Source organism: Betta splendens, chromosome 16, assembly GCF_900634795.4.
Source record: "Betta splendens chromosome 16, fBetSpl5.4, whole genome shotgun sequence".
NCBI lineage: Eukaryota > Metazoa > Chordata > Actinopteri > Anabantiformes > Osphronemidae > Betta > Betta splendens.
Genome location: NC_040896.2, coordinates 8884934 through 9121686, shown reverse-complemented (window position 1 = coordinate 9121686; position 236753 = coordinate 8884934). Strand labels below are relative to the sequence as shown.

Here is a 236753-nt window from a genome sequence, read left to right as displayed (position 1 = left end):
CTATAAGAAACCTGAGGATGGCTCTGGTTATGAAGTACTGGAAAAGAATTGAGGATCATCCACGTGATCCACATGGCTGTTCAATACCAGTGAATGAATCCAGTCTATCAGGAGTTAGATGCATGTGACCTCTAATGGCAGACTGTGCAGTGATCGCTCGTCTCCGGCCTTTTACAAGCCTCTGTTTGCTTCGCTTGCTTTGCTAAACATCTGTACTAAGATTAATTATTGACGAATCGCCCTCATGCACGAGTCACACATCGGTGATGGAAACATGAATAAATGACATAAACAGCACTTTGTCAGGAAAATCATGTCGACACGTGGCTTTCTCAGGTGAGCTCATGTCTCATTAATGGGAGTGGAGCTCCTGGTCGCCGCCGACACTCGCCGCGGCGCTGATTCGCTCCGACGTGAGGGGGCTCCACGTCGGCTTCACCCTCGACCGCGCCGCGGACGAGCCCTGCTTTCGCTCTGTTTCTGTGATATTCTCGCTAAGCTGCTGCAGCAGTTGCTTGGAAACATTTCCCCCGAAGAAGGGCCACGGTGTCGGCTGTTTGATTGATGGGGAAATAAAAGGGAATTGATAAGCAGCTTGGACGCTGACAGTCAGGGATGCAGACGGAAACACATACACTCATCAGCGCAGGTAAACTCATCACTGCCACTGAAGAAGAAGAAGCTGGTCTGCTGTTGGAGCTGCAGGTCCAGACTGTCCCGTTCCCCTGGATGCTGGGCAGCATCTGCTCCACGTGGCGGCGTCCCACGCATCAACACGGACCTATAATCAATCAGTGCCGTCCAATATTTCCTCTGAAGCCGTCTGTGTTTGTGAGGCTCTGAAGGAGGAAAGAGGAGTAGGAAAATGAGAGGCGCCGCCGAGGAGTGAGGGAGGATCCAGAGAGTTGCACAAATGCAATCATTTTGGTGCACAGCTGAAGTATTAGGGGTTTCGACGCGATGTGCGGCGCATTAAATTCGTCCAGAACCAGATTCAGCACTCGTGAGACTTAACTCAGTGGCTTTTAAAATTGATTCTTTTCAGCCAGGCGACCTGGTAAGTGGAATGGAATGTACAATTAAAGGTGTGATTGTTTATGGCGCCGCCATTCATTCCGCAGGCCGTCTCCGAACCCATTTAGCACGGTCCATCATCCGGCGCTGTACCGGATGCGCCGCGCCGCTCATGTCACGGTTCTGGCGCGTTTGTTTGGCGCTTGGACCGGCTCCCAGTAAAGTCATTAATCAAAGCGGGGCTGTCATCGACATCTCTGCGTGATAATCACACATTACTGCAATAAATGGATTAATTGTACACCATTTGTGGGGTAGCGTGATGCCCCGGCCCCGCCCCTGCGCGTTCCCCCGGCGCACGCGTCGTGTTTTGGCCATTAATTAACCGCACGTCCCTTCCGAGCACGAGGCGTTTGTCAAACGAGCTCCTCGGCGCTGATGTGGAAACGGTCCCAGCTCCACGAGGGCGCCAATCAATGACGCGTCGCCAGCCTCTCATCTGGCTTCTGAGTCGCTCAGCTGATTCCAGCTGAGCGACTCAGCTGAGCCCCCCCGCGGCGCTTTGATCCATCGCCTCTCACCTCCGGCTACGTCTGTCCGCTCGATCACGTCTGATCACGTGTTGCGCCTCAGGACTTTTGGGGAGTCCTTTCGCAAAGCGCGGAGCCGTTGCTGGAGTCACATGAAGCGGCTTGGGTGCTGGGAGTGGACGCTTTGTCTTGCGTGATGGAGTTATCGTGACAGGTCAGCAGCTGCCGCCGTGACAAAGTTCACCGACGTCTCTGAAGCAAACAGATTTGCCGCTCAGTGGGAATCTCATTATCGTGCCTTTGCTAACTCGCATCACCTTCACTATAATCAATTCTGGCTCTGGCATCGGGAGCGTGGCAGGAAGCCACCTGTTAAGGGTTGACACCATTATTGAGCAAAAGCAGTGGCCATATTTGTATTAATATAATATGTTACGGCGGCTTCAAACTTCCTATAGCTTCCTGTGGCTCTCACCAGGAAGAAAATGTGCAAATGAGATATTGATCATAATGTAATGTCCCAGAGAAACAGGGCAGTTTTATGTGCAATACTTCTGAGCTCGACTCACTGTTAGTTTTCTGTTTTTAATAGAATTTGTTGGCCAAAGGAAAATATATTGTATATTTTCCCATCCAGCCTTGACGGTGGGCTTCCAGAAACAAGCTGTTTGTTACATACAACAGGAAAAATCTAAGTTTGCCCCGACTCTCTCGCCACCTGTTGTGCACAATTTTCATATTCATGACTTTGGTGCACATGAAAGTCTGATATCCAGCATCCTGGGAAAACAACTGAAGGTGCACAAAGGGACAGAGGGAAAATAACTGGAAGCGCCTCCTCGAGCTAAATTTGATTGAGTCATTCCAGTAATTATTCTCTTTACTCCAGCTAAACTAGGGAACATTGATAAATTAATTAGACAAATAGCTCCACAATGTTAAAACACAGACTGACTGAATACATGTCAAGTGGAATTTATCTACGCGCGTTATATATTTATTTTGTCAGCGCTTTCAAGTGACCGCTGGGATTCACAGCCTGCTTCTTTGTGAAATGTGTTGTGCTTTGATCTACATCAAATATGGACTAAACATAGGGAGGGAAAAGCAAACGGTGTTTAACAGCTGCGGCTGCGGCGTTTGTTGCCGTTCTGTGCGGAACCGTTTTTAAAAGATTATCCTTGATGCCGGATTCAGTCTGCGGCAGATTTATGACAGGGATGTGTGTGTGTGTGTGTGTGTGTGTGTGTGTGTGTGTGTGTGTGTGTGTGTGTGTGTGTGTGTGTGTGTGTGTGTGTGTACGTGCGCGCATGTGTGTGAGCGCTGATCAATGGAAATTGGCGTGTGATTGGGCGCTGCGCTGTGACCTTTGGGAAACTTCTCCCAGAGAGAGTGGGAGCCGCCGTAACAATGCTTTGAGCGAACTCCTGCCGCGGAAACCCTCCGTCTGCAGCACTGTCCTCCACGTCCATGAATAAAAGAGCAGAGTGTGACTTCCCCAGGACGTCTTTGAAGCAACGTGACACACGGCCATGACACTGGAAAAAAACACTCTGTTTGGAATTTGACTGTGAACCCGGAGGACGTTGAAGGCGTCGGGGAGAGACGGCCGTCGCGTTCCGTTCAGTTCATATCGATGGAAACATGGACAAACATTGTTTAGGAGGCATTTTTTTATTTACATCCACCATCATTTGTGCATTGCATAACGGGGCATCTCTCGCTCCACTCCTGTGCGTGAGCTGCTAACGAACGGCCTGAAGTGACAGCGTGCACCTGTAACCCCAGACGGCAGCAGGTGTCGGAAGCCGAGCTCGCTCGAGGAGGCCAGAAGTGTCTATTTCCCCACAGTTAAGACCGACTCTGAGAGCCGAGCGGTATAATTCTAGCTCCAGGCGCCACTTCTGGGTGGCTGCTTCCCAAGGCTTAACTTCAAGATGTGCTGCTGGACCGGCGTCCAAATGGGCTGCAGCGCCGGGCGAGAGCTGCTCCCTGGTAATTCTGCCTCATTTCACGGCGCGAGCGAGGCCTCGGAAGCTCAGGGACGCCGTGAAATATGTAACGTGACAGTAAAATATGTGTTTCACCATCTACAGTGAGTTATTCTCCTTCAATGAGCCCAGATGAGCGGCCGTCGTCCTGTCGCATTGTCTCCTCACAACTAGCGCGGCCTCAACACGTCGTGCGTCCGCGTTGCTCCGGCGCCTGAGTCGTCGGCAGCTCCTGCACACGCTGAGCTCAAGCTGTCGGCTCAGAGCGCGATGCTGGTCCCGCGTCACCGGGGGGGGTGGGGGGGATCTGTGTCAGTGACCAGACTGTTCCCTCCTCTCATCGCCACATGATGAACAGCATCACCCCCCAGTAATTAGCTGACACACGAGTCAAAACAAACACGGACGCGCGTGTTAACAGTGGAAGTATTAAAAACCATCATTTAGCTTCAAGGCACCAAGAAAGTGTTTTCAGCGATCGGGGCCACGAGTCTCATGCAAAAGCAATTTAATATTACATATTGTTAGATTATCTCTGAAAGCAGCATATCACAATCTAGAGAGATAATTTCCAAGCACAACAGGAGCACTCTGGGGAACGTGGAAGTCATTTTGGAAGAAGTGATCAGCTCATCTGGCTGTTGGCAGACTGATTCATCTTAAGCTTTGGAGATTTGACTGAAGCTTAACGCTGACAACGTGAGTGACACATATTAACACCTGCGCCGCATAATTCACTATGATCTCGGGCTGATAATGAATAGCAGTGACCCGCGAGGCCATTGTGCGCTGCCCGCGAACGTCACAGCCCGTCAGCGGAACCCGCTGGGCGCGATGACACGCGCGACCCGTGGCCCGAGAGCAGAAGGAGGCGAGCGAGCAGACGCGATGCAGAGGATGGAGCCTGTGGAGACAGAAAGTCTGACGGAGGTGACGGAGGTCCTCGCGACGCGCCGGGACGGACGACCTCCGCGAACGGACACGCGCCCGCGAGGAGCTCGACCCACCGCACGTCCGTTTGTGTAACTGGAAATCGACGCGGCGACGAAGTTGCAGGTAATAATTCGACCCGTAATGGAACACATTCTCAGAAACCTCCCTGTAAAAGCACATCCATGCCCCCAATACAGACGGCACAATAACGACGTCAATGTTTGTGTGCGTGCCGGACCCACGCTGAGCACTGGTTTTAGTGCCTATTATTGCAGCATGTCCTTTATACCGTGATCACAAAGGGAAGAAAGGGAGCGTCATAGGTTGTAAGTCCCTCAACCACCATTCATTCTACTGCCGGATAATAAATTGGAACTCAAGAGGGTGTTATAAGGCGTTACGGGCTGGAAAAGTAATGTGTGTCATGGAAGAGCCCGGCTTTGCAGCCTGTCATCAAAACGGAAAGAAAGCCCCGGACAAATAAAAGGGGAAATTGCTTGCATTAAATGAATGATAAAACCCAGCACCTCTGTGCTCGAGTGTGTGATTTCTTGATGTTCTGCTTTGCTGAATGCTCGTTTTTTATCAGCCGGCTTTATTTCACCTCTCGGAAAAGAGGCTTTGCTGATGACAGGAAAATGCACATTCGGTGACAGTGGCTTTGGACGGAAGTCAGTTCGTGAGACTGGAAAACAGCTCCCAGTCTCACGAACGACCGTGTTTGATGCATCTGCGCACGTGTTGTTTGGCCTCGTGGTCCAAGACTTACAGCTCGGGCTTGTTCCGACAGATATGGGCTAATAACCAATGAATTTAATAGCAAATCTCTCAATCTCCAATTTTGACCCGTAGAAGCATTTTTTATCAACACATTATATAACCTTTCTTCTTCTATTTTCTTTATTTGAAAACTGAACCTCAGCTGTGGATTATGTCTTATTCCAGTCGATACAGTGCTGTCTCCCTGTTCAGTCTCTTTTTGACCTCTGCTCTGCCCTCGTCCTCCTCATCTTCTTCTCCCTCCCCCCTTGTGAGCACCTCCACAAATACACACACACACACACACACACACGCACGCACGCACGCACGCACGCACGCACGCACGCACGCACGCTTTCCAAAGGTGACAGATGACACTGCAGGCGGGGGGGCTGCCGTGCCAGTCTCGCCCCTCCAGCTCGGCATATGCCAGGCTCTGCACCACTGCAGCACTCACCTGCCCGGCTCTCCATTAAGGCTCCAGACAGACACAGATCCAGCCCCTAACTACTTTGCACTAAACAGTTTGACTTTCCCCGGGCGTCCCAGCGCTGTCCGTTTCACTGATCCAGTCGGCAGCCTCCATCTTTGTCTCTGTCTGAGCGCATTTAGGGGAAGCAAGGAAGACACATCCCTTGATACGGTCCGCTAGCGCTTCGCCAGCCGTCAGGCAATCCTGTCACACGTCAGCGCTTCCTCTCAGGGCTGTACGGCATTAAAGTGCATGGGCACAATCGTGCATATATTCACAGGCTGCGACGTGGACGTCGATGACAAAGGCTTTTATGATGGACCATGAAACAAACAAGGGCAACAGAAAATAGTTCTCACAGTCTAAACCTTCCCAATCAGACCAGTATGAAATATTTTTGCACAGTGACGAAGAAAGTAGAGTCCAAATCCACAATAACAAGCGTAACTAGAGCTAATTTCCAAGCAAACACTCATCAAGCATCACGTCCAGACGAAGGCGAGCAGCCTAACGTCCATTTGGGCGTCTTTCTCGCCACCTGTTGACAGCGGTCCAGCTTTCACCGGAGGCTCCTCCGCAGCTCCGTCTGCCAACTCCAGAGAAAAACATCTGGCCCTCGCTGGCATCCAGGTCGTTCAACTGTGCTCACAGCCACTCAGTTACCTTGGCCGGGCACCGCTCACGCCGGGCAGGAAGCCTGCAGTCTGGGCCGGGAGGGGCCGCCTGGCGCCTGGAGGTCAGTGAGCGACTAGCGGCGGCAGGTTAGCGGCGGCGAGCTAGCGGCGGCGAGCTAGCGGCGGCGCTGAAGTGTTGGTAGCGAACGTCAGTGAATGTCGGTGGTTCAGTGAAGGTCGCTCGGTACCGTCTCGATACAAAGCTCTTCCAACACCCTCCCACCCCACACACACCCATGCTCTCCGCACAGGTTTGCCTGATTTTACCATTTGTCACGTTCTGATTCAGCAGAATCCCCGCATTGATTCCGTCGTTATCTGCCTCCATTTTTCATGGCATGAGGGAGGCTGAAAAAGTAGACGCAGCAGATTCCCCACGGATTAAAACCACCATCCAGCAACGCAATTATTACAAGCCACTCGGTGCAATGGTGTAATTAGACCTGTGCCAACACTCATTCCATTTCTCAGACAGAATATTTCTGATTTTCTCCTCACATTTCCATCCCTCATCCATATTATTTATAAACCTGCTGTTGCTCCTACTTTTATGTTTTTTCTGGTCCTCCCTGCTCCACCTCTCCTCTCCCACTTTCTTTGTCGGTGCTTAAAACTTTAAACACTAAATCAGCCCAGGACTTAAACAATGATATTTAAACACTGATCTACTCTTTACAGCCAATTTCTCACATCAGCGATTCAACCTATAACCGGCTCATGAATGCATTTGGATGAACTATTCTAGAAGCTGGAAGTGAGGGAGCTGCATTGCATTGGGAACGTTGTCTGGTCACAGCTGCACAGGAGCAATCTGTGCTGCTGAGAAGAGAAACGGTGCAAACAGAGGAACGCTATCATCTGCCGTGGTTCGTTAATTAATTAAAAAAATTAATTTTACAAATTCCACCTCAAACATTGCAACCAACATAAAACCAAACACGGTAAATTTAGACAGTGATGGTAAAAAGCTTAAAGAGATGCCACAGAAATGCAGAGGTCCCTCTCCTCAGTTTCCGCCCTCGGTGCAGATCCAGCGTCTGCCCTTCGCTGGCTGATGCTGGTTAGCTGCTATCGCTGAGTTAATGGGCCTTGTCTTTCTCGTCTCCTTTCCTTGAGCCCACTACACACCCCCGGCCTGCAGCATCCCTGCTCCCGCGGCTCCGTCCTCTCCCTCACCCAGTCGCACATCTCCCCAGGACACACTCCAGCGGACCCCCCCAGCTTTACTCATTTCATACCCTTCACTCTGCAGGCCACAAGTATCTCGCTTTCATTTTGTTTGCCATCTCTTCCTTCATGCACTACTGGACCCTCTTCCGCTAAACTCTAATTGTTGCTATCAATTAGCAATAATTAATGGCAGATTTTGCATGCTTACGTTAAGGATCAGAGACAATTTATTGCAGGTTGAGCACAAAAAATGTAATGAATCTGACCACATGGTTAAATCGTGTTAGTAGATGACCACCAATATAGGTAATAGATATACCTTTAAATGAGAGCAGCACAAGTTTCTAAGTTACATGGGAACTCTCCATTTGTACCGACCTGCGTCAGGTGAGAGAGGAAGGTCAGGATGACCTTGTGTATCGACATGGATTCGTATTAGATTATCAATTCTCTATGTGGTTGTTGAGAGCAGGAAAAGGGAGAAGGGAAAGCAGGGTGATAATGACAGGGGAAGAGCAGGTTGTCAAGACTACAGTGAGGACAACAAGTCCGCCACCACACTGGAACTGGTGGTTTATAAAGCAATTTAAAAGTAGTCTTACATTAAATGTGGCAAACAAGCGCCACTGTGTGAAATGAGTGTTTGTTTACATGTCTGTGGGTTCGGGTCCGGGTTCATCTCTGCGCAGTCTGTCTGTCTTTGTATCTCTACCTCCCGGGCCTCCTCTCTCATGTTCTTTTATCATCGACTCGTCCTTCATTGATTGCTCCCTTCTTTTCCTACACAGTCCACTCTCTGTTCACCTGCCTCCTCCTCCTCCATTAATCCTCCCATGTTCTTTAAGGGTTGCAGGGTGCAATGCTGTGCCAGCACAATCCTCACGGTGCAGGTGGAGTAATACGGAACCTGTCAGGCGCAAACATTACAGAACATACATATTTATCCTCTGCTCTTGGTCGCCGGCGCCTCCGTCGCCATCTGTTCCTTTTCATGACCCGACACCTCCTTCAATCTTTATTTTCTCCATAACCGGGTTGGCTGCGTTGGGTGAGATCCAAGCCTGTGCCTGTGCTCACCCGCTGAGGAGAATGCCCTTGTTTATCAAAGAAAACCACTTCTGAAAAATTGATCCACCATATCAAAGGCCTTACCTCTTCATGAAAGAAAATCCATTTGGGTGGTGCATGCCAGACCAAACAACCATAAAGCTGATGTATTTTTGGTAGCACCGGTGAGACGGCTAAGACAAAACACTTAAGGAGATAAAGAAGGGAAGACCTTATCCTTTTACACATATTACTTCACATATCTGTCTAATTATTTCTTCTATTTCTTCATGGCCTTTCAGGGATGGAACCCTCTCAAAGAAAATACAAACGAACAATAAGAAGAAATACGTGTCTTCAATTACATTTTGCCCACGCACTTTAACTTTTTTTCCCAGGGAAAAATGAAAACACTCCAGACTGATGGAAAATTCAGTCTGCGATAACTCACTCAATAAGGCAGGAAGCCATAAACAAAGCAATCGGAACGATTCTGTGCCACCAGCTACGGGCTTTGTGTAGTGGTGTAATTAGAATATTCGTGCTTTATCTGGCTCTCTTGTTTTAATGTCAAACTAATTGACTTTTTCTGATTAACCTGCGTGATCCAATCGGTTCTGCTGCCATGACAGTCTCTCATTTCCTCCTTCTCGTTCTTTACACTGGAGGTCTCTGTTGACCTGGCGCCGCCCGGTGACCCCTCCAACAAGTCCCACGTCTGATCGGATGCGCGACACTCGGCGGAGTCTTGACTGACTGGAATAGAAACCAGCGAAGTAGAGCGATGGTTCCCACAACGCCGCCGGCCCTGAATCAGCACTGGAGCAGGCGAGACGAGGCATCAATCACGTCGCTAGCCTGTGTCAGCCTTTGCCTCCTTTCCATGTAGTTGCCTCCCAGATCAGAGCAGATATTCCAAATGAAACAGCTGAATGACAATGGGTTTGTAGGTTGGACGGAGGGGGAGATTGGCTGATCACGCTGGCTTGATGGGAAGAGGGAATATGATTAATGAGTATATGTGCGACACGCACATGCTGGGTTTGACTGTTTATTCATGCTAATGCGTTTGGGCTGTTCGCACCCTTCAGTGACTGATTTCCTCGCTTACGAATATGTGCAGCAGATTTTCTCTCCTAGCCTGGCACACGCGTCCAGGACCAGCCAGCCTGCTATTTATGATGTTTGATGCATGTGTACAAGCGCGAGGCTGCCTGCGTCTGGACAAAGGGGGGTTTTACTGATTCATCCATGTTTTCCCAGGTATTTTTCTTCTACCTGTCCTTGTTACATGGCTGCTGTCTGTAGCTGGCACCACCTACAAGCCTGCAGTAATTAAAGTGTTTGATCTCCTCTCCCTCCCCACTGAGACACACATTTCCAGACCAGCAAACACTGCGCTGTTGCCCCTGTGATCAATGACTGAAGGCGAAGCGAGAGCCACAAACTGACAGTGCAGAGATTGAACAAGGGGGAGCGGGACCGGCGAGGGAGGGCTGCAGGGGGGAGGCACGGGAAGTTAGGGAGAGGAAGAGCGAGCGAGACAAGGGTGAAGCAGCACCAGGAGAAGTTGGGGAATGGAAAAGTTCGACGGCGGCCTGCACATTTGGAAAAACAGATCCGATTCTCACAGCTGCCTTGTTTTACAGGAAACGCGTCTGGTTCCTGCAGAGCCGTGTTTCACACAGCGCTCTGAATAGACAAATACAGCTTCTGTGGAAACTTTGCAGTTTCCGGCCACGTAAAATCACGTTTTAATTAAAACACATTCTAAGCGGTAGCATGCAGACATAAATTAAACATTGTCCGCAGAGCCGTGTCCACATGCATTGCGATTTTTTATTCCATCTGCAATATTAATCAAAAACACGATTTAAATCTGGTGCTCAGCAAACTTGAAACTTTTCAAAAACGTTTTTTATGACGTCCTCATGGGACAAAAATAGATTTTTCTGAGCCGCATCTACAAAGAGATAATCTAGTGACATTTAGTCGACCCATGAGACTCGTATACGCTGACACAGGCAGCCCTCGCGAATACAAAGACACGCGACGCGAGCGAAGTCGCAGCGGCGGACGACAGAAGAAGAAGAAGAAGAAGAAGAAGAAGAAGGAAAAGATGAGAGAGTCGACAAAGAAGAAGCAACTGGTGGAATGTGGAGGTCATTAAAGCCTCCTCACATGAAGGCAGGGTAGAACCAGGTTAGAACCAGGTTAGAACCAGGCCCTTCCTGTTGAGAGCTCGGCACCCGTGACCCTGAGCACCAGGTCTGAGCCCAACGTCCTTTAGAACACTGTTATTTCATGTTTCTGAGCATTAGCAGGAGCGTGTTCTGACCTTTAGCCTGTGTTTCATCCACCTGGACACTGACAAGCTGACACGCGGACTAGAGGTCGATGGAGAAACAGCATCTGCTGAGGTGTAAAAAAAAAATCAGCTGAGCTGATTAGGAATGATTAACGCTCCATCTTTTTGTTTAGACACACCAAGTGCTCGATCGCAGCTATGGATCAGTTTCCGTCAGTGAAAATCGCCCTATGTGTCACCAACACAGGCCGGGGTTTAACCGCTACGTGCACACGTCATTACGCTGCGTCTGCTCATCAACGGTGGCCGTGATCTCTGTTTCAACAGGGGAACGAGGTAAATGCGGGGAAGCTGCTGCGGGTTTGAGTCCGTGCGGCTGCAGGAACCGACACATTCTCCTGCAGGTGGGCCGGACGAGCAGCACGCTCGCAGGCTCCATCTCTGCAGCGCGCCGGTGCCGTTTGATGTGTTTTCCACATCTTTTATCACTTTTATCACCAAACACGCCCCCTCACACACACACACACACACACACACACACACACACAGACCTGCCTGGACTGCGCTCGTAGGCCCGTCTCTCCTGTCCCCCCCTCTCCCACATCCAGCCGAGCAGCGCTCCCATTCAACGCGACTCCGTCGGCTGCTTGACCTTGGTGCGGCGAGGACGGATCAGAGACAGGCAGGCTGAGAGGAGGACTCGTTATTCATCTTATGTCGGCACGCCAGCCTGCCCAAACAAGCCTGGGGAAACAATCCCTAGCAAGGGAGAGCTGCAAGCATCACCGGCCTGAGTGGCACAATCCGTCAAATTACCTGAGCTCTCTGGACTGTAGCCCGGCCCCATATCGAGGAGCAGGCTGTGGGCTTCTGCTTGAGCACACAAACACACACACACACATGTAAGACTCCCCCACAGCAACATGGGATCACAGCACTTTCCATGACATTTATTTTTTGGCAATGTGTCTTTTCTGCTGCTGATGCCTTCATGCTTTTGACTTTGTCTCACCCTGAAGTGTCTGTCCTTGTTTACTGAGTGCTCATTGTTTTAGTTCTTTGCGCCGTCGCAGGCTTTTGGGGTCTTTTTGGAGCTCGTCTTCATCTTCACCGTATTCACGTCCCAATCAGCGCTGGCATTGTGGTTCTTCCTTCCTCCTCTGTCCTCTCCTCATCACCCTCCTGCCTTTCTCTTGCCTTCGTTCCTCCTCTGCCAACTTCCGCCGCTTCCTCGCTCTGTGTTATATGCTTTTTTTAGATAAAAACAACCTGACACCTCTTAAGATCCGCGGCTGTGTTTTTTCTCCCTCTTCTTACATGGTAATCAGTTTGCAAATCAGTGCGGTGTCAGGGAGAGTGTTGCCAAGTTGTTTGTATCACTCTGCCTTAATCTGCAAGACGGCGGAATCGTCGCGGCCTGCGGAGCACGCGAGTCTGGAGTGGATTTATGTTTTAAGAGAGGCAGAGGAAAAAAGACACATTACACTCGAGAAATGAAGCGCTCTTTAAAAGTAACCCGAGAACCTCAGGACGCTACAGATTAAAGAGGTCTAGAGCAATTTGTGATGCATTGGTGAATTATGATTCATGAGCTTGTTGCAGGATGGAATTTATTGACCACTGTCCCATGATGCAACTAATAACTGGGTGTGTTGTATAATAATGTGAAATGATGCCGACGCACATTTTGTACACACATCCTGTAAACACCAGCCGTCAGAAGTCACCGGTAAATTGCCAGTGACTTTGTTTTGTCGTGCCAGAAAAACAGCTAAAGGTCATAATGGTTTACAAGCTAAGGAGTCGATACTTTATCAGCCCTGCTCGAATAATGGAGAGCATAAAACAGGAGGAGCAGGAAGTGTGTTTTTATACAAGTCCCCCCGAGGGACCTTATCTTACCACAAACTGTTTCCAGAGAAGATGAGAAAATGAAAAGGCTCCGTGAAAGCTGCAGTTTTTCCTTGTAGTGTTAGATGGCGTTTCAGCGTCGGGCCTGACAGCTTCAGCGCGGCTGGTTAGGCTCTGAAAATGTATTTGGACGTTGACTTCCAGGCGGCAATATCATGTGCATTCTTTACAGCGATGCTATTGATTCAGTGTAATAATGGAAATATTGTAATATGAAATAATTATTGTTTTACTTTCTGTTATGGTCATTTAAAGGGAACTTGTCTCGTGTGCTTGTGGATGGAGCATCGGCTTCGAGGAGGTTGTGAACCAAGGTGTGGAGGCGGAGGACTAACGACGGAACCAGCATCCGCCCACGTCTGGGGAACAGCTGGATGTATCTCCGCTCCCTTCCCACAACTCTGTTCTTCTCCATTTAACTCGTCATGCGGCGGTGATCACAGATGGAGATGTTTTTCCAAGGAGTCACATTTGGAGGACCGAGGGGAGCCCCTCCAACCCCCCCAGATGTGCCTTACAGTCACCATTTGGCTCCAGCAACGCAGGAGACTGGAGAAAGCCTAAGTGAAGGTGGCAACAGATGACAGACGCGGACTGTAGCTCGCCACAGGGCCGTGAGCAGGGATGGATGAATGTTTGCAAAATGAGGCCAGCTCGCTGATTTATGCTTTGGAGGGCCACTAGAGAGCTGAATCAGCAGCGTGCTGAGATGCTGCATGTGTGTCTAATAAATAACTCCTCTTTGAGTCTGCATCTTCACCTGATTTCTACCCAGAGGAGAGGAGCCTTTTAGGGGCCTTTATCCCTGTATTGAGCGAGTCTGATCATTTTTTTGGGGGGATTCTTTCCCTCAAACCCGGGGACGACGTGACAGCTGATCCCACAACTTTATCGATCATTTTAACTGTCATGAAAGTGCAGAGACATCACACACACACACGCACGCACACACACACAAACCCAAACGCACCTAATGCATAGAACAAAGCTTGGATTAGACTACAGTAGCTGCTTGGGAAACAAACACCTCTCCCTTGAAATCCCTCTGAGGTGACATGAAAAACAAATAATGCCATGTTGTTATCTGTGACGTGTTGCTTTCAAACGCTGCTTAGAAAATCCCTCTTAGCCCTTCTCTCAGGGAATCAGTTCAGAATTACATAAGAGGATGTGAGGAATTTGGGAGGTGTATGCATGCGAGAGCTCAGCAGAAAAACAGGAGAGAAGGTTTTGTTAATTAGGGATGTTTTTCCTTCAGCGCTATCTTCAAATGTACTTTTCTCCCCTCCTATAATGCTTTGGTGTCGAGCATCCTTGGAGAGTTTGCACCAGGAGAGATGAGTTGCGCACATATTCAGCTTGGCCACAAGTCAGCACATGTCCTACATGCCAAAAATTCTCAAAAAAATTGTTTACTGACCTATTTTTACATGAGAGAATTTCTCTTTTCCAGCTTTAAATGTTTTAGAGAGAAACAGCCATCGTGTCTTGTTTTTAAACGCAATGCATCCAGGTGAATTAAAGGGAAATTTGCCACAAACACGGTAGCAAACAGGTTGAGCCCAGGAGCAAGAATAATCAGAAGAGAAGTTCAAGGAAGTACAGAACGAAAAATCACAGCACAAAATACAGCAATGGAAATACACAATCTAAATTTAGGAAAACTAGAAAACACAAAGCTCTACACAAATAAGGAACTAACAATTGAATTACAAATGAACACAACTGCTGAGAGAACAGAGTCTCTGAGTCTCTGACTAACAAAGGTCCAACCATGTAACAAGGCCAAACAAGGACCATGACGACACACTAGGACAAAGACCAGTGAACCCACACACGCCTGAACAGAAGAGGAAATGAAAAAACCAACAGCACACAATAATCCCACAGCGCCGGCCACGGGCCGGAGGGGGAACTGTAACAAAATGAAATTCCATTTTATTTCTTTCACAGGGAAGCGAGTGCAGGAATCAGTAGTGGAGCGTCTTGAGAGAGGCCCTCGCCGGCAGGAAGGAAGAGGATCGATAGATGGTGCAATCCAAAGCAAATTTTTAGCTCCGCCAGGACGTTATTTGTGCAACAACCGTGGCACTGGAGGCGCGAGGGAGCGGCGGCCACCGGCGCATTTGCCTGCAGATATGATGCCGTCAGCAGGAAACATATCTCTCCTGGGACTCCAAACGGCCTGTTAATATCCCTCCCCGCCGCACTGCCACACGTGACCTTACAAATCACCAGCCTCATAGCGCTCAACTTGGCGCGCCTCTGACTACCATATACACAGAGGCGGCTAATCGGAACCATCCATTATATGAGGGCAGGCGTGTTTCAGGCCACCGGCCATTCGTGGTGATGGATGTGATGAACACTGAGGGAAAGACTGAGCGAGGGACCTTTACAGTGGGAGAACACATTACATAATCCAACCACAGCTTTGTGGCATTACATAGAAATGCAGTGATGCATAATCTAAGAGCAATGTAAAGTCCTTGTATTAGTTTGTTACATAAATCCTGGACTAATTTGGCAACTCCAACTGGACACGCTTTAATACGCTCTGCATTATAATCCTTCCCAACAAGTGTGAGTTCGTAAAAGTCATTAGCAAACAGTGCTGACGTGTGGAACCCGCCAAAGAGCAGGACCACCTTGTCTCTTTCCTCATCTCTGCCGCTGGTCTGAAACGCTGGACGGCTTCCGCTCGGCGTCTCCGGCCACGCTGGCTGGTAAGTGATGAAACACGTGTAAAAGCCGCGATGACAAATCCACGCTGGATGATTCTGCAGCACCGCTGCATTGACTGGAGGTGCACAGGGGAGCCTATACAGCTTCATAGTGGAGTGTGAGCCAGTAAAACAATGACAAGCCCTATCTATCCACCCCAGGGTGGCTGCTCCGAAGTCTGGCATATTAAACTGAGCCCTAAGATAAAGCGGCTCCTCGCACAGTACAGCCACGGGGCCGGTTGCACCCAATCTCCTTATGTATTCCAGTCATGCTGCACATTGTTTGATATAATCAACGTAGACCAGGGGGTACTGCGTAGCACTCAAACAGATAGCCCTCCCATGGGTAATAGAACTCTGAGTAACGTTGACATGATTTATGCTGATTTCAGATCATGGCTATATGCAATCCGCTATCACACGTAAGGGGAGACAATTTTCTACAGCTTCTGGGAAGCGACGAGATATTGAAAAGCTGCTGGGTAATGTGAGGGCGTACAGTATGCATATTCTGGCTAGAGTGTGTGTGTGTGTGTGTGTGTGTGTGTGTGTGTGTGTGTGTGTGTGTGTGTGTGTGTGTGTGTGTGTGTGTGTGTGTGTGTGTGTGTGTGTGTGTGTGTGTGTGTGCAGTCTGAAAGTGGTCACAATCCAAGAGAGAATATTGCCTGGGGGTGTATCCGAGGCAAACTGTGTCAGAAGCCGACCCGAGGGCTATGCTTCAGCGCAGACGCATTACTTTACTCATGCAAGTTGCCTCCTATCCCAAAGTGGGCTTGAAGTGGTACCATACAATGCACTCGTACACTCTAGAAGCCTTGGAAAATGTTTAAGAAAGTTCCACATGTCTGAACCAAGATAGGACTTTACATACCAATGTGATTGCCAGAGTGTTACCCGTCTCCCAAACACTGGAGTTATTTTCCAGGAATAAGTCTGTCAAAAGCTGTGCCCCCCCCCCCCCCCCCCCCCCCACCAGCACGGCACGTCATCCTGGCACATGCATTGTGAGGTAGAGCCTAAGCTATTCCAGTAGGCTGAAAGGCGGCGCCGAATATGTGACACGCAAGGTACGGGTTTGATAGGTGATGTAAATCATGGAATATGTATCCGAGGGGGGGGGGGGGGTGAAGCGGAGCGATTCTATCAGGAAGCAAATCCTCCAAATGCAGCTTTGAATGAGAACGAAACAGATAACGCTCGGGGAAGCCATCGCAGCAACTGTAATACTACACAAACAGGTGATTTGCGGGTTTGTTTTCGGAAATACGACAAAACACTATCAGCGCTTACTGGCTCATCTGGCGCTTCCGCCCCAACTGGGAGGACAGCGCTCGCGGCTCCGCCGCCGCTAACCAGGCGCCTGTGCGGCGCGTGGGCCGAGCGTCAGGCCGAGCGTCAGGCCGAGCGTCAGGCGACGGCAGGTCCATCAGAGCTGAGGGCAGAGGTAGAGAGGAACTTCCAGCAGCTGTCAGGAGGTTCATTCTGTGAGCGCTGCCCACTCACGCCCGCGCCCTCACACGTTTCTCCTGTGCAGCCCTTTGTTATGTACGAAGACGCATTGTGCATCACGAACGAGGAAACAAAGACAACAAGGGTTAAATATGTGTGTACACAACTAACCATGAATCTGAGGAATGAATTGAACACCAATAATAAACATTCTATATGTGCAGCAGTAAAGTAAATCAGTATTCAGCTGCTCCACACTGGAAGGGATTGGTGGGTGGGGGTGGGGGGGGCTCCTATCACTCCCCTTCACTAATTAAAACTAACGACTCCAGGTGCTGCACGGCGCTCGGTGGAGGAATGACTGGGCGATGTGTTTGTGTTGGTGGTTCGCCTTCATTACCACCTTCATCCATTCTCTTTAGGAGCCCACCGCAGTATCGACTCGGTTCCCGGCGCACAATGTGCGCTGCAAGAAAAAAGGGCTGATCTAAATGCAAATGGTGCGGCGTGATGCATTACGCGGGGCACGAGGAGAAGCGATACGGGCAGCGGGAAGAAGATCCTTTCTTTATTGTAAAGGTTGTGGAATCTCAATGATGGCGGCTGGTCAATAGCAATATCAGGGGTCTAAACGTCGGCCAACCTTGGGAATAAGGGAGGTCGGCCCTCGGCAGCCGAGGAGTCGATTAATATGTTCTATCCTTGGCCCTGAATCAGCCGCTGATCAATGGAAGACAGGAAAAGGGTTTAAGAGAGCAATTACAACGCCTTCAAAAAGTGTTCAGACCCTTTTTGTGCGCTTTATTGTGTTGTTAATTTATACGGAAATGGATCAAACTGCGCTTTTCCCAAATCGATCGCCACTCAATGCAACGCGATGCCAAAATGTGTTTTTGAAGACTCAAAATATCTATTAAAAATCGAAATATACTGCAAATAGAAGTATTGAAACCAATAGTTACCCCCTTTGCACAAGGGCGTAACAAGATTTAGGTTCTCATGGGTGCGAGTCTAAAAGCTTTTCACACCTGGATTTGATCTCCCAGTGGTCGTCGCAGATCCTCTCAGGCTCCATTAGGTTTGAAGGGATGTGTCTGTGAACTGCCATCGTCCGGTGGCTCCACAGACTCGGCTTCTCCGCTGTCTCGCTAAAAGGAGGATCGCTGGCCGGTTCACAGCTCGTCGTCCTTCAGTCACAGTGCGATGCAGCCAGTGCTGTGCTTGACCTGAGTGAGCATGAGCGGGTCATGAGCAGGTTGTTCGTGGGACGTGGGCTCCAATCGAAGAGTTGAGTTTTCATCTAATCAGAGCGTGTTGGTCTTGCGCTCAGCGGGCCGTCGTCTGCCTTTCGCTCCAGGTGTCTTCCATCTTCCTACTCTGCCGTAAATGCCAGATTGATGAGCGCCACTGAGACGGACAGGCTTCCAGCAGGTTTTCCCATCTCTGTAGAAAACCTACATTTAATTGGCTTTTGTGTTCTTGAATTTACTCGGTTTCGTGGTGCTGGTGTCGCCAGACGTCGTTGGGTTCCCACTCATTGGCGCCATCGTCCTCCTGGGAGCACTCACAGCTTTGGAAATGGTTCCTTAACCTGCCTCTGATCTGTGCCACACCTCAGGGTTATTTCAGGGTTCTCCAGAGACTTGTTGCACTTCATGGCTTGGTTTATGCCCTGACATGTAGTGTGAACTGTGGGGTCTGTTATAATAATGGCGCCTTTGTAGACAGGAACCTTGGAACAAAGAGAGCAGGGCACAGACTGCGGTGCCTCAGACTCAGACCAGCTGTGCTGCAGTCACTCCAGGTCAAGAAGCCATAAGTCCAAAGCCTTTGACACCCACGCATGTGCTGTACAGTGTGGTTCTACACAAAGACTGAGTGAAATGTGACCAATTCATAATAGTTCTTTTTTGCTGTCAGCAGTATCAAATCGGTGCCTGCAGTATTGTCTAATATAGCAGAATGTAACTGAATGTAATTCTAAAAAAGTAAAAGGTGGTAAAGTAGATAATGATCTCTGAATACAGGCTGAATCCCCATTGACAGCAGCTATCAGATCCAGTGGAAATTTAAAAAAATGGCTGGAAGCAAGATTAAAGGATTTAAAGTGTGATTTTTGTGCACGCTAACTGTGCTATGATCGTCCTGATACAGTAGATATGAAAGAGAGAGCCGGTGTGCTTCCTGCAGGACCTGCCATCAAAGTTCCCACCATCAAAGAGCCTCCACCGTGTCGGAGATAATCGAGACGCGGCGGCCGAGCAGCGATCGGTGTAAACAAGACATCCGCGCCGTGTTTTTCCCACACAACATCTGTGACTGGAAAATCCTCCAGATGTATCAATCGGATACTGACCTTGACAAACAACTAGTCAAATTAGCAGGGGCCAACGATGTCGCGACACATAATGCATCATGGGATATTAGGAGCCGCCAGGAGGAGGCTGGTTGTGTTCTCATTATTCGGGCAAAGGAGGAGACGTCTCGCTCAATAAAATCACGACAACCTCCACATCGCTGGCTGATTTCTGCTCGCTGTCACACTGTCACTGGGACAGAACAGAGGCATCATTAGCGTGGTGAGTAGCTCCTGTGCTTGTCATGCTGTGACAAGTCAACTGCCGGCTTAAAGGTGCAGTTACACCCAACTTAGTGAATCGGACCCGCTCGCTGCAGCGTCCAAACAGCTGCAGGACGAACTGTTTTCTGTGACACATTTACAGCGAGGAAGAGGACAAACACGGCCCCTGAACGCGGCGCCACCGCTGATGTCGGCAAACACTTCTTCGTGCTCTCTGCTGTGACAATGTGGTGCAAACGCGTGTCAGCAGCGCGACACCGAGCAGAGCAGCGGCTGCGGCGGCTGCAGTCGGAGCCATTAAAACCACTCGGCACCCAGAATAAACCAATTACTGCCGACGTGGGCATCGCGCGCTGATGAACCCCTGGAGAGATCCCAGCGTGCGTCCACGAACTCGAAACATCATGTGGGAACGTGGGAATTACTTTCATTATTATTTTTTGTTCTTGATTTGAGCTGCAGGAATCCTCTCTCAGCACGAGCTGCTTCTCAGGCCTGACATTTAGGCTTCGCTGGCTCCTCGTACCTGTGTGTGTTGTTGTATGTTCACACGTCCACTTCAGGCTGACGCCCACGCGTCTAAACGACTCAGCGCCTCTCCCCGTGCTTCTTAGACACGTCCTTCATGTTCTCTCTCTTTGCTTGAAGCCTGGTCGCATGCACAACAAGCTTCCTGTGAACCCCGTAACACTGTGAACGCTTCTTCCTCCCACACGCACACTTTCACTCATGGAACATGACACTCGATGAGGTAACTTCGGCTTGAATGAAATCCAATAAACTAAGATGCTCGGAGTTAGTTTGATGTCAAGGATGAGACAACGCAGGGCTCATTGTGCTCGTTGTGCTGATGGTATTCATTTTTGTTGTGCTATTAAAAATTCTTATTGAGGCTGTTCCTGATGTACTTCAGTGAAGTTGATTATCTTTGATGAATTCGCTTTTTTCCTTGGGCAAATTAAAGGGCAGGTCTTGGCTTTATTAAGTTTATTGGATGCACTTGACCTCCGAATTTTTTTAAATCTACCCAAGTTTATTCAAGTCCTGCTTCTGTTCTACTAACACTCACTATAATAAGAAGTCCGACTTTATTTCTAAAATAACTCCAGGTTTCATTACAATAACTTGGAGAGCGGAGAGTTTATTTAAGCCTGATGAAACATTTTACATCTTTCAGCATTTTCTCCACTTAACTGCCAGAAGTGATTTATAGTTTCACTTGGTTCAGTTCTGTTAAATTTGCATCGTACAGAATAGAATTCTACAATACAAGTACAGAGATGTGTACAGAAAATGCAACAAATCCCATCTAAGCAGCACTTGGTGACACTTGAACTGAGAAAGATGCAAATTTTATTTTTAACACTAAAGTAAAAACTAAAGTTTGAACTAAACCAGTGCTGTTTTTCAGTCCAGATGCTCTGAGACAACATGCTGAGATGCGTCTGGGGTTCATTGTAGGGAATTAGAGATAAAGGGCAGACCGGACATTGATGTGGATCATCACAGCTGAACACTATACAGCTACATTATGAACAATGATAAAAACATCACTAATCAGGTCAGAGCTAAAGTGAGACACTGAATCCCTGCACGGATCCACTGTTTGAATGGTGGCAGCTGTCATGATACAAGCTGAAAGGTGCAATTTTACCCCTAAATGTGTGAGATGAGTGCGATGACGTGACCACATGCAAAAGGCAGCTTATGCACCGATCGGCCATTATTATAAAAGCCACCGTCGTCTGAGCTGCCTCCGGGCGCGTCTGCGGCTGCGAGTTCTGCTGGTGAACTGGGAGCTGAGCAGGAGCTTCCTTCCTGTGTAAGAACGCTGCCCGCGCTGGTCACAGCTTATCACAAATTATGAGCTTGTTTATTTTGGCTGTGTCTTTGATGCTGCTGGTGTGAGCTCGCTGCTGCGTCGCACACGAATGAGACGGCAGCACCACAGCGGCTCTGAAATGCTTCACCCGCTTCAAAGCCGGCTATAATAATAATAATAATCATACGTACTATACTAATTTCTAGCGCCCGCTTTCATGTTTTGGTTTTAAACTGAGTGATGTTGCCTTTGTGGTACCTGCTCCTCTGTGTCTGTGTGCTGCTCGGCGCTCGATGGGTTTTATACAGCGGGTTTCTCACTGAAAGTAACACAATGAGGCTCTGCGAAGGTGAACGCAGCTGCAGATTACAATGTATGGCAGCCAGCGATGGCGCTCTGATAACACTGTCTTTTTGTAGATGAAGGTTCATCTGATCTTACATAACTTTACATTATGGGCTGTAAGTGATGTTGTAACTGTGAAGCCCTTTCGGCAGCGATCGTATGCAACGTTTGTGAAACGATGCTGCCACAAATATTTGGTGTGGTTATTTCAAGGGTTGATTGTTTATTTAATATTAACGCTAATCCGTTGTGAAAATTGTTAAAGGTAACTGCAAAGATACCCCAGAATATATTAGCAATGCTCAGACATCAAATCTCAAAGTAGTCCTTGCCTCAGTGGGTACATAATAAAACTCTATCCCAAAGAATAATTTCCATACAATGCACACAGTCCTGACAAAGTGTAGAAGAAAAGGATATTGATTCACTGATGATTGAAACTTGAGAGAAGCTTAGAATGACAGCGACTGATGTGAGTAACCCTCTCACTGTTAAATGTCCATGAAAGACATAATTTTCAATTTATAATCCAGACAGGGAATTCAATTGACCTTTTTTTTCCACAGAACTCCTAAAACACAGTTCTATCTGCTTCCGCTGGCTGCGAACCTGATTTGCCAGGTAGCAGCGATGCTCGCTGGAGCGGATGGTGAACATCTCCCAGCTTTTGATTTGGACTTCATTCCTTCTCGCCCACGGTCGCTGCAGTAACGGCCTAAGCACGCAGCGTTCACGCGTCCCTCAGTTTCCCACAGACACGTGTCCCACAGATGTCACACGCAATCGAACAATCAGACAAACACGCACGTTCAGATAGATTTCTGTGAGACTCCACGACAGCATTACCTTTAGCACCACCTCCCATGCAACAGTTGCTGGTGCAAGAACACAATAATAGAATGTATACGCTGCAATGACAACATCAGATGCCTAAATATTAATGCTTCATAAATTGTAAATCAGTTCAATCATTACTGTATAAAGTGACAGATCTGAGTTACCTCTATTATTTATGGATGAAAGGAATGCGTCCAATTTCAATTTAAAGTGAATTATTCATCGTCCTATTAGGATTTGTGTCTCATACAATGTCCAACTACATATTTCACCGTATGCTTTGATGTTTGTTTTAAAATGACTTATTACTGATGATATGGTTCAAATCATAATAGTTTATTACCGACACACATATAGAAAAGAAGTACACACACTGATTATATGAAGCAAACAAACATATAGTTAAACTTGTAAAAAACTAGAGATCAAATATTACAAACATACAAAATAACTACAAAAAAATATCTGCTGGATTTTTTTCACACCTCCTTAAAAATCATACAAAAACGTTATAAAACAGGAAAATTGCATTTGGAGACACAGGTCATCGCACGGCGGCACAGAGGAAGCGTAATAAATTAATGCAGAGAGGTCGCGCGGGGGTCCTCAGAACTTGCAGCACGCGCCGCAGCCCTTGTAGCCGCGGCAGCAGTTGCAGCACCAGCGGCACATGGAGAGGTGGCTCTGGCGCTTCTGTCTGGTGTGATTTGGCATCTGCATGAAAGACGAGAACGCTCTTTAACTTTTCATTTGCTCAAGGTAATTGCTTAACTCGCTCCGTCAACTGAACGTACCATCCACCACTCCGCCGGCGCCTCCTGATGTGCCGGAACCGGAGTGTCGTCGCTCGCCGCCTCCTGCAGCTCCCGCACCTGTTGAGGAAGCGTGCACGTTTAGGGGACGCAGCTCGGCGTGTGACGGAGCGAACGGAGCGAGTGCGGGTCCGGTCCTTACCCCGCTGAACGGCACCGCAGAGCTCTCCTGGGCGAAAACAAAGGCGAGCACGAGTGTCACTGCAACTGCAATGCTGAACGCCTTCATTTTAGTGGAGCTTCAGATGGTTTTGTTGGCAAATCCTCGGACGATTAGAGCCGATAGGTCTCCCTTCTCATGGGTGTCAGGCCACCGAAGAGCACCACAATATCTTCAATTTCTCCTTCAGCTGCTGTGATGGATTGCGATTGTCAGGACAAGTGGATTCCTTCAGAGCCTTCAGTGAACCTTGTCAGCGCTTTCTGCAGCCCTGCCTCCGTCTGATGGTTCGATGTGCAGCCCGGACTCGTATTTATACACACTTGGAGTCAGTGTTGCTTCATCGCGGGGAGAGGCCCGGCCCATTCCTGACAGCAGTTGCCCAACTCCGCCGGGGAAGTTGTAACCTCCTCGTGTCTCTTCTGCGTAGCGCCGCCGCCACTCGGGGAAATCTTCTGATCTATTTTTGATTGTGAGCGGCTCTGTCTGCTCAGCAATATCACATCAACGATGAAGTTTAAATTAAATTACTTTCCGCAGACAGAACACATAATTCCACACATGAACAGGCCGCTGCTGTTAGAGGCCATCATTTTCACAATATTCGAAGAGAGCAATATATATCCCCCGCTGGTTTCGGTGCTTGAAACCGTAGATGCGACTTTTCCTGGAACAAACAGAGAAACAGCTCCCGGAGCAACAGGCCGAGGCTGCACGGGTCAAGCTATCGCACGGCTCGCTGAGCCGCACTTGTGTCGACCCAGGAAATCCTTCACTAAGGAGAGAGAGCCACTTTGGACTAGGCGTTTCTCAGACTAAAGGATGTAATTACAACCTCTCAAATGGAATAATTAGCCCCCCGTTTCCAACACATTCAGTTTTTGCATAATACACAGGAACCTGCAGTTGAACCACATTAAATCCCTTTGAAAGCAAAGGAATAGCACCCAGGATTAAAAAGCTCTATTGGAGAGTCCATGTGGTTCAGTATGTGTTAGTTAAAGATGAATTTAATGTAATATCAGGAGCTTTATTACATCTAGATGGTGAAAAAGGTGCATTTTTCAGTTTTTTATCCTGGAGTTAAATAATATTGTTGTGTACAATGACTTTTTGTAATTTACATAGATATTTGGAACCTCACAGTTAAATGTAACGCGTTAGATCATGTGTTAAAAACCTACGTTACCAACATAATGATAATACTTTAGATTATTAATAAAGCACAAAAATATCCAACTAGAGAACTGTAAGAATTAATACTCCTCTTATCACTAAGGAGGCAGTAAACACCCTAAGATTAATTAATCTGTCAGGGTAGGAGAACTATTCCGTAGCAGCATTAGGCCGGGAAGAAACGCAAAGAAATCTATAAAGGTGGAAATGAAATAACACAAAGGGAAAATAAAGGCAGCGACTGATAAACGGTGGGCTGTGCACTGTGATAAAATCACTTGAATTTTTATTATGCCTTCAAAGTCTTTCCAAATTGCCTGCGCTGACTCAATTAGTGGGAGAACACGTTGCCGGGCCCCTGCGTCAGTCTGTCTCTGCGGCCGATAACCCCGCGGCCCGCGTGCTTGCTTTGGATGACCACAATGTCACTGTCAACAAATCCAACTACGAATGGCTCCGCAGTTGGATCCGACCCACCGACGCAACGCGGTCACTTTCCGCGCTTCCGACTGCTTCGTCTTCTTGCCTCAGAACCGGCGTGACGGCTTGTTTGTCACCAACTTAGCTCACGAGCTGCTGAGAAACCTCAGCTTGACACCGGGGCTGTAGCAGAAATGACACGCGTGCGTGAGGAGGTTGAAAAGCTGGGTTTTCCCACACGGACGCTCGGGTCTGTGTTTATCAGTAGGGATCTTCTGGCCAAATAAAGTGAGGCACCAGCGCGGCGGACAGACTCACCTCAGCAGGCGCCACTCTGCCTTTTCCCCCGGTCGAGGGCATTGCCCCTGTCTGTGCCTGTTTCATCATCCTCTCTTACTGTCCTGTCCCCACATGCTTCAGGCACAACAACACATACAGTACATACATTAGAGCCGGCGGCTCCTGGACCCGGCTGCTACATCACAGCCGTGTCCATAAACAGGACTGCTACGTGACCACGGCCACTGCCTGTCAAAGCCCCAGAGTCCGAGGCTGCTCTAGAATGGGAGGAAACTCCCGGTGAGTGTGAGACGGGGGGGCACATTACAACAAACGGTGCTGGGTTTTCCAATAAATCAGCGCACACGATCAGTGAACGTCTCGTGTCAGGAAACGAGCTAAATCGTGAAAGTACATAGTAATGAATAGTAGAAATAGTAACAGTATTTATGGCAGCAATTCGAAAAAAGAGGAAGGAATTAGAATTATCGGAACAACTTCCGGTTCTAAAACCGAGAGTGAACCCCTGCTGCCTTTCCTTCTTCTTTCCACAGCATAAAGCTATTGACTAAACATGATGTAATATCTCTCCTTTCTCCTTCCTAATACAGATTTCACAAAGGAAACGCGGCGAGCCACGGATGCCCAGCCAAAGCCACAGTGCCATTGTGTGCTGGGTTTTATTCTGGGGTCAGTCTAATAGGGTTCCATTGACAGTGACCGCTGTGAGGAGGCGTGAGCCTGAATTAGCTGATACCACACGAAAGGCCGCACTTCACCGCGTAAAGGCTGCTGTTTAAATCCCGGCCTAATGCACCTTCGCCATTGGGGCAGTGCATTAGACGCGCGGAACGTCAGTGTGAAAAGCGCAGCTGGTGTTAAACTGAAAGGACCGGCTCATGGACGTGTGGTTCGACTGCGCGTGAGGTGGGTCGGGACCGAGTCGCTCTCTGAGCCTTGAGACAAAGTCGAGCATGTCCTTCCACAACGACAGAATTCCCTCGTCAGTTTGATCCGTGTCCAACACGCTGTTGAATCTGAGACCACGGCTGCTGGAAAAGGATGAAAAAAAAAGAATTGAGCTCATTCCAATCCCTCATCTCTTGACAGCAGCCGAATACACACCTTTGTGCTGATACTACTATTATGAGCAAGACAGGTGCTGTGTAGTTATTAATGTAGGTCCAAGAAAGATGAGAGTCCGTGTGGTACACAAGGTATGAGGAGTATTGTATGTCAGATGGAATAAGACTCTTTCTGTCAGCCATTTTCAATAAATAGCAACCACAGTGTGAGGGAGAATGTGGAACAGGCTGAGGCGCTGGGTAATGCATGCTCCTGTAGCTCACACAGCACAAAGGTAAGACAAGCCTGCAGGGACAAGAAAATGTGGCTTTGCAGCAGAACGTGTCGCCGGCCAGGGTTCAATGCGAGCAGTGTTTTGGTGGGCGTGCCTCTGCGCAAATTAAAAATAAAGATAAAGGCTTTTTACAGCAGGCGGCTTCGTTCTGCCCTGCAGGCAAATGTAGAAACAGGCATTAGCTCAGTACTGACCAGACATCGTTTCACAACCATTAAATATAATTTCAGCAATAACAATTTATTGCTGAAAGCACAAACGCGTTCCTCTTCCAATTAATACACCAATTAATTGTAAGTGAATTATCTGCACTGAGAGGTGAGAGCGACGCTCACATACACACTGTAGTCGCAATAGAAACACACACGCCCGCACGCTCCCCGGGTTTTCGCCGCTAAACGGAATTGATTTGACTTCGCGTCCTGCTCCACAGGGGTGTTTTCAGAGGTTTCGGGGTGAAAGAGGCAGACAGACCGACGGAGAGTACGTATGTCCCAATCAGAGACGAGCGTGGGATCAGAGATCATCCTCTTCAAACAAGGACAGGGACACACAGACGCCTGCCTGCCTTCCTGCCCATCTGCTTGTCTGCCTGTCTGCTTCTCTGCCTGCCTGCTTGTCTGTCTGTCTGTCTGTCTGTCTGCTTCTCTGCCTGCTTGTCTGCCCATCTGACTGCCTGCTTTTCTGCCTGTCTGTCTGTCTGCCCGCTTACCTTCCCGTCTGCCTGCCCGTCTGTCTGCCTGCTTGTCTGTCTGTCTGCCTTCCTGTCTGTCTGTCTGCCCGCCTACCTTTCCATCTGCCTGTCTGTCTGTCTGTCTGCCTTCCTGTCTGCCTGCTTGTCTGTCTGTCTGTCTGCCTGTCTGTCTGTCTGCTTGTCTGCCTGCCTGCACGGCACACCTGAATGGCAGATGACGAGCCCCGAGGAGCTGCCGGCGAAGCAGGGGAGACAAAACCAGGGCAAATCTGACACCGAGTCAGTTTAATGAATACGGATAGACACGTCTTCAACCTATGGAGTCTTACTGCTTCAACACGTGCAGGAACCCAGTCTGGAGTTAAACGATTATCCAAGCGCAGCTGCTGCCTCTTGAAGAGCGGCAGAATGATGCGTTAATGCCTCAGACCTGTGGCGTCAAACTCAATCCCACCGGCGGCTTAGATGCGCCTTTTATCCGCCATAGATGCCTCTCACCCAAGGTGCCCTCTATGTGCTCTAACTACTCATTGGTTTCACTTTTACTAGTGCAATCAATTGATTAAATTTTATCAACTGCAGACTTTGTAGAAGGCGCGTAACGCTCGCAGGGACATAGCATTCTCCAAATTTGCTATTTCAGTGACAGAAATTGTAGCAGCATGTAATTTGCATCCAGATCTGAACTAAAGCACGGAGTGAATCAAGCTGATTGGCTGAAGACTTTCACAGAATATCAAAATCATACATTTTTTTAAAAATACTTCTCCTGTCTGGGGAAATGAGAGGTTTGTACAAGGGTGAATTGTGCAAATGTTCAAGCGAGTCAGACTCAGTACCCTTGATTTTCAGCCATTCAGGTTTCCGCTGTGGCTGTGCGGCCACCTGTAGGTGATCACTTCTTCAGTGTCCCTGAGAAACAGGTGTAACTCACATTTCATGGATTTAGCACAAGAAACTGTGTTTTAATTGGTTCCTAGGCTCATCTTAATGGCCTTGAATATGTAGTTTCCCCAGTTTTGTCATTTTCACTACATGCAACAGAGACCAAGACTTGTAATAGTTTTTAGTGGATATGTTAAATATAGCTTATGGCAATGAGTGAATTATTAGGAATAAGAAATAGTAGACTTAGCATTTAGGACGTATACTAGTAAATTTGTTTGCAATTAAGAAATCAGCAAAAGGTTTCACTCTTTACAGCTGAGGAACTGAAATCAGCTGAACGCTACACAAATCTGGCATCTACTGCTTTCCATACTCTGCAAACAGATGGACGGAAGCATGTGTTGCTATAAAGTGACTTGACAGACGTAATGACGTCTTTATTCCTGCAGGCATTCGAGACCCGGGCACGAAACAATGAGCCAACGCTACAAACCGAGCGTGGTATGAGCTCTGAAACTTTTATTTTTCACTTTTACTTAGAAAAGATGTCGTACAATCTATCCTGAGAACAATGAGGCTGCTACAGAGAGAAAAAAGTCCTTTATCCTTATTTTCATAAAAAAAAGAAAAAGAATTAGCCACAAATGACCTTTAGTTTGTTTGAACATCAGCCTTTCAAACCATTATTCATGTCTTCATTTTCACATTCTCCGCGCTCCTCTCAGCGAGGTGGAAAGAAATCCTTCTGCAAAACATCTATCACTCAACTTTGGCTGGGAGCCTTGTTTGATAGATCACACACTCGCACCATCTGTATCAGGTCTGAATCCAGCAGTAGTAGCAGAACAGTACTTGCAAAGCACAAGCTGTTAACTTAGAGTCTGAGATAAAAACAAAAATGTGATAGTCAGCCTGATTTTGCCAGGGGTCTGAGTGTTGGTTTTGCCTTGCTGGATCCTGAGCCGTTGATAGAGGGAGAAGCAATAAGTGCTCTAATAAGTGGCTCCGAAGCTTAATATCGCTCCTGCACTTGCATCGCCCAGAGCAGAACAAAAACACATCATGTATATTCATTCACAAAAAAATCAGACAATGTCATTATTGGCTTTTGCTTTCTTGTACAACCAATTACCGTTTACATATTGTTCGCCCGAGTAGGTGGAGAAACTCATCTCCATTTCCGAGTCTTCCCACTTTTCAGCTACGTCGTCTTTTCATGGAGGACAAGTTGTGCTCGGCACAGTGCAACACGGAGATTGGGTGTAGTTCTTCTCCATAGTGAGCACAATGTCTTTGAGTACCGCTCTCCAGGGTGCCTCCCCCATTGTGCGTCGAGCCCCATTTGAAGTGTTGCAATACCAAAATAGAGCAAACGGCTCGAAATGAAACGTGTGGGGATTATTCTTACTCGTACCGAGACACGGGTAAATCACACAAACAAAGCAATGGGAATAAAACCCACAGTACCTAAATATAGTTTGGCAAAAGTTGGAATTTGCAGCACGCGCCGTCATTTGCAAACCGGGTTTGTCGTGTGTGGCCGTGTTCCACAACTGTACGCTTGGATTTGTAACCACATGGCATCGGAACAGCTGGTTGGTGAGGAGTTAATTTTCGAGTGAACCAAATGCCCAACAATTCAAGTAGACGCCTATTTTTCCTCCAAATCAAGCGCCATGATTGAACAGGCTTCGTGGTAATTATTATGACAAAGGGCCAGCGTGAAGTTAATGAGTTATTGATTGTTTACTCCCAGAGATAATCTGCGCTAACATTCTGTAACATCTGTATTAAAACATGATAAGCCATATTTACATAAATCGCCAAAGAAGCACAGGGCAGCGAGGATCTTTGGGACTAGGTGCATGCGTGTGTGTGTGTGTGTGTGTGTGTGTGTGTGTGTCACGGCTTCTGTCGGTCGACTCACAAGGTTTTGCGCACTTTGAAGTTTTCTAATTTAAAATTCAATCTGCTTCTCTGGGGTTAATGAGCTTCAATGTAACTGATCTCCATCAAGGCGTCCTTCAGCAAGCAACTAATAAATTAAAGCAGCTCAAAACATATTAATACGAAAAAACAAACTGAATAAAAGCAAAAACGAAGTCAAACCTATTAATTAGGGGAACACAAGTGGCCGAGGAACACAATGATAATCATCATAGTCCCAGGATGAGGCTACATAAATACAAAACAAGGAGGAGTTCAGCAGATGTTCTCCCTCAGCGCTAGGAAAGCACTGAGTGGGCATCATTTCTTGAAGCACATTTCTACTGAGCTGTAACGGCTGGTTATCTCAACAGGACTGGAACAGTCAAGTGCAGCCACAATTGGCCGTTGAAGGGTTCGCAACCTGGGAGCCCAAGGAAGGATGCATTCACTATAAAGAAATTGGTTCTTCACAAGTCATTTTTTCCATCACTTCGCTTTCGTTTCCACTGCGCTGGTTGTGCGTCTGAGTGATGGCGCTCCTGCCGCTTCTTTCTCATCTCCCTGTCACTGTGGTGGTGTCTCACCAACCATCTCGATGCCATGCTGCTGGAGCTGCGCTCGGAGCAAAGTGTTCTCGTTCTTCAGCTCTTCAATCTTAAGAACAAAAAATGAGGGTGGGGAAAAATGTCATTATCAACGCTGTTTTCCCTGTGACAACGATCACGTTCACAGTTTTACGGACCAAAACGTCGACGTCTTAGACGGACGGTTGGGGGTTGGCAGTTACACAATCCCTCGGATTCAAGAGCAGTGTGTGCAGTCTAGACACCCTTGTCCACAACCAACTAGATTATCAAATCCTGAGGTATGTCATCGCTGCTATATTTCCCTTGGGCGACTCCAGAACTCTCTGCCTCCTCACTGGAGAGCCAGGTAAGGATATTGAGCTTTGAGCGTCAGAAAAGAACATATTGCAGTGTCTCAAAGGCCCGGGATTCAATGTTGAGACGTGGCAGCCATAGTGCTCCAAGGTTTCACAGCGCTTTGAGTGCATTAGCATGTAGTTAGTTCTCATGCTACCCCTGTGTATTTTATTCCCAGTCTCTCGCAGCACTGAATTCAGGTAACACTTCTCCTATGGATGCAAACTCTTTGATCCTCTTTGTCAGACTGTGCTGATCAGCCGCGCAGCCCGCAGTTCTAGGGGGGTTGTTTTGGAGAGTCGAAGATGCATATGGGCCTGTGTGGATTTCACGCTTGCGAGATTTAAATAAAAGGATGCTGCAGTGCCCTCCATAGCGAACGAATCTACCCGATGCAGTGGCAATCTTCACAGGAACATATGCAGCTCTCTACGGCTGCCTTATTACGTGCACCTTGATTTATCTGCTGCACCCCACCACCTCAAAGGAAGACTCGGCCATTACCATTCATAGACCTTCTCTGGCCATTACTGAAGTCATGAAAACTTCACAGGTTACCGCAAAGAATGATATTCATACCTGCTGCCTGCACAACTCATTGTCCACTTGTATCCGCTCCACCTCTTTCAGACTCTCCTGCAGTCGCTGGTTGCTTTGCCTCAGCTCCCGGATGTAATCACACGCTTTAGACAAGATGCCGCCTTTGCTCTAGAAGAACAGAGATGCCGTCACGCAGCTGAAAAAGCGACATTTGAAACTGAAAGCGAGCTATTAGGAAGTTAGCAGCAGCGGGGCTGAATCCAGATTACCGCTCCGGTCTTGGTGCTGTCCATACTGCAGTCTGGGATGATCTTAGAAAGGGTGACGATCCAGTTGTTTATCTTGTCTCTCCGCCGCCTCTCGACTGATTAAATGTTAAACAGTTATAAAATATATATGAATGTGATCAGCAGTTCTGAATGTATCACATTGTCTGTATGACGATAACGGAGGTCATTTTCTGTATCATTCCAGTGACTGTAGGCATTTAGCTCTGCGTGGCTCAACAGTAACCTCTAGTGGTCGGGCTGGAATATTATTTCTGCCTCGTAAAATATTTTGACTGGGCTTGGTGATTTTCTTTCAGCAGAAATGCTCCATTTAGGCGCCACACTGCATTGTGTTGCGCTGTCTGATGAAATCAAAAGCCACAATCATAGCTAATTACCCACCTTCATTATGTTGTGCTCTCCTCCTTTCATCTCTCGGTGTGCGCGGTCCATCCATTTTCCTGCAGTCAGACAGGAAATAAAACACTTTTCATTCGCTACAATATCTCCCATCTCTGACTGCCATACAATCAGGCACAAATCCAATCCAATCCCCCAAATTCACCTAATCCTGTGCCTATTAAAAAATTGTTCCTCGCCGTTATCTTTATATTTGAGCCTTTTGTAATTGCAGTCCTTGCCACGACCAATGTTGATTTTGAATAGAAGCCTCAGAAGTTGTGTAACATCTTTGATGGAAATACTGAAATATGCATGGACATATGAGGCTGCACATTCAGCCCTGACGCCCCTTCTGACTTAAAGCTGCTCTACTTTGACTGGAATCCTGACTCCCATCCAACCTTTTTATTCTTATTGGCTGTCCCCTTTCCAGGTGTGCCCCAGAGGGAGGCCTGCTTTATTATACTGTAAAATTACAACATTGTTAAGAACCAGATGCCGTCTATTAGAGTCTGTGCATACAATTAATGACACAACTATCTTTGTGTCTTCCCTTAGGTATTTTGTTAATTAAGTCCCTGAGACGTGACAGAGGGACTTAACCAACCACCCACCACAGAATGAGCAGGCCAATAGCCCATTTGCATATAATGATATAGGTGACAGTGTGCCACATAACAGAGCAGATGCAAATGGAAAATGTTTTGCAATATCTTGTATAATAATGTCACAACCGTTCACTGGATGAATTTCTGCTTTTGTGAAGATAATAAAGACTCTGTGAGGTTAATTTTCTCTCTCACATCTTTCCTTGTACAGCGCATCTTTATTCTACAGCAGTGATTCTTGACCCCTTAAACAAAACTCGACCGCTACGTTTGTATGAAATAGTCAGCGAAGTCAACCCGCCGTCTGTATCTCAATGCATCTTAATGGGATTACAGCCGTATAATGGACTCACCAGAACAGCATTCTGAGGCAGTGTGAGGAAACTGTGGATGACCACATGAATAAATGAGAGTACATGCCTAGAGGAAGGTCTATTTTTTCTGCCTTTGACAACTTTCAGCAGCAGACCTCAACAGAGTGCTCCCTAGGACTTACTGTTGCCAAGGAAGTCTGGAATAGCAGATTATCTAAATAATACAGCCAGGCTGTAATAGAGGACAGAGTTCGTGCAGTCCTATATTGATCCACATTTGCCCTACCCTATCATTAGGCTAAGTATTACACCAGGCTGGGGCCTTCACAGTAAGTCAGTGGGTGCACAGGGTGTATAAACAAAGATGAACCTCACTGACCTGGCCAACAGTTATACATTGTGTTAAAATTACATTTGCTGATTTTTCTATTATTTTGTATTACTAGTATTGCACAATCCTTCAAAGTTTAAACACTAACTTGTTCCTAACTGGGCTAAATGCGAACAAACTCGAACAACTACAACAGAGGACTCTTGAAAGGATACCAAAATATGAACGTGGAGGGAGCCATTTGTTTCCAGATGGAGTACAATGACCTAATTTCTAGTCCTAATGGAAAATACATTTGCCACAAGCCCAACTAAAAACAATGAATTGGGGTCAGTAGTTAAGAAATGCTACTTCTGTGTCTCACACATCCAGAGCAGGGACTATCACCAGGGACTTGTGGAAAGGGGTGAGCAGAGGTTTGTGGGCTCCTTCTCTCTCTTATGATTTAATTTGATTAGTTGATTTGCTTTAAAAAAAAAAAACAAACAGGGGTGGGGGGCAGTGGGAGAAATGTGGAAACTGTCCTCACCAGTTTAAACCTTCAAGTTGCAGCAGCTCGTTCTCATCTCTGTGGCAGATAGGGTGGGAAGGTTTCGTTCAGTTTACACACACACACACACACATTAACCATAACGTCACTTTTTACAACTGCTCACCTAAATATAACCACGAGGCTTGTGTCAGAATCATTAATTATTCATGTGAGAATGCATAAATAGAAACAAACATATTGATGGTCGTTCTGAGATGAAAAGCGGCTCATTTTGCATTTCTAACACACAGCAGTGCAGACGTGCATTGGGTTCTTTGGTTTTGACTGGAAAACAGTCTGTTGTATGCTGTGAACACCGAGCTACATCAAAAGCTGCAGAGCTGCTGCCAGCTTTAAAGCAGAGCCCAGGAAGGCCACAACAAAGGAGCTTAAATCTCTGAGAAATCTAAAGTTCCTAAGAAAAAAAAAAAAAAAAAAAAGAACGGAAGCATCAAACCACCTAAAACGTAAACAACAAATGAAGGCAGTTTTAAATCATATTGACAAGGTTAATAGAGGCTTATAATCAATAATAGCCTCCTGACAAAAGCTATCATTAATGTGCTGAGTAATACAACATAATGTAATCAGTCAATAGCACTGTAGTCATTGACCAAGTGCTTGTCTGTCAGTTAAACGGGTCTAGTCCTAAGTAGCTGCCTGGTCAGTGCTAATTTGATAACAGGTCATGGGTTCATTTGTTGGTGGCCAAACAAGTAAATGTCTATGTCTCTGCTTCCACCAAACTAAATCTAAATTGTGAATTGAAATTCAAGATCCTTGCATCATGTGGCAGTGTGTGTTAGCCACGAAACACGAAGCTGATATAAAACATGGTGGAATTTGTCTGTCTGAATATGTATCTGCAGTAAACCAGAACCAGGCTGGTGCTGCGCAATTAAACAAAACCTCAGCGTTTCTCTGCTCAGGTGAGCCTGCTGATTATCCTAATAACAGCAATCACCAGCATGTGACTAACAGTTGGAGAGCGTCGGCGATGGAGCCCCTTTTGATGTATGATTACAATGGCGCGTGTCAGGAGTTTTAATTGATAAACAGCGTACGAAGATTTCTGGGGAAAGGGAGGAAACAGGCCAACCGCGGTTTGCTAAAAATAAATACGACCAATGTAAAAAACAAAAAAAGGAAAAAGTCAGCCTTTAGGCAAACTTGGGAATGAAAAGAGGAAAACTTACTCCACTCAGAGCTGCAGTTCAAAGTAAAAAAACCTGACAATTAACTAAGCCTCATGGTAAAACACTATTCATGTGTCCATAAACCACAGTCCACATCTAACGACGATGCGCTCGCACTGCTAACACATCTTTGCTTTCCAAAAACTCACCACTTCTCAGCCTTCTCCTCTATTAGCATTTTGATTTATGCGAATTCTGCGTGCTTTGTTCACACAATATTTGCTGCTGTTCATTTAAATGTTGTTTATCTCGGCTCCGGCTGCTGGAGTGTTTTGAACCGAGAGACGACTGTGTTCAGATTTGTTCTGCTGCATCACAAAAGCGCCGGCGAAAAATGCAACACTGCAATGAACAGCTAAATCCTTGACAAAAATATCCCAACGAAATCCATCGGAATAAAATAAAAGCCGCTCAAACTCAAACTAAACCCTCACCTTTACAGAAATGGCCTATTTGACTGGATTTCTCAAACAGCGGACAAGGGACAGGTACTTACGCAGGGTAGGGCTGCGTGCGTGGGGCGATGGTTCGCTGTGTGCCTGCCTGAATGACATCAGGGGGGGTCATCATGACATAAAACTGACCTGTAGCTGGGAAAGATGATGACACTCATCAGATAACAATACAGGGGGAAAAGAGCAAAACAGTATAAAAAGCTGACTTATAAATCTAAAATATCTCTGATTTGACCCACACACACACACTGCAAAACATCACTTTTTAAGAAGCGAGACGGCAAATTTAAAATGTTAAAAACATAATTACACACTTCTACACCTCATGATTTATTTCATGATTTAAGCTACTGAGCCTCAGCCACTATCCTCCACTCTCCCTCACCTCACAGGAGACGGCAGCTTGTAAAGTATTCCCCACCTACGCCCTAGAGTGCAGTCTTTAACCACTATGCTTGGTGTACTTAAAGTGCCTCAATAAAAGGCAGCCACTCACTTCCTCCTGCAAAGCTTTGACATCTGTTACCCACAGCAGAGAAACCTTGTGGTCCTCTTCCCCTTCTTTGGCTTTGCCAGGCAGCCACTCACACCCACAAGCAACGAGAAAAAAGCACTAAACAAAATAAATCTCATGCTCAGAACACCTCACTTTACTTTCTGTAACACTACAGCTCCTGGCCTGGTTTTCAAAATGTCAGTATTGGACAACAGACCAAAACAGAGCAGCTTTGTGGTTTTCTGCTGCAGCGCCCAGAGTTTATGAAATCACTTATAATAGAGATGCATCGATTGATATGGCCTTTAAGAGTGTCAGACTTCCACGGGTGTGTATCATGTGATGCAAACAGACACACAATGTTCAGGAAAGTGAGGAGGACAGGGTGTGTGGGTGCGGCACATGATCTTGACAAGATGAGTCTGTAGACGGTAACAAATGAATTCAGTTTAGCAAAGAACGCAGGAAAACACAATAATGTCCATACAGAGAGATGGTGCATTTGAAAATTTGTTTTGTGATGTAGTGGCTTTAGCATGTTGCTGAAATTGTTTACTAAATAGCTCAACTTAACCTGTTTCTAGCTCACGCATATTATTCTGCCGGATCCCAGTTCCTGTGCTTTTCAGGCTTTGTGCCTGGTCCAACAGAAACACTACATAATAAATTACGAGTTCTTCCCACAACCACAATCTGGAACCTGCTCTTCCTCATACAAACAGTAGGGCCTGCAGTGTTCCCCTCCTCTAAATCAATAAGAAATACTGACAATCTACCCATTCCACCGCCAGCCGCCAGCAACAGAGTGTCTGTCAGATTTATCTCTGGCTGAGTAAGGAGATTGTGTATCACAGAGCCTTCAGGCTACAACTTTACCGGCAGCTTAATCAAGCTCTGGTCACTCTCATCATAGGAAGACGACAGCAGCCTTCAGCTCGTAATTCCCTGACTGGCCTTTTGCATCATCAGCAAGACTGAAGCAACATTTAGTCAGATGACCACATGTCACATGTTTGATAACAATGCCCAGCACGAGGACATATTACTATACAAAAACCGTGATGTATGTAGATGGGAGGAGAACTATTTAATCATTCAAAAGTGAGCAAAGCTTCAAGGGAAGCATCTTTAATCATCAAACACTTAATATTCTCAGTTCACCTGTACATCAAAGTAAGAGCATATCATTTACAAACTATAAAGCTACATGGTACTGACGGGTGGAGATCATGGTTCATTTACAAATACTGTTGTTTCTCAATACATCCCTGTTTGTTACTCAAAACAACTGCTAAATTAGCCTTGCGGCACTTTGGCAAGCTTCAACCCAAATTAAGTGTGAGAACTGACTCACCCCCTGCCTGAGTGAGCGTGGGGTCTGTGGTGGCCTGCACGGACACGGTCCCGTCGCTCACCGCGGTTGCGGGGAAGTAAGCAAAGCGCGTCTCCCCTCCCACCGCCTCTCCTGCTGGGCTTCCTCCATTACTGTAAGGGTTTTGGATCACAGCCTGTGACAGATAAGAGAGAGACAGAGGACCGCTTGAACAAGTAGCAATGAAGCAGTCACAGCAGGTAAAAGCACACCTCGGTCTCTGTCAGACTCGATATATATATATACCCTCAGACACCCCAAGCAAGACAAGGCACAGGTTGACAGCTGGGATAAATGGAGAAAAAAACGTAGACGTGATCTTGTTAGCAGGATAACTGTAAGGTCAGAAGAGCCATTGGAATACCATAAATGTGGTCTGTTCTTTCAAGCTGAAGGCTTTTAGGCAAAAACATGTTCTGAATTCAGCTGTGAACCTCAGCATTGGACCCAGTTCTAATAATTAATAAGCAGATCTGAGTCAAACAGACGTCAGGCTCAGACACAGACACTGCGTGTATTTGCACGGTTATCAAGACAACAATGTCGCAACAATGACAGTCGATACAGTGCCACAGTACTTCCATGTGTTATTAATATATGGCCAACAAGTAAGTTGTCCTCAGTGAAAGTAATGGGGAGACTGGTACCTGAGCCACGGCCTGCGGAGCTCCAGTGAAGGCAGCCGTTGAGACAACGCTCACTGCTCCACCTCCATCATCTCTTCCCTCCAGGTGCTGGTCAGTCACCTGAACAACACGATAAGTCACCTGCAGGGCAACCAAGGAACAGATGATGAACAGAATGAAAGAGAGAATAGAACCAACACAGTCCCAATAGCAGTGCACATCTACAAATCACAGCTTACCTGGCTTGTGGACTTGCTTATCATAGGTACTGCTTCAGTTTTGCCAAGTAAAATATCTGACACCAAACTTCTAATCCCCACTAAGCAATGAGCTCACTGTCTGACACAATTTGCCTACGCTTCAGAATGTGGCTGATTCAATTTTAAAACAAGGCAAGGAAACCAGTATTTGTATCTCTCGTCATGTGACTCTCCGCCTGACTGACATGTGACAGTAGCTGCATGCCAATCCCTGACCAGACTGGAATCACATGATAGCTCACGTTAGACCTGTTTACAACAAATGAACCACGTGGCTCACAGACCTCATTCCCTCTAGTGTAAACCAACTTGAATGTCAAAGTCCATCTGTCCATCACTGACCACCAAATATGGTGTCTCATAAAGGTCAAGAGTCAGTCACTGGGAAAAAGAAAAAACTCTTTTCATGCCTTTAGGAATTTTGGAGCCTAAATTGTTTTTGGAATAGAAGAGAAGGCTAATGAACAACAGCATGAAGAAAAAAACAAGTTTCTATGTGTACAGAGAGTTTTACAAAGAGGTGATAATGGAAAAAGAAACGCAGCAGGATAAAGCCTGAATCTCAGAAGGTTCCAAATAGCGACTAATAAAAATGTGGCAAGAAATCTTGTTTACTGACAATTATAGTACCTCCCACTGTCATGCTGCACTATGCATGTGACCGATTCCTTAAAAAAAGCCATTTATCAACACAAAATATTGGGCTCCGTCAGTTGCTAGTTATGTGTTTGGACAAACACCCACTGGAAATTTATTCAATCTGACATATAAAGAAGCTCTAACTGTTGCCTTTACTCTCCAGGTTTGCAACTGTGGGACCACATGTCGATAACGATGCTTACTGTCGTTCAGTCACCAATGCTGTCACAACCTCACCTAGTGGTTGCCTACCTGTCCACTGTCAGTACGGAACTGATACTGGATGTTATGATCTCCGAATGCTGCAGCCTGCTGAACACTGGCTATTGTGGTAACAGCCGTGTGCTCCTCTCCTGTTACGTCTGAAGGGTGGAAAGAGGACAGAAAGAAAGATCCCACTGGTGAGATGGGAAAACAGGGAAAACTACGAACAAGACAGCAGCTTCTGTAAACAAAGTGTAATGATGCATGTTGTTCTTAAATGGGGTGTAATGGACACTGTATTTTGTCAAGTAGCATAATAATCAGACAAAGCAGTTTATATGTGTTATAGGATCATACAGACTATATGAAGAGTGTGGTTAATGAAGCCATACCTTCAGAAGTCTGGACAACGTCTTCTTCTTCTTGCTTATCTTGGCTGCAAACCAAATTCAAAAAAGTTTAAAAAGTGCATAACTAGCGAGATATAGCCACTATTATGCATACAATGAATATAAAGAGTGAGTCTGGACATTGTCTTACCTGATAACAAACGTGTCCAAACGTTTAGCTAAAATATGAAAACATTGTGGCTGTCCTCGGTTTACCTGATATATTTTAAAAGCTAGCTTGAGCTAATTTAGCTATTTTACTGGTAATAAGTATTTAACAGCGATCGTGATCTTCACAGATGATTTTGTTGGAAAGCACTACGCTGTTAGCAAAGTCTTTCACTTATGCTAAGTACAGTCTTCAAACTTATTTCTATTTGACAACAAATTCAGGCCAGGCCCTGCTTAGCCCGTAAACTAGCTATCCAAAATAGCATGTTGCAGCTAGCTTATCTCAGTTAGCCATTTTGACCCAGTCTCTGTTACCTTGAGCTGTCCAGACTCTGTTCAAGCATATCCATCAGGGTTGCAATAAAAAGTGATATTCGGTGTCACAGACGGAGATGGAAGTGCTGATCACGGGAACAAACACTCGGGTCATGTGAGAGAGACAACCCAGGACACGTGAGGTACGACTCGGTGTCGGAGTTAAAATGGAGACCGGTGCTGCCGCTGGGTGATCCGACGTGAAGCGACTCCGGTCGATGAGCAGCTCGACGGTCGCCACCGTCCAAAACAGTAATTTATCACCACCGTGGCCACGATGACGTCGTTAAACATAGCAGTGTAGATTCATAACATTGAGGTTGGTCAGGAAGTGGAACTGACACATTACACAATGGGTTTAAATTGTTGTTAAAAATAGCTGTCACGGCAGTAGCGACATAAAATGCTCATTTTTGATCTCGGGTTAGGACTTCTGGCTGTTTGCATGTGGATTCTTTCTATTTTAATTATGTTCATCATTTTGTATCATTTTCCTAAACACAAAAGTGGGTTAGGAGTAGTTTGGTCAGGGAATTCAGCATATCGAAAAAAACTAGCCCAGGTTATCCTATCGTTTTATCATTTTAAAACACTAAACAAAAAAGCAAGCAGGCCAATAATAATCAGGGTCAGACTAACACAAGTGCATAAAAAAGGTACTATGTAAGAATAATGAATAATGAGAATAAGAAAACCTTGAATAGTCCCACAGTGGGGAAATTGGGTCACACAACCGTACAAAGCACGACACAGAAGAACACAAGAAAGAAAAATAAAGAGCAGCAATAATTAACACTACAAAATGTACCGTACCTTTAATTCTTCTAATTAATGTAATTTGTAGTTCAAAAATAAAATGCATCAGTATACTTCCTATTATGAGCTTTTCAAAAAAAAATACATTCTAAAATAGGAAAGTGACTGTTACAGTTTACTAAATCTGTTTGTAATTTGACGTTGTCATTATGTTCAGGTGACCTGACTCTCAAGGTGTCGCTCTACTGTTCGCCACGAACTTTACCCTAGAAAAGCGGAACGTTTCTGCTTCTTGTTTTGTTTTCGAGGCGTTTATAAGGTGCGCCACGTTTCATAAGCGATTTGTGATCATCCACGGAATCATTACAGTTTGGAAACTCTGGTAATCGATGCATTGCATCAAGATAGATTAAATTATCTTAATAGCGTTTTTTAAAAATGTGTTAGCTGTAATATAAAATCTCGTGCGCTGGAACGTCATCCACTATGTTGGCTTTAACAACGGTTTCAACCGTTTGTCAGCCAATCGGAGCGGAGATAATTTGTTTTAGCCATGCTCTGATTGGTTGAAATGGTAGGCGGTCCCCTCAGCGTTTTCTCTTGGAACGACCGTAAAATAATTCCGACCTTCTCTCCTTGGGTGAAGGTTCTCTTCGGTTACTCAGTTGCATTATCTCTCAACTGCTTCTTTACGTTACAGTTACAATGTCTGGCCGTGTTCTTGTTGGTGTTAAGCGAGTCATTGACTACGCAGTTAAGGTATCACATTCTGCACTTCCAACAGTTTTTTATGTTTTTAAAATTTTTTTCGGGCTCTCTGGCTTGACTTTGCTGCTAGCTAATGTTAGCATGCTAACACCAGCTGATTGGCAAGATTCTAACACGCTAATAAGTAACGACAATGTGCAAGAACAACTTAGGTTTTGAAAACTGAAATAATTCATTTACTTAGTGTGTTTGCAATAGGCAGTCTGTGCATCTGTGATTTCCTGCTAGTTATTACTGTTGTTGTTACTGTGTGGTTGATTTGTAGCTGCATCACGTTCTCTGAAACCTCTTTAGGACTTCGATTTAGTCTTACGTAGTTTAAAGGTGACCGTTGTTGTCTAAGGCCGGTTACTAGTTTGGTTTGCCCAGTTATTTCCAGCCTACAGTTTGCCCTAGAATCCAGATTCTCTGATGTTTTACTGGATATTCATGTGTTGTTTTTATTTCCAGATTCGTGTGAAGCCAGATAACAGTGGGGTTGTGACGGATGGCGTTAAGCACTCAATGAACCCCTTCTGTGAGATCGCTGTAGAGGAGGCGGTTAAGCTCAAGGAAAAGAAGCTCATTAAGGAGGTTGTAGCTGTCAGCTGCGGCCCACAGCAATCACAGGTGAAGACCCAGATGACTTTGTGTTGATTGTTTTTTGGTCTTCAGATATATCGTTAATAAACTTACAGCGGAATCAGAGTAAATCAAGTATAATGCACTGTTGTGTGTGTGTATATATAAAAGTAATTATTATTACATTTCAACTCTATCACATTAGCTTAAGCAACATATTTGAAGACAGGGTCTGTGACCCACATTATTCCCTCACTTAGGAGACCATCCGTACTGCTCTTGCCATGGGGGCTGACCGAGGCATTCATGTAGAAGTAAGCGGAAAAGACTATGAAGCATTGGGCCCTCTGCAAGTGTCCAAGATCCTGGCTGCTTTGGCTAAAAAGGAAGAGGCCCAACTGGTTATACTTGGCAAACAGGTGTGAGATCAAACAATTTCTACTTAATGTCCTGAATTAATTCATATCACACTTCCGTCTCCAAAACTCTGAGGAATACTCAGGTTTTGTTCCTGTTTTATCTTAATTTAATAAACTCTTGCTTTTACAGGCCATCGACGATGACTGCAATCAAACTGGACAGATGACAGCAGCCTTACTGGACTGGCCTCAGGTGAATTTTAGTTTAAAAGCAGTTACCAGGGCATAGCCAACCTGTCTCTTTAGGAACTTTAGGACATTGATCAGATCATTGTGAGAGTCCCTGTACACATCAGCAAAGCAGGTGAAAGGCTACTGGAATAGTTAAACTTCTACTCTTTGTCCAACAGATGGGGCACTTTGACATGTAATCTAATAGTAGACCAGAAAAGAAGATTGACTCAATCCCAATCTATACAATTTCAATTTCTATATAGTTCTTATATTATTTCTTATATCCAGTAGATAATTATATCCTATATTAATTGCAGTTTAAATTGTTATACAGTAGTAGCCAGCCAGCAGATAGGGCACATTGATGGCACCTTGACCTCAAATAACCTCAGTGATATTCTCTCCTCATGGTATTCTGGATGATGAAAAACGGTTTTCCTGTTTTTCAAATGGGCAATTTTAGGAATAGTCTGTTTATATATCAGTAATATGGAAATATTTATATTTTTCATTTGTACCTTTTACCATATTGTAGGGTACATTTGCATCAGAGGTGTCACTGGAAGGAGACAAGGTTAAAGTGGTGAGAGAAATCGATGGTGGCCTGGAAACTATAAAGATAAACACACCTGCTGTATTGACTGCAGATCTTCGACTCAACACTCCAAGATATGCTACCCTTCCCAATATCATGGTAGGTAGCAAGGACTTGTGGAGACCACATTGTCGCTGAGACGTTTTACGGCCGTTATTTTACATAAGTTTGTTAAAAGACGGGTAATTACAATACTTGTAAATAACAAATGATCATACTTACAGTTCTGTGTCTTGTTTCTTTTAGAAAGCTAAAAAAAAGAAGGTAGTAAACATGAAACCTGCAGACTTGGGGGTGGACGTCGCAACACGGCTGGAGGTGTTGAGAGTGGATGAGCCCCCACAGCGGCAGGCTGGGGTGAAAGTGGAGACGGTGGAGGACCTGGTGGGCAAACTTAAGGAGACAGGGAGAATATAGACTCTTGAGTAGCATAAGCAGAAGAATGAACTCAGCAGAAGGGTGAGTATCACTTCATGCTCTGATGCAGAGCCTGACCTAACTTGACTTACATAACTACTATTCTATTATCTCCTGATTATAACCTCATACATTTCTAACTTATGGATACTTCAATGGTTTTAGAATATTATGCGCTTTTCATACCACTATTAACTCCTATTGTAAAAAAAATATCAAATTAATTGCTTTTACAAAGAATATTATGTGCCTTGATGTGAGGGAAGCAAAATGTAATTAAAGATTTTAATTGCAGCTGTTGTCTTGAATTACATATCTACTTTCTTTTATCTTTGCAGGACTCTGAGGAATAACTGGACTGCATTATATGAGCACATTAAGGAGACTAGTTTATGGATTCATCTAATCCCTCTGTGACTACAGCTCGTTTGGAGAGGAGTACTGAGAAACATCCTCCTGCAGAACCAGACTGCCACAAGAAGGACATTGCTGCCTTTATGTGCATTCTAATGAGTTCATCTGTATCATAGGCTACTAATTTAACTTTAGATGAGAAGTTTGAAATACTTTGAACCCAGAAACATCACGCTGTTTGTTTGTATTGCACTGTACATTTAATCTGTTTCACTGATCAGCCTCAGTTGTTCAATGCTTTAATTTTTAATTACACAGTCACACGGGTGCAGACTTTTAAAATGATTCATGTAAATGTGGACCCAAACATGTTGAGATGAGTTCACGGTTGGTGTTATCATTTTGACTTGTAATTTGTATAGCTTGATTTTAACTGGGTTTCAATACTTTACCTACAGTAGATGGTGTATCTCAGTTTGAGCAAAAGAAGATGATCCAATGGAAATTGTACCATAAATGCCTCAGCTCTCTGTTGATTGTACAGAACATTACAGTTACAATAAAGCGGCCAGTCATTTCATACATAATGGTTGGAGTGATTCTCTTTTGTCTGAGCTGAACAGGATTTCTGCATGTTTTTGTAGCCTATACTGTGGGTGCCACCCACAGGTAGCTGCTGAAGCAGATTCTGATTACCTGGCATCAGTGTGTATGTGAAAACACGTTGGGTCAGTTCACTTTCTCACATTACTGTTTGTCAGGCATCTGCTTTGATAAGGGAACCCACAGAACCAGCTCAGAGCCCATCGCATTAATGTTTACAGACACGTTCGTTTAAGACATGGTGAATAACAATCCTAATAATATCCCAATAGAAATATTCATAATGAGTAAGAGTAAACAAAGTAAATAAGAGTAAATACTATGAATTACATGAGGGGTGTGGCTTCACTCAGTCAATTCTTTTGACTGGGCACAGGTGAGTCCTCCATGCGCTCTGCTGACGGCTCCTCCCAGACAGTCTGCAGGAGGTGGTCCAGTCAGTCGCTGCCATTTAAGACACCAAGGACCTCTCTCTAATGAGTTGTTAGGGGCCGGGAATGTAATTTCATATCTTCAGTCCTGCTGTAGTCGTGAGCTTTGCTGTTCTATTATAATGACTAGGTTTGATGAGTTCAGCAGGATAAGCATAGTTTTTGTGACAATGTTTTGGCTTTTAACTTTTAAAGGTAAGTCTGATGTGTCTCTGTTATGTTTGTTCTAAAATAATGAGTTTGAAATGTTTTTTTTTTCTTTTTATCTATGATTCACATTGAACCATAGCAATTCTATTGATTTGGTTTTAAAGTTATCCAATATAGTGGGCGTTTGTTTGAAGCAGGCCCGATAAGTTTCTAAGACAGTACTCGTCTTTGTGCTGACAGGTGCATCCTGTCAACTCATGGTTTTCCCTGTTGGTTCCAGTCGGGTCACTTCAGCAGCTGGGGACAACGTGACCCTGGCTATATCCTTCAGTGGCACCTCCGACCCCACTGTTGCCTGGTTTATGGAAAATCTATCTGTCGTTGTGTGGACTGTTACCTCAGCTACTCCCCCGGTCGTAGCTGAAAGCCTGATGAAGGTCGTGAGGCTGGAGTCAAATGGATCTCTTACCTTACTTAATGTGACGCTTAACTATACCAGTAACTACACAGTTGAAATGACAAAACCTGGACTGAGTAAAGCTGTGACAAGTTTTACTCTGACTGTATTTGGTGAGTATGCAGTTTTATGTCAACTTAGACGAACCTTAGACGAAAACTGACGTTTTCCTTCTGTAATCATCATTTGAAACTACTATCCAGAAGACAGCGTTTCAGTCCCTGTTTTGGTACAGCTCTGGCTTCCTCTGTATTATATGATGCTGAGCAGCCAAGACGCCTCCAGATACCCTGCACGTCTAACAGCTGATTGTCTGAGCCATTAACATCCTGACTAATGCTTCCTGTGGCACAGAAAGGCCGGCAGGCGACCCGGTGTGCTTTATCCAAACGGTGAATCGCTCCAGCCTGCAGTATGAGTGCCAGTGGCCAGGTGGAGTCCCTCAGGCCAACCTGACTTTCCCACAGCTAAACAGCACCAGCAGCGGAGTGGGGAACTTCAGTCTATCTGTCCCAGCCTTCACTCACCTTGACGGGAAAGCTGTCACATGCAACGCAAGCCACCCGACTGAAGCAAAAACCTGCACTGTTACTGCAAGTAAGTGTCAATATCAAACCTATTAGTTCCTAAATGTTCACAAACGTGTAGTTGTACTGTATCCTACTCAGGAAGTCCAGCGGATTTCCTTCCAGCTGTTAGGATCACACCTGGCCCTGACAACCAAACATGGGTCTCCATCAGCTGCGTCAGCGCCGCCTCGCCTGAGGCCGCGGTGACGTGGAGCCGAGGCGGCGCCGCGCTCACCAACGGCACCGTCTACCAGATGAGCAGCGACGCCACGCAGATCCGCATCCGAGTCAGCAACGTCAGCAGCCTCCTCCTCCTCAACTACAGCTGCACCTGCTTCAACCCTCTGGGCAACCGGACGAGAGACGTTCAGCTACTAGGTGCAGTATCACTGCTGTGAGCAGGAGACGCCGCATCCTTCACATGCTTCTGGTGTCATATCACATTTTAAGCAGCCTCTACTGGCGGATGATGTTAACAGTCCAAATGAAAAAGTCCCTGGACTGAGTGGAGGAGTGATATTTGTGTTATCCTTAAATGCCCCGTGTATTCTGCCTTCAGCTTCTTGCATTACCAAGCACACAATGGCCCCTCTGACAGGGAGCTAAGTCATACCTGACATTGGGGTGTCCTTCCAAACAATGCTCTCCTGTCCTGCAGTCCGTTTCCCTCCTCCTCTCGCTCCTTCGAGTGATCTCCCTCATGCTCACGTGCCTCCTTCTCCAGGACCATCCATCTCACCTTCCACTTTGGTCTGTAATAAAGATGGAACCAGCGTCGCGTTGAGCTGGGAGACACCACCAGCGTCTGTTGTTACAGGTAAATTCACGCTACGGACCCGTCTCTGACCACAAGAATCATATTTAAACCCGATGTACAAGCTCAGGCGTTTGATTTTGAATTTGCACAAGTCAGCAGAGCTGTATTGTGAGTCCAGCACAGAGCTGACATCAGAAACATCTCTGAAAATAGGGGTGTAAATATGAAGTAATGTGTGAATCCTCGGCCTGAGCAGTGCTCTGTTGTGGGGAAAATATTTATACGACTCCGCGACTGTGTCTCCACTTTCAGTTTATAGCTTCATAACACACAACAGCAATGTTTTCCTATGAGTCATGGGTACGAGTCTGATGCTGTTATTACACATGGGGCTGCATGTGCTTTTTCTGCAAAGGGTTTGACATTCAAATGATGGGATCAGACACCAACTCATACAGCACCGTCGGGCAGGAACCAGGCAGCGCTCGGGCCGCCAACATCTCCGCCCTCAGCCCCCACCTGGCCTACCGCTTCCGGGTCGTCCCCAAAGCGCTAATGATTGAAGGAGCGCCTTCCATGGACTGTAAAGTCGGTCAAAGTAGGAAAATTGTTCAAACCTAACGTTTGTAACGTGGTTCAGTGGCGACGCGAGTGGCAGTAAAACCACTGCTTCGCGTTTGCTGATTCCAGGTAATGGCCCTGTCGTTGCCGGCCTCGCAGCTGGAATCCCCTGCAGCCTCGTCCTCCTGCTGCTGCTGGGAGGCCTCATTTACCTCTACGTCCACTGCAGCCGCAAGAAAAGTAGGTGCAGTCTGCTTAATTTGGGCCTGAAGGTGTAGAAAAGTCTGTCCTGCCGGAGTAAATACTGACCTCAAGGTGTTCTGTAGGTCGACAACCTCGATACCCGAAGTCCAGATCCGCTGAGAAGGTGAGAACCACTCGTTTGGTCTGTGCAATGAGAAAACAGAGTTAACACACACTTACAGTATGATTAAATATACAGTTCATATCTACTGCATCTATGTGGCCTGTTATTAATTATGCATATTAATATCATATTATTGGTTACCTGCTTTTTGCCAATCTGCAGGCAGTGACATCATCCCACTCAGTCGTACCTCGTAATCACATGCGGCGCGGAGGGCTGAGGTGTCCCCCCGATTACAACACATCACAGCAGGTAGTCGGTTTCATACAGAAGCAGAATGTCCTCTTGTTCTGTTATATGATTATGTAAAGTGATGGAAGTGGTTTGCATGTGTGTTGTTTGCTTTAGACTCCTTCTGAAAGATCAGTGTCCCTCCCGAGGTTTGCTCCTCCACCGCCTGTCAGAGTTGCAACAACTGTATGAACGCTAACATCAGCTTTGAATGTAAATAGCTTCAGATTTTTGTCGCATTACTCCATAAAATTGTATGAATTCATTTTGTCATTTATTATTAATACATCTTTTTAATCCAGCTTTTTAAAATGTGCACCTTATGAAAATGCAATAAAACATTTACCTATAAATAAAATGATCAGCACATCTGTCTGGTGCTGGAGCGATTTAACCAGTGGTGCTGGTCCACTGACAGCCTGCAGAGGGAGCTGTTGTCAGGTTTTCCTTTGAGATGATTCCCCTGAGACTGAGCTCCCGCAGCCTCTTCATTTAAAGTCATTGGTTAAACGGATGAACAACAGAAATCAGAATGATCCAAAGAAACGCCTCCTATAAAGGAGGCGTGTGAACCAAAATCCAAGACGCAGCATTAACTCAATGGACGTTACGTCAGGTTCTTGGCATTTCCAACAGCTAATGAGCAACCTGACAGGTAATTCCTGCAGAACAATATGAATATTCAACATGACAACATGCCCTGTAAACCAACACTTTTCATATTTATTCACAGGAAGCTTGTGTTTTATCTAACGCATCAGTCATTGCCCAATGATTCATTTATTTCTCATTGGCTGTTTCAACACTGAAGCACAGACGGAAGTGATTCAAATTCAATGAGCCTTGACCTCACTGTGGTATGTGAAGTGATGAGGCAGCGTTTCCCCTGAACCTTGGTATGATGTGGCTTACATGGTTTGCAGGTGTGGTCGGGGTTTGACTTGTCTCATTTGTGTGGTCGACAGCAGCCACGGCGACAAGAAATAACCTCGCGACTGCAGCATCAGTCTTTTGTGTGGTTGTACTTCACATGTGTGGTTCATCAAATCCCCAGGGAGGAAAAAGTGACATACCTGATGATACCTGATGCTCAAATAATGTGTTGCCACAAACCACCTTATCTTTCCATGAGCTGAATGCGTAAACAGTGACTTCTGTTTCAATTGTAACCAGCCGTGAACGCTTCAAATTGAGAAAACGATGAAGCAAACTGCTCCACATCAGTCCATAATCCGACGAAATCGTGGAAGAACAGACCAAAACACCACAACAGCAACATGACGACACACAGATGAGGCAACTGAAACTAAAGACTTCACTTGATGTAGTGTTGAAAGCTACATAAACAGTGTGTGTTGTTGTGTCGGCAGCAGCTGAACTTCACATCACCTGAAATGTGATGATCTGTGCTTCTGTTAGCTGATTGTTTAACACATTACTCACTCATACTGTAAAGGTGTCATACTTCACTGCTCAGCGCCTGTCGCTCACATTAAATATTCAGGAGGAGCACGCGGGGGGTCATGTCGTCATGCGTCTGTCTTCATGGGACCGCACCCCAGTGGCTGTGAAAGAAAGTGTGGGCCTCAGCACGTTCCATTGACCGCGGCAGTAGTGCAAGCCTCGGCACATCCGCAGTTCCAGAACCCCCCAGCAGAACAACAGAAGCGGGCCGTGGTGCCGCGGCCTCTCCCCCGTCCCCCAGCGCCGCCGCGGGCACCCCCCCGACGCACCCGCGCAGTTCACAGTCAATGCGTCACGTGGCTTTTGACCCACAAGCTCAAGTGCATTTGTTCTGTTGTGATTGTTTTAAAGGATTCTGCCGCCGTCGACAGAAACGTGGAGGGCATAACTTTTTGGAATCCAGCCTAGGGCTCCCTCTTTGACGCTTTGCTCGCTCCCGGCTAGCGCTCTCTCTTGCTCTTTCCCTGAGGAAAGGCCGATACTTAAGAGAGTTGACTTCTCCTGGGGAATTCAGGTAAGACGACGCGGGGCCAGTTAGTGCATCTCACATCTGGCCTCAGAGGCCTTCATCATGGGACGTTAACATGAGTTTTCTGACCTGACTCACTGAGTAAATACACTAGTTATATATAGATTGTTTATATGTGACAATAGTTTGTGTTAAAATGCTTTTATTCGTGCCGGTCAATGTCATGTGATCTCCAGCTGCCTCTTTTCCAGTGAGGTGAGATGCTGTCGGGTTTATTTCTAGTTCAATCTAGTTTAATAGCATTTGTTCTAGGAAATGTACACATTTGTGGTTTGTTTAACTGCTGCGGCGAATATGAAGTGAAACACATTCAAACAGAGCGAGCGCACATGTTGCTATGAGCTGGAAGCAGCAGGGTTGGTATGATTGCTCTGTCCAGCCTGGCGGCTCCCATGACTTCGTGTGTGTTTTGTTGCTACAGAGGACGAGCTGCGTCGTCAAGACGAGGTCACACGCGTTCACGCTTTGTCAGGAACCGGAAACGTAGGCGTTCATAGATTCAGATCTGATACAGGTCTACAGGAACAGTATTAAAGTGGCCTGACTGTAGCTCAAACACACTGTAAACTCCGATGGAGGGATCACATCCAGATGTGTTTGACCTTTGGATGCCTCTGGATCTGCATCTTTAATTCTTCTTCTTCTCCTGTGCTCTGGCTAAAAGCTAACGGCCCGTTCGCGTTTTATTCCTGCAGAGTGCGTAAAGCTGTCGTAATCTCACTCATGATGTACAGCTTCATGGGAGGGGGGCTGTTCTGCGCCATCGTGGGCAACATCCTGCTGGTGGTGTCCACAGCCACGGACTACTGGATGCAGTACCGCCTGTCCGGCAGCTTCGCCCACCAGGGCCTGTGGAGGTACTGCATGTCCGGCAAGTGCTACATGCAGATCGACAGCATCGGTACGTCTGGACCCGTCCTGAACCGGACCCACGGGAAATCTGTCCTGTTACAAGACAAAGAGTCTGTCTGTTTACATCGCGGCATGCTAAAGTTGATTAGCACTGAGCTCAAACCTTCTGTTTTCGCCTCCTCAGCCTACTGGAACGCCACGCGTGCGTTCATGATCCTCTCTGCCATGTCGTGCTTCGCTGGCATCATCGCAGGAATCCTCTCCTTCGCCCACTTCTCCGCCTTCGAGAGGTTCAACCGTTCGTTTGCTGCCGGGATCATGTTCTTTGTCTCAAGTGAGTTAGTCGCACAGGCACGCACACACACACACACACACACACACACACACACACACACACACACACACACACACACACACACACACACACACACACACACACACACACACACAAACACGCACGCACGCACAGTAACCAAATAACATTGTTGTAATTTGATTTACCATCGTATTTGCAATAAACAATGGTTTGTTTTTTATGACATCATATTGTAATAACTGACTGCCTCTGTCTCTCTGCTCTCAGCCCTCTTTGTTCTGCTTGCGATGGCCATTTACACCGGGGTGACTGTGAACTTCCTGGGCAAGCGCTTCGGCGACTGGCGCTTCTCGTGGTCCTACATACTGGGCTGGGTGGCGCTGCTCATGACCTTCTTTGCCGGTTTGTTCACTCATTCGCATGCATACGTGTCAGCGAGTAAATGTGCTGCAAAGAGGTGGAGATTCATAAAAACGCTGTGTGTTTTGCAGGTATATTCTACATGTGCGCCTACAGAATGCATGAGTGCAGAAGAGTGGCCGGCCCACGTTAAAGTGAACAGGAAGTAAAATGTAGAGGTTGCAAATGATTCAAAAATAAAGGACCTATAAAATAAGAACGACTTGAATGTGTGGAGGATTTCTCATGTCACACTGTGGATTAGATGAAATTCAACACAGTCCCTTTGAGGCAGTTCACAGATCAGGTATGAAGACATTTGAGAATATAAGACAACATCTTATAAACACAAACCAATTAATAAACAGGCCCATGGATGAAATTGTGTATCTTATTTTTGCATCTGATTTGCCTCATATTTCCTGAGGTAATGTTCAGACTGGAATGAGCACAGATGCTGGATGTGCACATACACACACTACTCTTCACCCTTATTTGCAGACCTGAAGCTCAAAGGACACATTTCCTGAAAGTCTTCTTCAAGCACCTCCAACAATTTTCTATGTATTACTTATGGAGGGAAGTGGAGATGCGGCCGGCCAGTGATGGGCGGTGCTGGGTGATGACAGTGATGCCACTGACATTATCTAAATAGGTTTGTGCAGCTTGATGATACTGCAATGTGTGGAACCACAGGCTATCGGCGCTATCAAGGTGATAGCGAAGGAAGTGGAGCAGGTTTCACCTCCTTTGTGAAACTGCTTTGTGCGTCTTGACAGGAAGGACGGCCACGATGAAAATGAGACGGCGTAGCGAGCGATGAGGCTGGTGGGATGTCAGAAAAGAAAAACATATCAAGACGATAAATCTAAACCAAGCAAAGATGAAATCTACCCCAACATGCAGACAGAAGAAACCAGCAACGCCCTCGTTAAAGCATAATGCTGTTCAAACGGGAAGGAGTCACTGTGATGTCTTATCATCAAAATTACTTTCTATGTGATATGATAATAGATAAAGTCGTCTGTCTCAGTTGGGGTGAGTGTAGAGCAGATGCAAACAGGAGCCTAGTGCCTTCTGCCTCCTCGTTTGAGGCAAGAACCAGGTCATCCATCCGTCCATCCATCCATCCATCCATCCATCCATCCAACTCCATGCTTACTCCCATACTCCCTTACTCATGGGTGGTGCTGGAGCCTGTCCCAGCTGTCTATGGGCGAGAGGCAGGGTGCATCCCTGGACAGGTCGCCAGTCCATTGCAGGGCAACATACACACAGACAGACAACTATCACACACACACACAATCATACATACGGGCAATCTACAGCGACCAATTAACCTAATGCATGTTTTTGGACGGTGGGAGGAAGTCAGAGAACCCAGAGAGAACCCAGAGAGAACCCAGAGAGAGCCCATGTGACACGGGGAGAACATGCAAACTCAGAAAGGCACACGATCCGCCCCGGGAATTGAACCTAGAACCTTCTGGCTGTGAAGGTCCTGTCCCGCCCTTAGAACCAGGTCAATGTGGTGTTAATATGTCTTTAATAAACACATAACAACAAGAGCATCAACAAAATGACCAGGAGGTCATACATTTATATAAGCATTGTATAAACATACCCACCTACCTACCGAGCTTTAATGTGAGTGCCCTTGTCTGACTGCACATCTGTCTTAAAGCCACTAAATCATTTTGTTTTCCTGCGTCACATTTTCCCTTTGTTTTTGTTTTGTGAATTTATATAATACGCAAATGTGTAATATTACTTGATAGGACCATAATACTGCATGACATGAAGGGATCCATTCTGTTGCACATATTAATTTTAATATATCTCTAATATAATCTAATATGTCTGTGCTCACAATTCCTCCTCTGTGTGTTCTGCACGTGATGACAATGTTCACCAGGAAGTGAACTTTCTGGGCAAACACAGTGTAATGCATCAAGCTGAAACCATGACCCACACTGCTGATACACGGCCAACTCATGGAAACACCCATGTTGCTAAAACTATATTCTTAATGATGTTTCTGAGTTCAGCTTTAGGTCACTCTTCAAAAGCTATTCTGATAGAAATAAAGTACATAAATAAAGTGCTGAAGCAGTCGCCATAGTTCTGATGTAACATCTGTAATGTACAGTACAATAATGTCATTTATAAAACAGATTAGGCATTGAGAGTGAAGGAGTGTCCGTCACTCATGGCTTGAGGTTGTGCATTGCATTTGCATTCCTGAAGTCTTTACTTTCTTCTTGAAAATGAACTTGTCGCTGGAAAACTGGAAGGTGGAGGAGGAGAAGTAAAAGATGATGGGATCAATGCAGGTGTTGAAGGCACTGAGCAGCAAGGTGTAGTACCTCCACGTGGGGCTCTCACCCTGGAAGTAGCCCATCACGTGGGAGAAGTTGTAGGGTATGACGCAGACGAGGAACACGGCCAGGGTCCCCAGGGCCATGCCGATGGCCTTCTGCTTCTGCATGCGCGATATCCTGGGGCGCGTGTACAGGATCCAGATGCAGCGCAGGTAGCAGAAGACGCAGATCAGCAGCGGCACGAGGCACAGCACGAAGAAGAACTCCAAGCGCACGGGCAGCAGGACCTCCAGCTGCTTCTCCGTGAAGTTCTCGTAGCAGACGGTGGAGTTGTCGTTGGCCAGGGAGGGGTGGAGCTGGATGATGAAGGTGATGCTGCAGTGCGCCATGGAGACGGTCCAGACGACGGCGCTGATGGCGATGGCGTACGCCGGCCTCTGCAGCCGGTGGTAGGCGACAGGAAAGGCCACGCTGACGTAGCGCACCACGCCCACCGCCATCAGCAGCAGGGAGCTGGTGTAGATGGTGGAGAAGAAGGTGAAGGAGGTGACGGAGCACAGGAAGCCGGGCAGGTCCCACGTCATGCCCGACGCCGCCTCGTGCATCTTGAGGGGGAGGACGAGGAGGAAGAGCAGGTCGGAGACGATCAGGTTGAGCAGCAGGATGTCGATGGGAAGGGGCTTCGCGTGGATCTTGACGATGAAGGCGTAGAGAGCCACGAGGTTGGCTGGAAGTCCTATCAGGAAGGAAATGATGTACACGGATAGAATCACCTCGCTCTGCACGACCACTTCCATGGTGAAACTGAACCAGATACAAGGACACGCAGTCAGAAGGAGACAGACCGCTGGTAAAATCATGCGTTTATGACTCCACTACATCAAACAGAGCTCATACATAAAAATCTAACTCTGTAAACATATAAAACTTGTTTGAACAGCTACATGAATGTAAAACTAACACAATTAAAGCCCAACGGGAGCCTTTTATCAACAAGAGGCAGCTCATTGACAGCTACAGTATTTCGGTGCAGTTTTTCAGATTTTCAGCATTATTTAAAAGTCAAATATACATTTTGTGCAGCGCCAACAACATTCCAGGTTTGATGTGGTCAAATGTACTCACCCTGCAGTGAACGTGTGGCAGAAGTAAAAACCTCAAAATGACCTGAAGTGCTGTGTTGGCCGCCTCGTCCTCCTTTCATCACCGACTACGCTTTATAACTTCAGTTCAAAGATGAGCATGATAAAATATGACACAGGCGGAAGCAGTGCGTGGTCACAGAGGGGCCCTGCGTGAGACACTGCTGCAGTCATCCTGCTCTGAGCACTTGGTAAATCAGTATCCGATGGTAAATATTAACCAAAATGCAAAACTGGGGCCGGTGTTGACTTTGATATTGGATATGTTAATAAAGGCCCTCCTCCCACCAGATCTCTGCTAACACAACCTCTAAACACTCTAATTAGGTTTTGATCTCATCCGTCCACAAGCCTGCGTTTATTGACAGTTACGCCCACACAACAAGCTCAGAGAAGGCATCATTTCAGATAAACAAATTATTTTTTCACGTGCACATAATGCAGATCTTGATTTCCATACGCCAGTGTCCCATCATTGCCCCGTGGAGGGAAAACTCTAAACACCTGTAGGTTTATTGCGGAGCTTAAGAGAAGCATGTCTTCATAAGCAATTTAGAAAAACAGAAAGTTTAGATCAAGATTTCATTAACTTTAGTAAAGTTATTATTAAAATGATCCAACTAGCACCAGCATCATAAATATCAATTTAATTAAATATTTAAGCCACCTTTACATGTTTAATTGTAGATTTGACAGACAACACCAAATTCCTGTTACATACCTTAGGAAGTTAATACTATTCAGCGCAGGGTCAATCTCTGTATGTAATGATAATAAACCCATCACAACACAACCCTCATCTTGTCAGGGAGCAAAGTTCGCTCACCTGTTTTCTGTAAATGAACACTGCACCAAAGCACAAAACAATTCCAGTGAACAATAAAGCAGCGTAAGGAGGCTGTAAAGTGAAACTACTGTAGGTGTAAGGTAAAAATAGGACTTGCCCCCCTGCACACGGTCACAGAGAGCTGTCTACACAAGACGCTTGTGATTCATGCAAGTTATGCCACACACGCACATTATTCTTCTCTGAGGAAACAAAACTGATGGAGAAGAGTTCAGCGTCATTTTCATCAATGGTCCAACGTACAGAAGCATTGGGGACTTGGATGTCAGGTTAATATGAAATAATCAGACGCAGTGAAGTGGGTGCATTCGCTGTGAACAGTGCATCGTCTGCTTGTACCAGTTGTTCCCTCAGCACAGTCTTAGCTTCGAAGTTACATGTAAGTTTGTTCTTCATTATTGTTACAGCCGTTGACAGACGTCTGTTTACGAGGTTCTTTCTCCCTCAGCACATGAATGTTTATGTACCAAATGAGTAAAGACTCAGTATGATGAAAAGTAGATGCAACAATAATTACCTTTGCCTTTTTATTTTCCAAACACAGCAGATCTAATAGTAAAAATGAAGGATCACAGTGCTTCACCTGAGAATATGAAAATTAAACTTTGTTCTACATCGTTCTTCTTTCAATTTCCGCCCCCATTGCGTTTGAGCTGCTGGTCAGAAGATCACAGTCGAGTAAATCACATCATTCCCATCTTCATTCTTTTCTAATCTTCCAGTGGCTGCAGCGCTTGTAGGATGAAGAACATCTGTTTGTTTGGTTTGGATTATTTTCGCATAAATTACCCCTGTCTTCAGATTTCACTTGATGTAGAGACAGAAACGCCCCCTTGTGGAATAACGTCTGCTCTGTAAAGCTGTCTATGACCTCCTGCCTGATTAAAGCATGACAAGAACTAGTTTACAAAGCAGCATCAGTAACATTTAGCATCAAAGCAGCATCAGTAACATTTAGCATTGCCTCAGTATCAGCGGAAGGTTTTTATTCTCACTGGGTTAAAAGTGAACTATTGCTGTGTAGGTGTAAGAACATTTAATTGTTTACTGTAACTGATACCAATCAGGAGCAGAGCACACGATAGTAAAAACCAAACAACTAATCTGATGATGGTTGTTATTGTCACTTGACCTGGAACAGACAAAAAAGATTTAGGTTGAATTTAAAAAGATTTATTCAATGAGAAAAAAAACTACTAAATGGATATATATTATTTGGAGCAAAATAAATACCTTTAAAATTAATTGTTTTTTATTTGACAGAACATTTAATGAAAGTGATAATGTTTATAAGTACAAACCTTGCTCCTCATAGCTGTTGTTATATAAACGTTGGCTTATGGAGGATAGAGAGTTGGAGCTGTTGCAGACCAAGATGGAACGATGCTTCATGTCCGACTGACATACAGTGATGATGCTCTTCAGGCCTGTATCACCATGAGCCTCTGTGCTTATTGTAAATGTGTCAGAGTGACTGAGACGTGTTCCATCCAGATACCAGTAAACCGTGGGGAGAGGGTTGCCCTCAGTCTCACAGGAGCAGGTGACCTCTGATGGAGTTGTGGTGCAAATAGATGAGTCCAGGATCTGTGGAGGAACTTTAGGTAAACGGAATTAATACTGTTTTATTATTAAAGTTAAATCAAGTTGAAAAATACAAACAGGGAGATACAGTCAGCGCTTTATCATCTCTTCCTCTAATAAACTTACATGAAACCACAGCTGTTAAAGCTGACACTGCTGACGCTGTGTCTCCATTTCCTTTGCTGTAGGCGGCCGTACAGGAGATTTCCTTTTTGTGATGCAGGCGTGAAATGGTGACGTTCAGTACAGACGTCTTGACCTGAGTTTTGTCCTCCAGCTCCTTCATTGTCTCCTGACTGTCCCCGAGGCCAGAGGTCCACGTTATATGTGGAGGTAGAGACAGACAGGGAGCTGGAGCCGAGCAGCTCAGAGTCACTGAGGCTCCTGCTCTCACCTCCAGTGTAGATGGACTGAGAGTCGGACGTGGAGGATCAGCTGGTGGGACGCATTACAACTGCTCACTAAGCAGCAATAAACTGGTCCAGTCAATGCAGAATCATATTCAATAAATGATTAAAGTGTCAACAAACAGACACCAAAACTTACCTTTGGCTACAATAGTCACAGTTTCTCTAGTAAATAACTTTGATGCTGACCCGATCCTCAACCCTAACCCTAACTCTGAATACACAGCCACAATACAGTCCAGTCTAAACACATATGTTGCGTCATCAGATGTTGTCTTATTCAAGGTTGTGGTGCAGTCTTTGTTAGTCAGGTTTCCTAAGAGTTTTCCTTCCACTGGAGTACCTACGCCACAAGTAGCTTTTTTTTTTATAACAGACCATTCTGCCGTACATGTGTGATCTATTTCTTCATCATATTTCTCTTCTATGTCAAAGGAGCACGGAACGGTCACACAAGATCCGTTTAGAACTTCAATCGTCTGCGGCAGAATGACCTTAAACTCTCTACACAAAGAACCTGAAACACAAACACAATCAAAATACAAATGTTGATTCATGTTCAGTAACAAGGAAATATCTGAAACTTTAGATGAACATTTTAATTTGTATTTCAGTGCATCAGAACATGTGTGTAGTTCACCTGTGTTTGGTGTCGCATGTATTACACATACTGTGAGTGCGGGTTAACAGTGTTTCTTTAGTCAATGAGTGAATTAAAGGAGCATTTCAACTAACCTGGCAGGAGACAGACAGCGAAAAGGAGGATCAGAGCTGCAGCCATCTCACTTTAAGACGAGCAGAAACAATTACATGGAACGTTTCACACATTCACTGTAACATGTTTGTAATTCAGCTCATTAAGGTCCACATGATACTAAATAGTTCCTACAGTATTACAGTAATTACTGTTTACATTCTAACAGGTTGATGCTGTGAAATATGATGTGACTTACGTTGCTGTCGGTCTTTAAGCAGAGAACAGACGTACAGTAAAGAGAGCTCCCAAATAAAACCAACGTTAAAAATGAAGAAGTAACCAACAAACAAATGGGAGTGACAGCTCATGTTTTATTATTCAAGACTAAAAATGACTTCACCACTGCTCTGTTTGTAAAAGTCAGCCCGCCTTCCTCCACATAACCTCGTCAGCTAAAGCCTTCAGTTGAGTTTATTATGTTTAATTATCTTCCCAGATATTTGTCTCCCTTCACCTCCACCATCTCAGTCATTACAGACAGAGGAGTGACAGTTATAGTAGATATTTTAACCAGAACCAAGTCTTTGTGGCTCATTGATCAATGTTGTGCTACAGACTGTGATGCCCCCCAGCATCCATGGAGCTGCTCAACCCCTTTTGGTACTCATTTGTTTCTTCTCTGTATCATAATAAGTCAAAACCATGACAAATTTAAAGCAGTGTGGAAATTATATATAAAACAATTTTCACAACAATGTAAAGTCATTTATTTTTATAAAGTGATGTATTTAAAATTCAGTCTTTAAAGTGGTATGTTTCAGCTTATTCATGTAAAACAGAAACACATTCAACTAGTACTGAAGGTTATGGCAAAAATATAGATAAATATACAGTGTTAAGATTGTTTAGACAGATACGTTACTTTAAGAGTGTAACTGTGATAACACCATCAGAACATAGACAAATGAAATAAAAGAGGAAGTGAGGGTTAAAATAAATTGTGGCACAAATGTGGTAGATGATTCTTTGGAGTTTTATCAAAATGTATTAGGAACAAATATAAAAATATTAGTATGTTTAAAATATTTAAAGAGCCGTTTCTTTCCATAAAGAAAAAACTTGCACAAGACACACAGTGGTGCAGCAGCTACTGTAACACTGGGCCGTCGCTTCACAACCAGATGATCTAGAATTCACACACTGTTGCTCTCTGCTTTTTTTCACAGTCCAAAGACCTGATGACTCTAATGTTGACTGTTAATTAGATGTCTGTGTGTCAGATGCAGATCAGACCAGATGTCTTTTTTTTATATCAAATTGCAGTGCGTTAGAACAGAACATTTAATGAAGCGATAACGTTTATAAGTACAAACCTTGCTCCTTATAGCTGTTGTTATATAAACGTTGGCTTATGGAGGATAGAGAGTTGGAGCTGTTGCAGACCAAGATGGAACGATGCTTCATGTCCGACTGACATACAGTGATGATGCTCTTCAGGCCTGTATCACCATGAGCCTCTGTGCTTATTGTAAATGTGTCAGAGTGACTGAGACGTGTTCCATCCAGATACCAGTAAACCGTGGGGAGAGGGTTGCCCTCAGTCTCACAGGAGCAGGTGACCTCTGATGGAGTTGTGGTGCAAATAGATGAGTCCAGGATCTGTGGAGGAACTTTAGGTAAACGGAATTAATACTGTTTTTATTATTAAAGTTAAATCAAGTTGAAAAATACAAACAGGGAGATACAGTCAGCGCTTTATCATCTCTTCCTCTAATAAACTTACATGAAACCACAGCTGTTAAAGCTGACACTGCTGACGCTGTGTCTCCATTTCCTTTGCTGTAGGCGGCCGTACAGGAGATTTCCTTTTTGTGATGCAGGCGTGAAATGGTGACGTTCAGTACAGACGTCTTGACCTGAGTTTTGTCCTCCAGCTCCTTCATTGTCTCCTGACTGTCCCCGAGGCCAGAGGTCCACGTTATATGTGGAGGTAGAGACAGACAGGGAGCTGGAGCCGAGCAGCTCAGAGTCACTGAGGCTCCTGCTCTCACCTCCAGTGTAGATGGACTGAGAGTCGGACGTGGAGGATCAGCTGGTGGGACGCATTACAACTGCTCACTAAGCAGCAATAAACTGGTCCAGTCAATGCAGAATCATATTCAATAAATGATTAAAGTGTCAACAAACAGACACCAAAACTTACCTTTGGCTACAATAGTCACAGTTGGTTCAGTAAATGAATAAATGAGAATCTGACATTTCAGTCTAAACTCATATGTTGCGTCATCAGATGGTGTCTTATTAAAGGTTGTGGTGCAGTCTTTGTTAGTCAAGTTTCCTAAGAGTTTTCCTTCCTCTGGACTTGCAGTTTTACGATTAAACACAGTTTCTTTATTAATTAACCATTTTGCCGTACATGTGTGATCTAATTTTTCATCATATGTCTCTTCTATGTCAAAGGAGCACGGAACGGTCACACAAGATCCGTTCAAAACTTCAATCGTCTGCGGCAGAATGACCTTAAACTCTCTACACAGAGAACCTGAAACACAAACACAAATGGTGAATTCATGTCTAGTAACAAGGAAATTTCTGAAACTTTAGATGAACATTTTAATTTGTATTTCAGTGCAAAAAAGCAGAAATATTGCTATTAAAGCTAATTATTTGGCTTGGTGCTTTTATGTTAAAAGGATTTAAAGTAAGTGTGTGCTTAATTACTACACAGTCTAATAGTGTAGTTGACTAATCAGTAATAAGCATGGAACTGCTGTGCATACTGAGCATCAGGAGTTTGACCTGTCAGTCAAATCTGCAGCTGCGCCGTTGCCATGGAGACGAAAGGCGGGAAGATCAGGCTCACTCTGCTATGTGAAGCAAACTTTCACGCTTGATAAATAGGCTTATTCCAGCAAAACCATAATAGTTGTTACAAAAATATTTTCATTTTATGAATTCCAAGGCTTCTCTGAACACGTGGAGTTAATTTTATGTTTGAGGAGAAAAGCCACAGTCGCAATTTCAAAATATGTCTCCCCAGACGTCTGCCGAAAATTATCATTAGAGTCTAAGGGAGAATTTCAGGATGTCTCTGAGCTTTGAGGTCAATAGCAGAACATGTGTGTAGTTCACCTGTGTTTGGTGTCGCATGTATTACAGATACTGTGAGTGCTGGTTAACAGTGTTTCTTTAGTCAATGAGTGAATTAAAGGAGCATTGCAACTAACCTGGCAGGAGACAGACAGCGAAAAGGAGGATCAGAGCTGCAGCCATCTCACTTTAAGACGAGCAGAAACAATTACATGGAACGTTTCACACATTCACTGTAACAGGTTTGTAATTCAGCTCATTAAGGTCGACATGATACTAAATAGTCCCTACAGTATTACAGTAATTACTGTTTACATTCTAACAGTTGTGTTTACAAGTTAATGCTGTGAAATATGATGTGACTTATGTTGCTGTCGTTCTTTAAGCAGAGAACAGCAAAAAAGAAGAGAGCTCTCAAAAAGAACCAACATTAAAAATGAAGAATTAACCAACAAACAAATAGGAGCGACAGCTCATGTTTTATTATTCAAAACTAAAAATGACTTCACCACTGCTCTGTTTCTAAAAGTCATCCCGCCTTCCTCCACATAACCTCGTCATCTAAAGCCTTCAGTTGAAGGAAAAAGGAAAGCAATCAACTTGTACTAATGGTTATGGCAAATGTGAAGAAACATACAGTGTTAAAATTGTTTAGACAGATACGTTATTTTAAGAGCGTAACTGTGATGACACCATCTAAACATAGACGACATATATAAAAAAATAAAAGAGGAAGTGAGGGTTAAAAAAAATTGTGGCACAAATGTGGTAGATGGTTCTTTGGAGTTTTATCAAAATGTATTAGAAACAAATATAAAAATATTAGTATGTTTAAAATATTTAAAGAGCTGTTTCTCTCCTTAACCTTCTCTTTTCTCACTCTGTGTTTACAGTGTTTATATACTGTAATTTCAATGTGAAGTTCTTGTTCACATTATATAAAAGAGGAACTTGCACAAGACACACAGTGATGCAGCAGCTACTGTAACACTGGGCCGTCGCTTCACAACCAGATGATCTAGAATTCACACATTGTTGCTCTCTGCTTTTTTTTCACAGTCCAAAGACCTGATGACTCTAATGTTGACTGTTATTTAGATGCCTGTGTGTCAGATGCAGATCAGACCAGATGTCTTTTTTTATATCAAATTGCAGTGTGTTACTTTTAGGAAAGACCTACTTGCAAACAATGGATTATTGTCACATAACACAAAGTCTTCATTGGATTTATCTGCAATACAAGTGTAGCTCAACAAAAAAAATAATATTATAATGATACTAAAAACACCAGAATGTCTTATTGCCAGAAGTGCCTTAAAATACATTTACACACATTCCAAGCCTGTTCAATGTCCGTAGTTAATGATGATATAAAAATGAAACTGTCACAACACAACCATCATTTTAAAAGCAACGTCTACGCACCTGTTTTCTGTAAATGAACACTGCACACACAGTGATCCATAAAGCAGCGTAAGGAGGCTGTGAAGTAACACTAGGTGTAAGGTAAAAATACAACTCGCCCCCTGCACACAGTCACAGAGGGCTGTCTACACACGACACTTGTATTTGTGGTGGAAGCGTCACAGCCACAAAGCTTCTGTTGATTGGTGCAAGTAGTAAGCTTAAAATAGATCAAGCGACTTCACAGAAAGATGTGCCTTCCTGTTTGTCAGGGCGGCAGATGAAAGGACCCACATGCACAGCACGGAGACCACAGGCAGAACGTAGGGTTAAACGGTTTATTGCAGAATCACAGGCGGTCCGGATCATACACAGTCAATCACGGGGCTACGGTACCGGTGGAGCAGGCTGGTTCAGATTCGGGGACAGGCAGAGATTCGGTAACGGAAGATCACAGTTTACAGTACCGTAAGGGAGTAGGCTGTCTCGTAGTCGAGCGGTCAGGTTCGTTAATCCAGAGTTATCCAAGCGACAGTACAGATCAAAGAGCAGGCGAGAATCAGAAGTCAAAAACAGAGCAGGATCAAAACACGCGAACAGGATAACTAAGTGCTGGGAATGGATGTCTGGCATACGTGCGACGATCTGGCGGGGAACTGAGGAAACAGGTGGTGGTTAAATACAAGAAGTGATTACTTGATACGGAGCAGGTGTGACTAATGGGGACCGGAAGTAAAGCTGGAACCGAAAACAGAAAGCGGGAGACTACCAAAATAAAGACAGGAAGTGGAAACTGGAACCCAAAACATGATGATATGACAGAAAAACAAGGTGCCTTCAAAATAAACCTGATAACAGAGCCAGAACCTGACACTGTTTGAGTCCACAGATAAAAATGAGCAGCATTTTCCTAATATTTGGCGGCTTAATATGGCGGACCCACATGCACGGCCCTGACAGTGACAGGTCGGTACGATTTCAGGCTTCAATCACAGGTCCAGAGATACAGGTACGGTAGTCAGATAAACAGGTGGTCAGATCAGGCGACGGTACAGACAGGGTTCAGGTGAATCAGAGCTCAGGCAAGGTTCGGTTTGAGGTTCGGTAACAGGTTTGATCTAATGCTGGAAAGTGGTGATAACACGCGACAATCTGGCAGAGGAATGAGGTGAGTGCTGGAGACTAAATACAACATAGATTGTCAATTGATTGCAGCTGCGTGAGTCATGTGACCGTATGTGAAGCTCAGGTTAGACCTGGAGCGACAGTAAGAAGAGCACAAAAATAAAACAGGTAAAAGAACCAGAAAAATCAACACAAGTCCAGAGTGTGACACCTAAGATGATTAGAGAAGACAAATGTTTATATTGTTTCTTTTTTACATTTTTTTTGTCCAGAGATTTGACAAGAAAACAATTAGAAGTTGTACTTTCAGCAAGGAAAGTCTACCTCACCTTAAAGTAATTAAAGATGAAGGATCACAGTACTCATGGCTTTAAATTGAGAATATTCACATTCTACTTTGTTTTCCACCGCTCATGGTTCAGTGTCTGCATCCGTTCCCAGTGCGTATGAGCTGCTGGTCAGACGCAGGTCTGTAGAGTCGCCTCACTGCTGCTGCTGCTGCTGCTGCTTTTTGCGTTTGCTCTTCACCATCACAGTGGAGTAAATCACAGCCCCGTCTCCACCACTTGTAGGAAGGAGAACGTCTGCTTGTCTGATCTGGATGATGTTCGTATGAACTGCCTCCTCTTCTGTGTTGTTTAGCTAGAATTAAAGAGGAAACATCACTAAAATCACACTCTGATATTCATATTTATTACATTATATTGTAAAAAGCTGCTCTGGCTACGAGTCAGAACACCTCATTTGCTTCTGTGCTTGACTCAAAGTGGCTGAGAGCAGCTGAGCTGGTGCCTCCGGTGCTCTGCCTCTTAGGTGAGGAGCAGTGAGCAGCCTTCGTCCTGGGAAATGAACAAGAGCATTCAGCATTAATGTGTCAGATTTACTTCATCTGTATTTTTTCACACAATGCAACCACATAGAAGGTCAGTGTAACACAGCGTGTGACGAGTGCTGCAGGTTTAGGCTGATGTATAGACAGAAACGCCCCCTTGTGGAATAACGTCTGCTCTGTAAAGCTGTCTATGACCTCCTGCCTGATTAAAGCATGACAAGAACTAGTTTACAAAGCAGCATCAGTAACATTTAGCATCAAAGCAGTATCAGTGAACTATTACTGTCTATGTGTAGGTGTAGTAAGAACATTTAGATGTCTGTGTTGTTTACTGTACCTGATGCCAATGATCACAAGCAAAGCACATATTACTAATAATAAACCAACTAATACGGTGATGACTGTCAATGTCGTTTGAACGTGACCTGGAACAGACAAAAGGAGATTAGAATTAAGTTTAATTTATTTAATTAAAGAACCAAAAAAAAAATAATGCTTGAACCACTGAAATAAAATAAATAGGGATAAAATGTAATGAAGAGATAATGTTTATAAGTACAAACCTTGCTGCTCATGGCTGTTATATAAACGTCGGCTTATGGAGGCCAGAGAGTTGGAGCTGTTGCAGACCAAGATGGAACGATGCTTCATGTCCGACTGACATACAGTGATGATGCTCTTCAGGCCTGTATCACCATGAGCCTCTGTGCTTATTGTAAATGTGTCAGAGTGACTGAGATGTGTTCCATCCAGATACCAGTAAACCGTGGGGAGAGGGTTGCCCTCAGTCTCACAGGAGCAGGTGACCTCTGATGGAGTTGTGGTGCAAATAGATGAGTGCAGGATCTGTGGAGGAACTTTAAGTAAACGGAATTACTACTGTTATTATTAAGTTAAATCAAGTTGACAAATACAAACAAACAGGGAAATACAGTGAAAGCGTTATCAACTCTTCCTCTGATAAACTTACATGAAACCACGGCTGTTAAAGTTGACACTGCTGACGCTGTGTCTCCATTTCCTTTGCTGTAGGCGGCCGTACAGGAGATTTCCTTTTTGTGATGCAGGCGTGAAATGGTGACGTTCAGTACAGACGTCTTGACCTGAGTTTTGTCCTCCAGCTCCTTCATTGTCTCCTGACTGTCCCCGAGGCCAGAGGTCCACGTTATATGTGGAGGTAGAGACAGACAGGGAGCTGGAGCCGAGCAGCTCAGAGTCACTGAGGCTCCTGCTCTCACCTCCAGTGTAGATGGACTGAGAGTCGGACGTGGAGGATCAGCTGGTGGGACGCATTACAACTGCTCACTAAGCAGCAATAAACTGGTCCAGTCAATGCAGAATCATATTCAATAAATGATTTAAGTGTCAACAAACAGACACCAAAACTTACCTTTGGCTACAATAGTCAGATTTTGTTTAGTAAATGAATACTTGAGACTGTGACATTCCAGTCTAAACTCATATGTTGCGTCATCAGATGGTGTCTTATTCAAGGTTGTGGTGCAGTCTTTGTTAGTCAAGTTTCCTAAGAGTTTTCTCTCCATTTGAGTACTTTGGCGACCAAACACAGTTTCTTTAATAATAAACCATTGTGCCGTACATGTGTGATCTAATTCTTCATCATGTTTCTCTTCTATGTCAAAGGAGCACGGAACGGTCACACAAGATCCGTTCAAAACTTCAATCGGTGGCGGCAGAATGACCTTAAACTCTCTACACAAAGAACCTGAAACACAAACACAATCATAATCCAAATGTTGATTCATGTTCAGTAACAATAAAATGTCTGAAACTTTAGATGAACATTTTATTTGTATTTCAGTGCATCAGAACATGTGTGTAGTTCACCTGTGTTTGATGTCGCATGTATTACAGATACTGTAAGTGCTGGTTAACAGTGTTTCTTTAGTCAATGAGCCAATTAAAGGAGCATTTCAACTAACCTGGCAGGAGACAGACAGCGAAAAGGAGGATCAGAGCTGCAGCCATCTCACTTTAAGACGAGCAGAAACAATTACATGGAACGTTTCACACATTCACTGTAACAGGTTTGTAATTCAGCTCATTAAGGTCGACGTGATACTAAATAGTCCCTACAGTATTACAGTAATTACTGTTTACATTTTAACAGTTGTGTTTACAAGTTAATGCTGTGAAATATGATGTGACTTATGTTGCTGTCGTTCTTTAAGCAGAGAACAGAAAAAAAGAAGAGAGCTCTTAAATAGAACCGACGTTAAAAATGAAGAATTAACCAACAAACAAATAGGAGCGACAGCTCATGTTTTATTATTCAAGACTAAAAATGACTTCACCACTGCTGTGTTTCTAAAAGTCATCCCGCCTTCCTCCACATAACCTCGTCATCTAAAGCCTTCAGTTGAAGGAAAAAGGAAAGCAATCAACTTGTACTAATGGTTATGGCAAATGTGAAGAAACATACAGTGTTAAAATTGTTTAGACAGATACGTTATTTTAAGAGCGTAACTGTGATGACACCATCTAAACGTAGACGACTGAAATAAAAGAGGAAGTGAGGGTTAAAAAAAGTGGCACAAATGTGGTAGATGATTCTTTGGAGTTTTATCCAAATGTATGAGGAACAAATACAAAAATATTACTATGTTTAAAATATTTAAAGAGCTGTTTCTTTCCTTTTCCTTCTCTTTTCTCACTCTGTGTTTACAGTGTTTATACACTGTAATTTCAGTGTGAAGTTCTTTCACATTATATAAAGAAGGAACTTGCACAAGACACACAGTGGTGCAGCAGCTACTGTAACACTGGGCCGTCGCTTCACAACCAGATGATCTAGAATTCACACACTGTTGCTCTCTGCTTTTTTACACAGTCCAAAGACCTGATGACTCTAATGTTGACTGTTATTTAGATGCCTGTGTGTCAGATGCAGATCAGACCAGATGTCTTTTTTTATATCAAATTGCAGTGTGTTACTTTTAGGAAAGACCTACTTGCAAACAATGGATTATTGTCACATAACACAAAGTCTTCATTGGATTTATCTGCAATACAAGTGTAGCTCAACAAAAAAAATAATATTATAATGATACTAAAAACACCAGAATGTCTTATTGCCAGAAGTGCCTTAAAATACATTTACACACATTCCAAGCCTGTTCAATGTCTGTAGTTAATGATGATATAAAAATGAAACCGTCACAACACAACCATCATTTTAAAAGCAACGTCTACGCACCTGTTTTCTGTAAATGAACACTGGACACACAGTGATCCATAAAGCAGCGTAAGGAGGCTGTGAAGTAACACTAGGTGTAAGGTAAAAATACAACTCGCCCCCTGCACACAGTCACAGAGGGCTGTCTACACACGACACTTGTATTTGTGGTGGAAGCGTCACAGCCACAAAGCTTCTGTTGATTGGTGCAATTATTAAACTTAAAAAAGAAGAAGCGACTTCACAGAAAGATGTGCCTTCCTGTTTGAGTCCACATAAGCAGCATTTTCCTAATATCAGGCGGCTTAATATGGCGGACCCACATGCACGGCCCTGACAGTGACAGGTCGGTACGATTTCAGGCTTCAATCACAGGTCCAGAGATACAGGTACGGTAGTCAGATAAACAGGTGGTCAGATCAGGCGACGGTACAGACAGGGTTCAGGTGAATCAGAGCTCAGGCAAGGTTCGGTTTGAGGTTCGGTAACAGGTTTGATCTAATGCTGGAAAGTGGTGATAACACGCGACAATCTGGCAGAGGAATGAGGTGACTGCTGGAGACTAAATACAACATAGATTGTCAATTGATTGCAGCTGCGTGAGTCATGTGACCATATGTGAAGCTCAGGTTAGACCTGGAGCGACAGTAATTGGAAGAGCACAAAAATAAAACAGGTAAAAGAACCAGGAAAATCAACACAAGTCCAGAGTGTGACACCTAAGATGATTAGAGAAGACAAATGTTTATATTGTTTCTTTTTTACATTTTTTTTGTCCAGAGATTTGACAAGAAAACAATTAGAAGTTGTACTTTCAGCACGGATTTATTTATTATTTATTTATTTATTTCCCAGACACAGCAGATCTAGCAGTAATTACAGATGAAGGATCACAGTACTCATGGCTTTAAATTAAGAATATTCACATTCTACTTTGTTTTCCACCGTTCATGGTTCAGTTTCTGCATCCGTTCCCAGTGCGTATGAGCTGCTGGTCAGACGCAGGTCTGTAGAGTCGCCTCACAGCATCACAGTGGAGTAAATCACAGCCCCGTCTCCACCACTTTTAGGAAGGAGAACGTCTGCTTGTCTGATCTGGATGATGTTCGTATAAACTGCCTCCTCTTCTGTGTTGTTTAGCTAGAATTAAAGAGGAAACATCACTAAAAATCACACTCTGATATTCATATTTATTACATTATATTGTAAAAAGCTGCTCTGGCTACGAGTCAGAACACCTCATTTGCTTCTGTGCTTGACTCAAAGTGGCTGAGAGCAGCTGAGCTGGTGCCTCCGGTGCTCTGCCTCTTAGGTGAGGAGCAGTGAGCAGCCTTCGTCCTGGGAAATGAACAAGGACATTCAGCATTAATGTGTCAGATTTACTTCATCTCTATTTTTTCACACAATGCAACCACATAGAAGGTCAGTGTAACACAGCGTGTGACCGAGTGGTTTAGGCTGATGTTGTCACGAGCCGGCGGAACTTGATCGTGATGCAGGACCCAAATGCACAGCCGGAGAACAAACTCAGTCTGGTACTTCGTTTAATAGAATGATTGGAAAACATCAAAACAAAAAGCAAAAATAATCGCACGGTCAGGCACCGGGAATCAAGAACTCTGACAGAGGTCCCGACGAGGAGCAGGTAAACGCAGGTAAGTACAAAGCAAGGCAGAAACCTACTAGGCTGCTGAGGACACGTGGCACGACAGTGTTCTCACAAATGATCTGACCATGAGTGATGTGACTGGTGGTGGTTAAATGCTGGCGGTGATTACTAATAACAGGCAGGTGTGTGTAATGAGACCGGGACGTGATACGGGAACTAACCAGATGAAAACAGAAACTGGAAGTACTACAAAATAAAACAGGAAACCAAAACATGACAAGTGAAAACAAAGTCCTTCAGAATAATACCAGAAACAAGAAATAAAACGAGAAACAAAAACCCAGATCGTGACAGTACCCCTCCCCCCAGGGCGTCTACCACGGTGCCCACGGAGGCTCCCCCCAACCAGGGCGGGCGGAGGGCGGTCTCAGGAGGAGGGACCGAATCCCTCCCTGCCAAGGCACACAAGCAGGGTGGGTGGAGGGAGGACCGGAGGAGGGTCAAAACAAGGGTCCATCATTAGTCCAGACATAGAACAGTCTCAGGGGAACTCCACGAGACACGGAAACCCCCTCTCATGGAGGGTGGTAGCAGGGGATCGTCCCAACCCAGCAGTGGCAGGCGGGGCTTCCACGACGGCTGGCGGAGTCTGGGAGGGCGGAGCCAAGTCCGGCCTCCTCCCCACGGAGATGCTCCGGGGATCCCAGGGTTGAGGGGGACGACGGCGGCAGAGACCATGCCATCGCTGCCGCAGGAGGGGACGTTCCCCAGGCGAGTGGCCGTGACGACGGCGGAGCCGAGGCGGACGGCACCGAAGGAGGCAGCGCCACGAGGTGCCGAGGGCGAGGCCACCAGACTGGACGACACGTGACGCTGGAGCCAGAACCGGCGACGAGGACCAGAGTGGAGACGGGCCACCAGGAGCCGATGCGGACGTGGTCTGGATAGGACCACCAGGAGCCGATGCGGACATGTCTCCGCAGGAACCTCCGGCGCCTCCCGGGACAGCTCCTGTGTGCAAAGAAACACGAAACCCCAGGCCTCCTCACTGGAGCCGGCAGCGTTGCTCGCGGCCTCCTCACTGGAGCCTGAGCGCAACATGACTGGCCTGACTGAGACGCAGGGACTGATGTGGTTGCTGGTTGCAGTTCTGTGGATAGAGCGTGGGCATGAGGCGTGAAACCGTACCGGTGCAGGAATTCCTCCCAGTGGGTTAGGGTTTGAGCTGGGCAGGCTGGTGCAGCAGCAACAGTCAGACGAGGCTGGGAAAGGGGAACAGAAACTGGGATAGCGTCCTTGCTGGAGCCAACAGAAACTGGGACCGCGGGTTGATCTGGTGCGGATAGAGGAGCAGAAGAGTCGGCTGAATCCGGGGACATCGGGAACGCTACCAGGGCTGACGTAATCCGAGAAGGTGGCGTGAGGGCAGATGTGGTGCGGAGCGCGTGCTCTATCTCCTGGAGTCGCGCGCTAATCCGCTCATAGAGGCAGCAGACACCGGGGCGTTCAAGCACGCTGTCCTCATCCTCCAAGGCGTACACCATTATCTCCACGGAGCTCCGCTGCTCTTCCAGACCGGGCGGCCTCCGGTAATCCTCTGCAAGAATCTCGAAATACTTGCGGAGGCGCACGTGAACTCCATGGTTCACAACCAAACTCCCGCTCCAGAAACAAAAATAACACGAAACGAAAACCGAACCTGGGATGTATCTGGAAGCCGGCTGGGTCCAAGTCTGATCAGATCGTACTGTCAACCGGCGGAACGTGATCGTGATGCAGGACCCAAAAGCACAGCCAGAGAACAAACTCAGTCTGGTAATTCGTTTAATAGAAAGATTGGTAAACATTAGTGATGGGTCCGGCAACACCAATGCGTCGGCGCATGCATCGAGCTCATAGAGCAAAACACTGTCGTGCGCGTATCACGTTGGGAAAGCGCGTGACCGATACAGTTCCTGTATCGGTCACTGTCTGACGCGCCAAACTGTGTTTATAAGGCAGCGCATGTGTTGGGATGCATCTGCCAAAAGGAATCCATGGGCGTTTGCGGTTCATCGTCATATTCATCTAAAATTCATTTCATATCGGAAAATAAGGTGTCTTTTTTGATTTAATTTTATAATAATGTGAAAGTGTAATAATAAAATAATTAATTTTAAAATGTTTTAACTTGATCTATCTGAATTCATATTAATTTCAAAGTGACCCTTAGTTTACCAATCATATTTTATGCAGGTTAAATGTCGCATTTGTTTCACAGAACTTTCCTATTTTAACAAAACCTCAGTGTGTCCAAGTGCAATGAGAGCGTCAGTAGACTACAGGCAGAACAGCAGCTGTCTACACCCACTTCAGGCATGTTAGTCAGCATTATTTGTTTCTTGTTAGGAAATCTTGTACTAAAATGACAGTTTGTTGTTTCTAGATAACCTTTGGCAAGATTTCCTCATTGTAGTGGGCAGGCAGACCAGATTTGTTTAAAAAAAAAAAAGGCATCTTCATTCACAATATGTTCACTTAGATTTTGACGTTATGATACATGTCCACTTTTTGTCAACTGTATCTAAAAATATCAATTTTAAATTTGAATGAAGATATGAAATAATACTATATAAAAAACAATGAATTAAATTATATTATTGTATATATTAAGTCATCAAATCAGTGTCAGATGAGTCTGTCAACCAAGTTGCCTGTAGGGATTTTTAAGGTCCAGCAGGTGTCAGTATTCAGTGACACAGTATCGGCACAGTATCAATACAGTTTTGCAATTTGTCGAAACGCTTTATGACGCCTCATCTACCCATTACTAGTAAACATCAAAACAAAAAGCAAAAGTAATCGCACGGTCAGGCACCGGGAATCAAGAACTCTGACGGAGGTCCCGACGAAGAGCGGGTAACGCAGGTAAGTACAAAGCAAGGCAGAAACCTACTAGGCTGCTGAGGACACGCGGCACGACGGTGTTCTCACAAATGATCTGACCGTGACTGATGTGACTGGTGGTGGTTAAATGCTGGCGGTGATTACTAATAACAGGCAGGTGTGTGTAATGAGACCGGGACGCGATACGGGAACTAACCAGATGAAAACAGAAACCGGAAGTACTACAAAGTAAAACATGGAACCAAAACAGGACAAGTGAAAACATCCTTTTTCAACAGTCCTTCAGAATAATACCAGAAACAAGAAATAAAACGAGAAACAAAAACCCAGATCGTGACAGATGTAGAGACAGAAACGCCCCCTTGTGGAATAACGTCTGCTCTGTAAAGCTGTCTATGACCTCCTGCCTGATTAAAGCATGACAAGAACTAGTTTACAAAGCAGCATCAGTAACATTTAGCATCAAAGCAGTATCAGTGAACTATTACTGTCTATGTGTAGGTGTAGTAAGAACATTTAGATGTCTGTGTTGTTTACTGTACCTGATGCCAATGATCACAAGCAAAGCACATATTACTAATAATAAACCAACTAATACGATGACTGTCAACGTCGTTTGAACGTGACCTGGAACAGACAAAAGGAGATTAGAATTTAGTTTAATTTATTTAATTAAAGAACCAAAAAAAAAATAATGCTTGAACCACTAAAGCATATAACTAAAGACTAAATGTAATTTTTATTTTGACAGAACATTTAATGAAAGCGATAATATTTACAAGTACAAACCTTGATGCTCATGGCTGTTATATAAACGTCGGCTTATGGAGGCCAGAGAGTTGGAGCTGTTGCAGACCAAGATGGAACGATGCTTCATGTCCGACTCACATACAGTGATGATGCTCTTCAGGCCTGTATCACCATGAGCCTCTGTGCTTATTGTAAATGTGTCAGAGTGACTGAGACGTGTTCCATCCAGATACCAGTAAACCGTGGGGAGAGGGTTGCCCTCAGTCTCACAGGAGCAGGTGACCTCTGATGGAGTTGTGGTGCAAATAGATGAGTGCAGGATCTGTGGAGGAACTTTAAGTAAACGGAATTACTACTGTTATTATTAAGTTAAATCAAGTTGACAAATACAAACAAACAGGGAAATACAGTGAAAGCGTTATCAACTCTTCCTCTGATAAACTTACATGAAACCACGGCTGTTAAAGTTGACACTGCTGACGCTGTGTCTCCATTTCCTTTGCTGTAGGCGGCCGTACAGGAGATTTCCTTTTTGTGATGCAGGCGTGAAATGGTGACGTTCAGTACAGACGTCTTGACCTGAGTTTTGTCCTCCAGCTCCTTCATTGTCTCCTGACTGTCCCCGAGGCCAGAGGTCCACGTTATATGTGGAGGTAGAGACAGACAGGGAGCTGGAGCCGAGCAGCTCAGAGTCACTGAGGCTCCTGCTCTCACCTCCAGTGTAGATGGACTGAGAGTCGGACGTGGAGGATCAGCTGGTGGGACGCATTACAACTGCTCACTAAGCAGCAATAAACTGGTCCAGTCAATGCAGAATCATATTCAATAAATGATTAAAGTGTCAACAAACAGACACCAAAACTTACCTTTGGCTACAATAGTCACAGTTTGTTTAGTAAATGAATAATTGAGACTCAGACATTCCAGTCTAAACTCATATGTTGCGTTATCAGATGGTGTCCTATTCAAGGTTGTGGTGCAGTTTTTGTTAGTCAGGTTTCCTAAGAGTTTTCCTTTTTCTGGAGCTGCAGTTTTTCTATTTAAATTAGTTGTTTTTTTTAACCATTTTGCCGTACATGTGTGATCTAATTCTTCATCATATTTCTCTTTTATGTCAAAGGAGCACGGAACGGTCACACAAGATCCGTTCAGAACTTCAATCGTCTGCGGCAGAATGACCTTAAACTCTCTACACAGAGAACCTGAAACACAAACACAAATGGTGAATTCATGTCTAGTAACAAGGAAATTTCTGAAACTTTAGATGAACATTTTAATTCGTATTTCAGTGCAAAAAAAGCAGAAATATTGCTATTAAAGCTAATTATTAGGCTTGGTGCTTTTATGTTAAAAGGATTTAAGTGTGTGCTTAATTACTACACAGTCTAATAGTGTAGTTGAGTAATCAGTAATAAGCATGGAACTGCTGTGCATACTGAGCATCAGGAGTTTGACCTGTCAGTCAAATCTGCAGCTGCGCCGTTGCCATGGAGACGAAAGGCGGGAAGATCAGGCTCACTCTGCTATGTGAAGCAAACTTTCACGCTTGATAAATAGGCTTATTCCAGCAAAACCATAATAGTTGTTACAAAAATATTTTCACTTTATGAATTCCAAGGCTTCCCTGAACACGTGGAGTTAATTTTATGTTTGAGAAGAAAAGCCACAGTCGCAATTTCAAAATATGTCTCCCCAGACGTCTGCCGAAAATTATCATTAGAGTCTAAGGGAGAATTTCAGGATGTCTCTGAGCTTTGAGGTCAATAGCAGAACATGTGTGTAGTTCACCTGTGTTTGGCGTCGCATGTATTACACATACTGTGAGTGCTGGTAAACAGTGTTTCTTTAGTCAATGAGTGAATTAAAGGAGCATTGCAACTAACCTGGCAGGAGACAGACAGCGAAAAGGAGGATCAGAGCTGCAGCCATCTCACTTTAAGACGAGCAGAAACAATTACATGGAACGTTTCACACATTCACTGTAACAGGTTTGTAATTCAGCTCATTAAGGTCGACATGATACTAAATAGTCCCTACAGTATTACAGTAATTACTGTTTACATTTTAACAGTTGTGTTTACAAGTTAATGCTGTGAAATATGATGTGACTTATGTTGCTGTCGTTCTTTAAGCAGAGAACAGAAAAAAAGAAGAGAGCTCTTAAATAGAACCGACGTTAAAAATGAAGAAGTAACCAACAAACAAATAGGAGCGACAGCTCATGTTTTATTATTCAAGACTAAAAATGACTTCACCACTGCTCTGTTTCTAAAAGTCATCCCGCCTTCCTCCACATAACCTCGTCATCTAAAGCCTTCAGTTGAAGGAAAAAGGAAAGCAATCAACTTGTACTAATGGTTATGGCAAATGTGAAGAAACATACAGTGTTAAAATTGTTTAGACAGATACGTTATTTTAAGAGCGTAACTGTGATGAAACCATCTAAACGTAGACGACTGAAATAAAGGAGGAAGTGAGGGTTAAAATAAATTGTGGCACAAATGTGGTAGATGATTCTTTGGAGTTTTATCAAAATGTATTAGAAACAAATATAAAAATATTAGTATGTTTAAAATATTTAAAGAGCTGTTTCTCTCCTTATCCTTCTCTTTTCTCACTCTGTGTTTACAGTGTTTATACACTGTAATTTCAATGTGAAGTTCTTGTTCACATTATATAAAGAAGGAACTTGCACAAGACACACAGTGATGCAGCAGCTACTGTAACACTGGGCCGTCGCTTCACAACCAGATGATCTAGAATTCACACACTGTTGCTCTCTGCTTTTTTACACAGTCCAAAGACCTGATGACTCTAATGTTGACTGTTATTTAGATGCCTGTGTGTCAGATGCAGATCAGACCAGATGTCTTTTTTTATATCAAATTGCAGTGTGTTACTTTTAGGAAAGACCTACTTGCAAACAATGGATTATTGTCACATAACACAAAGTCTGCATTGGATTTATCTGCAATACAAGTGTAGCTCAACACAAAATAATATTATAATGATACTAAAAACACCAGAATGTCTTATTGCCAGAAGTGCCTTAAAATACATTTACACACATTCCAAGCCTGTTCAATGTCTGTAGTTAATGATGATATAAAAATGAAACCGTCACAACACAACCATCATTTTAAAAGCAACGTCTACGCACCTGTTTTCTGTAAATGAACACTGCACAAACAGTGATCCATAAAGCAGCGTAAGGAGGCTGTGAAGTAAAACTAGGTGTAAGGTAAAAATACAACTCGCCCCCTGCACACAGTCACAGAGGGCTGTCTACACACGACACTTGTATTTGTGGTGGAAGCGTCACAGCCACAAAGCTTCTGTTGATTGGTGCAATTATTAAACTTAAAATAGATGAAGCGACTTCACAGAAAGAAGTGCCTTCCTGTTTGAGTCCACATAAGCAGCATTTTCCTAATATCAGGCGGCTTAATATGGCGGACCCACATGCACGGCCCTGACAGTGACAGGTCGGTACGATTTCAGGCTTCAATCACAGGTCCAGAGATACAGGTACGGTAGTCAGATAAACAGGTGGTCAGATCAGGCGACGGTACAGACAGGGTTCAGGTGAATCAGAGCTCAGGCAAGGTTCGGTTCGAGGTTCGGTGACAGGTTTGATCTAATGCTGTAAAGTGGCGATAACACACTACAATCTGGCAGAGGAATGAGGTGAGTGCTGGAGACTAAATACAACATAGATTGTCAATTGATTGCAGCTGCGTGAGTCATGTGACCGTATGTGAAGCTCAGGTTAGACCTGGAGCGACAGTAATTGGAAGAGCACAAAAATAAAACAGGTAAAAGAACCAGAAAAATCAACAAAAGTCCAGAGTGTGACACCTAAGATGATTAGAGAAGACAAATATTTGTATTGTGTTTATGGTTTACATTTTATTTTGTCCAGAGATTTGACAAGAAAACAATTAGAAGTTGTACTTTCAGCAAGGAAAGTCTACCTCACCTCAAAGTAATTAAAGATGAAGGATCACAGTACTCATGGCTTTAAATTGAGAATATTCACTTTCTACTTTGTTTTCCACCGTTCATGGTTCAGTTTCTGCATCCGTTCCCAGTGCGTGTGAGCTGCTGGTCAGACGCAGGTCTGTAGAGTCGCCTCACAGCATCACAGTGGAGTAAATCACAGCCCCGTCTCCACCACTTGTAGGAAGGAGAACGTCTGCTTGTCTGATCTGGATGATGTTCATATAAACTGCCTCCTCTTCTGTGATGTTTAGCTAGAATTAAAGAGGAAACATCACTAAAATCACACTCTGATATTCATATTTATTACATTATATTGTAAAAACCTGCTCTGGCTACGAGTCAGAACACCTCATTTGCTTCTGTGCTTGACTCAAAGTGGCTGAGAGCAGCTGAGCTGGTGCCTCCGGTGCTCTGCCTCTTAGGTGAGGAGCAGTGAGCAGCCTTCGTCCTGGGAAATGAACAGGAACATTCAGCAGAAAATGTTGAAACGTACACGGCTGATTAAGATTGATCTCAGCCACTCAGTTACAATGACACGCGCAGTCAAAACAAGTCAAACTGCAGTTCTGCAGACACAGAGTAAACACATAGGAACAAACATGTTGCTGTAATGCGTCGCTGTAGATCTGCTGATTTCTGGCGTCCTGTCAAAATTACGATCGACAACTGCTGTAAAAGAAATTCCTATGATTATTACAGTTATTTACGTAAAATCTATGACCATTGGAAACCATTCATTAACAAGTTGTGGAACCTTTAAAACCTAAATAAGTGGTTGTAGTCGCAGATGGACTGCGCTCTACGTCTTTACTTGGCCATGCGCATTTAAATTATATTAACCCATATACCGCGACCCATAATCACGTAATTATGTGGTACTGTATGTATGAGACCTTTGGTATTTAAAGACACGAAAAAGCGGAGAATGAAAACAAAGTACGGAAGAAAAAAATCATCATCATTCATTTTCACCACTAACAGAGGATATAGGAATGTCACCGCAGAATGACTAGTCATGGATAATGTTTCAATTTGAATGCGACAATATTTATTTGATGTTGCGCTTCATACTTCCCACATTTGAGCACAGAACAGATAACAGTAAAATAGGTCTCGTCTAATAAATGTGTTACAGGTAGAAATGAACAGTCGGACATCAGTTACGCTGTAGTTCTTTGGAGGCTTTTAATCAACGCTGCGCCACCTGGTGGTTAAAACGAGACTAGCGTCCTGATTTTTTACAGCCGGCTGCAGGATTAAAAATCTTCAGTCAGCGACGCACCTGCTGCACCGTGGCGACGCGTCGGTACTGCAGTAAAAACCCTAGTCACTTTGAACAGCTATCACAGTATTACTAATAATAAACCAACTAATATGATGACTGTCAATGTCATTTGAACGTGACCTGGAACAGACAAAAGAAGATTTGAATTTAGTTAAATTTATTTAGTTAAAGAACCAAATAAAATAAATATTGCTTGAACCACTGAACTAAATAACTAAAGTTTAAATGTATTTTTTTTTATTTGACAGAACATTTAATGAAAGCGATAATGTTTATAAGTACAAACCTTTCTGTTTGTGGCTGTTGTTATTTATTTCTTGGCTTATGGAGGATAGAGAGTTGGAGCTGTTGCAGACCAAGATGGAACGATGCGTCATGTCCGACTGACTTAAAGTGATGATGCTCTTCAGGATTGTATCACCATGAGCCTCTGTGCTTATGTTAAATGTGTCAGAGTGACTGAGACGTGTTCCATTCAGATACCAGTAAACCGTGGGGAGAGGGTTGCCCTCAGTCTCACAGGAGCAGGTGACCTCTGATGGAGTTGTGGTGCAACCAGATGAGTCCAGGATCTGTGGAGGAACTTTAAGTAAACGAAATTACTACTGTTATTATTAAGTTAAATCAAGTTGACAAATACAAACAAACAGGGAAATACAGTGAAAGCGTTATCATCTCTTCCTCTAATAAACTTACATGAAACCACAGCTGTTAAAGTTGACACTGCTGACGCTGTGTCTCCATTTCCTTTGCTGTAGGCGGCCGTACAGGAGATTTCCTTTTTGTGATGCAGGCGTGAAATGGTGACGTTCAGTACAGACGTCTTGACCTGAGTTTTGTCCTCCAGCTCCTTCATTGTCTCCTGACTGTCCCCGAGGCCAGAGGTCCACGTTATATGTGGAGGTAGAGACAGACAGGGAGCTGGAGCCGAGCAGCTCAGAGTCACTGAGGCTCCTGCTCTCACCTCCAGTGTAGATGGACTGAGAGTCGGACGTGGAGGATCAGCTGGTGGGACGCATTACAACTGCTCACTAAGCAGCAATAAACTGGTCCAGTCAATGCAGAATCATATTCAATAAATGATTTAAGTGTCAACAAACAGACACCAAAACTTACCTTTGGCTACAATAGTCAGAGTTGGTTCAGTAAATGTATTCTTGAGAATCTGACATTCCAGTCTAAACTTATATGTTGCGTCATCAAATGGTGTCTTATTCAAGGTTGTGGTGCAGTCTTTGTTAGTCAAGTTTCCTAAGAGTTTTCCTTTTTCTGGAGCTGCAGTTTTTCTATTAAACTTAGGTTTGTTTTTTTTAACCATTGTGCCGTACATGTGTGATCTAATTTTTCATCATATGTCTCTTTTATGTCAAAGGAGCACGGAATGGTCACACAAGATCCGTTTAGAACTTCAATCGTCTGCGGCAAAGTGACCTTAAACTCTCTACACAGAGAACCTGAAACACAAACACAATCAAAATACAAATTTTGATTCATGTTCAGTAACAAGGAAATGTCTGAAACTTTAGATGAACATTTTATTTTGTATTTCAGTGCATCAGAACATGTGTGTAGTTCACCTGTGTTTGGTGTCGCATGTATTACAGATACTGTGAGTTCTGGTTAACAGTGTTTCTTTAGTCAATGAGTAAATTAAAGGAGCATTGCAACTAACCTGGCAGGAGACAGACAGCGAAAAGGAGGATCAGAGCTGCAGCCATCTCACTTTAAGACGAGCAGAAACAATTACATGGAACGTTTCACACATTCACTGTAACATGTTTGTAATTCAGCTCATTAAGGTCGACATGATACTAAATAGTTCCTACAGAATTACAGTAATTACTGTTTACATTCTAACAGTTGTGTTTACAGGTTGATGCTGTGAAATATGATGTGACTTACGTTGCTGTCGGTCTTTAAGCAGAGAACAGACGTACAGTAAAAAGAAGAGCGTTCCCAAAAAAAAACGACGTTAAAAATGAAGAAGTAACCAACAAACAAATAGGAGTGACAGCTCATGTTTTATTATTCAAGACTAAAAATAACTTCACCACTGCTGTTTCTAAAAGTCATCCCACCTTCCTCCACATAACCTCGTCAGCTAAAGCCTTCAGTTGAGTTTATTATGTTTAATTATCTTCCCAGATATTTGTCTGCTTTCACCTTCACCATCTTAGTCATTACAGACAGAGGAGTGACAATTATAGTAGATATTGTAACCAGAACCAAGTCTTTGTGGCTCATTGATCAATGTTGTACTACAGTCTATGGGGTGCCAAATGTAAAAGGAGCACCTATAACTAGTTTTCTCACATTTAACTAAATGACACAACATGTTTTCTCACATTTAGTTAAATGTGCAAAAGTCTAAATGTAAATGTTAAATGTAAATGTAAATGTAAATGTTAAATGTAAATGTTAAAATGTTAAATGTTAAGTGTAAATGTTAAATGTTAAATGTAAATGTTAAATGTAAATGTTAAATGAAAGTGTAAACTGAATATTCATGAATGTGCAAGTAGCCTTCATCCCTACCCTCAAACAGCGCTGGTCTCAGATCAGAGACGCGAACTCAATCACCTCAAACAGTGCGCGCAAACCCCGCCCACATCTGATCTGGAAACTTTTGTTTTTAGCCTGGACGTAACTTCGGCTAGCTAGTATAGTTAGCCAACTAATTCTCCACCGGCGCCACAGAAATATTCTATTTAAACCTACTTAACTCCTCATTAATGGTGTTTACGACAGAACAGCAGTTTGAAGCGGAGCCTCAGCCCGCACACCTGCCGTTACAGCCCATTCAATCTCCCCCAACGGGAGGGAGTCGGAGCTGGCGGCCATGATGGCTTCGACTTCAGGCTTCTCTCCAGTATTTTCGTGCACCGATCCAGAGTCATATGGGGGCGGAGCTATGCGTACTGTTTAAGGGGTTTGAGTCCGCGTCACTGATCTAGGATAATAGGGGGTGGAGTCTACTTAAATATTCAGTTCGATCATTTAACATTTACATTTAACATTTAACATTTAACATTTACATTTAACATTTAACATTTACATTTAGATTTAACATTTAGATTTAACATTTAACATTTAGATTTAACATTTAACATTTAGATTTAACATTTACATTTATATTTAACATTTACATTTAGACATTTGCACATTTAATTAAATGTGAGAAAACATGTTGTGCCATTTAGTTAAATGTGAGAAAACTAGTTATAGGTGCTCCGTTTACATTTGGCACCCCATAGACTGTGATGCCCCCCAGCATCTATGGAGCTGCTCAACCCCTTTTGGTACTCATTTGTTTCCTCTCTGTATCATAATAAGCCAAAACCATCACAAATTTAAAACAGTGTGGGAATTACATATTAAAATAGTTTTCATCACAGTGTAAAGTAATTTATTTTTATTGAGTGATCTTAATGTGGTATATTTCAGCTCATCCATTTAAAAAAAGAAACACATTCAACTTGTACTGAAGGTTATGGCAAATGTGAAGAAACACACATTGTTAAAATTGTTTAGACACATACTTTATTGTAAATATAGACACCTAAAATAAAAGAGGAAGTGGGGGTTAAAATAAATTGTGGCACAAAAGTGGTATTTGATTCTTTGGGGTTCATCAAAATGTATTAGGAACAGATATAAAAATATTACTATGATTAAAATATTAAAAGAGCTGTTTCTTTCCTTTTCTTTCTCTGTTCTCACATTTTTTGTGTTCACAGTGTTTATATACTGTAATTTTAATGTGAAGTTCTTGTTCACGTTTTTAAAAAAGGAACTTGCACAAGACACAGAGTGGTGCAGCAGCTACTGTAACACTGGGCCGTCGCTTTACAACCAAATGATCTAGAATTCACACACTGTTGCTCTCTGCTTTTTTTGCACAGTCCAAAGACCTGATGACTCTAATGTTGACTGTTATTTAGATGCCTGTGTGTCAGATGCAGATCAGACCAGGTGTCTTATGTCAGATGCTGTCCTTGTCAAGCCTTCAGTTGAGTTTATTATGTTTAATTATCTTCCCAGAAGATAATTGTCCGCCTTCCACCTTCTCAGTCATTGCAGAGAGAGGAGTGACAGTTATACTGTCAGATACTGTAACCAAAACCAAGTCTTTGTGGCTCATTGATCAATGTTGTGCTACAGAATGTAATGGTGAAAAGTCATTTTTTATAGTGATCTATTTAAAATTATTTTATGTGGATTATTTCAGCTCATTCATGTAAAAAAGGAAAGCAGTCAACTTGTACTGATGGTTATGGCAAATGTGAAGAAACACACATTGTTAAAATTGTTTAGACACATACTTTATTGTAAATGTAGACACCTGAAATAAAAGAGGAAGTGAGGGTTAAAATAAATTGTGGCACAAAAGTGGTATTTGATTTTTTGGAGTTCATCAAAATGTATTAGGAACAAATATACAAATATTACTATGTTTAAAATATTAAAAGAGCTGTTTCTTTCCTTTTCTTTCTCTGTTCTCACATTTTTTTGTGTTTACAGTGTTTATATACTGTAATTTCAATGTGAAGTTCTTGTTCACGTTTTTAAAAAAGGAACTTGCACAAGACACACAGTGATGCAGCAGCTACTGTGACACTGGGCCGTCGCTTTACAACCAGATGATCTAGAATTCACACATTGTTGCTCTCTGCTTTTATTCACAGTCCAAAGACCTGATGACTCTAATGTTGACTGTTATTTAGATGCCTGTGTTTCAGATGCAGATCAGACCAGGTGTCTTATGTCAGATGCCTTCCTTGTCAAGCCTTCAGTTGAGTTTATTATGTTTAATTATCTTCCCAGAAGATAATTGTCCGCCTTCCACCTTCTCAGTCATTACAGAGAGAGGAGTGACAGTTATACTGTCAGATACTGTAACCAGAACCAAGTCTTTGTGGCTCATTGATCAATGTTGTGCTACAGAATGTAATGGTGAAAAGTCATTTTTTATAGTGATCTATTTAAAATTATTTTATGTGGATTATTTCAGCTCATTCATGTAAAAAAGGAAAGCAATCAACTTGTACTGATGGTTATGGCAAATGTGAAGAAACATACAGTGGTAAAACGGTTTAGACACATACTTTACTTTAAGAGCCTAACTATTGTTACGGCTCCTGGGGCTTTTATGTGTTTCCTGTTTTATTTTGTGGACCGTTCCGGTCCTCTGCCTCACTGTGGTCACATGACCTGGCAGCTGATTTCTTTTAGCAATCAACTATGGTACATAGGCTCTGGCACTCGCTCCCTTGCCAGATTGTTGCAAGTGTTTCTCCTCTTCCTGCACTTGTTATTCATGAAGTCAGCCTGTGTATACGACCGTCCCCTGTCCTTCTTTATCCGCCTGCCTTGTCCTACCTGTACTGCTGCCGTCAGTAACCTTTTGACCTCAGCCTGTCTGACCGCCTTATCCCGCCTTACCTTATCCCTTTGTACCTACACTGACTGCCTCCCGTGTATCGACCTCTGCCTGTTGTGTGATTTTGGAACTTGCCTTGAACATTAAACCGACTGATACTTACCTCCTGGTCTCTGAAGCTGTGCATGTGGGTCCGTCATATTAAGCAGCCTGACAACTATGATGACAACATCTAAATGTAAACGACTGAAATAGAAGTGAGGAGGTGAAGGAAGAGGAAGTGAGGGTTAAAATAAATTGTGGCACAAATGTGGTAGATGGTTCTTTGGAGTCTTATCAAAATGTATTAGGAACAAATACAAAAATATTTAAAAAGCTCTTTCCTTTTTTTTCTCTATTCTCACATTTTTTTGTGTTCACAGTGTTTATATACTGTAATTTCAAAGTGAAGTTCGTGTTCACATTATATAAAGAAGGAACTTGCAGAAGACACACAGTGGTGCAGCAGCTACTGTAACACTTACAATCAGATGGATCTAGAATTATGTGTGTTGTACGTTCGGGTGGATGTGTGCGTCTGTCTTTGTGTGAGTTTGTATGCGTGTGGTGCAGTTGGAATGTGGGGGGTCCGGTTTTCCGCCCGGGGTACCATGATCGTCTGCCTGGGTGGTCTCTTTTCTGCTGACCCCCACCAGTTGCTGGCCTTGTGCCGCAGGCCGCTGTGGCGCCAGGGGATGAGGTCGGGCCGATGGGGTCGGCCCCGCTCCGCTCATGTGGGGGTGGTGGACTGGGGGCAGGTCCCACTCTGGGCGCGGGGGCATCTTCTGGCGGGCTCCCTATGGACCGTGGGTCCTCGGGCTCCACTCCTTCAGGCCCACCCTCCCGCCGGGGGGAGTGTTTGCCCCTGGTTCTCATGGGGCGGACAGCGTTGACCCCCGGTGGCCCGCTCTGGCCTCGGGTGCTGTCTCTGTGGCTGCTGCAGCTCTGCCTGGGGGGCTCTGTGTGGGCGGTTTGGGTCGCAACACCTGCCCTCCTGGAACTGAAGGTGTGTGGGCTCCCTGGCTGCTGGGATTCCTTCCTCTGCTTGCTGGATGGGCGTAGTGGCGGAGCCCCTCACATCACCCTGGCTTCCACAAGTGGCATTGCACCAACGTCTGCCTCACCCTTTGGGTGAATAATGTTAAGCTACAGCCTTACTAACCTTGTAGTGGGACACTTCCCAAATCCAACTGTAAGTATTATTGATACTTATCACTACCAATATCAATAATGTGTGAATAGGGAATTTGTGGTGTTGTATGTCATGACTTTTATTAAGTAGTATGGGATATGTATAACAATGCACATGTGTATGTATATGATATGTATATGTTTGTATGAGTACAAGACACACCTTAACACTACTGTATTATTGGTATTAGTATTAATCTCCAAGGTAAACCACAGTACAAAAGTTGTTTAGTTATGAATGTGTTAGCCTAAGCTACATCCCTGCTTCTTGTTTATTTTGCTCCGATTGTTTACTTAACAGATTTGCTTGGTTTCAGCAGCTGGTTGCACCCACTACCTGTCACGGAACGGCAGATAAAGGACCCACATGCACAGCACCGAGGCAAGATGAATATTAAACGCAGGTTTATTTCTCAAGGCAGGGTCGGGCAGTCCAGGTCATACACGGAAGAGTTCAATAAGCGGAAAACAAGGGAGCAGGCAATCTCTGATACAATGTCCAGGCAGGGTTCGGTACACAAGTAGGCTCAGCGGAAGTACAGGCAGGGATAAAGCAAAACTCACAGTCAGTAGTTAGTCCAGGGTCAGGCAGGATACACAAGGCAAAACCAGAACAAAACACGAGGAACAAGAAACACGAACGACGATCTGGCAAATGATGACGGTGACAGGTGGTGCTTAAATGTCCGGGAAGTGATGATGAATGAACAACAGGTGCGTGAACTGAAAACCGGAAGTAAGGTTAGCGTGAGTGTGATGGACTGGTAAACCGGAAACTATCAAACTAAAACAGGAAGCGGAAACTGGAACCCAAAACATGATGATGAGACAGAACAACAAGGTGCCTTCAAGATAAAACTAAAAACAGAGCCGGAACCTGACACTACCCCCAACTCAGATTCTGTTTTGAAATACTGGAGTGTCCAGTGAGGAGGACACGCAGGCCGGGAAGTTTGGCATGTTGGGTCTGATAAAGTCCATCCATATTTCAGCAGAGTTCATTAATGTCTCATCTATGTTTCCGAGCCAATACACCATTTCTTCATCTTTTCTCACAGTCATCAGTGTGCAGTGTCCACAATCACTCCATCCGGCGTGCACGAAGCGCCTCGTCCGAGTAAGTTCACAGGTGTCTGATCTGATATTAATACTGGCAGTTCCACTGTTCTTCCCTGGAACTGTAGGGAATCAACTGCTTTGTCCCTGAGAATCCAACGATCCGTACATACTGTCCAGATCTTGGGAGGTGGTCAGCATCAGCGTTGCTAACACAAGTGTAAGCAGCTCCGGAATCAGCCATCATGTAAATAGGTTTACCAGCTACCTGTACCGGCACCAAAGGCTCTTCATCAGGTCTTGAAACTGATGTTAATTGCAACTGACACCCCCCTCCAGGATTCCCCTCATCCCTAGTAGCCAGCAGGGGGACCCCGCCTGTCCACAGCACGTTGCGATGTCTGTTGAATAGCTCTCCATCGTGTGCCTGTGTTCCAGCATAAGCGTTCATCTGTGCTGCTCTCAGCGTTTCTTCCGTTTCCTGTTTTCCCAGAACCTTTCCCAGGAGGGCTTTGAGGTCACCCATCGCCAGGATGGTGGCCATGGTCTCTTCTTCGAAAGCTGCTTTCCACTTCCCTGCACCATCATGCAAACAGGGCAGTCTCTGTACCAGCCCCTCCAGATCCCTGGTTGCCAGGGCACATACTGCAGATTTGCACCTTTGACCAGCAGGGGGTATTCTGATGCTTCCTCCACCACTTGTGGCGGTACTGGCTGACCCTTGGAGCTGAGTGTGATGATTCCATTCATCTTTCCATGCTCTTCCTCCACCTCATTCCCGGGAGCAAACGCTGCAGCCACACTCACTCGTTTCTTCATCCCTGGCTGCTTGGCCCCCTCCTTCATGTAGCGGGGGGTCGTCACCATGCTCAGATCTGGCAGCTTAGAATATTTCACATCTGCCAGTGACCTCTGGACCCCCTCGCTTTCCCCACTCTCTCCATCCCATTCCTCTTCGGCCTCGCTGCCGTCCTCTGCCCACTCTGATTGTTTAATATCCTGCATTACTTTATCATGCAATCCACTAATGCGGCGAGTGTCTTTCCCTGCAAGCTGCGCTGCTTTTGCATATGTTGCAGGCAGCTCCTCTAGATCATCTAGCTCTATCTCTCTCTCCCTGACCTTTTTTAACTCCTCAACCGGGTAGATGCTTTTACCTGATCTGCCAAATCTAAGCAACAGTCTTATTTCCTGAACAGGCATCTGTGCAGCGTAAGGAAGGTTTCCCTCCCTTCTTCATCTCTTTTTTCTTTAGTTCAAGCTGCTTTTTCACATGCTCCACTGTTTTCTCCCCCAACATCTTGGCCTGGTCAGTAAATAGTTTTAGCATTGCAGTCTCTCGCTCTTGCTTTTGCACACACTTGGCAGATTTATCTTTTATCTTATAATTTTTTATTAACACTCCCATCTCTGCACACTGATCTCGGTCGAATGTTCCAACGGATGGCCAGGGTGACGTGGCCTTACGCGTTCGCTTATTACACTTTTTGAATGTTTCTGGATCTCCGCTACAAGAAGGGGATATTTTTTCCCCAGTATCGCAACTGGAGATGTGTCTTTACAGTATGTGTAGCCATGGTTCCTATATATGGTATCTACGAAGTATGTATGAGTATTTATAAAGTACGGGATATATGTCAGGTCACTACTACCTGATATGATGTATATATGTCAAACAAACACACTAAAAGATTTTTTTTTGAAGTTTAGCTGCTGTCAGTAACAATAATAGTAATAATAATAGTAACAAGACTAACGTTTCACTGCAGTCTGCCGTCACATTCACTCACGTAAGAGGAGCAGGGATCTGTCTCCACTCTCTAGTCACGCACACACACTCACTCACTCACCCGCAGTCTGCTCTTTTTTCCTCTCTCCCTCACACACACACACACTCCTTCTGCACCAGCCTTTATATGTACTTTAACCAAATACAGACTTCAAACCCCTAATATTAGAGTGTCCAAGCCGCGTCTGCCTTAAGTTAACATTTAAGTCAACGTTTAGAGGTCAATAGGCCATGTCATTTTTTCCCCACAATAAAAGCACAGCACACAAATAAAGCAGTTGGTTAGTTATATATTTATATACAGCAAATTGTACAAGCAAATTCTCCACTGCCTCTCTTCGCCTATTGCCACACAGATAATTCTCTAGAAACAGCCGAATCAGACTTTAGAGTTTTCTAATATAACCAACATCAGCCCACACTGCCACCAACACAGAGAATCGTCATGTAAGAGCTTAAGCGCACCTCACCTGTGGCCACCAGTGACGAGTCTTGGGCTGGTTGCAGTCGGGCACCTGTCGGCTCCAGACCCGGCTCTTTCCTGCCTGCTGGAGTGATGCCGAAATCTGTTGCGTATTCTGGTTGCTTCAACCACGGCAGAGATTTCACACGGACTCAACTTTAAGGTTTAAATCAATAGCATACAGATTCATTGTATATGAAAATGAATACAGTCAGAGAATGATTACAAAAGAGTAATAGCAAGAGAAGCAGAGACCCAATTCACCTGCTGTTCCTCTGCAGAGAGAACTGAGAGGTCGGAAAAGGTCGGCTGTGTGCTACCAGCGGACCCTCTGCGAAGCGCTCTGAAAACCCCAGCCTGTGAAGGCCTGCTTTTAACCACCTCCTAAAATCTCTCCACATGTCCAAATAAGGACGTGTAGATGTTTTTCTCGGCTACTCGTAAAGTCCTGGCGCTGGGCCGTGTTATCTGTCCAGCTCTCTCTACTCTCTGTATTTCTCCCACAAGCAATGATCAAATTTATTACAATATGTCAGGCGTCTTAATATGGCGGACCCACATGCACAGCACTTAAGGCAGGTAGGTACGATTAAAGGCTTCAATCACAGGTCCAGAGATACAGGTACGGTAGCCAGATAAACAGGTTTGATCTAGGAGTAATGCTGGAAAGTGGTGATAACACGTGACAATCTGGCAGAGAAACGGAGCGGCAGTAACCGGAAGAGCACAAAAATAAAACAGGAACCAGAAAGATCAACACAAGTCCAGAGTGTGGCAAATGTTTGTATCGTGTTTCTTTTTTACATGCTGTACTAATGGCTTCAAATTGAGAATATTCACATTCTACTTTGTTTTCCACCGTTCATGGTTCAGTTTCTGCATCCGTTCCCAGTGCGTATGAGCTACTGGTCAGACGCAGGTCTGTAGAGTCGCCTCACTGCTGCTGCTGCTGCTGCTTTTTGCGTTCGCTCTTCACCATCAAAGTCGAGTAAATCATAGCAGTCCTGTCTTCATTCTTCTCTAATCCTCTACTGGCTCCACCACTTGTATGAAGGAGAACGTCTGCTTGTCTGATCTGGATGAGGTTCGTATTAACTGCCTCCTCTTCTGTGTTGTTTAGCTAGAAATAAAGAGGAAACATCACTAAAATCACACTCTGATATTCATATTTATTACATTATATTTGTTAAAACCTGCTCTGGCTACGAGTCAGAACACCTCATTTGCTTCTGTGCTTGACTCAAAGTGGCTGAGAGCTGCTGAGCTGGTGCCTCCGGTGCTCTGCCTCTTAGGTGAGGAGCAGTGAGCAGCCTTCGTCCTGGGAAATGAACAGGAACATTCAGCCTTAATGTGTCAGATTTACTTCATCTTTATTTTTTCATACAATGCAACCACATAGAAGGTCAGTGTAACACAGCGTGTGACCGAGTGCTGCAGGTTTAGGCTGATGTAGAGACAGAAACGCCCCCTTGTGGAATAACGTCTGCTCTGTAAAGCTGTCTATGACCTCCTGCCTGATTAAAGCATGACAAGAACTAGTTTACAAAGCAGCATCAGTAACATTTAGCATCAAAGCAGTATCAGTGAACTATTACTGTCTATGTGTAGGTGTAGTAAGAACATTTAGATGTCTGTGTTGTTTACTGTACCTGATGCCAATGATCACAAGCAAAGCACATATTACTAATAATAAACCAACTAATACGGTGATGACTGTCAATGTCGTTTGAACGTGACCTGGAACAGACAAAAGGAGATTAGAATTAAGTTTAATTTATTTAATTAAAGAACCAAAAAAAAAAAATAATGCTTGAACCACTGAAATAAAATAAATAGGGATAAAATGTAATGAAGAGATAATGTTTATAAGTACAAACCTTGCTCCTCATAGCTGTTGTTATATAAATGTTGGCTTATGGAGGATAGAGAGTTGGAGCTGTTGCAGACCAAGATGGAACGATGCTTCATGTCCGACTGACATACAGTGATGATGCTCTTCAGGCCTGTATCACCATGAGCCTCTGTGCTTATTGTAAATGTGTCAGAGTGACTGAGACGTGTTCCATTCAGATACCAGTAAACCGTGGGGAGAGGGTTGCCCTCAGTCTCACAGGAGCAGGTGACCTCTGATGGAGTTGTGGTGCAAATAGATGAGTCCAGGATCTGTGGAGGAACTTTAGGTAAACGGAATTAATACTGTTTTTATTATTAAGTTAAATCAAATTGACAAATACAAACAAACAGGGAAATACAGTGAAAGCGTTATCAACTCTTCCTCTGATAAACTTACATGAAACCACAGCTGTTAAAGTTGACACTGCTGACGCTGTGTCTCCATTTCCTTTGCTGTAGGCGGCCGTACAGGAGATTTCCTTTTTGTGATGCAGGCGTGAAATGGTGACGTTCAGTACAGACGTCTTGACCTGAGTTTTGTCCTCCAGCTCCTTCATTGTCTCCTGACTGTCCCCGAGGCCAGAGGTCCACGTTATATGTGGAGGTAGAGACAGACAGGGAGCTGGAGCCGAGCAGCTCAGAGTCACTGAGGCTCCTGCTCTCACCTCCAGTGTAGATGGACTGAGAGTCGGACGTGGAGGATCAGCTGGTGGGACGCATTACAACTGCTCACTAAGCAGCAATAAACTGGTCCAGTCAATGCAGAATCATATTCAATAAATGATTAAAGTGTCAACAAACAGACACCAAAACTTACCTTTGGCTACAATAGTCACAGTTGGTTCAGTAAATGAATAAATGAGAATCTGACATTTCAGTCTAAACTCATATGTTGAGTTATCAAATGGTGTCCTATTCAAGGTTGTGGTGCATTCTTTGTTAGTCAAGTTTCCTAAGAGTTTTCCTTCCTCTGGAGTTGCAGTTTTACTATTAAACACAATTTTTTTATTAATAAACCATTCTGCAGCACATGTGTGATCTAATTCTTCATCATATGTCTCTTCTATGTCAAAGGAGCACGGAACGGTCACACAAGATCCGTTCAGAACTTCAATCGGCGGCGGCAGAATGACCTTAAACTCTCTACACAGAGAACCTGAAACACAAACACAATCAAAATACAAATGTTGATTCATGTTCAGTAACAAGGATGTATCTAAAATTTTAGACAACAAAACATTTTATTTTGTATTTCAGTGCATCAGAACATTTGTCTAGTTCACCTGTGTTTGGTGTCGCATTTCAACTAACCTGGCAGGAGACAGACAGCGAAAAGGAGGATCAGAGCTGCAGCCATCTCACTTTAAGACGAGCAGAAACAATTACATGGAACGTTTCACACATTCACTGTAACAGGTTTGTAATTCAGCTCATTAAGGTCGACATGATACTAAATAGTTCCTACAGAATTACAGTAATTACTGTTTACATTTTAACAGTTGTGTTTACAGGCTGATGCTGTGAAATATGATGTGACTTATGTTGCTGTCGTTCTTTAAGCAGAGAACAGAAAAAAAGAAGAGCTCTTAAATAGAACCGACATTAAAAATGAAGAATTAACCAACAAACAAATAGGAGCGACAGTTCATGTTTTATTATTAAAGACTAAAAATGACTTCACCACTGCTCTGTTTCTAAAAGTCATCCCGCCTTCCTCCACATAACCTCGTCATCTAAAGCCTTCAGTTGAAGGAAAAAGGAAAGCAATCAACTTGTACTAAAGGTTATGGCAAATGTGAAGAAACATACAGTGTTAAAATTGTCTATACAGATACTTTATTTTAAGAGCGTAACAATGACAACATCTAAATATAGACGACTGAAATAAAAGAGGAAGTGAGGGTTAAAAAAAGTGGCACAAATGTGGTAGATGATTCTTTGGAGTTTTATCAAAATGTATTAGAAACAAATATAAAAATATTAGTATGTTTGAAATATTTAAAGAGCTGTTTCTTTCCTTTTCCTTCTCTTTTCTCACTCTGTGTTTACAGTGTCTATACACTGTAATTTCAATGTGAAGTTCTTGTTCACATTATATAAAGAAGGAACTTGCACAAGACACACAGTGGTGCAGCAGCTACTGTAACACTGGGCCGTCGCTTCACAACCAGATGATCTAGAATTCACACATTGTTGCTCTCTGCTTTTTTACACAGTCCAAAGACCTGATGACTCTAATGTTGACTGTTAATTAGATGCCTGTGTGTCAGATGCAGATCAGACCAGATGTCTTTTTTTATATCAAATTGCAGTGTGTTACTTTTAGGAAAGACCTACTTGCAAACAATGGATTATTGTCACATAATACAAAGTCTTCATTGGATTTATCTGCAATACAAGTGTAGCTCAACAAAAAAATAATATTATAATGATACTAAAAACACCAGAATGTCTTATTGCCAGAAGTGCCTTAAAATACATTTACACACATTCCAAGCCTGTTCAATGTCTGTAGTTAATGATGATATAAAAATGAAACCGTCACAACACAACCATCATTTTAAAAGCAACGTCTACGCACCTGTTTTCTGTAAATGAACACTGCACACACAGTGATCCATAAAGCAGCGTAAGGAGGCTGTGAAGTAACACTAGGTGTAAGGTAAAAATACAACTCGCCCCCTGCACACAGTCACAGAGGGCTGTCTACACACGACACTTGTATTTGTGGTGGAAGCGTCACAGCCACAAAGCTTCTGTTGATTGGTGCAATTAGTAAACTTAAAATAGATCAAGCGACTTCACAGAAAGAAGTGCCTTCCTGTTTGAGTCCACATAAGCAGCATTTTCCTAAGAAGATTAAACAAGCAAACGTTTATGTTGTGTTTCTTTAAATTTTATTTTGTCCAGAGATTTGACAAGAAAATAATTAGAAGTTGTACTTTCAGCACGGATTTATTTATTATTATTTATTATTTATTTATTTATTTCCCAGACACAGCAGATCTAGCAGTAATTACAGATGAAGGATCACAGTACTCATGGCTTTAAATTGAGAATATTCACATTCTTCTTTGTTTTCCACCGTTCATGGTTCAGTTTCTGCATCCATTCCCAGTGCGTATGAGCTGCTGGTCAGACGCAGGTCTGTAGAGTCGCCTCACAGCATCACAGTGGAGTAAATCACAGCATTCCCGTCTTCATGCTGCTGCTGCTGCTGCTCATTGCATTTGCTCTTCATCATCACATTAGAGTAAATCACAGCATTCCCGTCTTCATGCTGCTGCTGCTGCTGCTGCTTATTGCGTTTGCTCTTCACCATCACAGTGGAGTAAATCACAGCCCCGTCTCCACCACTTGTAGGAAGGAGAACGTCTGCTTGTCTGATCTGGATGATGTTCATATAAACTGCCTCCTCTTCTGTGATGTTTAGCTAGAATTAAAGAGGAAACATCACTAAAATCACACTCTGATATTCATATTTATTACATTATATTGTAAAAACCTGCTCTGGCTACGAGTCAGAACACCTCATTTGCTTCTGTGCTTGACTCAAAGTGGCTGAGAGCAGCTGAGCTGGTGCCTCCGGTGCTCTGCCTCTTAGGTGAGGAGCAGTGAGCAGCCTTCGTCCTGGGAAATGAACAGGAACATTCAGCATTAATGTGTCAGATTTACTTCATCTGTATTTTTTCACACAATGCAACCACATAGAAGGTCAGTGTAACACAGCGTGTGACGAGTGCTGCAGGTTTAGGCTGATGTATAGACAGAAACGCCCCCTTGTGGAATAACGTGTGCTCTGTAAAGCTGTCTATGACCTCCTGCCTGATTAAAGCATGACAAGAACTAGTTTACGAAGCAGCATCAGTAACATTTAGCATCAAAGCAGTATCAGTGAACTATTACTGTCTATGTGTAGGTGTAGTAAGAACATTTAGATGTCTGTGTTGTTTACTGTACCTGATGCCAATGATCACAAGCAAAGCACATATTACTAATAATAAACCAACTAATATGATGACTGTCAATGTCGCAGGACCTGTAACAGACAAAAGGAGATTTGAATTTAGTTCAATTTATTTAATTGAAGAACCAAATGAAATAAATAATGCTTGAAACAATGAACTAAATAACTAAAGTTTAAATATAATTTTTAATTTGACAGAGCATTTAATAAAAGCGAGTACAAACCTTGCTGTTTGTGTCTGTTGTTATTTATTTCTTGGCTTATGGAGGATAGAGAGTTGGAGCTGTTGCAGACCAAGATGGAACGATGCTTCATGTCCGACTGACTTAAAGTGATGATGCTCTTCAGGATTGTATCACCATGAGCCTCTGTGCTTATTGTAAATGTGTCAGAGTGACTGAGACATGTTCCATTCAGATACCAGTAAACCGTGGGGAGAGGGTTGCCCTCAGTCTCACAGGAGCAGGTGACCTCTGATGGAGTTGTGGTGCAAATAGATGAGTGCAGGATCTGTGGAGGAACTTTAAGTAAACGGAATTACTACTGTTATTATTAAGTTAAATCAAGTTGACAAATACAAACAAACAGGGAAATACAGTGAAAGCGTTATCATCTCTTCCTCTAATAAACTTACATGAAACCACAGCTGTTAAAGTTGACACTGCTGACGCTGTGTCTCCATTTCCTTTGCTGTAGGCGGCCGTACAGGAGATTTCCTTTTTGTGATGCAGGCGTGAAATGGTGACGTTCAGTACAGACGTCTTGACCTGAGTTTTGTCCTCCAGCTCCTTCATTGTCTCCTGACTGTCCCCGAGGCCAGAGGTCCACGTTATATGTGGAGGTAGAGACAGACAGGGAGCTGGAGCCGAGCAGCTCAGAGTCACTGAGGCTCCTGCTCTCACCTCCAGTGTAGATGGACTGAGAGTCGGACGTGGAGGATCAGCTGGTGGGACGCATTACAACTGCTCACTAAGCAGCAATAAACTGGTCCAGTCAATGCAGAATCATATTCAATAAATGATTTAAGTGTCAACAAACAGACACCGAAACTTACCTTTGACTACAATAGTCACAGTTGGTTCAGTAAATGAATAATTGAGACTCAGACATTCCAGTCTAAACTCATATGTTGAGTTATCAAATGGTGTCATATTCAAGGTTGTGGTGCAGTCTTTGTTAGTCAAGTTTCCTAAGAGTTTTTCTTCCTCTGGAGTTGCAGTTTTACTATCAAACCCAGTTTCTTTAATAATAAACCATTTTGCCGTACATGTGTTATCTAATTCTTTATCATGATCCCCTTTTATGTCAAAGGAGCACGGAACGGTCACACAAGATCCGCTGAGAACTTCAATCGTCTGCGACAGAATGACCTTAAACTCTCTACACAAAGAACCTGAAACACAAACACAATCAAAATACAAATGTTGATTCATGTTCAGTAACAATAAAATGTCTGAAACTTTAGATGAACATTTTATTTTGTATTTCAGTTCATCAGAACATGTGTGTAGTTCACCTGTGTTTGGTGTCGCATGTATTACAGATACTGTGAGTGCTGGTTAACAGTGTTTCTTTAGTCAATGAGTGAATTAAAGGAGCATTTCAACTAACCTGGCAGGAGACAGACAGCGAAAAGGAGGATCAGAGCTGCAGCCATCTCACTTTAGGACGAGCAGAAACAATTACATGGAACGTTTCACACATTCACTGTAACATGTTTGTAATTCAGCTCATTAAGGTCGACATGATACTAAATAGTTCCTACAGAATTACAGTAATTACTGCTTACATTCTAACAGTTGTGTTTACAGGTTGATGCAGTAAAATATGATGTGACTTACGTTGCTGTCGTTCTTTAAGCAGAGAACAGACGTACAGTAAAGAGAGCTCCCAAATAGACCTGGCGTTAAAAATGAAGAAGTAACCAACAAACAAATAGGAGTGACAGCTCATGTTTTATTATTCAAGACTCAAAAATAAACTCCTTCACCTCTGCTCTGTCTAAAAGTCCGCCCACCTTGCTCCACATAACACCGTCAGCCTGGACCTCTACAAAAGAGCACTTAAATGTATTGTGTCTAATTGGCTTTCCAGATATTTGTCTGATAGAACCTCCACCGTCTTGTTCATTACAGACAGAGGAGTGATAGTTACCCTTGAATTAAAGAAAGCCACCACCTGGTATTTGTGGTCAACATTATCAGAAATCTAAAACAATCTGGAACTTATAACAAGAAATAGTGTAAATTTATTTGTTATGTAGATATTGATCTATTTAAAATGAGATATTGTTCAGCTCAGAGTTCCTCCAGAGGAAACAAGAATCGCGTACAACATGAAGAAGCGTGTTAGTCGCAGAAATATTTTATTTTAAGGGCACAACTGTGATGACACTGTCTAAATGTAGAGAGCAGAAATAAAAGAGGAAGTGATAGCTAAAATAAATTGTGGCACAAGTGTGGTATATTGTTATTTGCAGGTTCATCAAAATGTCTTACGAACAAATTAAAAATATTTAAAAAGCTGTTTGTTTTTCTTTCTCTATTCTCACATTTTTTGTGTTCACAGTTTATATAGTTTCAAATGTCAAGTTCCTGTTCACAATATATGAAAAAGGTACTTGCACAAAACAAGTTGGTTCTATAATTCACACATTGTTCCTATCCGTTTTCTTCCATCACTCATGACCCAGTGGGTTCACTGTTAGAGGGCGGTTTATGTTTCACATGTCACACGTCATGTTGGATGCAGATCAGAGGAGATATTCCAGAATTGCAGTTTGTTGAATTATGGTCAGTAAGATGTGCTATAATTATAAGTATGTACGTCTACATAAGAAGCAAGGCGCCTTTTGCATATGGATGTTGAAACCTCACACTAACAGACGCTTCAAAGAAGGAAGGAAATCATTAAAGTCACTTCAAATGTACATGATGCTCCTTTAATGAAACCGACGACCACCAAAAGCGAGAAACTTTACTTCCAGATAAAATATGTCTTTAAAACTTATAGTATTACAAACACAAGGACATCCTTATATTTATTTGGAAAAAAAAGTTGCTAAAAACATCAGAATGTCTCAAGGAGCCAGAACCTTAACTCACACATAACACAACCTGTGGTCATCTTCCTCCAGTCACATCTGCAGAAGTCAGCAGCTCTGTGATCTTTGTGTAGAACTCTTTGGCTTTTTCTGCATTTTTTCCCTTCTCCGCCTTTTCTCCGGCCACCTGGAGCCCCTTCAGCACCGACTGCAGAGCGTCCACGTTCCTCACCGAGTCAAACTGGTCCTTGTCAGCCTGGAGCTCCTCCACCCAGTCCAGGTAGGCCTGGAGCAGCCCCAGGTCGTCCACAAAGTTTGCAATGATCCTCAGTCCCGGCCGACGCTTCTGCAGCTCCTTCAGCCTCCTCCTCCCAGTCTCTCCGATGTCGTTTCCAACTATCCTGAAACCAGAAAACGACAAGGTGAATGTTACAGCTCACATTGACTACTTTAAATGAGTAAAGTCAAACTGGACTCAGATGTAGGTGTGATGTCATGTTACGTCAGCGTCTTCAAAGACGTGTTCCTGCTCAGACACTGGACAATGTTCTCTGTTCCCCTCTCTGTGATGCCAGTAATGTCGACGTAGAGCTCCTCCACGGTGCTGTTGTGCTCCAGAGCGGTCCACAGCTCCAGAACTCCCTCTGGGCCCAGGTTATTGCCACACATGCTGTGAAAGTGAAAGTCTGTGTTTCGGTAAAGCGCTAAATGCATCGTCCAGGGGAATGCGAAGAAGGTTTACTGGAATCACAATGTATTTTTGTCAGCACAGTTTCATTCTGGCTGTTTGGTCGTCTGGAAGTTGAGTCTTTTATTAAGTCAAAACATTTCAAAGTGTCTCGACTCTGGAAGAAAGAAGTCCAGCTGCTACGACAACCTCCCCTGAATGACTGAGAAGCTGTTGGGATATAAACCTACCTCTGGAGTGCAGAATACACGTGTTAGTTACAGATATGTCCCATTATGGCTGTCGTTGCAGGTGTGATACAGTTTAAAGACTTACAAGAGCTTCTTCACTCGGCACTCGCTCGATCTTAGCATTGCAGATTCTAAAATAGCTGCTTGTCTGTCCAGACAGTTGTATCTCAAACTGTAAGACAACAAAGAAACATTGGGTTGATACAAATGGGATTTTCAGGACATTAGTTCAGTCCCAGAGCCAACCTTTAACCAGGCGACCGTGCAGAGGCAGCGATGAGCACGTGGAGCCATGAGATCTATTCAAATGGAAATCCTTACATCTGATACAGAAGTGACTCACTAGAGAGATTCACAGCGATGTAGGATTGGCCCCAGTCTGTTCAGTCCTCGGTTCCCAATGTTGGAATAGCCCAAGTTGAGCTCCTGCAGCTCGTGGGGGGAGAACTGCAGCACGTAATGTATCGCTGAGCAGTCCACGACACTCAGCTTCATCTTGAACAGGTTGAGCTTCTTGATCTCTGGTGCCACCAAGCTGGTGGCTTCCTTCCTGTGGAACTCCATCAGGCAGTGGAGGAGGTTCAGGGCTGTCTGGTTTTCCAGCTCCCTGCCCTTAAACTGTTCCTGGAACCACAAGCCCAGTCCGGGGGGGAGTTTGTCCTCTCCCTCCCCCAGAGGGAGGTAAAGGCCGTCCAACTGGCCCGCCAGCCGTGCGCGGAGCGTCCCCATGAAGAAGCGCGTGAACATCTGCAGACCTTCCAGCTTCCTTGTGTTGAGGCCTGTGTTCTGCAGAGGTGAAGCGGTGGAGGATGACGGACTGACCCCGAAGCACCACAGGTCCAGGGCTTGGATTATGTCCTGCTGGCTGAGGAGGTTGGTTGCGCAGTAAAGGGCAGCCAGGTGTTCCTGTACCGTCAAGTGGAAGAACGAAAACATCTCCACTGTTTCCTCCTTGAGGGGCTGAAGGATCTGACACAGAAATGTGCTCTGAATGTGAGCTAGCGTGACGCCATACCTCTCCAGATCCCGTCTGTCGAACATGATCTTCTTCTGCAGCAGGTTGTCGTATGCTAGTTTGCCCAGGTTCGTGAGGTATTGCTTAGCTAAGGACAGAACCTCCTGTCGGGGAGTGCTCCTCTCTGCCTTACCCCTCAGCGCATGGTGCTTGACCGCCGTGAACAGGTAGCAGAAGTAGACCTCGCTGACTGTTCTGGGCGGGTTCAGCTCCAAAGACTTTGACCCACCAGCGCCTTCACCTGAGGAGAAGAACTCGGCCATGGCGGTACAAATGATGTAGCAATAAAGGGGAATGAAGGACAACACGAAAAGGTTGTCGTTGTTCAGAATGTAGTCATAGACTTTTTCAGCCACTTGGACGTCTTTGTAGAACTTGCCGGTGTATTCCTTCACCTGAGCCTCCTCAAAGCCCAGAACCACACAGCACCGCTGGAAGAACCCTTTGGGGGCCTTGGTGGAGGGTCTCGTGGTGAGAATGACCGATGCCTTTGGGAGAAGACTTCCTTTGATTAAAGCCGCCATCAACTCCGACACTGACGCCTTTGAGTCCACATCAATGTTGGCTCCGTCTCTGCTCCAGTCTAAGGGGAACCTGAACTCGTCCAGTCCATCTAAGATGAAGAGCAAAGAGCTCGGTGAGCCCAAAAGGTCCGGTAGGATTTCCTTCAGGTACCGGAACCTCTCCCCGAGCAGCTCCTGGAAGCTGAGCGGTGCATCGATCAGGTTGAGTTCTCGGAAGCGCAGGTCGAACACGCAGGTGAACTCGCGCATGCTCTTCCCGACGGCCCACTCGTAGAGCAGCCTCTGCACGGCCACGCTCTTCCCGATGCCGGCGATGCCCTTCACTTTGACCCGTCTCGGGCGCCGGCCCGCCGCCGCTCGCTGGCTTAGCAGCTGACAGGGCCGGATGCGCTGGCACGCCTGGTGGACGTAGATGCGAGCGCGTCGGCTCGCCAGGTCAAAGTACTCGTGCTGCTTGTCGTCGAGCGCGTCGCTGTCGTCGGTCACAAACAGGTCCGTGTAGCGGATCTCGATGTGAGAGGCAGAGTTGGACGACGCGCGCTCCCCCTCAGAGTAACACCTGAGCTGCTCGGTGCGTTTGAGGACGGTGGTTTTATGGGCGGAGAGGGGAACTGCAATGGAAGACACACAACGGAATCCTGTGAACAAATTACTCCTCAGGTTTATAGAAAAGGAAGATCTCACACACCTCGGATGTTGGCCAGCTTCACAGTCCTGCTGGAATTAAGTTCTCCTGCAGCTGCAAAATGAAAGGATCATTACTAGTCGAAAAACACAATATATCTCAGTGTCACTTTAATTAAAATTAAAATGTAATTTTTAATGAATAATAACTGAATGTACCTACCGATGGTCGTTGGGGAATATCCTTTGTTCTTTCCTCTGAGCAGTTTTGCAAATAGACTTTTAGATTTCTTTTCTGTGGACACATGATACTGTATTAAGGCGTTATGCGCTTGACTAAAAACATCTTTTAAGGGACATTAACACAGTGAGGTTTATAACATATAGTGTATAATAATGTTTAATGTATAATAATGTAATATTAGTAATGATAATAGGACAATTTTTTACCAATAGTCTGCATTTTTATTCAAATAAATCAGATGTTTTTTTCTTTCTGGCCAAATATTTCCGACCCTTGACTTGAAGTTGCTTTTCCTGGAGCCACATCTTGGACAACCCAAATGTTTATTTTTGTAAATACATTTACATTCATTCATTGCCAAAGTCAGCAAATCAGACTTGGCGAGACATCAGAGGCCATTAAGCTGTCAATGATCTTTTCTCACATTTTATCCACGCAGTAAAACTCAACTGCCTTTATGGACTTTATGAACAGGATTTGCCTGTTTTAAACCTCAGTGCAGCAGTTTATATAAATCCAACCATGAATCAGCTGTGCATTAAAGTGAGCCCACCTTTCGCTGTTACCGGTGCGTCCGCCGGCTTAGTGAGGGCTTCGCTCTTGCAGTGTCTTTCCACCCAGTTCTGCAGATCTCTGCAGTAATAGTCCTGCACCTCCCTCAGCACCATCAGGAACTGGTGGCTGCTCTCCTCGGAGGCGCACGCCGTCTCCAGAGCCTGGGCCACGGCGTTGGAGGGCGACCGCTCCAGCACAGACAGGTACTGGGCAGAGGAGAGCACCTCAGCATCACGCAGCCAGCGCAGCAACGGCGCCGGGTGGTCGCAGGTCCAGTTCAGCAAGAGTTCTCTATGAGAGCGGAGCAGCTGCTGAGCTGAGTTCATGGCTTGTGAAAACGAGGCAAAGTTAATTCCACAGTTTATCTTATAAAGGGCAGTGAACTCACACACAGGCTGAAAAGCCTGATAAGCACTGATTCAAATACTCGCTGTTCCTTTCTGCTCGTGCTCCGTCTCTCCTGCCTAGTTTGACTGCAGTTCGGTCCTGCTGAACACCTAACGCTGTTTGTTCTCTCTTAAGGTGAAAAAAGGAGCGCCGCGACACTGGCAGCAGTTCAAACAGTTGAGTGGGTCCATAGTTCAAGTAGTTGGAGTCTTTGTGCCTGACCACCACTACTTAGACAGACGAGTAAAACACACTGCTAACTGTTGTGAAGATCTCTCTGAGTCTGACTCTAACCTGCATAAGTAATATTTTATATATTATTAGTTTTGTCAAGAGAAGGGTGAGCCGTGTGCAGCAGGAAACCATTCATTTATAGGATGAACAGGTGTTTATTGACAGCTGAACAGCAATGAATCAGTGTCAAGTGCGTGTTAATTATTCATCTGCTTTTGTTTTATTACTTTTGTCAGCTTATTCATGCAGATGATGCCGATGGAGAGAACCAGGAACTCAAACACACTCAGCTGCCGGAGCCTTTGAGGAAACGACATCAGCGTGAGAGTGACTCACCCTTTGTCATGGGTTGTCTCAGGTTCTTGCTGATGTCTTTTTTCCCAAGCAAAAAAGTCTGAAGTTCCACCAAAGTTTAACATCAGTTTAATTTTTAAAACAATTGACTCAAATGCTATGAAATTACGGTAATTAAACATTAGGCCATGCATACAGAACCAAGATACTGGAAGAGGCGACTTTGGGCTGAGGTCATGGAGCATAATGAAACAATCCAACTTCCCCTCGGAGCCCCACTGCTCATCCGTCCCTCTGTCTGCGCTGGGAGCCCAGGGCTGCAGTCATGCACGTGGTCTTTCTCGTGTGTTCGCTGATTTTTGGTGAGTAATTAAATTATTTTTCTATTGAAGTCTCTCTAGACGTTTGCATAAATGTGAGCAGCATTTATTTGCTCAGTGATTGGAGGAGTAGCGTTTTACTGATGGTTCCATAGGCCTCATTATGATGGGAATCAGTGTTTAGTGTCGTATGGACAGTTTATTGTACAGCACAATATAATCACAAATACAGAGATGCTGAATATTTCCCTATTATTTTATATTACTATATTATTTATTAACCCAGTTATTCCTCTCCAGTAAAATGAGAACAGTGTATTTCATTAGGCAACACACTGAAAACTAGAACTAGTAGATTACTTCGAGAGCAAAAAGTGCTGTTGCCTTGTTCCTTTTTTCTAAATATAAATGTTGCAGTCTTTCTGGATCCTGTTGTACATTTACACGGTGCTTTTCCCTTGTCTGCGTCCCCCCCGCAGCCATGTTTGGGTCGGCCCGGCCCGTCTCCCCCGTGCCCTCCGTGCCCGACCGCGTGCAGGCGCTGGTGGGCTCCTGCGTGGTGGTCCCCTGCTCGTTCCCTCCTCCGGCCGCTCCTCCCAGCGGACGAAGGAGGGAGAAGGTGGACGTCAGGGTGCGCGTCAAAAGTGGAGGCTACTTCATGCCGCTCACGAGCACAGCTTTTAACAGTGAGCAAAAGGACCGCGTTAGCAGGGATTTCTTAGGCCGCGCGTCGCTTTTTGGGAGCATTGCGAACGGCGACTGCTCAGTGAAGATAGAGAGGATCAGTCAGGATGACTCACGGATGTTTGAGGTCGCCCTGAAGGGGGGCGGCGACTTGCTCTGGGGAAAACCGAAAACCTTTAACCTGGATGTCGTGGGTGAGTACTGTACCAAACACTTGCAGAGGTCATTTAGATTATTGTCTCACTAACACTGAAGGAGTTAAACTGTAATATGCTTTCAATGCAGCCGTGCAAACAGACTAAAGCACAGCTTTTGCTTATTACCAGAAACACCCGAGGCTCCCGTCATCAGCGGCACGCTGTCAGCGACAGAAGGACAGCGAGTGGCCCTGAACTGCTCCGTCTCCTACCACTGCCCCACCACACCCCCCGCCCTTCGCTGGACGCTGGAGAGGGGGGCCAAGCTGAACGGCGCCGAGCACGGGGAGGTGCAGACGCTGAAGCCAGAGCCTCACAGGCTGATGCTGCTGGCCCCTCTGTCCTTCACTGCGTCGCACCAGCCGAAGCCCAGGCTGAGGTGTGAGGCCAGCTTCCCAGGAGCACGGCCGCTGTCCACCTCGGAGGATCTGCATGTGACATGTAGGTCGCCTGGGTCTGAGCGTCTTCATTCATTTGCCCCATTTGCCCTAAAACCTTCTGCTTTCCACAGTTTCACCCAAAGATGTGAGGGTGCAGGTCCAGACCCTGGCGGTGGTGGAGGGGGGCACTGCTCTGCTGGTCTGCTCATGTAAAGCGGACCCGCCGGCGGCGGCGTACCGCTGGTCCTACACGGACCGGAACCGGACCGTGGACCTGCGCCAGCACACGCACGCGGTTCGGCTGCACAACGTGACCCGCGGCATGCGGGTCCGCTGCTCGGCACAGAACCTGGTGGGCCGTGGCGAGTCCAAGCCCACGTCCCTGAACATCCAGTGTAAGGCTTTCATGTGCAGACCCTCCTCCCAGTCGCGCGCACAGGGCGTAAAAGCACGTCTCCTCTCGTGCAGATAAACCAGCCATCCTGCGCCTCTCCTCTGTCTGTGCACTGGAGGGAACGGAGGTGCGGTGTCACTGCTTTGTGGACTCCAACCCCAGGGCGGCGGTGACCTGGAGCGTTAACGGGACGGTTCCACCCCCTGACTACAACGTGTCCGTCACATCGGAGCCTCACGCGGTCAAGGCTTCGCTGAACGGCCGCATGGACAAGCGCCTGGTGGTGATCTGCTTTGCTTTCAACGCATGGGGAAACGACTCCCTGCTCTTACTGCAGAGAGAAGGTGTGTGTTTCAGGCTATGAGCAGCTGTTTATTCTCTCTCATCTGGGGCCTTTCTGCACACACGTCTGTAATGAGCCACTGCTGCCCTTTGTGTCCACAAACAGAGGAGGCTCCGTTGGTGTGGCTGCTGATTCCTGCTGTGGCCATCTGCCTCCTCATATTCCTGCTCGCTCTCATTTCCTACTGCTGCCGCAGAAGAGCCCAGAAGTACGTTTTTAAATAGTGAACCAATTAAATAATGATTGCTGTGACACTGACCCCGTCCCTGCTCCTCTCAGACATGTCCTGAGGAGACCTCCGGCTGTGTATCCTGAAGACTTAGGAATTTATCAGGACAGGATGCCTATGTACATTAACTGCACAGAAGTGACTCATATCTACACCAACGGCAGCTACCAGCTTGTCTACCAGAACTGCACGCCCCTCTTTGTCCGTAACAGCCAGGTGATTGGATTGGATTCATTTAATACTGTACATAAAATGAACATTGTGCCTTTAAACAATAATGGTCATGAACTTGTTGTTGATTGTTTCTTTATTAGATTCGTCCAATTGGCCGAAGAGGTGGAGAGAGAAAAAGACGGGGCGAGGGTGGAGGGGGACGGGCTTTGGGGGTGAGGGGCATCAGGGAGGTGCAGAGTCCTGCTGGGGCTGACGCAGAGACTGGTATTTACCTGGAGGTCCTCTGAGTCGCCTGCTGCAATAACGTTCATTCATTTGACATTAGCACACATGGTAGCATATACATTCACTTAGAGTCCAGGTTGCTGAATATAGTCGACATATATATATGTTTCATCAGCATTTCAAAAACATGCACCCTGATTTCTTGGTAAACTTCTTTTGTCTGTTTCTGTGTTTTTTTTAAATAAAAACAATTTTTGAGAGTTTTTTGTGTTTGTCCTCCAATGCCCTCCAGCCACTGTCAGACTGGATTTGCGTACTCTATTTGATGCATGTAACAAGTAGCTATGGTATAAAATATCTGTATATAATGTAATTTTCATTTATGGTGCGTTTCAGTTGCGCGTGTGTTCATATGGCTCGTATCTTGCAAATGTTTGCCTTTATCTTTCTCTTTTATGTCGCCAGGGGCACACGTTGTACACATTTTGAACACAAGGTGGCGGTATGAGCCGCTGATGCGCTAATTTAAGAGTAGAAGAAGAAAAACGGACACGCTCATTGGATGGAAGCCTTAGCAGGAAGTTGCGTCACATCGTGAGAAAACAGGCTTTTGGTGGGAAAATGAGTTCCCCTCAATGCACATTAACACCTTAAAATTAAACACGTTCATATATATATTCTTGGACGCACTGTCATTTCAAAGTAAGCGGATATGTTTCGATTGCACAATAATTTGAAAGTCCACGTGTAACAGTCCTTGAGGTGTGTTAATATCACCAGGCTAAGCAGGAAAACTTCACGCCGCCTATTGTTTGCTAGCGTGCTACCACGTTAGCAGGGCGCTTAATAGAACACTAATTTCTATTACTTTTGGGGAAGAAGTGACTCGGATTTAGGTTGAACGCGTTTTATGTTGTGTTAGGCGGCTACGATACCTGCTCCGTTCGTGTATGTGCGTTCTGTTGCATTAGCTGCTTCAAATCAGCGTGTATTCAGTGAGAAACCAGCAACATGCCAGAGATTAAACTCAAACACGTCGTGTCCTGCAGCACCGAGGACAACGTAAGCTCTATTCACTTTGTTTCTTCACTGACTAAGCATTTAAACAGATATGACTCTTTGTGCCACTCACCCTTTGTCATCATGCAAATTAGACTCACAAAGCAGACAACCTACTGAGCTCTGACACCTACAGAAAGTGGAAAGCAGCGAGAGCCGGTGAGAAGCAGACATCCGTCATCCTGCAGGTATCTCCTCTCCTGTTTACTAGATACTCCGCTCCTACTCATTCAAGTGTGTTACACAGTCACGGTCTGTTCGCGTGCGGTCAAGTACATTAACCAGGCATATGCCAACTATTTTTTCAAAGCTTAATTTACGTGGTTGCTATATGTTTTGTTTGCACAAACACACACGTGTTAAGTTTGCTTGGAATATTACAAAATGTTTCTATTTCGTGGAAGAAGCGTTTGAGTTGCAGTGTAAAACCATCGTTTCAAATACTGACCTGCTAATTGTGTAGAAGGAGAATGTGTCACAGTGTATTTTTCCTTATCTAAAAATGCAATGCATGTTGTTTTTTTAATAAACTGGTTATGTTTCTGTTCCTTAGTTTGAGAAGGAGGATCAGATACACAGCATTGATATTGGAAATGAAGGCTCAGCCTTCATTGAAGTATTGGTGGGGAACTCTTCAGCGGTCAGAGATCAGGACTATGAGGTATTGTCATAAACCAAATATTGGCTTGACCCTACTTCCTATCCTGATTAGAAATCCGTCCACATTGTGCACCTGCCCTTTTAATTAAATCCATTTGTTCTAGGTCCTTCTGGTTACGTCGTCGTTTATGTCCCCCACTGAGAGCCGCAATGGCACTAACATGAACCGGGTGCGATTCTTCGGACCCAGCCAGCTTCAGAAGAGCACAGCACAAGAAAAGTGGGACAGAGTAAAGATTGTATGCAGCCAGCCGTACAGCAAAGTAAGAACCCAGAGATGTATCACTTCAGGGTATAACTGTACCCAGACAGTGTAGTTTAGTATTTAGGTTAACATATTTAAAACGCTAGATAATTGTGTCTTTGTTTCAATAGAACATAGCATATGGACTAGCTTTCGTCAAATTCCACTCACCTCCTGACAAAAATGACCCCCCTCCAACAACCTCACCAGTAAGTATTTTAACATTCAGTTCCAAGCATTCAGAGATGATTTATTCCAAACTAATGTCATACCAGTGCCTTTTATCCAAGTATTAACTTTCCAAACTTTCACTGTTGCAAAATATTGTGAAAAACGTCCAGGGTAAAAACTCAGTCATTTTATCTGGCACTGAACCATTTTTTTATCTTGTCAGAAACTGACAAAGCTGGGGCAGTTCAAGGTAAGGGACGAGTCTCCTTCATCTGGGCCCAGCCTTCAGCCTGGCAGCCTTTTCTTCAGTCGGGACAATTCAGCGAAGTCTAGCAATACTCTCAAAGGTAAATCCATTAATTTTACTTGACCAGCTACTGAAGCCCAATTAATTTTTCCCAGACTCCTTGTGATTATAAAAGGGTTATCAATTGCAACAATAAAAAGCCAACAGAGCCCTAATTAGTTTTTATTTAAAGCCAGTGAGTCTGCCAAGACTCGGGTGAAGAGTGACTTCAAAAGCTTTTTTTTATCAAGTTCCTTTGTTTGAATATTTTTGTTTTTTCAACAACCTTCTGTACATCTCCTACTTCAGTGTCTCCTAAAAATGAGAGGTTGAGCTATGCTGCTGCTGCCCTGCAGGCCAGTGGAACCTCCCAGTCTTCAACCCAAGCTACGTCTTCCAGCTCAGTATCACCACAGGTACCACACTCCAACATAGCTTTTATTTCCTTTACTGATGGACACTGAACAGCTGTGCATGTTTTCATTTGTCTGCTTTTACTTTGTAACAGTAAAATTATATTATATAGAGTAGAAATATCACATGCTTGTCCAAATTCATGTTTCTTAGATTGGAATTATTATTGATCCAATATATTTGTAGCTTTCATCAACTGTTAGAAACCACTTTAAACATTTCCTGGCACATATAAAAAAGTGCCAGTGTAATTCTGCCCCAACCCACAATGAGAAGAATGGTGGTGTTCACACAAAGAATGACACTGTGAATATCAGCTCCAGGTCACACCGACCTCTGAATGGGGAAAGGTAAATACAGAGAGATCTGTGTGAGCGAGCTGTGTAAACACTGTATAAGCCTAGTCTTAATAAAGTGGGCTAAAAAGACAGCACCGTAATATTAGTTCTCCTTATTTTTCAAATTCAATATTGTTTGTTTTGAAATATTTCCTTCTTTTTGCAAGAGAACATGAAACTCAGTTGCTATCAAAGCAAGTTCCGGCCAGACAGTAATCATTATCAAATGTAATTAAATGTGACTGTAATTAGTCTGTACAAGTCTGATGTGTTACACTTTACACGTACATGCTGTGTTTGTGCCCATTTAGATGGATGGTGATAAAATAAGTAATTGTTTTTTCTCATAGCCACCAGCAAAAAGAAAATTTGAGTTTAGCAAAGAGCGCCAGTCCGCCTCCGGGCCACCCCCCACGAAGAAAATGAGTCCTGCTGGCTCACCTGAGAGCAAAGCTGCGACCCCCAAGAACAAGCCGAGCACACCCAGCACACCCACTCCCAGTGCCGCAAAAGGTAACACCCACTCAGACTCTCGACATACACACTTTGTTTACTGGGAAATCGCTTGATACTGTACATTGTCGCTCCAGCCTCCCCTGCACAGAGATCCTCAGAGAAAAAGAAGGAAACACAGTCCAAAACCAAACCTGAACCCAAACAAGAAAAAGTCAAATCAACGAGTGTGCAGCAGGTCCCATTCAAACAGATCATGGAGGGGGTTGTGTTTGTCCTCAGTGGCTTTCAGAACCCATTTAGAGGAGAGCTGAGAGAAAAGGCTCTGGACATGGGAGCCAAGTATCGACCCGACTGGACACCGGACTCCACACACCTTATGTGAGTATCTGTGAGCGAGGGGGGGAAATGGATTGTTTGTTTTAAGTCTTTTTTAATCTTTGTGCTGTGAAATCACAGGTAATTTAATTTTTAAATGTAGAACAAAATGTAATGGCCATAGATGAACAAAGGGCCTTTTCCTTCCAGTTACATTGTTCATAGATTCATCCACTTGTTCTTTGTCATTTTGTTCTCTCCTGTACAAAGTGAGCTGATGCTCCACTTCACACAATATCTGGAACACTGGAATACGTATTACCTAGTCAGGCAGGTGCAAGATGGGGATGTTCTTTCATGAGAGGGTTTTTTTTCCTTATCTGTACTTGATTTTCATCAGTGAAACATAATCAGTTGATGGGATTGCCTAACAGCTCTGTTGATGCTGTGGGTAATTCCCTGCGGTTGCATCTTGATCTCTGCTGTCAGGCTCTTGCTAGCTTCATTTAGTGATGTAAGCATATGTGTTTCTAATCGGTACCCGTGTGTGTGCATCTTCTGTGTAGCTGTGCCTTCGCCAACACCCCCAAGTACAGCCAGGTGAAATCAGCAGGGGGCATCATCGTACGGAAGGAATGGGTGATGGACTGCCATAAAAGAAAACAGAAGATCTCCTATAAACAGTAAGAAAGAAATGCAACTAATTAGACAAACAGCAGGATTTCATGGCTATTGCATTGTTGGTGATGTAAGTTTTGGACCTCTGTGGACTAATAACCCAGACGCTCTGGTTTTAGTGCGGAGAACATGTGCCGACTGTACGAATTCACTTTGATTAATACTTTCTTTTAAGCCACATCTGTATCTCCACGTGCTACAATCTGTGCACAGCACTCAGGCTGATTGAAGCGTCCAAAAATACACCCCTCACAGCAGTGTGGCACCCTCGCCACAGAGAACGTTGTAACCTTGAGCAGCTGATGCCTGCTGTGATCACAAATCCAGCCCGGTCAGCTCCAGCAGCTCGCTAATTATATGCCTCATTACAGGGGCAGCTTTTGCAACATCAAGGTTTTCTGTCATTACTAGTGTCTGCTGAATAATGTACGGCTGAATACTTCTTTTCAGAAAAGTGAGGTCCAGAGTAATTGGAAGAGTACTGTACGAATGTAGCTGCACTTTATACTTTTATATGTTTCATTATATGTGCTGCTTTCAGAAGAATCAAATTTCAACAACTCTCGGGCACCACAGGCTTCTTCCAGGGTTAATGTCAGGTTTCTGTTGTCTAGAAATAAAAAAAAAATAAATAAATTAAGGTATTTCGTTTCAGAAAAAAACAAAGACCACTGTCAATTAATGAATGAATTTGAATTTATTAATGACAAATGCATAAATCAGCTGGTGAATTCATTTGGTGAATATTTTTAATGAATGCTTTTTTTACTGGGTCAGATAAAGTTGCTCGTTAGGCCTGGCTAATATTATGTTATAACTAGATCACAAGATATTTCTTATTTTTCAACTATAGCTCAAGTCACAGTGTAAAAGCCTGACAGCCATCAAACCACGTCTACCAATTAATAGCTGTAGGTTTAAAAATAAGTGATAATAAAACAACTTGGTTCAGCAGAATCGCAGGCTATAAGGACATAGCTACCATATGCAATATGTCTCATGAATACTGAGTTGTAAGATTTAGTGAAGATACTGTATGAAGTCTAAGGAATAATAAGAATGAGAAAACGTACAGGCTCAGGATTGTAGAACCGTTCTAAAGGGTTTGATCAAGTTGTTTGTGTGTTATTAATACAATACAGTTTTAAGTTATTAAGGATCTGAGCTTGCCCACTGTAGAATGTATGAATTCTACTATGTTTGCATCTTTTCTTATCAGTAACTATTGTGTTTTGAAGCATATGTCACTATATTGAACAATCTGACAAACAAATAAATTTTCTCATTATAGAGCTGCAGTGCTGACATTCAAGAAGTCTTTTCCTCTTGCCACTTAGCTGGAGAGTAATGACATCTAGGGAGTGAAATGCTGACGGTCACAGGCTGCATCAGAGATGGATTTGACAATTTACCTTTTACTCTGTGTGTGTGATTGTGAGATAGGCATCCTCAATGACTGACAGTGGTCATCAGCTCAGGAGGAGCTCTCACCTGTCTTAGTTTAACATTTAAACTCTGTAGAGCTGTTTTGGATCAAATCATTTTTCCGCTGTCAGTGTTTCACACAGCAGCACATCATCGCATGCTGTGTGTACGTGTTGCTGTGTGGATGTTGGTGCTGAATTGGATTAGTCTGGGCCCTGCACTAGAACTGATCTTATTCTTCACTCTTCAACTGGCCCTAATAGACTTTTGAGCTGTTGTAGTTTGTGGCTCTGTTTAAGTCTCCACCTCCAGAGATCAGTTTGTACTGGTGGAGATGGTTTCAAGACGTTAAATTAGTAATTCTGCTACTGGTAATTGATTTCACAGACATTGTTGCTTCCAGCTCCATCAGGCTGCATCTGTACATGCAAAGCATGCTGAAACATTTTGGGTGCTGGGTCACAGTTGTTTTATTTATGGGATTATTCTAGACATCCACAGAGTATTAATGAGCCGGGCTGAGAGACTGAGCGAGAGCCACTAATGCAGAAAGCCTTTCAGATGAGTACTGCTTAACTGTGGTGGCACATAATCCTGGGTTTTATGAAATCGGATCCTTGCGTGAAGACTCCGAGGAAAGTGCATTGAATCGAGCCGTCTGCTGCAGCCTGTGTCGTCATTCTCGCTCATGCTCTTTGTGTTTCAGTAACTGATTGTGCTAAAGATCTCTCACCCACCTCCACCCTCTTGCCCAGCGCTGCCATTGTGCAGCACATGGAGTGTGTTCAGCTTTGATGATGTATCCTTTATTTAAAATCTGCATCTGCTATGGGTAATTAAACGGGCCACTTACTTTGATGATGACAAGCACCCGAACACGAGCACACACGCGCTCTTGAATTGTTGCTCCAGCACGCACACAAACACTTCTGGAGGAAAATGCACAGCATCGTTCCACTCCCGCCTCGCATACGCACCGTGCAGTGTATGTATTAATGGGAGTGTGACATCATCTAAGCGCCCAAGAAATACTCGGTACATAGTCATTATCCAATCAGCAAGTATCCAGGGATAGAGAGAAAGAAGGGCGAGCAGAAACACTCAAACATGCTCCACAACACCCATCACAATGGAGCTGAATAAGTAAACAAAGTTCTCATTGAAGCTCAGACTGTTGCAGCGTCTCTACAGCACATGGATAATATCGGCACAATTATGGTACGATTAAAGAAAAATCAACAGGCTTACGTGTTCTAAAAACTCAGAGCAGCATTTTATGATGATCGGAACTAAAACGGAGTATTTATCCCAAAATCTCTGCCGAGGCCCCTGAGTAATGTCACATTTTCAAAAGATTATTTCCTCTGACGTAAATAACTTGGCGGCAGGGCAGACTTGTGCTTCTCTGTTTGGTGGCAGTGAGGGTGTAATTTAAACAGCCAGCCATCAAACCTTCCTGTTCTAAAGCTCTCGCGTGTTTTTCTTTTTAGCCCTCTTGCTTCTGCTGAGCCTTAACTGTGAGACAGATGGGTTTGATCACACTTAAAGCTACGTCAGGGTCCAGAGCTGGTGGCGTGATTCACAAGGGTTCATTAACACGTTTGTATTTAGTCTTTATTAGCCTTATTTATGAGCGACAGATGAATCCTTTATCTTCCAGTAAATCAGACTTCAAAGTATATAATATACAGCCAGCTGACATTCTGCTGAGAAATATTACCTTCAGCCTGAACCTTGCATTTGTTCCACTATAGGCTGACAAACCCTGCTGTGACTTGATGCATTGTTCAAGTACAGCTGATTGGGTACAAGATATATTGAGGACGCGTCTCGTTCCCTCCAGCCTTTTATCATCCTGACACATTCTCTTCACCTGATTTTTGTCTTCCTCAAGGTATTTGATGGATGGAGCGGAGTCGAGCTCAGAGAGTGACATGGATGTGGACGAAGAGGAAATTAACACAAAGGTGAATTTGTCTTGTTTGTGTGTGTGTTTAACTATAAAGACCATCTAAATAAACCTTTTTTCCACTTTGTACCAGTCAGACATGTTTATTGCTCTGCCTCTGACTGTTGCTGCAGACTCCACAGAAGCAAGACAAGAAGGTCACCCCCAAAAACACACCACAGAAGAAGAAGAAGGATGATGATGATGATGATGATGATGATGATTACGGAGGCTCGACTGATGTGGATGAAAAAGGTTTGCTTTGATCAAGTTTCATTTGGAATTCATTAAATATCAGCAGTGAGATAGAATTGAAGCTAGAAAAACGGGACATCAAATATTTAAAATTTATTTTAAATACCAGTAAATGATTCTGAACTTCTCAAGGCAGACGTTTTAATTCATGCTAACATTAGGTGGTTGTTCCAGCCACACTGGCGCCTTCACAACCTCCTATAAATTACCATGACAGTTGGTACAAACATCAGAGAGAAGATCGATTTTTATTTTATTTGTACGTTAAAGCACAGAACAGTTTTTCCTCCAAATAAACTGAAAGTAAGATAAATAAACACTTTAAGTGGATGCGAGTGAATGATGAGTGGTTGTGACTCCAGGGAAGCGATTCATCCTGTTAGCTCACATAAGTAAAGAGGAGTCGAGGGAGCGTTGGAGCCTGAGTGGACTGAGTGGAAACGGCCAAGGGAGCGATGAGAGAGCTCAGGGTTGGACACAAGGGGCCGGAATTATGAAGCACTAAAATGAATGGGGGGGCGGCACCGCCCTGTAGACGACGAGGTTCCGTCCGCGCTGCTTGAGGGAGAAACAAGAATGAAGGAGAAACCTAATCGCTGTGCAGCCACTTGGGCATGATTCTTATTTGTATGTTAATGTGAAGCCAGATGTAAAGTGTCGGGATGTAAAAAGACAAACTCTGATCCCCCAACGCTGAAATGTACCAAGCTGAATTTCTTCTTTGTGATGAATTCAGCCAAACATTGAGGATATAATGCAGCGATAAGAAGGACGACACACTAACAATCTACAGTATGAACAGAGTCTGTGGGTTCTTCTCTGACGAGCTGACTCTGATCCTTGAATGGAAAGTTGCTTTTACACAGCAGCTGTTTAGAGTCAGAGCAGGTCCTACATGAGTTTGTGTCAATCATGCAGCTTTTAAAAGCCCTCAAAACTAAAACTAAACTGGAGGTGGGTCACACATCTGAACTGATGAGCCTGATGTTCCACTTTGTTTAACCTGTGATGTGTTAACGCAGGAGGAGACGACGATGACTCTGCTGTGGACACGGAGGACGAGCTCCAGAGGTAATAATGAAGATGAGCAACGTATTTATATTTCTAAATTTGTATTTCCACTCTGAAATGATTTCATATTTGCTTATCATGCAGCAGCAGTCCTACAGGGTTTTGGCCTAAATGAGTGATTTGTGGTTGTGAGACAGCGATTTATGATGATTTGACCCTTTGTGCAAAGGGTGGAGGAGGAGAGCAGGCAGAAGAAGGCGACAGCCTCAGGAGTGACGGTGAACGCAGAGGATCCGTACGGCGGCTCCACTGATGAAAACACTGATGCTGAGGCTGAGGAGGAGCATCCCATCCCTGAACTACCAGGTACTACACCCCCCCCCCCCCCCCCCCCCCACACACACACACACACACACACACCCCACTACCTTTCTCTGTTGTTTCTGCTGCATTCTGCAATTCTTTTGTCCATCATGTCATTGGAAGCGACGTCCTCCTTTCTTTGCTGGACATTTTAAACTCAGAACAAACCAGAAAGTAATTGGATGCCAGTGTGCCGTTCAGAGATACCTCACACAAATGACAAAGCGTATGCAGTTTCTTTAGTTCCTTTCTTCTCTGGATGAAACAGAACCTGTAATTACTCCATCATATCGTGTAATCATCCATTTCACTCTCATCCTCCTTTCTCCTCCCGTCTTTTCATTTTCCTCCAGACTTCTTGAGCGGGAAGCGCTTTTTCCTCTACGGTAAATTCCCCAACAACGAGAGGCGCCTGCTGCTGCGGTACATCGTCGCCTTCAACGGGTGAGACGCGCGTCCCAGCGCTGACGTAAGACGCCGGTGCAGGCTGAAAGCGGCATGTGTGTAATTGTAAAACGCGTTGTCTCCGCTCCAGAGTGATCGAGGACTACATGACGGAGACGGTGCAGTTCGTGATAACCAGCGAAGGGTGGCACGACTCGTTTGAAGACGTGAGTTCGCTCTCCTTTCTCCCTCCGGCCTCAGAATCGTGTGTCTGTACGTCGGCCTGAGCGCGTGTCAGGATGCGCTTCTACTTTTCATTTCCACAGTTAATTGACAGTGACAATGTTGTAAACTGCTCCAGGAGCCTTTGAATGTAGTGTAGAGCAACACTCGTGTCCTTTTAATCTGTGATTTGTATCATGAGGTGAAAAGCAGCAGTGTTTGAGCCTTTCCAGTGAAACGCTGGGACCAGCCTCTCATCCCCTCTCTGTCACTCTTTCTGCCTTTTCGCCACAGGCGCTGATGGACAACACAAATCTGAACTTTGTGAAGCCAGCGTGGATCTATGCCATCAGTGAGCGGCAGAAGATGCTGCCCTACCAGCCCTACTCCGTCGTCCCCTGAACCCCACACTGACACGCTGGTGCTTCACATGCAGAGAGCCACAACTTGAAGCAATAAACACACTGATATTGACTTTATACTATTAAATGTCCTGCTTTTTCTCTTTTTCACTTAGCTAAGAGTGCGTTTTTAACCCGTATCTGTTGGAGTGAGGAGTAGGTTGAGGTTCGTTATCGACCTTGTAGGTGAAGGTTTTGGTTACCGTCGTCTTCGTGGCGCTGAGCGTGACGCACGCTCTCTGTTTCAGGACTTTTCTCCAGACTTCACCCCGCGGCACCTTCTGCATCTCAGGCTGTCTGGAAGTGAATTATCGCCCGCTGCTGATTGATGGCAGCTCTAATAAGACTCTGTGAAAGCGAGACTAGCTCTAAGTCAGCAGAAAGGTTCCAGCTGTTTACGGCTGCGTCCATCAGATGCAAAAACCCAAACACTTTTTTACACAACAGAAAATAGGAATGCGCCGGGAACTGTTTGCTTTTCTACCTTTTATCCTGTGACATGCATTGAGGGTTAAACTGATCGATTTCTATCAATTGTTTGATGAATCTGAGGTAGTGGTTTGTATTTATGTTATAATATGAATATTGTTTTTCAGCAGATGTGCTAAAACAGATGTCAATGTTTTGTAGTTACTACGTTTCGATCCACTGAGGCTTGTTTATGTCTCTGGCTTTTTTTATTGACCACTGTATTACTTTGCCAAAATAAATCATTTTAATGAAATGTATTCCTCTCTTTATTCACCAAGTGGACTTCACCTGCGCTCACCTTCTCCTCCCGTCTCACTCGTGGTGTTTGCAGTTGAAGAGCCACTTGGTGCCTTTTCTTCCCCCTCATCTCCAGCCCTTTGCTCTCTAATTTACGTCTCCTGTGTTGTGCCCCAGAGCCACTGGGTCCTGTGCTCTTCAGTCAGGGGGATTAGACAGTAGGAATGTGATGGTTACAGGCGAGAGCGAGGCTGCAGTAACGAAAAGGCCTCTGAGAGGAGGCCGGCGATCGGTCCGTCGTCTCTGCCTCTCGTGTGAACGAGAGTCGCAGACATTCTCGACTGATTTGCCTTTTTATGAAGCAGAGTGTGGGTTCAGATTTGTTCAAGTGTGAAAGCAGCAGTTCTGCGTCATCCTGATGCAGTAGTGTTTCATTTCTACATGCGCTGCTCATTGTTTTCGTTTTGATGAGTTAAAATCAAGGGTTTTTTTTTTTACATCAATCATATGTCATTGAAATTAATCTTTTAACTCTTTTGAGTTTTGCATAAACAATAGAAAACGTGGCCCCAGCGATATGATAATGAAAAGACACCACTTTTGGAGTCACAACATGCTGATTGTGTTGATGTGTGGGATCACGATTACTACAGAAACGATCTATTCATAAACCGTGGCTCTGTGGTCCTCAGACCCGCATCAGACCTGGACTGATGCCTGAGTCTCGCTCTGTTCTCTTCCATTTCACATATTATTCTGCTGTTCACACAATAACAAGGAGAGATTTGCATTAGCTGTGATGCATGTGTAAAATCTAAAAAAAATCTAAAAGAAATAAATTCATCACACCCAGAATGCAGCAGAAACAAAGACTCACAAGACCTTTGGGAGCGAACGGCATCGAAGCTGAGTCTGTAACTTGATCCAGGAGGATGTTCAACGTTCTCATCAGACCTGTTACGTCTGAAAGGTTTTTAAAGGAATCAAATGCTAATAGAACTGCACCATGTTGTGTTTGCAGCTCTGCTCAGTTGATTTTCCTTCAACAGGTGGCGAAATCAGTGTGAACCTCAACCTCTGCTCTCCATCACTTACTCCTCCTCCCCTGGATCTCATCCTCCTCCTCTCCTCCTTTACCTCCTCCTCCCCTGGATCTCATCCTCCTCCTCTCCTCCTTTTCCCTCCTCCTCTCCTCCTTTACCTCCTCCTCCCCTGGATCTCATCCTCCTCCTCTCCTCCTTTACCTCCTCCTCCCCTGGATCTCATCCTCCTCCTCTCCTCCTCTCCTCCTTTTCCCTCCTCCTCTCCTCCTTTCCCTCCTCCTCCCCTGGATCTCATCCTCCTCCTCTCCTCCTTTACCTCCTCCTCCCCTGGATCTCATCCTCCTCCTCTCCTCCTTTTCCCTCCTCCTCTCCTCCTTTCCCTCCTCCTCCCCTGGATCTCATCCTCCTCCTCTCCTCCTTTCCCTCCTCCTCCCCTGGATCTCATCCTCGCCTGTCAGACTCCCGGCGCGCTCACCCGGACTCCACGGCACCGGAGAGGACGGGAAGTGAAATCAGTGCGTGGCGAGCAGAGGCGTAGAGGCGCAGGCGTGATGCTCGGCTTTGGGTCATTTACACTGGATTCTACGGGCTCGGAGCCGATTTGACGCCCGGTGTTGGTGGGATCGGAGCGGACCCGGAGGGAGAGGGTGAGTGATCTGAAGCGGATCAAGAGCTTCAAGGAGCCTCAAAGCCGAATTAATTGCTGTTTAAACATTTCTGATCGACCTCAAATCGCGGCTCTACGAGCTGAGGAGAACTTTTCCCGTTTTAAATTTTATTCCGTCGACGTTGTGCTTCTGACTGTAAACTTTGATTATTGACAGTTTGCGTTTGGCACCGAAATATAGACTAATCGAAATTCTATTATTGGAAGCTACAGCCATGCAAACAGATGGATATCCCCTTTATTGCTACGAAATCCATGAGAATAAGTACAGATTTTTCTTCATACAGACAACTTTAGTTTATGATCATGTTTATGGGCTAATTAGTAGCATAGACATATAAAACACGCAAAACATGCAAATACAGGCTGAGCTTCAGAAATGTAAAATATCATCATAATGCTTGTTATTTCTTATGTTTTATTTCTCTCTCTCTGTTAAACTCTTTGTCTGAATTTTGTTTTTTTTTGTTTTCCTCGTGTGTGTGTGTGTGTGTGTGTGTGTGTGTGTGTGTGTGTGTGTGTGTGTGTGTGTGTGTGTGTGTGTGTGTGTGTTTACATTGGATGCTGCTGCTATTTCTGCTCATTTCTGAGGCTCCCAGTCACAGGAGCCTCATCTTTTGGGATCACATAAACCGCTGTATGATTTTCTAATGAAGAGCTCATCTGTGATACCCTCTAGTGGCTGGAAGGTCATTATGGAGCCCTATGCTTTGTTTTCAGGCTATTAAAGCTCAGCTGTTTAAATCATAATATAATCAGTTTAATCGACTACGAAGTAAAACGCAGCCGGGCCTTTTTACGAGGCTCTTTAAATGTTCACAGCATCTGTCGCTGGTATTAAACTTCACCAACTCCTCTCCTCATCGGTGGCTTTTAAAGTGACCTTGGCGTCAACTTTCTCTCATCCCACAACGCGCCGATGCACTTCCTGCCTCCTCTTCCTGTACGGCCGCTTTGTGATCTCCTCAGCTCGTCCTCACTCCAGCTTCCAGTCAGCACGCATCACTTGAGCGTCGACTTCCAAAAGCATCGGCCTCTCGTTTTAAATTAAACATGGCGATGATGCAAAATTGCCTCGTGAATAAAAGATGCTTGTGGGTGGTTCGGAACATCGCCCGTAGGTTGAGGTCTCCTCGTGTGACTCACTGGATGTGATTCCCTGCTTTTTGTTCGTCCATCAATCAGGAGCTCAAACCTCGGCAGAAATGGAGGCGCTTCTGCTACTTGTTACCGGCAGATACTGAGAAAGTGTTTATTTCAAGCCGGGAGCGACTGGTGTCTGCTGCTCTGAAGTCGTCTGTGACTTATTTCATCTGTTTGATCCTCCTTCAGTAGATTATTTATTTCAGGAGAAAGGTTTAACAGGAGGGAATGTTTTATTAATTATTGTCGGTCTCAGTTTCTTGCCGGCTCTCCTCCTCATCCTTATGCTGTCAGAATTAGACAACACTGACTGTCTCATTCACTAAGGCTTAAAGTCATGTGCTGTGCTTATAACACACAGGATGATCATAATTGGAGCCGTGGCTCCGATTGCTGCACGGGGTGAGGGCATAATTAAGCCGCTGTTCTGTGGAGTGGTCCTGCACCGCCCTGCGATTCTATCACAAAAGTCAGCGGCTGCTCGTTATGAACTCGCAGGCAACTGAAAGCGAGGAGTCCTGGGAGTGATCGAGCGTGGAAACGGGGCTAAGACATGTGACACATGAGTGAATCTCTTCTGCCTGGATCTCAGCAGAGGCCTGATTATGCTGCGGCTCAACATCCACATCGTTCCCAGCGGCCGCGGGCTCGTTGCTGCCTCCCCCTGAAAGACATGAAAGATTTATTGTAGGACAGCTCATAGCTTTTGTGAGGCTTGAAGGAGCCTCGTTTTTGCCAGTGGTGTTTGGGGCCGACAAGGCCACGATGTAATAGACCTGTCAAGTGCCTCCAGAGCAGAGAAGAAGAGAGGATGAAGGGAATGAGGCTGAGGGAAGACTTGGGACCGAAGCCACAGGACTGAAGGAGCGAGAGGTCCTTGGAGAAAGAAAGACAGAAAAACATTCATATGAATTCCAGCAGAACATTTTTCTCTGTTCATATCTCTTATAATTGAATTTCACTACTCTGCATATAGAACTTTTCTATAAAATCGGGAAACAAGGCAGAGGCAGGCAAATTATTACTGCACCTTCAGAGTCTCCTCACATAACACCCTGATGAATTACTGCCCCTCAGAGCAACAGCTAAATAACAGTAACCTGCTGCAGTGAAGCAGTCGCGTGTCTCGGCCCGTTTCTTCTGAACATGTGAATTCCTGACACAGAGTTCGCCTCCAACGAGCAGCTGTGAAGAAGCAGCACTGGAAGAGCTGCTTTAATCAGGCTGTAAGTTTCTGTAGCTCAGATAATATCTGTTGCTAAGTCATCAGTCTGATGACACATAAGGTCAAAGTTTGTCAAGATTAGATATGATGGATGGGAATCATCTTTATTGTTGCCTGAACATGAATTAGTGACATTTACAGGGAGTGAAAGCATGAAAAGCAACTGGGGCAAAGAGCAGTGAGAATCGTGGGGAATGTGTGTAAACCTGCACATCATGAAGCAGCTGTAAGTTGATCAGTGACAGTAGGAACCGAACCGAGCCGCTGCAGCGCTGTGATCTCATTCAACGTGACCTTAAGGAGGAGTCAAGTAGCATGCGGTCGGCCCGTCGGCCCGTCGGACCCCGGGACCGGCCGCAGCCTCTGAGCGCAGCTCGAATCCTGCTGCAGATCACGGTTAAAGCGTGCGCATGGATTCCGTCGGTGAATCCGACCTGTGGGCGGCGCCGCCGGTTCTGAACCCGGCCTCGTACGGTCCACGTGTCGAGAGGACGGTGAAGCGGTTTAATGCTGTGATGAGAGGGAGGGGGAATTAAAGGGGCAAAGGCTTCAAGGGGAGATTCGCTGTCGTCAGTCTGTCACAAACTCAGATGAACACGTTCTTCAGCTCAGTCGGGCTTTTTGAAGCTGCAGTCAGTCTTTTCTCCTTGTTAAGTGATTCGGAGCGGTGGTTCTTCACTGGTTTGGGCCCGTCTCGTCTCGTGCGATCTTCACCTGTGACTGAACTGAGGCTCACGACAAAGTCCATCAAGGACACGTGCTGCTCGTCAGTCGACCGTTTCACTTCCTGTCGCTGATCAATACTTGATGCAGCTTTTGGCGTGTTATTATAGGAAGCCTTTGTTTGTCAGTGAGCAGGAAGGTGGAGAGGAACGGCCTCGTGCGCTCAAGACTCCCGGTGAGACGTCTTCAGTGAAAGCGAGCTGTTGTTGGCAGTGACGAACCTTCACCATTCGAAATCCCACTCACTGTGGTCCTCACAAGCCTTTTCCCTCTGCTGTCAGGTCCGGATTCCGGCCTCCGTTGGGCCTGAGATGAGCGCACAGCCGACCATGCTCCGTCCCAAGCTCCTCCCCTCCGCGTCTGCTGCCAGTTTCAGCCTGAACGCATCGGACGACACCTCCCCCCCCTCCTCCCCCCTGTCTTCCCTTCACCACAACCTCTCTGCGCTGGTCACCCACGACCTCTCGCAGCCCCCCACCTCCTTCCCCACCTCCTCCCCGCTGACGCCCCCCAACTGCAGCGGCCCCCCGCCGTCGCCCTCGCCCCCGTACAACTTCTACGCGGTGCTGCTGGTGCTCCTCATCTTCTGCGTGGTGTTCGGCAACGTGCTGGTGTGCGTGGCCGTGTCGCGGGAGCGCGCGCTGCAGACCACCACCAACTACCTCATCGTGTCCCTGGCCGTGTCCGACCTGCTGCTGGCCACGCTGGTCATGCCCTGGGGCGTCTACCTGGAGGTGAGGCCCCATGTTTCTGTTCTGTGATTGGAGAAAAAGTGGAAAACACCCTTGACCGATGCTGTAAAAGTGCAGAAAAAAACGACTGTACTCATGTTTACACCGTCTCTAACTATGCAAAACACGGTTTTCAATCAATCAGCAGATAAGTCGTCTAAATGATTGTAGTTAAATCAGAGACACACGTGACCTCATCTGATTCTATAAGATTGATACAACAACTACAAACAAACTGTTAATATTTACAATCAGCGTTCTGGAGATTCAGGAAAATGTCAGTTCAATTCTTTTAATTAGGTGTAAATGGTAATAAAATGTCTCGAGCACAGTCTTCAACAGCTAGTGTTGAGTTATGAAATAAATTCTACATTCAGCGTCTTTTAGGCTAGAAAACCATTATTATTTTTAAACTTTGATAAGCTTTTACATTAAAAAGGAAAGTCTCTCCAGTGAATCACTTCAGAAGCAAAACACAGCATCTGAGAGTAAAGCAAAGTGGGATTAAATATTGAACCCACGATATTAAAGGGAATAAGTTCACATCAAAGCGTGATCCAGGCTGCTCCGTACTAACGCAGCTCCACGAGCTCGTTCCAACCCAGTTTACTGACATGACTCAGGCAGGAGTCTCCCAGGAAGCGCTAACGACGGCGGCCGCCAACTGTGTTGCAGGTGGTGGGCGAGTGGCGCTTCAGCCTCATCCACTGCGACATCCTGCTCACGCTGGACGTCATGATGTGCACCGCCAGCATCCTCAACCTCTGTGCCATCAGCATCGACAGGTACCGCTTGCTTCTTTCTGCCCCTGTCTCGCCGCTCCTCCCCCGGTTTGCTTTTCAGCACCAGGAGTCGGTTCATAACGAGTCGTTTCTCAGCGGTTTCGCTCCAGAAAGAAACGACGGCGACGGCGACGGTGAATCGATATGTCATTTCTTTGTGCTCTCCTGCAGCCACGCTTTGATTGGTGCAGGCTGTGCATTCACGTCCACTCAAATCCATCATTCAGCTGTCGCTGAGCGGCCCCACGCGCCCACGGCACGACAGCCCCCCCACGTCTCGGCCCTCGTGGATCACAGCTTGACCTGAAATCCTCCTCGCGCGGCTGAGCGGAGGTGACCAGATGCACATCGGACAGGCAATTTGCAGCTGTGCCCTAATTCCTGTGACAACATGACAGATTGAGGCTGCACTAGTTTAAACTGCTGTAATTTGGTGCAATAACTCCTGGAAGCTGCAGATGAGAACACACACTGGCTGGAGAACTGTCCGGCTGCTGGGGAGCTGCTGCTTCAAACCAAAACCAGCTGGATGAAAGAGGGAACAGTAGTGATTTGCATATAATCACTGCTGCCGTGAAATAGCTGTGGAGCAGAGACGTCTTTTTTGAGATTTGACGCTCACTTTGCTTTTTACTGGAGCAGGTGGTTTAAACACTAACCCACTGAGGTGCTGTTCCTTCATGCACCCTCTTCCATGTGACCCCTCAGATAAACACCAGCTCATCTCTAACAGTGCTCCTGCCATAGAAACGCTGCATCTCCGCATCCCGTGATACACGCTTTGACGCCTGAAACATTAGAGAACTCCAGGAAATGAAGTCCAAACAAAGCTGCGTGTGCAGCTTTTGAACCCGGCCACCGTGGGGACCGGGGCATCCCGGCGAGGTCGACTGCTCACACCTGAGCTCGCAGTCGACTGCGGCGGCTTTTGTCACACGTGAGCCGTGTGTTTCACGTCTCCTTGACGCCGTGGCAACGAGCGGTGGCAGCTTTTGTCTGTTTGAAGGAAAACTGTTGCTTTTGTTTGTGTGCGTTCCAAATCGGACGCGCGAGTTCGCTCTTGAAGCGTGCGTGAGGACCAAGGTGACGTGATGAAACCCGAAGCTGTTTTCTTACCTGATGGCGCCCGTTCGCGTGCGTGTGAGGTTTCACTCCTTCATCCTCCGCTGCAGGTACACAGCAGTGGCCATGCCGATGCTCTACAACACCCGATACAGCTCCAGGAGGAGGGTGGCGGTGATGATCGCCGTCGTGTGGTTTCTTTCCTTCGCCATCTCCTGCCCGCTGCTGTTTGGACTCAACAACACTGGTAACTGCTGCATTTGATCTCTCCTCTCACGTTGCTCCCTCCGCACTGGGCTGTTCCCCGTAGAGGGCCGTGGGCTCCAGGAAGTGATATCCAGTCAGGTGTTGTGTTAACGTAGGAGCCATGATCACAGTTGGTGAACAACCTGTCGCTCTGCACGGCCCAAACAGACTCACAAAATCTGTATCTGCACCATTAAGCTCCACTGAATCAATCGATCATCTGTTGTGCTGCATTTTATGGCCCTGCAGCAGTGTCAAACAGAGGTTAGTGCTCACAGTTTCAAAGCGTTGCAAATAGGAAATCTATGAACCAGACCTATTGACTGAGACCAGGCTTTACATTGACTGACGTGAGCTTTGCTATTAGAGGAGACAACTAAAAGGTTTGATCTTGTGCTTGAACCAAGCGGCAGTGACAGGAATCTGCCTCCAGAGGAACTGCCCCTTTGTGTCACTTATTCACAGAGTGACTGTAACATGGGAGCAGCAGCAAACGGCAAACAAACACTGAATATGAGCTCAGGAACATGACAGACAAACAAACAAGTTTCACAGTCACAGTTAATCTGTGAAAAATCCTCCAAAATGGGCACGGGCCACAATAAAGACTGGAGCTAAGATCCCCAGGAGCGAAACCTCTGGGAGTTTGGCTCTGGAATCAGTGGAAAACCAGACATAATATGAGCGCTGATATCACACAGCTCTCAGCTGTGGGTCTGAACGCAGCGAGACGTCAAATGAGGCAATGATGAAACGCTGCACGCTTCTTAGGAATGCGTTGCTCCTACACTGGATTAATAAAACAAACTCTAGATAAAAGGTCTGGAGGATGCAGGTCCAGCTGTAGTCCCTCTGTCCCGACTCCTCGTGGAGAATCAAGAGCTGCCAAATGAGCCATATCACCTTTGCTCCAGAGTCTCTCACTAGTTGTTCCTGCCTTAATAACCTGAGGCAGAAGGCAACGAGGAGGCCTCCTGCTGAGATGGCTTTGAGCTGCGTGCCGTGCTCTGAAGGGTCCAACTCTCAGGAAACTCAACAGCTGCATTAGTGATCTCGTTCCTTTGATCTCAAACTAAATGACTGTGACCGAGGGCAGAGGATGGGTCAAACCTCTCTGCGTTCAGCACCGTGTGAGCAGAGGACGGCGGCTAATACGCTTTGAACCTGTGCAGCCGCGAGAAGCCGGTGCAGCTCCTAATATCCGCCCTCTCCTCCTTCCCTCTCCCCGTTCAGCCGGCCGCGAAGGCACCACTTGCAGCTTCGCCGACCCAGCCTTCGTGGTGTACTCGTCTGTGGCCTCCTTCTACGTCCCCTTCATCGTGACGCTGCTGGTGTACGCGCAGATCTGCGTGGTGCTGCGCAAACGGGGCAGACGCACGGCTCCGCCGCGCAGACGCCTGCGCAGCCGGGGCGGGGCCGAGGCCGGAGAGGGCCACCGGCACAGGAAGGTAGAGGCTCCGCCCCCAACGCTGGTATGTCGGTTTGCCTTGAACCTTTATTAAGCGGCTGCTTCTCGTCCAGAACAAGTGCACGCAGCCAGAAGACGTGAAGCTGTGCACGCTGATCCTGAGGCCGGCCTCCGCAGGCCCACAGCGCAAGAAAGTGGTGAGTCTCTGGAGTAGGTCAACGCTGGAAAGCATTTCTTGTATTTCATGTGTTTTCCTCCTCTTCCCTAAATCTCTCACCCCGTCTTTACAACAAGCACCCTCGCCTTTGTTTGTCCCCCAACACCTACCTCCGTCACCCTCCGTCCTCCGTCTCTGAGTGTCCGACCCTGGTGAAGGAAGCGGCCGTTCACCCGCTGGAAGTGGCCTCGGGTCAGTTCCTCCCGCAGACCGAGCCCATTCTGGCCCCCCCCACGGCCCCGCAGGCCTCCCCCCACCAGGGACAGCCCCGGATATCGCTGTCCATCTCAGTGGGCCCCTCGCCAGCGCTTCCCTCCACTGTGGCACAGTCGGCCCTGATGCCGCGCGCCGCCACCCTGGAGGACGGCATGAGGGGCCGCGAGGGGTGGAGGGAGCGCAGCGCCGGCAAGGAGAGGTGGGGGAACACAAAGGAGAGGGTGAGAGGGAGGCTGTCGCAGCAGAAGGAGAGGAAGGCCACGCAGATGCTCGCTATCGTGCTCGGTGAGTTTTTCTCCAGAACGCATTCAGTCTGAACACAACGCTTTAAACAGACCCCTCATAATTAACACCATACAGCTCCATATGTTTCAATACTAATCAGACTGGATGTTCTTTTTGATTTGCTTCAAATATTTATATAAGCATTTTGTGGATGACCGTTAATTACAAGCTGTACAAGCTGAGATGGAGAAAACATTTAAACCTAGTTCAGTAACAAACACTTCTCAGGTTGATGACGTACTGTTTGTCTTCTTCTGTGCTGCTTCAGCAGTTTTTAGGTTTTTCGCAAATCACCCGCATGTCCTGATCCTCGCTCGCTCTGTCTCGCTTCCTCTCTCTCTCTCCGCTGCCAAGGTGTGTTCATCATCTGCTGGCTGCCGTTCTTCCTGACCCACGTCCTGAAGGCCCACTGCAGCAGCTGCTGCATCTCGCCCTCGCTGTACAGCGCCGTCACGTGGCTGGGTTACCTCAACAGCGCCGTCAACCCCGTCATCTACACAACATTCAACATTGAGTTTCGCAAAGCCTTCATCAAGATCCTGCACTGCTGAGAGCTCAGGACAAAAACAAGCTGCTGGTTTGAGATGAGACGTTGAGGCAGTGTTTGATAAGAGGAGGGTGGGGATGGACAGCGGATTCAAGTCAAATGTAGCATCTGGAAAATGTGCAGAAAGACAAAAAAGAGACAAACAAGCTGGAGATGTTTGTGAAGAAGACGTGGTCTGTGTTGTGTACAGGGACATATGAGGAGGATGTGAGACTGCTGTCAGTCAGGCTCTCCTTATATTTACTCTTAATCTTCCTGTTTGTCTGCATGTGCTTGTTTTTCCTCAAAAGACTGAAATAAATCAGAGCAAGGAAAAAACACAACTTCTATGGATCAGTCCAGCACAGACTTTTAATTTTTTTACTTTCTTCACCCTGTCTGATAATCCACTGAAGTTACATCAAAGTAGAATTATTGATTTGGTGATTGGGCGCACACACCATACGGTCAGACAGCTGAGAAGCCAGACTGGATCAGATTCAAGTACTTTTCAGTAAAAGTCTGATGTTGTGATTTCACTGGACCTGAACTGGGATCGAAACCACTATTCACACTTTCTGTCAGTGTGCATCGTATTGAAGTCAAATAAAAGCTTGATCCTAAAGTTGATTTTTGTTGCCCAACATTCTTAATCAACAACATCTTCCAAGAATGGATGAAAGCGAAACTAGGAGCCGTTATTAATTGGCGTACGTTCGACTCCGTTCTGCGGCAGCACAGAGGGAGTGAAAGCACCAGGAGGCCGACTGGTATTCAACACGAAAACATGTGCAGAGTGAGGAATTTAGATGAGCATTCAAACGCTGCTTCTTTTCAATGTGGTTCAAAAATTCTCCCCAAAAGGTTCAGGCAAGTTGTGTTGAATATGCAAAAGATCCCCTGTCCCTGAAGAAACGGTCTTTAAAATTCAAAACACACAAAGCGTTTCATTCATTTTACGCCGTTAGCTCCGGAAGAGATTTGGCTTAACTTCATGAGTTTGACTGCTTTAAACTGTCCAACTGTTGAAATCCACTTTTGAATGTAGTAATGCGATATTGTAGTTGACCTTGAACACGGACAGCCTGCATCACCGCTCCCTCGAGGTGGCGTCACCTTCAATCCACCAGAAGGTCTGAAGGCCCCAGGAGGCGATAGAAGATTCGCTTTGGTGTCTGTGACTGTGCTGCGACTGTGTGTCCTCGCAGCAAACTCCAGGATGTGCCTCTTCACAACGGATAAAAAGCCATGAAAGCGCCTGCACCTGAAGGACGGCTGTGGCAAAGCTGAGCTAAAAGCTGTTCCCTCAGGGAGTCACAGGGAGGCGACGCCCAATGTGCACGAAACAAGTAGCTTCACCTGAGTTAGCACCAAACGCGTTCATCTGTTCATTTACACAGTGGAGGATGTAACTTGTCCATCTAATGTTTCTAATGTTATAGGAGGAGAATTCGATACTTGATACCTGCAATAAAATATTATTTAAAACACTCAAACATGTCAAACTATTTACTCTAGTCCAGATAGAAACTATGTCAACATACAGCTTGCATTCATAAAAGAATAAATGCTGCTGGCACACGTGGAGCTGGTTTAAAATCCAGCAACTCGTGTTTCTCTGAGAGACGCGAGCTCCTGTCGTCAAACACGACCTTTAATTGAAGTTTCCTCTTGAAGACCTTAAATAAGATCACATGTTGAGCTGTGCTGCTGCCAGTAGCTCACGCTGTCTGATGTTACCACATCACACAGTTATGCCTCCATAGATTCATAACAGGAGCGTGGTTACTGGATACATATCTCCTTTCATCATATGAAACCCAACTCCTTCACTCGATGCCTGTGATGCCATTATCCTCCCAGCGTTCATGAGAGGGAGCGACTGGGTGGTGTGGTTTACATTACCCTCTGTTGTTAAACTCTGACCCAGGCTCACAATTGTCCTCATGCATATTTCATACAAGCCCGATGACAAGAGAGCACATATCTCTTACTCCCCCCGAGTGACGAGGACGCACGCGTTCTGACGAGAACAGCGAGATTAAGTTCAAGATGGACGAGGAGTAGGCCGCAGGGAGACGGCGGAAGGCGTGACGCCGTGACAGGAATAGGTGGTAATTGAGAAGAGGCGAGGAGAGGGGGAGAGGTGGCAAACTGCTGAATCGAGCTGACGATGACGAGGAAGGTGTGCGTGGAGTGAAGATGCAGCAGGCGCTGCTGGCACGGGCTTCGGCAAATGGAAGGAGCTCACGCTGACATCCAGGTGAGAGCTGAAGGCTGAGACGTGTTGCTTTTAATCAACCCAGCTGGAAACCGCCTGACGGGCAAATTAGCTTACAGGTTGAGCATCTGTAGTTTTTGTTTGAATGGTAATGAAGTCATTGTGTTCAGTTTTTTTGAAGAACCTTGAACATTTGCATAAAAGAATCAATTGTTTTTGAGTAAGACTTATTAAGACCTATTACAATGCACTAAAGGCGTCACATCCGAGCTCAGCAGTGTGGCCTCGCTCTGTTTGCAGGACCCCGTGGACGTCTGAGGATCCGTGACCCGGCTCTGTGCTCAGCCATGTGATATCCAGTCCATCGGTCCTACACAAACACTGCACAGCCGGTAGCGCCCAACGAGCTGCGCGCACTCATCTGCACGTTTAGAACTGGTAGCGGCGGCTCAACAAGTATGGACCAGAACCAGACTGGCAGCACCGGGGCGGCGCCAGTCAATCCTCCCCTTCAGCACTGGTCAGCCAGCTTCACTCAAAGCCCAGACGCCCACGACGTTCTGAGCGTTTCATCCTTGGTTCCTTCTACAGTGCACATGATTTTACCCCCATCCTACAAGAACATATACCCGACACTTCCCTCACTTACTGAAGTAGCATCAGAGCCTCAACTTCCAAAGAGTCCGTTCTCTTCCTCTGGAGCCTCGGAGGCGCATGGTCAAAATAGCCAGACTTCAGCACTTCCTTGTAGCAATAATCCCCATGAGGTTCAGCAGAGGAACGCGTCAGATGGGCGTCCGCTGGAGGACGGACAGGTGGATCTCAGTGTTCCCGGTGTTCTGCCTGATGCAAAGCCAGGTACCGTATAATAACTACTACTGTTCATTTTAATCCAATCCCACAAACAAACGAAGACCTCGCTAGCAAATCAAATGCTAAATAAATGAGATGTCACAAATGAAGTGTTAAAGACTGGATCTTACTACTAAACACGCTTGCACCACACACTGACCTGTACACGCTGTTCTCCTGCATGTTCTCGTCTTTTTAAGTCATAACATGAGACTTTCATTCTTTTAAGAACTATAATAGAAAGCAACGATTGGGCCTAAGATTCACACCACTGTTATGTGATGAAGTCATTATTTTTCTTATCAGTCCTTCAGAGGTGTTAGCCGCACTTTTGTCCCATCTCGTCTGAATATACTATTGAAACAGAGCCTCATATTGAGGTGTATTATGGTCCACAGGGCTTTTCTCTTCATGATGGATCAGACCAAACACTGCTTTTACTGCGCTCAGTCTTGTCCTTCATCCCTGTTTTTTCCTTTGCCTCTAAAAAAACAAGTTTTTCAATCCAAACTTCCAAACTCGGGTCCGGAGTTTCTTAATCAGCTCTTGGATGAGGCAGATACAATAACAGAGTGCTGAGGCAGCATTTAAAGCCTCCGTAAAAACAGTCTAATGTGGAATATTGGCTTTTTGTCAACTGCTGCAAGTCATGAAGTAGTTTGAAAGGCTAAGGCAGTGGTGAGTGGGATTTCTCATATGCTCCTAAATGAGATTGCAGCTCATACTATACAGTAAACTGGAGCTTTACATCTTGTAATCTTCAAGACTGGAGACCTGCTCCTACTAATAATTTTGTAGTTTTAGAAGGAAATGGTTTGTATCTTACATCTTAAGGTGTTTATTTATGGCATAAAATCCAAAACTCTAAATTCGTGTGTCTCTGTAGTCACAGCATTTGTCACGTTTCACTCAACGTCGCTGACAGTCTCTCTCCTTTTACCGTCATGAAGCTTTTATCAAACGCTGCTGGCAGGATCCACATTGGACCAGCACTTCACTGCCTGGGGCGGCTCTCAATCAAAGCACAAACCCGACACAGCAGACAGTGTAACTGTCACCTGAATCTACATGTCCTCCTAAATCAGTTGATCGTCTGGTTTTTATAGACATCACAGCTAAACAGATAGTGTATGTTGAAAACCCGAACTAAGAAAAAGCTGAAGCATCACTCTGTCCTTAGCATCCAAAACCTAAAGTTACCCCTGAAACTGAAACACTTGTTTGTTTTCTTGGTGAACGCAGACTCTCGGACCTGCTCCTGTCATGACCTGTGTTTCATTCTGACCTGCTTTATATTCACCACGTTGCTCATCGTCGCCATGCTGCTGGGTAAGCCACTGCTTCCATTACTGTTGCATCAGTCACTGCCTCCATGTGTTTTCAGACTCTTAAATGAGCTTGAATTTGCTATCATTAAGTAAAACTCACCACATCACCCATGGTTTCCTGTCTCCTCTCAGTGGTCAGGTTCCTGGTGGTGCCGTATCTTTTCAACAGATCGCCCTGCACTGTGAACGGGACCTGCTTTGCTCAGACAGAGGCGCCTCCACTCAGTAACAGTCCTATGAACCAGACGGGGAACTTCACTGCAGGTACACAAACAAAGTTCAAAGGTCAAACAAATTCATGTGTGGAATTCCTTCATTTATTGTCAGTCTAGTTCTGTTAGTTAGTTCTGTAACATCAACGCTGTTATGAAGTGCTCTGCGTCCGTATTTTACCTGTGCTCACAGTAACGCCGCTCTCTCCAGACTGTCGAGCTCTGATTGGAGATGGACGGCGTATTGTTGGCGGCTCAGCGGCCCAGAAGGGGGCGTGGGGCTGGCAGGTCAGCATGCAGTGGAAGGGAAGCCACGTGTGTGGGGGCTCCATCGTCTCCCCATCCTGGGTCCTCACCGCAGCTCACTGCTTTGTTGAGTAAGAGGTTGTCGTGTTGTTCACAGTGTGGGATGTGTGTGATGCGATTAATTAAGCGGGAAAAAAGCAAGCTGAACCCAGTTAATTCAACATAAGACGTGGGGTGGCCTGTGGTTTGTGCAGATACAACATGCTTGAAGCGGCTGACTGGACGGTGGTGGTGGGCACGATCAGCCTCACTGACACCTCTCAGGGGAAGATCTACAGGGTCCTGCAGGTGCTCTACCACCCCAGCTACGACCCAGACTCCAACGACTACGACGTGGGCCTGCTGCGCACCGTCACCGACATGCACATGAGCGGTGAGGGGGAGGTGGCGCCATCTGCTGGCTCAGCTGGGTTAAAACATTAGAAGTGCTTCACATTAAAGAGCTTCTTTAATTAATTCCTTAAATGTCAAATCAACAAGACAGGTCTTTCTTATAGGCAGATCATTTATTATTAAACAAAGCCAACTTAGCTCTGAACTACAACTAGCTCTGAGGTTACGATTACAGCTTAGATGCATTTTCTTACATTATTAATGCAAACTAATATCCATCCATCATCTAAATTAGTAATTCTGTTTACGCCTCTGGCCCGCTCAGAGCTGATCTTATTAGTCATTGCTCAAATGGCTGGCAGCACAAATCTCCAGTCTATCACAGGAATGGAGCCGTCACTCCTCAGGCTGATTAAAAGCTAAACTAACTGACTGGAGCAGGAGCCACAGCCAGGTGCCTGTGTGCTCTACAGCTTAACGCTATGCAGTTTGACTGTCATTGGGTGCAGAAGAAGGGCTGGATGCTCGTCTCATACGGATGCTGTGTGTTATCACACAGGAGCAGTGTGTCCAGTCTGTCTACCGAGCCCTCAAGACTCCTTCTCTGCTGGAGCAAGTTGCTGGATCACAGGCTGGGGATCTGTTCACGAAGGAGGTCTGTTACTTTCACTTCAACCCTCTCACAGGAACTGTCTGTCTCTGCCAAGAGGGTCCATCAGTTCTGACGTATACTGTAGATAGTTCATCCATGAGTCTTATGTAGCCCGTCTACTGTGTCCTGGAGTAGGAGGGGCCCTGAGTTCCTATTTTATAACTGTTTTATTTTACAGTTTTACTATAAATATTAAATTTTGTATTTGTTTAGTCCTGGGTAATTTCGGCAGTGATTTAAGCTCTTGACTTTTTAAGGCACAGTGGTCTACCACCCACCACCAAGGAACGTAATTGTAGCAAAATTACCTTTAAAATTACCCCTTTAATTCTACACTTAATAAAGTAAATAATGCCAACTTAACCATTTAGGTGCAAAATCTTACACACAACATAAAGTCCACTTTCCATAACAGTGTCACAAATATGCAATTAATTTCAAAGTCCACTCAAACCCATATGAAACTGAAAACAAATCGTTGCGGGCCTGATGCGTGGCTCGTGAGCGTTGAGACCCAAAACGTAATCGTCGGTTCACTCACGTCCGAGCAATAAATAAAATATTTGTATATGTATTTTCTATTATATTATATTTTGTATTATATTATATTGTGTATTATATCATATTGTATTATATCATATCATTTCACATCCACGTACCGAACTCACAAACATCTTATAACACAATATACCCATCTTCTCCCATCCTGTAAACCCACCACCAATGTGTCCTGTTTATGTCATGTTGTTATTATGCCAATTACCTATTAGTATATTTTTATTTGTACTTTTCCACCGGGTTACACAAGTCTGTGCTACATATAATGAAATTCACTCAAGCCATACTTGCATATTATTAGAGCAAGTTGTGGGCTCGCAGTGACCCTGACCTTTGACCTTCAACCAAATATATGTAATCATTCATCGTTCCGTTTGACATTCAGTTCATTTTTGGCACATGAGTAACTAACATCTTATTCCGTTTCCTTATGACCTGAGAAGTTCTGATGAACACACAATCACAAGTAAAAACGTTCAGATGACAACACAAATTCAACACAAGTCTCCATCCTCCTCTGGTTGTTACAGTGCCTGAAGGATGCTATATGTGATGAAGGAGGGGGTTTTCTAGTAATTAATTTCCTTCTCTGCTTTATTTAGGCAGTGCATCAAAAGAGCTACAACAGGCTCAGATAACGATAATAGCGCAATCCACCTGCTCCCTGCCAAGTGTCTATGGCTTGAGCATCACCCCCCGCATGATTTGTGCCGGCTCCATGAGCGGAGGGGTGGACTCCTGCCAGGTGAGATGAAAAACCTAAAACAGCCTCCGTAAACCTGCCTCACTCAGGTTTATGGAGAGCATTGTTACTTTAGGAGCTCAAAATAAAACATTTGCCTAACGGTTTGTTTATGTCTTAAGGGAGACAGCGGCGGACCCTTGGTGTGTGAAACAGCCACTGGGATGTGGAAGCTGGCAGGACTGGTGAGCTGGGGGGAGGGCTGTGGGCGGCCCAATAAACCCGGCGTCTACAGCAGAGTCACCCAGTTGATCCAGTGGGTTGAGGGGTATATAAAGGCATAAAGTGAGCGGTGGTCCTGTCTTTATTTATATTCTTAATGTCTTTTCATTGAGAAATAAATGTGAGTCAGTGCAATATTTTGACCAAACACACACAATACTGAAGAATGACGATAAAAACATTACCAGTCTCACATTCAGGTTCGCGTTGTGACTTCATGTGTTTCTGCGCGTTTGGGAGCTGCTGTGATTACGTCTAATGCGACGCTCGTGCACAGTGGCTCACACACCGGGGTCGTTATGGAGGAAGTGGCTGTGAAAGAGACTTGCCCGCATGTTGCACAAGCAAAAGCACTGTGTACGGTCCCAAATATAGCTAGTGCAGAAGTGAGCGTCCAGTGTCAGCGTTCAGACGTCGCATTATCTGCCAGCGGCTCCACGTCAGCCGCAGCCTTTCGGAGGCTCACGCGCGCGCCTGCTCCGCTTTGTTTGCGTCGCGAGTAAAGATCTCCAGCTGTAAATAACCACCCGGTCGTGGATTCAGCAAAGACACGCGACTGACGATGTGCTCGGTTATAAACGGGCTGAGGCCCCTTCAGCGGAGCCTCGCTCTGGCGCTGAGACTCAGAGCGAGCACCGAGGGCTGGAGCGGCGCGGCAGCCGCCAGCAGGCGCGTCGCTCCCGGCTCGAGCACTGGCGTTGAACCGGCTGCGGGCAGAAGATCGTGCTGCGGCCTGGCGTCGACCAAAGGACTGCTCTTCAGACAGGTGCGTTCACCTTCACTGACGTTGGCTGCTTCGCTTACGGTCACTTTGTCCAGCCCACGCAATAAAGCAGCGTTCGTAGACGTTGTGGTGGCAGCAGTAGCAGAAGTTAGCTGCTAGCATTAGCCTAGCCGTTAGCTTAAAGTTCTGTTCAACGTGAACCTATCTAATTAGCAGCGTTTAGTCCTGTAAGCTTAGATTGTGATGGCTTATCGGTCAAACACGCTCATTACGTGGTTCTCTGTGTGTTTACAGTAAAGTTGTGTACATGTACAACATGGTTACAGTGAAATATTTTGACTGTATCACGATGACTCTGCACAGTGACAGGTGTGAACGACTGGTCTTTGCGTTGGCAACAGAATCCGAGTAATCACATTATAATAACACATGTTTGAACACGTATATTTTAATGATGCTTCTTGGTGAACTGATATTTTTAACCTTGCTCATTTGCATAGAATGATCAGCAATTAAAACAGTCCTCTCATAGAATACACAGAGCTCAGTATTAAACATAGAAGAGCATTAGGCTTTGAGAGCTTCAGCTGTTCCTAATAAAGTGACCAGGCTGTGGACCTGGAAGCCAGACTGAGACAGAAAACCATTGGCTCTTACATTCACTGTGGCTTTTTAGAGTTGTCCCGGAATGCGGAAACAAACACATGCAGGCAATAAACACGCAAACTCCAAACAGGCTCCTGCTGACTGGCAAGTTGAAACCTGAAGCCTCAAAAGAAAAGCATTTTTTTCACCACATCACAAAATATAATACTGTACTAACCATAATTCCTTTCATCTGTGTCCGATAAAATAAATACCTGTTTAATAAATAATAACAATATTACCTGTTTCCTTTTTATTGCTGAGTCAATTGTGTCTTTTCCTCTTTTACTTCTCAGCTGTTTGAGTCAGAGAGCAGCACCTACACCTACCTGCTGGCAGACGCACAGACCAAGGAGGCCGTGCTCATCGACCCGGTTCTGGAGACCATTGACAGGGACCTGAAGCTCATAGAGGAACTGGGAGTGAATCTTAAAGTGGCAGGTAACCGTCTTCTTGTAGCTCAACTGTGAGATAATTAAGTCCACAAAGTTTGGAAAAGCCAAACCCAGATTAGGCACATTACACAAAAGTATTTCATTTTAGTTGTAGTAGTAGTAAGTAGTAAGTTTTTGTCAAACCCTTCAAACTGATTTACTCCTTGTTAGTGAACACCCACTGCCACGCCGACCACATCACCAGCACTGGGCTGATGAAGAAAAGAGTGGTGGGGCTGCAGAGTGCCATCTCCAAGTTCAGTGGAGCTGCTGCAGACATCCAGCTGTCAGAGGGAGACCACATCACCTTTGGGAAACAGGTAAGAAGGAAATGTAATAGGTTACATTAAATTAATCATTTTGGCTCTCGTGTGAGAGAGAACAGCTGTACAGACACACTGACTTGTTTTTCTAGCATCTGTATATCTCTTTTACTTGTTTACACGCTCATGCATACTTTACATTTAGGTTTTGTGTTATCTGTTACAGACAAACCAGTGGCTCAGAACTATATAGTTACAGTAATTTTGCCACTTCTGTCTTGCAGCATCTGACAGTGAGGGAGACTCCAGGACACACTGACGGCTGTGTGACGCTGGTGTTGGGGGATCAGAGCATGGCTTTTACTGGGGACGCGCTGCTGATCAGAGGCTGCGGCAGGACGGATTTCCAGCAGGGTAGACATGAATTTATGCATTAATTTAATAATCACGTTACCTTTTATCATCTTATCCGATTTACTAATTACTTCCACTGTAGCTGTAAATGTACTTTATAATAACACTGCAACATGAAGACAAGAGTGCAGAATAGCATTAGTCTCTTTTTCTCTTTTCTCAATGTCAGGCTCTGCTACAAGACTCTACCACTCAATTCATCAAAAGATCTTCACCCTGCCTGACCAGTGTCTTGTCTACCCAGCACACGACTACTTAGGTGGGCTCAAAGTGCAAATGAGTATATACCTCAGTATACCTCAGAGTCAGTTGTGTGAAAAAGTTTCAAATAAAAATCTATTCTCATTCTCATTCGGTAATCAGCACCGATGGGCTGTTGTATGGGGTGAGATCGCTATCTTTAAAGGAAATTGTCACCCACTTTTAAATGGGGATTGACGAAAGTCACCTCAGATAGTATGTAAGAATGAAGGAACATTCAGTTTCCTGCATATTATCTATGCAGAAAAAGTATGATTTATTCCTCCACCCCATCTCAACATGGCTCCGCCCCTCTCAACCTGCCCCCCCATATTGTTTTCATGTGTGACTGTACTTACCTTTCAGCTGTTTGAAACAGTGCAGACCGGCTCCGCCCCCTCAACATGACCCCGCCCCACACGACATGGCCCCGCCCCCTCTCAGCCGCACAATTGAGGGGCAGGTACAAAGGAAACCAGGAAGCACTAGTTGTAGTTTTTAACCCCATGGCAAACCATCTGTCAAGGCGTCTTACTGTTGGAATAAATTATAACTTCTCTGCATAGAAATTGTAGAGCAATCTGAGTGTCCCTTCATTCTTTACCCAACATCGTTTTGGTCAACCCCCATTGAAAACCTGTGAAGTTTTCCTTTCAAGGTTCTCAACATCTGAGCATTAAATTGTTAAAGTTTGTTCTTGAAATTAAAAAAAGCTACGCTCTTGATTAAGGATAGAGATCTTACCCCATACTGGTGCTGCAAAGCGAGTACTAATGTACAGTACAATTGCTACTTTTACTGTTGTTCGTTGATGTAGGAAATGAGGAGCATCTGAAAAAACAGCCAGTGTGGCAAATATTTCAACACTGTCTGTACATCACTTGCTTCTATGTCTGCCAGCATTGTGTGATTAAGTCTTGAGGTCTCACAAATCTCACATAGTTCTATGATTATATTTGTGTCAGGTCAAACTGTGTCCACGGTTGGTGAGGAGCGCAAGTTTAACCCACGTTTGACCTTGAGTCAACAGGAGTTTGTGAACGTCATGGACAACCTGAATCTCCCCAAGCCAGATAAAATAGGTATGAAAAAATGGCTTTAATAAAACGAAAGCTGTGCCAAAATATGATTGAACTGACGCCCCGCTACACAGATGACTAAAAACAATGTTTTCCTTTTTTTCAACAGATGTTTCAGTGCCTGCTAATCTGGTTTGTGGAGTACACCAAGTTTGATGATTCTACATCAAAAACTACATGATGGCAAAGTGGTTCACCTTTCCATTGTGTTTTCAGTAGAGTTACTCCAAAACCACACAGTGTTTTTTATATTTGTATGTAAATCTAAAGATATATTTAACCAGATGTTGTCATTTGGTTTGAAGTTACTGTTCTATTGGAATGCAATTAGGTCATATTTAGAGTTATACATGTGATGACCTCTAACAATTTGTACAGAAAGAAAAAACACTATTACAGTTTTTTTTTTCGCATTAATTTTTAATGTAAGTATTTTTTAACAGCTGTATTATTGAATGTGAATAAGAGCTGAACTGTTCATTTATAGTTCGACCCAGGATTTATTAATGCTTAACTGAAAATAACCCTATCTTACTCAAAGCGAGGACATTGTTTTACTTTTAAAAAAAAAAGGTCAGCCACCACAACTCAGCTGATGTGCACATGATGCAGTGTTTCAGAATCAGCAGAGACTAAAGGCGACCTTTCAGCAGCAAAACTGAGCTTTCTGCTGCATCACATTCATTTATTAGTTATTCAAGACTATTCCGCCGGATCTGGCTAAATACTCACACTCAGTGTGTGTCAGTGTTTCCTCAATTCTCGTTTACTTTCATTTCCTTTTTGTTTAAATGTTACAAATACTGGTGATTGCCAGATATTCGTGTAGTTGGCGCTGAAGGGTAGAATCTGTTTTAAAATCTAGTTTCTAGCCTCAGACGTCTTCCTGAAGGCAACATCCCTCATAAACCTGGGCAATCAATGAGGAAACGATTGTGGCTGCTTCCGGGTTTCGCGCGTGCTGTGTTTTCCACCCGTCGCTCAGTGAAGCTGCTTTGTTTGAGAGTGTCTGCCCCCCAGGATCTGTCTCTGAGAGAGAAAAACTCACTTGTGACATCGGCGAGAGGAGGATTGAATTAAAACATTAAGGATGGAGCACAATGACGTGCTGATCTTCAGACAGGTACGTTCACTCGTCTGAGGTGCTCAAGTTGTAAGAGTTTGAGCAGAAAGTAACCAATAACAAGCAAGAGAGTTGTATGGTTGGCAGAACAGTCGCCCAAGACTGCAGAGTGCAACACACCAACCTGTGCACAGCCTGGATCGACTACAAGAAAGCCTATGACTCAATGCCACACACATGGATCACTGAATGCTTGGAGCTGTACAACATCTCTAAGGGCCTTCATTGCAAACTCGATGAGGTTGTGTGGGTTATGGATACCGACTCCGGAACGGGGCCACCATAAGTCACCTCCTCTACATGGATGACATCAAGCTGTACGCCAAGAGTGAGCGAGACATCGATTTGCTGATCCACACCACCAGGACCAACCAGATTGTGGTGGTGGATAAAGAGCAGAGGAGAGCTGAGATGGTGGATGTGGCAATACCAAGCGGTTATTCCCTATTATTATTTCCTGCAGTTAAACTTTACTGAGAGCGGACTTAATTAACTGCGCAAAAGAGAACTCGACTGCTGGAGCTGGATTCTCAAAGCACGTTTTGCGTTGTGATTGTCGTTTGCCGTTTGGGTGGAGTCTCTGTGCTCGTGGAGGATATGCCGCCCGTCACGTAGGCCTCTCCGTGTTCTACTGGTGTCCGCGGCGCACCGGGGGAGCGCGCAGTGACGCGCCTACATCCTTGTTGCGCGCTGATCGGATTTGCTGCAGTGGGACAACATATCCCATTGAATTGAATCGTTTCCTGTAAACTCAAGGACAAAGACCTGGTCCAAGATTTAGCTATGAGGAGAGTGATATAGGATATAGTTAGTGCAGAAGTCAGTGACACTATTGCGGCGTCCAGTGTTGCTCACGCGCGCGCCTGGCTGCTCCAGCTGTAAATAACCACCCGGCCGTGGATTCAGCAAAGACGCGCGACTGACGATGTGCTCGGTTATAAACGGGCTGAGGCCCCTTCAGCGGAGCCTCGCTCTGGCGCTGAGACTCAGAGCGAGCACCGAGGGCTGGAGCTGCGCGGCAGCCGCCAGCAGGCGCGTCGCTCCCGGCTCGAGAACTGGCGTTGAACCGGCTGCGGGCAGAAGATCGTGCTGCGGCCTGGCGTCGACCAAAGGACTGCTCTTCAGACAGGTGCGTTCACCTTCACCTGTGCGTCAGGTAAACGTTGGCGCCAACGTGCGTGCACCAACTAACCTGTGCGCACGGGCGACTTAATTCATGTTGTCGTTTTATTGTCTTTTTATTTTTGGCACTGAGCACCTAACGTCATGTCTCTCTGTGCACAGACACTGCATGCAAAATACAAAGGTATACTGTAATTTAATAATTTAACAATACTTTTTTGAAGAAGTTCACTGCACAGATTTGCGAGTTGGCGGAGGAGGAGAGTTTGAAAGCAGCTTTTTATTGCAATAAATCTCAGGTGCACTGGGCTGCTTTAGTTAAAACCTCTTCTTGCAAGTGTTTTTTTTTCTTCTGTCATTCTTTATGATTCAAAAGCACAAATGCGACATGCACATTTACAGTATTTAGACAATAATCATCATTTATTTACTCTCTTGCTCACATGGAAATATGCTTAATTATTATGCTGTTTATTGCTGAGTCACTGGTGTCTTTTCCTCTTTTACTTCTCAGCTGTTTGAGTCAGAGAGCAGCACCTACACCTACCTGCTGGCAGACGCACAGACCAAGGAGGCCGTGCTCATCGACCCGGTTCTGGAGACCATTGACAGGGACCTGAAGCTCATAGAGGAACTGGGACTGGATCTCAAAGTGGCAGGTAGTTCTATCACATGAATCGTAGACATGTAGATAATCAGTGTCCCGTTCTCCATTTCTCAGGACTTTTAAATGATTGTCCTTTGTGCTTCCTTCCATTCGTGTTAGTGAACACCCACTGCCACGCCGACCACATCACCAGCACTGGGCTGATGAAGAACAGAGTGGTGGGGCTGCAGAGTGCCATCTCCAAGTTCAGTGGAGCTGCTGCAGACATCCAGCTGTCAGAGGGAGACCACATCGCCTTTGGGAAACAGGTAAGAACGTTGGGCGAGAGTCATGGGACTGGACGGGTCACCAGTTCATCTTCACACAGTCACCACACCTCATGTCACGTCTCCTCCAGCGTCTGACAGTGAGGGAGACTCCAGGACACACTGACGGCTGTGTGACGCTGGTGTTGGGGGATCAGAGCATGGCTTTTACTGGGGACGCGCTGCTGATCAGAGGCTGCGGCAGGACGGATTTCCCCCAAGGTAAACGCAGCGATATCTGCTAATAAAGCCCATATTATAAGATATAACTATAACTAGTATGTCAATCATTTTATGGTCCATCCAATATTGAGCATCTGCAGCAAGGATGCATTAGCAGGTCAATGTGTATGTGCAGGAGCTGTATTTCTGTACTTTTTCAGGTTGCCCCAACCAGCTCTACCAGTCCATTCACCAGAAGATCTTCTCCCTGCCCGACCAGTGCCTCGTCTACCCAGCACACGACTACTTAGGTCTGTGTCCATGTGTCCGTCTCTGTCTGTCTCTCTGGACGCTCACATCAGCGCATCCTCTGTTGTCCTCAGGTCAGACCGTGTCCACGGTGGGTGAGGAGCGCAAGTTCAACCCACGTTTGACCAAGAGCCTGCAGGAGTTTATGAGCATCATGAACAACCTGAACCTCCCCAAGCCGGACAAAATGGGTAACAAAAACTAACTCTTCACAACTTCCTGCACAAATGAATGCAGACGCTTGGATGTTTTCCCAGTCCTGAAAGCATCACTTTGTTTCATTTCGCAGATATCGCGGTGTCTGCAAATCTGATTTGTGGCGTCCACAGAGTTTGAATCTGCTGCAGAAGAAAGCTTTGAAATGAACCCTGACATCAACAGAACGGCAGCAGTATCACCACTAAACCGCTGAGCGTAAAGTGCTTTAAATCGTCTCTCTGGATGGAGCTTGTTGTTTGTGCAGCTTATCTGCTTTTGAAATGTAAGGCGCATGTTATAGTAAAAGGTGAGCAACAATAATTAGTACATAAGAAAAACAGCAAGTTGTAAGTTTGTGTGTGTTTCTATTCTTGCTGTATACAGGGAGGGGCTTTGTGTTTCATTAAAGGTTTGGTTTAGTATTTACTGTGTATCTGACTCACTGAGTTCTTTCATAAGAAAATGTTAACAATGAAGTGACACCATTAGGACCGAGACTCACCGTCACAGCAATCTTAACGGGATGCTGAACAACCATCCCAAAATATTTTCTTGACAAAATCAAGTTTATCTGGGTAATGATCTGCTGTAAACAGAAGATTTATGAGGATTAAGAAAAGGGCAAACCCAGCTGGGCTCCAATAAGGAACCAGAACCTACAATGGCCGACCCGTGGCAGCGCGATTAGCTGTTCAGCAGAAACCTGGTCTCGTGTAGTTTATTGCTCAATTTGATTATTTTCTCCATTACGTGAATGTTTCAGTTGGTAACAAGCCTCCAAGTGAGACTGTCCAGATGCTGAGTCATGAAAAGTGGACTTGTTTCTCTTTAGGCTAAAATGTATTAGGAGTTTATAGTATCCATTCATGCCTAGACTGCATTAGACAAAGCAAATACTTTAAACATGCCTTTAAAGTAAAGAAGACAATTATGTTATAACAAGCTGGCTGACGATTGCGTCTCTTTTCTAAAATCTCATCCATTTTTCAAACATTAAAAGTCCGCTTCCACTGAGCTTGTGCTGTGAGGCGCGTCTCGTTATTTCCCGCCTTCGCTCGGTCGCGCGCAGGGAGGAGGGATGTGCGTGCGAGCAGCTCGTGGCTTTCGGCGCGTAGCTGCCGTTTTCTGCCTCGTCATGATGACACTCGCAACTGATGCCGTGTTTACCAAAACAATTATGGTTTACAATTTAAAATGGCGAGAAGTGAGAAGAGAACAACCGAGGGACCCAATGGATCCAGCTCCAACCAACCACCAGCGTCCTGGCGGCACTGAGGCCAAAGCAGGACGCAGTAGCGCGTTCCGTCCCGTGTCATTATCAATGGCATAAACGACGTAGCAATGAGCTATTTGCAGTGTCGAAGGGGTCTTTAAGAGGCCTTTTCCCACCCAATTCCACCTCTCTGGTGCAGATCAAACCTGTTGGTCGCTTTTGCGCTTCCAGGTCTTCCGGTTCTAACAGCTGATCGCCCAGTAGGACAGCATGGTTGGGGTGGGTCGGGATGAGACGCGAGCGCGAGCGCGTATAAAGGGCTGCAGCACCTAATGCAGCAGACGCTTCACACAAAGTAACGTCACGGCTCCGGGATGGCGAGCAACGCGGGAATCACCTTCAGACAAGTAGGTTCACTCGCATTTGTAGTTTCACGCGAGCGGCTGGAACTTCAAACAGTTCCGATTCGCAGGAAAACTTTACGCAGTAAAAGCGTGGATGCTCCTCAGCGCTTCAGCTGTTGGAGCCAATCTGTCATTAGGCGGAGACGGGCGTCACTAACATAACACCTACAGGACTTCTAGTTGTTATTTACTCTCAGACGTTTTCTCTCTTCCGTCTCATTATCACACGGTATCACCCGTTTCATGCCTGCGCCCTACTGCAGAGGCACCTGTGTCTTTTCCTCTTTTACTTCTCAGCTGTTTGAGTCAGAGAGCAGCACCTACACCTACCTGCTGGCAGACGCACAGACCAAGGAGGCCGTGCTCATCGACCCGGTTCTGGAGACCATTGACAGGGACCTGAAGCTCATAGAGGAACTGGGGCTGGATCTCAAAGTGGCAGGTAGCTGAATACTTCTTTATTACATCTTCTTTATTTCATTATAATAATTTGAACATTACTGCGGTATTATGTTTTATTATCAATATTGTCACATAGCATTTTGGAAATGTGTCAGATTAAAAATGACACTAAACTAAGTAGAATCTTTTGGACAATTTATGACACTGGAGGTGTGTTGGCACCACCTGCCTGTCACTGAGGGCCCGAGAAGCTCTAACTCCTGATTCCACTGATGTTTTGCTCTACGGTGTTAGTGAACACCCACTGCCACGCCGACCACATCACCAGCACTGGGCTGATGAAGAAAAGAGTGGTGGGGCTGCAGAGTGCCATCTCCAAGTTCAGTGGAGCTGCTGCAGACATCCAGCTGTCAGAGGGAGACCACATCACCTTTGGGAAACACGTAAGAACGTATTTCACATAGTCCATAGGATCTATGCAGCTTAGTTAAGATGAAATATGCAGTTGTTTCTAAATAACTCACTCTTTCACGTCTCCTCCAGCGTCTGACAGTGAGGGAGACTCCAGGACACACTGACGGCTGTGTGACGCTGGTGTTGGGGGATCAGAGCATGGCTTTTACTGGGGACGCGCTGCTGATCAGAGGCTGCGGCAGGACGGATTTCCAGCAGGGTACACTTTCACTTGCGTATAGTTTTGTTGTAGTTCTGCACTCTGACCACCAGGGGGCAGCACGGGTACCGAAGTGTAATCTGTTTAAAGCGTCTTTGTCGTTCAGGCAGCGCTGAGAAGCTCTACGAGTCCATTCACCAGAAGATCTTCACTCTGCCTGAGAGCTGCCTGCTCTACCCAGCACACGACTACAAAGGTTGGCGCAAATGTTTATCGACCTGATCTTCCATCCTTTAATGAAGCACTTGGCCACAGAGAGACAGTGGGTTCTGTGACACACCCCCTGCTGTCCGAGTGATTATTGTTAATCAGCAACTGCTGTGGATGGTAAAATTGATAACGGATGTTTGACCTACACTGTGCATTGTGTTCAGTAGCTTTTTCATGACCCTCAGAGGCACGTCTTCCCAGAGTCACACCTGATTTTCATAGCCTGGACTTTCATTTCCTCTCCAAGGGCCTGACGCTGTATTTGTCTCCGTGCATCAGGTCGAACCGTGTCCACGGTGGGTGAGGAGCGGAGGTTCAACCCACGTTTGACCAAGAGCCTGCAGGAGTTTGTGAGCATCATGAACAACCTGAACCTGTCCCTGCCAAAGAAAATGGGTAATAAAACAGTTTAATGCTAAATAACATCTCTGTTGCTTCTTTTCATGTTTGATGCACAGTTAAGTTTCTTGTAACCTCACATCTCTTTGTTTTCTGTTTTCTTTTCCAGCTGTTTCAGTTCCTGCTAATCTGGTTTGTGGAATACAAGATTAAACATCCAGCATTTTATTACATTTTAGTAACATTTTAGCATTTATGTTTCCCATAAGTGCCTACTGTAAAAATGAAAATTATGGATGTTATTGTTTTGATATTATAAATGATTAACTGGTTCCCTTATGCCTTTTGCCAAAGACTCACACTCATATGCACCTCATGAAACCTGTTAAATAAAACTATCCACTCTCATGCGGATTATTGCAGGTGTTTTCTCACCGACTCAGTTTAACTCTGACCACGATGTCAGCTGCTTCGTTGCAGCCAAGTAAAGGTCCACGAGGCGTCTGTTTGTCCAGACACTTGTTCTGATCCGACTGGAACCAGTCGCAGCCCTTCTGTGTGTGTGGTATCTCGTACAGAACAGCCAGCCTTTTCTTGGCTGATGGAGGAGGAAGGTTTGCGGTTTTAAGTAACACTGAAAATGACGGCGAATTCTCTCCTTTAACTACAAAGAGGTGATGAGAAGGAGGTGAGTTTGAACTGATTTATGCCTTTTTAATCACCCACCTCGTCCTGTGCCGATGGCAACTGAGACCTAATAACCAACCCGTGCAACTTGCAGGTATACCTAGCAGGCAGGTGTGACTGTGGACAGACAGATATGATCACTTTCCTGTTTTTCTCTTAGCCTCATGCATTTACAGGGAAATTACTTATTATCTTATCCTGAAGGTAATAAATACAATAACTCACAACAATGTTTGTCATCGATCAAAGTTCAAGGTAACGTATTCATAAGGAGGCTATTTGCTTCACAGCCAGCTGTATTTATTATTTTAATGCAAACAATGGGATGGATTTGAATGTTATTAATCACATGGCAACAGGAAATGAATGGCCTTTTCAACTCCTGACAGCATCACAACAAGAAGCGTAGGTTTGAGTCCGTCCTGTGTGGAGTTTGGATGTTCACCCCGAGTCTATGGGGGCTCTCCCCCATTCCCCCCACATTTCAAAGACATGCAGTCAGGTTGACGGGAGAATCTAAAAGTGTGAGTGGAAGAGACTTCATCACCCACACGGCCCTGTAAAGGCCGACACAGATGTATCTGTGCCCAGATGGCAGTAACATAAATTCAACAGCTGGAACAGCTGGAGAAGCCAGACATCTGGCTGAAGCCAAAGACAGATGTTCCTGTGGGTGTGATGGAGCCTTTATTGGTCATGATCACATACAATGTAACAACAAAATGTGTCTACTGCATTTAACTCATCCCCTGGACGGAGCAGTGGGCTGCCATGCATGGCACTGTGCTCTGGTGGGGGTTTGAACCTGAAACCTTCCGCTCCCCAAACCAACGCTTTGCCACTGAGCCAAGTGTCTGGAGTGGTGGACACTCCCCCACCTGCTGTTACTAAGTAACAGAGGCGCAGTTTACGACTCCAGATACAGCTGCTGTAAAAGCGAAACAAGCTCTTATGGTCTCGAAGTTCACAGACGAGGTGGGAGTTTGGCCCCCAAACTTCCCTGAAGTCAGACGTTCCTGGTCACGTCCTCTGCCACAAACCCGGACAAACAGCCTGACGCCGTCCGTCCCTCCTGTCGGATCGGGTCCTGGCTGTGAAGACTCCCGGTCTTCAGAACCTTCACACACGAACGAGCATGACGTCGCCGCTCCGGCGGAGCCTGGCCGCCGCGCTGCGCCTCGCAGCCGTGGGTTCGGGCCGCGCGGCCGCGCGCAGCGTGAGCGTCGGCTTCGGTCCAGACAGAAGGCGCAGCTCCAGCCTGGCGCCGACCAAAGCGCTGCTCTTCAGACAGGTGGGTTCGCGCTCACTCATTCTGTCGCGTTCCAGTGAAAGGTCCTGGAGGCGTTAAACGGAAAACAACGGGATTCTGGCTAAAGAGCATAAAACCGTTATTAAACTGAGACGTTAAATGGGTTCCTCAGCTTGTGACCGTCCATTCACACACACACACACACACACACACACACACACACACACACACACACACACACACACACACACACACACACACACACACACACACACACCTGACCTCACCTCTGCAGCCATGGCCCGTTGGAGAGATAAACTGATCAGTGACTCCAGAACCTCTCTGCCTGCTAGACCTTCGAGTTCTTACTGTTTGTCTCCATCGGTACACTGTACTAAACCCTTCATGCAAAGCAGAGCCACTCCTGAACCTGGAGAAAGATCTGATCCATAACTAACTACAGGTCCAGGGCTACTAAACAGTGGTGATGTTCACATGCAGGATACCATAATGGTGACCCAGTGTTGGTCTATGGATCACTTCATCCAGCTGCTCATCACTGCTGTTAGAAGAGTGCTCTTTATTGCTAAGTCACACTCATACCCGTTTTACCTTTCAGCTGTTTGAGTCAGAGAGCAGCACCTACACCTACCTGCTGGCAGACGCACAGACCAAGGAGGCCGTGCTCATCGACCCGGTTCTGGAGACCATTGACAGGGACCTGAAGCTCATAGAGGAACTGGGACTGGATCTCAAAGTGGCAGGTAGTTCTATCACATGAATCAGACAATTGTAGATAATCAGCGTCCCGTTCTCCATTCATCAGGACTTTTAAATGATTGTCCTTTGTGCTTCCTTCCATCCTTGTTAGTGAACACCCACTGCCACGCCGACCACATCACCAGCACTGGGCTGATGAAGAACAGAGTGGTGGGGCTGCAGAGTGCCATCTCCAAGTTCAGTGGAGCTGCTGCAGACATCCAGCTGTCAGAGGGAGACCACATCACCTTTGGGAAACAGGTAAGAACGTTGGGCGAAAGTCATGGGACTGGACGGATCACCAGTTCATCTTCACACAGTCACCACACCTCATGTCACGTCTCCTCCAGCATCTGACAGTGAGGGAGACTCCAGGACACACTGACGGCTGTGTGACGCTGGTGTTGGGGGATCAGAGCATGGCTTTTACTGGGGACGCGCTGCTGATCAGAGGCTGCGGCAGGACGGATTTCCAGCAGGGTAGACGTTCATTGATAATTAATTTTAATAATTTCATATTAAGCACATCCTCCTTTGAGGGCGGTGTGGCATTATCTGTTGCTTGCTGTGATCCAGGCAGCCCTAAGAAGCTCTACCACTCCGTTCACCAGAAGATCTTCTCTCTTCCTGAGCAGTGTCTGCTCTACCCAGCACACGACTACACAGGTCGGCTCATAAAGACCCACCAATGTGTTGGTGACTGTGTTTGTGGGTGCATACCTGTGTATGACTCATTCCCATGTCACCCTGTGAAGATTAAACCCACATAGGTGTCACTGTGGGTCGTTTGTGTTGCAGGTCGAACCGTGTCCACGGTGGGTGAGGAGCGGAGGTTCAACCCACGTTTGACCAAGAGCCTGGAGGAGTTTGTGAGCATCATGGACAACCTGAACCTCCCCAAGCCAAAGAAAATAGGTACGAGAAGCTATTTTATGAAGTCCAATCATCAGTAAATGTTAAGTGTGGCACTAAAAGCACGCAGATGTGTCTGAAATATGTTAAAGCCCTGAAAACAGTATTTTATTTTCCTTCCAGATATTTCTGTACCTGCCAATCTGGTTTGTGGAATCCACGAAGTCTGAACATGCTAAAAATGACAGCGTTAATAAGTACAGATAACACAGTAGTAAATATGTCAGATGTGGGACTTGTTATGTTTGTATGATCGCTAATAAAAAACTCTAACAGTTTTTTTATTCGATTAAATTTAAATGTGAGAACATTTACGTTATGATAATAAACTAATAGGGGGGTTGTTAAGAAACCTCTTAACGAACTGTCAGATGTAAACAAAAGCGATCTTACCCACACACAGAAGGCAACTGCATGTGGGTTAAATAAATGCAACAGTAAAATCAATAACACAATGTTATGAGCTCACAGGTCAGATACGAACCGCAGCGCCGCGCTTGACCGAGCCACGTGACGCATTTGAACTCAGATGCATTTGACAGCACAACGTCCTCGGTGCGCATGCGCAAACGGCCACTAGGGGCTCCGTGAGCTCCGAGCGTGGGATGGTGGGAACTGAGCACAGCTGCGGTGACGACCCGGGGAATGACGTCAGTCTGACCTGCGTACAGCTCACGCCCGGTAGGACCGGTTTGTTTGGGGGCGTCGCCATCAGCTGATACAGTGACAGAAAGAGAGAAGTGTTCACACTGAAGCTGTGGGTTCGATTTACGCCACCGCTCCATGATGGCGCAAAGCAGAGGACTGCTCTTCAGACAGGTGGGTTCTCTCCTTTGTGTTAATTAGTTTGTTAAGCAGCAGTGTTTGGAAACAAGCTCCTCTAATGAGGCTGATTTCAGCGAGTAGTGTAGAGTAGAGAAATGAAATAAATGATGTGCCTGGTGTGGTTTATTTTTGTGGTTCATCCACACAAACGCACATTCACTGACACAGTGTTTGCTTCAGACCTTCACAGTGTGTTGAGAACGTGATTCTGTTGTTGCTGTGTCATGGTGACAGCATGTGCCTCCAATCTGATCTAGATGATCTCCACAGTTACAACCTGGCACCAAACAGGGTGACTGTTGCTTCCTCTTTCACTAACAGAGTCATCCTTGTTTCTATTAAATGTTTTATTGTTCAGCTGTTTGAGTCAGAGAGCAGCACCTACACCTACCTGCTGGCAGACGCACAGACCAAGGAGGCCGTGCTCATCGACCCGGTTCTGGAGACCATTGACAGGGACCTGAAGCTCATAGAGGAACTGGGACTGGATCTCAAAGTGGCAGGTAGTTCTATTACATGAATCAGACAATTGTAGATAATCAGCGTCCCGTTCTCCATTTATCAGGACTTTTAAATGATTGTCCTTTGTGCTTCCTTCCATTCGTGTTAGTGAACACCCACTGCCACGCCGACCACATCACCAGCACTGGGCTGATGAAGAACAGAGTGGTGGGGCTGCAGAGTGCCATCTCCAAGTTCAGTGGAGCTGCTGCAGACATCCAGCTGTCAGAGGGAGACCACATCACCTTTGGGAAACACGTAAGAACGTACTTTACATAGTCCATAGGATCTATGCAGCTTAGTTAAGATGAAATATGCAGTTGTTTCTAAATAACTCACCATGTCACGTCTCCTCCAGCGTCTGACAGTGAGGGAGACTCCAGGACACACTGACGGCTGTGTGACGCTGGTGTTGGGGGATCAGAGCATGGCTTTTACTGGGGACGCGCTGCTGATCAGAGGCTGCGGCAGGACGGATTTCCAGCAGGGTACACTTACTTGCTGTACTTGCGTATAGTTTTGTTGTAGTCCTACATTCTGACCACCAGGGGGCAGCACTGGAACAAATGTCTAATCTGCGTCTTTGTCGTTCAGGCAGCGCTGAGAAGCTCTATGAGTCCATTCATGAGAAGATCTTCACTCTGCCTGAGAGCTGCCTGCTCTACCCAGCACACGACTACAAAGGTTGGCGCCATGTTACAGAACCAGTGAGAACATGTTGGTTTCACTATCAGCATCAGCATTAGTATCAGGAGATGTTCGTCTCCGTGCATCAGGTCGAACCGTGTCCACGGTGGGTGAGGAGCGGAGGTTCAACCCACGTTTGACCAAGAGCCTGGAGGAGTTCGTGAACATCATGGACAACCTGAACCTCCCCAAGCCAAAGAAAATGGGTATGAATTCATGGTTCAGTCTGAGAGCGCATGCAGTGGTTTAAAAGAAGCACCGATTCACAGTTAGTCAGAGTGTGTTGTTTGTAAGCTCACATGTGCTTTTAATAGTTTGTTTTTCTCTTTTTCAGATGTTTCAATCCCTGCTAACCTGGTTTGTGGGGTACAAGACTGAAAACGCTGCATAAGGAAACACTTTACCACTTGACATTTAAATTCTCCTTTTTCTACTTCATTAAAATTCTGCTTCACCCCAAACCTTCATTATGCAGCTCTTCCTCATTGTCTGCATGTAAATGCACATGCCTTTGAACATGTGTTGCTATTTAGGAACCAGCTACTGTGCCGTCGGAACGCAGTGCGCGCACAGACTTTGTTTGTTGGTCTGTTTGTGTGACACTGGAGCGTGTTGTGTTCCTCGCTGTTACTACAGCTCTGCTGCTCAGTCAGGAGCGTTCCATTCATGGTGAGGCTCAGCGTCCACGAACCCGTATGTGGAACAACGGGTTCTTCCACACCACCTCTCCTGTGGTTCCGCCCACGGCTCCGCGGGGCCCGTCGTGCTCCTCGCCCGTGTTCCTCCAGTTTGACTGAAACCTTCATTAACCCCACAGATGTCAGTACCGTCACGCGATACGCGCTGCAGGCGGGGAGTCGGCCTCGGACTCGGCCACAGGCCAGATGCTGTGTGCACATGTGACGGTGCGCTGCGGGACATTGTGCTGATCATGAGCTTTTTGAGGAGCAGCGCGAGGAGAATCTTGCTTGTTCTTGTTGTTGTTGTCTGGACAAAGGGCACTGTTCCCAGATCAGTGTTTAGTGTTGGACCTGTGGACGGCCCGGTGGACACGGACGCTGACGCTAACGCTAACGCTAAGCTAGCGCGGCGGTGACCACATGCTCCGCGCTGACAGGCGCCTGCATTGTTTCCCCTCACAGCAGGAGGCGTGCGCTTCCGGCTGATGATATGTGGCCCCGGGGGCCCCGCCGCGTCCCGGGCCCTTTCATCCGGCCTGTGTGGCCCATCTGCCACCTCCATCTTTAAACTGAACGGTGCCACCGTGGACCCGCTGCCCATTCTCTCCCACACCGGCCCACATGTCACTGGAAAGAATCTATTACACTATCGGCTCAGTCACAAAGAGGCGTGAAGGCGCCAGTGGAGGTGATAAAGAGTGAAGGGAGCAGATTCCACCCATGGGACCTGAAGGAAACACCCCCATAGTGCCCTCCAGCACCACTAGAGTCCACAGCACGGTGCTGCTCGGACGCACGTTTACCATAAATGTCTAATACTTGATGGTATTTTAATCTCTGCTGGGACTTACAGGCATTTGCAGGCCAGTGTTTGAATGTGTACGCGCCGTCTCCATGTCACACTGACTCACAGGCTGTTAGCTCTAATAACCTGCAGTGTGTGCCGAGCAACCGATCGCCTTGTTTCACACACAAATGGGAGAAATGTACTGTAATGCAGCGCTGTTTGGACCTGACGCCCCTTAAATGCACCTGCCTGACCGGGTTCTGCCTCAAGGTTCTGGACGAGGCCCCTCAGGTTCATTAAAAGGCTAACATTACTGTAGTACAGAGACTACATTAGCATCAGTTTGCTCGAACCAAATTCATTTTGTTTTCTAAAATAGTTGAATAGACCTCGTAAATCCAGGGTCCCGTCTTTAAACTATGTGTCACGGGAAGTTGTGGCTTCAGCAGCCAATCGTTCAAGTTCGGCGCTTGGCACCGGGCCAGGGCGCGTCCGCACGCGCAGAGGCGCCGTCAGCGCATCCTGCTGCGGCAGAACCTGGACTCTGGCTGCGAAACAGCGCAGAAAGCGGCGGAGCGGAGGATTTGGCGTGAAGGGACGTGTGCGGACTTTTTTGTGGTTATTTTAGGTTATTACAACACCGAGCTCTTGAGTGACTCACTCCGCCTCCGTCGCCCTCCTCCGCGCCGCGCGCTCCCAGTTCGGTTTCACCTGTTGACGCAGACGCGCGGCTTTGATGATCCGTCGGGTTTGTGGGAAGGTCACCTGGTGAAAGAGCGACAACTTCACAGGAAAACACCTGGATCCTCTGAATATGAAAATGAAAGCGCTCGCGAGACCAAGCTCGCTGATGTGACGCGTCGGGGACAGTTTCACGCGCTTCCTTCTCTCGTGTCGTGCGGCGTTGACACTTTTGACCCGAAACTCTGCTCAGTCAGGCTGGAACGCGCAAATCCCGGTAAGTGTTGCTTATAAAGCTCTTTCTACTCCAATCACGAAACGTTGAGATGAACGCGCGTGAGTGGAGCTCGTGAACACGGGGAAGTTGGAGAAGTTCTCTGTTGCTGTGGACAAACATTTAAATGGTCGCGCGGCCAAAGCGCAGGAATCGGTAAAAGCGGATTCACCGTCAGAGTCCAAACTCTCGCGCGTGGAAGTGAACTGTGGCCGCGGCGTCACGGCACGTTGACCTCAGGACGTTCCACCAGCTCTTATCTGTCGAGTGTTCAGCTTTGTGCGGGTTCAACCGTCGTCCTGTCCCCTGATAATGCAGCTTGTTTACATATTGGTTTACAATGAGCCTGGATCCCATCAGTGCGTTGGGATAAACGGTGGGTGCGTGTGTTGTGAACGGGTCTGGGAGGAATTGTCCTACTGGCTTTAATTATTAATGAACGATTCTGGCTCCTGCTCCCGTGTTGTTGTGTTGTGTTGTTTTCACATGAGACAAGTCAGAGTCTCTGTGTCGGTGCTGTCATCAGTGGATCAGTGTTGCATCACAGCTTTACTCAGGTCAAAGGAATCTGACGGCGCAGTGAGTTACAGTCACACGGGCCAAAGGTGCGAAACACAACTAACGTGTCAGAAAAGAGCGAACGGCGACTCTGGTTCTGTTCTGGTTCTGTTCTAGCGTCCAGTGTCGTTCCTCCTTCCGTGAACTGAAGAGTTTTCATTTTCAGCCCACTGTAGCTTCTCTTCAGCAGAGCACGGTTTGGAGCGCCGGGTATTTCCCTGCAGAAACCAGATTATCTGCTTCCCTGAATCAGCTCTGATTCAAATAACCGGCACTGATATTTGAAACACTGGGACTGAATTCACAGCCCGATATGAAAGCGGTGACTGAAAATACAGACAAATCTCAAACCACGGGAACGTATCAAAATAAACCAGGGAACAGCAGAAATGCACTGTGCTGTTCTGTTGCTGTGGGATCAGGATGTGTCACTCCCACAGTGACTGGGATCTCTGTCACCTGTTGCTCCTGTACACATAATATGGACCGTGATGAACGCTGCTCCTCGGCAACAGGCCAACAGGAGGTCGGTGCAGACTAGTCGCTGGTTTATACTGTTTGTTTAGTGTCACACATTTCTTTCATGCAGAAGCAATCGTGACTCATCCACTGATAAAATATCAGTTTATCGAACTGCAAACATCAGGAACCCGGCGATAACAGATCCGTGTTGCTGTTTGCTGGCAGGAATTCAAATTAGCCTCAAACTCTGGGCTCATCAGCACATGGGCCACGGTTGTAATCAGCGTTCACTCCCACCACGTCTGTTCAGTGGCAGGTCCTGGAAGGTCCACGCAGGTCCACACAGGTCCTGGCAGGTCCACACAGGTCCACACAGGTCCTGGCAGGTCCTGGAAGGTCCACGCAGGTCCACACAGGTCCTGGCAGGTCCTGGAAGGTTCTGGCAGGTCCACACAGGTCCTGGCAGGTCCTGGCAGGTGCACGCAGGTCCTGGCAGGTCCTGGCAGGTCCACGCAGGTCCACACAGGTCCTGGCAGGGTCGAGGTCATGGCAGAATGCACCTGTTGCTTCCTCCGTTATTGAGCCACATGCATCGTGGGTAACACCAGATAATCTCATTTTGTTTTTAACTGCTTTTTATATGATTACGAGAACATTTTTTTAACATATGTTGTGTGCTTTCAGGGTTGTTGTTAATATTTGCAGTGAAATGCTCAGGTTTGTCCTCTGCTCATTTGTTTCTCCTCACGGTGCTGATGAAGCGATGGGCTTTGCTGACGGAGCGCATGGTTAGATAATATGACCCGAGCAGCGTTCAGTGCTACGCGTCTGTGACACTGGTCTGATTGTGTAGCTGCGGTCGGGCCAGTCAGCTGGTGCTGGTGTTCTGGATTATCAGCGCTGGGACCGATGCAGCTCTGAAGCCTTCTAGGATCCGTGTTGTGTCACCTCTGGGTGCTTGTTACATAAAACGCACTGACCCACGTGCAAACACACGCACTGCTGCTGCAGAGCTGTGTCTGGGTGTATTCTCTTGCTGTTGTCTGGGTCCCCAGAGGATTTACCCTCCCGACAATTAAGTCCCATTATTTCGGCACAAAACTATGCGTTGTCCTTGGATCTTGTCCTCAGGATGAACTTTATTCTCCTTCTTTGTCTCTGTTTGCAGATTTAGGTTTTTGTGTTAATCCATAGTTGGTGACTTTCTTATCGTCTCATGTGTTAGTGAACTGTATTTATTTAAGCTCTTGTTACTGTTCTGTGTTTTCCTAAAGTCTGGACTTTCCTCCCAAATGTGTGTCACGCTCGTCTCTGTCATGTCGATAGTGTATCTGCGTGGACTTTAGTTCAGGTCAGATCTAAACACTGACACAGAGTCAGTTTAAGCCTGCTTTTTCCTGCAGAACAGACCAGTCATCAATACACTGATAAACACGGATATTCACTGGAGGAGAAGCATATTTTTACTGTAGACATTTGACTCATGAATGCAGATTTAGTTTTGTAAATGACTGAATCCATGAAACACGACGTGTTAATGGCGTCTGCGTTCAACAGACACTGTGAAACTTTATTTATACTGTGCATTCGGTCACTATTGTCCTTTGAAACCATGTGAAAACTAGGCCCTGTCCTCTGTCTGTCCAGGCCTCTCACCCCCTTCATCTCGCTGTCGCTGTCACTTTGGAAACCCTCACATGTATATTTATGTCTGCCTCCACTTCGCCTGCAGCCTAATAAGGCCTGGATGGAGCGAGAGGAGAGGATGGTGGGAAAAAGGACTTTCCCACAAATTGGTTTTGCTCTGTTCATATTTGAGTATTTGAAAGATCAAGGTCAGCGGAGGACGACTATGGCTTTGTGGTGATGGAGGTCTTTAGGAGGTCGCTCTGATGTGGACGAGTGCAAACACTCGTGAACATAAAGACATTTGGTCGCTCACGTACATGAATGTGACAGAACAAAGAGCGCAGCATCAAAGTCTCCTCTGATGCAGCTTCTTGTTTTTTATTTTTAAATGTATTGTTCAGTTTCAGTTCTATACGTTCAAAGCCTCGAACAGAAAAGCCGTCACGTCCACAGAGAGGAAGTCTGAACCCACCCACAAACCACCACATCCCCACTTCTCCGCTCAGCGACGTGACGCGAGCCTCAGGGGATTTCTGGGCTGTGAAGTGATGACGTGGCTGATTGCGCTCTTCGTTACTCCTCTCATTAGTCACCTCGCACATGTTCCGTAGAAATGCCTCAACACAACATGGAGACCCCCAGGAGCCCGTGGCTGCAGTCGCCGTGGGTCGCCCGCGTGGCCGGAGGTCACAGTCCCTCCTCCTCCGGGGCCGAGTCGGACACGGAGAGCAGCAGCTCGGCGAGCGAGAAGGTAAATGGGGGGGGTCTGTGACGGGGGAGGGGGGAGGGTGGAACCTGAGGTCGGAGGTGGACCCACGCACGGTGCAGCTGATGGAGCCTCCTGCTTCTCCTGACTAAACCTCTAAACCCTCAGCCCTGCGTCAGGAAGCTGGACGGGGGCTCGCTGAGGGTCCTAACGGCGCCCTCCACGCTCCAACAGCGAATCACAGAGATCGACCAGCAGAAGGAGGAGCTGAAGATTGAGGTGAGGAATATAATATGAATATTTAGTCAACACTAGAACTAATGATACTTGATTACTGGAGTTACTAAATGTTTCACCCCTGCTAAATATTTACCACCTGTTGCACAACAGGTGAACTCCTAATGAATCCCATTCATTTATTGGCGCCTCCTGTGTTTTCAGCTGCAGCTGGAGATCGCGCTGCTGCAGGGCGAGCTGCAGACGGAGAGGGACCAGCTGCGCAGACACACGCAGAAGCTGCAGGCGCTGCAGCAGGAGGCGCGACGGCGGGAGACGCTCAGACGCGGCGAGAGGAGAACGGTGAGGTGGCGCCGGGACGCTCGGGTCCCGTCTGAAGGTCTGCGTCCGTCAAACCGCATCTGTCGCCGCAGGAGCGCGAGAATCTGGAGGAGGAGCGGCGCCGGGTGGAGGAGCTGAGGAGGAGCTGCTGCGAGAAGGAGAGGCTGATCTCCAGTCAGCCGGAGAGCAAGCGGGAGCAGCTCCGACGGCAGCTGCAGCCGGTGAGACGTGCGTGTGTGTGCGTGTGTGTGCGTGTGTGTGTGTGCGCGCGTGTGTGTGTGCGTGTGTGCGTGCGTGCGTGCGTGCGTGTGTGCGCGTCTATATGTGTGTGTGTCTGCGTGTGTGTGTGTGTGTGTGCGCGCGTCTATATGTGTGTGTGTGTGTGTGTGCGTGCACCTGTGTGTGGGTGCATGTGTGTGCGTGTGCGTGCTTGTGTGTTTGCGCGTGTGCGTGCGTGCGTGTGTGTGTGCGTGCGTGCGCGTCTGTGTGTCTGTGTGCGTGTGTGTGTGCACGTGTGTGTGTGTGTGTGTGCGTGCGTGCGCTTGTGTCTGCGTGCGTGTGTGTGTGTGCGCCTATATCTGTGTGTGTGCACGTGTGTGTGCGCGTGTACATGTGTGTGTGTGTGTGTGTGTGTGTGTGCGCGCGCACGTGAGTGTGCATGCATGCGTGTGTGTGTGCGCGCGTGCGTGCACGTGAGTGTGCATGCATGCGTGTGTGTGTGCGCGCGTGCGTGCACGTGAGTGTGCATGCATGCGTGCGTGCGTGTGTGTGTGCGTGCGCGTGCGTGTGTGTGCGTGTGTGTGTGTGTGCGTGCGCGTGCGTGCGTTCACGTGAGTGTGCATGCATGCGTGCGTGTGTGTGTGTGTGTGTGTGCGCCTATATCTGTGTGTGTGCACGTGTGACTCTGCTCAGAACAAAGTGGGCATTGTCCCCTGTGAATGCGCCGCCGCTCGCTTTAAGAGCCAGGTGACAGGTTCGACTCCTCGGCTGCTCTGTGACATGTCAGAGCTTCTCGAAACCGGTTTGGCACAAACGAATACTGATACACAAACAAAGCAGCCAAGTTCAGATTTCACGAGTGGAAGAGCAGGTTTTCCCTCATAAGACGCCGTGTGAGGCGCGTTCTGCATCTGTATCAGCCTCCGCTCTCCGCAGGAGAAGGAGGCGATGGAGGCGGCGGCGCGGGCGTTCGAGGACTGGGAGTTCCGCGTCCTGGAGCGCGAGAGCGGCCTGGAGGAGGACGAGGAGGCCGGGTCGGGCCGGGACCCGGGAGCGGGTCAGAGGGAACTGTCCTGCCAGCAGCACGCGGTCAACGCGGCCCAGGTGAGCGTGAGAGCGGTCCGGCTGCTCCCTGCGGTGAGGAGCTGCTCCGGTGCCGGCGCCGGTACCAGCGTTGGGCCCGCGGGCCGACGGGGGTTCACATTCACGCCCACTTCCTGTCACTGATGAGCCTCGTGTGCAGAGCGGGTCCAAACTGAGAAACTGATCGTCTAATGGCGCCCAGCGCTTTCACACGCTTTCGTGATTAGAACCATTACATCATAATTAGGTTTACTTTACTTTATCCTCACTGGGGCGTTTTTATTTAAGGATGCACAGTGTTTCTTGTCTTATTTCCCTTTAAATCCTGAACCAGTGGAGCGTATCCAGCATCTCCTTTCCTGTCACGTGGCCGCTGCTCGTGCTCTTTCCTCTCTCGCTATCAAGCGATGACACGTGCGTGAACTCTTGACCTCACGCTGAGCAGCATCGCCCTGTCTGAGTCTGAGCTGCAGACAGAGGGCGACGGTTGATGGAAAGATAGAAGGCGTGCAGGGATTTGGAGACCGAAGCAGAGCTAAAAACGGTTTTTCACTTTTTTTTTGTAGATGCTCTCAAATAGTGGATTTTCCTCCACGTCAGATTCCTCAGTAACGAAGGCATGCGGCTGCAGACAAAAGACAAACGCTGGAAATAATAATGGTTTGTTCCCAGTCGTCTGGAACCTGCAGGAGGAGAGCAGGCTGATTGTGAGGACGGGAGTTGACTCAGCTGCAGCGACGCTTCGTGTTTGCTGATTTACGGCCAGACGCGCCGTCGCGTGCCTCCCTCGTGCCTCTCATTAACTTGCAAACGAGATGTTTGATTTGCATTGTGTCTCGGCCGCGGCGTCGCGGCGGGCTTCAGCCGACGGAGTCCGGCCCCGCGCGTCCTCCACCGCACCTGAGCCCCGCGTGAAGCACTGTGCTTTGGGTTTTCAGGAGCGAGTCGAGCAGCTGGAGACGCAGCTGCAGGAGATGGAGAGGGAGAAGGAGCGGGAGCTGAGCGCCCTGAGGAAGGAGAGGAGGGAGCTCGTCCACACGACTCACACCGTAAGATGGAGCCCAACCAACCGCAAGCAGAAGAATCTTGTTGTGATGTTTTAGGAAGGAAGGAGTTTAGACGCAGCCTCCGTGTTTTAAGCGTCAATCCGTAACTTTCTGTTTTCGCTTTTCAGTGGGTTTCAGTTGAGTTTTGTCAAAAACATCCAGTGATTATATTCTTGGCAGAACTCCTGAGACCAGCCCAAAGCAGCGCGTGTGATGTTAGCGTTTCCTGTAAATACCCGCTCCTCCAGCATGTGTGATTTACTCAGCCACTAATTAAACAACTTTATCACAGAGCCGGTGGTTTTCGCCTTTGATCACCAATTGAAATGAGGAGGAGACGCGATGTGGGAGAGAGAAAGTAAATCAGATATGGAGGGAGAGGGCGAGCGAGAGTGAGCGAGAGAGAGACAGAAAGAGAGCGAGCAAGAGAGAGACAGAGAGAGCGAGCGAGAGAGAGAGCAAGAGAGAGCGAGCGAGCGAGAGAGAGACAGAGAGAGAGCGAGCAAGAGAGAGACAGAGAGAGCGAGCGAGAGAGAGAGCAAGAGAGAGCGAGCGAGAGAGAGACAGAGAGAGAGAGCTTGGCTGAACCTGGAGGGAGGAGTGAGCCCTGGGAAGGAGGTGCTGCCAGTGTGAGCGTGTGTCTGTGTGTGTGTGTGTGAGAGGAGACGGGCTCTTTACACCGTGTGGTAAGCAACAACACACTGCACTCAAACTTATCTGTGTGTGTGTGTGTGTGTGTGTCTGTGTGAATCTTAACTTGTTGTTCTGCGTTGCTAAATGAGAGACAGCGTCCGGCAGAGGGAGGAGAGGGAGGAGGAGAGAAGGGGTGAGGTGGTGTCAGACCGAAGGCTGTGACTCTGGGATGAGCTGTGACTCTGACACAGGGTTTCAGGATTAAAGGTGAACAGAACCCGTCGCTGCCGCGTGCTGGTTGTGAACGCTTCGAGGGTTAATCGCTGCAGTTAAACGCTGGCCCGGCGTGTGTGTGTGTGTGTGTGTGTGTGTGTGGGTGAGTCAAAGAGGGCGGGAGCTTCGGAGCCAAGCGCGGCGAGGTGATGATCCGCGTTGAGCTCCCGTCGTTCCCTCTCAGCCAGATGTTGAACGCTTTGAATTCGCCGTTTTTAAACTGAACTTTTACCGTTCTATCGTTTTTGATCTGGTTGTGCAGGTTCTCAAAGAGAAGAACCAGTTCGCCGATTGGGCCGACGTAACCGGCTCTGCCCCCTGCATGATGTCACTGTCCCCCCTGACGGCGCACAAGCCTCCTCAGGTGCCGATCGGACCGTTGGCCCGCGGTGACGCAGACTTGAATGTGACGGGCTGTGCTTTTCAGGACCCGTGCAGAGAAGCCACCAGTTTCCCCAGGAGGAGGAGTTCCCACAGGAGCAGCAAGGCGACGGACAGGCCGGTCTCGGTCCAGGGTGAGCTCCCGTCGCGGTTCCGATGCCCGGACTCGTCAGCAAGTTTCGCTCGCTCTGTTTGCTCAGCTCCCTCCCTCTCAGTCGAATCCGAGGCGTGTCCGTCAGGACGGTAGCTTGTTATTACAGCGCTAGGAAGCGGAGCAGGACTTACCTGTACAGCGCTCTCACACATATTCCTGCCCGTAAAGTCAGAGTAGCCCGATCCCGGTCGTGTCAGGTCTCGACAGGTTCGTCCTCCACCTCCTCTTTCACAGCAGCCTCCTGGTTCACTCGTGGCCACCGGTGGGGTGTCTCTTTCCCACTGACGTCATCCCGTGTCTCCTCAGGGCTGGTGAGGCCGCTTCCGGGCGTCCACCCCCCCGAGGCCTTCACCTCCCCCCCCCCCGCTCACAGACTCAGCAACGGCCACAGACCCGGGACCAGCAACGGCGGCGCCCTCCTCACGCCCTGCGACAGCGCCACCAGCTCCCGCGCTGCCAGGTCTGTGACCCGTCTGCTTGTCTGGCAGGAGACGAACAAACAGGGGCGTTTGCAGTGATGCCAGTGCTCTTCCGTTTCAGCCCGTGCCTGTTGGATCTTGTGGAAATGGAGAGGAAGCTGAGGGAGGCCAAGGCGGAGAGGGAGCGACTGCTCAGGGAGCGGGTGAGTCGGCGCCGTGGGAACCGCCGGCCGCCGCGCCAGGCACGGCCGCCCGATCCCCGACGCCCACGCGCTCGCGCTGACGCCGAGCAGATGTGTGGGAAATACGCAGCCAGATGTTTTCTGGAAGAAGCTCGTGTGAATGTTGAAACTGCGAAGGCGAATGTTTATAAGGCAGTAATCTGCTTTGATGTGTTGGTGACCAGGAGGAGCGACGGCAGATGTTACTGGAGGAGAGGCCCCCCACCGCCGCCCAAACAGGAGCACAGGGATGTGAGAGCCCCCCGGGGCCGGAGCTGGAGGTGAAGGAGCAGCCACAGGCTCCGCCTCTCTCCTCCACAGAGGTGAGTGTGGAACCAGCAGTGGGGTTTTCGCTCCGCTAAATTCCCCGCGTTCAACGTCCTCCCGTCGTGTCTGCAGCAGCGCAGCCTGCCCCTTTTCCTCTCCCCGAACTTTGACCTCCGGGCCCACGTGGAGTCGCTGGGTCACGGAGTGGCCGCCTGCACCGACCTGCGGCTGACGCCGCGACGCTGCGCCGGCTTCCTGACCAAGAGGGGGGGGAGGGTGAAGACCTGGAAGAAGAGGTGGTTCCTGTTCGACACGGAGCACAGGCGGCTGGCGTACTACACAGGTTAGACGTGTGTGTGTGTGTGTGTGTGTGTGTGTGTGTGTGTGTGTGTGTGTGTGTGTGTGTGTGTGTGTGTGTGTGTGTGTGTGTGTGTGTGTGTGTGCGTGTATGTGTGCGTGTGCGTCTCTGTGTGTGCGTGTGCGTCTCTGTCTGTGTGTGTGTGTGTGCGTCTCTATCTGTGCGTGTGCGTCTCTGTGTGTGCGTGTGCGTCTCTGTCTGTGTGTGTGCGTGTATGTGTGCGTCTCTGTCTGTGTGTGTTCGTGTATGTGTGCGTGTGCGTCTGTGTGTGTGTGTGTGTGTGTGTGTGTGTGTGTGTGTGCGTCTCTATCTGTGCGTGTGCGTCTCTGTGTGTGCGTGTGCGTCTCTGTGTGTGCGTGTGCGTCTCTGTCTGTGTGTGTGTGTGTGTGTGTGTGTGTGCATCTCTATCTGTGCGTGTGCGTCTCTGTGTGTGCGTGTGCGTCTCTGTGTGCGCGCGTGCGTGTATGTGTGCGTGTGCGTCTCTGTGTGCGCGCGTGCGTCTCTGTCTGTGTGTGCGTGTGTGTGTGTGCATGGAAGACGCTGACTGCTTGGCTTCTTTGTCCCTTTGCAGACTGTGATGAGCGGAAGCTGAAGGGCGTCATCTACTTTCAGGCCATAGAGGAAGTTTACTACGATCACCTACGAACGGCTGCGTCTGTGAGTTCCCTGACTTGGACCAGAACTTGGATCAGAATCTCAAGCCCGCGTGTAGCAGACGCCGGTCGGGACAGAAGGTTTTCACATGAGGCCGATGCTGCCGCCTCTTCGTGTGAACTCAGCGACTCGGCTTTAATCGGGTCGACACGTTTTGTGTGGTGCTGATGCGTCTCACGGCCTCGGTTTGATTCACTCCCGTGTTTGTTTATCTGGGTGTATATTGACATGACCTAGTTTTTCTTTCTGCTTCAGTTTTTCTTTTGTGCAGTGGCTCATTTAGTGGATTGACGTATTAATAGATGTGCACGGGGCTAAATAATGTACATTATGGGAGCCGAACGGCAGGTTTTAGGTGGCGCTGCTATTGTTGAGCTGCCGCCCAGCACTTAGCAGATCTGCTGCCAGCGCTCAGGTCCCACAAGGTGTCGAGTGACGCCGGGGCTCAAATTGCACCATGGGAAACCTGTTTTTCACGCTGTGACTCAATTAATTAGCATTCAGTATAATTAGGTGTCTGTAGGTTTGTTTTACTTTCGTTTAGGTTTAGTTTAGTTTCATAGCAGAATGAATGTGAGGATCTTCACTGAGGTAGATGTCGTTGTGCATCAAACCTGACCTCGCTTTCTCTCTTCTCTCCAGTCTCCACGGCCGGTCCTGACCTTCTGCGTCAAGACGTACGACCGACTTTTCTTCCTGGTGGCTTCAAACGCAGTCTCCATGCGGATTTGGATGGACGTCATCGTCACGGCGACCGATGAGCACAGCCGATATTGACCGTTCTTTTTTTTATGTGACTGGAGACACATTGAGACATTGAGAGAGTTCTGCCCGTCTGAGGGCGGTGGGGCTGAGATCCACATCAGGGGCCGACGTTGCACCTGGAACCATCAGGATGCGGAGGAAGTGCACGGCACTCGCACGTGCGCTGACTTTCATGGTGTCGCTGTGATTAAAGTGAACGGAGGAAACGGTTACTGACAGAATAAAGCTTCCGTGGTGACGCCACTGGTTTCGCTTTTACTCGGAGGATTTTTGCTTGAACAGGAGCTCCCCCTGCTGGTCACTTACTGACATTACAAGACTGTCAACAGAATAAACTGCTCAAACTGTATGAGTGAAGCTTTGATGGACCGTCAGCTGTGTCGAGGGCAAACACTATTTCTCTACCTGAGTCTTTGTTTTCAGTAAAGACCGATTTAATCTTTATCATTTAAGTTATTCCTTGGGAGTTTATATGGGTTTCATATCTAACAAGTGTAAGCATCAATGATGTGAATACACAATTAAATGGGTCTTTGTATAAATCATCTACTTTGGTCTTTTTGTCACATTAACACTTTATGTGCAGGAAACAAAATAAAATCTGAATCCTCATGATCACAAAATGATGACTTTTGATAAACTCCAGCTTGATGTGAAACATCAAATTTTGGCAATTTATTTAATCTATTTCAGTCTATTCATTTAAATAATCAGTTATTATCTGGAAACTGCCAATACATCTAATACAGATATGAACAAACATTTTTATCTGTTTATATCATACGTCACATGATCCAGATGTTACCACACATTTGTATTTGTTTGTAATATTTGCCGAGAAGCCACCGTAGGAGACTTTGCTGTAATAAAGAGAGTATTGAGACGCTGCTGATGAGCAGAGCGTCACTCCTCAGTCAAGTCTGAGCATCTGAGCAGAAACGCCTCAGTCTGATGAGACTGTGGCTGGACTGTAACCACTGACCCTTCAGTGGCGAAGCCCACATCTGTTTCTCCAGCAATTTCCAACACGTTAACTGATAATTAACTAATTAAATCAAGTGGGTATTTTTATGCTTCACCTTTGGCTTTAAGGTAAGATTTCAAACAACTTTTCCATACATTGAATTGGTTTTATAAATAGTTTAACATTTCTTTGTATGTTGTGTATATTTATTATGTGTAATAACATTTGACTGAAACATTGTTTTTGCTTATTTGACACTGTGATGATATGAATATTTTTGTGCAGGACCGTGTCATAAAGTCATGTCCGACGCTGTGAGGCTCTTCTTCTTCTTCGTGTGCTTCCTTCTTCAAGGTCGGAGTCCGGTCCGCGTGTGTGAGTCCATTTCTGCACGTATGTACTCATGCAGTGACTCTCTGTGACTCCAGGCGGCCGGTGCCAGCGCTGGGCCGCCTTCCTGCCTCAGGCTGTGGACGGCCTGAGCGGGTCCTGCGTGGCCGTCCCCTGCAGGTTCCGCGTGCCCTCGGACTACGAGCCCCGCCTGGACGAGTCGTGTAAGGTCATCTGGAAGCGAGGCAGCTGGAGCCGCACGCAGGTGTTCGACTCCAGCCTGAGCGGCGCCGGCGAGGGCCTGAACCTGCTGCAGGGGAACCTGAGCGGCCTCCTGCCGCGGGGCGACTGCACCACCGTCTTCAGCGACCTGCCGCCCAACCATTACGACCACTACTACCTCAGGCTGGAGTGTGACAACGCGCTCAAGTTCAACTTTCCGGACCGCGTCCTCATCAGCGCTCGAGGTTCGCGCTTCGTCCTGTGGTTCGTGCGCGAGGAGCCCCATCTGACCAGCGCTTCTGCTGTTCTCGTGCACCAGATTCTCTGCCGAGGCCGACGCTGAGCCCGTCGAGCCTGGAGGTGGTGGAGGGCTCTCCGGTGACGCTCACCTGCTCGGCGGCGGCCCCCTGTCCCCTTCTGCCTCCACGGCTGACGTGGACCCCCAGCGTGGGCGACGCCGAGGACGCCGCCGACGCCCAATCTGTGACCTCGGCCGTGAACTTCACTGCCTCTCACCTCCACAACGGGCAGCGGGTCTCCTGCAGCGCTCTGTACAGCCGCCAGGCAGGAAACAGCGACCTGGTGTACGAGCACGGTCTGACCCTGCGTGTTCTCTGTGAGCGTCGTTTACATGTTGTTGTTTCAGATCTTATCGTGTTCTCTTGCTTCGTTATAATCGGATGAATGAGGTATTTCAGTCTGGGCTTTCAGCAGATTTAGTACTTTTATAACAAGGAAGCAGATTCACTGTACTGAACATATGCAAATCACACCTATGCATGTGAGGCGTCAGTACTGGAGGAGCATTCATCTTCCTGCTCTGACCTGAGGCAAATGTCATAATAATAGGTTGATATAATAACATGTAGCTAAACTCATGTTGATGTGTCATAAACGTCCTCCAGATGCTCCAAACAACACCACAGTCGGCCTCCCCGGTCCGGTGAAGGAGGGCAGCTCTGTGACTCTGACCTGCAACTCTAACGCGAACCCGGCTGCAGACGGCTACACCTGGTACAAAGTGGACGGGGACCAGGTGGCAGCGGTGGGTTCCAAGAGGAGGCTCTCAACAGCGGTCTCAGAGGCCGACCGCCGGTTCTACTGCCAGGCCAGCAACAAGCACGGCAGCCAGAACTCGTCCGTGGCTCAGATAGACGTCCTGTGTGAGTCAGACTCAAATGGACACACGTGAGTTAAATAACGGCACAAACATGAGCAGAGCTTTGTTCCTCCAGTTTCTCCAAAGGGCACGGCCGTGACACTGGACCCTCCCGGGCCCATTCTGGAGGGCAGCTCCGTTTCTCTGGCGTGCAGGAGCCGAGCCAACCCGCCGGTGAGCAGCTACACCTGGTACCGAGACGATGCGGAGGACGGGGAGCGCGGCCCGACGCTGGCGATCGGCGCCGCCGACCAGAGGCACAGCGGCCGATACCGCTGTGCAGCCAAGAACGACCTGGGGGAGGAGACGTCCGCGTCCACTCAGCTGGACGTTGAGTGTGAGTTGAAAAGAGCCTGTTCTGTACCACTGGTCCAAACACGCCACGTCTGGACCCTGAACACTGCCACTCTGTCTGCGGTGCCAGCGGTCCACATCTGGACCAGTGTGTTAATATGTGTAGCTGTTTTGTCTGGTCTGCGTCCGTCATCTCCAGATAACGAAGGCTTTGTTTCAGTTTAATCCGTCTGTTGTATGTTTGACTTAATGTCCTGACGAACCACCTGAGAACAGCAGCTCGGACCAAAGACGCTTCTTCTCCTCAGACCCCCCTAGAAACACCTCGCTGCTCGTCGACCCCTCCGGTCCGGTGCCCGACGGCAGCGCTGTCACTCTGACCTGCGCCAGCCTTGGCAACCCAGGAGTGGTCAACTTCACCTGGTTCCGAGTGACGGCCAGGGAGCGGGAGGTTGTGGGCTCGGACCGGGACTTCAGCTTCAACGTGACCAAGCTGTCGGAGGATCGGTATTACTGTCAGGCCCTGAACGTCCACGGAGCTGAATATTCAGAGCCTGCGAGCGTTGACGTCACATGTAAGAGTCCCTGAATGATGTGTTTAGCTACTGAACGTCTGGACATGAACGGTTCTTGTTCCCTGTCCTGCAGTTGCTCCCGTGATCCAGGCCTCCTCCCGCTGTGTCAACGTTCTGTCGCAGATCCGGTGTTCCTGTGACAGTCAGGGGAATCCGACCCCCTCGCTGCGTTGGGAACTAGCCGGGGAGCCCGTGAATCACTCCGCCGACATCCCCATCAGGGAGCTTCCTCTGGGGAGCATGCACGTGAGGAGCCTCATCACCATGTACCACTGGCAGGAAGACCTCCCCTCCCTGGTCTGCATCAGCACCAACCCGCTGGGCTCCGACCGCTGGAGCTTCAACGTGTCCTCCAGTGAGACACCGCTAGGTAGTGGCTGCATTAGCTTCAGTTAGCTTCAGTTAGCTTCGGTTAGCTTCGGTTAGCTTCTCTTCCGCTTTGACTGACCCGTCTGGGCTTGTGGAGACTTTTCAGGTCTACACACCGTGTCCCTGCTGATCGGCTGTGCGGCCGGAGCTGCTGGGATGCTGCTGGCGTGCGTCCCGCTGCTGCTGTGCGTCGGCAGGTGAGACGTAGAGATGGCGGCGGAGACAGGAGCCGACGCCTGTGTTGCCATCACAGGTTTCATTTAAGAGTAAATGACTGTGTTGCTTCCAGGAAAAGGAGACGCAGCCCTTCACCTCCTCAGAGACTCACTAATGAGGTGAGTCTACAGTATATCACATGCTTTCTTTAGGCTTATAGACATGTGGCAGTCATGTGACCAATGCCATGAACCATATAAAGCTCATTAGATTAGATAGGACGTTATTAATGCCTCAATGGGGAATTATTTGTTCTACTGAACTGATGTGAGTCTGATTTTCTACAGACCAGCTCTTCAAACACGGAGCCTCTTTCTGACACTAAGGCCGTTCTGGAGGCAGGACCACCGACCAATGAGGGCTTTGCTGTAGTCCAGACCACATTCAAGGGAGACCTGCAGAACGGAGGGATCAGAGGATAAACCACGAGGCCACGCGCGCTCGGATTCAGACTCTGGAGGAGGCGAATGACAAGATGCTTGTTTTGGGCAAAAGGAGAAAACGGTTGATGGAGTCAGTCACAACGTGACGCTTTCATTCTGGGGAAGGTTCTGCTTTGGTGAAGCAGAGATCTGTACAGAAGCAGCCTGTTGAAGTGAGCGATTAGAGACGTGATACACGTGAAGCTCCAGTTGAGTTTAGTTCTATCTTTACGTAACATTAAAAACACTAGATGGAATAATTTAACTGCATATTTTAGTTACCACATGACACAGATGATGAAAATAACACTTCTAACATCAATATTATTCTCGGGTTAATCAAATTAATCAATAATTAAACGTTCTGCACAACAAATTACAAGTAAAAAGCTGTAGTTCAGTGTCTGAGTATATGGTTTTATTGATAGTAAGACTGTTTAGTTTTGTCAAAGTAAAGTTTGGAGCTTTGTGGTTTCGATTGTCGCCTCGGTGAACTGATTTCCGCACAGCTTTGTGTGGTCACAGTCACAATAACTTCAAATTAAACTATGAACAGTTCTCGTTTTTAAAACAATTATTAAACCTGACTTGTGTTTGTATCATTTCTGCTGCAAAGTGAAGCAGGAATGCAATAAAAATATAATTAAAACAAGAACAACATGATAGTAGAGCCTTTATAACACACACGATTTCGCGCTGCGTCAGATTTTGATGTCAGAATACTGCACGTCGTAGTCGTCTCCGCTGCTGGAGTCTCCGCTGCTGGAGTCTCCGCTGCTGGAGTCTCCGCTGCTGGAGTCTCCGCTGCCGCGCTGGCGTCCGGGCTTCGCCTTGAAGCTCACCTGCGCGTAGTTGAGCTGCACGTCGTCGTCGCTGCTGGTGTCGTCGTCGTCCGAGGGCTCCGGGGCCTTGGCTGCAACCGTGGCGCCCACGTTCTCGTAGTCCGTCAGCCATTCGTTTTCATTCTAGGGGAACGGAGGAGAAGCATCAGGCAACGACTCCCGCCTCCATCTGACAGGAAATGAATGAATCTGGAGTCTGACCGTTTTATGGGGCTTCGACCTGCACACCTTGGCATAAACATCGTCCGCCGCCGGTTGTGGCTGTTTGTTGCTAATAAAAGAAATATGATAAAATCGCTTCCTGTCACAATGCTTGCGATGTTGGGTTTCTGTGCAGCACAGATGCTCACGTCGTCTTGCTGCCAAAGTGCAGGGAGGCGTAGTTGGGAGAATGGGCCTCCGTGGGGCCACCTTGCAGCCGGACGGCCTTGTGTGCGACGGCAGCCTGAGCACACGCAGACAAACAAGTGAATGCAGTGCGCGGCACAGCAGGTCATTCATGCTGGAAACGGCGCCGCAGCGTGAAATCACTGCGTGACTGCTGTCCTGTGGGCTGACGGACGGATGTGCCGTTCAAACTCCGCCGCTCAGAAACGGCTTCACGGCTTCTAAGGAAGGCAGTTTGTAAGATATTTAAATTTAGGTGTAGGTTAAAAACATTTATACCTCAAACCTCTAATCTGAGTGGTTTTCACCAGGTTACTGGCAGAAAATAACGCGGGGGGATTTCCACATTGAGCAGAGACGCTTCAGTCTGTGTTGTGGTTGCTACAGACTCAACACCCAATAACGCTTTTCTGCTATTTCCACTGCAGCGCCTTTTATTAGATCTTATCTGCCTGCTGCAGTAAACACCACATCTTAACATGCTCAAGTTTCCAATGCAGTCTACGACCGTCATTTCTAAATCCAAGCATCTAATGCTGTTCTCAATCACTGACTTTTGACTGTTCATTCAGAATCAGCCGTTGCTTTAACTCTAGCAGGTTCGTGCAGTGTCGCTTGCTGAACTCGCCTGTTTCTGTGGAGGCACGTTGACCAGGCTGTAAACGGTGTTGACGTCCGGCGCCGGCCTGTGGAGCAACAACGCTGATGAGCGGCGCGCACTCGCTGTGTCATCACAGCGTTCATCCGTTCACACACGGAGGCTTTGTCCCCGCTGCGTGTGGACGCTGCCTTACGTGCTGTCTGGAGCAGGATGCTGCGGCTGCGCTCGCTCCGACAGGAGGTCGTCTCTGCTCCTGGAAGGTTCTGCCAAGAAGGTCCCGCGTCCCGCAGGCCCCCTGCTGGGACGTCTGGACCAGCACTGACACACGCATGAGAGAAGAGATGTGGTCGTTCCTAATCTTTGCTCTCAACCTAGTGCTGCTTTATTTAATTGTGTAAGGTCTTGTTGCGATATAAAGGAACTAAACTGAAATCAAAGGCTTTTCACAGATCAGTCCTCACCAGGAAGCAACAGCAGCGTCGTGTGGCTCCAGGCTGAGCTGAGTTCTTCTTTCTGTGTCTGAGAAGAGACACGACAGGTCAGAGGCGCCAGGGAAAAAACTGATGAGTCAGGTGGTTATTACTACTTTACCTGTAAACCAGGACAAAGATGACGGCAACGAGGAGGATGAGGAAGAGACTCAGAGAGAGCCTCAGTGCCTTTTTAACGGTGTCTGTTGTGAGAAGAGATGAAGCGTTGGGGAGCGTCAACAAGCATCAAGTCTATCAGGAAATATGCTTTACAGACTTTACAGCATGAGGCACTCAGAGCTTTTACAGGACTCACCGTCAAAGAGATAAACGCCATCGGATCGTCTTCCCTTTATCTCATTACTTGCTACGCAGTAATAGAGTCCAGGCTGGTCTGAGGACACAGTGTGGGTCTGACCATTAGACACTTCTGCCTCTTGGCCCTTTTCCTCCCGGTACCACGTGAACTTTGTGGCGGGGGGGTAGCACTCGGTGCTGCAGGTCAGTGTGATGTAACTCCTCCCATCGGGGTCCTGCTCTTCTTTTGACTGAGTGATCTCCGTGTGCCTTGGAGCATCTAAAGGAGAGAGAGACTTCATTTCATACACGTTCCCTTTTGAAGCCACGACCGTAAACACAGCTTTGCTGCGTCTTCCTTTTAGCACCAGTCCACTCACACTTGACTCTAACCACAGCTGCCTGTGACTCTGCTGTTCCCACGTCGTTGCTGGCTGCACATCTGTACGCTCCGCTGTCAGAGGGACTCACAGACCTGACAAACAGCTGCGCAGATTTCCAACTTGTTTCCTCCTCCCCGTCCTTCGTCCACCTGAATGATTTCAAAGGGGGGACAGACGAGGCCGTGCAGGAAAGAGTCAGTGACTCTCCTTCATTTACAACAACTTGACCCGTTATCTTCATGTCTTTGGGAGTATCTGCATTTACAAAAGAAAATTAGTTAATAAGTGAAGTGAGAGACCTGAACATTGTCACATTATTTCGCAGTGTATTTATCACTATCCCCAAATGTTTAATAACCGAAGCTGATCAAAATCAAAATTAGGCACCCGGTTTGCCTTCAAATAAGCTACACACTGTATGTATTTATGTGGAGAACTGAACGTGTTGGATGAGCACCAACATAATGTGACACTGATTCACTCACATCTCACCACCAGATTCTGCTGCTTATGGTTCCAACCCTCGGAGTTTGAGGCTCTGCAGGTGTAATCTCCAGCATCGCCTGACGCTACTTTGAAGGTGTAGTTGAGCTGGTTGAATTGGTACCAGCCACTTCTGGGTTCGAGGACCTTCACTTCTAGAGGCTGATTGTTTGATGTGGACCGGGTCAGACTGAGCGTTGGTTCTGGGTAACTTTCAGCAGAGCAGCTGATGGCAACGGTCTGGTTTTCTGTGACCTCAGAAGCCATAGACAGCACAGGGACGGTGGGAGGGTCTGAAGAGGAGATTATGTATGTTATGTAGAGCCAGATCAGTTCTACCCCTCATAGTGACCTGGCATGATGGTTATACAACCACAGAGTATTATAAGTACTTACACAGCACCTTTATGCACTTCTCGTCACTTTTTGGTCCTGAACTGATGCTGTTGGTGCAGTTACACGTGTAACATCCTTCATCTGCTCTTTGTACATTCTTCAGGGTCAGGCTTTTGTCGTTACGGAACGTCCGCCGCAGGGAGTCAGTCTGTTGGTTGTTATTGTAATGATACCAGTAGTATGAATGTGGGGCAGGATAGGCGTCTGTGACGCAGGTCAGTGTGAGGGAGCCTCCAACTTTCACAGTTTCTTCAGACACTATTTTCGGTTTCCTCGGACGGTCTGGAAAGAAAAACATTTTGCTTTCTGTGATACAGTTTGTGGATTCCTCCTATTTTTATAATCATCTTTTCTATGAACACTAAAAACTTACACTGAACAACAATTTGAACCGTGTCTGATGTTCCAGTTCCCTCAGTGTTGGTTGCTCCACATTTGTAGAAGCCTCTGTCCTGGGTACTTACTTTCAGAACATACTTAGACTCTGACTCAGTACCGATCCGTGTTTCATCTTTGTACCAAACGTAGCTCCATGGTTGTGGGTTGCTTCGTTTTAAATTACAACTTAACGTCACAGTGTCTCCTTCTGTCACAGTGGCAGGTGAAAGCATCTTGATCTCAACTTCAGGTTTGACTGAAACACAAAATTGTCACATTTCATTCACAACAAAAGTGACCACAAGAATTACAGCAACACAACAGCTACATTGTCAATTAAAACAAATAATTATTAATAACACACAAATTAAAAAATGCAACTGCACTAAAGATGTTAAATCACACAAAAAATATTAGGTTGATGTAAAAACACAGGAGGTACTTACAATGAACATCAATAGTTACATTTGATTCAAGTTTTCCATATTTGTTTTCAGCTTGACAGTAGTATTGTCCAGAATGCTTTTCAGTTATTGATGTGATTTCCCACTCAGCTATTGATGCCACAGTGTCCGGGTCACTGCTGACATTTGTCCTGAACCAGGTGAAGGTGGGGGGTGGGTTTCCTTTGGCAGAGCAGGTCAGAGTCACTGAATCTCCTTCTTTGATTTTGTTTTTGCTTATTGCGCTCGATATTCCTTTAGGAGCATCTGTGTCAACAAATTCAGAAACATTTAAAGTAATCACTCAAACTAAACACGCTCACAAATGTAATCATTGTTCATAGTTTTAGCCTCAGTAAAGTCTTGAGCTGCAGAACTTGGTAAATACAGCAGGTTACAGATGTTCTGCATCAGGTCACAGTAGGAGCTTCCAGTTAAACTGTAAATGAGCCTTTGGGTCATAAACTTACATTCTACAGTTACGCTGACGTTTCTCATCAAATATTTGTCCGAGTTGTTCGGGTCTTGACATGAGAACGCTCTGCCGTCGTCCTGCCAGCTGGCTGTGAAGCTGACGCTCTTATGGGTTTTGCTTTCATTCAACTTTGTTGAGTGCAGGTTTGACAGATCTGTGATTTGTGGGCTTGAAGAACACGAACTTAAAGTGGAGCATGTGAGTGTAATCGTGTCATTTTCCTTCACAGGTGGTTGATTCTCAAAAGTGATCGGACATGGATTATCTGAAAAAATGAGAGACACACGGAGTAAGAAGTGGGTCGAAACGCTGGACTTGATGCTGATGAAGAAAATACTCTCTATTTAATTGTGGTATCAAAACAAATTTTTGTTACAAACCTGTAACTGTGACGGTAGTAGTCATTTTAGTACTCCATTTATCTGCACCAATAAATCTGAACTTATACTGTCCACTGTCGTTTTTGTTCAGGTTGCAGATTAAAATACTGCACTGTGGTGGGGATGTGTGAGAAGGATTGTTCCATTTTTCTGATGGAGATCCGACATAGTGAACTCTGCCTGAGAACTCTGGACTGACAGGACGTGTTACATTATTTGTGCTGTAAACGATGGTGGCAGAATAATTTTTGTAAGCTTCTATCCACTGTGGGTCCTTCATCCAGAACCAATACGCATTAGATGCAGAAACACTGTAAGTGACTCTGCATGTTAATTTTATGCAGGATCCTTCCTTAACTGTCAGTGCGTTGCCGTCCAGTTCAAAGGGCGGATTAGAAGTCAAGTCTGTGGTGGTGACAACACAAATAGAGTTGGATACTAGACATGACACTTATTTACATTAAAAGCAACAGTCAGCTAATGAAATACTTACTTTTCACTAAAGCCAGAAATATGAAGCAGCGAAGGACGTGATCGTTCATCATCATCACACAGGAATAAAAGTTAGAATCTGAAACAAAACAACGAAAACTCTGCCGTCAAACTGCTGCTGTACCAAAATAAGCTGCTTGATCTTCCCCATTTTTGGTTTTTATCTGACACTTGTCATGGTTTTCTTCCTCATTTCAGCATGAGAAATGAAAGAAATTCAAATGAAAAACAAAAAAAACATTCAGAATGAACATGGTCTTTTACTCTACAAGTTTGTAAACCGCCCTGGAATTAAATCAGTTCTAGTTTGATTTGGCCCCAATCAGATCTTTGTTGTCGGGGTGAATGTTTAGCATCTTTATCATTTGAAACATTGAAAAGTCAAATCCTTTGCTCTGCTTTTACACATATTTTTACGGAGAAAGAGGATCAAAGTCAAAAGCAGTGTCACTGAATCACAAAGCTTCTTTAAATCAGACTCATTCTTACCTGTCACACGACAGACACCAACGTTTACAGACAGAACCTACAGCATCAGGCAGTTAAATAGAAGCAGAGACGAGCCTGTTCTCACCTCCTGAAGCAGCAGACGTCCTCCTAACTGCTGGGAAACCGCGATGTGATGGCTACATGTCACTTCACAGACTTTGCATGTGCCATCATGCAAGAAGAGGCTCTGACACACATGAACTGATGAAGGTGATTCCTTACAGCAGCAAAGGAGCTGAACCTTCTCTCACTTCCTCTTTTAATGCATTTGTTACTGGTGAAAGTCGATTTGATGGTACAGTATGTGGGTGGCGACCAAACACAGGCAAAAAGCAGGTTGGGGGATTTAGTTACACAATGAGTAAACACACTTTATTAAATCACAAAGGGTAGAAAATCATCACAGGACGCACAAAGTATTAAACCTCGATGATAAAAGAAAATGAGCTGAGCACAAACAGGAAACAGCGCAGTGAGAACAACGCTGTGCTTCACTTCCGCCCCCCGTGAGCAGCGGCCGTGATCCGCTCAGCGTCGGCCGCCATGTCGTCGATGGCGCCGCTCAGCGCCTGCAGCATGGCAGCGAAGGAGCGGCCGGCGGACCGGGCCTGTCTGGGCAGCGCCAGCGCCACCAGCTCGGAGCAGGCGGAGGCGCCGCCCACGTCTGCGGCCGCCAGGCGCCTCCTCACCTCCCCCCTGCCCACCTCCACTGACAGCGCGCAGGTCCGCAGGGCCTTCAGCCCGGAGGCGTCGGCGCCGCTCTGCCGGGCCAGGCTCTCCAGCGACCGCTCATCCAGGCACAGGGACCGCTGGGCCGTGGCGAGGACGCGCGCGGCCACGCCGGCGTCCACCACGGAGGCCACGAGGGGAACGGGCACGGCCGCCGCCCCGCCAGAGAGCCACGCCGCCGCCAGCGCCAGCGTCCGGAGCGCCGCCTTCTTCTGTGGGACCAGCCACGGGCCCAGCACCGGCAGCGCCAGCACCAGCGCCTGGGCCCGGAGCGCCGGGAGCTCGCGGGCCACGTCCTCCAGCAGAGCGGGAAAGTCCCACGCGTGCAGGGCGGCCGGTGCCAGCACGTAGACCCGCGGTGCGGACACGCCCCGCGCCGCCAGCGCCGCCAGGCTGCCGCTCCGCCGGGCTTCCAGCGCCCGCGGGTCGTCCTGAGCCGAGGCCAGCAGGGTGAAGAACACGGGCGTCCTCTGCACGGAACGGGCCTCCAGGAACACCCGCACGCTGGCGGGCGGCGGCGTCCGCGTGAACACCATGAGGACGGCGCCGTAGCGGCAGAACCTCACTCGGTCCAGGTAGCCCTCAGGGGCCGCGGGGGGCGGCAGGTCCCACAGGCGGAAGTCCGGGTGTTTGGGGTCCGGATAGCCGACCACGCCCTCTGGAGGCTCAGGGCCCGGGCACAGCGCCGCCCCCTGGTCCTCCGGCCCGAGGCCTCGCAGCGCGTTCAGGAGGTCCGCTTTCTCGCGCCCTCGCTCGCCCACCAGCGCCACGTTGACCCTGCTGATCAGCAGCTCCTCCACGGCTTCCCGGACCTCCGACAACCTGTCGCTCTCCATGGACTCTGTGAGGGACTCGAGGAGGCTGAGTCCTCTGAGGACATCGGCCATGTCTGAGAGGAGCCCGAGTGGAGCGTGAACGGACGAAGAGCTGAGACAGTTCTCGAACAGAGACGTGAGAGCGATGCGCTCGTCCGGCGCTGGTTCACAGACACAGAAGAGGTTCTGCTGAAACGCGTCCAGTCGCCGGCTCTCGGCTGCGACGGCGTCACCTTTGTCTCTGTCTGTTACAGGGTGTGTGTCCTTCTAGCGGAACCTTCTAATCCTGGAGCTAAGACTTAATCCCCAATCCCTTTAAACGCATACTCTGCATGTTCAGTATGTGGAGCATGAGCATTTAAATAAACCAAACGTGTTTTAATACAGGTCACATTTATTTATTGGCAACAAAATGAATGTTACCGCTCAGAAGAACGATCATGTAGTAAAAATATAGGGTTCGGTCTCATAACAGTTAAATACCAACACAGGATCCTGTGTCTCATCAGCTCATCTCTGCGTCATCAGGACCATCAGCTTCTAAACCTCTTTGTCCTTCTCTCGTCACTGACACACATTATTCATTCACTTTATGAAGCTGCCATTAAACACAAACGCAGTAAAGAGGAAGCGTCACATCAGTAAAGCTGAGAGTTCAGACGATGTGTGAGCAGCTGCAGAGGCCTCAATGCAAAACGTTCGAAACCGGCAGTATTTCTCCTATTTTAGCTTCTCCTCCCACGTGATTTCTTGTCAGCAGCTAAAGATTTAGACTTTTTTTTGTGAACAACTGAAGAATGTTTAATTACATCATAGCATCTGAATGAAGACAATAACATACAAAAACTATTATACATTACACAAAGAGCAATGAACCAGAAGTTCATGGATTATTAAAAAACATATAATAGCCAAACTTTCAAACTGATGCTGAAACAGCTGAATTATTTAATGTGGCCAATTTGTTTATTACACAATATCTAAAAATAATATAACAAGAAAGAACAGATGATATTCACATGCATTTTCAGACTTTACTTACAATTTTCCCACTTGCCACACATTCAAGTGTTTCTGTGATTTCTAGAAAATTACTTCATGTTCTTCTGAAAACAATACAAAAGTCTGCTTAAAACCTTTTCCTTCTGGCTGCTTTAGTATGAATTTTGATTTCGTTTTAAACTTCCTCTCACAGTAAGAGAAGTTGAAATACACCACTGTGTTTTATCTGAAGTGACACCTTGAACAGGACATGACTTGCTTTCTGTTTTAGTCACTGAAGTGACTCTGCACATTGTTTACTCCACACTGCGCCTCGTTCTCACTAACTGCAACCTCCACATCTGGACAGAGCGCCGCATCCTCGTCTTCCATCATTCCACCGCTCTCTGCCTCCACCTCCCCCTCCACCAGGATCGCCCCCTCCCCCTGGCTGCCCCCCTCATCCTCCTCCTGCACCGTCTCCTCCCTTTTAATTTCAGCGTACTCCGTCTCAGTCGTCTCCCCCAACTTCTTTGCTCTCCCTGCAGAGAATTTGATGGTGGAATAATCCACATCTGAGTTCACGGCTGCGCTGGTTCCTGGTCCTGCGTCCGCCGGGTCATAAGTCTGTCACATACAAACAGACAGAGCAGCAGGTGAGCATCTGGTGGTAAACCCCAATTTTGCCACTAGATGTCACAAAATTCAAACACGGCCTGAACAACATGCTTCGATGTGTGAACCTAAATGCCCATGGACCCTTTTGATGCTCACCATCTCCAGAGCATCAGAAAGATTTCTATAGCGCTTCAGTTTTTTTCTGGAGAGAAATAAAACAAATGCACATTAACATACAATATAAAGAATTCATTGTGATGTGAAGTTAATTTTCTCTGATCTGTTTTTAATTGACATTTTCAAAAACGTGTAAACTTCCAAGGATTTATCATAAGTCTCGTAATAAATCTGATGAACGTTCATTTTTTTTAAATGTATTAGTTGGAATTAGATTTAAACAATTGTTTAGATAGTGATTGAAGCTTAAGAAATGGGAATGAATGAATTACATTAACAGGAGTTCAGGTTCCAGATGAACAAACTAAACAAATGAATGAATGAAAAAAGCGCATGAATGAACACTTGATGATCTACTGTACCTGTGGGATTTTCTCTTCATACAGCAAACGACTGTTGAAACCAATGTTGCAAGAAGGAAGCCAATTAAAAATGCAGAAATCACCTCCGGTTTTTGGACAGTTTCTAACAACATCATCATTGAAGCTGTGATCAAGACAGACAAGTTGGTAAAGTTGTGTTAAACCAGTGCTTCTTTTATGTCTGACATCATTTACATGCAACAAATAAACAACAACCTTTAAGATTAATAGTTACTGTACCTTCTGACCAGCTTGGTTTTCCAGCACAGTTGCTTTCATTTAGTGGTTTGTTTGGATGTTTTGCTGTACAGTCGCTCGTAGGTTGTGTTTCATTTCTGGTGCAGTTTTGCAGGTCAGCTTTAGGAGAATATTATATATTTAATAACCATAATAATAATAACAACAACAACTTGTGCTTCCAGGCTGTGAAGCTAAAACAGAAAGTGAAGCCTTGAAACAGTACACAAGTACTACGGGTACTTTAATATTTCTGTATTCAAAATTGCAGCGAGTACAAGGGACAATAGAAGGAGACACGCTCTAGTGAGTGTGGATGCACTTCCTGCTGGTCGCCTATAGAGGTCACCAGGGAAAATACATAGAGGTGAAAGGAGACGGTCAATAATGAAAATTGTCAATGTTTCTCTTCAACTTGTGGCCCAAAAGCCATTGATATGGTCTGTTCTGTAAACATTCAATCCAGAACCTTAGAAGTGGATGCAGAATAGTTTCCAGTGTCAAAAGTAACATTTTACTCACAAGTCAGGGTTGTGGTCAGGGTCAGAGGGTCTGATTTCTCTGCTTTAATGTCTGCTGTTAAATTGACCCTACAGGTGACGTTTGTACCATTTTGCTCAGCCGACAGGTTAATGGTCAAAGTTTTGTGTCCTCCATTGTTTTTGTAATTACTTCCATTTGAGCATGACCAGGACTTTCCCTGAGCAGAAAAAGTGCAGTTCATTGTGGCTGTCTGTTTCATCTTCGGGTCAGAACTTGTACCTGGATTTGGAGTAAACACAAAACGAATCAGGTCATATAATCAAGCAACTGAAGCCATAAAGATTACTGTTCACTTCAAGTAGCTTGTATTGGAGCATCTCCAAAACTAGTACAAATAAGACACAAAAAGCACATAAAAGGAAATATAATGTAGTTCTGAAAGTCAACACAGCCGATGCAGCTGTTGACAGCTTTTACAGTGATGCCAGCTGGTACAGTAGAACCTGGAGTCGGTCTGGGTGAGGTTCCTGGACTTTTACTTTTTACTTTTGTTACATTCTAAAAGTATCAGTACTGTTTGAGCCTTCGGGTCTTTAGGTGGACTGATCCACAGATGGAAGCTGTAGTGCTGAGGAGACGCCTCAACGCCTGTTTTTAACTTTAAGAATAATTAACAGACTCCGACCAGAAGATCCAGACCTGCTGGATCTATGAGGCTCATAGGATGAAAGCAGCAGCTGGGCTGAAATGATTAGGGGTGTTGTAGACCAAACAATGAAATCAGTACCAGAAAACACAAAGGCAGCTAATGCAGAGACTTTAGGAGTAATGTGCTTTAATAACACGTTAATAACACACAAAACTACTACTTTTAGTTTAGTTTAGTATTTTAAAAAGCTTTAACATCATAGTGAACTTATTAAAAAACTATTAGTGTGAAAAGAATTTATGTTTTTTTCAGTCTACAAAGGAAATGTAAAGATTTGAGCGCATTCATTTCAAGGTCAAAACATTTTCTGTTCCACACAATAATAAAGAACTACCCACTGTACCTGTGTTGATTCTCCCACAGAGCACGAGCAGCCAGAGAAGGAGCATCCTGATTTGCCGAGCGCGACCGTGTGTCTGTGCCTCACACCCGTCCGTGGCACAGAAGTGCAGTGAACACACAGGAAGTTAAATTGGTCACGCTGGACCAGAAACAGCGCGATGCAGATGTTCACACAGGATGTTGCATGTTCACCTATTGCACATTAGGTCATTTGAATAATTCTCTCCCCTGAGGTTCTCACTGGTCCCCTGACAGATAACTGCACTGCAGCTCAGCAGACTGTACAGGAGCTGTTCTCTGCTCAGGGCCCCTGTCAATCACTGGTTTAATAAAAGGATTCACGTATTCAAGTATTACTACAAATGAGTTACTTTGATAGATTTTATTTCTAAATGGGTATTGATAATGTGGTAAATGTTTCCGCTTACCTTTTCTGATGCCTCCTCTCTCTAGTGATGTTTTCTGTGACTCTGCTTGTAACCAGTTCTTCCTCTTATCACTTTTCAGCCTCTTCCTTTTTTCTGCAAACATATGTTGTGCTTTGTCACATTTGAATGTGCATCTAACTGTGAACTGCTGAATAAACATCTATAGAAAGCACGTTCATGCAGTTGCACCATTTATAAAAATGCAAAACAAAAAGAAACTCACCCATCACAACCTGTCTTTATTTGATTTCTTTGTTAGAACGGTGCATATTTTTAGTGTTCAAGCAGAACTGATACTGTGCAAAGTTTATTTGCAGTAGCTTAGTGGTTTAGAGAACATGATAGATTTGCTGAGGAAGTGGCCTACACAACTAAAAACTAGTTACAGCAAGACAACACTTTCTAAAGTCCTAAAGACAAAAAGGTTAATTTCTCAACGATATAAGAAATTTATGAAATCATGGGAAGTGTTTTATTAATAAATGCATTTCATGTACCGTTCATGTAAACACAATTTATTTGTCTACTTCCTGTTGCAGTTTTAACAAGGTGAGGGCAGAGAACATGCTTCATTATATGCTTTCGGCGTCTCATCCTCAGAATCATCAGCGCTTTATAACCCATCACTGTCGATCCCTGAGTTTGAACGTTGTAGTGACACAGGAAATACACACTGAAAACCAGTGAAATGTTCTTTTAGGTGATAAGCCAGCATTACTGTTTTCTCAGAGCCTCTGTCCTGTTTATGCTTCACAAGAGCACAAGAGTCACACCACCATCTGTGAATTCATGCAAATTTAAGCTTCCTGAGTTGTGTCACATTAAAAATAATGTACGAATACGACACACACCTCCTCAGTTAAGTCAAGGCTGCACAAAGTTATTAAACACTTAATACATTATATAAACCAATGACTGTTTAATTGTGCAGCATTAATCCCTTAACATATTGTATAAAGTGATTACTGTATTAAAGAACAGCTGTTAATTTATCCTGCTCTATTTTATATAAATCCTTTTATGGACATTTACCAAGTTTTTACACAGGCTTTGTACAGTAAGACACAGTCATGGGTCGGGTCAGGCTTCGCAATCATGAAAGTACAGTAAGAGACACTGAATTCAGTAGCAGAAGTGAAAGAACAGGGTTTAACAATAGTGGAATAGTGAAATGTACATGTAAAGTATAAAAATAGCACAACACTTTTCATTCATATATGTAAGAAAACGATAAATATTTTACGTTAATACGTTAAAAGAAAAACTAAGGACTTGTGATGCAAACCAACAGAAAGATCTAAACTGATTCGAAGGTCAGTCAGGTAAGAGGTTTTCCCTCTTTCCATTTAATCCCATTACAGGTTTGAAAACTCCATTTATGTTCTAAATGTGTGAACTGTGTCTTAGTTATCGTTGTGTTGAGTTTGTTCAAGGTTGTTGACAGCAGATTTAAACAAAGTAGCCTGTTAATGCTCTCATGACATTAGCTCCAGCTGAAAGTGGTGCAGTCTATTTTCAGTAATGAGCGGCGCGAGAACGCGGGTTCTGTGGTAAATGTGTTATGTATGTTAAGTCCAGTGTGTCAGTATTCAACTTGAAGATGTCCTGGAGTGAAGTCAGACATTCTTTATTCATTCAGGGTATAACAGAGCTTTAAGAGGTCTAATAAAGATTTAAACATGAAGTGTCTCCTCTAATTAAACTAAATAACATAGATAATAGATGGTTGTGCAGATGAATGTGCAGTTCCTCTTTCACCCACATGCTCGCATCTAATCACATGTGTTTCAGTTTGTGCAGAACCTCCTCGGTCAAGTGTTTACTGTAGCGGTTGACCTTCCAGTGTCCGGGCATCCAGCCCAGCAGGAAGCGGTGGAAGTCCGTCCATGCGAAGGCAAACATCTCCCTCCACTCTGTCTCCAGGGCCGCGAAGTCCACGTCCCTCTTCACACATGACTTCAGTTCAGTGAAGTAGTGGTCCAGTAGCGCCGGGACCCTCTTTTCACACTGCTTTTCCTCCATGCAGCTCCCTAAAAAATACACCACGTCCTTCATCCCACAGCCGCCGCCAACGTACTGGAAGTCCACCGCCGCCACGTCCTGTCCGGCCGTGGAGAAGCAGAAGTTGGCCAACTTGGCGTCGCCGTGAACCACGGTCTTGAAGCGGCACTCGCTGAGTACCCGGTCGATGTCGCCGGCTGCTGCCTTGAGTCTGGCGTCCTCCACGGCCTCCAGCTCATCTGGACGCGTGTCCAGGTGCCAGTAGGTGCCCACGGGCCACAGCCCCTCTGGCGCCACACCCAGGAACAGCGCATGGAAGTTGGCGAGCCAGCGGAGGCAGGTCCTCAGCTCCCGGTCCGTCACACTCGCTCTGAGAGACAGGCGCCATCTTTTACTACATATGTCACATACATAAACACAGACTAGACTGAAATGCTTATACTTATGACACTAAATGACACTTATTTGCAGTTCTAGTTAGGTTTTTGCTGATGTAACTTCCTGAAAATATGAATAGAATATTGTACTTGTAAAATATATTGTAAAGGTTTTAGGTTTTAAGTGGCTGGTTAAGAATACAAAGGTCAGCTCTGTATTCTGTATTCTTTGTGGGACTAAATATTAATATACATATAATTTACATTTTATTTTCCAGAACCACAATCAGAATCACCTTGTTTACAAAAGCATAAAGTACACACAGGACACACATGAAGTATGACTACAACATACAGCACGTTAGAATGCAGTAAGTGTGGATGTGGATTTGCTTTGTTATAATTTTACTATTCGCTAAAGACTTTACCTCCTTTGATCGTAACCAGCTACATCCAGATCCTCCAGCACGATCAGCATCTCGTCTCCATGTGAGGAGGCAGCCAGGCATTCTGGGATGCGGCAGCTCTGATTGGTGGAGTAGTTCTGGTACCAGTGCGTCTCCACGTGATACGATCTCACCTTCCGCGCGTGGGAGCGGTCTGTGTTGCAGCCTCCAGGATGCTCAGCGCCGTCTGGAAACTTCACATGCTTCACCACCACAGAGGGACGGTCGCAGCCCTGCAAGTGCAGCCGGACGATCTGCCCGTAACCACTCCACAGGCTCTGGATTGTTGCCCCCACACGCAGGGACGAGGCACCACACGCCTGCAGGACCAGATCCTGGTACTCCTGTTTCATCTTCCCGGTCAGAGCTGAATGAAGGTAGAGAGCAAACCATCATTTCTTCTCTTCATAACCTTGTCATAGCTGGTCCTGACGTTACTATGTTACCCACCTTCACAAAGGATCAAGCCTGTTCATCCAGACAAAATCAGTCAGTAAGTCAATAAATCTTCATTTAAACTACTATCTCATACATTACAGTAAAGCAGATAAGCAGATACAGATCCTGTCCTCTTCCCTTCATGCCTAATGTGCCTCAATGGCCGGGTGACAGGAAGCATTCCCTCTTGTGTGTAAGATTTAAAGTCACAGGCATTAAATAAACTAATCGACTAACTAGTGCCCTCTGCTGGACTGGAAGACACAACTAATCTACACCCAGTGACGCCCACTCAGGTTTGACTGACAAAAGTACTTCCGTCAAGATCAGGTTTAGGCCTGCTTTAATATCAGTAAAATGCATTTAAACAACATTTACATAGTTTACTTTTGCCTTAATCCATTTCCATTTATTTTACATAGTGAGGAGGAAGCTCGTTGTATTGGTCAGTGTAGGAAGCACCATTCAGGTTTATAGCCAATTGCAGACGTTTGACTGCAAGGTGCTGTGAGGTTAATCAGAGGTTCATCAGTGACTGATGATTGGCTTGAGTGTGGATGGTGCATTCAGGACCTACTGACTCACTAAAATGGTCTGAACTTTATATAGCCCATTTAAACAGCCTCCTGGGATCCAAAGCGCTTTACACTGGCTTCTCATTCACCCATGCACTCTCACATTCACACACTGATGCCAGCAGCTGCCATCATACACCAGCGCTCGCTCGAAACACCAGGAGCAAGTTGGGGTTCAGTGTCCTGCTCAAAGACACTTCGACATATCGACCACAGCGAGCGCTCGAACCGACAACCTTGCAGTTCGCGGACGACCTCCCTGTTGCCGCCCCAAAAGTATAAAAAATGTATTGGTCGTACAGTATTAAAATACTTTCTTTTATTAAAAATAAATGCAAAAAACTACATTGAATTAATGCTGATGATGTGATCCTTATGAGTCAAAGGAGTCTGTTGCATCCTGTAAAATGCATCCAAGGTAAAGAAGAAGAGGCGGTGGATGATTTAAGCAAACACTGCAGAAAAACAAAATGCTTTTACACATTTAGAGAAAACCAAAGAGGCAAACAAATACGTTTACGTTATATTTAAGTGTACAGTCACCAGATAAGAGGCAGGCAACAGAAAACAGTAAACTTTGCCATCATCTTTTAAACAAATGAGGATTGAGGTATTATCAGGTACTGTAACAAAGTCAACAGAACAGCAAACGCAAAACGCTGTGATTGAACCAAAAGCTACAATAAATACGTAATATAGTTCAAATAAGTGAAGTGTAACACAGCTCATATTGAATTATACAGTGAGGATTTGAAGCAGGAAGTTCAACACAATATCATGAACTGTGTTTTTAAAATGATTTCCAAGGTAGAGAAGATCCAATAACTAAAGTAAGCGTAGTCACTGAAGGATAGAATGACATCATTTACTCACACTGTAAATACCATCCTGGGCACTTTGAATAAGGGATCTGGTTTAGGGCTCATGGGGGGACAGGTAAAAAGAACATACATGATTGGCTCATTTGCACACATTTGAGATTTAAATCGGTGGATTTGGATTTAGCCAAAGACGCTGGAAAATGTCTTTCTTCTTCCAAATGAAATGACTGTTCAGTAAAAAAAAAGGCAGGGAATTAAACAAAAGCTCTGGTCCTCGGACATATGAGGATCCCCTGAACATCAGGTAAGTCTGTTTTCCCGTCTCTGCAGAGTCACATTCATGTCAGTTATTTTCTGAAATGTTTTCAGGGAACTTTCTCTCCCCTGATAAAAAACATCTTAACTTCAGGAATGTTTTTAATGAGTAAAAGTAAAAACTGTAGGAGGAACGTTTTGAGGAGAGAAAAGAGAAAATGTATTGAGAACTGTGTAACTGAGTTTTAATTTTTTACTGTATATGTAGGAGCAGTCATGGGAATTCACCTAATTCTTCTGTCAAGTAAGTATTTTTTGTTGTAGCCAGATTCAAATGATAACGTGTTGAGAGTACATCTATCTTTATAGCATTTTGATCTTTTGGAGGTTGCATTTAGCTTTTTACGTTTTTTTGCTTCACCAAAAGCATTGTCACTTTTCCTTTATTGTGATCTCCTCCAGGTCTATGGCCTCTGATTCTGTGTGTGCCCCAGCATCGGTACGTCTTAATCCAAACTCCCAAAACCTGGTTCGATGCACAGAGCTACTGCAGACAGAACTGTTTGGACCTGGCCACAATAAATGACATGGGAGAGATGAAAATGGCGCTGGCAGCTGTCCAGGACAAATACAGCAATGCTGTGTGGACAGGGCTTTATCTGGGGACCACTCTTATGTCGTACTGGTCTCTGGCAGACAACGATTTCTACAAACCCGGAGAGAGAGATTATATGACTTGGGCCAATAGTAATCTCTGTCAATGTGGTGCATTTCTAGATGGGAAACTGTACATGGTTTTGTGTGCATCATCACAATATCTGATTTGCTTTGATGGTAAGTGCTTTGTCATGTTGTATTTAATTAGAATGCAAATAGTTTTTCATGTATAGTAGCAAACTACATTAACTGCTGTAGCAAATAAACAAAAACGTTTCCCATTGCTGAAATTCAAAATTTCTGCAGACAGTCGTCCTCGCTGATTTACAGTAGTTGCTTTAGTAGTTGGACTAGATCTAGACTAGAACTTCCAGTATTCATTTTCTGACTCAGCACAAACAACAAACTCTTATGGGGCCAATTTGGCAACAATCATCATATGAGCAAGAGATGAAAATTTAAGTTCTATCCAAATCCGTCTCTCTCAACTATAGAAACACACACGTGACTTTAAACACATTACAGTCAGTAGTCTTCTCTTGTGATGTGTCTTTTCTCTTTAGGAAGTCAACAGGGTCTTCAACAATATGTTCTCATTAAGCAAACGATGAGTTGGACAAATGCTCGGGACTATTGCAGGACGTACCACACAGACCTAGTCAGTGTGAGGAACGCCAGTGAAAGCCAGATACTCCAGCAAATAGCTGCTGGCCTGCAGGTGTGGACTGGCCGCTTCAGAGACCCTTGGATTTGGTCAGACCAGGCTTACTCCTCCTTCAGATACTGGAGGCCAAGTGAAGCTGTTTATACTGACATCAGCACACTTCCCTGTGTTGGCATGTTAAAAACTGAATCTGGTAAATGGGGAGACCTGTCGTGTAATGAAGTGCATCCGTTCCTCTGTAGCTGTAAGTACTGTACGTTTCTCACTAGGCCTCTTTTCTGTTCAAACTGGTGGCGGAATGTTTGTCACCAATTTGTGTGTAGCCTCCAATCATTCATAGTGTTATTGGTGTTATGATAATGTCCTGCAATATTCTGAGGCTGAAAAACACATCTGTTGCTCTGACCATTGTGTTCAGGCCCCATTCAGTTACATTTTTTTAGAGTGAAGATCAGCTCACAAGACACCAGCCTGGATCTAAATATACCAGAGGTGCAAAACACCATATTGCAGCAAGTGAGCGCAATGAAATTGTTTCCGACTGAACAAAATCTTAATTTAATATTGCTGCTAATGGTAATGTGAAAGTCATGGGTCTTCTTACAAAACCTTGAAGCTGTTTGTTCGTTCTTTACTGTTCAACAGATTAAACAGATGATGAATAGTAAGAATGTGACTGACGTTATCCAGTTCAAGTGGATGAAGAATCCTGATGGAAGCGTTTTTACCAAGGAACTGTCAAGGAACTGAAGACTTGTCAGAGCTGTTTGACCTCTGAGCTGCATTTGTAATTGTTACCATGCTGGCTTTAGTTTGCTTAAAAGAAGATGAAATCTTATATAATAGTTCTATAAGAAATATATTATTCTGCTTTATGAAGTCTGGGGTATGAAGGTGCCAGCTGGAATTTGATATTGCCTCATTTAGTTATTCTTTATGCAATGTGTCATATATTTTCATCAAACAAATCCTGACTGCGTGTCTATGAAAGTTGTCTGCTATTGTTGTTCTTTGTTCATGTTCCCTACACTCATCCTCACAGCAAACGTATCAAATGTAAAACTTATAGTATCTGCACCAACACTGAGCTGTAACTCTTTACCTGGTCATAGTGCTCCCTACCTCAGCTTTTCCGTTCTCACATGCTGGTTTTACTCTCCTCACTAGTTCTGCCTAATTGACGCTTCATTTGCGTCACCAAACGATTCATGACTTAGAGGCTTCATTTAATACTCTAGTCACTAATGATGTTTGCTAAATTAATTCAAATTATAAAGGCTGCATTTATTAGTGTAAACAATGTTGGCTTTTCAGTCTCGATGATATGAATTAAATTAACCCCAGTCCCTGTGTTTTCTGTTTCTGTTATACTGTATATGAAATACTGAACACATTGTATTCTTACATTGTACTTAACTTTTACAGTCTCAAGCTCCATTTTGTGCATTTAGTGTGTCTATTGCTCTAATAGACAATCTCAAATTAAATGCTTGGAGCAGGAAGAGTCCATGACACTGTTTTTTTAGGGGTGTGTGACGACTGATCCATGGCTTCTAATGGAGCTACATGGAACCGTACCCGGCCTGTGGTCTCATTCGTTACAGCAGTCTTTCTGCCAACCTTAGGTGGCAGATCGGCAAAATAACTGGAGAAAGCATGGAAAAGAAAGAAAATATTCATTTTGCGTGATCAATCAATGTCTATGAATGGCAGATTAGGGCTTTTTCTCTTGGCTAATACAGCTTTGGACCTAAAACATGCAGGTACTGTATCTTTTTTTTTTGGAGCCTATTTTTACTATTTTCCTACTGTAGATGCCCCCTTAGGCGGCAACAGAACAGCTACATGTATAAAAAGGATCATACTGTACGTCTGCTTCTACATCTTTCACCTAAGTTTCGTTGGTGGTGAAATTCAAAAGTTTTCCACAAATTTCCCACTTATTGATGTTCTCCTAAAGAATTCCTTGTGTCTCACATTAAGATCTTCAGCATCATTTCTTCATCTGTTCCTATTGATGACTGGTACTGGTCTTATTTAATAGAGCTTATTCAAAAGAATGTTTGCAGTACAGTACAGCAAATGTACAGTAGATGTGGATTTGTTTTGTAATAATTTTACTATTCGCTAAGGTTTTCTGTGACTTTACCTCCTTTGATCGTAACCAGCTGCATCCAGATCCTCCAGCACCATCAGCATTTTGTGGAAACTTCACGTTTGACCACCACGGAGGACGGTCGCAGCCCTGCAAGTGCAGCCTGACTATCTCCCCGTAACCACTCCCCGGAACTACTATCTCATACATTACAGTAAATAGCAAAGCAAATAGCAATGTGCCTCAATGGCTGGATGACAGGAAGCTTTCAGTCCTTCTCTTTCTTTCTCTTGCTGCTCAAGGCAGCTGGCGTTCAGAAACGTTGCATTGCTGTCACTTACAGGAATCTGATGAACTTCTCTTTACCAGACCTGACGTTCTCAGGAAGTTAAAAAAAGGTTGTCTGCCAATGCCTCTATTAGTCAAAATATCACTTAACGCCTTCACTTTTAGTCTTCCTAAATTCCTCTATCACTACTTTCAGTTCCAGGCTGCACTTTCTACACCGAATCATAGTATGTTCTACTGTTTCCTGCTCATGAAACTCTTTCACGGGAAGCATTGTAACCCTTAACACTCCCACCTGCTGGACTGAAAGACACGAGTCATTTACACACAGTAGCATCACTGTGTGTAAATGACTTGTGTCATCAAGAGAGGGTGGAGGCCTGATTGGTCACTTTAGGAAACACCTACAGGTTTATAGCCAATCGCAGCTCAGCCATTTGACTGCAAGGTGCTGTGAGGTTAAAGTGTGAGGTTCACCTGTGACTGATGATTGGCTCGGGTTGGGCGATGCATTCAGGACTCAGCACTGACTTACTAAAATATTAAAAATACAGTGGAAGTGGTTGCAACTTTTTGGTTGCTCAATATTATAATACTTCAATGTATTCAAAAAATTCTGATGAAGCGATCCTAATGAGTTAAAGGTGTCTGTTGCATCCTGAGTAAGAGGCATTGGATTATTTAAACAAACACTGAGAGCTTCATGCTTTTACACCTTTAGATAAAACCAAAGAAACAGATATGTTTGCAGTATAATTGAATGTACAGTCACCAGAGGCAGTAGAAAGGGAGGCAACGGAAACCAAAAGGCATGACCCTTTAAACAAATGAGGATTGAGGCGTGATCAGGTAACAGGGTTTCTACTTGTGACCTTGTTACCACATAGAAACAGCAAATGCATAAATATGTGATTTAACCAATAAATACTTAATATAGTTAAAATAAAATTTAACACAGCTTATACAAAATTATGTAGTGACAATTTATAGTAAGAGGTTCAAAGCAAATTCACGAACTGTGTTCCCAAAATGATTTGAGAACCATTTGAGACTTTAATCTGTGGATTTGGATGTTTCCATTCAGCCAAAGACGTACTGTAGGCAAATTTCTTTGTTCAAATGAAGGCAGGAAATTAAGCTCTGATCCTCAGACATATCAGGATCTTCTGAACATCAGGTGAGTCTGTTTTCTCGTCCCACAGTTATTTTTCTGAAGTGTTTTCAGGAATCTTCCTCATGTCCTGATAGAAGCAATGCATCTAAACTTCATGATGTTATTGCTCCCTGGCTTTTTCACACTACTGTAGATACCAACCAAGTCCAATGATATTAATTAGGCAGAAATGACTGCTAAAAACTATTACTATTGATCTTTTGGAGGTTGAATTTAGCTTTTTACTACACAACGTGCTTGATTGGCAACAGGTGTCCAGGACAAATACAGCGATGCTGTGTGGACAGGGCTTTATCTGGGGACTACAATTATGTCGTACTGGTCTCTGGCAGACAATGATTTCTACAAACCCGGAGAGAGAGATTGTATGACTTGGGCCAATAGTAATATCTATCAATGTGGTGCATTTTTAAATGGGAAACTACATAGTTTTCTGTTTAACAGCACAATATATGATTTGCTTCGATTGTAAGTGACTTGTAATGTTGTGTTTAATTAGAATGCAAATCGTTTGCACACATATAGTAGCAAACTAAATTATCTACTGCAGCAAGTAAACAAAACATACTGCATTGTTGAATTTCGGTTACTGTATCTGCAGACAGCTGTTCTCGCCGATTTACTTACGATAAATTTAGTTATGGCATATTTATACATACATGGGATCCAAAGCACTTTACACTAGCTTCTCATTCACCCATGCACTCTCACATTCACACTCTGATGCCAGCAGCTGCCATACACAGGCTCTTAATTGAAACACCAGGAGCAACTTGGGGTTCAGTGTCAGTTAGTTTTACTTTTTTCACTAGTTCCAGCAAACTGAATTCACCAAATGATTCATGACTTGAAGCTTTATTTAATATTCTATTCACTACTGATACTGAGCTACTGGTGTTTGCTCGTAAGTTAAAACTTAATAAAAACACTGGTCTATTGTTCTACACTCAAACTATTTTTTTATGTACTGTATAGTAGTGGGCTTGCGCTGTCACTTCCACAAAATTGGAACCTGTCATTTGGGTACTTTACTGTTGATTTTTTAGATTCTGACCATTTTTAATGGCATCTGAGAAGGTAATACTGAAAATTGAATTCTGAGTGAAAAGACTTTGGTCTGTTCTTTAACAGGCAAACTATTTCCCCATGTAGTAGATGGCTTACACGATTACTTTCAAAGTGCTTTTTCTTTTTAATGGCATCTGACACTGCAATAGCATAACACACTGCATGCAATGTGTTCTTAATAATGACCACACAATGGAAACATTGTGCCAGATTTGACCTTGAAAGGTTAATCCAGGTTTCATCACAGTGGATTGCATGTAGCATTTTAGTGTGTTGTTCCCATTTTAAAATTTATTATTCCCCAATCTACTATATCGTTATCATATTTGTATGACAGCCGCAGTTTATTAAGGTGGAGGCATTTAGTTGCAGCTACGGGTCTCTTTTTCTCAAATCCTATCCAATAGGCCGTTAGGTTAAAGCAACTTTTTTCATTACTGCACCCACTGTACAAATGCTCCGAGTCATTCTTTCTGTAGCAATCTCTATTTGACCAATGTTACGTCTTGTCTCAGCAGCTCCTAAAGAAAAAGCAAACATGTGCAGGACGGTTTTTGCAGCATGCAGCAGATTTGTACTGTATGAGCTTACGGTAGGCAGTGCTGATGTATGGTGGCTTTTAAGGAGCTATTTACAGTATGTAACACATCTTTATCATACATACAAAGACGTAAGATAACACATTTCTTCATCAACAGACAATTCCAATGTCACACCTGCCGCTGGTGTATTTACACAGGTGTTGAGGTGAACTAACCTCAACTAACTCATTCTGTACAAGCATGTGGTTGAAACCTTCTGGCTCAAAACAATGACTCGGTCCATCAGTGAGAACGTGCAAACAATATATGATTTGCATGTCCACATGTGAGAAATTGAAATGAGTGCATTGTAATTGGACATTTGGATTCAACCAAAGTAATAAACAAATCTGTTTTTCCATCTGTTAAAATGGGCAGCTACTGTGTAACCTCTCAACCCGTCCTGCACTGTTCAATTTGTTCAATGAATTAGCCGTCCAAAATATGGTCTATGTCAAAGAAGCCTTTTAACTGTAATAGCCAAAAGGATGTTAACTAGCTATGAAACAATAACGGTTAAAGCATGAATAACAGGTTGAAATATCATGGGCGAGCCCCCACTTTATGTTATGACCCACAGCTGCTAGGAAGAAGCTGAAAAACGAAATCCAGATATCCTCGCGGGTCTGTGAGCTGTCCTTAAATGTCCTGAGTAGCTGGCAGTCCCAACTCGAGTGATGGAGGACGCCCCCAGTGCAATCACTCTAAGACGAAATTGGTCCAACAGAAAACAGGTGTGACCGAGGAGGGAGGAGATCGGGTTCCAGTGCCAATTCCAGGAGGGTACGGAGGTGGAGCCAGGGGAAAGGAGGAGGCCTATGTCTGTAACAGCATCACAATAACTTTCAATTTATACAGTAGATGGTCAAAGTGATTAGAGAGAAAAGGAGCAAGTAAACTAAAGCTCTGATTGACAACTCAGGTCCTGGCAAGTCAGGTATGTCTGTTCTGAAACCTTTGTCTCCCCCCGGGTTCAGCAGAGGCTGCAGTAAATACATGTTTCGATTGTTTAATTAGTGATGTATGACTTTCTGCAGTAGCTCATACAGTTGCTTTAATACTAATAGTACATTTTTAGCAGTTTCTTGTTTTTTTCTAGAATAGCTTACAACTTTTTTGTGGTTATATGACCTCAAACCTGGTTGATTATTGTGTTTTAATTTTTATCATTTACAGTAAGAACAATCATGGGAGGAATCATAGATCTATTGCTGCTACTAAGTACTATAAGTAAGTATTATTAATAGACGTTTATAAAATTAAAATATTTATATATTTCACACTTAATTTACACTTTTTGGTTCCTCATACATTGTCTAGAGAAGCAGACTCCGACACAATATAGAGGATTACCACTCACTGATCATTGTGTTCTCCTCCAGGTCTATGGCCTCTGATTCTGTGTGCGCCCCAGCATCAGTACATCTTAATCCAAACTCCCAAAACCTGGTTCGATGCACAGAGCTACTGCAGAGAGAACTATTTGGACCTGGCCACAATATACGACATTGGAGAGATGAAAATGGCGCTAACAACTGTCCAGGACAAATACAGCGATGCTGTGTGGACAGGGCTTTATAAGGGGACTACACTAAACTGGTACTGGTCTCTGGCAGACAACGATTTCTACAAACCTGGAGAGAGAGATTATATTATTTGGGGAAATTACACATCTTACAGCTGTGGTGGTTTCAAAGACGGTAAAATGTATATGGTTAACTGCATGATGCCATCCTCTTCAGTTTGCTTTGATGGTGAGAGCCATGCATTTAACACCAGTCATTAACATGGAATGTTATTAGTGTGTTGTGTTGCTAGAATGGCACAGCACTAGATCAGATAAAATAAAAACAGCTTTTACTTTATTTCTTACAAAATATTTCATGTTCATAAAACATAAACCTCTGCAGATGTTCTCAGTCTCATCAGAAAGGTTCCTTTAGTTCTCCTGTGTATCTACTGTAACTGATGTCATCTTTTCAGGAAGTCAAAAGGGTCTTCAACAATATGTTCTCATTAAGCAAACGATGATTTGGACAAATGCTCGGGACTATTGCAGGACGTACTACACAGACCTAGTCAGTGTGAGGAACGCCAATGAAAGCCAGATACTCCAGCAAATAGCCGCTGGCTTGCAGGTGTGGATTGGCCTCTTCAGAGACCCTTGGATTTGGTCAGACCAGGCTTACTCCTCCTTCAGATACTGGAGGCCAAGTGAAGCTGTTTATACCAGCATCAGTGTACCTGCCTGTGTTGCTATGTTAAAAAATGAATCTGGCGAATGGAAGGACCTGTCGTGTGATGAAGTGCATCCATTCCTCTGCAACTGTAAGATGAATTTATATCAACTATATTTATGTTACAATTTGTTAAAACTTGTATTATAAAATATTAACAACAAAAATAATATTGACAATAATGTTTATTTATATTATATATAATACATTATATTTATAAGTACCTTCCAGAATACTCCAGGATACTGTACAAGCAGACAAAAAACTAGGCAAATAAGTAGGTTGGGCCAGCATAGTAAAATGAGTGGTTATCATGTACATGACATATTGAACAGAAGGGTTCTGAGTCTGGTTTTAAAGACAGGAAGGGAGTCGAATCTGAACTTCTATAGGTACTATTCTAGTCTGTTGGAGTACATTTTGCTACTGTATCAGTTCTACATTATGATGTTTTTGCTGTTTAGGTTTGTTTTTAGTCTTTGGCTGAATAGTAGTAACACTTCTTTTCTGGCTCGAATGATTCTAATGCATTTATTTCAGGCCCCATCAAAAGATTTTTTAAATTGAGGATTCTCTCACATAATTCACATCTGGATCTAAACCAACCTGTCATACAAAATGCCATCTTGAAGCAGGTTAGTCTAGCTTATATACATTTTTCTGTCTGATTAAGGGTGTACACATACAGTATACATAATGTCTATGAAACCCTGGCCCCATTACAAGAGTGTTAATGCGTTCAGCAGCTAAAAGCCTCTTCCTTGGAAGACATTAGCACTTACATTAAGGTTAAAATAGGGAAGTTATAAATGAAATAAGTGAATAATATGTGAATTCTAACAAATTCACTATATATTTATCTACTGTATTGCATTATTTAGCACTTGTCTTTGTTATTGTAGATGCTAAATAACAAGAATGTGACAAATGTTATCCAGTCAAAATGGATGAAGAATCCAGATGGAAGTGTTTTTACCAAGGAACTCCCCCAGGAAGCCTCAACAGAGGGCTGTCAGATTAATTCTGAGCTCCATCTGTAATAGACTTTTTCTTTGTCATGATTATAAGTGGTTAATACTAATTAACCGCTTACAGTATAAGCCTTTGTTTTCCTATTTTGCCAACTTACAAGCACCTTGGTGTCCTTCATATTACTGATGTATAAGTTTATTCATCTGCTTTATTGATGAGATATTAAATGTTAAAGCATAAAAATGTTAAAGCATAAAAAAGCACATATGTAGGACTCATGTCTAAGATGCGTTTTTTTTAGTACCGATTAAACTTTCTATACAACCGTGGAACAATTTATTGTAGGTAAAGTAGGGGGAGATGTGTTTCGGTCATAATCATACAGACCTTAAAATTATGGTTGTTTATTATGATTGTGTTTTTAGTTTATTTTAATTTTATTTCTTTAATAAAAGAAAATCATTAATACCGGGGAAAAGGTTAAACTAACTGTTAGTTGGAACTTATTGTACAACTTCCCGACAAGCTGGAGACAATGGTACATTGCAAGTGACAGCTCGATTTGAGCCAAGTTTCATGCCCGGGACTCATCAGGAATATACTATAGTAATATGCTTGCTGTATGTGGGATTTGTTGGGTTTAGTTGTGTGAGGTCTTAAACCTTACTTTGTAAAGTGCCCTGAGATAACTTTGTTGTGATTTGGCGCTATATAAATAAAATTGAATTTAATTGAATTGAATTGAATTTTTAAAAACAGTTTGGTAATTAGGTTTGTGTGGAGCTCATGAAGGCGTGGTGGGGAATGAAAAGCTGATAAATTAGCCAAGCGGGGTGTTAATCATGAAGACAATGATCTCACTGGAAAAGTGAAGAGGAAGGTAAATGAAAAATGGCAGGATTACTGGGACCCCGGGAGAAAGGGCAGACATTGTATAAGGTGCAGAAGAAAGTGGGGGAACAGGGAACAGTAACAGTACCCTACGTACAATATATTGGGGAAACATGTTGATTGGGTGTGCAGGGAGTGTCAGGAGCTGGAAACTGTGGAACATGTGATGGTGAGAAGTAGAAGGTAGAGCCATGAAAGGGAAGTAATGATGGAGGACTTCAGCAGGAGCAAGGTCGAATAAAAAGGATTTAAAGTAATCAAATGTCCTGTAGGGGGCAGCAATGTAACAGGTTTGGATGCCGGCGGCCGCAAAACTCCAGAGAAGAAGAGCCTCACCAACCTGTCAGCTCCACCACAGGGTTGCTTAACCTAGAATCCTGTGTTTTATTTGTCTAATTATAATTCAGAGTTAAATTCTTACTCACAACATGTCGGCTCCGAAGAAGGGAGATTTGTCTTCAAGCGAAAAGGAGTTGTTTGAGGTCATCACTAGGGGTAAGCCTCTTCGGCTAACGCTAATCTCTGAACAAGCTGTGTAGTTAGGAGTCGAATAGTAGAATAAAATATATCGATGCAGATTAAATGTCGCTTCAGACCTTGTGCTGCTCAGCTCGTTGCCTTGTTAAAGCACACTGAGCCGTTTAAGTGGTAGTTTGCTGGTAAGTGCTGATGTTAGCTAACGGCTAATTATTAATATGCTAACGTTACATGAACTAGCATCTGGTAACTTGCGGTAAGTTATTACAGCTACTTGCAACGTTGTCTGTAGCTTTTTGCTACTAATGGCTCATGATGATGCAGTTCTGAATTTAAATAGACTCATTACAAAACCTGGAGCTGCATGAACTGATTTTAAAGTTTGATGTAATGTTTTTAAGTTGATAATGCAGATTTATCTTTATTATAGGCAACGTTCAAGAAGCGTCAAGGCTGTTGGGTTGTAAGGATGTTCGAGTCAACTGTTTAGATGAGGTAATGCTAACGGAACGTTTCTGCATGTTGTTGAAAATTTACTGCACTCAACACAAGATATTAAAGCATTAATAAAGACCTCCTAATGAGAAAGTGGAGATAGATAGTGTAGATCTGCCTGGAAAATTTTGGTTTATTTTTGATGGAAAAACGATCATTCTCCAATTCCTCACTGTAATGTTTCCTCACAGCAAAAGCATCAAACACAAAATTAAATAATATGTTAAAAGCTGAAGCTGTATGAATCTTATCATAAGGTTTTTGAGAAATGTAATGACAAACCTCGTCATATAATGACAATAATACTTTTACACTGAATATTCTAACTTTTACAGTAGTTATAGGCTGTTTTATAATTTTAGCTTTCATAGGATTGTGTCTTTTTTGTATTATGAATTGCACTGTTTGATGTCTTCCTGTTTGTCTTGCCCACAGTATGGAATGACTCCTCTCATGCATGCAGCTTACAAAGGAAAAGCAGACATGTGCAAGTTGTTGCTGCAGCATGGAGCAGACGTGAACTGCAATGAGCATGAGCATGGATACACAGCGCTAATGTTTGCTGGCTTGTCAGGTACATTAGTTAAATTATAACGTAATCGTTTGTACTTCACTACTGTGTTGGAAAGTTTCTCCATGCATATGTACTGTATCGGATCATCATCTGTGCCTGCAGGAAACACTGAGATCGCATGGATGATGTTGGATGCTGGGGCAGAAACTGATGTAGTGAACTCGGTTGGAAGGACCGCTGCACAAATGGCTGCTTTTGTTGGTATGTTAAATTTAGGTATTATTAAAATAGGTTAACTATTCAGATGTCTATAGTGCATTTGACTTGTTTTAAAACATCTAACTTACCTCTATCTTCTTTCCCTCCTCAGGTCAGCATGATTGTGTCACAGTGATCAACAACTTTTTCTCACGTGCTCGACTGGATTACTACACCAAGCCACAGGGTTTAGAGAAAGAGCCCAAGTTGCCACCAAAACTTGCTGGACCCCTGCACAAAATCATCATGAGCACCAATTTGAATCCTGTCAAGGTAGCAAAGCACAAGACAGTTGTTGGAAACTTGTGGTAATGTACTTATTGATTTGGGCAGGCGCTAATGCATCCAGCAAGCTTCCTCCTCAGCCGTCCATCAATGCTTCTTTATATTCATTCTTTCTACCTCCTCTCTCGCTCTGTAATGATAATAGAGGTGGTTCCTTGTCCAAATACAACAGACAGACAATTGCAATGGTTACATTTTTTTATAGTGTAAGGGGACAAATAATCCATTAGCAGAAAAGCTGCTGCAGTGATTGATTGGATGGAAAATGAGTATGCCCTGGGGCCTCTTGGACTTTCCACACTACATGGTAAAATGATTTTTAAATGAGCTATTTGTGACAGGAATGCACTCAATCAGCCAACCATCCAAAAAGCAGTGGCATTAATCTCATTTATTTGCCTTTTCTTCCCTTTATCGTCGGATTTTTTTCCCACCAAAAGTAAGAAATACAGACTTCAAAGCAGTTTCTGCATTTTGTAAATCATTCCTAGGGCTTTTTATAGATTTATATTTTGGTCATCAGCTGGAAAAAAAACCTTAATCTGCCTCTGCTGTGAAGTTTAGAGAATGTGGATTACTAGGATTACTAGGACAAACTCTTAGGCATCATTAGTAACTGACTAGTAAGTAATGCTTTTCTCCTTTTTTCTAGATGGTGTTGCTGGTCCAGGAAAACCCCCTCCTGGCTGAGGTCGAGGCTCTAGACAAATGTCGTCGGGTGATGGAGCTCATCTCTGAGAAGTGCATTAAGCAGCAGGACATGAATGAGGTGCTGGCCATGAAGATGCACTACATCAGCTGTGTCCTGGGAAAGTGTGCGTCCTTCCTGAAGGACCGTGAGGACAAACTCGAAGGGCTCATCAAAAGGTGGTGTACTAAAAAGCTAATTCCTGTCAAAATGCTGTGAAGAATGAGAAAACTTGGAGCTTGCTCTTTAAATCCTTTTGAGATGTGAATGGATTACCTATCTTGTTAAAAGTAAGACAGAAATATAAGTAGATTACCCTAATCTTCATCTGCAGTTTGCTGAAGGGGCGGGACAGTGACGGTTTCCCTGTCTTTCAAGAGAAGTTTATCAGAGAGTGCATCCGCAAGTTCCCATACTGTGACGCGACTCTGCTGCAGCAGCTGGTTCGGAGCATTGCTCCTGTGGAGATTGTGAGTCTGGATGAACTATTGAGAGATGACGTCCTACAGTCTGTTCAACATGTGATATAACACGCTTCTTATTACAGGGTAACGACCCCACAGCTATGTCAGTGCTGACTCAGGCTATCACAGGTCAGGTCGGCTTCATGGATGCAGAGTTTTGTACAACATGTGGAGAGAAGGGAGCAGAGAAGAGGTGTTCTATCTGTAAAATGGTGAGTTTTAAACTCAGGCAATGATTCTGTTCTATGTGTGTAAAAGCCCATCAATTGATAGCGTGTTCACTATAATCTATTATTCTCTAATCTATTATTAACAACATGTAATTGGTTGCATGTTCAAATTAAATAAATATTTCTTTCTTTAACAGGTGATTTACTGTAACCCAACTTGTCAGAAAATGCACTGGTTCACTCACAAAAAAGTGTGTAAGAAACTTCAAGAGCAAAGAGAGAAGCAAGAGGCGGAATCGGCCAAACTCAGAATGAAGCAGAGCTCAGGTATCGTATCTTTCTAAACTCTGAGTGGAATGTTATGGACAACCCACCCATCAACATTCATTTACTGTAGATAAAGTCTTTACGCAGTGTTCAGTACTTTTACTGTAAAAGACATAAAAAGTCTGTTTCTTTAAAAAGAAAGTATAAAAGCACTTTGAATTTAATGTCTTTGCTCTGACTTATAAATGTTTTTCTTTTCCACATAAAAATCAGCAGTGTTTCACTTTACCAGCAAATATATTACAATAAATTCACATTTACAGTAGACACCTCGCTAAACTTAGAAAGCTTGGAACAATATTTTATGTTTTGTCATTTTGATTCATTTGCAGTTTAATTTAAGTATGTTCTGAAAGGCTGTCTGTACTGTGGCTGCACATGGACTTATGACTGCTGTTTAAAATACCTAAGGGTGCTTTTATCTACTCTATTGTGTAAATGACCAAAGGCCATAATTTGAAATGTCGTCATAGCTATTAGTATAAATTACTATCTTTTTCAAAAAAATTTCACAAAACTACTTGTTTTAGAAGAGAGCAAAGCTGTAACGGAGGCCACAGAGTCCATGGAGCAGCTCTCAGTGGAGACGAACAGTGATGTCACTTCCTCAAATGCTGCAGCAGAAACCTCAGACGCTACTTCCATCCCAGATGCTGAGAACTGAGGAAGATCCAGCACTAACCCGTCTCCAGAAAACAACCGCCAGAAACTGAAAGTCAAGAACTTTTTCAAAACCATAGAATTCCCATATTTATTGTTGAACCTGAAACGGTGGCAGCGGCATGGACACATCAAAGCAGGTTGTGCCATTGCAGTCAACATTACATTATTCTTCAGCTACTGTCATACATTATGTGAATGTGAAATTGCATAGGCTGTGTTTGTGGCAGAGGTCGCTGGGAGGAGTCACGGCCTAAAAGGATGGGAAGTAAATACGCCTTAAGAAACCGTATCAGCCTGCGCAGGAGAACGTGACTGAAACAAATCAGAGCTGTTTGTTCCTTTGGTTGCAGCATTTTTGATGCAGATCTTTTTTTTCTACCTTGTGGTAGATTCAGAGTAAGTGGCACAGCTGCACAATACTGACCAAAAATCCACATTTTTAAATCATAAACATTTATATTTAGTGTGAAAGATGTTAATGCTCAGGATTTTTCTTAAGTTAACATTTGTATTTCCAATATTATTATTGATTAAGCATCATTGTTACACAGCACAAGAAACCATGTGACGCTTTATTGGCTTCAATAAAGGCCCGAGTTCATCAGACGCCCTCATTGGACTAGATCATTATATGCTCTCAGAACATTCTTCATATAAATTGTATGTGGTATGTGATTGTTGTATCGGGCTCCTGCCTGATTGTAAGCTGGGAGAGACTCCAGCAATGCCGTGAACAGCGAGGGAGTCGAAACGTATTAAAGAATGTAACTGAACGTAAAGTGTTATACGTCCCGTGTGTCTCCAGCAGAGGGCAGTGACTCCCCAGACGTCGCATACACGAAATACTGCTGCATGAAGGTGAAAAGGTTTTAACCTTTCCTCCTATAATAACAGCTGATTTCACCAAACACATGCAGTATAGTGATGCACATTGTACACACTCAACTACTGGCTTTTTTGGTGTTCTCAAAGTTTTCCTAACTTTTCTCTGGTATTCTATGTTCTGTAGTTTGTTGCATACTAACTACTTTTGGTACTTTAAAAGATTTAAAGCTAATATTTCAGTACTTTTAGCCAAGCCGTGTGTTGCGTCTTCATTCCTGTGAACTGATGAAGACTTGCCTCCACCGACGCCGTGTGTGTTTGTTCTCTGTTACTGAGTCAACAGCATATTGTGAGCATACAATTGGAAAAGTGGAAGTACCAGCTGTAATGATACAGACTGATCTCAGGCCCCGTCCATTGTGTGTGTGGGTTTGTTGCCACGTTGACCTTTCTTTCTTGGCTCGGTTCCGGGTGCATACCTTCGTCCCCCTCCGGCCACCTTCGCCACACCTCCTACTGCATGAGGGCGCTTCCTGATGCACACACTCCCGCCAGGCCTCTTGTCAATATGCTTTTAACCCAGCCACCTTTCATTTCCCATGAGGGTTTGGGGCAGGCGAATTCCTGTTGCCGTGTTTGAATGCACTCCGAGACGGAATCCGCTTTCAGCTTTCTGTTTCTTTACAAAGTGAGAGCACAAAAGCCGAGGCCTATCATATTCACTTTTCAGGATTCGGTAACCCAGTCTCACAAGGAGCTCAGAGGGGCGTCAAAGTGTAAATAGTCCCCTGAGAAGAGCAGGCGGTGGTGTCCTTTCTTTTCCCGCAGAGGTGGAGAGAACGAGTCTCTGGTGTTGTTTGCGGAAAAACAAAAGAAAGGAAATGATAGCGGAGGCTCGGTGTGAAGATTAACGACGGACTGGGTTCACCTGCTCAGGAGATTTGCAGAGTCAGGAAGAAAAAAAAACTCAAGACCGGATGGTTTAGTATTGACTTATCAGCCTCAGCAGGAACTCAGCGTCTGAAGAGCTTAACACACAAATGTAGAGGACGATGTTCCAGTTGAGGGACGAGGTTGGTCGCTAACAGCAACGTGAGGGTTCACCTGCTCTGCGTCCGGACTGTGCTGTGGCACGATGCAGGGCATGGAGTGATGACCCCACCTGCACGGCTGCAACAGAAGAGCTGGTTCCTCGCTCTCAGAACTGAACCAAACCTTTGTGCTTAATGAAGCACGGCTGATTTCCTGCTTTGGTTGTGTTGTGTAGAATCACTGGTGTTCTGCACCAGCAGTAACTTTGAAATGCAGGCGTGAAAACGAGCAAGGAATAAACCTGATATTACAGTGCAAATTTAAAATGGGCCTAAATCTTTAATGGCAAAAAAAGTGAAATTGATGACTTGGAAATTCCACAGGAATATGTAACTGTGTATGAGCTGTAGTTGTTCAGTTAATGTGTCTGAGCAGCATTAAATCCTTTAATGGACAGCTTTATGTCTCACATTAGAGGGGCTGATTCTGAAACGTGTTTTTCCTACGACCGCTGTGCTGCCGCTCCTCTTTTTGTTCTGGTTTCAAGCTTTCCATCAGACTTTAGTGCCCGACTGGATTTTTTCCTCGCGTTCAGCAAACACGAGCAGGAAAAAGGTCCAACGCTAATGTTCTGGTGGCTCGGCTGCTTCCAACTTTGTGACTAGAGCTGATTCATTTTGAAGCAGGAAAGGGACAAGAACAGCCTGTTTCCACGAATCTGAGCAATATTGTCATAAAACCCTGGTTAATTGGAACAAAAAGCTTTAAACAAAACAAAACAGTAGATGGAAACCAAACGTTTACAAATGTGAGCTGACAGGTGTGTCCATGTTCTTTCTGCCATATAATCAATCACTGCGCTTTGTTTTTCCTTTTTTCTCTCTGATCATATTTCCATAATGTCTCTCCATTTTACTTGTGTAGTTTTTCTTGATTTTTTTTACATATACTTATTAATTTGATCTTTCTTTGATCTTTTTATTTTTTATATTTTCTTTTCCTTTCATTAATTAATTTGATCCTTTTTAAATGTCAACAAGACCAAGCTCTGCTTTTCTTCATTACAGTTAGTTCTTGTGTAAATGTTTGTGTAAAGCTTCTGTGGTTTGGCTGATTTAAACAGTTTTCCCACCTATGATTGAAACCAGGTAACTCCGGTAAAGTAAGATGCTCGGTCTCTATTCCGAGAAGCCACACTGGCCCTGAAAAGTGGTTGAGAGTGTGTAATAAAGCTGACAAGTGATCAGCGTATCAGCTTTCGTTCACGCTGGCGACAATTAGTGTCTCTGCACGAAGCCTCTTTTCACGTCAGTGAGACAAGCCTGGATTGAATGTTCCCCACAAAGAGTAATTATATCTGCCCTTTGTTTTGAACAGCGGACAGCGAGACTCCAGTTTGTCTGGGCACTTGAATAATTAGATGTGCGACTGGGACTGGGAGGCTCAGAGGGAGGTTGGGACAGACAGCGAACTGCACACAGACCATATCGGCTTTCATGCACAGGTGAAAGTGTCTGAGGAGCAAGTCACGACGTGGAGAGTAGGCACCAGATGAAGCCTGTGTGTCTGTTCTGAGCTGTGTGTGGGTCAGTTCTGAACGTGTGTGACCAGTGCTACCGAGGATGGAGGCATAAAAACAAACAGAGCCGTGGACACGGGTTGTCAGCAACATTCTGCAGTGGTCCTGCTTTGAAGCCAAGTGGCCTGTTCCTGCGTGGCTGCAGCTTTAGGGTCAACATCAAGACCATCCAGATGTTTTCACTCCAAACACGCCAGCACCTGCCAGTCACAGCAACGGATCCCCTCTAAACGCTTGAAGGCCAGAAGGATAAATAAGATGCCACAGCAGCACAAACCCAGCAGAATAAATAAATGCATTCTGTTGTGATGAAAAGCAGCTCCCAAACATTCTGTGGAAGCGTATGAGCGGCAGGAATCACGACCCTCGCGTTTAGTTTTTAATGTGTCCTGGGACCTGAGCGGGTTCTCCACCGCTGAATCAGTGGATCCATTTAGATCCAGATCTGTGAACAGAGAGGCTTTTTCAGTTCTACTTCCTAAAATGTGATAAATCGTCAGCTACAGGACCGTCTCCGTCCCACAGGAAATGAAGCATGTCATGTCATGCTTTTGACTTAATTTAGAAAGTCCTTTCAAAACCGCTGCTGCAGACCGAGAACAGAGCCTTTGACCACACGCTGCCTCTGCAGCGGGACTGTTCCAGGTACTGGCATTAGATGGGGCACTTTACTGTAGCATCACTGGAGAACTCATCAGGACTTTAAGTTGCCTTCACACTCACAATTTCTCCCAAAGTCTTTTATTGCTGGCCTCAATCGTAAAAGCACCTAATTCTATTGGGGGGAAGTAACAAACTCATATACTGCTCTGGGGTTCCATAGATCAGCAGCAATAAAGAATCACATTTCAATTAATCTGCTTTAATTGAAATTAAAGCAGATTATATAGTGATCTGCTTTAATTTCATATAATGAATCTTTAATCCATTATTAACTCAGACAGTGATAATAATAATCCTACATTGTTTATTAGCTGTTGATTCAGCAGAAATGTCATTTGTGTGTAAATACGTAAGTCACACATCACTGTTATTGTAATAATTACTGCTTCTTTTATTTATTACTAATTAAAACATAATCACACTTCAACATAAATGTAATGTTTGTTATTAATATTTTATATTTTACATTAACTGCGTTGTTAAAGTGCACAAACATGATTTGAATCACTGAGCCTGAAACTTGGGCACGTAATTCCATCATCTTCATCATCATCATCATCATTATCGTAGAGTGAGGAATTCCACGCTGCATCAAGGGGAAACTGTTCTATCCGAGAGGAATTCAGCGGGGTGGTCTCGCAGGCGTGCGCGCGTCCGTGGCGACCAATCAGAAGCTCGCAACAGAGACGCACCTGAGCAGCAGCCGGAGCGGGAGGCGGGGCGGCTGCAGGACATAAAGCCGGCGGGACGCCGGGGGTTCTCACGCAGCCCATCCGGCATCAGTCGACGTCGAGCGGGACGTACGCGCGCCTCGGCCCCAGACAACCATGCACCTGTGCGCGTACGCGTCGTGCCGCTCCGCGGTCTTACTCTGCATCCTCGTGAGGAGCTGCCAGGCCTTCGGCAACGACGCCACGGAGGTTGTGCTCTCGCACGGGAGCGCGCCGGCGCCGGAGGTTCAGGGCAACGTGTCCCTGAACCGCGCACGGGCCGGCGGGAGAGGCGTGGGGCGCGCGGAGCACGACAGAGGCGGTGAGTGGAAGGAGGCTGCGTGGGATGAGGGTTCGTACGGTGTGTGGGAACGGCGCATGCAGTGTGTGGTTTTATAAAGGTGCGTAACTAGTGAGACAACGTAGAACATGTTCCACTGCCCGGTCCGTTTACTATTTAATTTGTAAATGCTGTTAGAAAATAGTAACAATAATAATCGTTATTGTTCTAAGTTTTAGTTTGCACGATTGTCCATTCTCTTTTTATTCAAGCACTTAATCCCACCATCAGTCATTTTACACATTACTATTACTGTGGGACTATTGAAGGTTTTCTTATTCCTATTCTTATTGAATCACATTGCAATAATTGCAATAATTATATATAAACGTCACAAATTATATAAAGTGTGTGTTTTTTTATCATCTGTAATAATAAATAAAGTTATATTCATTACTTGCTTGCGGCTCAGCCTGGAGCTCAATTTCAGAGACAACTAATTATCCTCAAATTCCCACCTGCACCAGCAAATCAGAGCCTCTAATTGACCTCATCCATGAAGTAAATAAACGCACTGTAAACTCAGGCTTGGAGAGGCATTATGGGAATATTAGGGCTAGTTTAAAGGTGAAGTCCCCTCCTTGAGCACCAGCGACGGGACGAGGCCACAGCGTTAATGTGTAACAAACACGCCCCTGTCTGGCTGCGGTCCAGACAGGGATGAGACGCTCAAACGAACCGAGCAGCTGACTGGATGTCAGTGACGCTGAATGGAAGCTCTTCCAGCAAGGATGAAGGAAGCGAGGGGGGGGGGGGGATTAAGAGATAGTAAGAGGGAGACAGAGCCTCACCCCTGTTCATTCATCAAACACTGTCACAGCACAGAAAGGGCCTGGCTTTGTCACAGTGGTGCATGAATGGACCTGAGCTTGGGTTACAGCGGTGGAGGGCAGAGCAGGGACGCTGCTGTTGCCTGCAGCAGAGTCATGCTCAACAGGGATAATCCTGCCTTTTCTGCCTTCAGGAATGTCACAGTGCCTTCACATTTTGGTGTGTACGTGTCAAAATGCCACTGTTTGACCTATTTGTGCAAAGAGATAATTAAAAAGCGGAAGTTTAGTTGGAGCCTCCATGCAGTATTTGTTGTTCACGCATCCTGTCTGTCAACAGAACCAAACCAAATTGGGTGCAGAGAGCTGAGATCCACCAAGTACATCTCCGATGGCCACTGCACCAGCATTAACCCCATCAAGGAGCTAGTGTGTGCCGGTGAGTGCCTCCCAGCCAACATGCTTCAGAACTGGATCGGCGGCGCCTACGGCAGGAAGTTCTGGAGTCGCCGGAGCAGCAGCCAGGACTGGCGCTGCGTCAACGACAAGACCCGCACGCAGCGCATCCAGCTGCAGTGCCAGGACGGCAGCACCAGAACCTACAAGATCACCGTGGTCACGTCCTGCAAGTGCAAGCGCTCCTCCAGGCAGCACAACGAGTCGGGAAACAAGCTGGAGGAGCTGAGGCTGTCCGCGCCGCAGCTCCTGCACATGCACAAGTCCAAGAGCAAGAGGAGGCTGGGCACGAACCGGCTGAGGGAGAACCGGCACCAAACGGAGCCCTGAGGGCGGCGGACACAGACTGAAGCCACGTGAACGCGGGAGCGCTGTCTCGCCGCCTCTGGAGCCTGCAGCCGTGGATTATCTCCAACGTGGCCGGGACCCTATTTATGTGAAGCTTGGTCCTCATATGATGGAGAACTCCAGAGGGCCCACTCAGGACCTTTCTCAGATAGTGTGACCACAAGTGGGGTGTATATTCTGCAGAGGTTCCCAGATTTATCCATGTGCATGTCCTGGTTTCCACTTATCCACAGATGTGCATCTGTCTGCAGCTCTTTAAGCCTCAGTAAACAACACCGTACTTCTCCAAACGTCTTGTGTAAATACTTGTACATATATCAAATTCTTACTTGCATTTTTAAGTATTGCCATATGTATAAAATTTGACTGATTTATGATGTAATATATTTCCTGTGGAGGCATAATATGCGTAAGTGGCGTAAGCTTGTGGGTGCAGTCTGGAGAGGCGTTCTCATAAATCATGCTTGTAGCAGTTATGTATAAAAATAAATGTTACTTTTTTATTCACATGTTGTTATCAGTGGAAACGTTTCCAGGTAAACTGTAGGATGTCTCTGCTTCAGGAAGACTGAAAAATAATAATACAACAACAAACAACAACAAACAAAACTGATTAAAATGTTCCTCTGTGTAAATTATGGTGACTGAAAAATGTGTTTTTATTTAAGTCTGGAGCAGTGACTCAGATGACTGGTTCCACTTACTGGCACTGCAAAAATGCTCACTGGCATTTTTTTAGTTTTTAAACAAGGTTGTGTAAATGTTATGTTTAAATTGATTTGTGGTAGAAAATAAATCCAGCAACTGGATCTTTACATGAGTGTTTTCACTTTAAAAGACTTCCAACTTTCCCAACAGTTTTTTAAAGCTAAGGTATTTTTTTGAAAATAAAAAGTGCTAAACTGTGTGTACACGCCATCATCATATCACATATGATTTTATAGCCTAACAATAAAATAATTAATATTTTATAATTTTTATATTCTCATGTATTATGTCCTCATACATTAAAACATGCCGTTTTAAATGTACTTCGTGACCCTTGTGGTAAGTTGTTCTTCACCAGTTTGAATCACAAACTGGGAGATGATAAAGCCACTTTATATCTGTCGTGTGCACTCGTTTAAAAAAAAGAAGTTCGGGGTTTTATTTTGAAATACTGAAGCGGAAGTTTGCTAGTGAGGGCTTTTAACCTGACAACATTTATTCCCTAAATCCCATCCAAACATCCGCTTATCTTCCCGCGCCTCACCTTAGCAGGGACTGCGCCGGCTTTGGGAATGCCCTGCCTCGACCCCCACGCGTGAACGTGTGGAGATGAATCCTCCGAACGCGCCCGGTGACAACCCCGTCCGGACCGGGCCCGCACATCCGAGCGTTCTGCCGACGTGCGCGGCCGTGGAGCGCGACCCCCGGGCGGCGGAGCGCAGCGTGGACTTCCCGGTGTCAGTGGTCCTTCCGGCCGGCGGCACCGGGGAAAGAACCGGCCTGCAGACACCCAAACAGTTCTGCTCGCTTCTGGGCAGACCGCTGATAAGCTACACTATCCAGGCGTTCGAGAGGTAGGAAAAGCTGGAAGCAGCGCTGTCTGATAGGAAACGGAACCAGGCGGAAGCAGGTTTAACCATTTACCTGCCGGCTGCGCGTCACGCGCCTTTAACGTCCGGTTCAATGAAGTCATCAGATATTAGACTCCCCATCATTTAAATGCTGTCTGACTTTCATCCCAGCGGTAACTAAGTTATGAAACACACCTGCTCCGTCTTTAGGAGCTGTTTAGTCTAATTACAGTAACAGTTTTAGTTGGAGATTGTAATGTTTAAAATGAACTGTACATCACAGCTGCATCCTGACAGAGAACAGAAATATGGCCTTTCTGACGAAGACATTATGGTTTTGCTGAACAGAAGTAAACTATACTTTTGTTCTGCTTCACTGTGGGGAGTTTGTTTTATCAGACTTTATGTCTGTCTTAACTAAAATGTAATTTTACAAATGAGCACACAATAATTATCTTGATGAATTTAATGTGATTTTCAGTCATTATTTGAAGGGCCTTATGTGACATTCTCCAGATTAAGTTGCAACAAATCATAACCAGATTTTTTGCAGCACTAGTTGTTGGAGGCAGAAGCTCTGGCTGAAGGTTACAATGTGTGTTATTACAGGGTGTCATGGATTCACAGCGTTGTGGTGGTTGTTGCCAAAGAGAACATGGACCGGATGATGGACATCATCCAGCGCTTCCAGCACAGGAAGGTCCGAGCGGTTCCAGGCGGCTCCACGCGTCACAGATCGATATGCAACGGCGTCCTGGCTCTGGGCGGAGGTGACGGGGAGGAGGAGGGCGAGCGGCCGGTGGCAGAACGACCCAAGGTGGTCATCATACACGATGCTGTGAGGCCCTTTGTGGAGGAGGAGCTTCTGTACAACATAGCCATCGCTGCGAAGGAACAAGGGGTCAGTGGGAAAAATACTGGATCAAAATATGACAAGTGCTGCTTTCCTCAAAACATCGAGGTTTCATCAGTTCCTCTGAACGTTGTTCCATCCTCCATATTTGTGTATTTAGCCAAGAGAGTTATTCAGAAAACGAGCAGAAACTTAATCAGTAGCTATTTTGCTAATTGGTTCTAGATCTAGTTTTCCATATTAATGCGCTGAATCAACTCGTCAGTCATTATTCATCAACTGTGTCTTCTGTGTTTTCTGAGCTCTCACTGGTGAATATGACTTTTATGACTCTGTGTAATGTCAGTTTTTCCAGTTGCTCATGAAAGAAAGACACGTTTATTTCCAAGCTATAATCAGTTCAGAGAAAGATTCTATAGGATAAACAAACGTCCACTTGTGCTTCATGCTTGGAAAGTGTCGTACAGTTAATTAAATCTCAACTCGTGCTCATCTACTTAATCTGCCGTTGACTGACAACCAGGGGACGTGCGTTACAGTGAGACTATAAACAAATCTATATTGATTATGTTTTGTTTTCCAACGTCTGGACTCGAGCGTTTCACCTCGTGGCTTAACTTGATCGGTGCCTTCAGTCTCGTGCCCTCTGAAGATTCGTCATTCTTCTGTTGTCAGTGTGAACGCAAACAAACTTTAAACTGCAAATACAACAACAAGAAAAGTTGTCAGACGTAGGAAAACAAACTCGCTCCCTTGCACACGAGAGCTCTCCATCTTTTCATGAAGTGTTCATCAGACCGACAGAGCCATCGCTCCTGGTGCTCGTGTTTATTTTTATCTGTGATAGATGGAAAACATTTAGGCCGAAGTCATTCTGAGTGAGATGCGTTTCATAACGTCTCGCGTCTCAAATTCTGAGGAGACTTTGTTGAATGCGTGTCACACAGGCTATAAAAAATGCTACAGAGCTCTGACAGGAGGCCGACGTTTATGGCGTGTTTCTGACTGCTTGTGTGTTTTGTGATGAGCTTTCACAGCAGGCGGTCTGGTCTTCATTATCTCGCCCGGTATCCCTGCTCATGACAGAAGGCCTGTCCGCACCGAGAGGCAGCAGATTCATCTTGATTTCAACCGCATGCGTAACATGCAGAACACATGTTTGCTTTGCTTTCCTTTCATTTGTGAGGAGCCTTGTTCTGCACATGCTCACTGGCTGCCTGCTCCTGTCTTCAGTCGTGCTACAGTCAAATCAAAATATTTCCCGAACGCTGATTATTTGTGCGAGCTGCAGCTGGCTGCCGACTTAAAACAAATGTTTTATCTTCGGATTTCGCAGTTACGCCTGAATTATGATGTTTATTAAGCAAAAAAAGTGTCGTTTTCTTACAGCTTTTAACACAAGCCTTCAGTCTTCATCATTAAATCATTAAAACAAAAAGCTAAACTTCTGAATTCATTTGCTTTGAAATGAACTTGACAACAAACTCATTTGATTTGTGTGTCTATCAAACCTTAAAACTGTCATTAGTGCGAAAACTGCAAATTTGAGCAGACTGAGATTTAGGAAGACTTTACAGAACTTGTTGCTTCACGGACGTCTTCATCTCCTTTCCTCTCCCAGGCAGCGGGAGCCATCCGGCCTCTTGTTTCAACAGTGATCGCCACCACATCCGAGGGCTTCCTGGATCACTCTCTGGAGCGAGCCAAGTACAGAGCGAGCGAGATGCCTCAGGGATTCACATATGATGTCATCTATCAAGCTTATAAGAAGGTACAGGGGGATATTTACAGATAATATGTGCAAAATTCCAAGTATAACGGGTTTCGTGAAGAACACGTGCTGCTGAGTTGGAAAGGATGGAAAACTGTGCTCCTGCAGGCTTGATGTCAGATAATCACAAAACGGGTCCCTCAAACCTGAAACGAGAGTCGCCTGAAGATTTATGCTGTAAAACTTGGATGATGGCAAACGTGACAAAGGACGCTGTGGCTTTCATACATCATAACAGACCTGGACAGTCCTTCATTGTCTGCTGATGTGCCAGAACCTGCAGCGTCTCACTCTGAGGAGCTCGTGGCTCGGGTGCTATCGCTTTCACTTGTCGTTTGCTGTGTCTGTCCAACAAACGGACACAGTTTATACATTCTGCCATGGAGCAGGAGATCAGTCTGTAGAACAAAAGTGAACAAAGGCTCCGTTTTTCACCTGCACGGTGCATTAAGGTGGATTTAGATTAAGACTTACTGGTTAAGTGTATTTGAATGTTAGAAGCAGGAAGGTGGAAAGCATGTCCTGTTGACGTAAGTAGTACGTGAGCTGATAGGAAACGGGAATTGCAGACGTTTATGTGACTTATTTTTCAGACTGCTCCGGTGCTGCTTCAGCACCGTCTGCATCAGAGGGTTCTTCCCACCTTCATTCCTCTGAAGGATGCAGCAAACCTTGGGTTTGTGCTTGGATCCCCGTTTGTGTGCAGGTAATTTTATTCCTGGCAAATGTGAATAGGCAGATTGCTTTGAGAGCTTTGCTGGATTTGGCCTTTTTAGCCTATGAGCTCATATCTGTACTACGACGCTAGTCAAGTTGCAAGAGTTAAGACTAACTGGTGAGAAAGAAGAAGGCTGGGGTTCATCCAGAGTGTGTCCCCCTTCTCTTGTTGTTCTCTTCCTATTCAACCTTTCAAAAAAAGGGAAAGTGTCAGGTTAGGACTGTAGGACATAGGCTTGAGGAATCTATGAGAGCTCCACATCTGCAGTGTGACATGCATTGAGCGAAGAAGAACTTAGGGCTGAAAAGACAAAGGACGAGACACTTTATCCAGGACCCAGGAAAAGCTTTTGTACTGTGAGCGAATGTGAAGGGTTAAATTACCTCAAAACCAAGAGCATATTGCTCCTATAATTTCTCTTCATTACCAAGGTCTGCAGAATAAAAGCTCCCTCTCTTTTATAGCTTGATAAAATATTGCCTGAGTATATTCTCAGATAGCCGGGACCTTTCTTTGTAGTGAAGGCTGTATTTTAGTCTAAACGAGTTGATCGCCTCAATCCAAACGTCCATGTGGTTTTCACAATATGAGATTTCCTGCTGGTGAGTCAAAGATGCTATGAAGATATTTACCTTTTATTAAGGTTAAAAAGCTTAAACAGCCATTGGATTTTTACCTGAGGGGCCACATTCTGCTACAGTGTGCATTTGGGTTCAGCTGAATCCTCTTTCTTAGATTTCAGGGATCAATAGTGAAGCAAACAGAATCATTTGAATCTACAAGAGTGGCACGTGGTTGTCCTCTGGTTTGTTACACTATTAGCAATCGCTGATGAGCCAGAGAACAAAAATCAGAGAAATCTCTGCTGTTGCAAAGGGACAATAAAATGTAAAACGACTCTATCAGTCTATGATAAAATTAGACAACGAAACATATCATGTCTTGTTGAACAATGTGGGAAAACAACTTACAGTCTAATGAAAGTGGCCTTGCACAATTCAGGTCTTAATTCAGAAAGATTAGAGTGTGATATGGCCAAGAGTCAGTCTTCCAAAGAAAACAGGATCCTTTTAAAGTATTGCTGAAAAATGCGATGGTGGTGTCACATCATGAGCCTGTTTTTCTTCTGTGGAATCGCTGCCTCGGCTCATGATGCAGACGGTTTAATCAAAGGCACCAGATAGTGAGATATGTTGGTGAAGTGTCCACGGAAAGTTGAACCTGAGGAAGAAATCTGTCTTCTGACAGCTCCGTAATGCATAGAGCCAAATTATGAGAAACGCCATGACAGAAGAGGCTCCAGATCAAAGAGCTGACAGCGCGTCATAATATTTCTACAGTATTGCTTTAATTACGTGTTTTTGGCTGCTTATGGAAGGAGCCTTAGGATGCAAGTACTGGAAGTTGGTTGGTCCATTGAAGTCTTCCTTGCAATCCAATATGACCCAACAATTATTAGATGTTAATGATTCCCAGAGTGTGGTTCCTTGTTATTCTTGGCAGAGCGTTGATTCATTTCCTCTTAGACAAGACGCGGCCGGCGACTGCACTGAAACCACTAAACATCTCTATACTGCAAACAGCAATACTCAATGTTGTTGCCGCCATTGGTGCAGTTTTTAGCAGTTTTGCTACAACCAACACATGAGTATGAGACATTGTTGTGTTTGTTGTCTCCTCTGTAGTGCACAGAGTCCGACTTTGAATTTGGCACCGAGTGTCTTCATCTGGCTCTGCAGTACTGTGGCACCAACGCCAAGCTCATCGAGGGTCCACCAGCTCTGTGGAAGGTGAGTGAGCAAGAATGCCCGCTACTGATTCATCCACAGGTAATAAATCCTTTTAAACTGAGCCCGTGTCCTCCAGGTGACCTACAAACGGGATTTGGCTGCTGCAGAGTCTATTATTAAAGGTGAGTCCTCTTCTTTGTAAATGCTCTGATGCTTCGTTTCCACTTCTGTTTTGTGCCCCGGATCTTTTAGTCTCACATTATGCGCACACATAAAGTATGTATGTTGAAAGACGTGTTTACCTGCGAGACTGAAGGCAGCAGCTCCTCTCAGGTCGGCCAGACATGACTAATGTCTTCCCTCTTTTTGTCAGTGTAGATTTGGGTCTGAATAGGTGACACTGAACCAAAATAGTCTCTCTCTGCACTGGAAGGGAAACATTCTTTTTTGCATTGTTCAGCTTGGTAAGAACAGGGTGGGTGTCAGCAAGTCAGCACAGGCTGGATGACCAAAATCAGAGAAATGGAAATAAACACAGCCTATATTTCACTCTGCCGACACCTGGACCAACAGCCACCTGTCTGATGATCACTTAAGGTGTGCAGTGATTATTCCCAGGGTCTGTGATGTGAATGAATTCTGTGTGTGTCTGTGTGCGTGTTTTAAGAGGAAGTTCTCACATCTGTCAGTGGGAGACTATTGAGTTTGTGTTTTTGTTTCTGTGTGCTTACATGTACTTGTACCCACACCTTCAAACTCGCCGACACGTGGCTGCATGAATCCTGTTGACAAGTGTGTTTCTATTGAGTTGAATCTTAATCTTATTCCTCAACATATGGCTTTTAAATAAGTCAGTCTTCAGGTGTTTGGCTGCAGCTGTGACCACGATGAACTCTAGGTTTGAGCCTAAACAGCCATCCTGTAATAGGTTTTATGTGAAAAGATCATTATTGACTTAATTATTTAGATATTTCAAATGTCTCAGTATTGTTTGTTTACTTGTTAGCAGACTTCAAGGTTTCAGCACTAAAAAGGCAAGGGTTTTCTTATTCTATCTCTGAACGCTGGCACTTAACATCATACAAAACTGAACATAGCCGTCATGATAGGTTTCTAACCAGTGGCATTGTTCTCCTCCAGACACTCTGTCCCGGTCCGCCTGCGTTATCACAGGTGGATCAGAACCAGCTGCGATCCTGGCCGATGCCCTTCACAAGGCCGTCGGACCTCTGGACATGGTAAGAGACCAACGGTAACAGCTGATTAAAATGTCGGTTATGCTGACAGCAGCATTACTGAAGATCCCCAGGTGTTAACCATTTTGTCCCAACAAACCCGGGGTGAGCGCCGCATGGGTGGCCTGGCGGTGAGATTTGCCATCTGCCGTCAGACGTCTAATGGAGCCTGTCTGCGGCGAGCCGCTCCTCCTCCTCACGTTCGCCCGCCGCCCCGACCTCCACCTCTCACTCCTCTGCCTGCAGGAGAGCAGATGGCAGTCGTATTTCCCGTTTCATGGGGGTTTGCTTGATTAATTGACTGTTTAGCGATGAGTTCTTGCCTTTTCGTCCTCGTCCTCCTACCACCTCAGTCCAGTCAAACTTGAGAAGCTCCAAGTTTCCACCACACTTAATATCCCCCCTTTCACTCTTAATCATCTTCTGGGCACATCAAACTCCCATGTTGTTCTCAGCCCATGTTACAAACATCCTTTATTTAATTAGTAAAATTGCTCCTAACTGTCAATGGCAAACAGTATCCATATGCAGCATGGTAAAGAGTGACATGGGGAGATATTACGTGTGACGGCGCAGACCACACCGAGGTTCCAAATGAGAAATGCCCTCTTCCTGAGGGGAGACGGCCGCTTCCCTCTCATGTCATTCTTTGCTTCTCTGCTGTTGAATTTCTGCTTTTTGCCCATTGCCCTACATGCACGGCACACGAAGGAACAAGATGTGTAAATCAGGGATGTAAATTACTTCTATAAAATTTAAAAATGAGGTCAGATTTGAATTTACACCCCTCCAACACCAGGCTACTGGTTTCTAAGATCCTCAGTTCATCACTTTCCGTGCTTTTATTTCACACCTGTCACCTGCTGCTTGCATTCAGAGCAGGCACCCAGGATGACATATTACCTGCACATGGTTTCTTGTATAAATGTGTTTCCTGCATTCTCCTCCTGTATTTTCCCTGGTTGTAACCGCTGACAGTAGAACAGGGCAGCAGAGCACGCTACATGTCTGTGCTCAGCTTTGATTGAACAGGCTGTTCTCCTTTAAACTGTCTCCAAACCCTTCATCAGTCAGCGTCACACAAGCACATGTTGAACTGGACCCCAGGGACAGATTGGTGTTGGCTTCCTTGGATCTGCTGATTGGAGCCATTCCCGTCTTTGCTCAGGTGGCTGGTGGGGCTTTGTGTTTTTCCGGTGCATGTGTTAGGAACCAGATACATCCGTTTCTGGGAGCTCGGGAGGGAGGAAGGATGAATGGATGGAGAATGAGATGAAAGGCAAGTGGAAGAAGCTGAAGATTAAGAATTACCTTTGTCCAAGTGCCATTAGGTGAATTGAATACAGGGATAAGCAAGGTTGGCCTGGCCAGACTCAGCGTGTGCAGGTGGAAGATTTGGCAGCAGAGAGAGAGGAAGACATGTTTACAAGGAGAAGGAGGAAGATGCATAGTAAAAACTTAATTAAAGGATGATCTCAGTAGGAGGAACGGAGAGATTCATTTGATTCAATTGTCAGTTCATTCACAATGTGTCCAACTACTGTTCTAGACAGTTTAGTTATTAATAACTTTGTGGCAGAGCTCTCTTCTTCATTAACGTCCTGTTTATATGCACATTGAATACATAGTGAGTTGGGAGCGTAGCTACTCATAGTGATATAGTAAACGTATCATACGTAACAACTAATAACTAACATTCATAATGTCATCGTATTGAAAGATGTGCACTGGAATCGTTTAAACATTTGTTTTAACAAACCTAGTTCAGCAGTCAGTCAAATGGGTTTTTATAGTTAAGGACTTGAACCTGAATGCGCTGATTAAACTAGTGGTGTAATTATATGATAAGTATAATAATATAATAATGATGTCATAAATCTGAACCGTAACTTGTGTCAGTCACATGTGTTTTATTAAAAACGTTTTGCCAAAGGAACTTGGATCAAAAACACAAAAATACATGAATTTAGCTTTTAAAAAACAATAATATATTTATATATGACACTGACTGACATGAAATCTGGTAAAGACATTGATGGTTTATGACGGTGCCCTGGGTTTTTCTCGAGCACCACCATGAGTTTGACGTTTGTGGTTTTCAGTAAAATGCCTCAACAATTCCTGGATACATTGCCTTGAAACCTGGTTCTGAAATGTCGCCCTGAATTAGGTTAAAACATCAGCTAAAAATGAGCGAATGAAAATAAAAGTCTGAACTACATGTCTGTCAACGTGTTTCTGTCCAACATATGCTTTTACTTGTGATGTCTGCTCTTGCTAAGGCATCATTTGCACCAATGGAACACTGCAGAGTTGTAGTAAAGTTGTTTTCTTGTAGTAAATATGAAACTTGAACATAAAAAAGGTTAATTATGTTTCATTGGTTTAATTCTACAGGTAATGAATTGTTCTACATGCATGAGAATTAAGCTCCCTAAAGCTTTAAAATGAATTTCAGTGGGCCACATGCTCCTGTGTTGAAACTTTGTTTTCCTTGTGTCTTCAGGCTGTTTTTATTGTCAGGCTTCCAGGTTCTTGTATTTCCAGGCAATGCATATATTTAAATAAATATTCCTACTCAGAGAATTCACGTCTCAAATGGTCTAGATCATGTGATGTTTTCAAACCCCGCAGATCAACAGATCAGACTGAAATAATTTACCACTTGAAGCCATGAGCACTTATCTATCAGGGCCAATTAACCTTGCAGCATGTGTTTATCTTAACCATTTCACATTCCGAATTCGATTCTGTTATGGAATGATCAGACCAAGTGTATTTAAAAGCCAAATGCAAACTCTGAGTGTTTACTTGTGTTTATTTCTGCCGTGTGTGAAATCGTAGCACCAGGCTGTAATTAGAGGTAAAAGAGCAGAATGCATGTCAAACCATCATGGCGGCTCTCCGTTGCCGCGCGTCGCTCCGATGCCAGAGCCCAAGCTGAATGGAAAGATTGGGACCTAAATGTCTTTGAGTCTTTGAGCAAAACAGCTTTTATGATTTTTGGCTGTACATCAGACTTCAATTCAGTTTGCAGGGTAATGAAATTTAGGTTGGTTTGTGTATGATCACTGTTCTTTTTTGCATATGACAAAACATCAGTTGAGTTCTTTCCTTTACCATTTGTTCTAATAAGCTTCGGATTACAGTTGATGGAAATAAGCCACTCGGTTACGTACACCCTGAATTTATGTAGATTTTTTACCTTTTTTTTTTCTTAAAATGATTCATACCAGGCAGGCAGGTGGTTGTGCTCCTGCACTAAACGACTGAAGAAGTGGCTGAAACAAAAGCCAGAAGGCTCTTGACCTCTGAGTGCCGAAGTCAATCGGTCACTCAACGTCGGATGCATTAGGGCCTCGGCACTGCAGCACCTGCTTTAAATGTTACCCCCGAGATTCCGTAACATGCAGAATATAAACCAAATATTTAACCTGTGTTACAGGAGCTGGGCATCGTCCCAGATCTAATGGGCGTCAACAGCGGGTATCTGTTTAAGGAGTGGAACTTCATCCTGATTTCTGTGAGTTTACATTTGAAACTTTATTTACCACATGTTAGTGTATATACTTAGGACCTGGCAAAACATGTTTTTAATAACTTAAATGGAGAAATGTAATGTTTTATATATTGTTTGTTATCTTCGTTTCCAGGTCAGTCAGTCTGGTCTGTCTGAAGTAAAGACCATACTCACACATTTGGAGGCAGTGAATAGAGCGCTTCTTTATCCAGTGGTCATTGTTTGGGTGAGTTAGTTCAAAGTGGAGCCACTATTTTATTGAGCAAGACCCAACATCCATGATACATAGCTCTATACTTTCTATACTTTACTGTGATCCAATGAGCATATAATGTTTTAGCAGTTGAGCAAAAACACATGTTTATGTTAAAGCTAAAGTAACTTAAGAGGAAAGAATAATATCTCCCACACTTTATTTGAACTTTCCTTTGCATGTTGGGGAACACAGATCCACAGATGTGGCATGCGTTGAGTTCCACTGTAGTACATTCACAACAACAGGCACCTGTACTTCACCTCAGGTCTCCTGTGGCCCGTAGCATTTCAGTCCTACATCACAGTTCAATCAAATACCTGCCTCCAACTGAGGAATGCTGATCTTTGAGTTGACAGATTCTTACATTCATTACATTCAACCCTAAATCCAAATGTGTCCTCTGTCTAATGTGATTTCTTCAAATGGGTCTGGGAGGGTGTGACTATGGGGAGCCTGAACCCGCTCTTTAACCTGTTTGCTTTTCTTATCACAACAACTGTGACACATCTGTAATTCCGTCAGTTCCTGCCGTGTTCATTTCTATTAACAATGTCAACGCAAATATCACTGTAGCACATGTTTTTAGGTTTAACATCTGCAAATGTGCAAAACAATCCATCTTCAAATTAAACTTAACCTGATGAAAACACGCGTCTGACTGATATTCAATAAAAAGCTATCACTGCACATTTAGACCAAATGTCTTGACACATTTGAAAAATAGCTCTTGACTGTTATGTCTCACTGCCACAGGTTTGAGGAATATATACGACTTAATAATTGCAGTGAATAAATCTTGATTTAAGTCCCTGTCAGTAGGGCCGTTAGCTAAGCTTTGGATCAGGATGACACAGTAATGTGAGTCAATGTGTCAGAATCATGCTGCTCTAATTGGAGAAAATAAACCCCACGGGCCGTGTAGATTTACCGCAGAATTAGAAACGTCATTATATCCTCAGATGAGACAGTGTATCAGCCAATCTGTGTTTACTCTACGCACAGCGGAGCCGTCCAGGCCCCATACGCAACCTTAGATAAACAGGACTATTGAGTTGCAACACGTTTAAATGCCTCCGTGAACAATGAGCTGTAATTGCTCTTTCTGGTAAGAGATCCTGGCTATTGGCAGGGGGATTCTGATTGGGTGCTGCTGCTTGTTTTGATAGGTGCATTTGAACGTTTCCGATGAGCTGTCCGTCAGCGGCAGGATGGCAGAGCCAGGGGCCATCATGGACCTGGCCTCCGCAGCCAAGCTCCGCAATATTCTGGTCTTTGGCATTCAGCTTCATCAGTCAAAGGTGAGCTCTTTGTGCTGCCCCTGTCTCCTCCATTATTTTATCTCTTCCTAGAGTGAGCTCAGAGTTCCGGTGCTGTGAAAACACATTCAAGGAAGTCCAAACCAAACAGAATGGGAAACGTCTTGTTCCAATGATTTGTCATACTTCTACGCTTGAGGCCAGATTGCTGTCGTTCTCGCACGTCTTTATTTGTCGGTGTCTGCGAAAGCTTGGATACGTTTGTATTTTGGTGAGAATGACAGTAAATGTGTGCGATTGAGACAATGAGACATTAACTTTTCACTCTTTGCCAAGTGTCGTTGTACAAACTGAAGCCACAGGGAGTAAAAGACGTGGAAGTGCTTTCGTTGTAAAACCTGACCATCGCGCTCTGCGACTCCCATCAAGTGTTTGCTGGAGTCATCTGAGTGAATGTGGTTGACCCCAAATCCATAACTGACTGCTCACTAATTACTAAATCATAAGCAGGGCATATGTTCATCTCACACAAAGACAAATCCAGGATTCAAAGCTGTCAAGCTAATACTGTAACAACCTCTGGGCCAGATGTAAAGAACCAAACAAATGTTGTGTTAAATACGACATCCATTAATGATTTATGTTCATTATTATTGCACCAGTGTGACAGATGTGTTTTCTGGGCAACTTCACAAATCAGTGGAAAAATCCTAGGTCCCTATGACAAGCGGATATTTAACTAAGTCGGGTTTGATTCCCTGCTGCGTACAGAAACATGAATGATGAGCTGGAGATCGTGGCCGGATCTTTACTGTGGCTGGCGAGGCGACGTTGTGCTTCAGGTCTGCACAGCTCAGTGCTGTCTAATTAAAGCAAGATGCTCTGTACTCATGATACCGAAACAATATTGTCTCACACATGAATTTGATTCCACTATCAGATATTGGACATTGTGGTTATCTCCTGAATTGAGGGGACTAATGCTATTAATTAGTCATCCTGCCTCAACTCCTCTGAGAACAATGAAGCAGGGGAGCGAGTAGACGGAGATGCTGCATGTTTCACCATGATGAAATGCTCGTCATTATAGGAATAGAGCCTCTTATAAATGACTGTAGGCTTTTGTCATGATGAGGATAATGTCTCCCAGATGGCCTTCTACCGCGAGGATGCTCGCCAACACTTCCTCTGTCACAGCACTGCGCGCAAAGTTTAAGCAATAACATACTCGCAGTTTCGGGCAGTTGACGTTAAAGCGTTTCTGACCCTTTATGAAAACACAAGGAGAAACTAATATTCCAGTACCACAGTGCAGCTCACCTGAAAGAAATGATTAATTCAAGAGATTTGTTTATCGGTCTTAACATAAGCCTGTGAGTGTATAGAGTCACTCTGCACCAGGATAGAAGGCGTCAGCCAACTGGTCCTCATCAGCTTGGAAACGTCTTAGAATTCAGTGTTGTTTGTGGCAATGAGAGTCTGTTATGGTGACAATCTGGAACTGCCCCAGTTCTGGCCGAATTGGAGAAGTGTGTTTTGTCCCCGCTTTGTGAATGTTTATAAAATGTTTTTGTTGGCGACAACATTTGATAGATAGACAAAACAGAAAGTACAAGCCGCATTCATAATTGCTGAACCTTTGAACTGTGACTGCTGTGAGTAATCCCTCATCAGCACCACTAATATGCCCCTGAGGAAGGTACGAAACCCTACACGGCTCTAGTGAAGCTGCTCAATGGCCAAACATCAGTCATAAGTGCAAATATGAGGAACTGCAGTAGTATAGATGGGGAAACGCATGTCGGCTAAGAGAAGCTCGTACATTTAGCTACACTACTTGTCCTTATCATTTATGATTCTTAAAATTGCTCTAAAGAGTGGGTGCTACCATAAAAATCTGCCATTGGTAAAATCTACCTATTTGGCTAAAAACTTTGAATTTTGACAAGTGAGGCCTGTGTGTGGTTTAGCACATTCATTTATATCACCCAGCCAATGGAGCACAGTGCGTCCCCCTTAAGCAGCAGGAGAGAGTGAAATGGAGTCACGAACAATGAGCAGCAGCTAAAAGGTGATGAAAGTCCCGCTTCAGACAAATTACTGTTTATGTTATGCTCGCTTTCTAAAGACGATCACCGGCCCAACATGAGGTGCAACGACGTGTGCAGACCTCAAACGGATCTAAAGATGCTGGCTAACAACGTTTAGATGCTGGGTCTTCATAAACTGACACGATGTTGTGAAAAGAATGACGGCATTCACTATCGCTGTCTGCTGCGGCGATAGGAAGTGTCATCGGATCCCGTCTCGCACACGTTCCTGGCGACTTCTCATCCGCTGAAAGGGGACTTGTCATTGTGATATATGGGTGTTGTAATCCCCGCAGTGAGAGCCCTGATGTTTACCCAACCCCATATTTCCTCCTCCTCAAAGAGCCCGGACCGGGAATTCTAAACCTGAGAAGAGATTAGCCAGCCAGGAAGAAAAGAGAGGGAGAGAAAGAAGAAGTGAGGGAAGAGGGAAGAAAAGGAGAGGAGTCTAAAGGTCTATTCTCCTCTACCTGTTCAGATCTAGGACTGAAAGGCAGACGGGTGAAACTGTACACGACCCACAGGCGCTCCCAGTGTGACACCAGTGGAGTTGTAGATGACTGGTGTCTCTAGTGTCAACACACGCCATTTTTCTAAAACTTTGAATAAACAACTTGAAGGCCGGGCAGCTGTGCAACGAGCTCATCGCCTTCACGCACAAATTCTGGAGGTCCTTCCATGAACTTCATCTTCTAGGAACCGTTACTGGACAAATCAGGTCTCCTGGAGTTTCCATGCAGAATAGATGGGGAGGCCCGCTGGCGAGAATCAATTAAAACAGACACTCCACAGGTAAAGTCTGGTCCTTTGGTTAACTCCCTCAAGAAATTATTTTCCCTTAACCTCATTTGCTTTGAGATGTTTACAATAATTCTCACTCTTCATGTCAGGCTTATCCTTCAGATCATCCTTTTTTACAGTATATGAGCATAACACGCTACACAGTAACTCAGCTGAGCTAAATGTTGCAGGAGGTGATGTCCAATGAGAAATGATGTGCCACAAATCTGTTCCTACCCAGACAACGTTTTTCAGAGGCTGTTGATTATTTGTCTTTGTTCTTGCAATCATGTCAGTAATCTTTATCTTTATTTATCGTAGATGTGAACACTTAACTCCCCGTCTGGGATCGTGACAGCTTCATACAAACAGAAGCCGGCGGATCGCTGCTTTTTGGTGATGTATAGAGCGTTAGGTCCAGGGTCTTATGAGTGACACGAAGCGCTGCAGCATGTGCAGGAAATCAGGCCTGATCCTCCGTGCACAGAGTCTTCCAGATGTGTGTTGGTATGTGTGAAACCTGACTGCTGGCTTCTGGCCCAGGGAATTAGGCATACCAAAGCCGTGTTTACTCAGCTTTGATTTCCCAGATTAAAAAGACTAGCAAGCTCTGTTATGGCTGCCGTGACCCCACTCAGCCTCTTGCAGCCAGTTGGGTGAGACATTCCAGGAGAGAATTAGCTTCACAAACCAGCAGCACTGTATGCTTTTTGGGAGATTAGGTCGCGCTTTTCACTATTAGTTTACAGTCTTTCATTCACAAACTTGGTAGGATTCAAGGTTCAAAGGTAACTTTATTATCCCCAAAGGGGCAGTTTGGTTCTCACCCAGCAAGATGAAAATAAATATGGAGCAAGTATGATGTGAACTTTATTATATATATATATATATATATATATATATATATATATATATATATATATATATATATATATATATATATATATATATATATATATATATATATATATATATATATATATATATATATATATATATATATATATATATATATATAGACTATATTAATTCCAGTAGTTGTTGACCAGACTGAATCCTCAATAGCATCAACCTTTTTCCCCACAAGGCTCAGGTGACCACTCACTTGTGCTTGTTATCAGGCCCTGAAGGTGAAGCGAGGATGTAGCAGCAAATTGACTTCAACACGCAGCCACTGAGTTTTCTGTCTGGGTGAAGTTAAGAGCAGGGATTACGGGTTCATTTATAGCAGGCTTCATCAAAGATTGTTTTTGTGGCACTGACCTTCCTGTGTCACAGGTGCTTTTATTCGCTGGGATCCCTTAGCACACATCCTCGTCTGGTTGGGTGTGGTGGAAAATAGCATGTGATACTCGAGGGTTTTCAGACTGGGGAAAATCTACCACATGTCCCAAGTGCTGGTAAATAGCATAGACTGTACTGTACCTTGAAGCTTGTCTAGTCCTTGCTTAGTTTCTAACTAACCAAGTTAGTCCTGCTCAGTCTTCTCAGCCCCACAAAGGCTGAGTCTCAGATTTGTGAGTTATGGGGCGGAAACCCTAATTTAAAATAAAAAATTCCTGCACTGGTGGAAACCGTACGGTACATATAAAAAACCATAAATACAGTACAAGGTAGGAGTCAAGAGCCTAAATCTGCTCTTGTATTTAATGTCCTCACACCAGTCCTGCAGTTTTCTCATCATGTGTCATGTGAAAGTGATTTTCCTGAACGGCTTCTCGTAGCGGTTCTCACACTACATCTGTCAGGCCTCATGGCTGCTTTATCCCCCTGATGTTTAGTCTTCAGTGAGCTGATATTTTGACAGGAGTATAAAATCGCAGCGCTGCACCTATGTTTGCATGTTTGGCTCACAGCCTGCTTTTACAGTCTTGTACATGTACTTGTATTGAGGATGGACGTGAGGGCACTAAGCCGTTGTGTTAGAGGTCAGGGTTGTGAGTGTTGTTGTGGAGCGTTACAGCACCTGCAGCTGACCTCAGACCAGGGACGTGACGTGATGGGTAAATGAGGCATCGGTGGACGGTGCAGGTACAGTCCCCGCTTGTGGTATCTGCTAAAATCCCACCCAATGCCTTCATGCTTTCATACCTCCTCAACTAAAGGGCCATTGTTCGGCGTACTGTTTTGAGGCATGTCTTTCGGTGAGTTGAATTCAAACACTGTCGTCTTTCACCGGCGCCTGTAGAAAAAGTGCTCGCTGAGGGAATGTAGTGGAAATCCAGGCGGCCTTGGTGTCCCATTCTTAGCACGAGGTGGGTACACAGGAAAAAAAAGTTGTGCATTAGATGTGACTAACAATCTTGTATGTTTGCCCAGTGGATGCCCTCAGACAGGATATTTTAGAATCCTGTGTTGAAAGAGCTTTAGCAGCGTACCATGAAAGGCTTGTTCTCTCAATAGGCTCTGAAAAGCATTAGTCAATACAAAAGTTTGACTGGAAAGTCTGAGGGAACACACAGGAGCAGGGTGGGATACCAGCGCATTCATTCCCTTACATTACAGCCCATTTCAGGTGACGTGAGCCCTGTGTGACCTTCAGGCATCTGTAGCAAACATGTCCCACTGTAAAAAACATCTCCTGACGCTGGAACTTCCGTCTCGGCTTGAATCCGAGCAGCTTTTCACATTGAAAGCTGAACCTGTGTTGTAACACTGAATGTTGCTTGGACTCCAAGCCACAGTGGTAAATATTGAAACCATCTGGACCCAAGTGTGCGGAGGTGGTCTCTGTTGACTTGAATGTACCTGGAGCTCATGGGTAACATTTGACTTAATTGTCATCATCTATTTATTTTGTCTCAAAATGTCATTGACGTATCAGCGATCTTTGTTTTAAGCTTTCCTGCAGTTGGTGTTCGCCCAAGAACATCATTATATTTACTCAAGTACCATTTTCCTTCATTTTTTCTATTCGACTTTTTGGTTTTTGTCCTTCTCATTTAAAAATGTTTCTTGCCACAAAGTTTTTCACACAGCTACAGTGGCTGCAAATGTTTTGGAGAAGCTAATGGTTCTAAGACACCGAACATGGGACAAACACAGGAGAATGAATAAAATGAAACACAACATTAGCATTAATAAGCACAAATTAACTAATTCCTGGCATCTGAACATAAACATCAAATCATCAGGAAATACAACAAGCTGATCCAGAATAAATGACACAGTTCAAGTATTTTATTAAGCTTTTTTTTCTTAGTTCTTTCACTGATATTAATCATTCTGGTACCTTTATCCATCATATATAACAAGGTCCTTACGAGACCTGAGCAGTGAAACGTTCTGGTCTAATCAGACTTTTGCTCTGGCCAGTAATTGGACCTGTTACCCCCTTCTCCGTCCTCACTTTAGCCTCTAGCTACTGGCTGTCTTCAGTGACACACAGAGAGGAGGGAGGCTGCAGGACCACAATACCCACTCAGGGACAAGCTGTCAGGAGCCCTGAAACACTATCCTCTCTCAGGCCGCAGCGCCGGGTGTTTTTAGCGGTATTGTATCACCGGATCCGCAGGTCCTACAGGTCATTTGGGGAGAGTTTTCCTCAGGAATTACTTCATCTGCTAAAGAGCAGCGGGTTACGGGCTGATGTTCAGAGAGGTTTGTCTTAGGTGGTGCTTTTGGAGAGGCCCAGAGTGGAGTGGGGTGTTAGTAATGATACTGCCCTCAAGTGGATAATGCAGCTATTAGTCCTGCAGCACCAAAGGAAAAAGTATAGTGACAGTAAAATGTTAGGATGTAAAATGTTCCTTGGTGCTAGAAGCTGGTGTGACTCTAACAGCTCTTTCCAGTTCCCGTGGCTCAGGCTCGGTGCCAGTTCTTTCTGTAAGCTGTTATTCAATTGTGCCCCAGTGCGCCTGGCGTCTGGTGAAGGCAGCAGCAGCCTGTTCAACTCTGGGGGAATGACAGAGGTGTGCAGATTGTCGCTGTTTAAGCTCCGAAGGGCCCGAAGCCGTTCAACCTCAAAGCGGGTCCAGCGTGTGCGCCGCCGTGCACTGGTCTCTGGTGGAAAGGGTGATTGTTTGAGCGATTGTGTGGTCTGTTGTGACGCTTCAAAGACCTGTCCAACTCCTGCCTTTAAACAGGAAGCAAACATGGACGCTATCGATTGAAGTTGGATTCGAAAAAGATTCAGTCTAATCTAGATCTTTGCTGCACAAAGTGAAATTCAAACCACAAAGAAAAGACCCTTAAGTCCCAGAACTCTGTCCACAGATGACTCCTATCCACTGGTATTTTCCCCCTGATACTTCTTCATATATTGTTTGCTGACAGTCTATTTTTAAATGTGACATCTGTCAAGAGGATCTATATAAATGCCACGCGGGCGGCCGAGGGGTTGGACACATCAGTGATCGATGCAGCAGGCGCTCTGCTGCCGGTGGAAAGAGACGAGCTGCGTTTCAAAATGTAAATGTGTCCGTTTAATAAGGCAGACGCTGCTGCTGATAGCTCGTCCACTAATGCGAATAAACGCTGATGCTTTTGGCTGGGGAATCACTTAAGGGGGGATTTGTGGCAGTTAATCATTATGAAGTGGAAAGCGACGTCCCCTCACGCATAATAACACTAAAGTTAATCTCGTAAAGACGGGCCCCTTCAAAATAAAATGAAGTGAAAGACTCTTTCCTGACTGAGCATGGACTCTGCTCCATCTTTTAGTTGTAGTTGTTCTGTGCTGTAGTGACATGGGGACCGCATCTGGGCCGTGAGCCTCCATCACACAGGTTCGAGCCTAAAACGCTGTTAAACGGGCGAAAATGTTTTTGAGACTTCTGAGCTTCGCCGCCAAGCGGTTCTTCCCCTTTGTCGTGCCGTTTTCTCAACCACATTTAAAGCCGGCCACGAGAAGGAAGCGCTCAAGTTGTACAGTATGCGTGTTCCACTGTGCAAGCAACTACTTGATTTAATAATGATGTTTTACGATGCATGATTCACATTTCAAAGGCTGCATATCTGGAGTGGAAATAATGCAGCTTTGGGCTTAGACTGGCTTAGAACTTTGATCCTCCCTGGTGATCTCCACATTCTTATTTTCTTGTGTGCAAACCTAAGTGTTCTTTGTCCCTATATGAAAACAGACGTCTCTATTAGAGTCATTAACTGTGGTTTGTCTGCGTTCTCATGACTTTCCCAGGGCGCTCGTCATTGCACTTGGGTGGTAATCAACCGCCGATCATTCTCATCCTATTTGTCCTTCGTCTTTAGCTCCTCCAGACACATGTAACATCTCAAATACTTCTCGTGCGTAAACGTAATGGCTTTTAGATAACGGAGGAATTCTTTGATGTGATTTGATAAACAAGGGAAAGATGCAGTTATCAGAACGCTGAGTTCCAGGCCGGTCGCTGCTCATAACGGAGGATGGGTAGCCAGCGTCGGCCACATTGGGCTGAGTGCTCACAGATGTAGTGGCTTATCTGCTCATAATAGTCCTGATCAAAAGGGAAAAAAGTATTTTCTCCCTTTTAATCCATTTTCTGCTGATTCTTCCAAAGCCTGGCCAGTTGTAAATATAAAAACATATCAAGAAAGGCTTGTCGATGCTGCTGCTGAAGGCCTGTGGAGCCCATTCCAACCTGTCGTGTACCTCTTCATCTCATCTCTGTAATGCTTTAATCAATGAGGAGCTGTAAGAGCCGATCACCCCCCCCCCCCCCCCGTTTTATTTGGTTGGTGTGGAAAAAGCGTGTCATATGATTCCCCCTCCACTGGTTCTGATTAGAGAGAGTGCTCTGGGAGTTCTGGATCCCAGCTCTCCCGCGCCCCTTAACCACGGTCAGGCCTGATTCCATGCTCATCACTCTCGCACCTCGTCACATTCCTGTCCAGTCCCGCCATGAACCCGACTGCTGGGAGCAGGCTGCTCGAGGTAGGCTGCACAGAACCAAAGGGTCCAGTCCTGAAATCGAACTTTGGAAGCCCATAGTTAATTACACTGAACAGAATGTCCCAAACCACAAATTATAGGTGATTTCAAATGTTAGTGTAAATTACTATAAATTTAATGTAATTTCATTTTCTCTGAATGAAATCAACCCTCCAAATGATTTTATTCACTCTTTTGAAAGCTGGTTTGACCCAGCAGAGAGTGCCACATTGGTTGATGTCTGTGAAATCAAGTGTCCAATGCTTTAAAGGATTGTTTTGTTTTCGTTTTAGCTTTGAAACCTTTCACCCATGGTGCTGTAATAGTTCTAGGCCTTTTTCACAGCAGACCTTTACATGTTTAGACGTGTCTAGTGGATGTATTAATTTAGCAGTAGAGGCTGCGCTGCCGTTCCAGGATCCTGGTGCCGCTCATGTTGGTTCATCGTCTCACTGGACTCGCTGAGATGCAGCGAAGCGCTCATTAATGCTATTAGTTATACCTGTGCCAAGTTAAAGGCAGCAGTGTGAATAAGGAATCTGCTCAGATCTGAGAGAATGGAAACAAAAAAGACCTGCACCCGGGTTTCAGAAAGGGTTCCTGGCTAAACTGAATTGAGATGGAAAAGTAAGATGAATGTTAGAATGATCACTCAAATGGTTCACTGTAAACACCCATCAGTTTACAGGAATGGGAGCCTGACCTTTACTAAAGGTCAGGAAAAAGTGTGAAACGAAGCTTTAAGGTATAATCACACACAGACCAGGTTCTCTACCAGGGGCATCGGTCACTGGGTTTGTGGTTCAGTCTGTGTCTTCAGTTGTATGTTTAAATCACTAAACTGTATATTAATATAAAACAGTTTACATTAGATCTCAGAAGCTTCCGCAGCTTCCCTCTTTCTCCTCTGTGTGATATAAATCCATACCTGAGTTCTTTGGAAAAAGAAAGGTCTTTTTCAATATTTTCTCTCTCATGTGCGCATCTACATCAAAAGCCTTGTCAAACGTCCACAGTCCATTTAGAAAAATAGTTCAGGTAGAGCGTGAAACATAAATCAATGAGAAACAAGCTGGTGCTTCAAACAAAGCTGCTTGAACTGCAGTTCATTTGAAAGATGGAAAACAGCTCGTTCTTAGACCTCATCAAGAAACTAAATCAAAGTAGGGAGTCCCTGTAGCCCTGAGGAATGGAGTCGGGGAGAGGGAGGCATTAAAAGTGCATTGTGCAGGCAGTGTGCAGTGGAGAAGAAGAAGAAAGACATAAAGAGAGGAGGAACCATGAAAGAGAGCGACCACAACAGTGGAGCCGGACTTTAAGGGAAACAGACAGAGCGAATGAGAAGCTGCGTGGTCTGCTTTCATCCCAGCGTGTGGTTCAGCCAAGCTCTGTCCAATACCACGCACCATAAATCTCAAAGTAGGTCTCAGTGGTTCACAAGCAGCGTCACTGAGCTCAGCGTTAACACAAACTCTTTTAATTCTGTGACATTTTGCTTTACTCCTTGGGAAACAGCCCATTGAACAGCCCATAGACTAACATGGGAGGCTTGAGGAAATTAAATGTAGTGAGCTTTTAAGCTGTGTTTATTCAACCTCGAGCCTGAATCACTGCAGGTGTGAGCGGTTCATGAGACGGGCGGTCAGTGATGTCACCGGGGCCCGTTCAGCATCCAGGCTGTGAGCCGATGCTAATTTTGAAACATCCCCAACTTCCCTTTTAGCGTTAGAAGCTCAGAGCGGAGCCAAGCTGTCAACATTGGACGTGCGCGCTCCAAGCGGAGCGGCGCGGACGCGGTTTAAGGTTGCCTCCCGCTGGTTGGAGCTGATGTAGCGCTAACTGGACGCCGCTGGCAGTTCCAAGAACACTGGCTGAATCAGAGTGGTGTCAGTGTGGGAGAGGAGCAGCCGGGCTCGTTCGGGCCCTGCAGGGTCCCAGTAAAGGAACCAGGCGCCGCGTGTCTCTGTAGCTGTACCTTCTTTAAGCCCCTCCCCCTCCTCCTCTCTGTCAGGATGCCGGGCGCTGGGAGAGGTCAGTGCTGAGGGTCGCTGAAGTGGCTTCGGCGCTGATCCGGGGCCGGAGCACCGCCCTGGTGGGACAGATCCTGCAGGCCTGAAGGGAAGAAGAGCTCAGCCTGGTTTAAAGGATGGTGGAGACGGCTTTGAACCTGTGGTTGTGCCATTTGGACGGGTTTTAAACTGAACAAAGAGAAAGCTGAGAATGTGAATTGACTACATATGCATAATGTGTAACACATACTGTTTTATTTAATATTATGTGAACCACTTAATGAGTTTATTGACTGAAACACCAATATGTGAACTAGTAACTTGTTACTGTCCATGTCCTGCTTTAAAACTGCTTATTTAAGCAATAAATGATACTCTGCACAACTGTGTCCAAGCGTCTTTACCACCCAACCTGAGGACACACACCAGACCTCAGCAGCAGCAGACGCAGTGTCTTGCTCCAGTGTGCTCCATACGCTCAAGTATGTTGAAGGAAAACAATCCCTAATCGTGCTGTTTGGGGAAAATGTGATCAAGTGCCCCGACGTCTGGACGAGTCTCTCTGCGACCTCATGCATCAGCGACGGCCCTAATGAAGCAGCTCAGCGCAGGGGAGGCTAATCGCCTCACACCCTCCGCAGGCGAGAAAGTGATGCGCTCTCGCTTTCATTCCAGATGCTTGACGTGCTTTAACGGTCAGCTGTGGAAAACGTCCAGAAAAGTTAGTTAAAGGCTGTGAACACAGGTGGCAGCGCTGTGCTGTGAGCGGCTGCTTCTGCCTGTTAGCGTGGTTTTCGCAGCAGGAGGCTACGAAAGGAGGCTCGCTGACGTCTGCGGAGCAGCAAGCTAGAAAAACATGAGGGAAAGGTACACAACAGTAGGTCTCACGTATATTAATCATGGCTGTGTGTTATTCAAATGGAGGATTAAGGAACTTTATTTTGTCATTTTATAAGCTTTTAATTTGAAAATGAATGTTTTGTGTATGTGAGAACTGACTCCACAGCTCTGGACATCAAAGAGGCTGTAAAAGTGAGCAGCATTCCTGAGATTGCCTCCAAAGCCCTGCTGCTTTGTGTACACCTCGTGCTCATCCAGCCCTTCTCCAGTTTCCTGGATTTCTCCGTCAGTGGGATTCCAACTGTTGATAGAGAGACGCCTGAGGCCAGAGGCTCCATCCTCACGTTCAGGTTCCCGCAGTGAGCTCCTCGCACCGTATACTTCGATTTCCAGGACACACGGTGACACGTGATGAACTTTGTCCGCACGCGTGTGCGTTTGTTGTGTGTTTGTTGTCCATCTGTTCAGGTCTTTGTTCAGGTTGTTACAGTACGCGTCTGTGTGCCTGATCCGGTGGATTTCCTTCTCTTTGCTGCGCCCTTAAGTGTGTTGTGTTAGAGGATGAAGCTGGCATTAACCAGAATTTTCCCTATTTTCCATAAATCCTATGAAAAACCCAAAGTCTGTCTTTCGTTTCCAGCCGCCAGCTCATTTGTTTTACTGGTGGTCTTTGAAGCGGTTCGCAGATATACTGATGTTACTGTACAATGAACCACCTCAGTAATAATAATAATAATAATAATATCACAATCATATAGTTATTTATTATAAATAATAAAATAGAAATAATACACATGTGCTGCTCTGGTGAGAACTTGGAAGTGGGTGATGTATAAAGTATAAATCATGGTACAGTTTGTGTTTGTAATAGAAAAAGTTCTTGACGCTAAACAGTAAAGCTCTGCGTTATAAAGCAGTAATATGCACCACTGGATGAATTCGCCGGTTTACTATTTGTTTTGTTTGTGGCATTTGCTGACAAGAAACCAAATAGTAGTGGATTGCTTATTTTCCTGTCTACTGGGTTGTAAAAACACAAAAATACTAATTATTCTGCACTTCTTTGAGTGCAGTGCCACCTGGTGGACAACACGTTAACAGGACTCCTTAAATGTGGTTGTTTATACGTTCTTCGTCCACTAGGGAGCAGGACAGGCCTTTATTTTCTTTTATCTTTTCAACACTGGAGTAGGAGCAAAGTTAAATACACCAATCATTAGTGTTTGTGATAATTAAACTGTATTTTTAACGTTTGATGAGCTGAAATAAGCTATGAAAAAGGCTGAAATGTATCTGAGTCCACTGTTTTCTCCAAAAAAGTAGATGACCGATTTAAATGTCTGGATATTTTACCTCATAATTTGCACTCTAGTGTAACATTTTCATGGAGGCAAACGTCTTAATTTTATACACTAATGGCACAAACTGGGCATCATAAATTTTGCAGTTATCTGAAAGAAAAACAAAAGACTGCGGTGAATTATATTTCATTGCTTCCTCAGATAACCTTTTAAACAAAGAACCAAAACACAGATACTGTAAGGTTTTAATTATGTAGGACTAACTGGATCCACATCCCAGAGTTTTCATCTGGACTGACATGTGTTGCGTTTCGTTCTGCATGTCTCTCTCTTTGTTTCCTGTCATAATGTTACTACTTGAAATATAGCTATAAAAACGCTCACAACCGAAGAATGAAAAAAAGGAACCAACCAGCCGGATTTCCCTGTGATGCTGCAGATGCTTCATAGCTGCTGTCATAGCTTCTGTCTCAGCCCAGTTAGCTTGATGCTAACCAGAGGCTGCTGGGCATGTGGCACCTCACTGTGGAACTTCAGCTTAATTGTTTGAACGTGACAGCGTTAAATTTAGACCTCGCTGGAACAGAGAGCGGCGGCGTCCGACGCTGGGAACGCGGAGAGAAACCACGAGTGCTTCTTCCTGGATACAGCGAAACAAACAGGGCGAGGGGTCAGAGGGCCAGACCCAGAGCACCAGAACCAGAACCAGAACCAGGACCTGGGTCGGGTCAGGAAGCTGCGCGAGCTGCAGCTGTGCACAGGAGGGACCTCTGAGCTCATGAAGGCGCTGCAAAGCCCAGTCTGACTGGATGGAGACTAGAGGAGGTCACACTCTGTCTGCGCTGCATCAATTAAACCTGAGCACAGATTCCACCACGCAAACATCATCATCAATCAAACCTGAGCACAGATTCCACCACGCAAACATCATCATCAATCAAACCTGAGCACAGATTCCACCACGTAAACATCCTTTAAACCTGTGCAGCGTCTGAGTGCATCAGTGGTAAATGGTGCCATCTGGCGGAGACTGCTTCCACTGTGATGGTGGACTTTAAAAACGATACACAACTCGTACCGCAGCCAGTCACTGCAGCAGCGGGTGCTAAAGTGTCGGCGGCCTGATGCGACTAAGAGCTTTGTCAAACTACTGGACAGACGCAAACATGGGTCTGATGTCAGATGGGCCTCAACAGGAATCAGCGGGGTGACGCTGGGATCGGGGTCGTCTGGAGGAGGTTAGGAGCCGAATCCAGGAGGGGAAATTTAATAACGCACACTCCCCTTAAACACGAACACTCTTCTCACCAAACATCCCATTTTTATGAAGGAGCCAAGTTGCAGGACATTGGACCAGTAGCGGACGTCTGTTCATTAGATACACTTTAAAAATTAATATAAGAACTTTTATTTAATGGTGAAAAGTTTGCGTTAATACAATATATCCATATGTTTTTAAACCTAAATGTATCTTTATCTTTGCATCTCAGATTTGGGATCTGCTTTTTGCCGGGCCCCAAGTTTGAACCACTGGGTTCGGGTTCAGTCCTGCTTCAGGTTGATTTTCCTGATTTGTAACACCTGCTCCATCTGCTACGAGTTTCACTCAGGTGTCTTTGTCTCGCAGACGTTTGCAGACATGTAAATCCTTTTTTAGTTGGATGAATTCTCCTTCGCTCTGTTTTCCCAGCTTTTGTTTTGCTCTTGATGTTTGCGTTTAGTTGGAAAGTTTGGAAAGATTTCCAAGTGTAAATGCTTTGGGAATAATATGGTCACTACTAAAATACAAAATAAAACCAAAAGGGCATAAAACATGTTGAGGAGCTTTTAAATCAGTAGTTTGAATTCATACTCTATAGATTTAATAGTAAATTGTTTACTAATGAAACTGTTGCGAAAAAAAGGAACTTGTTATAAATATATCGACAAAAGAATTCAGTAAAAATAATTATTTTTATTGAATTATTATTAAATGTTATATGTCAACTTTTTACAAATTCTGTTTTTTCTGGAAAATGTAGCATTCATTTGGGAGCGAATGTGGCAATGTTTAGTCCCATTAAATAGTGGCCTCTTTATTAGGTCCACCTGTGATTCCAGAATGATCCAGAATCCATAATATTTAAAATGAACAAGGTTCCAAATTTAAAACCATCTTCTAAAATATTGAGTCCAGTGTGACTTCAGGAGGACCTTTCCCACAGCTTAAAGCTGTGATGTCTGTACGTAATAACGTGGCCACTGAGTGCATGTGTATTCAATCGGCTTCTTCCCGATACAGCGTAAAGGCAACAAACAACATTATGAGTGGAAATCAAGTTGTTCCTGAAAAACAAACAGACAGCGGCTAAAGCCATGATTAGGACAATATGCTGCCAATCAACAGCTGTGGAAAAACCTCCATCCATGTGTTCAATTACCCACGGCATCAACTGGCACCTCTCACTCTATTGTCTTCATTCAGCCTTTTATTGTTCTGTCTTCTGCCTGCATCCACTCCCACACGTTTCCTCCGTCCTCGCGCTGCAGCCGTTCCTGAGGACCCGTGGAATTCCACGCGTCTCCCACTCGGAACCGCTTCAGGCTTCTGAACGAGACCCAGCAGGACGTGGGCTCTGGAACAACCTGCTTGAGACGCGGCAGTGGCCGGGTCGGCGTGGAGCGGCGTGGACCCCCCCCCCCTGGGACCACCGGCGGCCCGGTGCTGACGGCAGCGCGGTGGGAATGTGCTGCAGCCGAAGGCGAGGGTCGTGTTTCTACCACAGACCGTGAGCAGAGCCACATCCAGCACGGGGAAGAAAGGGACCCTGAGGAGGAGGTGTCATGTGACTCCACAGTTGGATGATGTCTGGTGTGAGCGTCAGCATATGGAATAACTCCTTCAAATGCTTTACTCCCCCCCCCGTAAAGACATTAACATCACAGGCGCAGACGCTGGTGTTTGCAGATTTCATCACTCAGTGACCGAGATCCAGCTTTGTCTGCATCACCGCATCACTGCAGCCAGGAGGGTGGATTAACTGGAGGAGCGCTGGTAATGTGGGACTAATAAAGGTCTATCTAATGGGGCGAACTGGTGGAAATGAGGTCCACTATTTGGAAGGAATCTAAATGGAAGGCAGTCGGTAAAGATGCATCAAAGGCAGAGGAAAAGGAAGAGAAAACATCTAAGGAACAAAAGAAACAGTGGAAGAAGCCAAGAATGAGGAGGAATCCCAGCACTCAGCTACTGAAGCAGTCGCTGATAGAAGAGAGGAAGGAGCCTGAGAACAGAGCATCACGTC

The 236753-nt window shown here is 45.3% G+C and overlaps 31 protein-coding genes across 62 annotated transcripts; 18 read left to right on the top strand and 13 right to left on the bottom strand.

Annotated features, from left to right (window-relative positions):
* Nucleotides 1-22884: 22884 nt before the first annotated feature.
* Nucleotides 22885-24552, bottom strand: hamp (hepcidin antimicrobial peptide). Its single transcript, XM_029128843.3, has 3 exons — nucleotides 23524-24552; nucleotides 23364-23441; nucleotides 22885-23283 (listed from the first exon to the last, which is right to left on the bottom strand). Exons 1-3 carry the CDS (start codon nucleotides 23608-23610, stop codon nucleotides 23176-23178), a joined length of 273 nt encoding a protein of 90 aa, XP_028984676.1. The 5' UTR covers nucleotides 23611-24552; the 3' UTR covers nucleotides 22885-23175.
* A 4303-nt stretch (nucleotides 24553-28855) lies between these two features.
* LOC114842863 (upstream stimulatory factor 2) lies at nucleotides 28856-40565 on the bottom strand. 5 transcript variants are annotated; one of them, XM_029128835.3, is made up of 11 exons: nucleotides 40330-40565; nucleotides 39847-39890; nucleotides 39503-39612; nucleotides 38373-38492; nucleotides 37708-37861; nucleotides 35899-35986; nucleotides 34204-34242; nucleotides 32422-32480; nucleotides 32020-32114; nucleotides 31790-31918; nucleotides 28856-30941 (listed from the first exon to the last, which is right to left on the bottom strand). In XM_029128835.3, exons 1-11 carry the CDS (start codon nucleotides 40362-40364, stop codon nucleotides 30852-30854), a joined length of 963 nt encoding a protein of 320 aa, XP_028984668.1. In that variant the 5' UTR covers nucleotides 40365-40565; the 3' UTR covers nucleotides 28856-30851. The 5 variants fall into 5 exon arrangements, with proteins under 5 accessions (XP_028984668.1, XP_028984667.1, XP_028984671.1 ...); XM_029128834.3 differs by having other exon boundaries at nucleotides 35899-35992; nucleotides 40330-40563; XM_029128838.3 differs by lacking the exon at nucleotides 34204-34242 and having other exon boundaries at nucleotides 40330-40560.
* etfb (electron transfer flavoprotein subunit beta) lies at nucleotides 40472-44960 on the top strand. Of its 4 annotated transcripts, none has more exons than XM_055503198.1 (7): nucleotides 40472-40581; nucleotides 42304-42462; nucleotides 42675-42833; nucleotides 42964-43026; nucleotides 43543-43701; nucleotides 43849-44061; nucleotides 44358-44960. In XM_055503198.1, the coding sequence occupies exons 2-6, from the start codon at nucleotides 42358-42360 to the stop codon at nucleotides 44017-44019; spliced, it is 657 nt and encodes a 218-aa protein (XP_055359173.1). In that variant the 5' UTR covers nucleotides 40472-40581; nucleotides 42304-42357; the 3' UTR covers nucleotides 44020-44061; nucleotides 44358-44960. The 4 variants fall into 4 exon arrangements, with proteins under 4 accessions (XP_055359173.1, XP_028984674.1, XP_028984675.1 ...); XM_029128841.2 differs by having other exon boundaries at nucleotides 40507-40648; XM_029128842.3 differs by lacking the exon at nucleotides 40472-40581 and adding an exon at nucleotides 41342-41467.
* A 320-nt stretch (nucleotides 44961-45280) lies between these two features.
* Nucleotides 45281-48764, top strand: vsig10l (V-set and immunoglobulin domain containing 10 like). 3 transcript variants are annotated; one of them, XM_055503195.1, is made up of 10 exons: nucleotides 45281-45602; nucleotides 45798-46127; nucleotides 46369-46611; nucleotides 46683-46961; nucleotides 47242-47400; nucleotides 47756-47938; nucleotides 48031-48141; nucleotides 48228-48268; nucleotides 48431-48520; nucleotides 48617-48764. In XM_055503195.1, exons 1-10 carry the CDS (start codon nucleotides 45530-45532, stop codon nucleotides 48689-48691), a joined length of 1584 nt encoding a protein of 527 aa, XP_055359170.1. In that variant the 5' UTR covers nucleotides 45281-45529; the 3' UTR covers nucleotides 48692-48764. The 3 variants fall into 3 exon arrangements, with proteins under 3 accessions (XP_055359170.1, XP_055359171.1, XP_028984666.1); XM_055503196.1 differs by having other exon boundaries at nucleotides 45282-45602; nucleotides 45838-46127; XM_029128833.3 differs by having other exon boundaries at nucleotides 45283-45602; nucleotides 47308-47400.
* Nucleotides 48765-50319: 1555 nt separating this feature from the next.
* Nucleotides 50320-52282, top strand: lim2.5 (lens intrinsic membrane protein 2.5). 2 transcript variants are annotated; one of them, XM_029129699.3, is made up of 5 exons: nucleotides 50321-50477; nucleotides 51188-51393; nucleotides 51529-51678; nucleotides 51928-52062; nucleotides 52152-52282. In XM_029129699.3, exons 2-5 carry the CDS (start codon nucleotides 51216-51218, stop codon nucleotides 52211-52213), a joined length of 525 nt encoding a protein of 174 aa, XP_028985532.1. In that variant the 5' UTR covers nucleotides 50321-50477; nucleotides 51188-51215; the 3' UTR covers nucleotides 52214-52282. The 2 variants fall into 2 exon arrangements, with proteins under 2 accessions (XP_028985531.1, XP_028985532.1); XM_029129698.3 differs by having other exon boundaries at nucleotides 50320-50477; nucleotides 51188-51678.
* Nucleotides 52283-53630: 1348 nt separating this feature from the next.
* On the bottom strand, nucleotides 53631-56711 carry si:ch211-231m23.4 (free fatty acid receptor 2). The gene is made up of 2 exons (XM_029129706.3): nucleotides 55506-56711; nucleotides 53631-55184 (listed from the first exon to the last, which is right to left on the bottom strand). The coding sequence occupies exon 2, from the start codon at nucleotides 55175-55177 to the stop codon at nucleotides 54263-54265; it is 915 nt and encodes a 304-aa protein (XP_028985539.1). The 5' UTR covers nucleotides 55178-55184; nucleotides 55506-56711; the 3' UTR covers nucleotides 53631-54262.
* Nucleotides 56712-56882: 171 nt separating this feature from the next.
* Nucleotides 56883-63554, bottom strand: LOC114843069 (peroxidasin-like). Its single transcript, XM_055503221.1, has 8 exons — nucleotides 62285-63554; nucleotides 61261-61599; nucleotides 60841-61149; nucleotides 60425-60727; nucleotides 58752-58877; nucleotides 58080-58400; nucleotides 57671-57967; nucleotides 56883-57501 (listed from the first exon to the last, which is right to left on the bottom strand). Exons 1-8 carry the CDS (start codon nucleotides 62328-62330, stop codon nucleotides 57380-57382), a joined length of 1863 nt encoding a protein of 620 aa, XP_055359196.1. The 5' UTR covers nucleotides 62331-63554; the 3' UTR covers nucleotides 56883-57379.
* LOC121201706 (myelin-associated glycoprotein-like) lies at nucleotides 61606-69220 on the bottom strand. Of its 4 annotated transcripts, none has more exons than XM_055503138.1 (9): nucleotides 68726-69220; nucleotides 67452-67501; nucleotides 66899-67234; nucleotides 66479-66787; nucleotides 66072-66365; nucleotides 65846-65933; nucleotides 65416-65515; nucleotides 63573-65318; nucleotides 61606-62334 (listed from the first exon to the last, which is right to left on the bottom strand). In XM_055503138.1, exons 2-8 carry the CDS (start codon nucleotides 67495-67497, stop codon nucleotides 65160-65162), a joined length of 1332 nt encoding a protein of 443 aa, XP_055359113.1. In that variant the 5' UTR covers nucleotides 67498-67501; nucleotides 68726-69220; the 3' UTR covers nucleotides 61606-62334; nucleotides 63573-65159. The 4 variants fall into 4 exon arrangements, with proteins under 4 accessions (XP_055359113.1, XP_055359114.1, XP_040923694.1 ...); XM_055503139.1 differs by lacking the exon at nucleotides 68726-69220 and having other exon boundaries at nucleotides 63573-65165; nucleotides 65205-65318; nucleotides 67452-68702; XM_041067760.2 differs by lacking the exon at nucleotides 68726-69220 and having other exon boundaries at nucleotides 67452-68702.
* Nucleotides 69221-69510: 290 nt separating this feature from the next.
* LOC114843068 (myelin-associated glycoprotein-like) lies at nucleotides 69511-78013 on the bottom strand. 4 transcript variants are annotated; one of them, XM_055503142.1, is made up of 8 exons: nucleotides 77110-78013; nucleotides 75833-75882; nucleotides 74816-75151; nucleotides 74396-74704; nucleotides 73989-74282; nucleotides 73742-73826; nucleotides 69943-70042; nucleotides 69511-69844 (listed from the first exon to the last, which is right to left on the bottom strand). In XM_055503142.1, the coding sequence occupies exons 2-8, from the start codon at nucleotides 75876-75878 to the stop codon at nucleotides 69725-69727; spliced, it is 1290 nt and encodes a 429-aa protein (XP_055359117.1). In that variant the 5' UTR covers nucleotides 75879-75882; nucleotides 77110-78013; the 3' UTR covers nucleotides 69511-69724. The 4 variants fall into 4 exon arrangements, 2 of the variants coding, with proteins under 2 accessions (XP_055359117.1, XP_055359116.1); XM_055503141.1 differs by lacking the exon at nucleotides 77110-78013 and having other exon boundaries at nucleotides 75833-77092; XR_008692812.1 differs by lacking the exons at nucleotides 73742-73826; nucleotides 73989-74282; nucleotides 74396-74704; ... (1 more) ...; nucleotides 75833-75882; nucleotides 77110-78013 and adding an exon at nucleotides 73249-73733.
* Nucleotides 78014-87840: 9827 nt separating this feature from the next.
* Nucleotides 87841-93881, bottom strand: LOC114842842 (myelin-associated glycoprotein-like). Of its 3 annotated transcripts, XM_055503135.1 has the most exons (8): nucleotides 93629-93881; nucleotides 92359-92408; nucleotides 91865-92203; nucleotides 91445-91753; nucleotides 91032-91328; nucleotides 90804-90891; nucleotides 90373-90472; nucleotides 87841-90274 (listed from the first exon to the last, which is right to left on the bottom strand). In XM_055503135.1, exons 2-8 carry the CDS (start codon nucleotides 92402-92404, stop codon nucleotides 90089-90091), a joined length of 1365 nt encoding a protein of 454 aa, XP_055359110.1. In that variant the 5' UTR covers nucleotides 92405-92408; nucleotides 93629-93881; the 3' UTR covers nucleotides 87841-90088. The 3 variants fall into 3 exon arrangements, with proteins under 3 accessions (XP_055359110.1, XP_055359109.1, XP_055359111.1); XM_055503134.1 differs by lacking the exon at nucleotides 93629-93881 and having other exon boundaries at nucleotides 92359-92553; XM_055503136.1 differs by lacking the exon at nucleotides 93629-93881 and having other exon boundaries at nucleotides 90348-90472; nucleotides 92359-92550.
* A 94-nt stretch (nucleotides 93882-93975) lies between these two features.
* LOC114842841 (sialoadhesin-like) lies at nucleotides 93976-96988 on the bottom strand. The gene is made up of 8 exons (XM_029128791.3): nucleotides 96626-96988; nucleotides 96059-96407; nucleotides 95649-95971; nucleotides 95239-95535; nucleotides 95008-95086; nucleotides 94578-94677; nucleotides 94339-94480; nucleotides 93976-94269 (listed from the first exon to the last, which is right to left on the bottom strand). Exons 1-8 carry the CDS (start codon nucleotides 96669-96671, stop codon nucleotides 94208-94210), a joined length of 1398 nt encoding a protein of 465 aa, XP_028984624.2. The 5' UTR covers nucleotides 96672-96988; the 3' UTR covers nucleotides 93976-94207.
* A 131-nt stretch (nucleotides 96989-97119) lies between these two features.
* Nucleotides 97120-102857, bottom strand: LOC114843728 (NLR family CARD domain-containing protein 3-like). 2 transcript variants are annotated; one of them, XM_029130544.3, is made up of 7 exons: nucleotides 101936-102857; nucleotides 101362-101433; nucleotides 101203-101253; nucleotides 99319-101125; nucleotides 99061-99147; nucleotides 98560-98727; nucleotides 97120-98458 (listed from the first exon to the last, which is right to left on the bottom strand). In XM_029130544.3, the coding sequence occupies exons 1-7, from the start codon at nucleotides 102261-102263 to the stop codon at nucleotides 98137-98139; spliced, it is 2835 nt and encodes a 944-aa protein (XP_028986377.1). In that variant the 5' UTR covers nucleotides 102264-102857; the 3' UTR covers nucleotides 97120-98136. The 2 variants fall into 2 exon arrangements, with proteins under 2 accessions (XP_028986377.1, XP_055359108.1); XM_055503133.1 differs by lacking the exon at nucleotides 97120-98458 and having other exon boundaries at nucleotides 98586-98977.
* Nucleotides 102858-103037: 180 nt separating this feature from the next.
* Nucleotides 103038-106061, top strand: LOC114843441 (B-cell receptor CD22). Its single transcript, XM_029129992.2, has 8 exons — nucleotides 103038-103214; nucleotides 103652-104050; nucleotides 104183-104494; nucleotides 104565-104828; nucleotides 104902-105171; nucleotides 105276-105378; nucleotides 105450-105615; nucleotides 105714-106061. Exons 1-8 carry the CDS (start codon nucleotides 103178-103180, stop codon nucleotides 105858-105860), a joined length of 1698 nt encoding a protein of 565 aa, XP_028985825.1. The 5' UTR covers nucleotides 103038-103177; the 3' UTR covers nucleotides 105861-106061.
* A 309-nt stretch (nucleotides 106062-106370) lies between these two features.
* xrcc1 (X-ray repair complementing defective repair in Chinese hamster cells 1) lies at nucleotides 106371-117152 on the top strand. Its single transcript, XM_029129991.3, has 17 exons — nucleotides 106371-106860; nucleotides 106953-107045; nucleotides 107411-107518; nucleotides 107622-107780; nucleotides 107893-107970; nucleotides 108156-108279; nucleotides 108528-108634; nucleotides 109321-109483; nucleotides 109561-109804; nucleotides 110308-110424; nucleotides 113739-113811; nucleotides 113927-114047; nucleotides 115070-115118; nucleotides 115288-115424; nucleotides 115775-115865; nucleotides 115957-116032; nucleotides 116322-117152. The coding sequence occupies exons 1-17, from the start codon at nucleotides 106810-106812 to the stop codon at nucleotides 116427-116429; spliced, it is 1899 nt and encodes a 632-aa protein (XP_028985824.1). The 5' UTR covers nucleotides 106371-106809; the 3' UTR covers nucleotides 116430-117152.
* A 1347-nt stretch (nucleotides 117153-118499) lies between these two features.
* On the top strand, nucleotides 118500-128906 carry drd2l (dopamine receptor D2 like). Its single transcript, XM_029130298.3, has 8 exons — nucleotides 118500-118826; nucleotides 122219-122671; nucleotides 123344-123453; nucleotides 124623-124759; nucleotides 125992-126206; nucleotides 126280-126363; nucleotides 126461-126884; nucleotides 127239-128906. Exons 2-8 carry the CDS (start codon nucleotides 122249-122251, stop codon nucleotides 127433-127435), a joined length of 1590 nt encoding a protein of 529 aa, XP_028986131.1. The 5' UTR covers nucleotides 118500-118826; nucleotides 122219-122248; the 3' UTR covers nucleotides 127436-128906.
* Nucleotides 128907-129942: 1036 nt separating this feature from the next.
* Nucleotides 129943-135055, top strand: LOC114843067 (transmembrane protease serine 6-like). The gene is made up of 8 exons (XM_041067853.2): nucleotides 129943-130489; nucleotides 131726-131812; nucleotides 131944-132075; nucleotides 132235-132400; nucleotides 132524-132702; nucleotides 133222-133317; nucleotides 134475-134617; nucleotides 134737-135055. Exons 1-8 carry the CDS (start codon nucleotides 130090-130092, stop codon nucleotides 134896-134898), a joined length of 1365 nt encoding a protein of 454 aa, XP_040923787.1. The 5' UTR covers nucleotides 129943-130089; the 3' UTR covers nucleotides 134899-135055.
* Nucleotides 135056-135166: 111 nt separating this feature from the next.
* Nucleotides 135167-139121, top strand: LOC114843311 (persulfide dioxygenase ETHE1, mitochondrial-like). The gene is made up of 7 exons (XM_029129742.2): nucleotides 135167-135602; nucleotides 136502-136646; nucleotides 136811-136959; nucleotides 137187-137316; nucleotides 137486-137575; nucleotides 138522-138638; nucleotides 138745-139121. The coding sequence occupies exons 1-7, from the start codon at nucleotides 135399-135401 to the stop codon at nucleotides 138789-138791; spliced, it is 882 nt and encodes a 293-aa protein (XP_028985575.1). The 5' UTR covers nucleotides 135167-135398; the 3' UTR covers nucleotides 138792-139121.
* Nucleotides 139122-139722: 601 nt separating this feature from the next.
* On the top strand, nucleotides 139723-142892 carry LOC121201627 (persulfide dioxygenase ETHE1, mitochondrial-like). Its single transcript, XM_029129743.3, has 7 exons — nucleotides 139723-140887; nucleotides 141395-141539; nucleotides 141647-141795; nucleotides 141885-142014; nucleotides 142176-142265; nucleotides 142338-142454; nucleotides 142553-142892. Exons 1-7 carry the CDS (start codon nucleotides 140684-140686, stop codon nucleotides 142597-142599), a joined length of 882 nt encoding a protein of 293 aa, XP_028985576.1. The 5' UTR covers nucleotides 139723-140683; the 3' UTR covers nucleotides 142600-142892.
* A 1030-nt stretch (nucleotides 142893-143922) lies between these two features.
* LOC114843314 (persulfide dioxygenase ETHE1, mitochondrial-like) lies at nucleotides 143923-146113 on the top strand. Of its 5 annotated transcripts, XM_029129748.3 has the most exons (7): nucleotides 143923-144081; nucleotides 144376-144520; nucleotides 144775-144923; nucleotides 145024-145153; nucleotides 145260-145349; nucleotides 145643-145759; nucleotides 145872-146113. In XM_029129748.3, exons 1-7 carry the CDS (start codon nucleotides 144049-144051, stop codon nucleotides 145913-145915), a joined length of 708 nt encoding a protein of 235 aa, XP_028985581.1. In that variant the 5' UTR covers nucleotides 143923-144048; the 3' UTR covers nucleotides 145916-146113. The 5 variants fall into 5 exon arrangements, 2 of the variants coding, with proteins under 2 accessions (XP_028985581.1, XP_055359124.1); XR_003783570.3 differs by lacking the exon at nucleotides 143923-144081 and having other exon boundaries at nucleotides 144088-144520; nucleotides 145264-145349; XR_003783569.3 differs by lacking the exon at nucleotides 143923-144081 and having other exon boundaries at nucleotides 144088-144520; nucleotides 145264-145349; nucleotides 145611-145759.
* Nucleotides 146114-147368: 1255 nt separating this feature from the next.
* Nucleotides 147369-149587, top strand: LOC114843312 (persulfide dioxygenase ETHE1, mitochondrial-like). Its single transcript, XM_029129746.3, has 7 exons — nucleotides 147369-147680; nucleotides 148258-148402; nucleotides 148510-148658; nucleotides 148748-148877; nucleotides 148974-149063; nucleotides 149196-149312; nucleotides 149433-149587. The coding sequence occupies exons 1-7, from the start codon at nucleotides 147525-147527 to the stop codon at nucleotides 149477-149479; spliced, it is 834 nt and encodes a 277-aa protein (XP_028985579.1). The 5' UTR covers nucleotides 147369-147524; the 3' UTR covers nucleotides 149480-149587.
* Nucleotides 149588-149911: 324 nt separating this feature from the next.
* On the top strand, nucleotides 149912-152151 carry ethe1 (ETHE1 persulfide dioxygenase). 2 transcript variants are annotated; one of them, XR_003783567.3, is made up of 7 exons: nucleotides 149912-150128; nucleotides 150493-150637; nucleotides 150745-150893; nucleotides 150994-151123; nucleotides 151234-151319; nucleotides 151412-151528; nucleotides 151657-152151. XR_003783567.3 is itself a non-coding variant. In XM_029129747.3 (7 exons), the coding sequence occupies exons 1-7, from the start codon at nucleotides 150093-150095 to the stop codon at nucleotides 151698-151700; spliced, it is 711 nt and encodes a 236-aa protein (XP_028985580.1). In that variant the 5' UTR covers nucleotides 149913-150092; the 3' UTR covers nucleotides 151701-151814. The 2 variants fall into 2 exon arrangements, 1 of the variants encoding a protein (XP_028985580.1); XM_029129747.3 differs by having other exon boundaries at nucleotides 149913-150128; nucleotides 151230-151319; nucleotides 151657-151814.
* A 1141-nt stretch (nucleotides 152152-153292) lies between these two features.
* phldb3 (pleckstrin homology-like domain, family B, member 3) lies at nucleotides 153293-164675 on the top strand. Of its 2 annotated transcripts, XM_029129978.3 has the most exons (15): nucleotides 153295-153747; nucleotides 157005-157144; nucleotides 157268-157378; nucleotides 157541-157678; nucleotides 157750-157878; nucleotides 158813-158980; nucleotides 159898-160008; nucleotides 161174-161275; nucleotides 161339-161426; nucleotides 161753-161906; nucleotides 161987-162068; nucleotides 162272-162409; nucleotides 162486-162696; nucleotides 163283-163368; nucleotides 164008-164675. In XM_029129978.3, exons 2-15 carry the CDS (start codon nucleotides 157007-157009, stop codon nucleotides 164140-164142), a joined length of 1791 nt encoding a protein of 596 aa, XP_028985811.1. In that variant the 5' UTR covers nucleotides 153295-153747; nucleotides 157005-157006; the 3' UTR covers nucleotides 164143-164675. The 2 variants fall into 2 exon arrangements, with proteins under 2 accessions (XP_028985810.1, XP_028985811.1); XM_029129977.3 differs by having other exon boundaries at nucleotides 153293-153747; nucleotides 156983-157144; nucleotides 161174-161426.
* Nucleotides 164676-164821: 146 nt separating this feature from the next.
* LOC114843600 (B-cell receptor CD22-like) lies at nucleotides 164822-168939 on the top strand. Of its 3 annotated transcripts, XM_029130296.3 has the most exons (11): nucleotides 164822-165222; nucleotides 165380-165448; nucleotides 165523-165891; nucleotides 165966-166262; nucleotides 166552-166809; nucleotides 166882-167142; nucleotides 167408-167674; nucleotides 167748-168044; nucleotides 168141-168240; nucleotides 168333-168378; nucleotides 168547-168939. In XM_029130296.3, exons 2-11 carry the CDS (start codon nucleotides 165397-165399, stop codon nucleotides 168679-168681), a joined length of 2082 nt encoding a protein of 693 aa, XP_028986129.1. In that variant the 5' UTR covers nucleotides 164822-165222; nucleotides 165380-165396; the 3' UTR covers nucleotides 168682-168939. The 3 variants fall into 3 exon arrangements, with proteins under 3 accessions (XP_028986129.1, XP_055359123.1, XP_055359122.1); XM_055503148.1 differs by having other exon boundaries at nucleotides 164822-165448; nucleotides 168586-168939; XM_055503147.1 differs by having other exon boundaries at nucleotides 164822-165448.
* A 138-nt stretch (nucleotides 168940-169077) lies between these two features.
* On the bottom strand, nucleotides 169078-175680 carry si:dkey-24p1.1 (uncharacterized protein LOC556718 homolog). Of its 3 annotated transcripts, XM_055503146.1 has the most exons (18): nucleotides 175283-175680; nucleotides 174710-174787; nucleotides 174217-174621; nucleotides 173832-174101; nucleotides 173365-173628; nucleotides 172914-173174; nucleotides 172541-172822; nucleotides 172147-172437; nucleotides 171659-171916; nucleotides 171298-171558; nucleotides 171103-171184; nucleotides 170973-171030; nucleotides 170705-170829; nucleotides 170539-170596; nucleotides 169874-169968; nucleotides 169725-169794; nucleotides 169490-169646; nucleotides 169078-169459 (listed from the first exon to the last, which is right to left on the bottom strand). In XM_055503146.1, the coding sequence occupies exons 2-18, from the start codon at nucleotides 174762-174764 to the stop codon at nucleotides 169383-169385; spliced, it is 3069 nt and encodes a 1022-aa protein (XP_055359121.1). In that variant the 5' UTR covers nucleotides 174765-174787; nucleotides 175283-175680; the 3' UTR covers nucleotides 169078-169382. The 3 variants fall into 3 exon arrangements, with proteins under 3 accessions (XP_055359121.1, XP_028986127.1, XP_028986126.1); XM_029130294.3 differs by having other exon boundaries at nucleotides 169078-169646; nucleotides 175198-175680; XM_029130293.3 differs by having other exon boundaries at nucleotides 169078-169646.
* Nucleotides 175681-175688: 8 nt separating this feature from the next.
* irgq2 (immunity-related GTPase family, q2) lies at nucleotides 175689-176813 on the bottom strand. The gene has a single exon (XM_029130504.1). The coding sequence runs from the start codon at nucleotides 176811-176813 to the stop codon at nucleotides 175689-175691; it is 1125 nt and encodes a 374-aa protein (XP_028986337.1).
* A 304-nt stretch (nucleotides 176814-177117) lies between these two features.
* LOC114843676 (uncharacterized) lies at nucleotides 177118-181060 on the bottom strand. Its single transcript, XM_029130475.3, has 6 exons — nucleotides 180652-181060; nucleotides 179639-179878; nucleotides 179120-179236; nucleotides 178880-179003; nucleotides 178497-178542; nucleotides 177118-178349 (listed from the first exon to the last, which is right to left on the bottom strand). Exons 1-6 carry the CDS (start codon nucleotides 180695-180697, stop codon nucleotides 178011-178013), a joined length of 912 nt encoding a protein of 303 aa, XP_028986308.1. The 5' UTR covers nucleotides 180698-181060; the 3' UTR covers nucleotides 177118-178010.
* A 237-nt stretch (nucleotides 181061-181297) lies between these two features.
* Nucleotides 181298-184255, bottom strand: pkdc (protein kinase-like domain containing). The gene is made up of 2 exons (XM_029130291.3): nucleotides 183885-184255; nucleotides 181298-183449 (listed from the first exon to the last, which is right to left on the bottom strand). The coding sequence occupies exons 1-2, from the start codon at nucleotides 184253-184255 to the stop codon at nucleotides 182855-182857; spliced, it is 966 nt and encodes a 321-aa protein (XP_028986124.1). The 3' UTR covers nucleotides 181298-182854.
* On the top strand, nucleotides 184154-196511 carry LOC114843066 (uncharacterized). The gene is made up of 13 exons (XM_055503220.1): nucleotides 184154-184279; nucleotides 186260-186295; nucleotides 186454-186825; nucleotides 187212-187556; nucleotides 187731-187828; nucleotides 187958-188049; nucleotides 189481-189563; nucleotides 193175-193342; nucleotides 193695-193748; nucleotides 193901-194272; nucleotides 194502-194846; nucleotides 195296-195390; nucleotides 195658-196511. The coding sequence occupies exons 2-13, from the start codon at nucleotides 186268-186270 to the stop codon at nucleotides 195793-195795; spliced, it is 2190 nt and encodes a 729-aa protein (XP_055359195.1). The 5' UTR covers nucleotides 184154-184279; nucleotides 186260-186267; the 3' UTR covers nucleotides 195796-196511.
* Nucleotides 196512-196890: 379 nt separating this feature from the next.
* On the top strand, nucleotides 196891-201732 carry ankmy2a (ankyrin repeat and MYND domain containing 2a). 3 transcript variants are annotated; one of them, XR_008692830.1, is made up of 11 exons: nucleotides 196893-197113; nucleotides 197526-197590; nucleotides 198026-198164; nucleotides 198267-198365; nucleotides 198475-198635; nucleotides 199300-199514; nucleotides 199670-199805; nucleotides 199883-200011; nucleotides 200167-200296; nucleotides 200827-201355; nucleotides 201511-201732. XR_008692830.1 is itself a non-coding variant. In XM_029130335.3 (10 exons), the coding sequence occupies exons 1-10, from the start codon at nucleotides 197047-197049 to the stop codon at nucleotides 200958-200960; spliced, it is 1272 nt and encodes a 423-aa protein (XP_028986168.1). In that variant the 5' UTR covers nucleotides 196891-197046; the 3' UTR covers nucleotides 200961-201732. The 3 variants fall into 3 exon arrangements, 2 of the variants coding, with proteins under 2 accessions (XP_028986168.1, XP_028986167.1); XM_029130335.3 differs by having other exon boundaries at nucleotides 196891-197113; nucleotides 200830-201732; XM_029130334.3 differs by having other exon boundaries at nucleotides 200827-201732.
* A 4034-nt stretch (nucleotides 201733-205766) lies between these two features.
* sostdc1a (sclerostin domain containing 1a) lies at nucleotides 205767-208320 on the top strand. Its single transcript, XM_029129692.3, has 2 exons — nucleotides 205767-206090; nucleotides 207219-208320. Exons 1-2 carry the CDS (start codon nucleotides 205886-205888, stop codon nucleotides 207662-207664), a joined length of 651 nt encoding a protein of 216 aa, XP_028985525.1. The 5' UTR covers nucleotides 205767-205885; the 3' UTR covers nucleotides 207665-208320.
* Nucleotides 208321-208873: 553 nt separating this feature from the next.
* crppa (CDP-L-ribitol pyrophosphorylase A) lies at nucleotides 208874-231712 on the top strand. Its single transcript, XM_029129691.3, has 10 exons — nucleotides 208874-209244; nucleotides 209851-210142; nucleotides 211716-211865; nucleotides 214269-214373; nucleotides 214450-214495; nucleotides 215454-215551; nucleotides 218994-219071; nucleotides 219202-219294; nucleotides 220491-220622; nucleotides 231331-231712. The coding sequence occupies exons 1-10, from the start codon at nucleotides 209000-209002 to the stop codon at nucleotides 231433-231435; spliced, it is 1344 nt and encodes a 447-aa protein (XP_028985524.1). The 5' UTR covers nucleotides 208874-208999; the 3' UTR covers nucleotides 231436-231712.
* The last annotated feature ends 5041 nt before the right edge of the window (nucleotides 231713-236753 follow it).

Coding starts and splice junctions, on each gene's coding strand:
- hamp (XM_029128843.3), bottom strand. CDS start 23,610: ATGAAGGCGTTCAGCATTGCAGTTGCAGTGACACTCGTGCTCGCCTTT. Junction 23,442..23,523: donor CTGCGGTGCCGTTCAGCGGG/GTAAGGACCGGA, acceptor CTTCCTCAACAG/GTGCGGGAGCTGCAGGAGGC. Junction 23,284..23,363: donor CGCCGGCGGAGTGGTGGATG/GTACGTTCAGTT, acceptor TCTTTCATGCAG/ATGCCAAATCACACCAGACA.
- LOC114842863 (XM_029128834.3), bottom strand. CDS start 40,364: ATGGATATGCTTGAACAGAGTCTGGACAGCTCAAG. Junction 39,891..40,329: donor CAGAGTCTGGACAGCTCAAG/GTAACAGAGACT, acceptor TTTGGTTTGCAG/CCAAGATAAGCAAGAAGAAG. Junction 35,993..37,707: donor CACGCTCACTCAGGCAGGGG/GTGAGTCAGTTC, acceptor CATCTTTCCCAG/CTACAGGTCAGTTTTATGTC.
- etfb (XM_029128840.3), top strand. CDS start 41,791: ATGTCTGGCCGTGTTCTTGTTGGTGTTAAGCGAGTCATTGACTACGCA. Junction 42,463..42,674: donor GCGGCCCACAGCAATCACAG/GTGAAGACCCAG, acceptor TCCCTCACTTAG/GAGACCATCCGTACTGCTCT. Junction 43,027..43,542: donor CCTTACTGGACTGGCCTCAG/GTGAATTTTAGT, acceptor ACCATATTGTAG/GGTACATTTGCATCAGAGGT.
- vsig10l (XM_055503195.1), top strand. CDS start 45,530: ATGACTAGGTTTGATGAGTTCAGCAGGATAAGCATAGTTTTTGTGACA. Junction 45,603..45,797: donor TTGGCTTTTAACTTTTAAAG/GTAAGTCTGATG, acceptor TTGTGCTGACAG/GTGCATCCTGTCAACTCATG. Junction 46,962..47,241: donor GAGAGACGTTCAGCTACTAG/GTGCAGTATCAC, acceptor CCTGTCCTGCAG/TCCGTTTCCCTCCTCCTCTC.
- lim2.5 (XM_029129698.3), top strand. CDS start 51,216: ATGATGTACAGCTTCATGGGAGGGGGGCTGTTCTGCGCCATCGTGGGC. Junction 51,679..51,927: donor GATCATGTTCTTTGTCTCAA/GTGAGTTAGTCG, acceptor CTCTGCTCTCAG/CCCTCTTTGTTCTGCTTGCG. Junction 52,063..52,151: donor GCTCATGACCTTCTTTGCCG/GTTTGTTCACTC, acceptor TGTGTTTTGCAG/GTATATTCTACATGTGCGCC.
- si:ch211-231m23.4 (XM_029129706.3), bottom strand. CDS start 55,177: ATGGAAGTGGTCGTGCAGAGCGAGGTGATTCTATCCGTGTACATCATT.
- LOC114843069 (XM_055503221.1), bottom strand. CDS start 62,330: ATGGCTGCAGCTCTGATCCTCCTTTTCGCTGTCTGTCTCCTGCCAG. Junction 61,600..62,284: donor CGCTGTCTGTCTCCTGCCAG/GTTAGTTGCAAT, acceptor TTTGTGTTTCAG/GTTCTCTGTGTAGAGAGTTT. Junction 57,502..57,670: donor CAACAGCTATGAGGAGCAAG/GTTTGTACTTAT, acceptor TGTCTGTTCCAG/GTCAAGTGACAATAACAACC.
- LOC121201706 (XM_055503138.1), bottom strand. CDS start 67,497: ATGGCTGCAGCTCTGATCCTCCTTTTCGCTGTCTGTCTCCTGCCAG. Junction 66,788..66,898: donor TCTGACTATTGTAGCCAAAG/GTAAGTTTTGGT, acceptor GCGTCCCACCAG/CTGATCCTCCACGTCCGACT. Junction 65,516..65,845: donor CTTGTGATCATTGGCATCAG/GTACAGTAAACA, acceptor TTCATTTCCCAG/GACGAAGGCTGCTCACTGCT.
- LOC114843068 (XM_055503142.1), bottom strand. CDS start 75,878: ATGGCTGCAGCTCTGATCCTCCTTTTCGCTGTCTGTCTCCTGCCAG. Junction 74,705..74,815: donor TGTGACTATTGTAGCCAAAG/GTAAGTTTTGGT, acceptor GCGTCCCACCAG/CTGATCCTCCACGTCCGACT. Junction 73,827..73,988: donor TAACAGCCATGAGCATCAAG/GTTTGTACTTGT, acceptor TGTCTGTTCCAG/GTCACGTTCAAACGACGTTG.
- LOC114842842 (XM_055503135.1), bottom strand. CDS start 92,404: ATGGCTGCAGCTCTGATCCTCCTTTTCGCTGTCTGTCTCCTGCCAG. Junction 92,204..92,358: donor CGCTGTCTGTCTCCTGCCAG/GTTAGTTGAAAT, acceptor TTTGTGTTTCAG/GTTCTCTGTGTAGAGAGTTT. Junction 90,473..90,803: donor CTTGTGATCATTGGCATCAG/GTACAGTAAACA, acceptor TTCATTTCCCAG/GACGAAGGCTGCTCACTGCT.
- LOC114842841 (XM_029128791.3), bottom strand. CDS start 96,671: ATGGCTGCAGCTCTGATCCTCCTTTTCGCTGTCTGTCTCCTGCCAG. Junction 95,536..95,648: donor TTTAACAGCTGTGGTTTCAT/GTAAGTTTATTA, acceptor GTTTACTTAAAG/TTCCTCCACAGATCCTGCAC. Junction 94,270..94,338: donor CAAACGCAATAAGCAGCAGC/AGCAGCAGCAGC, acceptor GCAAATGCAATG/AGCAGCAGCAGCAGCAGCAT.
- LOC114843728 (XM_029130544.3), bottom strand. CDS start 102,263: ATGAACTCAGCTCAGCAGCTGCTCCGCTCTCATAGAGAACTCTTGCTG. Junction 101,434..101,935: donor CGCACCGGTAACAGCGAAAG/GTGGGCTCACTT, acceptor ATGTGTCCACAG/AAAAGAAATCTAAAAGTCTA. Junction 98,728..99,060: donor TGCCGAGTGAAGAAGCTCTT/GTAAGTCTTTAA, acceptor TCACTTTCACAG/CATGTGTGGCAATAACCTGG.
- LOC114843441 (XM_029129992.2), top strand. CDS start 103,178: ATGCACGTGGTCTTTCTCGTGTGTTCGCTGATTTTTG. Junction 104,495..104,564: donor GGAGGATCTGCATGTGACAT/GTAGGTCGCCTG, acceptor TGCTTTCCACAG/TTTCACCCAAAGATGTGAGG. Junction 105,172..105,275: donor GCTCTTACTGCAGAGAGAAG/GTGTGTGTTTCA, acceptor GTCCACAAACAG/AGGAGGCTCCGTTGGTGTGG.
- xrcc1 (XM_029129991.3), top strand. CDS start 106,810: ATGCCAGAGATTAAACTCAAACACGTCGTGTCCTGCAGCACCGAGGAC. Junction 108,635..109,320: donor CCAGCTCAGTATCACCACAG/GTACCACACTCC, acceptor TTTTTCTCATAG/CCACCAGCAAAAAGAAAATT. Junction 114,048..115,069: donor GACTGATGTGGATGAAAAAG/GTTTGCTTTGAT, acceptor GTGTTAACGCAG/GAGGAGACGACGATGACTCT.
- drd2l (XM_029130298.3), top strand. CDS start 122,249: ATGAGCGCACAGCCGACCATGCTCCGTCCCAAGCTCCTCCCCTCCGCG. Junction 122,672..123,343: donor CCTGGGGCGTCTACCTGGAG/GTGAGGCCCCAT, acceptor ACTGTGTTGCAG/GTGGTGGGCGAGTGGCGCTT. Junction 126,885..127,238: donor GATGCTCGCTATCGTGCTCG/GTGAGTTTTTCT, acceptor TCCGCTGCCAAG/GTGTGTTCATCATCTGCTGG.
- LOC114843067 (XM_041067853.2), top strand. CDS start 130,090: ATGGACCAGAACCAGACTGGCAGCACCGGGGCGGCGCCAGTCAATCCT. Junction 132,401..132,523: donor GCAGCTCACTGCTTTGTTGA/GTAAGAGGTTGT, acceptor TGGTTTGTGCAG/ATACAACATGCTTGAAGCGG. Junction 132,703..133,221: donor CACCGACATGCACATGAGCG/GTGAGGGGGAGG, acceptor GTTATCACACAG/GAGCAGTGTGTCCAGTCTGT.
- LOC114843311 (XM_029129742.2), top strand. CDS start 135,399: ATGTGCTCGGTTATAAACGGGCTGAGGCCCCTTCAGCGGAGCCTCGCT. Junction 136,647..136,810: donor AGTGAATCTTAAAGTGGCAG/GTAACCGTCTTC, acceptor ACTCCTTGTTAG/TGAACACCCACTGCCACGCC. Junction 137,576..138,521: donor CCCAGCACACGACTACTTAG/GTGGGCTCAAAG, acceptor TATTTGTGTCAG/GTCAAACTGTGTCCACGGTT.
- LOC121201627 (XM_029129743.3), top strand. CDS start 140,684: ATGTGCTCGGTTATAAACGGGCTGAGGCCCCTTCAGCGGAGCCTCGCT. Junction 140,888..141,394: donor AAGGACTGCTCTTCAGACAG/GTGCGTTCACCT, acceptor TTTACTTCTCAG/CTGTTTGAGTCAGAGAGCAG. Junction 142,455..142,552: donor CCCCAAGCCGGACAAAATGG/GTAACAAAAACT, acceptor TTCATTTCGCAG/ATATCGCGGTGTCTGCAAAT.
- LOC114843314 (XM_055503149.1), top strand. CDS start 144,322: ATGCCTGCGCCCTACTGCAGAGGCACCTGTGTCTTTTCCTCTTTTACT. Junction 144,924..145,023: donor ACATCACCTTTGGGAAACAC/GTAAGAACGTAT, acceptor CGTCTCCTCCAG/CGTCTGACAGTGAGGGAGAC. Junction 145,154..145,259: donor CAGGACGGATTTCCAGCAGG/GTACACTTTCAC, acceptor TTTGTCGTTCAG/GCAGCGCTGAGAAGCTCTAC.
- LOC114843312 (XM_029129746.3), top strand. CDS start 147,525: ATGACGTCGCCGCTCCGGCGGAGCCTGGCCGCCGCGCTGCGCCTCGCA. Junction 148,659..148,747: donor ACATCACCTTTGGGAAACAG/GTAAGAACGTTG, acceptor CGTCTCCTCCAG/CATCTGACAGTGAGGGAGAC. Junction 149,313..149,432: donor CCCCAAGCCAAAGAAAATAG/GTACGAGAAGCT, acceptor TTTTCCTTCCAG/ATATTTCTGTACCTGCCAAT.
- ethe1 (XM_029129747.3), top strand. CDS start 150,093: ATGATGGCGCAAAGCAGAGGACTGCTCTTCAGACAG. Junction 150,129..150,492: donor GAGGACTGCTCTTCAGACAG/GTGGGTTCTCTC, acceptor TTTATTGTTCAG/CTGTTTGAGTCAGAGAGCAG. Junction 150,894..150,993: donor ACATCACCTTTGGGAAACAC/GTAAGAACGTAC, acceptor CGTCTCCTCCAG/CGTCTGACAGTGAGGGAGAC.
- phldb3 (XM_029129977.3), top strand. CDS start 157,007: ATGCCTCAACACAACATGGAGACCCCCAGGAGCCCGTGGCTGCAGTCG. Junction 158,981..159,897: donor ACGCGGTCAACGCGGCCCAG/GTGAGCGTGAGA, acceptor TTGGGTTTTCAG/GAGCGAGTCGAGCAGCTGGA. Junction 161,907..161,986: donor ACCAGCTCCCGCGCTGCCAG/GTCTGTGACCCG, acceptor CTTCCGTTTCAG/CCCGTGCCTGTTGGATCTTG.
- LOC114843600 (XM_029130296.3), top strand. CDS start 165,397: ATGTCCGACGCTGTGAGGCTCTTCTTCTTCTTCGTGTGCTTCCTTCTT. Junction 166,263..166,551: donor TCTGACCCTGCGTGTTCTCT/GTGAGCGTCGTT, acceptor AACGTCCTCCAG/ATGCTCCAAACAACACCACA. Junction 168,241..168,332: donor CTGCTGCTGTGCGTCGGCAG/GTGAGACGTAGA, acceptor TGTTGCTTCCAG/GAAAAGGAGACGCAGCCCTT.
- si:dkey-24p1.1 (XM_029130294.3), bottom strand. CDS start 174,764: ATGATGATGAACGATCACGTCCTTCGCTGCTTCATATTTCTGGCTTTA. Junction 174,102..174,216: donor TACTACCGTCACAGTTACAG/GTTTGTAACAAA, acceptor TCATTTTTTCAG/ATAATCCATGTCCGATCACT. Junction 170,597..170,704: donor CATCCTGCTCCAGACAGCAC/GTAAGGCAGCGT, acceptor GTTGCTCCACAG/GCCGGCGCCGGACGTCAACA.
- irgq2 (XM_029130504.1), bottom strand. CDS start 176,813: ATGGCCGATGTCCTCAGAGGACTCAGCCTCCTCGAGTCCCTCACAGAG.
- LOC114843676 (XM_029130475.3), bottom strand. CDS start 180,697: ATGCTCCTTCTCTGGCTGCTCGTGCTCTGTGGGAGAATCAACACAG. Junction 179,004..179,119: donor AAAACCAAGCTGGTCAGAAG/GTACAGTAACTA, acceptor TCTTGATCACAG/CTTCAATGATGATGTTGTTA. Junction 178,543..178,879: donor ATGAAGAGAAAATCCCACAG/GTACAGTAGATC, acceptor ATTTCTCTCCAG/AAAAAAACTGAAGCGCTATA.
- pkdc (XM_029130291.3), bottom strand. CDS start 184,255: ATGAAACAGGAGTACCAGGATCTGGTCCTGCAGGCGTGTGGTGCCTCG. Junction 183,450..183,884: donor GCTGGTTACGATCAAAGGAG/GTAAAGTCTTTA, acceptor CCTGTCTCTCAG/AGCGAGTGTGACGGACCGGG.
- LOC114843066 (XM_055503220.1), top strand. CDS start 186,268: ATGGGAATTCACCTAATTCTTCTGTCAA. Junction 186,826..187,211: donor ATATCTGATTTGCTTTGATG/GTAAGTGCTTTG, acceptor TTTTCTCTTTAG/GAAGTCAACAGGGTCTTCAA. Junction 193,343..193,694: donor AAAGGAGGAGGCCTATGTCT/GTAACAGCATCA, acceptor TATCATTTACAG/TAAGAACAATCATGGGAGGA.
- ankmy2a (XM_029130334.3), top strand. CDS start 197,047: ATGTCGGCTCCGAAGAAGGGAGATTTGTCTTCAAGCGAAAAGGAGTTG. Junction 198,165..198,266: donor AATGTTTGCTGGCTTGTCAG/GTACATTAGTTA, acceptor CTGTGCCTGCAG/GAAACACTGAGATCGCATGG. Junction 198,366..198,474: donor ACAAATGGCTGCTTTTGTTG/GTATGTTAAATT, acceptor TTCCCTCCTCAG/GTCAGCATGATTGTGTCACA.
- sostdc1a (XM_029129692.3), top strand. CDS start 205,886: ATGCACCTGTGCGCGTACGCGTCGTGCCGCTCCGCGGTCTTACTCTGC. Junction 206,091..207,218: donor CGCGGAGCACGACAGAGGCG/GTGAGTGGAAGG, acceptor GTCTGTCAACAG/AACCAAACCAAATTGGGTGC.
- crppa (XM_029129691.3), top strand. CDS start 209,000: ATGAATCCTCCGAACGCGCCCGGTGACAACCCCGTCCGGACCGGGCCC. Junction 210,143..211,715: donor TCGCTGCGAAGGAACAAGGG/GTCAGTGGGAAA, acceptor TTCCTCTCCCAG/GCAGCGGGAGCCATCCGGCC. Junction 215,552..218,993: donor CCGTCGGACCTCTGGACATG/GTAAGAGACCAA, acceptor CCTGTGTTACAG/GAGCTGGGCATCGTCCCAGA.